Consider the following 215450-nt stretch of genomic DNA (forward strand, 5'->3'; position numbering starts at 1 on the left):
TATACCCAAAGGATTATAAATCATTCTACTATAAAGACACATACACATGTATGTTTATTGTGGCACTATTTACCATAGCAAAGACTCGGAACCAACCCAAATGCCCATCAATGATAGACTGGATAAAGAAAATGTGACAAATATACAACATGGAATACTATGCAGCCATAAAAAAGAAAGAGTCCATGTCCTTTGCAGGGATATGGATGAAGCTGGAAACCATCATTCTCAGTAAACTAACACAGGAACAGAAAACCAAACACCACATGTTCTCACTCATAAGAGGGAATTGAACAATGAGAACATATGGGCACAGGGAGGGGAACATCACACACTGGGGCCTGTTGGGGGGTGGTGGGAAAGTGGGGGGATAGCATTAGGAGAAATATCTAATGCATGTGGGGCTTCAAAACCTAGATAACGAGTTGATGGGTGCAGCAAACCACCGTGGCACATGTATACCTAAGTAACAAACCTGCACATTCTGCACATGTATCCCAGAACTTAAAGTATATATACATAAGACAAAACAACAATTATTTATTCAGTTTTTTTGAGACAGGGTCTTGCTCTGTCCCCCAGGCTGGAGCACAGTGGCACAATCATGGCTCACTGCAGCCTCCACTCCTAGGCTCAAGCCATCCTCCCTCCTCAGCCTCCCTAGTGTCTGGGACCACAGGTGTGCCCCACCATGCCTGGCTAAGGCTTTTTTTTATGTTTAATAGAGACTAAGTCTCACTATGTTGCCCAGGCTGGTCTCAAACTCCTAGGCTCAAGTGATCCTCCCACCTTGGCCTCCCAAAGGGTTGGGATTATAGGTGTGAGCCACCGCACCTGTCTGCCTACTTTTTCCATTGTAATGTTTGTCTTTCTTCTCTTCCCCAACCAACCCCATTTCAAGGAATTTTTGTGGGTTTTTTTTTGAGACAGGGTCTTGCTCTGTTGCCCAAGCTGGAATGCAGTGGCATGATCATAACTCACTGTAGCCGCCTTGACCTCCTGGGTTCAAGCGATCCTCCTGCCTCAGCCTCCCTGGTAGCTAGGACTATAGCTGTATGTCATCATGCTCAGCTAAATTTTTTCATTTTCGTTTTTTGTTTTTTTTTTTTTTTTTTTTTTTTTTGTAGAGATGGAGTCTCCTTATGTTGCCTAGGCTGGTCTCGAACTCCTGGCCTCAAGCAATTCTCTCATCCTGTCCTCTCAAAGTGCCGGCGTTACAGGCATCAGCCACCATGCACAGCCTAGACGTTTTAATATATTAGGGAGATGTAAACCTTTGGCCTCTGGCATGAATTGCATACATTTGTCATTGACTTTGTTTATGCAATTTGCTTGTTTGTTTTGCTATGCAGAGGTTTGTCTTTTTTCAATGTGGTCAAATTTGTCAATCTTTTATTTTATGGCTTCTGGATTTGAAATCTAGGCCCATCCCAGCAAGTGTCAGCAGCGAGGCCTTATGATGAGCTGGGATGACCAGGGAAGGGTGGAACCTGAGCCATTCCTTTCAAAAAGACAAGATTTGGGGAGAGGGTTGTATTAGGCTTCTCCCAGTTGTAACAAAATCTAACTCAAACCAGCCTAAGCAGCACTGGGAATGTATTGACTCAGGTAGCTTAGAGTTCAGTTGTAGTAGGAGTTCAGGTCAGGCTGGATCCAGGGGCTTAGACAATGACATCAGACTCAGACTCCCAACTCTGCTTGCTTCTGCAAGAGTGTCACTGGCAGGTAGCATCCTCTCATGGAAGCAGTAGGGATGCCCTGAGCTCCAGGTTCAGCAAGGCCAGCCAACACAGAACCGTTCTCAGAATTGATGTCATTATGTTGAATGAAGTCACACGCCCCTCTCTAAACCAGTCCCTGTGACCAAGAGTAAGGAGGCTGCTGATTGGCCAGGGCTAAGTCAGGTGCCGGTACCTGGTTCTGAGGGGCAGGGGGCGGGGTCAATCCTAACCCAGCCACAGGAGGATGCTCTTTCTAGAAGAAGGTGTGGAAATGCCAGATGTCCCCTGGGAGGAGCTCCAGGTGATCACTGCAGCCTGAAGGTGATCGTGAAGGGAAGTGGAGTTGTGCAGAGAGGCCAAAGGGACTGCAGAGCCTCCCATAGCGGCACCTAGTTGCCTGTTGTCCTTTTCTCCACCCGTCCATCCCCAAAAGCAGTGCTGGAGAAGAGGCTTGAGAAGGCTCTGCAGCGTCACAGGAGGCAGGTTCTAAACAAGTTCCCAGAGGCTGCATCTCCCGTGGCCCTCGGAGTGGGATCTGACTCTTGCCTCAAGGGCCGCCGTGGCAACGCCAGCTCCCGCAGTGACACAGGTGCCGAACGCCCTGCCTGGCTCAGAGGCCTCAGGCTCAAAGGCAAATCTCCCGGGGCCTGCCCAGCAAGAGGCAAGGTGGGGTGGCCAGCATGCCCAGGGCCCCTCGAGAGCTGATTCTGTGGAGATGAAAGGAAACCGAAGGCCCGTGGCCCAGCCCCTGGGCACTGGAAGGCATGCAGCCCTAAAGTGCCGCAGAGCTGTGAAATGCCTGGGGACTCCTGGAGAAAGGCCTCCCGCCAGCCGCCTCTTCTCCATTTGGTGTGGAGCATCTGCGGCCTGGCCTCAGTTCATAGAGACTGGGGAGGGTCTGGCTGTGCTGTCCCCTGCTGAACCCTTTCCCGGGAGGGGCCTCGGGGTTCTTGCTCATTCCCAGGGCCTGTTCACACGTCTCCACACTTTGGTTCCCCTCGTGCCTGAAAACCTTCCAGGAGGACACTCGCCCTCCACTGTCCACAGCCCCCAGGTGGGAAGGCCCTTTGGGGGCTGTGGGCAGTCAGGCCACCCTCTAGGCCTGAGCACCCCCAGCAGGAAGAGAGCTCGAACCTCGTTCTAGAACGCGTCATGGAAGTCACCCATCAGCCTCCCTCCCCACCCTCGTTTCAGATGTAGAAACTGAAACCCAGCTTGGGACCGCCTTCCTGAGGACACAACGCTGGGTAGGGCTGGGCTCAGCCCTGCTGGGAAAAAGAGGGTCCGAGTGGCATCTGGAGGGCAGGAAGCTGTCCACTGTCAGAAGAGGGGAGGGGAGACCCAGAGAAAGCCCCGGCTCCTGGCTGCTCCCCAGCCTGGCCCAGCCTCAGCCCCAGGGGGTCCAAGGTAAGTCAAGGGCTCCCAAGTAAGCTTCTAACGGGAAGGGATGAGAGCCGAGGGCTGTCTTCACAGCTGGAGGGGTCTGAGTCCCAAGCCAGGGAATGCACTCTGGGCCAGCTGACCCTGGTGGGTATGGAGCAGGCCACGGCGGACACTACCAGCAGGCCCCCGGGCAGCCGGGAATGTTCTAGGCAGCATCCAAGGACCCGTGACTGTCCCCAAGTTCACCCACTGCCCCATGTGGGAGCGCACTGGGGGCAGGAGTCCTCAGCACAAGCAGAACGGCCACCGTCCTGCAGGGAAGCATCCCCCTCTCTGCTCCAGAAGTGTGTGTAATGTCACGCCAGCCTCGGGGGAGGGTGCCGGCAGCCTTGCCCGGGCCATCAGCAACAGTGGCTCTCAAGGAAGGGCTCAGAAGTCAGCCTACAAAGCCGGCCCTAATCCACTCGGATCTGTGGTCCCCTCCATGGCTGCGGGAAGAGTGGTCTCTTTTGTGTCTTGGCTTACGATCCTCCAGTCGGGGTGAGACACGTGTAATTGGCGATATTGATGCTCATTTTGCTATTTCAGTTTTGATCAAGGAAAGGACTTCTTTGCCTAAGAACACAGTTTTTATTACTAAGACAATCTCAGATAACCTCCAGAGACTTTAGTCTCATAACTGTGACAAGTGAGAAAAGAATATAGTATTCACTTTCTCCTTTTGAAAATAGGTCTGCTGGCCGGGCGCGGTGGCTCAAGCCTGTAATCCCAGCACTTTGGGAGGCCGAGACGGGCGGATCACGAGGTCAGGAGATCAAGACCATCCTGGCTAACATGGTGAAACCCTGTCTCTACTAAAAATACAAAAAAACTAGCCGGGCGACCTGGCGGGCGCCTGTAGTCCCAGCTACTCGGGAGGCTGAGGCAGGAGAATGGCGTGAACCCGGGAGGCGGAGCTTGCAGTGAGCTGAGATCCGGCCACTGCACTCCAGCCTGGGCGACAGAGTGAGACTCCGTCTCAAAAAAAAAAAAAAAAAAAAAGAAAATAGGTCTGCTGGTGGGCACAGTGGCTCACACCTGTAATCCCAACAGTTTGGAAGGCTGAGGTGGGTGGATCACATGAGATCAGGAGTTCAAGACCAGCCTGGCCAACATGGTGAAACCCCGTCTCTACTAAAAATACAAAAAGTATCCGGATGTGGTGCTGCCTGCCTGTAACCCCAACTACTCGGGAGGCTGAGGCAAGAGAATCGCTTGAACCCAGAGGTGGAGGTTGCAGTGAGCTAAGATCATGCTATTGTACTCAAGCCTGGGCGACAGAGCAAGACTATGAAAAGAAAGAAAAAGAAAGAAGGAAGGAAGGAAGGAAGGAAGGAAGGAAGGAAGGAAGGAAGGAAGGAAGGAAGGAAGGAAGGAAGGAAGGAAGGAAGGAGAAAGAAAGGAGAAAGAGAAAGAAAGAAAGAAAGAAAGAAAGAAAGAAAGAAAGAAAGAAAGAAAGAAAGAAAGAAAGAAAGAAAGAAAGAAAGAAAGAAAGAAAGAAAGAAAGAAAAAATAGTTCTGCTGTGGAAATGACTGCATTATAGCGTGTTAACCAAGAAGAGATTTCAAAGTTATCTTAAAAATGTTCCTGTTCCCAGGAAGCAGTGTACAGTAATAAAGACATATTTTCACCAAGAATGACATGTCCAGAAAGAAAAGTTCTTAAAAGCAGAATGAGTGACAGTGGGCACACCGTGAGACTTAGTCACCTCCAAGAAGGACCTGGGTGGGAAAGGAGGGGCTGGGAGGGAAAGTGCACCCCTTCATTCCCACCCCACACCAGCAATTCCAGGCACAAAGCGTTGAGCTCTGAGACAGATGAAAGCTTTTCAGTTCTCAGAAGTCCAAAGGACTGACCCACTTTGCCGGTTTGCATGATTTGCCCGGAGTGGCATTAAGGCCGACTTCTTTGCAATGTGTCTGAAATGAAATCATTTGGCTCCTTTGGTCGCTTTTGGGTCTGATTTTTCTTTCTGTACCTGGCCATGGGGCATGCTGGGGTCCATTACAAGACTTTCATCTGCCGTTTTCTTTCTGAATCCAAGTCCTCGGTGGCCCAGAGGCCTCAAGGGCACGGCTTGGGGTAGGGGTGCAGGGCGGGGAAGGGAGTAGCAGGTGGTGCGGTTCGGTGTGAGGCCCAGGCACGCGTGTTGCACTGGTGAGGTAGTTTGGGGATCATGCTGGGGGGGGGGGGGGACTTGCATGGGGACAGAGGGCTGCTTTCCTAGTCTCAGAGGACGTATTCAGACTCCAGATGTGGGAAATCTTTTGGCCCATAGCAAAACATATTGCCAGTGTGCAGTTTTTTCAGAGAAACTTTTCAGTTGACAAAGCGGATCCCAGTGGAGAGGGCAGGGACAGGGCCTCCGGTCTCACCCAGCCCAGCCCCACGGTGAATTGTAGGTGACCCTGGGGGTGACGGCAGGTGGGGAGCTGGATCCAAGACAGCTCTGGCCTTGGGGCTCTGGGTGGCCAATAGGGTGCTGGAGGGAGTGGAACCTCGTGGAGCCTGATGTGGAAAGTCCAGCCCAGGTGTGGGTGGACCCCAGGGTGGGGAGATGGAGGAGCACGAATACAGGCGAAGACAGGTCAGCGCTCAGGAAGAGGCTCCCCCATCTCTCCCACATTCCTCATCTCCACTGTACCCCTCATCTCCCCCTCACCCTCATCTCCCCCTCACCCTCATCTCCCCCACATCTTCATCTCCCCGTCACCCTCATCTCCCCCTCACCCTCATCTCCCCCTCACCCTCATCTCCCCCTCACCCTCATCTCCCCCTCACCCTCATCTCCCCCTCACCCTCATCTTCCCCTCACCCTCATCTCCCCCACATCTTCATCTCCCCCTCACCCTCATCTCCCTCACAGCCCACACCCCTTGTCTCCCTGCACCCCTCCTCTCCACTGTACCTCTCATCTCCGCATGCCCCTCCCCCACGCCCCTCATCTCCCCTGTACCCCTTGTCTTCCCTACACCCCACATCTCCCCTGCACTCCTCATCTCCCCCAAGCCCCCTTTTCCCCACACCCCTCATCTCCCCTGCACCCTTGGTCTCCCCCGTGTCCCTCATCTCCCCCATGTCCCTAATCTCCCCCATGCCCCTCATCTCCCCCGCACCCCTCAGCTCCCCCGTGTCCCTCGTCTCCCCCGTGTCCCTCATCTCCCCCATGCCCCTCATCTCCCCCACATCCCTCATCTCCCCCACACCCCTCATCTCCCCCATGCCCCTCATCTCCTCCGCATCCCTCGCCTCCCCTGATGATTCCTCTCATCTGTGATGGTCATTTGGAGCTAATGCCTTTTAGGCAGTTTACAGAGGGGCTCCAGTGTTCCCATGTCTGTTCTGACACGCATACACGCGTGTGCTTACAGGTGTCCTGGGGAGCACATTGGATTCACACCCCAGCTTGGGTGTGCAGAGAAAGTGTTTTTTCTTTATTTTGCCTGTTAACTAATGTTCCTAGCATCACCCACATTTGTGACAAGTGCCCTGAGCCACATCTCTGATTCCCTCTGTATAAATGCCTGACGGTGGAATTATTCGTCAGAGTATGAACACTTTGAGGACTCTTGAAATTAGTGGGGAGCTTCCTAACTCCGTTGGTTAGGACTGCAATGCACCTCCGTGTTCACAGCAGCATTGTTCACAGGACCCGGAAGGCAGAAGCACTCACATGTCCAGAATGGAAGTGGAAGCAAACGGTGGTCTGTGCGCACCGTGGAGGAGGGCTCAGACTTAAAATCTAAAAGAGACTCTGACTCTACAACGTGGAGTAAATGTGAGAACGTTCATCAAGCTCGCTGAAATAAGCCAGACACAAAACGGCAGATCTGGGCCAGGCGCGGTGGGTCATGCCTGTAATCCCAGCGCTTTGGGAGGCCAAGGCGAGCGGATCACCTGAGGTCAGGAGTTCAAGACCAGCCTGGCCAACATAGTTAAGCCCCGTCTCCACTAAAAATACAAAAAAAAAAAATAGCCGGGAGTGGTGGTGGGCGCCTGTGATCCCAGCTACTTTCGAGGCTGAGGCGGGAGGATCATTTGAACCTGGGAGGTGGAGGTTGCAGTCGGCCGAGATGGTACCACTGCACTCCAGCCCAGGCAGCAGTGCAAGACTCTGTTTCAAAAAGAAGAAGAGGAAGAAGAAGGAGGAGAAGGAGGAGGAGGAGGAGGAGGAAGAGGAGGAGGAAGAAGAAGAAGAAGAAGAAGAAGAAGAAGAAGAAGAAGAAGAAGAAGAAGAAGAAGAAGAAGAAGAAGAAGAAAAGAAATGTATAAAAAACCGTAAATATTCTATTATCTATGTTTTACCACTTTTTTATCAAGTGAATAAAATGACTGGAGGGAATAATTATCCTTGAAGTCATGTGATTCTTAACAAATTCTCCCCAAAAAGTAATACGGAAAAATGTTTTTACCATTTTGAAACCTAGCATCTCAATTCTCCGTGTTCCCAGCAGCATGGGAAGCTCGGCGATGCCCCAGCCGGTTGGGTGGCGATGTGAGTGAGTAATGCGACCGTCACCCGCGATGGCCTTGGCGGGCTGTGGAGCTGCTTAATGGAGAAAATGCGTTTTGATTATTATATAAATTCATGCCTGTCAAGAGAATCATGAGGGTGTCGTGACCCTTTTGATGGCATTATCCCAACTTCTTCATGTCTTATTTCTGGGTCATTGTGATGGAAAGGTTCATAAGTGAGTATTATTGTTTAGATTTGAAAATCCCAGCCAACACTTCTCACACTGAGCTTCGTGTTAATAGTGGATCTGAAAATGGAATTGTTCTCAGCAAATCCACAGCACGGTGTCTGGCTCTCTATTTTCTTGGGGTGGTTAGACCGTGTTTTCCCCTGCAAGGGTCCCTCTGTGGGGGGACTGTGTTGAGTTGAGGGGAACACAGGCAGACATCCACACAGGAGGGAGTGTTCCCCAAACCCATGCCAAGCCTAGGACCCCTCTTCCCTCATGTCCTCCCGCTTTGTGGTTGGGGGCGTTGCCAGCCTACGTCGCTGACCAGCACCTGGTCACTTGTCCATCACCCACCTGTTAGCTGGTCTGCAGCCCCAAGGATTTCCGTGGACGTCCACGCACCCTGCCGGGGTCCCCTTTATGGCTCTGTGCACCCAGTCCCCAGCTGTTTCTGGTGCTCACGGCTCTGCAGCACCCTTTCTGCAGAACTGCCCTCAGCCCATGGGAAGTGCCCAGCTCAGTGAGGCCTGGAGCTTCTGTCTGTGGAGCCCCTAACAATGGCTGGCTGAAAAGCTCAACTTCCTTCCTCAAAATGGGACGATCCCATGGGGCCACTCATACACCGGCGCTTCACAGGGGAGAAGGCTGAGGCTGGCCTTGCTGCTTCTATCCTGCCAGCTTCCTTCATTTCAGGGCTCTCCCTAGCGGGCACCCTCATAAACCACTTATACAAAAGCCCATGTCCAAGATGCCACTGAAGGGAACCCAGCCCAAGGCAGGAGTTCAAAAGACCTGGGCTCCAGTCCTCACTCAAATCAGCTGTGTGAACCATCCATGAGCTCACAGTCACTCCCATAGCCACCTCTCCTCACCTGCACAGGCCGGTGCCTGGCAGCCTTTCTGGACCACGAGGTCCCCCATCCCCAACCCAACCCACCATCGTAGGAGTGACCAGGCCGGGCACCTGACTCCAACTATGTCAGTCAAGAACTCCCCCTTCAGAATTCGGGACTGGAACTAAGAAAGTGTATCTTGGGGGAGCCCAGTCTGAAGAAGAGAAGTCTACTGCTAGATGTCACTTCCTGCCCTCCAGGTGGCTGGGCGGAGAGAGAAGAAATACAGCCATAGGGCAGAAAGTAGAGCCTGGGACTGAGCAGGTGCAGGCATGCTTCTTTCCAGGGTTCCGGGGCTCCCAAGGCCTGGCTGCCTTCCTGTCCTTGAGGTTCCAGAAATGCACCTGGGAGAAGTCCTCCTTTTCAAGCTTGTTACTGCAAGTCAATTTCCTTTTCTTTTCCTTTCTTTCTTTTTTTTTTTTTTTTTTTTTTTTTTGAGACAGAGTCTCCATCTGTAGCCCATGCTGGAGTGCAGTGGCACAATCTCGGCTCACTGCAACCTGCGCCCTCCCAGGTTCAAGCGAGTCTCCTGCCTCAGCTTCCCATGTAGCTGGGATTACAGTCACATGCCACCATGCCTAGCTAATTTTCATATTTTAGTAAAGACATAGAGAAGGGGTTTCACCATGTTGGCCAGGCTGGTCTTGAACTCCTGACCTCAGATGATCCGCCCACCTCAGCCTCCCAAAATGCTGGGATTACAGGCGTGAGCCACTGCTCCCACCACCTCAAGTCAATTTTTTTTTTTTTTATATCAGCCACAAATTCCTAAGTCACTCAGAGCTGAAATCATTAACCTCCTCAATAATGAAGAAACAGAGGCTCAGGGAAGTTAAATTACTTACTCAAGGTAACCCAGGAAGAAAGGGGCAGAACGAGGATTTGAACCCAGGTCAGTGGAGCTCTGGAGACATGACCTCAAGCATGGGCATCCTTGGGCTGCAGTGAACACCCCTGGGCCACCCCACTTCCCTTCCCTGCCTTCCCTCCTCAGCTCTGGATTCCATCTCCCACAGGACCAGGGTTCCTGCAAACCCTGCTTATCCACTCTGTGCCCAGGTGGACCCAGGCTCTTCACGCAACCACTGTGAGTCATTGCTGTAACTCCGGGCAGCCTGGGTTGCCAAAGAAAGTGGTGTCTCCGGAGACATCAGCTCCATCTGGGAACAGCTCTGCTCATTCAGATAAGACGTTCCAGAACCCACATCAGAGGTTTCACAGACGTGGGTGCTGCAGCTCCCTGGTGGGGGTCACATCTGCTCCAACTTCTAGCCTGGCCCAGGTTGAAGAGGCCTGGGAGGCTGCCTGTGCCCTGCATTTCAGGTGGGGAAACTGAGACCCGGCTCCAATGGCTGGCCTGGGGCAGAGTTCAAATCAGGCCTTGGATGGGGGGCATAGGACTCTGGGCCTGGCTCCTGCCCTCCCAGATCAGATCCTCCCCTGCTCTCTGTGAGGCCCCGGGATGGATCCTTCCACAGTCGAAGCTCCTGTATCCAGAGCCATCCAAGCGGATGAGAGGAACAGTGTCCACGGTTCTGAGTGAATGTGGAGAGTCTGAAGTCTCCAGAGCGTCACCACACAATTGAAAAACGAGGCAGGCACAAGACATCTGTTCAGATCACAAGTCATTTTAGACTGAGACAAGCGTTGTGAGCCTGGAGCGACAACCCCCAGCCTCCCCCCGAGGAACAGCCCACCCCTGGCTCCCTCCAAGGGGTAACTCCCAACTTTCACTCCAGGGATAACCCCCAGCCTCCCTCCCACAAGGGATAACCCCCAGCCTCTCCCCCCAGGGATAACCCCCAGCCTCCCCCCCAGGGATAACCCTCAGCCTTTCCCCCCCAGGGATAACCCCCAGCCTTTTCCCCCAGCCTCACCTCCAGGGATAACCCCCAGCCTCTGCCCCCCAGCCTCTTCCCCCTGGGATAACCCCCAGCCTCCCCCCCAGGGATAACCCTCAGCCTCTTCCCCCAGCCTCCCCCCCAGGGATAACCCCCAGCCTCTTCCCCCAGCTTCCCCCCAGGGATAACCCCCCGCCTCTGCCCCCCAAGGATAACCCCCAGCCTCCCCCCAGGGATAACCCCCAGCCTCTGCCCCCCAGCCTCTTCCCCCAGGGATAACCCCCAGCCTCCACCCCAGGGATAACCCCCGGCCTCCCCCCCAGGGATAACCCCCAGCCTCTTCCCCCAGGGATAACCCCCAGCCGTGACAGCTACCAGCTTCCCTCATTTTTGTCCCAGTTTCCACCGAGGAAGCCAAATGTGCTCTGCTGCCCAATCATGTGGGACGCCGGCCCCAGGAAGCACCCTTTAGGCCAACAGCCCCCCATGGCACACTGGGGCCTTCCTGCCTCCCTTGTAAGGCCTCCCCGTCCTCCGCCTGCCTTTGACCAAGCTCTGAATGCCACCGGCCGGCTCTCACTGGGTGGTCTTCCTTTATTTCCACAGGACATTCCAGGACCCGGGAAAGTCCAGTTTGGCCAGAGCAAGGGTTTGAGGGTTCATGCCGGACATGATGGGGGCAGGAGGCCCATCAACCAGGACTCCTCACATCCCCACTTTTACAGGAACTCGTTCTCCTGATCATGCACCAGCCCCTCCCACAGCCCCCACACACCTGGGACACCCTCACTGGAGAAGAGGCTGGCACCCCACAGCCCAGTGTCCCGTCAGGGGCCCCAGGGGTGCAGGGCTGCCCTTCCCCCATCACCCACCCGAGTCCCTCCCAGGCCCTTCCTTGGACCGGCCCAGGGTCCCGGCTGCTCAGGGCTCCCCAGGTGCTCCCACACGTCGTGCCCCCTGCCGTGGTCCTGTGGGAATGCACGTGTGAGAGCATGGAGGTGTGTGTGCACTAGTGTGTGTGGGTATGTGTGAGCATGAGTCGTGTGTTTGATGGCGTGAGTGTGCACAGACAAAATTCATGCAGGTGTCTGAGTGTGTGTGTGAGTGTGGGAGTGCAGAACCTGGTGTCACACGTGTACACAGGGTGTGCTGCAGTGCCTTCGTAGTGTGTGTGCATGCGTGTCTGCCTGGGTAGCTCTGGGTGTGACCTGACCCTTGGGTCACCAAATTCCCTCTGCTTCCAGCTGGTGCAAACAACCTTCCTATCCTTGGCTCTGCCAGCCTCATGTCAAGGAAATCAAGGCTGAGGCCCTGAGGAGGGGGTGGACTCTGGGGGGTACAGGTCAGAGGGCAACCTGTGCAGGGACTTGGGGTGGGGGCAACTCTTCTTCTCCCCAGGTGGTGGCCCTGCTGCCCATTTAAACTATATTTGCAAAAATTTTAAGTGAGAAAATCATGACAGTGAAAGAGATCTGACCTAACCAAGCCCATCCCATCTTGCCTTTAACCTCCAAACTGCCCTTGGTCCTTCAAAGTAACTCTGGGAGAAATCGAGTTTATGGTTTAAATGATAATAGTCCTTCCTGCAAATTAAACCATCTTTAATTAATAATTAATACAAGTCCACAAGGTTAGGATTGTGAGTGGGTCCTGAGTTCTGCTAAGATGTAGGCAGAGTTAAAGGATTCCCAGCCATTGTTCAGGAGGCCACAAGATTTGCAACTTCCCCGGTTACTCCTGTAAATACCCAATGTAGAATCTAAGACTGGCGTTTGGAGATGTCTTCTGAGGCTTACATTTCTGATGCCCAGATGACTTCATTGGACCAGAGACTCCTGGCTCAAACAGTCCTATGGCCCCCCACCAAGAAGCAGGCTCAGCACACAAGAACTGTTGTCCACACTCCGGTGATTGTAGTCCCAACCAATCAGCAGTACCCATTCCCTAGCCCCCTCTTTGCCAAACTATCCTTGAAAAAAACCTATCCTTTGAATTTTCAGGGAGGTCGATTTGAAGAATACTAAAACCTCAGTTTCTCATTTAGCCAGCTCTACATGTATTAAACACTTTCTCCATTGCAATTCCCCCATCTTGATCAATCGGCTTCATCTGGGTAGTGAGCAAGATAAAAAAAATCCACCGGGCAGTGACACTGTCAGGGACACTGCCTCTCCCATTCCTGCATTGGCTTGGGGACACCTGTGGGGTGTCCTGCTCCCCCACAGCCTCGCCACCTCCCTGGGCCTGGATCACAACTCACATCTCCCTCCATCCCCACCTCCCTCTGGATCTCAGCCCATGGGCAGGTCAATTACTCTGGAAAACGTACAGACTCCAGTTCCCCAAATTGAATTTGACTTATTAGGTTATCTCTGCCCTTTTAAAAAAGCATCACCATGCCTGGCGCGTTTCCTAATTGAATAATAGATCACAAATGAACTTTTCATAAACCAAAACCAAAAAGTCAATCCCCAGAAGAGAGGATAAAGTGAGGACAGACTTCCCTCTGCCTTCTGTTTCTTATGGGTTTCTTATGGGTAAGTTCCTTCCTTTACAGAGAAAATCGCCTCCCACACATCAGAAGCAAAGCCCAGGGGACCATGGGGCTGCTTCCCTTGTTACAGACTCGGATGATTTACAGACAGCAAGCCCTGAGCACTCCGGCCCAGGACACGAGGTGTGGGAAGAACTGAGGCTTCCGGGAGCTGGAACAGCCCCCATGGTCCCAGCTCACTGCTGAGCGTCTCTGGGCAACTCTTGGTCCTTGTGCAAGCTGAGGCACTGGGCTGCTGGAAAATTCCCCTAGCAGCCCAGACTCCCAGCTCCCCTCCCAGCCAATAGACTCAAGGGGGGCCGCTCACACACGAACCCCAGATTTTCCCAGGTGGGTCCGTGGTGGGGTGGGGGTAAACATTAGAATCAGGACCAGAAGGCAGTCACCGTGTTGCCCACCCCCCAGGGCTTGTGATTGGTCTCCACAGCTGGGACGGGGCTGCCACTGTACCACCTGGGGGCACGGATGACCCAAGTGGGGTCTCAGGGTGTCCCTCGGATGACAGTGGCCCCGGTCACTCAGATGCTTCGTGTGCCGTAGGCTCTGCGATGGCCACGGATCCCTCTCACGCGTCCACCCAGCGAAAGCTGCAGCCACTACTCTTGTCAAACAGACACCCACAGCCTCCCCACCCCGGGGGTGGAAGGAGAATTCGGGCTGATTTGTGTCCAACTCTGAACAGTCAGGGACATGAAGGGCGCTCCATGGACGCCAGTCTCTGCCCCCGCCCCTTCATCTCACTCTCCCGTGGCACCTTGTCCCCATCCGGGACAGCCCAAGGCATAGTCATGACCCCGGCCCCAGTGTCAGCGATACCGTCGGTCATGCTCAGTTCAAGTGGTTCTGCTGCCCACCAAACCCCCGCCTGCCTGGAGCAAATCTGGAGCAAGAGCTTGGCCGGAGGTGTTTGACCCAGAGAGAAGCTTTGAGGACGGGCATCCCAGCACCGCCCTGGCAGGGTCTGGGCCCCCGCCCGAGTCTGTGCACCCCTTTAGGCTGGGACACTGTGCCTTTGAAAGCACATCCACTGGCCTGGCTCTCATCCTCTAACACAGGGATTCTCAGTGGCGGGGGGTGGGGGGTTCTGTCCCTGGGACATGTGGCCATGTCTACAGACATCGTTGGTGTCATCACACCTGGGGCAGGTGCTACCTGCATCGAGTGGGTGGAGACCAGGGAGGCTGCTGAACGTCCTACACTACACAGGGCAGCCCTTCCAGCCAGAAATCAGCCCCAAGTGTCAATGGTGCTGCAGTTGGGAAACTGCTCTGGAGGCCCTGAGTCCTACAGCTTATGTGGGACCCTGACTAGTAGATGGGGAAACGGCGCCCGCCAGGAGGGGCAGGTGATGAAGCAAACCACGCTGCACTGGAATCCATTCCCTAAAGCGCCGTCCACCTCCGCACTTTCCCTCTAAAAAATGACTTTCCGTGGCTTCCTACTGCCCAAAGAACAAAATAAAGTCAGAGCCTTTATCTTGGCCTTCGCAGTCTCCCAAAATCCCTCGGGGTGCTCTCTCTGGCCCTGCCTTCCTCTGCTCACCCTGCAGCTTTGCTGATGCCGTTCCCTCTCTGTGATGCCCTTCCAGGTCCTGGCCTTTGGCCTGGAGGTCCCAGGCCTCCATTTCCCCAGCGGGCGGCTGCTATCCCAAACTCCCTCAGCCAGGGGAACTTAAACCACAGACGTCTGTTTCTCACACGTCTGGAGGCTGGAAGTCAGAATCGGGGAGCGGGCTGGGTGAGGCTCATTCTGAGGTCTCTTCTCTTGGCTTGTGGGTGCCGCCATCTGGCTGGGTGCTCACGTGACCTCTGTGCGAGCTCAAGGGGTCGCAGAGGGAGGGAGAGACTACTCTCTGGAGTCTCTCCTCATAAGGACACGAGTCCCATCAGACCAGGCCCTGCCCTCCTGACCCATCTAACCCTGATCACCTCCCAAAAGGCCCCATCTCCTCATCACACTGGAGGTCGGGGCTGTGACGTGAGTTTTGGGAAGCAGGCGCGGTGACTCGCACCTGCCATCAAAGCACTTTGGGAAGCCAAGGTGGATGTGTTGTGTGAGTCTAGGAGTTCGAGATCAGTCTGGGCAACATGGCAAGACCTCATCTCTACTAAAAATAAAAATAAATTAGCCGGGCATGATGGTGCACCTGTGGCCCCAGCCACTCGGGAGGCTGAGGTGGGAGGATCACTTGAGCCTGGGAGGTCACGGCTGCAGTGAGCTGATTACACACCACTGCACTCCAACCTGGGCAACAGAGCAAGACCCTGTCTCAAAAAAAGAAAAAAAAAGAACTTGGAGGACATGCATTCAGTCTGTAACAGCCGGCTACGAGCTTCCCCGGCCCCTGTGCTGCTGCCTCCACCTCCAAGGCCCCTCCTGGGCACACAGATGCCCGGCACCGTGTGTTGGTAATCCCACCCCAGGGAACTCAACAAGGGCAGTGCCCACCTGTCAGGGCACTCAGAGCCTCTCTCCCGCTGGGCCCTGGTCCTCTGAAGTCCTCCTGGAAGCCACCACCTGGGGCCTGAGGGCCGGTGCAGGTCAGAGTTTGCTGCCCCTGCCCAAGTCACAGTGGACCGAGCACCAGCCCCTGCCCTTCAAAAAGAGAGGTGAGGGGTTCGGCCCAGGGACCCCATCCTCCCCCAGCCCCATCCCTCTGCCCGGAGAGGACGATACCGCCACTCAGTACGTTCTTTTCATCAAAGAGAAGGGACCATGGTGGCAAGCACATAATGGCCTAATTTAGGCTGAAATTATTGGTAATTTGGACCGTTTGAAACTCACGGGCTGATGACTGCTTTCCCTGAACACAGGGTAAAGAGGAACCCCTGGGAGCAGGGTTTCTGCAGTTAGATCTTGTTGTTGTTATTTGATGTGTGTGGCTGAGCTATGAGCCCCTGCCTTTGGCTATGAGCCCAGACTGTTCCGTTGTGTCCGGAACCTGGCAGGCAGTGCCGGCAAATGTGATGTCCTGTGGGCAAAGTCCCAGTCCTGGGCAAGACGCAGAGCGTGCTGAGGAGGGGCCTAGCCGCCTACTGCCTGCAGGCCATTCTCTCCCCATCTCATTTGCACTTTTATTTCTTTACTTGCCTTTCTGTGGATAACTTTAATATTTGAAAATGTTAAAGACAAATAGAGTTTTATATTTGAATTCGCTTTGGCGTCACCTAACGAGATTTGGGTCTCACTTGAAGCGATGAAAATCACATTTGGAGAATATTTGTCAGAATTCAGAACGTGAGCGGAGACCATTCCAGCGAATGACGCTTCCGTGTGTGTGGAGGCCAGCTCACAGGAGACTGCGGGAGAGCTCGCCTCGGAGCTGTGATGATGTCTTATACACAGAAGGGACCGGGTGCGAGAGGTCTCAGGGCTGCCTGGGACGAGCAGGTGTGTGATCGTCAGGCAGCCGCCTCCCCATCCCAGGCCTGGATCTAGCTAAGGGGAAAGTCTTCGATTCCCCAATGATCTCTAAAGGGTGGGCAGTCCTAGAAGCAAAGACCACGTGGGTGTAAACCAAAGGTCAGCAAACGTTTTCCAGAAAGGGTCAGGCAGTGAATTTGTTTTTTTTTTTTTTTTGGCGGAGTCTCACTCTGTTACCCAGGCTGGAGTGCAGTGGCATGATCTCGGCTCACTGCAACCTCCGCCTCCTGGGTTCAAGCGATTCTCTTGCCTCAGCCTCCTGAGTAGCTGGGACTACAGGGGAGTACCACCATGCCTGGCTGATTTTTGTATTTTTAGTAGAGACAGGGTTTCACCATATTGGCCAGGATGGTCTCGAACTCCTGACCTCAGGTGATCCACCCACCTCAGCCTTCCAAAGTGCTGGGATTATAGGCGTGAGCCACCGCGCCAGCCGGCAGTGAATATTTTACCGCGCCCGGCCGGCAGTGAATATTTTAGGCTGAGCTGGTCACATGGCCTCTGTCAAAACTACTCAACTCTACGTGAAAGTAGCCACAGACAACATGGAAATGAACAAGTGTGGCCCTGTGCCGATAAAACTTTATTTATGAAAACAAGCAGCGGGCCAGTTCAGCCCACAGGCTGTAGCTTTCTGAGCTCTGCTCTGGATCCATGCTTGGCCATGAAGGGTTCTTCCCCTCTGTCCTACATCCCTGTCTGCTCCGCCGGGCCTCTCTGTCTTCCTCTGGTTCTGCCTCAGTTTCTACTTATGCCACTTTCCTGGCAAGTCTGCTGCCTTCCCTCCCACTATGCCTCTTTCTCTCCCGTCTCTTCCTCCCACTCCTGCCTTTCCCCTGCCGCATATCCAGACCTATCACCTCCTGACGTTTCCTCTTCCGGCCTCTCTCTCCAGTTACAGAATCAAGGGTGTATCTGTAGTTATCAGAGTCACGTGCTTCTGGCCATGTTTACAGGATTTTACACGAGAACAACCTGAAAACTACCTGATCCTTCTCACCTGGCTTGATCCTGGCACATTTCTGGGTGCTTCCCGCTGAGTGGAGGTGAACCCAGAGGTCAAGGTTGGAGTAGGAAGAGCTGTGGTGTCAGCCTTTACCGGTTGAGCTGCTGGCCAATGGGAGCCACTGATGGTCTCAGAGGTGTGGCTCAGCCTGGCTGGCAGAACCCACTGGGCATCAGGGACGTGCCTGGCCTCTGCAACCCACATCCCACCATGAGGTGGCCGCTGCAGCTCAGGGCTGGCTCACCCCACAGCCGGCTCTGGGAAAGGAGGTGCTTGTGCCCTTGTCCTGAGGTCCAACTGTGTGGAGGGAGGGTCTCTGGGGCCCGTCCTAGGGAGGGTCCCAGTGGCACATTCTCCTGGGCACCTCCAGCTTCTGGCCCATCCTCCAGCAGGCAGACCACATGGAGTGGGTCCCGTCTCTGACAACCAGCTGTGAGCAGAGCCCCTGACAGCTGCCCGCAGCCTCCCACTGGGGGATTTCAGAGCCACATTCCCTGCCCCTGACTTAGCAGGATGGGGCCTGGCCCCTTGAGGATCCCCCGGGAGATTCTCGTGACGAGCTCTGCCAGGGAAGCCCTGTTCCAGGAGTCCTGGAGGAAGGGAAAGGGTTCTGTGCCTGGGACTGTGAGGGTCCCACTGCGGCCACCACTCCTGCACCCTAACCTGGTCCTGTAACACCGACCCAACCCCCTGGCCAGAGGAAGAGACAGTCCAGGCTGGGGGAGGCCAAGAGTGAATCCTACAGCCAGCTCAGGTCACAGGGCCAAGAGGCAGACCCAGAGGGCCAGAACGGAGACCCCCGGGGAAGGCTAGGGGAACTAAGCTGAGCTCTAAAGGCTGACAATTTTCCTGGAGGTTGAGAGACCTCAATTGTTAGGGCCCCTCTCTTGCACACACCCCTTCTGGGAGGGTCCCAGCAGCAACCACATGGTCATTTAAAATTCACAGAAGTTGGCTGGGCGTGGTGGCTCCCGCCTGTAATCCCAGCACTTTGAGAGGCCAAGGCGGGCAGATCACGAGGTCAGGAGATTGATACTATCCTGGCCAACATGGTGAAACCCTGTCTCTATCAAAAATACAAAACTTAGCCGGGCGTGGGGGCGCACACCTGTAGTCCCAGCTACTCGGAGGCTGAGGCAGAAGAATCACTTGAACCCGGGAGGCAGAGGTTGCAGTGAGCAGAGATCGTGCCCCTCCACTCCAGCCTGGCAACAGAGCAAGACTCCGTCTCAAAAAAAGAAAAAAAAAATTGCAGAAGTCAGACACTTTGGTCAGTTGGTGAGGACTGTAGGCTGGACGTTCAGGTCCCCTCTGCTGCAGTGGTGCTGGGGGCTGTGAACATTTGTGGGAACTGGCTGAGGGGAGGTTGAGGTGGGGACACCTTTAGTGTGGATTGGGTGGGTGTGTGAGGTTTTTCTGTGGCTGCTGTAACAAAAGACCGCAAACTGCATGGCTTAAAACAACAGACATTTATTTTCCCACAGTCTGGAGGCGAGAAGTTCATAACCAAGAGGCCAGGGGGGAGGGTGTGTCCTGCCTCTTCCACTTTCTGCTGGTAGCAGTGCCTGGCACCCCACGGTGGTGGCCGCCTCACTCCAGTCTCCGCCTCTCCCCCGGTCTTCTCCCCTCCGTGTGTGTCTGTGTATCTGTGTCTCTGTGTCTTAAATCCACGTTTCCCTCTTAGAAGGACACAAGACATGGATTTAGGACCCACTGCCCCCCTAACCCCCCACCCAGTCCAACCTCGTCTTAGCTTGATGACCTCTGCAAAGACCCCATTCCAAAGAAGGCCACATTCCCAGGAGCTGGGGTTAGGCTTTGAGAGATTTTTCCCGCCATAAAACAACGCCCATTTATGATCTCACCATTGCTGCAAGTCAGAAGCCTGGGCACAGCAGGGCTCATCAGCCCCCAGCTTATGTCTCACGTGTCTGAAACCCAGGGCCGGGCCAGGCTACGTTCCTTCCCAGAGTCCCAGTTGGTGAACCTGCTTCCGAGTTGATTCAGGTCATTGGCCAAGTTCAGTTCCATGGAGTTGCAGGACTTGACCTTGTCCTCTTAGAGAATATAATTCAACTCACCACAGTGGGCTATATCTACGTGGTTCAAGGTCACTTCTGGTGCAGTTAGTTTGCCACTAGTCCTCTCCACATGGGAATGTCCCTGTCCAGGGACAAGGTGCCGATTTGCTGGCTTGTTGCAGAAAGGTGCGGCCTGATATGGTACATGACCCATCCCACAGCACCCAGCTATGGAGGAATCTGGGTGATGGATGGAGCTGAAGCTAGCCCGTGGGAACGTCCTCCAGTCAGCAGACATGTGGATGGTCAGCAGAGGGGCAGCCCCTGCTGGAGCCCAGTCAGATGAAAGCACTTTCCTGCCAGGAATACGCTTGCTCACGCACGTCATGGCCACAAACCCACTTTTGCACGTTCTTTCCTTTTGTGACGGGAACTGAATGAAGCAAAACTCGTCACGATTCCCGTTTGCAGAACACAAGAACTGCAGCTCCCACTACAAATGAGCCCATCTGTGGACAGTCACACACAAAACAAACTCAGGAGAGGCTTTCCCGGATGATACTAATCCTAAGAATGTACATGGCATCACCAGCATTGGGTTGTGAAGCTTCAGGAACTTTCTCTACACCATCAATAACGAAAAGTAAATTCGTATCAGTCTTGGAGGAGGAAAGTCTGTATCACCTTTCTGTTCTCTCTGCAGAAAATCATAAAACAAAGTCCTTGTCCTATGAGAGATGAACAATGAGTACACACATTCGAAAATACAGGGGCACAGGTATTGTAGAGCGAGTCAGGTGACTAAGAAGAACTGTGATTTTTCCACATTTTGTAATGTTGATGACACTAATCAGCTTTTTAAAATCTGTAATTTTCTGTGGCTTCATTTCTCAGTCTAAGTGATACTCACTTCTATTCCTATGTTTGTCTTAGTTATTTTATATTCTTTTTTTTTTTTTTGGATGGAGTCTTGCTCCATAGCCCAGTCTGGAGTGCAGTGGTATGATCTCGGCTCACTGCAACCTCCACCTCCCAGGTTCAAACAATTCTCCTGCCTTGGCCTCCCAAGTAGCTGGGATTATAAGAGTGCACCACCACACCTGGCTAATTTTTGTATTTTTAGTAGAGATGGGGGTTTTACCACGTTGGTCAGGCTGGCCTTGAACCCCTGGCCTCAAGTGATCTGCCCGCCTGGGCCTCCCAAAGTGCTGGCATTACAGGTGTAAGCCACTGTGTGTGGCCTATATTCTTATTCTTAAAGAGGCCCCCCACATGGTACAAGCTCAGACCCAGCAAACCTGGGTTTGGCCTGCCTGCAAATGAGCTGGGCTTTCACAGAGGGTGCAGTGGGAAGTGGGGAGGGAAGCTTGAGGGGCTGTGGGAACTGGGGCCACTGTGTGAGGAGGCCCAATGCTTCTGTGGCACTAGGGAGCCATGAAGGGTTTCAGGGAGAGACGTGACTTCAAGGACCCATGTCTTAGCCTCTGAGGGCTGATGCGTAAAGGGAGGCACACCCCACCACCCATCCTTGGCCACCCCACCAGAGACCATGAGGCTGCGTGGCAGTGTCTGCCCAGGCTGTCCAGGTGCCACTGGGGGACCCTCTTCTCTGCCATCACTGGCACCCACAGAAGCCTGCAGTGCCATTTGAGGACCTGAGCCAGGTGGCTTTGGGCTCAGTGACTGCAAGAACCTGATGTGGTTAGAGACCTAGCCAGGGCATCTCCTGAGCTGGCCCCTGGGTGTGGGGCTGGGCGTGACCAGGAGGGATTGGAGGTCATCTTCAGTGGATGGTCCTCTGCTTTCATCCTTGCCGGGGTCCCTTGCTCACACTTCTCCACAACTGTGTCCTTGGTCCAGTGAGGGCCGTAGGGAAATGGCACTTCACGGAGGGGGTGCTGGAACAGAACCAGCATTGCTACATCTGCCGGTTTCAGGCTGCCCCAGAAAGGTGGAGACCCCTCCTCCTGGCCCCTTTCCAGGCTCGTGCATCCAGTGTGTACCAGGCCGCTTGCGTGGGCGATGTCCGCAGTTCCAGTCGCTCCCAGTCGGCCAGGGCCCTGCTCCTATCTCCAGAGGCAGGCTGCACCCTGAGGTTTGGGAGGCCGGTGGGGGGCAGCACAGGGGTGCACCCGAAGTCATCGCTCCACATGTGGCCCTACAAACTCGAGAATGTCCACGGGCTTCACTTTGCTACACTCGCTCCTCCTTTACCCCACAGACTTTCACTGGGTGCGCCCTCGGGGATAGGCCTGAGCCAAGCACCTGATGACAGAGTTCCCGGGCAAGCTCATCCTGGCCTGCAGAGCTGGGTGGGGAGAAGTTCTCTTTCCCTTTTGGGACACTGGTGTGATGGCTTTAACTGTGCAGCCGTCTTAAGACCATGAGGTCACACACATGAGGATGAGAGGCAATGTTCTGAAGATGACAGCTCCCCAGCACCGAGGGGCCCAGCCCCTGCCTGCCTCCCTGGGAAGCGGAGGGAGTCACGTCTGCTTTTGTCACTTGCAGCCAAAGCATCAGGACTGGCCCACAGGGAAGCCTCTGAGACTCTAGGCTGGGGCATTAGAATGAGCTTTGTGCACAGGAAGGATGAGTGACGTGCATGCTGGGCTGTGGGGACGGAGGAGAGGAGTCTTTGGTGTAGGGGCTCACAAGCTAGCGGGAAGCAGAGGCATTGAGTACTTGTCACAGCCAAGTGACAAGGTGACAAGTGCCTTGATGGGGTTAGGGGTCGGTGGGCTCAGCCAGCCCAGGCATTTAGCCAGGCGAGGTATAGGGAGGGCCTCGGAAGCCCTTCCCTACGTGAGGAGTTGGATGCACGGGACGCTGCCCCTGGACACGGGTGCTCAGTGGTCTGCTCTGAACCGTGAGCCACCACCCAAGGACCCTGGCAGGCCTCCACCCCATGTGCTGGCTGCAGGTCCTGCCAAGGCCCAAGGACACCCAAGTCCAGCCCTAACAGGGCCCAAAAGACCCGGCCGCAGGGCCCAGGGCTGAGGGAGGGGAGCTCTGCCTGGTGGGGCCTCCGGGGCCAGCCCACCCTCGTTCCCTTTCCAGGAGGCCTAGGATGGCAGAGGCCAGGCTGCTTTCCGCGCCTCTGATTTCATTTCCTTTTCCTTTCTCTCCACCTTTAGCCCCAGACGTAGATCCCTTAGGCCAAGGTGCCTCTGCTTCCACACCACTGACACTGGGGGCCACGTGGTTCTCTGTCGTGAGGGGCTGTCCTCTGCCTGGGAGGACATGAGCGGCCCCCAGCCTGCACACTGACGTCAGCGACAGCCTCCCTGTCCCCCACTGTGTGGCAACCAAAAGCATCTCCTAAGATCACACGTGCCCTAGCGCAGAATACTGAGCTGGACTGGCGTGAGGGGTGTCTCAGGCGCTGGGGACAACTGACATGGATCTAAGAGCAAGGCTTCATGGTCCCTCAGCCGCCAAGACCAGTATGTCCCAGGGGGCATTGGTGAGCAGGATGTCTGCGGCCCCTTGCTACCCCCTGCCTGGCGGGGCCCAACTCCTACACCCTCCCAGTGACCAACAAGCCTTGAGCCACCTCCCACCTCCTTTGGGGAGATGAGGGGGGCCTGGGGACCATCTCCCTGGAGGGGGTCAGTTTTAACCGCCCCCGCATTGTGGGAGACAACTTAGGTCAGGTCAGAGGCCCCTGCTGACCTGGGCTCCTGCCGTGTCCCGGGCTGCTCTCCCGAGGAGCCCAGCTGGCGCGGCACTGACCACGGAATTCCTGTCCGATGTGAGGGTCCTCCCGGCCCTGGCACGGCCCCCCAGGCAGCAGAGTGTCCATCTGCAGAAACACTCGACTGCCACCAGAATCCCGCCCTCGGGCACGCCGCGCAGCCCCGGTTTTCAGAGCCGACTCCCCCACAGGTTGTTTCCTGGTGCGAGGATGCGGAGAGAACACAATACGTTGTTCTGGGACTCTGTGTCCCCGAGTAGGAACAGTGGCAGGAGACTACACAACTCCTGTCTAGCATGTTGACAACTTGCTCGATAAAAACTGAATTGTGTCTGGGCCTTAAAATGTCACCTTGCAGGACAAATGCGAGGGAGGAGTGCGTCTGCCCACAGAAGTTGCTCACAGCCCTCCCCGCCTCCCTCCCTCCCTCTGCAGTCCCTGCCTGCTAAGCTAGGGACACTGGCGGCTTCGTGTCCTCCCGGCTTCCTGTCCAGCTAAACTCTAATGCGAGTCATTTTGCCTCCCAGCATAAGGCCCAGGCTTGGCTGGCCCGGTGGGAGCCCTGGTCCAGCAGAGGTGGCCGTTCAACTGGGGCCCCACCAGGACAGGCAGGTCCTACAAGAAGCCAGAGGCCCCCTTTGTGGGTCAGGAATTTACCTCTCAAAGGCCCTTCCTGTGGAGAGGCAGCTCCTACCTCTACTTCCCCCACTGACCAGGCCCCGGCAGCTGCCGGGAGCCAGAAGTCACTGCCGTCAGAACCCCTGGGGAGGATCTGGCAACCAGCCCACAGCGGACAGGCCTGGGGACCAGTGCCAGCCTGGGGACACCGTGGGAGATGGCATGGCCAGGAGCTGCTCTCAGGGGCCCGGGACAGGCCAGGGGCAGGGGCGGGAGGGAGCCGGCCGGAGACTGCACTGGGTGAGGATGGGCGCTGGCTGTGACCTGGGGTCACACCTAAAAGTACTGTTTAGATGAACATTTTTTTGTTTCTGTAACTCAGGTCACCGTTCACACCAGAATGGAAAAAACCACTGCGCTCACTTGGTGGATGGAACACTGCAGAGCAGCAAAGACAGCGGCTCCGACCACCCACCACCCATCACCCCACGCAGATTGTACCAGCTCAGAGCACGGGGAGCCCGGGAGCCACCAAGCCTTGCCCTTGGCTGGGCTGCCTTTGGGAGGGGACAGGGAAGGAGCAGAGTGGGGACTTCAGGACACTTGATGTTCTGGGAGTGGCTCTGCAGGGACGCACATGCCAAGAAATTCATCAAGTGGGTCCCTGTGAACTACAGCTCCATTGATTTGTTTTTTTAGATGGAGTCTTGCTCTGTCGCCCAGGCAGGAGTGCAGTGGCACAATCTTGGCTCACTGCAACCTCCACCTTCCAGGTTCAAGCAATTCTCCCTGCCTCAGCCTCCCCAGTAGCTGGGATTGCAGGTGTGCACCACCACATACAGCTAATTTTTTTTGTATTCTTAGTAGAGATGGTGTTTCATCATTGGCCAGGCTGGTCTCGAACTCCTGACCTCAGGTGATCCACCCGCCTCGGACTCCCAAAGTCACCACGCCCGCCGTCCATTGAATTTTAGCCGTGGCACCAACGCTCCTTTAAGCCTGTGGTCTGGCTGATGAAGCTTGCGTGCTTTCATTTTGCCTTTTGTGTCCGGCTCCTCTAGAGCGTCAGCTCCGTGGAGGCAGGGACCATGATGTCCCAGGGCCACGATGTCCCCAGGACCCGGTATGCAGTGGGAGCCAGTGGAGCGACCACCCCTGCTTCTAGGCCACTTCCAAGAAGAGAGGTTCCGGCAGGAAAGGGAGAATCCGGATGGCGGGAGCCTGCCGCGGATGGCCGATGCGGCACGAGGGAGCAGGGCTGCCAGCCAGGGCCCTAAGGAGGCCCATGACAGGCCCAGGTTGGGGAGGGGAACGGGGTCCCAGGGCGCCTGAAGGACCCGGACGGAAACCCAGCATCCAGCAGAGCAGGCGGGAAAGGGGAGCTACCGTGGGGGGTGCTGCTCCCTGCAGGCCGGGAGGACGCAGCAAGCTCAGGTCTCCATCAGAGACCCCAAGTGGATACGGCGGCGGTGGCTGGGATTTTGGGAGGGGAACTCAGAGCACTCCAGGGCCCAGGCAGGAAGCAGCGACCAGGACACAGCCGTGGACAAGAGGCTTGGAGGGTCCGGTGGGAGTGAAACTGTCCTCGCCGGGACACAGCGAGAAGCTTGAAGTGTCCGATGGGGTGGGGCTGTCCTCAATGGCCCCTCCCCGGCCCGCGGTGAGTTGAATAACAGCTCAGATTGGAAGGTTTTTCTGCATTGCCTCCCTTAATGGGCTTAATGTCTCGGCTGAACTCTAATGCCAGTCATTTTGCCTCCCACGCATAGATTTCAGAAAAGAAAGCTTACAATGGCCCTAGTCCGCTTTAGCAGAGAAAATAAAATAGTAGAAAAATAATAGTAAAAATGACTGTGTAACGTTCATCACCTTTATTTTTGTATCTGCTTATAGTTTTTTCCTCCCCTCTATGCCTGAGTTTTTAACAATGCAGGAGGTTAAGATTCATTTCCAAGTAGCACAACCTTTTTGGAAATGCAGCCTCTCCACAAATGAAAAACTGATTGTGGTAATTAAAGTAATGTCCTGTGCTCAAATTGCTTGTGCTAATGAGGCTAATTGACAGCAGCAAGCATTAACCACAATTAGTCATACACATCTAATAACATCGCTGGTGCCTATGATTTTCTACATGGAGGAGATTTTACATCTGCTTTCAGGATTTCCATCCTTGGCTATATGCATTTCTCTCAAAAGGATATGCTTTTTCCTGGCATTCAGTAGTCAGGTGCTCTTTTCAAAGGCGAGAACACAGTGCGGGTGTAGAACATTTCAGGTGGGCTGAGTTTTAAAGGATTTGGCAGTTTATCAACAGGGATAAACGCTAATGTCATGGAAGAACTGGGGTCAGAATTCAGAGGGGGGATCCACTGGAGAAATACCACGATAGAAAAAGAAAGACCCTAAAATCCAAAATACTTTTTAAAAGGAAGCAAAAGCTGAGTGCAGTGGCTCACACCTGTAATCCCAGCACTTTGGGAGGCTAAGGCGGGGGGATCACTTGAGGTCAGGAGTTCAAGACCAGCCTGGCCAACATGGCGAAATCCCATCTCTACTGAATACACAAAATTAGCCAGGCATGGTGGTACACACCTGTAATCCCGGCTACTTGGGAGGTTGAGGCATGAGAATCACTTGAACTCAGGAGGCGGGGACTGAAGTGAGCCAAGATGGGGCCACTGCACTCCAGCCTGGGTGACAGAGCAAGACGCTGTCTCTAAAAAAAAAAAAGAATATGTCAGGAGGCAAGCAGAAGGGAGGGTCACAGGGGCGGGGCACATAGCAGAGATTCTTTGGAGGAATATAGTTTCAGGGCAATTGGCTCCAACTTATCTCCAAGGCAGAATTGGAATGGCCTCTCTCACTACTGTTGGTACCTGCCCAAATCTCCTGTACCAGGTTAGTACACCCAGCCCCCAGCTGCTGTGAACATTGGCTGTTAACCTCTCACTGCTTCCCCCTCAATAGCGAAGTGCCCTCAGCTGATGGAAATCACAGCCAGTGATGGACTGATGTAGGCGATTAAAGGCCAGCCCTTTGCCTCTGCATGCTTCTAACCCCACAGCCATGGCCATGGCAAGACACAGTCTTCCAAGCTCAAGGTGGGAGAGTACACAGGACAAGGCTGGCAGAGGAGCTGGAAATGTAGGGAAGAAATCCTGACACAAGAGAGCTGTAGAAGGGATGAGACCCAAAATCTGAGTCTAAACTCTGCCCCAATCCTTGGATGACCATCAAACTACAAACATGTATCAGAGACTTGAGGAAGCTTGGTGAAAAATGAGGCAGATATGAGACAGGAGTCTACCCTGAAAGATACAAGAGGACTAGGTGATGTTCGTGAGTTTTCTGCTCCTTTGAGTACATTATTCCCCAAATCATGCACAGCATGGGTGGCAAAAAGTTGAATCCTTATTGGTTTGAGGTGTCAGAAGACAAAGTGTAGGGCTGGCTGAGCAGCTGGAAAATTAAGGGTGAACCCCCAAAGCAAGGGAATCCCAAAGCAAGGGAACTACAGAGAGGGTGAGCTGCCAAATCTGAACATGAACTCTGCTCAAATCCTTGGCTAAATGTTGAGCATACAGGTGCAAAGTTTGGCTTCAAAGACTACAGCTGGAAGTTGAAAAGCTGAGCAGAGACATCAGTCACTATACACTATGGAGGAGGCAGACTCTATAGTTTCAAATCAGCAAGTTAACTGCCTACTGGAACAAAACCCAACAATCTTCAGAAGAACATGACAGAATCCAAAGTTGCTACAAAATACTATCTACAATGTCCAGTTACCAACAAAAAATAACTAGACGTACAAAGAAACAAGAACGTATAATCCATATTTAGGAAAAAGGCAGTGAATAGAAATGGACTCTGAATGGACCCAAAGGTTAGATTTCATAGACAAAGACTTTAAAGCTGCTATTATAAATATGATCAGATAATTAAAGTAAAATATAGTCTTAATGAATAAACAGAGTGGAATCTCAACAGAGAAATGGAAGCTACAAAAAAGAATCAAATGGAAATTCTTCAAGCTGAAAATTCAAACAACATAGATGAAAATTTCACTGGATAGACTCAATAGCTTATTGGAGACAGTAGGAGAAAAAATCCACGACCTTGAAGATAGGTCAATAAAATTTGTTTAATGCAAAGAACATAGAGAAAAAAGACTTCATTTTTCACCAAGAAAAAGAAATATATCCTGAGAGACCCACAAGACTCTATCAAGCAGTCCAAAATGCATGTAACTGGAATCACAGAGGGAGAGGAGAGAAGCAAAGAGAGGAAAAATACATATATTTGAGGAAATAATGGCTGAACATTTCCCAGATTTGATTTAAAACATTAACATGAAGACTCAGGAAGCTCAATGAACCGCAAGTCAGATAAAGTAAACAGGCAAAAACCTTGACATGTCGTAGACAAGCTACTAAAACCCGACACCAAACAGAAAAGCTTGAAAACTGCAAAAGAATAAAAACAATATGTGTGTGTGTGTGTGTGTGTGTGTGTGTGTGTGTGTGTATTTTTTTTTTCTCTTGAGACTGAATCTCGCTCTGTTGCCCAGGCTGGAGTGCACTGCAAGCTTCGCCTCCCAGGTTTATGCCATTCTCCTGCCTCAGCGTCTCGAGTAGTTGCGACTACAGGCACCCGCCACCACACCCAGCCAGTTTTTTTATATTTTTAGTAGAGACGGGGTTTCACCGTGTTAGCCAGGATGGTCTCCATCTCCTGACCTTGTGATCCGCCTGTCTCGGCCTCCCAAAGTGCCGGGATTACAGGTGTGAGCCACCGCGCCCGGCCAAAAAACAATACATTATATACACAGGAACAACAATATGTGTCTGGAGGAAGATGAACAGCATGTGCAAAGTGCCGGAAGAAAATGAAAGCTGTCATCATTGATTATTTCCAGTGAAACTATTCTACAAAAATGAAAGCCAAAGAAAGACCTTTTCAGATAAGCAAAAGCTGGGAGAATTCTTTGCCAGCTGCTAAAGAAAGTATGCTGATACTTGAAGTTTCAGTAACTACACTTTTTTTTTTTTTTTTTTTTTTTTTTTTTTTTGAGACAGAGTCTTGCTCTGTGGCCCAGGCTGGAATGCAGTGGTCCAATCTCAGCTCACTGCAACCTTCACCTCCTGAGTTCAAGCGATTCTCCTGCTTCAGCCTCCTGAGTAGCTGGGACTACAGGCTAATACCACCCTGCCTGGCTAATTTTTTGTATTTTTAGTAAAGATGGGGTTTTGCCATGTTGGCCAGGCTAGTCTTGAACTCCTGACCTCAAGTGATCCACCCGCCTCGGCTTCCCAAAGTGCTGAGATTACAGGCATGAGCCACCTATGCCCAGTCATAACTATACATTTTTCTTTTTTCTTTCTTTTTTTTTTTTTTTTTTTTTTTTTTGAGACAGTCTCACTCTGTCACCCAGGCTGGAGTGCAGTGGCGCAATCTCAGCTCACTGCAACCTCTGCCTCCCGGGTTCAAGTGATTCTGCTGCCTCAGCCTCCTGAGTAGCTGGGATTACAGGCACCCGCCACCACACCTGGCTAATTTTTGTATTTTTAGTAAAGATTGTGTTTCACCATGTTGGTCAGGCTGGTCTCGAACTCCTGACCTCATGATCTGCCCGCCCTGGCCTTTCAAAGTGCTGGGATTCCAGGTATGAGCCGCCACGCCCGGCCCGCATTTCATGATTTCACGTGATTGGGCGGGTTCTGGGCTTTGTTTTGGGTCCCCTCCAGCCCCGCTGTCCTTCCCTGGGAACCCAAATGAACAACCTGTCCTGTGTTCTGTGCTCACCCCAGGCTCACACCATCATAGAATCTTCCCGGGGACGTGCCCTTTGCTCACTTGTTCTTTCTTTAATGAGACCACGTTTTACACACTTTCTGGAAAATGGCATTCTTGTCTCTGATATCCAGTGACAACTGGGCAAGGGTTAAGAGACTATCCTTTATCCTACTTTGTATTCAAACCTCAGCTTCAAGCTGAGGAGTCATGCCTTTCCCTAATTCTGCAAAATTCAGGGCTAATGTTTTCAAATATGGCTTCTCCGTGATCTTCTGGATCTCTCCTCAGACTGCATAGCAGCCCTTCCCTCCTCTCAGAACTTTTTTCTCTTTATGCAAGGTTCTGGCTGAATTTCTCAACACTGGCTTCCAATCCATCGGCTCTCTACCTATGTCTAGCCTAGAGTTTAGTCTGTCTATTGAGGCGCGTTTTTTATTTCAATGACCGTTTTTTTATTGTCAAGATTTCTAATTGGTTCTTTTTAAGCTTTTTGTTTTCCTTCTTTCCTCCCTCCCTCCCTCCCTTCCTCCCTTCCTTTCTTCCTCCCTCCTTCCTTTCTTCCTCTCTTCCTCCCTCCTGTCCTTCCCTCTCTCCCTCCTTCCTATCTTCCTTTCTGACCTCCTTCCTTCCTTCCCTTCTCCCTCCCTCCCTACCTTCCTTCCTTCCTTGCTCCTCCCTCCCTTCCTTCCTTCCTTGCTCCTCCCTCCCTTCCTTCCTTCCTTGCTCCTCCCTCCCTCCCTCCCTCCCTCCCTGCCTGCCTGCCTGCCTGCCTGCCTGCCTGCCTGCCTGCCTGCCTGCCTGCCTGCCTGCTTGGAGAACGGTATTCTCAGTTCTAGGTTTCTTCATTTCTCTCCTTGAGCCTCCCAAGCACATTTATTTTAGTGTTTATCAGACTATTCTACAAAATTAACTTCATCTGCAGTGGATTCTATATTAACTGGATAACTTTGTGAACATTAGAATTCTGGGAGTGTTTTTGAATGTCGGTTTGTAAGCTCTTCTGAGCTGGTATGACTTTTCTTTCTCTTCTCTATGCTCTTCTCATTGTTTCAGGATTGCCCGCCCCCCACCCACCGCCTCAACCCGCCAGCTCCTGGTTCTTTGTCCCGGCCATCTCCTGTGGTACTGCACTGTGTCTGCCTTGTGGAGACCCTGAGGAGGTTATGGATGGAGTTACCAAGCCCCAGCAGGCTGGTCCAGTTCCTGGCCTCCACAAAGTATGTGTCCTTTTGCCTCGGGAGACCAGCTGCTCTGTACAAGCTGCAGCCCCCAGCAGAATTTGGCCTATTTTCTGCTCCTTTCACAAGAGAGTGAGCCCCCCTGGCTCCAGCTGCCCACCTGCATGAAGTGTTCATGGCTGGGACCCCCGCAGCGCCTGGGCCCTGCGCCTGGTGCTGGGCCTAGGCTTCAGCTCCTCTCCTACTCCCGTCTACTCCACATCTGGTCCTGGGAGATGTTCTTTCCTTTTGAGCCCAGCAATGTCTTCTTAGTTTTCTCTTTGTCAAGGCCATGGATCATTCCTCTGGTCCGCGTCGAATGTGTTGAGTTTATCTTGTCTGCAGAGACGACGGGCCGAAGTGTGAATGCACAGCGCCACCTTAACCAGACATTCAAATCATTCTTTTTAAAAGCTGCATAAAACTCCATGGCATCCAGTGCCCCCCAGGCGGTGGGTGTTCTTGTTTCATGGTTTGTTGGGTTTTTTGCCCGATGAACAATGCTGCTGTGCACCGGGGCGCATATGGCCTCAAACACGGGCATGCAGCTTTTAAAGCCATTCTACAATGTCTTGCTTTATCCTTTCCGCATTTCCAGCTTTTTATCTTTGTACCTTTTATTCTTTTTTTCTGAGTTTCTTTTGGTATATTTTGTGGTTCTTTTTCCAATTTCATAAAATGAAGACCAGTTACTTTAAAAACAAACAAACAACGTTCTAGAACAAGGCAGGCACCGAGGTGAGCCACGTCCTCTGGGCCCCCCTCTGCCGTGTGCTGTATACTTTGTGAAGGAGTGTGCCTCTTCTGAATGCTCCCGAGAAACTTGGTAGCTTTCATTTCATGGCAAAGATTATCAAGGAGTGTTTTTACATTTCCAAGATGATTTCGGTCACTTTGAAACACAAAAGATCGATTTGACTGTGGGATGATTTTATTTATTTATCATTTATTTATTTTTAGGGTCAGGGTCTTGCTCTGTTGCCCAGGCTGGAGTGCAGCGGTGTGATCACGGCTCACTGCAGCCTCCGACTCCTGGGCACAAGCGATCCTCCCACCTCAGCCTCCCAAGTAGCTGGGACTACAGGCATGAGCCACCGTGCCTGGCTGTGGTATGATTTACATCCGATAAAACTAACTCAAAGGTTGTGGACAGGATAATGGCCCTCACCCAGATGTCCCACATCCTAATTTCCCACTCCTTTTACATCTGTAAGATTTTGCTTTGTGTTTTAAGAGCAGGTTTGTTGGGTGTGTACAGACTTAGAATTGTTACATGGTCCGGGTGGACTGGCCCTCTCATGGTGATGAAATGTGTATATTTTACTCCATCAGTTCTTCTTCCCTTGCAGCCGCCTTTGGTGTGAACAGCTAATAACACATCAGCTCTCCTCATTTAGCGTCGTCATGGCCTCTCATTTTAGTCCCCTTCAGCCCTTCTGTGACTTTATACGTGCATGCCTCTTATAAGTAGCATACGATCAAGTATAATATTTTAGTCAATGTTACAGTATTTGTTTTTAATTGGGGCATTTTGTCCATGTATGTATTTTGAGATGGAGTCTCACTCTGTCACCCAGGCTGGAGTGCAGTGGTGCAATATGGGCTCACTGCAACCTCTGCCTCCTGAGTTCAAGCTATTCTCCTGCCTTAGCCTCCTGAGTATCAGGGATTACAGGTGCCCCTGCCACCATGCCTGGTTAATTTTGTGTTTTTAGTAGAGACAGGGTTTTGCCACGTTGGCCAGGCTGGTCTTGAACTCCTGACCTCAGGTGATCTGCCTGCCTCAGCCTCCCAAAGTGCCGGGATGACAGGTGTGAGCCACCAAGCCCGGCCTCCATTTACATCTAATGAAGTGAATTCAGTTACACAGATGTGGATCTGGACCTGTCACCCACTGTGCCTGGGTTCTTTGTCCCCCTTCCCCTCCTTTTTTGCCCTCTTTGATGTGCCATGGAAATTCGCAGATGGTGTCAGCAGTGCAAAGCTTCACTGGGGAGAAGGGTCACGCAGGGGAGCTGCACTCCACAACTCAGATCCGAGAAAGGCTCCCCACCCAGCCAGGAGCGCAGGACAAAGGCTGGCCTGAGACAGCTGGGCTTAGCACTTGGGGGCAGCACCCCATAAGCCAGTGACCTTGGTCCTGCTGCCTTGCTCAATCCTTGGCCACGCTGAGCCGGGAAGGCAAACCCCAGGGGAGCTGGCAGCTGGACGCTGCCCCTGACCACATGCCTTGCAGCTGCTGGGCAGAGCATCCTCTCTCTAAGGAGCTCTGATTCTGCCCTGGGCCTGCCACTGTCCACCCTTGCACTGGCTGGATCCACTTTTCCACACGTGTGGGAAGCCACCCTCCAGGGCCCCTGTCTCCGTGTACTTAGAAGAGGGAAATTAATGGAAAAAATGACAGCCCCATCGCCAGCGGAGGCCATCTGGGAACACAGCGGTCCCTCTCATCCCCTCCTCCACCTTCTGTTCTACTTTGCCCTGGCGCTCAGCTGTCTCCTGTTGGCATCAGGTACATCTGGTGGCTGGACCCAAGCCTCGTTCCTGAGGGCTGTGAGCCCCTGCTAACCACGCCCTTTTGGGGTCAGAGATGCTATTCAGATCCATTTCTGGTCATAATTGGAAGAGGGGGTACCAAGAAACGCCTGCCCACGTGGGGTTCCTGAGTCCCACATGTATTCCTCTCTGCCACCTGCTCTCAGGTGACAGCAGCCCCCACGTCCCCCTGCTGCTCAGGGCCAGGCATCCCCACTAAGACAGCGGCTCCTCTTATGACTTCCTGGCTGGGCCAAAAGGAGCCCACAGTGCCCCAGTGGAAGCTACGGCTTGTAGTTCTGTCTCCTGGCCAGCAAACACTCCCTTTGGAACCAGAACCCCTAACCCTGCAGAGCCAAGAGTGTGGGGATGGAAAACACAAACAGGGGTGACCAGAAATGATGCTGAGTGGGCCACCCCTGCTCCCACCCCTCAGCTCCCAGACCCACGTGTGCTTTCTGCTGAGTACATAGTACAATATGAAGGCCTCTGATTCAGTGTGCCCCTCAGCTCCCAGACCCACGTGTGCTTTCTGCTGAGTACATAGTACAATATGAAGGCCTCTGATTCAATGTGCTCCTCAGCTCCCAGACCCACGTGTGCTTTCTGCTGAGTACATAGTACAATATGAAGGCCTCTGATTCAATGTGCCTGTGGCATCCGGGATGACGGGGCCTGTCGTTACAGCGCTTTGCTTTGTTTGTCCATGTGGGAGGCCATTCCAATGCTCAGCCAGTCCAGCAGCTTCCGAACGATGAGAGGCAACGAGTAGATCCTAGGGACACAGACCCTTTCCCACATCTCCTTCACTGCAAAGTGGCCTGCCTGATCAGAAGTGATGTTGTGAGCCCTTCTACACCAGTGAATTGGATATTCCTTAAGCGCTTGGACAGTGATGCCAACTGAGGCCTTGGAGGGAGGAAAGTCAAACTCCTACCTAGGAGAGGTGTCTATTTTTGTGCAAACCACTGACCTTTCCAGAATGAAAGAGTCCCAGTGGGTCCACTTGCTGTCAAGTGGCTGGTTTGTCTCCTGAGGACCTGGGCCACATTGGCAGTGGGATGCTGGTCTCCTATTGCTGGCAGGTTGGACATTCAGATAGAGAAGGAGCTAGATGGCTTCAGGAGGTTGCAGTCCGCTCTGTTGACCTCATGCCTGTCCTCTGGCTTGGCTGTGGCCACTCTGTCCATGTGCCTGTCTTTGTTGGGTTGGTGTGGCCACTAAGGCTGGTTCCCATCAGCGGGTTGAGTGATCTTGAGGTTCAGTGCCTCTTCCATCGAAGATGCTTGGGCAGCACTGCGTGGTCCAAAGACCTTCACATGTGTTCACTCGCACGTGCCCATTACACTCGTCCACCCCAAACATTCCTCTCCCTGATCAATTCCATCTTTCTCCCTCTAGGTCCCAGACTGGCCAGCCAGGCCACTCGGCACCTTCCATAAGTCTACCTATTCCAACCTCAGGCTGCTTCTCCTACGAAGTAAATGCCCAGGTGCACCCTGTGAGCTCCAACCATGGGAGGACTTCTCTGCCAGGACTTCCCTGCCATTGCCTTTTATTGTAAACAAAATGCTTGTTCCTTGGTACTGCAAGGAAAAATCAGCATTCAGACAAAAAGTTTTCTTGGCAAGGCAATTATACTTTCTGCAGAAAGGGTGCTGCTCATCAGCAATCTTGCCACGAGAGCACACTGAACAAAGAAAGGCAAGAATATTTATCCCTTACGCATTAGGCCCTTACTGCTGTGTCCTGTCTCCATTGGTTAGAGCTGGACCTCACAGTCTAAGCTAAACCCGATTGGCTAACAACTTAAAACTTTCCTAATAGGTAAAGGTAATGGAGATCAAAAGGAAAAGAGGAAGTTGCTTGCGAAAGAAGTTAGAAAAGTAATAACATTTCCAAATAAGGAAGGGGCATAGCCTGCAAGCTGGGACTTGCTGGAGCTTGTCTAGAACAAATATCTTGGTTAAAGTACAAGGACCTAGAATGTATCATTCCTTTGTATCTCACAGCTACATAGGATAGGGCTTAACAAAGAGTTATTAGTATAAAAGCAAGGAGGCTTGAAGGAAGTTAGTTTTTAAAAGAAACTACTATTTCTAACGCTTATGATTTATTATTTAATAAGAAGGGAAACTGGTCGGACGCAGTGGCTCACACCTGTAATCCCAGCACTTTGGGAGGCCAAGGCAGGTGGATCACGAGGTCAGGAGATCGAGACCATCCTGGCTAACATGGCAAAATCCCGTCTCTACTAAAAATACAAAAAATTAGCCGGGCCTGGTGGCAGGCGCCTATAGTCCCAGCTACTCAGGAGGCTGAGGCAGGAGAATGGTGTGAACCCAGGAGGCGGAGCTTGCAGTGAGCGGAGATCACGCCACTGCACTCCAGCCTGAGTGACAGAGCAAGACTCCGTCTCAAAATAAATAAATAAATAAATAAGAAGGGAAACTTGGAAGAGGAACTTTTTTACTTTCCACACCTTTCAAGGCCATCCTTAAGGAAGCTGTCATGCAGTTGCCAGTCATTTTGGTGGGACCCTATATACCAGCCTAACCCGTCTGTCAAAGCAAGCTTCAGCTGGTTGGTGGGACCCCCCCTTAAGGGCCTAGGTGTGAGCTGAGACAGTGGCACCTGTGTGACCATGATGGCAGATGCAGGGTCCGGGGAACCTTCCTGTGCAGCCCGTCTGGGCCTTCAGTCCTTCTTGAGCCTGGTCCTGGATGTGCCATTTCTGTGTAGCTGTGCCCACACAACTTGATGACTTGGTGGACGCAACAGAACTCAGCTCATCACAGGTTCTGGACGTGGTAGCGCTCGATGTGCCCTGGTCCAGCATTCGGTCTCCACGAGGGCCCAAGTAGCACTCCAAGAGCTGTCTGTCAAAGGCCGTGTGGTTCTCCAATACTGATGCCATGGCTTTGCTCCAGAACCTCAAGGGACTGCCTGGTGCTTCATCCACTGGGCTTGCCATAAAATTCACACGGCACCTTTTCTACCATGGACTCCTCCAACATCACGTTGTCTGTGAAATCATATGGCTCGAGCAGCAAGGCTGTCTGAGCCCCAGGCTGCAGAGCCGTTTCCTGCTCGGGGCTCCACGTAGAGCTGCCAGTCCTCCGTGTCACCCCATGTGCAGGCACAGTGTGTCTGGGCGTGGAATGCGCTGCCTCCAACACCCAGAGAGGCACACCGGGTGCTTCCTTCTTCGTGATTGTGAGGCAGGATAGGTCATCAAGGAAGTGACCGTGTTCTCGGGACACAGCCACCATGGTGACCGTATAATCAACACAACAAGCCTCAGCGATCGCCTTGTAATTGAGCTCATCCAAGCAAAGCTATCTTCAGTAGAAAATTTCCCTTGTAGAGAACATGTGCACTTTGATTTGACCTGTCCTCAAACTGACCCTTTGCTCCTTACAATAGTAAAAAACAGGCCGGGCGCAGTGGCTCACGCCTGTAATCCCAGCACTTTGGGAGGCCAAGGCGGGTGGATCACCTGAGGGCAGGAATTCATGATCAGCCTGCCCAACATGGTGAAACCCCTTCTCTACTAAACATACGAAAATTAGCCAGGTGTGGTGGCAGGTGCCTGTAATCTCAGCTACTCGGGAGGCTGAGGCAGGAGAATCACCTGAACCCAGGAGACAGAGGTTGCAGTGAGCTGAGATGGCACCACTGCACTCCAGCCTGGGCAACAGAGAAAGACTCTGTCTTAAAAAACACCCAAACAACAACAACAACAACAACAACAAACACACCCTTGGGTGGAGATTTCAGATGCGAATGAGACGTGATGTGGAACAGTTGTGTACAGCTACTGTGCATGCACGCTGGAGGACCACTCAGAACACGCTTCCTCATAACACCTCTTCTCACCCGCTTATGAATAATCACATAAAGTGGCCGTAAAGGGAGTACTCTCTAGTGAAGGCAACAATGTCTACGGTGGTCCATTTCAAAGGCAAAGCACCTTAAATTGGCTTAGATCCACAAACTACAGAAGAAACAGGACATATTAGGCCCTGCTTGGATAGCCAATGCCTGCTTGTCAGCTTCCCCCTTCCTCCCTCTACCACCCTACTCTTAGTTGCCCTCACCCAAACCGAAGAAGTTTAGTCTAAGATAAAAAGTGTACTAGCCTGCAAAATAGCTTGCTCTGTCTCATCTTATCAGCCTGCCCAGCTACTTAGGTCGTAAGTCAAATATTTGAAGAGCCCCTGAGCTAACTAGGATTGCAATGCATTGTGGGCTGCAACAAGATGCAGCAGGATAACCCCCAAAAATAAAACACCTACAACTCCAACCCAACAACTGATAGGCGGCGTCTGGGAAGACTGTGACCCCATAGTACTCAGCCTATGAGGAAACGGGGGAGAGACCTGAGCACTAGGGGACAAATGGCTTGTTGAAACTGTGCTGGGTGTGCCTGCCCATCAGACACCCGACCTTGTAAGACCATCATTAAGAGTCTCACTTTCACTGCTCTCTGGATCTCTGAGTCCGTTCTTTGGGTTTGGACAGGCACGTTTGTTTCTCACACCTAGTGCCAGTCTGTGCTGTCTCATCCTCACAAGCAGCCCACCCTGAATTCTCTCTCTCGGCGTGTACTCTCTATTCTGCATCTAGCTTTCCGAGTATTCTTTTTCTTTTGTAATAAATTATTCTATGTTACCTCTCCTCTGCTGTGTGTCTCTTGTTTAAATTATTTTAAACTAAGAAGATGAGAACCGAGGTCTCACAACAGCGTCAACAGTAGGAGACTCAAGATGCAGCAATTGAGACGGAGTCTTGCTCTGTCGCCCAGGCTGGAGTGCAATGGTGCAATGTTGGCTCACTGCAACCTCCACCTCCCAGGTTCAAGCAATTTTCCTGCCTCAGCCTCCTGAGAATCTGGGATTACAGGCACATGCCACCATGCCAACCTCCTTTTTTATTTTTTATTTTTAGTAGAGATGGGGTTTCGCCATGTTGGCCAAGCTGATCTTGAACTCCTGGCCTCGGGTGATCCATCCGCCCTGGCCTCCCAAAGTAGTGGCATTATAGGCGTGAGCCACCCCACCCGGCCTAGCAATTTGCCTTTTTATTCTTTTTCTTCTTTTTTTTTTTTTTTTTTTTTGAGACGGAGTCTCGCTCTGTTGCCCAGGCTGGAGTGCAGTGGCCGGATCTCAGCTCACTGCAAGCTCCGCATCCCAGGTTCACGCCATTCTCCTGCCTCGGCCTCACGAGTAGCTGGGACTACAAGCACCTGCCACCATGTCCAGCTAATTTTTTGTATTTTTGATAGAGATGGGGTTTCACCGTGTTAGCCAGGATAGTCTCGATCTCCTGACCTCGTGATCCACCTGTCTCAGCCTCCCAACGTGCTAGGATTATAGGCGTGAGCCACCACGCCCGGCCTTTATTCTATTTTTTTAGAGACAGGGTCTTGCTCTGTTGCCCAGGCTGGAGTGCAGTTGTGCAATCACAGCTCAGTGCAGCCTGGAACCCCTGGGCTCAAGCGATCCAGCTTCAGCCCCCCGAGTAGCTGGGATGACAGGTGTGTATCACCACACCTGGCTGATTTTTTAAATTTTTTGTAGGCATGGGGTCTCAAATTCCTGGGCTCAAGCAATCCTCCTGCCTCGGCCTCCCAAAGTGTTGGGATTACAGGTGTGAGCCCCGGTGCTCAGCCTGTCTTTTATTTTAGACGGTGTAGTAGACAGACGTTAAGGGAACCCCCTGATGCCTGCTTCCAGGTGTTCATGTCCTTGTGTAACCTCCACTCTTGGTTGTGGGTGGGATTCGTGTGCTATGGTCTAAATGTTTGGTATCCTCCAAAATTCAAATGTTGAAACTTGTGGGCCAATAGCACGAAGAGGTGGGGGACTTTGGAAGGTGTTTAGGGCATGAGGACTCCACTCTCACAAATGGAATTGGTGCCCATATAAAAGAGGTCAAAAGGCACGCCTGCCCCTTGTGCCCTGTGAGCACACAGGAACAAGGCTCCATCGTGGCAGCAGAGGGCCAGCCCTCACCAGACACCAGAGCTGCTGGCACCTTGATCTTGGACCTCACAGCCCCAGAACTGCAAGAAAGAAATTTCTATTGCTTATGAAGTACCCAGGCTAAGGTATTTCGTTAGCAGCCTGAATGGACACAATATTGCTTCTAACTAGTAGAAGACAGCAAATGTGATGAGATATCATGCTCACGATTACATTAAGATTTGGACTAGAAGAGAACTTTGCCTAATCAAAGGCTTACATACTGTGTATTTGAGGCCATATTTATCTGCTCTAGCAAAGTTACCATGTCTGGTGCAACAGCGCCACCAGGGCTATGATCTGGTTAAGTCAGTTCTAAACTCTAGTTAAATTCAGGGTCATCTGGCTTCTGCAGGGCCAGACTGGAGAATTAAATGGAACCACCTATCCTTTAGATCTTTAAGTGTGGCCATTATTTCTGCCCTCCTTTCAGCTACCCACTCACTCCTCTGTAGTGCAATATGTTTTCCAAATGTGGTAAAATACACATAACATAAAATATACCATCTTAACCATTTTTTAAAGTTACAGTTCCCTTGGGTGCTGTGGCTCACACCTGTAATCTCAACACTTTGGGAGGCCAAGGCAGGCAGATCACCTGAGGTCAGGAGTTTGAGACTAGCCTGGACAACATGGTGAAACCCTGTTTCTACTACAAATACAAAAATTAGCTGAACGTGGTGGCTTGTGCCTGTAATTTCAGCTACTCGGGAGGCTGAGGCAAGAGAATTGCTTGCACCTGGGAGGCGGAAGTTATAGTGAGCCTAGATTGCACCACTGCACTCCAGCCTGGGCAACAGAGTGATAGGCCTTAAAAAAAATCATTTGACCATGCCTGGGTTTATTTCTGGGTTTCTATTCTATTCCATTGGTTTATATGTCTCTCTTTATGCCAGTACCGTAGTGTTTTGACTACTGTAGCTTTGTAGTAAGTTTTGAAATAAGGAAGTATGCATTCTCTAGCTTTGTTCTTTTTCAAGATTGTTTGGCTGTTTACAGTCCCTTGAGATTTCCTATTAATTTTAGAATGGATTTTTCTATTTCTGCAAGAAAACATCATTGGGATTTGGATAAGGATTACGCTGGATCTGTAGACTGCTTTGGTAGTATTAACATTTTAGCAATATTATGTCTCCCAATTCCTATACATGGAATGTGTTTCCATATTTTAATATTTTCTTTCTTTCAGCAGTGTCTTGTAGTTTCTTTTGTACACACTTTTCACTTCTTTGGTTAATTCCTAAGTATTTCATCCTTTTTATGCTATTGTAAAAGGAATTATTTTTATAATTTCCTTTTTTATTTATTTATTTTTTTTGAGACGGAGTCTGGCTCTGTCGCCCAGGCTGGAGTGCAGTGGCCGGATCTCAGCTCACTGCAAGCTCCGCATCCCGGGTTTACGCCATTCTCCTGCCTCAGCCTCCCGAGTAGCTGGGACTACAGGCGCCCGCCACCTCGCCCGGCTAGTTTTTTGTATTTTTTAGTAGAGACGGGGTTTCACCATGTTAGCCAGGATGGTCTCAATCTCCTGACCTCGTGATCCGCCCGTCTCAGCCTCCCAAAGTGCTGGGATTACAGGCTTGAGCCACCGCGCCCGGCCTATAATTTCTTTTTAGATTCTTCATTGGTATCATGCAGAAACACCACTGATGTGTGTGTGTGTGTGTGTTTTGAGCAAGGTCTTGCAACATTGCCCAGGCTGCAGTGCAGTGACGTTAACCATAGCTGACTGCAGCCTCAACCTCCCAGGCTCAAGCAATCCTCCTTCCTCAGCTTCCCAAAGTGCTGGGATTAGAGGAGTGGGTCACCACACTCAGCTGACTTTTGTGTGTTGACTTTGTATCCTGCTGCTCTGCTGAATTCATATATTAGTTCTAATAGTGTGTGTGTGTGTGTGTGTGTGGACACTTTAGGGCTTTCTACATTTTCAAATCATATTATCTGCAAACAGAGATAATTTTGCTCCTTCATTTCCAAATCGAATGCCTTGTATTTCTTTTTCTTCTGAATTTCTCTGGCTAGAACTTAGCGCTTTGTTGAATAGGAGTGGTGAAGGAGGGCAGCCCTGCCTTGTTCTTGTTCTGAGAGGAAAATCTTTGTCTTTCACTAATGAGTAAAACGCTGTGGGTTTTTACGTATAGCTTTTACGTTGACGTAGTTTCCTTCTGTTTCTAGTTTGTGTTGATTTTTTGTTTGTTTTGTTTTGTGACAGGGTCTTGCTCTGTCATGCAGGCTGGAGTGCAGTGGCGTGATCACAGCTCACTGCTGCCTTGACCTTCCTGGCTCAAGCAATCCTCCCACTTCAGCCTCCCAAGTAGCTGGGACCACAGGCACGCACAACCATGCCTGACTAATTTAAAAAAACATTTTTTTTTTTGTAGAGACAGGGTCTTGCCACATTCCCCAGGCTGGTCTCGAACTCCCGGGCTCAAGTACTCTAGTTGTAAAACGCTTAAAGCCAGTTTTTAAAAAGCCCAACTTTTATCATTGTTGGCAGGATGTGCGTTCCAGTAAAATTACTCTTACAGCTAGAAACAGACGACCCTTTCCTTACATTTCTAATTGTTTTGTTCCACTACTGTATTTATAGTTTGATGAAGAGCATCTTACCCCTGCACAGTGCTTTTAAACTCTGCTTTGCCCGATATGAATACTCTTATTTTCTGCTCGTACCCTATTTTTCCATCCACTTATTTTCAGCCTGTCACTTTTATGATGATTACATCAACAGCATATTCCTGGGTTCTAGTTTCAACCCCAATCTGACCACCTGTCTTCTAAAGAGAAAAAACAGATTTAGTGTAACAACCTATTTCTTGGTTTGTTTAGGAAAGACGGGGTTTAGGGAAACTTCCTCCTACTCCTGACACCAAAGTTCAGAAATAAGTGAGAATTAGGGCTTGAAAGACAAATGGGGGAAAAAAAACTTCTTAGTTTGGCTTTTAAATTTGTATCACTTTTTTATAGAGATGAGGTCTCACTGTGTTGCCCAGCTGGTCTCGAACTCCTGGGCTCAAGCAATCCGCCGGTCTTGGCCTCCCACAGCACTGGGATTACAGGCGTGAGCCACCCTGCCCAGCCTAGAAAGCATTTTTGACTGAACCGAAAATGCAAGTCACCAAAATCTCTCAGCGACGTCACTAAGCTACCATTAGAGTGCAAGTGTGGAGAGGCCAAGGGCACTCCTCTGGTGCCAAGATCCCACAGAGAAACATGAGGCCAGGGCACAAGCACCTCCTCCCAACAGGACCCCGTGACTGGGCCTTTGAACCATTAGACGCAGCCCTGGAGCCGCAGTCAGAGCTTGGCTGTCCCCGAGAAGGGAAGCAGCAGCTGGCGTGGCCTGTTCTCCCATCTTCACACCACTCCCTTCATACAAACCACTGCTTTCTACCTCCTCCTGTGACAAGCGCCTAGCGGGAGTTTTAGTGGAGATAATCGTGCCCCCTTCAGCCCTCCTGAAGTGCCCTCTGGGAAATAAGACACGACAGACAAATGGATTCAACATCCTTTTATTTTTCTTTTTAAAACTAAACGTTGCTTGAGGGGCATGATTTGGATTAGTTCTCTGACTTCATCCCTGGATTAGAAAAATGTCCCCCTCCCTGGTCGCGGGCAGAGGCCTCCATGAGATGTGTCTAACCCAGGGATGCAGACCTCTCCCTTCAGCAGGGCAGAAAGTCTACTGTGTGGAAGAGAACAATCCGGAATGTGTCCTCTCTATGGGTGGGCAAATCCAGGCTGGAGCCCAGAGCGTGCCCTGCTCCTCAGTCCCTCCTCGGCGGGGTAGGAAAGGCAGTCCCGGGGCCACAGTGCGTGCCACGGGGGGCGTGTTCTCCCTCACAATGCTTTCTATGCTTTACTTTTATTTTCCCTTTTCCATAGGTCTTCTAAAAGATTAAGGGGCAAATCACACACAATCAAATGCATAGGTCTTAAGCGTAGGTTTCGATGAGTTTGGACACATGTATCCACTCACGTAACCACCATCACCAACAAGCTGCGGAAGATTCCCTCACCCCAGAAGGTGTCCCTGTGCTCTGTCTAGCCAATCCTTCCCTCTTCCCTACCAGGCAAAAACACTACTCAAATTTCTATCAATTAGTTTGGTCAGTTTTAGAGCTTCGTATAGACGCTTATGTATCTTACTTCTTTCGCTTAACACATTTATTTACTTACTTTACTTTTGAGACAGGCTCTCACTCTGTCACCCAGGCTGGAGCGCAGTGGCAAGATCTCAGTTCATGGTAACCTCTGCCTCCTGGGTTCAAGTGATTCTCGTGCCTCATCCTCCTGAGTAGCTGGGATTACAGGCATGCACCACCACGCTGGGCTAATTTTTGTTAAAATTTTATTAGGGACGGGTTTTCGCCATGTTGGCCAGGTTAGTCTTGAACTCCTGGCCTCAAGTGATCTGCCTGCCTTGACCTCCCAAAGTGCTGGGACTACAGACGTGAGCCACCATGCCCAGCCTTTAACATGTTTTTGAGATGTCTCTACATGGCTGCATTCATCACGGTTCACCCCCATTGGTTACTGAGTAGAAGTCCATCGTATGACTACACCAGAATCTGCGTATCCACCTTTGTTGTTAGACATATTATGAATAAAGTGACAATAAACATCCTTGTACAAATCATCTGTGGACATATATTTGCACTGAGTATCTAGGAGAAATTTATGTCTAATTTTTTAAAACCCCCAAACCAAAACATGAATTTGCCCGCTGGTTTTCTAAACTGGATGTATTATTTCAGACAGCAGTAGGTGAGTTCTAGCAGCTGCACCTTCTCATTACTATTTGGTGATGTCTTTTTCATGTGAACACTAATACATGGAAAATGGGACCTTTTTTGTGATTCTAACTTGCCCTCCCTAGGCAGATGATGTTGAACAACTTTCCATGTTCTTATTGGACACTCATGTATACACAGGTCCCTGACTTAAGATGGTTCGATTTCAGGTTTTTGGACTTTACGATGGTGTGAAAGCATTAAACACTCAGTAGAAGCCACACTCTGAATTCCGATCTTTTCCTGGGGCTGCTGATGGATGCGCAGCACGGTGCCCTCCTGCAGTACTGAGCGGTGGCAGGGAGCGGCAGTCATAGGCAGCTGTGCCATCGTGAGGGAAAGCGGCCAGCATGGATCGTAAGTCAGGGAACATCTGTGCCTTCTTCATGAATATGTGTTCAAGTCTCTTGCTCATTTGTTAAACTGGGCTTTTCATCTTAATTTTGATTTGCAGTTTTCTCCCCTATATAGATCCGAGGTCTGAGTCCTCTGTCAGGACAAGTGTGATTTCTTGCGTGGCATTCCACTGCTTGCTTGTCGATTTTCAAGAGCAGAAAATTTTCATGTTGATGGAAACCCAATTTCTTTCTTCTATGGTATGTGCTCTGCATCCGAAGCAGCCTTTGCCCATCCTACATTTTAGATAAATTTTTCTTCTAAAAACTTCATTGTCTAAGCGCTCATGTTTGAATCTGTAAATCTATTTTGGATGAATTTTTGTGTCTGGCGTGCAGTAGGAATAAAGTTTCATTTCTTTCCATACGAATAGCCAGTTTTATTCACAGACACAGGTGGTGGCCAGATTTGGCACGTGAGATGCAGCTGACCCTGGAAGCTAAAGGACGACACCCATCTGATGAAGATGCTCGGCTTTTCTGAAGGTAAAGGTTTTAAATAATAGGTGGGATTGAAGTGGAAATTTAGAAAAACTAGCAGGTGACATTATGGGGTTAAGTGAGTACAAGTTAGCTAATGTTTACTCAACATTTACCGTAAATAAAAAGCTATTCTAGTCTTTGAACTTGTTCCTATTGTTTCCCCACCTGACAGAAAAAGCTGAGACAAAGACCTGCCTAAGGTCACACCATCATGAGTGGCTGAGTTGGGCTGTGATGAGCCACCTGGCTGGAGAGCTCATGGCCTGGTTACACGATTGCCAGTGAGATGCCTATGGGCTCACGCATGTAGAGGTGTGTGCCCAGACAGCTCAGAGTGAGATGCCTGTGGGCCCACGCATGCGGAGGTGTGTACTCAGTGCCGTGTGAGATGCCTGTGGGCCCACGCATGCGGAGGTGTGTACTCAGTGCCGTGTGAGATGCCTGTGGGCCCAGGCACGCAGGGATGAGTGCGTGCCCAGAAAGCAAAAGGCTGTGCAGAGGACCTGCTAGGAGGTAATGGCTAGAGAACATGTTTTTAAGCAAATAGGTGAAGGGAAAATGCAAAATAAGGAGATATAATAAGCATCGCATCTGAAGAATCATTATGGAGCACCTGAGTGTGACTTGGGCTGGAAGCCAAACAACATAGGTGGAGCATGCTGCACATACAGTTAACCACCTGGAGGTCCAGAGGAACCCTTGGAGCCGTCCCAAGACTGAGCACCAGTGTCAGGCACTGCCTCTTCTGGGCACCTGGGCTACTGCAGTGGGGAGGATGAGCCCCTGATCCCAGAGGCCACTCTCGCACAGTGCAGTGCAGTCTTTCTCACACAGGACCTAGTGTAACACAGGACCTTATGGCAGGACACATCAACCCATTAAAAGCCCAAGCAAGGTACAAGAGATTTCTAGAAACAAAGAATCAGGCTTTATTTTTGTTATTTTGAATACAGGTATTGTATTGTAGACATCTGTTAGTCTCATAATTCATATGGCCGGCACACAGAATTAAAGTAGAAACGAAATGAGGGCACACTCGCTCCTGTCCTTGGCTTGGCCCCTCCAACCTCCAAAAGAACTGTCCTCCCCATCATCACATCCTTTCCCTGCCACGAAAGACAAAACAAAATGCTGCCCCAAAGAAAAGTCCCAGAGGCTCCCTCACTAGCAGCCAGTGGGTGAAGTGAGACACTGTTACCTTGGGTGGGATGGAGAAGCCACCTGGTCCATACCACGGAGGCCATGGTGGGATGGAGAAGCCACCTGGTCCATAACATGGAGGCCACGGTGGGATGCAGAAGCCACCATGTCCATACCACGGAGGCCACATGTGCCACCACTGGAGCCAAACCCTGGCCAGGGCTGGCAAAGCTTGCCACCAGGTGAGACCAGAGCATGTTATCTACCAGCAATTCCTGAAGTCCAACGCCATGCAAGTCAGGTAGTCCTGAGGCAAGCAGGAGGAGCCCTGTCCTCTGGCAGTGCTGATTCCAGAGGAGGCCCGAGGACAGTCTCTTCAGAGAGGAGCTCACCTGGGAAAGTGGGTTCCTCAGGAGGCGTGCAAAGGTCAAGGGAGCCACTCTTGCCACCTGTCCCAGGGCTTACTGCTGACTCCACTGTCGTGTGAGTGCTGGAGTCTCTACACCACTTCAAATGAAAAAGGAAATCAGAAATAAGGCATTAGATGTTTGATTCTTTTATTTCCATACGCAATGTAATGTCTAGGCACGCTGCTTGGGATGCTAGTTCTAAAAAAATTGTTGGCCATTTTTCAGAATATCCTTTTGGTTTTAAATACTGGTCAGGAAAAACAAATGATGTAAAAATACGTGAATAATTTTCTATTACAGAAATGAAAAACTGATTTGCATCTAAAAGTGCAAGAGGTGAAGTAATTTAACCCTTTCACCAGACAATATGGCAATATACAATATATTGCTTCAGCTGTTTGAGAAGGCTATGATGTATTTTTATATTGACATAGAAAATTATAAATTACATTGAATTAGTATCCATAATCACTATATATATACACAAACCAGTTCTAAAAAAATACACTGGTTTAAATTTATGAGTGAAAACCTCACAAGGTACAGTAAACAATTAGCATGCTTCGGTGCCAGATTTTCATTTCTACTTTTAAAATACTAGCCTGTAAAATGAATGCACTCTAATTCCATTAGCAGCACGAGCATTTCCAACTGACTTGCCTAATAGGATTTAGGTCTGTTAAATATGCAGATTGCTCTGAAATGTTCATTGGTGATGCTTGTTAACAAGGTAAATTTTGGTGAATGGGTTAAAAGGCAGATGAACTACCAAACGAAACAAAAAACAAAAACAAAAGCCAAAAAGAAAAAGAAAAAAAAAAAAAAAAAAACCCCAAACACAAGCCATATACACTCCAAATAGTCTAGTGTTTCACTTGTAGGAATAATCATTTCAAGCAAACAAGACTTGAACAGAACATATGGCTTTACAATAACATCAATTTATCAACTATGATGTAGCAATAAATACTTAATCTCTACCAATAGACTTACATTTTTGATCCATTTTAAACAATACAGAAAACAATTATCAATCGAAAACTGGTTATAAAAAGAACACCAAATATTTCTTATTCAAAATCACTTTTGTAAGTTAGAACAACCAAAATAACACTTAGAGGGCATTTTCATTCTACAACTCCTTGCCAGCCTGGAAGAAAAATGAATTCATAATTTTGTACAAGGTGAAAAATGTATGAAAACCGCCTAATACTTTGGTCACACTAATAATTGTCAAATAGTTATGTTTCAAATACAATAGATCTGTGTATTCACTTTTATAAAACTATTCTTACAGCCATTTTAACTATAGTATTACTACTATTATTACATGGGTGGCAAGATCTTATTTCACAGGCTACCCATTATTTAGAACAATACAATATAAACATACGCAAAAATTCTTGGTATTTGTCAATGTGCAATATTTTTACACTTCTGAATTTCTCTGTACAATGTCTTAGAATCTAGAATATAAAGGTTGCTGGTCCTGATCCCTTGCAGAGTGAGTGCAGCAGTGACAGCTTGGTGGGCTCCAGCTGACCCCTCCAGAGCCCCTGAGTGGTGGCGGTCTGCAGTCCTCAGTCAGCAGCAGCAGACGTCACCCGTCATACAGGGCCATTCACTGAAGTGTCACCCGGTGCGCTTAGCTGGCCAGTCCTAGGGAGCAACAGACAGGCATCAGAGGTAACAGACAGACATCAGAGGTACTTGCAGCAGAAATATGAAAAACAAAACCCGTTTCGCTGAGCTCCCCAAGGGCAGGGACCGCTTATTTTAATATTGTTTTGAACTTAATAGTTTTTAATAAAATGACATGTAAATGAATGGAGATAAAGCTCTAGAAAAATCTGAGTGGCATCTAAGCTTCATCACCAGGTGAGCAGGCATTTGGCAAGGGCTGCAGCAGAGCAAATGCTCTGGGAAAACCGCCCCACCGCGGCCTCGAGAAGAGACTAGGTCAGTGGGGTATAAACTGTGGCTTCCAGAGCCTTCAGGAGCTATGTGCTCACCCCTCCTTCAAGAACGCTTTTATGTGACCCACACACTGGAATCCACATACTATTTCACTTGGAAACAGGATTCTGCTACTAGGAAAGGTGGGCGGGGGGGGGGGGGAATGAAAGAAAAGGTTTGCAAATAAACTACCGGAAAAAAAAGGTCTCCGCTTGAAGAACATGTTCCCGCAAAGCTAATGTTAGGCTCAAAACTGGGAGGGAATAACAGGTGGGACAGTATATAACAAAGTGTCCAGGTTTTGCCTTCCTGCCAAAATTACAACTTGAATATACAACATATTCTGGAAGGCTTAACCAAAATTGTATCAAGCAGACTTGGGAAAGGGTGCTTAGGGCTGTAACTGGGATGCCCACAAGCACTTTTACATTAGCATTCACAATTTACAGCTAGAATGCTTTCCATGCCTTACACCTGCTGGTTATACAGTGAGCCAAGCAGTCAGCTCTGCACACACAATCCACTCTGCTCACTTACATCTGATGGTGGCTCCATGTATGACAGACATAGGAACCGAGACTTCTGGAACCAGACATAACCGGTATATAACCTGCCTTCACTTAACAAACTGAATGATCTTATAAGTAGATTTTTTAGCCCCTCTCAGTTCTGTTTTCTCCTCTGTAAAAAGGGAAAATAACCCTCTCATAACACCCCACAGGGCTTCACTAGTATACATATTAAGTAAGGACATAATGTGTGCAGCATGCTTAGCACACCAGAAGCACAAAGAACATGCTTGATAAAACAGTTGTGAAAAGTGAGATCATGTGGCAATGCAGATCTTTAAGTGTGACAGTAAACAGTGCGCCTGCCAATCCAAGGAACTGCAGTGCATTATCTGGCTGGGACGGGAACCACACAGGGAAGACGGGTGAGCTTCTATCTCCCATGTTGTCATACGTCGCTTTAGAACACGTGCAATCTAGGACGCACTCTAGGTCTGCCCTAATGCCTGCTCCAGTGTCACCTTCTCAGAGATCCTCTCCCCCGCACCCCAGCTTACACGGACCCCTGTCCCTTCTTCGTGGCTTCTTCATGAATGTGCCTCCAGTATGCCCCGAGATTACTGGGTGTCCGTGTGCTGCACTGGCCTAGACCAGTGGCCACCACACACAAATGTGTGTCAGATGGAAGAAGGACAGATGGACAAAGGCATGAACCCGAGTGATGCCCCTCTTCTTCCACTGGCTCACCCCACCTTTTCCTCCATCCCTTGGCCCTGCAGGTTAGGGCAGGGCTCTTCAGAGCAGGCATTCCCAGCCACAGGAGAGCAAGTGGTTTCCCCTTACGCAGACAATTCTTCTGTGCTCTGGAAAGTCACGGAAATGACTCCAGAGCTTTGTGCATCCTTATGACAGAAACACCAAGAATGTTCCCCTGAAGCAACTCCCCAAACTGGTATGGACCTGGATGATCTTGCCTCCTAGGCAGCCCTCAATATAAAGGAAATGTATAGGTAGAAATCACAGAGCTGACACAACTGATTGGGAATTAGACCTATAAAGGACCATTAGAAAAACACATTGAAAACCCCAAGAAAAAGAGTGACTTGCCCAATCCTTAGCAGCAGAGTTGAGGTGACTTCCCGGTGCTAGAGGGCCACCCCGCCTCCTCCCCCAAAAGCCTTCACTAGAGCCAACATGCTCAAACAGTTCTTAATTTGTTTTATATGCAAAAAAAATTTTTAATCACAAAAACAAATGCTTTATTTTGGCTACGATTTCCACAGGAGGAACACAAACAGCTTACTACACTGTGAACACAGGATTTTGGACCAACAAAGAGTGCTCCCTGCTGGTTCCCACTGGTTATGCTCTCACACAATGCCAGCAAGATTTTGGGGAGGATGGGGTGGGGGTGGGCGGTTAAAACTTCTCTGAAATAGCTTTAAAGGTCACTTTATTCCTTATGGAAGGAATATACCATCTGAGCTACATGTGCTCACAGAAGTTAATTGTGGGAAGTGCTGAACAAAGCTTCCTGTGGACCAGGGGCGTAGCCTCATCTTTGGGCCATGCTCAGTCTTGCTAAGGGCCTGGCATGGGCTCCAGGCGGCTGAGGCTTAGACTGGCCCATCCCTTCAGACCACTGGCTCAGGCTAAGCAAAGAGTGACTAGAAACAAAACATCACATTCCAAGTGACACAGCTCTGAGAGTGGGCATTTCATACTTAAGATTACAGGAAGTCACTTAAACACTAAGAATTATTTAGCTACATGTATGAAATGGCCTCCCGCAAGTTCTCCTTGTGTCACACAGGCAGGACTGTGGGCAAACAGGCACTACGATCTGCTTGTGCCTGGCAGCTGCATGACTTTAGTGGGGCCACTGAGAACTCAAGTCCTGAAGGGGCTCAATGCCACCCTCAGCTCATTACCTCACCAACAAGGGAGAGGAGACCCCTCTGTTCAGAGCCACTTCTAAAAGAGCAAGTGATGTTAAAGAGTCTCTAAAAACTGGTTTTCAGCTTCTGTGCTAAGGAGAGGAACTGCTGTTTCTAAGATCTCAGTTCAGTCGGAATCAGCTCAGTAAGGACTGAGAAAACCCTGTCCTGCCAGGTCAGTGGCCGAAGACTTGAGCACAGCTGTAAACAACCCCTCTAGTCCCCTTCCAACTCCCAGGAAGTAACAGGCAAGGTCGGGGCAGGGCCAGGGTGGGTTTGAGGAGGCGGGTGGTTACCTCTGCTCGGGACTACTGCTGGGAGGTCGGGGCGCGGCACACTTTGCCTCTGCAGTCTCGGGGCTCTCCTCCGCGTCTTTACAAGCAGCATCTTGAGAGGTAGACAGTTTCCCTTCCTCACTGCAGTAAAGAGGATGACAGACACATCAAACACCCTAGGCACCAGCACCTAGGCACCAGAGGATGAGGTCACATGCAGATGGCTCTGGAGTCATGACTGCCACAGAGGCAAAGCGTCCTGGGACTGAGCATGCGCAGGGTGCATGATCACAGGGACCACAGACAGTGACTGGGGAATCACAAAAGGAAAGGGTTGCACACAAGTGGGAACCAAAAGAGGGACAATGTAATGTGGCTGGCGTCTGATAAAGAATGGTCCCATAACACTGTACATACCGATAGGATTTCAACACTCTGAAGCCCAGTGTGCAAAACAGAAAAAGAAATGTACAAGAGTTTCAGAATACTCCTAGAAATGAGGAATTTGGGGGAATAATATGTCCACGACTGCACGTAAGCAAAACTGCAGACTCGGTGAAGGTGTCAAAGAACCTGTTTGAAGGAATGAGTCTTTAGTTAAAGCACTTTGCTTTTGGGGCGAAGTCCACCATTAAAGCAGCAAGACAGACCCCATCAGCTTGCCGGCTGGAAGTCTCAGTCACATGAGGAGGTCACCGTGATGACTGCACCAGATTTCACCGCTCCTCGAGCTGCCCTCGAACAACGTGTAAGAAGCACAAATGCCACGAGGGAGAAGTGGGGGCCAAGAGCTGACCCTAAGGGCACAGAGCATTTGGAGAAAACGAGACCCAGAAGGATTGTTTTTCCCCCTGAGATGGTTCTTGGTGGAGAAAGACACAAGAGACACTTTCCTCAGCTCTGTGGGCTAGAAATTTAGACTCTGCCCATTCAGTCTGCGAGTCCCCTTTTTACATCATTGAAATGGCACTAATAAGAGTGAAAGGTCAGTTAGAGGTTCCTCGTGGAAAGGTCCATCACTCAGAGCTGATTCTGTTCTGGATTTTGCTTATGAAAAACCTCACTAGGATGTTTTCTTGGGTCATTTCCAGATAGTTCCAAGTAGGAAAATGAGTGAAAATCGTATGATTTAGTGATCATCTGAATTAGCTGGTCCCTTCTTAAGTTACTCTTCTTCATCCCCACTCTCCACTCCTTTCCCTTCAAAGCAACTAATGTGTTTCTAATTCTTTAAAAAATATATAGTCATAACATATGTGTATTCTGAGTCGCTAACTGGGATGGATTCAACCCTACATCTCATTGTATTTACCTCTTAACTCAGCCAGTTGGGGAGACCCACTGTCCCTGCTGACTGTGGCACAGCACCCGTGGCATGCACCTACCACTCTGCGTGGCTTCTCCCAACCACAGCTGCCCTCCACCTCCACACTTCCATGCAGGGTGCTATGACGACCATCACTGTCCATGGCCCCGGCAGACCTGTCTGGGCATTCCTCAGTACTTGACACCCAGGAGTGGAGAGTTGTAGGCCATTTTTCAACCTACAAAAAACCCTGGGCTACTACCCAGAATGACTGCCCCAGTCTGTATTCCTCACCAGCAGGCCACCAGGGCCCCGCAGGCTGCAGCCCACCACCACTCAGCACCATCCACCTTTAATTGCTGCTCACGTAAGAAGAGTATCAAGTGCTATATTGTTATCATTTATAATTCTCTGAGTTTTGAGCATTTTTTTTTAAGCTTTTAAGATTTGTCTATAAACTGTTATCTTTTCCCAATTTTCTGATTTGGGTTTTCTTCTTCTTACTAGTTTACAGGAAGTCCTTGAATATTTAATGTCTCTTGTTGATTTAGCTACTACAGATTTTTTTTTCAGTTTGCCATCAGCCTCTTAATTTTGTCTGCAGCATTTTATCAGCCAGAAATTCTTAACTTTAATATAATCTAACTCAACTCTTTGCATTATAGTTTCTGTTTTTGAAGGCTTTGTTTTTTTTTAAAGAAGTTCTGCCAAGGAAGGAGGCTCACTTGAAGCCAGGAGTTTGAGACCAGTCTGGGCCACAAAAATAAAAAAGTAAACAAACAAAAAAATTAAGCCAGGAGTGGTGGCACACACCTGTAGTTCCAGCTACTTGGGAGGCTGAGGTGGGAGGACTGCTTGAGCTCAGGAGTTGGAGGTTACAGTGAGCTATGATTACACCACTGCATTCCAGCCTGGGCAACAGAGCGAGACCTCGTCTTCAAAAAAAAAATCTAGAATTAGATACAGACTGACAGATGATAGATTAGATAGACAGACAGACAGATAGATGACAGACAGATGAGATAGATAGATACAGAAGTCCTTTTCTGCCCCCAGGTTAAGAAGACATTCTCTATTTCTTTCATTAACCATCATGAGACTCTGGCCTCCGGCCACATCACTTAACTCTAGTGCCTCAGTTTCCTCACCTGGAAAGCAGGGATAATAATCCCAGTACCTATCTTATAGGGTTCCTAAGAATAATCCAGGAGTTACCACACATGAAGTGTGTAGAGAGCAGGGCCTGGTGCACAGAAAGCACTGCGTATGTTTTTCTTATTGTCTCTTAATCCAGCTGGAGCTGTTTTAGGATGTAGATTAGGGAGGATCTCCCCTGACTTTTCCTTTTGGTGAGCCAGCTGTTCCTCTCCCCTCCCATTATTAATCCCTCTATTTCATCACACTGACACCTGGACCCGTTTGGAAGCTAATATCAAAACTGTTCCAATCACTGTGACTTTGCAGTGTGACTGAGTATCTGGCAGGGCAAGTCTCTTTTTCAGTCTTCCCTTTTGGTTACCTCTAAGCAATTTGGGAACCTTTATTTTTCCATATAGGTTTTAGAGTATTAAGTTCCTTCTAAAAATCCAACTGAAATTTGGATTGAGACTGTGTTAAACACTAACTGCAAGATGGCAGGTGTCTTTGCAGCACTAAGCTATGCCATGGTCTCCACCTGTCCAGATTTCTTCAAGTTTTCTCTATAGAGACTTGGGTTAAGATCATTCCTGAATAATGTATATTTTGATGTGTTTTGGAATAATACCTTGCTTTTTATTATAGGTTCTGGTTGCTTACTACTGATGAAGAAAAAGACTACTAATTTTTAAAACTGATTTCTTAATAGCTTTACTGAATTCTTATTAGTTACAAGTTTGCTACTGACTTAGTTGTAGGTAATCATTACCACCTGCAAAGAACAACAGTTTTATCACTTCTTCCTGATCTTTACCTATAACTCTATTTCCTTTTCCTTCCAGGACTGCCTAACACTGGCAGTGAAAATGGACATCCTTATTTGGTCCTTGTCTTAAAGTGAATGCATCTAAAATTTCCTCATTAGGTGTAAGTTTTGCTGTAGCACTTTGATATTGGTAATTAACTTATACCAAGTTAATGAAATTCATGGCTGGGTGCGGTGAGTCACATCTGTAATCCCAGTACTTTGGGAGGTGGAGGCAGGTGGATTGCTTGAGCTCAGGAGTTTGAGACCAGCCTGGGCAACATGGTGAAACCCCGTCATTACAAAAAAAACCTACAAAAATTAGCTGGGCATGGTGGCGTGTGCCTGTAGTCCTAGTCCTAGCTACTTGGGAGGTTGAGGTGGGAGGATGGCTTGAGACCAGGAGGCAGAGAATAAATTCACTTCTGTTACTGGTTTTCTCAGAGTTTTAATCATATATAGCTATGGAACCTTATCCAAAAAAATCAAATGACTTTCTGTTTAATATCATATATGGAGATTAAACTGACAGATTTCTCTTTGAGCCATCCTTGCCTTCCAGGATAAAACCCTAACTAATCATTATAAATTATTTCTGATACACTGTTGGATCCAGTCAGCAAATACCTTACACAGGATTTTTGCATTCAGTAGCCTGTAAGTGGCATGAACTGATCGTTTTCTGTAATTATCTTTATCTGGTTTTGGAATTCAGATTTCACTGCCCTCATAAAATGAGCCAGGCAGGTTTTTGTACTTTTTCTATTTTCGCTAACAACTTAAGATAGGAATTAGCAGACTGGTGAGCATGAAACAGCATCTACTTACTACTGTAACTGACAGGTCCCATTTACTCCGGATTTGGTTTGCTCCTTGTTTTCCTCCACAGACAGCTGCTTGTTTGCATCCTTTGTTCATTTAAAAAAATTAGACTATCTCTTATTGATATTACGTTCTTTCTAATATCCTGGCTACTGGTTCTTTACTGGTTGTGGCTTGTCTTTCCATTTTATGTCTTCTGGGTTTTTAGAAATTAAAGTCAAACTTACCAATATTTTCCTTTATGGCTTGGCTTTTTACGGTTAAAAAATGCCTTACACCCAAACTGTAAAGATACTCTATTTTGTTGTCTTCTAAAAGCTGTACAGTTCATGCTTTTCATATTTATGTTGAGACAAAATATCTAATTTTATTTTTCTACTATGTGGATAATCACTATTTATTAGTCCACTCTTTCCTCACTGAATTATAATGGCATTCTAACATGTAACAAGCTAATGTAGTGAAGGGGGTCTCTTTGTAGAATTCTTTGCCAAAGCCACACTATCTCAGTAGCTTTACTAAGTTTTGTTTTTGTTTTTGTTTGAGACAGGGTCTCACTTTGTCTCCCAGGCTGGAGTGCAGCGTGGGACACGACTCACTGCAGCCTCGACCTCAGCACCCCCAAGTAGCTGGGACCACAGGCACACACCACCACACTCTGCTAATTTTTGTATTTTTTGTAGAGACAGGGTTTTGCCATGTTGCCTAGGCTGGTCTCAAACTCCTGGGCTCAAGCAATCTGCCTGCCTAACCCTCCCAAAGTGCTGGGATTATAGGTGCAAGCCACCACACTCAGCCAGCTTTACTAAGTCTTGGTATCTAATATGGTGAAGCCCCCTCACTTTTTTTCTTTAAAATGTTTTTGGCTATTCCTGGCTCTCTCTGGTCTTCTTTATGACTATTACAATCAGTTTCTCAATTTCCATGAAAGTCTCTATTGGGATTTTGATGGCAGTTTCATTAATTTCATAGACTAACTTGTTCAGAAATTCTAAAGACATCCTCACACTGATAAACATGGTAAATCTTGGTATTTATATTCAGGTCTTCAATATATTCAATGAGGTTTTAAACTGTTTTCCCACAAAGGTCACATTCCTAGTTATAGATAAGGTTTTACATTTTTATTAAAAACAAACAGGCACATATGGAATTCTCTTGTAGTGATTTGTAGGATCCAAGTGATTTTTGTATGTCTCTAGTAAACTTGCTAAACTTTTCTATTAATCTTTTTCTACAGATTCAATTGGAATTTTTATGTATAAATCACAGTCAAAAACAATGACATTTATCTATTTATTTGGAATGCTGCATTTGCTAAGGCCACCAGCACAGTGCTGAAGACAAATAGCAACTGTAGGTCCCACTTTCTGGTTCTTGTCTTTAAAGGGAATACCTCTAATGCCTCACTGTGAGAATCAAGTCTACTCTAGATTTTCTAGAGATACTTATCAGTTTCACCTGCTTGCTTTCTATTCCTAGGCTGCAAAGAAAATCATGAACAGCTTTAATTTGTAATCAAATGCTTTTCTCATTCTGTCTGTGAATCACTCTGAATAATTTTTACCATGTACACATTAGTGTTTACATTGTCACAACGGAGCACATATCCTTGGTCATGACTTTAAAATACATTGCTATATTTGGTTTGCGAGCTTTTAACTTGGAAGTTTAGAGAATCCACACTCATGTATGAAATCAGTCTCTACAATCAGTTTTCTTCTTTCGCTCCTTGTTGTGTAGTGACTTCGTAAAAAGCTGGGAGGCGTTTCTTCTTGTAATGACTGGAAGGGTCTCTAAGATGAGGACTAAAGCTCTAAGCGCAGGCTTAGCTGTAGTCCTGAAGTTTTGACAGACATTTTCCCCATTATTCTTTCAGTTTTAGGTTTTTAATTTCCATTACAATTCCTTTTTTGAGTTTAGAAGGGAGGCTAATTTCTAGGTGTCACTTTTTTTTAAAGCTATCATTTTGCTACTGGATTTTCATGACTGCATTATGTCCAGAGATAATCATCTGTATGTTACTGAAACCGGTTTTCATGGGCCATGGTCTGTAGCTGCTACACAACCCAATTTCTACTGTGATTAAAGATTTATCACTTCTCATAGTTCTATCAAACTGCCAGATGTAAAATACAGTCTTCTGAACACATTTATGGGGGGAAAGACACTTAGGGGCCTAAACTCCCCATCTTTTCATTAAGATTTCTTGTGTTTAATAGAAACAGTAGAAAGACATCAAGCTAGTATCTGAACATTCATTTGAATCAAATTAAAATTGTAATGTTTGAGGTTTCTGCCCCACCATCCTCCCAATAACCTGAAGCTGCCAGCAGGATCTCACCCCTGGTTACCTTTTGAAGACCGCAGTCTCTGTCTTGGCATCTACAGTGAGGCTGAGCGTTTCCTTCATGCCGCCATTCATCACTGTCTCAGTTACCTTGTCTGTACTTTCTGCATCCTCCTCTCCATCAGAGCTGGCTTCCATGGCCACACTGCCTGGCACTGAAAAGAACACAGCTGATGGTCACACACAGTAAGTCCGAAAAGGAACTGGCACCCCACTACTGTACAAACCCATCTACCCAACGTGACATCTACTGTTTGAAGAAAACAAGAGGGAGATGGCTTCTGCCTGCTGTGCCTGGGCCACATTCTTGATGGGCATGGATTTCTTAAAGGTGTCCACTAAAGAGGGGCTTCACGGGTTTTCTTTACTAGAGACTAGCAAGTCCCCTACATCCCTCCCAGCTCAGCGTCCACCTCCATACACAGCTTCTCCCAGCAGACATTTGTGCCCCTAACTGTTCTAGTCTGGGGCACAGCAGGCAGTTACACATTCTACCCTCTACTTGCTTGTTCTCCTCAGTTGGGCTCTATTTGCTTTTCTTTGTTTTAAAAATTACTTTCTTGTGGTGTTGCTGGTGGAGCATTTCTTTGTTCTCTAATAGGAAGCCACATAGGTGGTAAGCCTGGCCGAGGTGAGGCTTCCTGGATTCAAACATCGACATCACCACTTCCTAGCTGTAGACTACTTGGACAAGGAACCTCATCTATAACCTGAGTTTCCTTATCCAGAAAAGGGGGATCAGTGCACCCACTTACAGAACCACTGAGGAATAAAATGTGGGAATCTGTATCAAATGTTCAGGAGAATGATGAAACCAGCATTAGTTAATGGTTTTATTCCTTTCCCTGGCCCCAGGGAAGAAGGGTTCTCACACCCTCTACCTGCACCTCATTTCTTTTTCTAAGAACTCACTCCTTGCGCCCACCTCAGGATTCATGCCCTCCACATCCTTTCAGTTCCCATCACACTCCCTTTGCTAGCATCCCCCTCCTCCCAAAGCCCTGTCCATCAAGGTGAAAACAGTTCAGGGCCAGTGTAAGGAACACATGTGACTAGGCAGAGTAACAGGAAAACCCACTGTAACTTTGGAGATTCCCAGGACTATTCAATCTGCTTACAGTGGTGAAGTGAAAATAAACAGTCCCATAGCTCTAAACAAACCCAGATACACCCACGTGTTTGAGCAAAGCAAACTCCAAGGAACAACTACACACAGGCTTGGCTGCACACGTCTAATTCCAGTTTTATTCACCCTGGGTACTATGGGCTCAGCCCTGCTTTCCTCTAGACTCAGTTTCCTAATCTGCATGCTACATGCCTGGTAACTTAGAGCCCTTACTCTTTCCAGAGTCAGCATGCTGTGCGTCTAGAAGGGCAGGCACAATTTCTTTCATCAGCTGCCCTGTGGACATCAGACCTACCATCTCACTTCCTTGGCTCCACTAGCCCCTGAGCCTGAGAGTCAGGTCTGGTTTGGCAAAGCAGCCATGTGACCCTGCCGTGTGCCCAGGCCTCTCTGCACGTACCTTCTGGCTGCGCTGCCAGAGCAGCCACACTGGGAGTCAGAGGGTCCATAGGTTCAGTGCTGGTTTCCATTTCCACTGGAGAATTACTCCTTAAAGAATCTTTTGTGCTTTCAAAAAAGAGAGACAATTCAGGTATTAGCAGCAGGGAGTGATCCTCAGTTACCCCATGATTCACAATAAGCCTTTACAAATAAGTTTCTGTTAGGAGACATTAGCAACTGTGTGAGAGTCACTGGGTTACCAACTCCAACGACACATGGATCTAAGTGCCAGTAGCTGTTTGAAAGAGCAGATGGGTACGGGCAGGGAAATGTTCTGTTAGGCCAGCAGGGCAGTAAGACAGGGACTCTGTAGAGCATTCTAGATAGGCTCATCATGTCCCAACCTCTCATCCCACCATAATCACTAGGAGTCTCCCAGAGCTTGAACAGTAAAGACATACATCGTACAATGGCAACTGTATTTATTGGGTTGACCGGTTTTACAAAGACCTTTACTTATTTTGAGCCACACTGCCTGGGAGAGACTGGCCCTCTTAATGATATTTGTTGTTGGAATTGTGGAAACATAGTAAAAAACATCAAACGCCTGAGCAGTAAGGGGTGGAGGCGAGGGAGATCATTACACTTCCTCTTTTATCCCTCACTCCCACAAACTCAGAGACGTGCACACAGAGGGTAAAGAGAAGCAAGCTGGCTGCTTCAATCACACCCTCCAGTAACCAAAGGCTCTTATCCTCGGGTTATAAACAGACCAAAAAAAGGAGGAGGTGAAATGTATGTCCTGTACTGAAAAGCAGGGTAGATGAAATAACTCATTATTTTGGAGACATTTTTCACAAATCTCACTTATACCTCTGAGCAGTAACTTAACGCTATTACTACGGTTACTACAAAGCAACGTGGGTTTCAGCCTATTTTTTGCTTTGTCTAAGACAGTAATTGTCAGCCCAAAACAGTTTTTCTTCCTATCTTCTGAGTTACCAATGATTGGGAGCCCTTAATTTACAGCACTGGACTAGCTGCAAGTGAACTGTAAGTTCATATTATCTACTGAATTCAAGATCCACTTTGCATTTTCTTGCCACACCCCACACAGAAGTGCTGTGCCTGTCAGGATTTCTTGGCTTCACCGCATTCCTGTTCTCAATTCTGCCCTGACAGCTCTGTGAAGCCAGAAAAGCCCATGGAGATGCATCTTCTGCTGTATCCTGCTAACTCCCTGGGACTGCATCCTCCCAAGCTACTTTGTTCAAGAACTACTCCCATTTCCAATTAATCCAGGAGGAAAGGAAAGGAAGATGGTGATTGTTTTTCTTACAACACAGAGCTGTGTCAGTATGCTGATGTTTAATCTTTTTGAGGACAGTATATTCAACCTGGCAGTCAAGGTGAAGAACACACGTTAATAGCAAACACCTGACCATTCCCAGGTCCCCCGTGGAAGGGTGCAGAGACAGCACATGTTCACTCACCTCAGGGAAGACGTGAACTCTGAAAAAGAAGCCCAGCCTGTCTCTTTAGTTGGCATTGGCTCCTCTGTGCTCCAGACATCAGATCCCACAGAGTCCAATGGAGCACCGTGGGTAGTTTCCATTGGGACATCAAAGTTAGCTGACCAGTTGGGTGCTAAAAAGAGGGGAGAAATTTTATTTGGAAAACGCTTTAGTTGTTTCATGTACCACAAGGTATTTATCAAAAACACATTAGCAAAAGAGACTGGAGCTGTGGGAGAAAGACAGTCTCACCAATGAGGGCGGGGTGGGCGGGGCACAGCCACCTGGAGGGCACTCTAACAATGCCCCACATTCTCAAACCTCCCATTTCTTTTTTTTTTTTTGAGACCAAGTCTCTTTCTGTCGCCCAGGCTGGAGTGCAGTGGCGCAATCTCTGCTCAGTGCAAGCTCCACCTCCCAGGTTCACACCATTCTCCTGCCTCAGGCTCCTGAGTAGCTGGGACTACAAGTGCCCACTACCACCTCCGGCTAATTTTTTTGTATTTTTAGTAGAGACGGGGTTTCACTGTGTGAGCCGGGATGGTCTTGATCTCCTGACCTTGTGATCTGCCCACCTCAGCCTCCCAAAGTGCTGGGATTACAGGCGTGAGCCACCGCGCCCGGCCTCAAATCTCCCATTTCTAACAACTGTTCCAAAAGAAATACTACACAGAGATTCAAAGCTACATACACAAAGAGGGATTAATGTTAATTTCTTAGTTTTGACAAATGTACCACGGCTATATTCAAACTAGGGGAAGCTAAGTGAAGGATATATGGGGACTTACTATCTTGGCAATGTTTCTATAAATCTAAACTATTCAAAAGTAAAAAGGTTGTTTTTCTAAAAAAAGAACATGTTGGTTTATTCAACTCCAATAAGCTAGAAACAACCTTACTGCTTCCCAGTCCAGGTCTGGCCACCCTTGGCGCACTCTGCGGGCTCACTGCAGTGCGTTGCAGTTAGGCTTCCTAAGTCCTACAGAACCAGGTCTGGCCTCAGGCTGAAGCGGCAGGACTTGCTTGGGCACACCTGCAGTCTGTGAGGCTCTTCGTGTTATGCTGCCTGCTGGCCAAGTTTGGGTCTAATCTGCAGGTCTCTCTTTAAATGTCACCTCCTCAGACATGTGTCTCTTCTGATGAAGTCAGGTCTCTGTGGATCTACTCTAACTGCACACCATGCTTTTCCTTCAGAGTGCTGAATCCTCCATTCCTTGCTGGGGACAAGCCGGATGTGGGAACCACTGCATTCCATCAGGGATATTACCATAATTAGGAATCTCCAGGTTGCAAGAAGGAATGCTAGGGAACCTGGTATAAGTTATATAAGGGCTTATCCCAGACACAACTGACTAAGAAGTACCTGTGTAGAATAGAAATGTTCTGATTTTAAAGACAGGCTTGACTGTGACTTTGAGCAAGCTATTTGACTTCATCTGTTCAATTTCATAATGACTATTCACTTAGCAAAAATCAAAGGAAGGCCTGCATAGAGGAGGTATTTAATTAGGGTGCGCTCCATGCTTCTTGCCCACTTACCTGTGTGAGTGTCGTAGGGCTCCACTGACACTAAGAAGGAATAAATGCTTAAATGTTTGAAAATCTCACCTGAAACCTCCGAAAAGTCAACTTGACAGATATTTGTGCCTGCCCACTGTACGCAAGGCTCTGGAACCATTCCACCTGAGTTCCACTCTACAACTAAATTGTATTACATACAAATGACTTTTCTGTTGTTATCTCTTTGATCATCTCTTTGAGAAGATTAGCTCCTCAGAGTCCATGTTAACATTTTAAACCATTCTGAATGTCCACAAAACCTCCAAAAGAAGCCACAGAGACTGGTGAAATGGCAGAGGCTCTGGGGCAGCCCTGTAGCCCTGAGAGAGAATCTTCCCCAACCCTACCCACTTGTGCCTCCAGAGATCTGAAGATGCAAAAGCAGTCTTTCCCAAGGAGCAGAGAAGCAGGAGGCCTGGTTCCCGGCCACATTTAACCCCAGGAGGTAGGCAAACTCGAACCTCATCCAGGGTGCTCACTTCCTCCCTCCTTATTCCTACACCCCCGCCCACAATCACAGCAGCAGCAGCACACAATGCAGCCACGTGTTTATTTACCTCCCTGTCACTTAACCATACCCAGCCTGCTGAAAGAACCGAATATTCCAGAATGTCATTCAGCCTTCAAACAGAAGGAAATTCTGTATACACCACAGCAGGGATGAACTCTGAAAACATTATGCAAAATGAAACAAGCCAGTCACAAAGACAAATACTGTATGATTCCATTTATATGAGAGCCCTAGACTAGACAACCCCAGAGAAACAGAAAGTAGAATGGAGGCTGCTAGGGACTGGGGAAGTAGAAATGAGGAACTGTTTAATGGGTACAGAGTTTTAGTTCAAGACGAAAAAGTTTTAAAGATCTATTACACAATAGTGTGACTATATTACTGAACTGTACTTTTTTTTTTTTCCCTAGACAATGTCTCGCTGTCACCCAGGCTGGAGTGCACAGCACGATCTTGGCTCACTGCAACCTCCACCTCCTGAGTTCAAGCGATTCTCCTGCTTCAGCCTCCCGAGTAGCTGGGACTATGGGTGTATGCCACCATGCCCAGCTTTTTTTAAATTTTATTTTTATTTTTAGTAGAGACAGGGTTTCACCCTGTTGGCCAGGGTGGTCTCAAATTCCTGGCCTACAGTTCCTACTGTATGCCAGGCCTGAGCCACTGCACCCAGCCTTGAACTGTACATTAAAAAACAACAACAACAACAACAACAACAAAACACCCTACAGATGCCAGAGCCAACAGATCAGGGCATCTGCCCTGTCTCCTCCTCATACCTCCCTGTTGCCTGGAGCCCATCTCGCAGTTCTCATTATTTCTCATGTGTAACAACAATTCAATGTCTTCATGGTTCTCCTGTCTCTACTATGTGCTTTCTTGTCCATTTTTTTACTGTTGCCATGAGTGTCTTGAAACAGGTCCAATAATGATCTTCTTAGTCAAATCCTCAGGGGCTCCCTACAACCTTCAGAATACAACTCTTGATCTGGCCTCTGGCCTTAGCTCCTGCCACCTCATCCCCAAACCATGTGAAACAGCACGTTCTGGGCATTCCGATTAGTTGTTTTCTCTCTCGCAAGGGCAAATCCCTACTTAAAACCTCCAAGAGGAATTCACTTGACAATACGCTTCAACCCAACCACTCCTTCAGAAATCATCTCAGATGCTATGAACTGCTCTTTTGCCAATTGTTCGCAGTACCTAATTCCAAGACAGGGCAGCTGATCTGAAGAATGAAACCACTTACGTTCACTCAGATCCACCTCCATTTTATCCTCCATGTTAGCACTGCTGGATTCAAACAAGTCTTGCTTTGCTCCATCTTCTTCTTCAGAGTCTGTACTTTCCTCACTGTCCGTACTCCCCGAGCTAAGAAAAAAAAAAAAGACCAAAGTATTTAACACTGCGTATCAGCCATCAGCTAAATCCAGAAAATACTAACAGTCACCCAGCAACGAAAGATCCTGTGGTGCTTCAGCAGGATCACATCTGCCTCAGCACCACGTGGTCAGGATGCCCGGGAAGACTCAGCTGTGCGTGCGTGCTGCCCAACCTCACACTAAGCCTCCACTGCAGGAGCACGTGGGCTCTGCTTAAAGTGGAGGCCACAATCTGAGAACCACCTTCTCGCAGGGGTGGAGATGTTCATTTCACTGTGGTGTTCATTTGTACTTTCCTAATGACCAAGGAGGTTGAGCATCTTTTGAAATGCTTATTTGCCATCCTATATCTCCTTGTCTTTTCACACTTTTGTGCTTTTTAAAAACCGGATTGTCTTTTTCTTGAGTAAAGACATTTCTTAACTCTACATACCAGTCTTTTACCTAATGTGTCATTTGCAAAAGTTTTCTCCTAGTGCGTGGTTTGTCGTTTCATTCTATTAAAAGTGTCATTTGAAGAGTGAAAATGTTAAATTTTGATGACGTTCAGCTTACTAAAATTATTCTTTTACGGATGGGCGTGGTGGCTCATGCCTGTAATCTCAGCACTTTGGGAAGCTGAGGCAGGCAGATCACCTGAGGTCAGGAGTTCCAGATCAGCCTGGCCAACATGGCGAAACCCCATGTCTACTAAAAATACAAAAATTAGCCGGCTGTGGTGGCAGGTACCTGTAATCCCAGCTACTCCAGAGGCTGAGGCAAGAGAATCACTTGAACCCGGGAGGCAGAGGTTGTAGTAAGCTGAGATTACGCCACTGCACTCCAGCCTGAACAGTAAGAGCGAAACTCCGTCTCAAAAAAAAAAAAATTATTTTTATGTATTGTGCTTTTGGTGATACATCTAAGAAATCTTTGCCTAACTCAAGGTCACAATGATTTTCTAAGTTTTCTTGTAGAAGTTTTATAGTTTAATGTTTCACATTTGGGTCTAAGATCCATTTTGAGTTAATGTATTATATAGTAAGAGGTATGGATCAATTTACTTTTTTTAATATGGATGCCTGATGGTTCCACACCATTTGTTGAAAAGACTATACTTTCTCCACTGAATCGCCTTTTGCCTCTATCAACAGTCAGTTGTCCACATATGTATAAGCCTGTAGATATGGGCTCTCTATTCTGTTCCACTGATCTATGCCCTACCTTCTTGCCCATACCATACTGTTTTAACTATTGAATTTTAAAATAAGGTAGTGTTTGTCTTCCAATTTTGTTGTTCTCTATAAGAGTTTTTTTGGCTATTCTAGATCCTTTTCATTTCCATATGAATTTAAGAAGCAGCTTGTTAATAGCTACAAAAAAGGCTGGAAGGATTTTGTGTTGAATCTATAGATTCAACCTGGGGAGGGCTGGCAGCTTAGTATTACAATATTGTGTCTTCCTACTTATAAACATTTACGAGTTGTCTTTATCTCAGAGCTATGCTTTAGGCTTTGCAGCATACAAGTCTTGGACATCCTTTGTGAGATCTGTCCCTACATATTTAAATTTTTTTCCCTTTTTAAAAAAAAGAGATGGGGTCTCCCTATGTTCCTTGAGCTGGTCTCCAACTCCTGGGCTCAAGAGATCCTCCTGCCTTGGCCTCCCAAAGTGCTGGGATTGTAGGCAGGAGCCACCTGCCCAGTCATGTTTAATACAGTTAACAGTGTTGGTGCTACTATGAATAGTATTATTTAGTAGTTTCTTTCTCTCTCTCTCTCCCTTTTTTAAGAGATGGGGGTCTATATTACTCAGGCTAGAGTGCAGTGACTATTTACAGGTGTGATCATAGCGTGCTGCAGTCTTAAACTCCTGGGTTCAAGGGATCCTCCTGCCTCAGCCTCCCGAGCAGCTGGGACTACTGACATGCACCACTATGCTCGGCTTGTTTAGCAATTTCAACTGTTCGTTGCAGTATGAAGACGTAAAATTATATTGCTCTTGTATCATGCAGCTTTGCTAAAGTCATTTTAATTGTTCGAGTAGTCTTTTTGTAGATTCCAGCATCTTTTTTTTTTTTTTTCTTTCTGTCGAGACAGAGTCTTGCCCTGTCGCCCAGCCGGATCACCTGAGGTCAGGAGTTTGAGACCAGTCTGGCCAACGTGGTAAAACCCTGTCTCTACTAAAAATACAAAAATTAGCCAGGTCTGATGGTGGGCGCCTGTAATCCCAGCTACTTGGGAGGCTGAGGCAGGAGAACCACTGGAACCCGGGAGGTGGAGGTTGCAGCATGCCAAGATCACACCACTGCACTCCAGCCTGGGTGACAGAGCGAGACCCCGTCTCAAAAAAATAAAAATAAAAAAATAAATAAAAATAAAAAATGCTGGGGGATTTACCGAAAGTCTTTATGTTACTGATTACTCATTTCATTCCATTTCGGTCAGAAAATGACTTGAACCCTTTGAAATTTGAGACTTGCTTTATGGTCTATCTTGGTAAATATTTCACACACTTGAATGTAAATTCTGTGGTTGTTGGGCAGGATTCTTTATAAACGTGCAAGGAGGACAAGTTAGGTAACGGTGGTGTTCAAGCGCTCCACAGCCTTACTGATTTGTACCTACCATTTCATCAGTTACTGAGAGAGGGGCGTTAAAATATCTGGCTATCATTGTGGACTGCTCTATTTCTCTTTACAGCTCTACCAATTTTTCCTCTGTGTATCTTGAAGCTCTGTCATTAGGTTGGGTAGACATTTAAAATTGCGATGTCCTCTTAGAATGAATTGACCCCTTTATCATTATATCTATCACTTTCTTTATCCCTTCCCTTTGAAATCTATTTTGAGATTAATACAGACCTTCTGGCTTTTCTTAGTGTTGACATATCTTTTTCTTTTTTGTGTTTTTATATAGTACTCGTTTCTTTGTATTTAAATCATTTCCCATAGGCAGCATTAGTTAGGCCTCATTTTTTATCCAATCTGACCATCTTTTTTTGTTTTTTTATCTTGGCTCACTGTAGCCTCGACTTCCCAGTAATCCTCGTGCTTCACCTCACAGCAGGCACACGCCACCATGCCCAGCTAATTTTTGTATTTTTTGTAGAGACAGGGTTTTGCCATGTTGCCGAGGCTGGTCTCAAACTCCTGGGCTCAAGCAGGCCACTTGCCTCGGCCGCCCAAAGTGCTGGGATTCTAGGTGTGAGCCACTGTGCCCAGCCAATCTCTGTCTTTTAAATGAGGGTGTCTGCATCGTTTGCTTCACATGGTTATTTAGGACTAACTCTATCATCCTGCTGCTCAGTAGTTTTGTTTGTCCAGGCTCCCCTTTGTTCTTTTTCTGTTTTCTTTTGTATTTTATGATTTGATTTGATTTCCTCTGTTGGCTTATTAACAATAACTCTTTGTTATTTTAGTGACCACTTTAGGGTTTACAGTATGCACCTTTAACATCACTATCTATCTTCAAGTGACATTATACGCCTCAAACCAAAAACAACCAAAACATCCATCAATAGGAAAATGAATAAACACATTGTAGTGTATCCTCTTAATGGAATAGGACCCAGCCCCCACCCCCCAAAACAGAAATGGACTAATCCATTAGACAACACGGATAGCTCTCGTATTAATTATGGTGAGTGAAAGAAGCTAGACAAAAAAAGTATAATGTATTGATTTCATTTATATAAAACTCTAGAAAAAGCAAACTAATGGAACAAAAAACAGATGGTTGTAGGGGACAGGAAGGAGGAAGGTATACAAAAGATCATGAGAAGACTTTTTGGGGTGATGGTTAAGTTCATGATGTTGGTTTCATGGATGTATACACATGTTGAAATTTCCACATTGTACAACTTAAATAAATGCAGTTTATGTCAAGTATGCCTCAATAGAGTTGTTAAATAATAAAAGCTGCCTTCTGTCATCAGTGTTCCCTCTGGGTATCAGGTGCCATCTCCCCCAGGACACTGTCTTCCCCGACACACTAAATTCTCTGTGCCTTCCACACACAGTGATCTGTGAGGCCATACTATATTACTGTCCTCACACATATTAGTCATGCTGTGGGCAAGGAATCCATTGGTGAATCCACTGAACCTAAGAACCAAAATCTCAGTAAATGATGGCAAACAAGTCTGAGTGGGACTTTATCCAAATGAACAAACAAAAATGCCATGAAGGTATTTTTCTTTTGCTGTCTGGCTCTGGAGCTACAGCAGCTATCTTGTGATCATAGGAGATAAATCAACAAGACGAGAGCAGGAATAAATAAAAGACGCCTGGTCTAACAGCCTTATTCAACTCCCTTATCAAGTCTGGACTGCTGAGACAAACACAGCTTCACTTGCTCAAGCCACCGCTGAGTCTGCTATAACCTGTGGCAACAAGCATTCCCCCAAGAGGCAACGTAACTGGCAGCGAGAGGTGATGCTGAAGGACTCCCCGGCAAGAGGACTGGATGGCTGGGAGAAGGGATGAGACAGTTTTACTTTTCAATGCATACTCTTTGATTCCCTTTGAATTCCAGGCCATGTGAAAACATTACTTATTATAAGTAAATGAATAAAATGAGTAACAATAAATGAAATAAAAATGAAAGTTCAGCTGCTGATCAAATACTCCTCTCTCTTAAATATGAAGATTCTGATCATGGATACTCATATAACAAGATCTGTCTGTGTACAGAAGCAACATTTATTTAGGTTCCTGTGGTAGGGGTGATTAAAAAAGGGACTGGATTGACCCAGATGTATCAATTGACATGACACTATCTTCCCCAAATAGATTAACTTTTAAAAACAATTTCCCCTTCCTTTGGGAAGTTTTCCATCTTTTACAAGAAACAACACATAACTGGTGTTGTAATTACTGGTGAGGGAACATTTATTTAGTCAAAGGCACTATGTGACCATGCTTGTCTGCCACATTTCCCCTTCAGAAGACGCTGGGTCACAGCATCTCATGAACTGTGTCTAAACACCTGCAGTATTTTCAAGCGGATCACTGTCACACTGCAAGCACCAACTCCCACCAAGGGCATTTCTGGCCATGACAAAAAAACACTGGTTTCTGGGGTAAACGTGTACGTTTAGTGATTACACAATGTATGTCTCATGATAATCATTTTCTTTATAGGTTGGCTATAATTACAACTATAACCAACTATCTTTCACCTGGATCGTCTTTGGGATTCTGGTGTGAATGCAATGTGCTTTTCCTCCCATATATCTTCCTCATCAGAGCCACCATCATCAAACTGTTGTATTCTTTCCTTACAACATGCTTCAAACAAGGCAATATTTCCCTAAATAAAAATGAGAGAAAAAAAACCAACAAAACAAATTTAAAATCAAGTTATCTTCTCTTAAGCATTACCAATGTAAACTGCATTTTTTCACTGCTTTACAAAATGGTGCCTGTCACATATACCAAAATAAAATATAAACACCTAACATTAGTTTCTGTGTCCACAGCAAGAATTCCCCTAAAAAAGACTGGGTTTCCCTAAAAAGACTAGCAAAAAGAAGCATAAACCATATCCTCTTTCACCTCATCAAAGCATCATTTTAATCCCAGGAGCCTCCTCGGTCCTGGAAATGCGGTCCCAGGTCTGTCCTAGCAAGGAAAAGCAATCATACTTGTTTGCTTTTACTAGTCCAGCTGAGCAGTGATGACCTTCAACGGCTCAAATCAGCAGTTCCTACCTTACTCCATCAGCAAATAAGCCAGTGGTCTCTCATGCTAGTCAACATAAAATCAATAAACTGTCGCCATTCAGATGACATGACTGTCTCGGTGCTTCCACAGAAATGCCTAGTAATGAGGGGCTTGCCCTGACCCAGTCCACATTTCTCTCCTGGCAATACAAAGGAGTCAAAGGCAGTGAGTTGGTGTCAAACTGCAGCCTTCTCTTTGAAGTCAACTGTCTACGCTGCAATCACAAGTGACCCTGATTTTATTAGCTCCATCAAGTCATAAACTAGGGCTGCAAAAATCACACACCCACAAGTGCCAGGTAGGTCGTGGGACAGAGTGAAGTATGTAACACCAATTTAGGATTAGGGCTCTAGAGCACAGGGGTCCCAGCATGTGGCATCCACACACGGACTAACCCAATTTTTAACCTCTCATGCACCACACCACTCACAAGAGAGCGTTTATACTTACACTTTCATTTGTATTGAGAGTAAAGTTGATGTCTGATACTCGATCAAAAGAAACACTGTAAAAAAAAAAATAGAAGTGTAGGAAGCATTAATTACTATCGGCTCACAGAAACCGTATTTATGAAAGTTTCCAAATTTAAAATATTTACACTATTATCAAAATCTCTATAAATAAAAAACAAACAGAAACAGCCTTCTTATATTAAATGATGCCAGCTCCCTTGGTATTAATGAATTTATGTAGGACAGGAGGACTGCAATGGAAGCCATCTAAGACATAAAGCCTTTGGGACACCCTCGAATCCTTCCTGTAAAAGATTTTTAACATCTCTGGTAACAACCATAGTTCCATGGGCCATACTCATATAACCAAGAAAAAGGTTATTTGCAAAGAACCAAGTCAAAACACAAGTATACAAAAGCTGTCAGACACTAAGTTTTCTCCAGGGATAGTCAAACTCATACACAAAATACAGACACCCACGAAATCTTATGCTATATAACAAGGTATCATCTAGAAAAGCAAGGGGGGAGTAAAAGAATTCATTGCTTATTAAACGTTAAGTTTGAGGAGGAGGGGCTATCTTATGATTCTTAAAAGATCTGTTCTACTCAATCATTAGTCCAAGCATGCAATACAGACTGTAAAGAGATTATAGATCCTAACTAGGAAGACGAAGCAAGAGTCCAGGCACATGAACATCAAGACACCAAACAGGGACCTGCAGCGTGTGGTGTGAGGCCATGGATCCTGGCCTCAGTAGAATGCTCCTGGGGTATGGACAGAACATCTTGTGTTCTTGCTCTTTTTGGGTTAAAAGGAACCAATTCTCAAGGCAGGTAATAGCCTTCAACTGCTGCTATTTACAGGGGCACCTCCATTCCACTGTGCCCATACGGCATGTTTATAGCACAATTAAGAGTGTGCTGTAAAAATATTTTGGCTTCTCACTACTGCAAACTGCAATTTGTGACAAACAACAGCCTCCACTGGCTGTGGTTCAACAAATTATTGAGGATTTACTGCTTCCAAAGACCATAGCAGATACTGGGTATCTATGGCATAATCGTGTCTCCTGTGACAGTCGTCATCCAATATTCAAATACCAGCTGCCTTCCTATTTTTTCTTAAACTGTGTCAATAAGCTATAATATCTATCTCAAAATATTTTGTTTATAAATCTTCTATCCCAATGTCAGATGCTAGACCACCTGTTTTCATTTCTGTTAACCACCTACACATTTTCTACTTGTTAATTCTGTACAGTATCAATAATTCTCATTTCTCTGCTTCTTACCCTGACTGCAGAATGAGTGGTTAGAGTGTCTGGCTCTTGCAAAAAACCCAAATCTACCTTATGATGAGTCACCTAGAGAAGAGAATACACATAGGGCAGAGCTGTTCCTGCCAACCTGGTCATCTACTGGAACGTGATGCCCCAGTTAACAACACAGGGATTAATAACTTTATTATTACGGTTATTGTTATTGAGACAGGGTCTTCCTGTGTTGCCCAGAGCGGAGTGCAGTGGTGCAATCCTGGCTCAGTGCAACCTCTGCCTCCCAAGTTCAAGTGATTCTCCCACCTCAGCCTCCTCAGAAGCTTGGACTACAGGCACACACACCCAGTCTGGCTATTTTTTTTGCATTTTTAGTAGAGACGGGGTTTGCCACATTGGCCGGGCTGGTCTCGAACTCCTGACCTCAAGTGATCTGCCTGCCTCGGCCTCCCAAAGTGCTGGGATTACAGGTGTAAGCCACTGCGCCTGGTCAGGATTAAGGACTTTAGATAATACTATTTAACATTAAAAGCTAAAATTAAGAATGGTGACTTGAATTCCTAAAAGTGCAATCTAATAAAAACAGGCTTCTGAGAAAGAGGAGAAACCCTACAGGTGAATTGCTTCTTTCCTTGCAGGGATGTTTTTTTTTTTGCTCTGTCGCCCAGGCTGGAACGCAATGGCACAACATCTCAGCTTACTACAACCTCTGCCTCCCGTGTTCAAGTGATTCTCCTGCCTCAGCCTCCCAAGTAGCTGGGATTACAGGTGCCCGCCACCACAACTGGCTAATTTTTTATATTTTTGGTAGAGATGGGGTTTCGCCATATTGGCCAGGCTGGTCTTGAACTCCTGACCTCAAGTGATCTGCCTGCATCAGCCTCCCAAAGTGCTGGGATTACAGGTGTGAGCCACCGCACAAGGCCACTGGAGTGTTATTTCAAGTCCTAATTATCCAGTCTCAGGGTCAATCTGCTAGAACTAGAGGAACACCGTGGAGACAGCAGGTTCCTCCCACTCACAAATGCTCAAGACTAAGCATCCCGCAGAATCACATATACATCTACCAAGATCAAGGGCGTGCAAGAGCAAGAGTGAAAACAGAAAAATATACTCACTTGCCAATGTCATCTTGATCTGCAAACTTCTCATCGTTGAAGCCGAACTGGTCAATAAAATTGGACGTCATTTGTTGCATCTGATAATCAGAAAAGGCCTGGCAACCCCAGGACCAGTGACAGTGATATAATGATTCTAATGATATTCTACATACTATTTGCCCATTTGTGTTCCAGAAATCATCTTATTTACATAGCCATAGGGCTTTAAAAGTTGGTGTGTTTTTCTAAAAGAAAAATCAAATAATTTCAGACACAATTTGCCAAAAAAGGAACCGTTTGAAATTTGGTCTACAAATCATTCTAATGCACATGTCACTGTAAGAAACATTATGTGACCACTCTCGTCCTCTACTGTGAATTATCTTTAGAGAGAGGTTTGGATTAAGCCTAGCTTGAAGTGATCACATCACACGGAACAGTCTGAAATTATAAGGTGTATCAGTCACCTCTGGACACAACCAACTTTATCCTAAGATCCAACAAGTGGTGACCACCCCCTCCCTCCTTGCCACCTCCTCCACCCCAGTCTACTACAGCAAACCAGAGGAAAACTGACTAATGAACACAAGCATAATCCTAAGAACAAAGTGTTCAGGGACATTTCATTTCTTTTAAAAAAAAATTAAGTCTTAGAGGCTGGGAAGAATATAAAACGAAAATAATTTCTATCCTACCTACCTTAAGAAGAGGGTAAATGTTTGACTACTTATCCAAAATCACTCTGAAAAGTCTCTAACACTAGAAGACCCACAGAGGAGCCAGTTCTGTTTCCTTACGCCAAATCTAGAGAGTACCAGACCTGCTTGGGTTTTCAGTTGAAAAATGGAGGGGGGGCGGTGTTATAATGGACCCCAGGAAAATGTTGATATTCTAATTTAAAACAAGCAGGCCCAAAGAAGCAAGTGAAATCAGCAAGTATGTTCTTACGCATTAATCAGAAGGAGTAAAGAACATATGAAGACGAATTAGTGCCACCTCCTCATTCTAACCCAAACAATAAATACGGTGACCAGAGCTACATACAGATGAGACTGCCGTTTTCTAAGGGTGAGCCCATGGGGGGCAGAGAGGCGGCTGTTGGCTCAACTGAAGGCATCACTCCCACTGGCACTTGCTGGGAAGGAGGCAGCTGTGACTGAATTAAACCACCTTCTCCTTGGTTCCACAAATGGGCAGAGCCTACAGATTCCACTTTGCAGATGTACACTGCAGAAATGCCTCTACCATTAATTCCTGACTACTTATTCTGGTGACAGGGAATTATGGCATGGATAACTATTGCAGATACTTTAAAAATAAACCTTATATTAGGCTTTGGAAGGTAGCTATACTGCTTAGGTCTGAAAAAAAGCTCTGTATGTCTAGTTTGACTAGACAGAGAGAACCCAAAACCTCCCTTGTCGCTCATGCAAGACAATGGCATACCCACTGCCCCTCTGCTCACTCCCACTTCCATGCTGTCCCCTTTCCTGCCCCCAGAGGTGATATTAGATGAGCACATGGGGGTAGGGAGCAGGGAGCAGCAAGCGACTGGCTGTGGAATGGCCACTTGGTAGGGCATGGAGTGCAAACCAAGGCTGAGCATGGGGGTCTGGCTGAAAGCAGAAGGGTAGGGACAAGTCCTGGGCTGCTGGGCTGAGTTCTGGGCCTATGAATGGACAGTATGACAGCCAGCATTAATATTAATTACATCAAAAAGAAATCAGTTCCTCTGAATTGCAGCTTTATCTTTTATGAGGCCAAACAGATGCTCAGTACTTCAAAGATCTGGTAAAGAACCATGAAGTGATTCTGTTGAGTAAGCAGCATGAACCATGCTCTGAGTTTATCTACAGATCAGAAATTTGGTCATGCAAGGGAAAAGGTCCCTCCCAATTGTTTTATTTTTCCCCTCAAAAAAAAAAAAAAATTTTTTTTTTTTTAAGAGACAGGGTCTTGCTACGTTGCCCAGGCTGGACTCAAACTCCTAGACTCCTACCACCTAGCAATCCTCCTACCTCAGCCTCCAGAGTAGCCAGACTACAGGTGCAAGCCATCGCAGCTAGCTCTCTCAAAATTTTTATACCTCCAGTGATCCTAATGTGAGTCTCCTGGGTGTAAAGGGGAAGCAATACTCCCCAAAATGTTGTTATATTTTAAATGCTTCAAAAATAGAAAACAAATACTAAATACAAATGTATACATACATACGTGTACATACAGAATACATATACAAATATGTATTTATCTATTAATCCATCTGGAGAGATACATAGCAACTGACACAGACACTAGTAACTTCCATGCAATAATGCACAGAAAAAAGAAAAATGATCAAATGTAATCCTTATTAGTTCTAAGTCTATTACAGCTTCTAGCAAAGAACTTCACATTTCAAATCTCATTTTTACTAATAAAGCTACCACCACTTACAAATATATGTAAGTGAAGACTGTTATTGTATTATATTTAAAGGTATGTAAAAAGTGCTTTGAACTCTGAGAAACCTATATCTGGAAAGCACAACATGGCTGTATAATTACTTTTACAAAGCACACTTTCCTAGTACTGTCATCCTGGCCAAAGTCAGAAACTGTTCAAGTCACTGAGAAGTGAGCCAACCACTTTATTAAGCAAATCTCTTAACAGTAATGTCACCCAGGCAACAGAAACTACTGGTCAACTAAATGAGGCCTGATTGTCGACCAGCACGCCCGTATGTGATGTGAGGTAGTGGGAAATGATGAGATCAGTGCTTCAGAGCCCATATGTGGCAGTCAGTCTGAATTCTCCAGATATTCCATGGGGGCCTCACCCTCCAAACCTCTATAAGGCAGAATCAGGGAGGTGGGGAGTCAAACACTAGACTTTAGGAGACCAGACGAGGCTAAAGGGAGAAACAAATGGGCAAGGCACAAATGCCTGGAGGCACTCCCCACCGGTGACATGGCTGGGTTACCTGGTTAAATGATCTGCCCTGAGCTCTCTACATTCGGGGACTTTATCAACACGATGCCCAACCTCAAACGTGAATAAGAACTTGAAGTTCAAGTCTACAAACTAATATTCTGATCTTAATGGAGACTATGATGAAACTCACTAACCAAGACTTTTTTGCATTCTCAAAATTTTAAGAAGTGCTTTGGAGTGCATTTATTTTCAAAATGATCCATGATTGGTTTAAACATGCAAAGAAAAATGTACTGGAAGCTTGTCAATCAGAGAAGAGTAATTATTCTTCCACTCTGAAAGGTTCATATGAAGTGGGTAAATTTCGCAAGACTAAGAGCTTGGCAAGGGCTGTTGTAAGTTAGTTTTGTGAATGAAATTGCTTCGTATGCACATGAGCTGTCGGTCAAACAAAATAATGTAAGGAAACTCTCCCCAGAACAGGTATGACCCTGGTACCAGACATCGTGAGAAACAAAGGAATCCACTTTCCAAATGCCTAAATTTAACCAAATCTAGACTAAATTGACAGCCTGAAGTTCCAAGTTTATTATTATTACTAGTAAGGTGTTCTTTTTCTTAAAGCTGTATTTCAACAGGTACAAAATTACCTTGATAATACACATTTGATATCATCAAGCTTCATTCTAGGGGTGGACCAACGTATAGCACTCAGGTTACGGCCAACTGGGTGGACTATTTCAGTACTCTACAGGTGCTTCAGTGTAGGGAGAGCCCATTGTCAAGGTGCTTCCTGGGACAATCCCAGAGTGCTCTGGGAAAAGGGATGCTTGTAGGCACGAGGGCTCACAATGAGCCATGGTGGGCCACCGCCATGGCCAGTGCAGCCTAATAGCAAGCCAAGGCAGGAAGCAGTGAGAGCTCCACTCTTTGAGAAGGTACTGTTGCTCAACAGTGCCCCCTATGGACTGGCTACTTCCTGACCCTAACCTCTGGAAATCCGCTGTCAAAGGGCAGGAAGTGTCAAGAATCAACAGAGAAGCCAGCCAAATGCTGAAATGCTCCACTTCAGACCTATCCGGGAAAGATGAATGCCAAACTGCCTTAGTACTAAAATCAAACAATTGCTTTAGCTCAACCAATACTGGAGTATGACAGGTGTAAGACTTGGAAGCCAAAAGATAGGGCCAGCATAAGCATGTGAAGCTTCATCTAAGTCGAAGCTTAGAGACTACAAAAAAGAAGCCAAGCAACAACATTCCATGCTGGGTGGGAAGGTATCCCCGTCAATTCTATCGCTGCACCAAAGCAACATGTAAGCCAAGGCATTCTGGTCCTGGCTAAGGACAACTTCTCCATATGAAAAGCTGAGAGCCTGCAAAAGGGCTTCTGTTTTTAACTCCCATACCTAGTAGAGAAGTAAAATCATTTGTCACTTCTCCAAGAACTAACAATGGATGATAAATGAGTACATTTATTATTCATATCGAGGCTTTACCCCACGAAGATTATAAGCAGGTGATAGAGGGAGATGATAAATTCAGGGGCAGGCAGAGAGGGGTTGCAATGAATTACTTCAACTAAAAATTTACTTTAGATGTAACTATAATAGAACTTACATCAGGGGTAATGGTGAGAGTTTACTTTTACTTACATTTTAAACGTCTTATTTCTATTATTTTTACCAGCAGATCTCTACTACACAAATCTTTAAGCAACAACTCAACTACTGTAAAGGTCTGCGTAACAAGCATGTGTGAGATGCCTTAACTATTCAGTTCATTCAAATTTTCTGAAAATGTACTTGACTCATCACTGTTATCAGGTATGGAACAATCCCTTGAAACATAATCAATATAAATCTATCTTTCATGTACCCAGCACTTCCTATTTTAAATGCTTTGGCCTAACTAATAAGTAACCCCAAATCACATTCTAATACATAATCTGACTCTGAAGCTGATTCATAAAAGGCAACTAAACTAAGCATTTAAAATAAAAACAAAAAGCAAAGCTTTAGGCGTGACTCACTTGCTGCAAAGAAGAATCCTGTGAGAAACCCGTTTCTTTAAAGTCAATTTCATCATCACTGGATGAATGAATATGGCAGGTTGTAACCTATATGCATAAAAATGTAAAAGACTATTTAACATAGAAACGTTTTGGACATTCGTATCAGCATTTTTATGGAAAAATCACATTTAGTTTTCCTCTCAATGTGTAACAGAAAAAACAAAGTCAGTCACAGTTAAACTGCCAAACCCGCCCAATGTGTCAAGGGCACCCTTCCTTCCCTCGGGCCAGGCTGCTGCCCTGCCGCTCCCTTCTAGTTATTCCACTCCTCACTACCGACATCGCCAGAAAACAGACAAGAAGAGAGGTGAGTTACTCCATTTTAGTGATTTTGATAATCACCTCCAATTAAATGTTTACAAAAGACAAGACAGAAGTAATGGCACAGATGAAACACAGAAACCCTTTCTGTGTACAGGGCCTGCAGGGTCAAACTGCAATCCCCAGGGATTACCAGTGCACCATTCAAAAGGTCAGGTTTAAATATAACCATTTCAAATTCTTGGACTTCCTGCCCACATTAAGAAAACCACTGTCCAATAGTACTAAATGTGACTTGAGCCGATAGCGTCCCACTCACAAAAGACCCCAAATCATCCACCCCTAAAAATGTGCCCCCTTTTAAGTATTAAGTAAAAACACAAACATGAACTGCTCACCAATTCATCGTTAAGTGATTTTTATTAATTACAAATGTCACACAATATGGGGGGGAAGCATTAACAATTAGAAATCAAGATAAATAATTAAGTACAGCACTAATAATAGTGATTGCTATATGGCAAGGGACAAACATGGACAGTCTGTAAAATTCTAGAAAGAAGTACTATATTTCTGCGGGTATCTTACACTGTATTCTCTGAGTTGTTTATCCTGTACTTTTCACAGAAGTGTTTTGGGCAGGGAATGTCAGCTTAGGGAAGACACGGGCTGCTGCTACCTGCCAACTCATGAAGCTGTACCTAACTGGCCTGGTCTGTTTTGCAAAGTTGTTCCAACATTGGTTCAATAAACCCACAGTAGAATTCAAATAGGTCTGTACAGGGTATGGCTTGTAAAATTCTGAGCAAATCACTGCCTGAATAAGATGAATCTCCCTTCTCTTTCCCCAACCATCTTTGGTAAAGACACCAAGCTTGGATGAAATTAAGCTGTAATAACCCAGTGTTTCCAGTTATTTCACTCTCCATTCTCTCGAAGGTATAGATAAAGCACTCCCATTCTGTTTGTGAATCTGGCCTGATGAAATCAAAGGTAGATTCTGTGATCAATGAAGGGCACCTGCTTGAGTCAAGAATGGCTTTAGTGAGTTACCAGGTAAAGATGTGGGCATGGGGATGTTCCAGGAAAGCCTTGCCAGAGTGCAGAAGAGTGGGAATACTGCTTGGTCATGGCAGCTGGCATCTCACAGGACTATGTTCAAGTGCAGGTCAAGTGGCTGTACTGCAGTGCACTCAAGAGGAGCTTTGGGCCACTTGGCTGGCAAGCCAGCACACACATCATGCTAGGCCAGTGTGTTTTAGGGGTGCAACCCCATGGTAGAGCACAGAAATAGCCATGCAAAGAACTGAACAAAATAGGACAAAACAGTTGGTGGCTCTTAGCCAGGTCTTGCTGTCTAAGTTAAAATAGAATTCAATGTATCCTCATTCATACTTTTGCTTTTTCCTACAAAATAAGATTTTAACACTCTTTAATTAAAGATGAGAAAGAAACTAACTTTTATTGAACTATGTGCCAGACATTGTGACCTCCCCTTCACATGTTCTACTTAAACTGGATCCTCAAAGCAATACTAGAAGATATTTAAAAATGCTCTTTCTCCAAAATGAAACTAGTTTTAGCAACTTACTAATAATAACACAATGCACACACGTCTTCGCAATTGCATTAATGGAAGATGTGAGCCTGATTCTACCTATACCATCTGTGTCTGAAAAATCATTATTAACAAAATGAGCTAAAAAGATGATTTACCCATGGGGGAAACTTGCTAATCAGAATCCCATCAGTTCATTACTCAGACGTACACAAAACTGAGTTCCTGATCTACACTTCCAAACACGCTCCTTTTGAGGAATCTCCAGCTCAGTAATTGCCACCTTCACTCTTCTTCAGCTAAAAACTTTGGTCATCTTGTTTCCTCCAGCCCACCCACCACGTCCCCTCTAGCTTCAAAATGGAGGCTAAAATCCCTCTCCAGACCCATCGCCCCTCATCAAGTCTGTTATCAGCTCCCCAGTGCAAGTCAGCACTCTCCTCGCCTACACTAATGTCACAGCTGGCAGTTCCTTCTAGCTCTTGCCCCACTGAGCAGTCTGTTCTCAACCCAACAGCCATAGCCATCTTTTAAAAATATACATCAAGGTATGGTACTTTTTAGTTCAAAACCTAACAAATTCTCATTAGATCAAAAAATAAGCTGCTCACCATGGACTAAAAAGCTGTAGAAAATCTGGCTGTTCAGTGCCTCTGGCCTCCAGTCTTTCTGTTCTCTCCTTTGCTTACTGCTACATCCACACGGGACAACATGCCAGTCCCTACACACACTGGGAACAACCCAAATTCGGGTCCTCTGCATTTCGTCCTTCCCTCCCCACTCCACAAATACACCTTCCCAGTGAGATTTTCCTTGACACCAGATTTTAAATTGTACACCTGCCCCAAAGACTCCCTAACTCCCACCCATGTGTTGGCTCCTTAGCACTTATCATCTGAAACATGCAGAGTCATGCATTGTTTCACGACAAGGACACATTCTGACAAAGGCACTTCTGTCATCATGCAAACATCATAGAGTTCACGTGGTGAGCCTACTGCAGACCTAGGCTGTCCAGCAGAGCCAACTGCTCCTAGGCTACACACCTGCACAGCACAGTACTGCACTGAATACTGAGGCAACGGGAGCACGGTGGTATGTGTGTGCTATCTACACCACAAAAAATGTGCAGTAAAATCGAGTACTCTCATCTTATGAGACCACTGTCATATATGTGGTCTACTGCTGACCGAAACATTATGCAGTCCATGACTGTGTATGACACATATTGTGTGTGCACACGTGTCTCTTACTCATTTGTTTATCCATCTCCATTGAAGCAGAAATTTTTGCCAATCTTGTCTCGTACTGTATCTTCAGTGTCTGGCACATTGTAGGTACTCAAATATTTACTGAATTAATGAATACTAATAATCACTGAATATAAACAAATACAGCAAAAAGCAACAAGTAAATAACACTCTTGCCAAGCTAGATATACTGTAAGTAAAGTACACTCTTGTTTTGGTGCAAACAGTTTCTGAGATATTATCTTCTTTCATAATAAAATTTTTGTTTTGTTAACTGTTGTTACAGGAAAAAGCAAATTGGTGTTTTCTTTACTTTGGCTGATTAGGTTACCAAGGGAAATCAGAAGTGTGAAATGACTGTTAAACTCTGAGGTCCATATTAGTGACGAGTGAAAGTAGAGACTTACTCCTTGATCCTCAAAGTATGGTCCCACTGAGGACCCCCAGCATCAACATAACCTAGGGTTAGTTAAAAACACCCACTCTCAGCTTTCACCCCGACCTGCAGAAACTCCTGGTGATTAATACAGGCACACATTCAGATCATTCTACATCTCTTCCTCTATAAACTATCTTATCAATGATAGGAAAGAAGCATCAATACTTTTAAATACATTCTCCCCCTTGGAGAAGTGGGCAAAAAATGAAACAAAGTCAAATTTTTCAAAGTCAGTACAAAAACATGTCCTATGTTCTCTAAATTCACTCTACCTAAATCCTTGCCAATTTTTAGTTTGGGGACTTGGTCAAAACACAGAGGTCTTTGGATATAATTAAAACACCAACTTTTGCTCATCATGAACTCCAAACATAAAAACATAGGGAGTATATGAATCTGCTGTGCACATATTTGGGTATGATGGAGCCAAATGATTAAAGCACTTCAAATATCTCAGAGAGAATTTAACTAAAATGTTACAGAAATGAAAGGAGCCTGGAGCTGGGCACAGCTTATCCAAAAGAAGTGAGCAAGTCCTCAGGCACACAGCCCACAGGACAGGTGTTTGGTGTATAAACGAATGTATCCTTGCTGTAAACAGAAAAATAACAGGTCAGGTTAACAATGTACTAACTTAAGCATGTGGTGCTGAACTGTGCTGATTCCACTTCTATGAATATACCTGAAGTGACTTCCAGAGAGGTAGCCAAGCTATTCCAAAATCAACTAAATCAAGGCAGTGTATCTAATCTTATCTATTTGGGAAAGGGAGCAGGGAATAAGTAAGCTATTACTTAACTACCAATTCCAGTGATGAGTGTGTTAAGAAGGCAAGTGTAACTACCACATTTCAAACATGGGCACTCTTTTTCTATGTCACTTTTGCAAGGGTAAGGCCCACTGTATTTACCAAGTTGTGTTCATAATAATATTTATAATTGCGTATTTTTCCTGAAACATGGTACCCAACCCCACTGAGATACAGCTCGAAAACATTCTGGACAGGAAAATGAACAGCCTGGAGGATATGGTTAAAATCTCCTTGGTGCCTAGACCTACTCTATAAGCATATTAAACACTTGGAATCGCTGCAGCCCTCACAATACTACAAAGCAAAACTCCCTATTAGAAGGACTTCAGACTAAATGCAACTGGTATCTAAGAAAGGGCTCGGGAACAAAGAATTGAAGAAGTCTTGAGATTCACCTGAAAGTCTCAACAGACAGCAAAATTACAGAGTGGGGCTAACTCATCAGGGGATATAGGCAATGTTAAAGGGCTCTATAAATCTAACCACTTTTGCTATATAAGCCAACTTATCATTCTGTTTGACTTTAGATTATGTAGTCCGAGTATGATGGTAGAGAAGTAGAGCAAGCAAAGAAGAACTGAGACACAATCTGAGTGACAGATGGATGGAACCCAAAATAATTTTTTCCAACACAGTCTACCAGGGGCTGAACGTTTTGCTTGTTGCTGGATGACCACACCCTCCATGGGGATATATGTAATAACATTCACACACAATCCCAGAGCAGACTGCTGACAGCATACTGTACAGTAAGTGAGCATTATCTGAATTGTAATGAAGTCCTTCTTTATTACAGAACTGCTCACAAGAGAAATACGCTTGAGCTACCTAAGATAAAAATGATTGTTTAAAAGTCTGGTAACAAGCTTAGTTGGACATTTTTGACTTCTACCTTTTAAGCCAATCAAAGGATAATTTTTTTAAAAGTTTCCCAAACAAAATCAGAATATTACTAAATATTCCTTTATAAGTAAGAAACAAGACAAAAATCCCCTTAAAAAAGACTATATTGGCCGGGCGCGGTGGCTCAAGCCTGTAATCCCAGCACTTTGGGAGGCCGAGGCGGGCGAATCACGAGGTCAAGAAATCTAGACCATCCTGGCTAACACGGTGAAACCCCGTCTCTACTAAAAAATACAAAAAACTAGCCGGGTGATGAGGCGGGCGCCTGTAGTCCCAGCTACTCGGGAGGCTGAGGCAGGAGAATGGCGTGAACCCGGGAGGTGGAGCTTGCAGTGAGCTGAGATCCGGCCACTGCACTCCAGCCCGGGCGACAGAGCGAGACTCCGTCTCAAAAAAAAAAAAAGAAGAAAAAAAAAGACTATATTGACTGCAAAGGAATCAACATGGGAACCTCTAAAATTAAGCAGTTTAACAGCATGGGAAAGGACAATTTCACTCTACAAACCCTGATTATCCAGAACACTCACGTTAAGCGAATCTTCCAAGTATCTACAATGGGTAAAGCATTCATTAAAAATGACTTACCCTTCCTTGATGACCCAGGGCTGTCAATACTAATGTCATTTTCTCTGCTGGGCTGTACTACACAGAGACACTCAGGCTATTAGGCCTTACGTCTATTTTAATTAAATGGCCTTTTAACAGTTATCTCAACTTCATAATTCTTCCAACTCTTAATACTTCCTAATTCTATCATTATGCCCAGCTTAAAAAGTGTGGCTCTGTCGAGAGTCTGGAAAAAGATGGCCATACTTTTAGGTCATCCACAAAGTAGGAGGCACAGCCCTCCAGGGAGTGAGTGACACGCGAGGACCAAGTGGCTGCTCTCTGGCTTTCAGAGCCTGGCCTGCTTCCCTCTTGCTTCAGCTGCCAGACCACTGAATTCCTAACAGTCAAGGTGTAGCTGCGCACTAGAAATTCAAGACTGCCACTGCTGAATTTGAAATATAGAATTAAACGCCAAGCACAAACACTGCAATGTAGAGTCACGTGCTGCTTCTAAGCCAAGGCCAGCCCTCCTCGACTATCAGCTGGCATGTACTTGTAAAAGGAAATGCTTTCCCCATCTTTAAAAGCAGAAACAAAGCAATACTTACCTTAAAACTTAATCTGTTAAAAAACCAAAAAATACATTCCAAAGTCCAATATAATTTTTTAAAAAATTATCAATGCCATTATTCCCTGGCTCAAAGTACCAATTCTGGTAAAAAATTTTAAAGCTGGGGTTTCAAAGTCATCTACAAAATATTCCCCCATTGGGAATGATCTAAAACGAGGGTAGACTCAACTCAATAATATCAGAAAAATATCCAAATGAAATCTTTCGGTTCCTAGGCACCTAGGGTTATCAGCGGCATACAGCCACAAACCCAGCAGAATGAAAGGAAGGCAAGACGGTTGTTCTGCTGAGGTGCTTAGGCAGCAGGGCATGGAGGGAAATGGACACTAAGTAGGATGTGGAGCAGAAATCAGTGGCTTCTCAATATCCTTCTGTCATCCCAGGCAGGTAATTAGGAGTGGACTAGACAAATGGGCAAGAATATTGTGAATACTGACCTCTCTTTCTGGTAAAAAGATTAAGAACTTATCTTTGGCTCACAGTTACTAAGGCAAATGGAAGATCTTTTACATCTTTCTGAATAAATGGGCAAAGGCTAAGAGTACTGAAAAAATAAAAATGTAACCTCGTAAAACCTACTAGATCTACCGTGTTCCTCTTGTTAGTTTCTCCTAAGGAGCTTGTGCAGAATGTCTCCCATCGTTCCCTGACTTCATCGGGAAGATCTTCAGAGAGAGAAAACCAAAACAGTATTAGCACCACAATGACCTCCACACAGACAAATAAAGTAAACAGGTAATATAAAAGTAGGCCTACTCACCTGGTTCATCAATGGTGAGCAGGCCCTATCAGCTGAGAAACTGGGTGACACCCAGCCCAGTGCTCTTAGAGAAATGGAATTATTACACCTTCCATAGGCCCAAATCCCACAGACTTTCAGGAACCAGAATCCCCGTACCCAATCGTATAGGCTTGATTAGGCCAAGAGCCCTAAGGTAGCTCTGTGAACTTAACAAGTTTCTAACAATGTTCTGGTAGAAGCTTTACCTGGAAAGTGTGTTTCTAACAAGCTTTTCTGAGAAAGGTGGTAGGTGTTTGAGAAGGTGTAGGGGTGAGGGGATCTTTTTCCATGTTGAAGTTTAGAAAATGCTGCAAATGACAGCTCCGGTACACTTTATTGAAATGCTCTCATTGGCACCTGGCCAATGAATGTTCCACAGAACCTAGTATGGCTTCTCAAATTGCTCTAAGATCATGTTTCCTAAATATTTTGTGTCATGGGCCAACATGGATACACATGTAAATAGTGAAATTCTACCTTCTAGAGAAATGTTAAAGAAAAGGATAAACAACTGCTTTCCTGAGAAAGTCAAACCCTGATGTAATTTTAGACGTCTAACTAAAGTTGTCATCTGATAATTCTGATTTAAAACAGCCATGTGTATGTGAACACTCACACAAGTGTACACATGTACCACCTGGCAAGCAGCTTCCATAAAGGAAAGACTGATCTAAAACCTTAATGATATCACATGGCCATTTCTTCTTAGTTAGGACATAAAGATAAACTGTGTGGTGAAATGGCCCAAGGAAGAGTTTTATACCTCTTATACCTCTCTCAAGAAGTAAAATTACAAGTGGGCACACAGCACTTTTTCCATCCCTGGGTGACAACTGTGCTTTTAGTGCACATTCAATAGGGAATAGCCTCTTGAACAAACAAACATTCTTAAGAAAAAACGGAAGGACTGGGAAATGATTTTAACTCTTCTGTACCACGGATGTTAAAGACTGTTCACATTCAGAATAGGTCTCAGGATTAGTAATCCTGTTGGGTACAAAAACCCAGAGTACACAGAGCTCCTCATGCTCTCATTTTAGAAGAAGACTCATGGCTTGGGGCCAGTGTAAAAAGCATCCATTCAGTTTCTTCCAAATAAGCTGGGGCTGATTAAACTGAAATGCTATACAGAAAGCGTCCTTTAGAAGTCAATACCGCTCATTTCAGTGATAGCAAGAAATGCTGATAAATGCCTAATATTCCAGTTAAAGAAACTTAATTCAGAGGCTATATAGAGGCCTTCAGAAAACAAAAGGCAAAATTACAGCTGAAGTGGCTCAACTGCTAGCATATGAGTACTTCACAATACTCAAAAGAACGATTCATCGAGCAACGCTCTTAAGAATGACAATAGGTGACTCTTGTATGCTGAATCCAGCCAAGCCTGCGAATGCTTCAGGAATGGTCTGTAACTACGTGAACAGCAATAGAGCCAAAAACTGACACTGTTCAAATACATTCTCAAGAACCTCATTCAAATAGATAATTTGTCAAATATAAAGAAGTTCCACAAATCACTATCAAAAACGCTACATGCATTTCTACTTGACCCTTAAATCCTTTCTGCAACCCAACAAAAACATAATTCAAATTTCACCAATAACTTACCTTTGATAAGCTGCTGCACTAATGCACTGTTGGGGCCCTTATCAGTGCTATGCACGATACAGTTAGCTATCCTCGTCAGGTGTCCCATGTAACCATGCCGTCTTCCTCCCTCAGCCCTGATAAGAGGTAAAGGATAAATACTCAGATTCCTGATAGGATGAAGAGATGAAACACTCAGTAAGTGCGGCGGACTTTTAAGCAATCATTTTAAACACTGAAGGCACTGAAGAAGATGACAATGGACAGAAAAGAAAAGAAAAAGGAATGGAAGGTGCCAGAATATGACCATGCAGTATGGTCGGGGAGGGGTCTGAAATTGTCAAAGATTATATGGCAGCCTCAGTCAACAGGCCACAATTTATTCAAATCTCAAAAATCATCACTCACTGTCAATAACACATTATCTTTTAAAAGATCAAATAAACATTCACTGATGCCTCATTTTACTGTTATTTTATATCTTTTTTATGAAACGTTTTCAAACCTTAATCAGATTATAAGGAACTGAAGTGAGAATTCTGCTAGTTCATTTTCTTAAAAGACAGCAAATTTTTATTATATCAATGAACAGAAATAATTATCTACCAATGACATATCTCAAGTTAAGATATCAGCTGATTTGAGGACTTAGCCAAGATAGGAGACAGTCAACTGGTACTTGACCATACACCATTTTGAACATATGCAAATAAACTTAGTCCTTGTCCTTTTCCAATTTAGGGTCTCATCTTCCCAATCACGATCAATCTTTACATTTAAATAAATTCATATCAGGCCAGGCACAGTGGTTCACGCCTGTAATCCCAACACTTTGGGAGGCCGAGGTGGGTGGATCACTTGAGGTCAGGAGTTCAAGACCATCCTGGGCAACACGGCGAAATCCCATCTCTGCTAAAAATACAAAAATTAGCCAGGCATGGTGGTGCACACCTGGTATCCCAGCTACTCAGGAGGCTGAGGCAGGAGAATTGCAAGAACCCAGGAGGCAGAGGTTGCAGTGAGCCAGGATTGTGCTACTGCACTCCAGCCTAGGTGACAAAGTGAGACTCCGTCTCTCTCCCTCTCTCTCTCTCTCTCTATATATATACACACACACATATATATATAAAATAAATTCATATCAATCTGAGTTATCTGCATATTTACAAAGTGCCAGGACTTTATAAGCTCTATGAAACAAAAGATTTTTGACTGCAGAGAGCAGGGAACAAACACTGCAGAGATTTTTGCTTAGAGAGAGAAAAGCCTTTCAGGAGCAATAAGAAAAAAAAAAAAATCATCCTATGCTTGAAGGCTTGCTTGGAAAATAAGGTATCTGCCAGAGAATCTTAGAGGGCTTGGGGGTGCCTAAGGGTAAGAAAGTACAAGGTTGATTATTTATTTAGAGACAAGATCTTGTTTGTCATCCAGGTTGCAGTGCAGTGGTGCAATCACAGCTCACTGTAGCTTCAAACTCCCGGGCTCAAGCAATTCTCTCACTTCAGCCTCTTGTGTAGCTGGGACTACAGGCAAGTACCACTACACCCGGCTAATTTTTTGTAGAGCCAGCATCTCCCTATGTTGTCCAGACTGGTCTCTAACTCCTGGCTTCAACCAATCCTCCCATCTTAGCCTCCCAAAGCAGTGGGATTATAGGTGTCTACCACCATGCCTGGCCAGGGTCAATCTGCACTGAGTTGCTCAGAGTCTCTTTTAGTTCTTCAGTAAGATCCAGAGAGCCAGGTGTTACCTAGAGGCAACTTAGTCACTCCCCTGCACTCCCTCAAGTACACAAGTGGAAAAAAAACAAAGGCCCACCTCCAAGGTGGTCCACGGCTTCAAATTGCTTCAGGCTGCTGTGCAAGGAGACAAGGAAAGTTCTTTCAGGATCCCTCCAGATGGAGGGAATGGTATTCACCAGGCCTCCAGAAAACAGGGCTCACCAGGAGAGCAGGGTATAAACGATATCTCAGCCCTGGCCAGATGAGGAGCCAGCAAGAAAACTGGAGGTTGGGAAAGGCACACGGAAGCCAAGACGGAGTCAGACATATAACCAGAGATATCAACTAGGCCACAAACAGCACCTTCAAAGAGCTCCATTTGGAAGAATGTATCTAAGGTCTACCAATACTAGCCCCTTGCCACAAACAAACAAAATGCCAATTTCCCACACGAAGCCAAATCAAAACCCCAGCAGTGCTTATTAAACAATTAAAAAAAAAATCACACCTCACAAAGTAAGACTGACTTCCAAGAATCATCTAGCTTTCCTGGAGACACAGAGACACATAACAAGAATGCTAGGAAATGATCAACTACAAAGGACCGTGAGAGAAAATTTGAGAGACAGAAATGTCTTGACTGGGGTGGTGGTGGTGGTGGTGGTGACTTCGGGCATCAGTCAGAATTCCTAGGAATGTACACCCACAATGAGCTTTTACCATGTAAGAATTATATCTCAATAAACCTGTCTTAAAAACAAACACAGAAGCATGCCTTGAGAGTGTTTCCCAAACAGGCCCTTACGCCGCCATGCTTCAGAATCTACGGGAGGACACACAGGCTCCCAGAGCACTAAAAATGAATGCTGTTACAGACAACACCTGTAAGAAAAAGTTTTGTGTAACAAAGCTACTTACATGTATCAACTAATACTTCATATAACCTTGCCAATCAGCTAACAAACATTTTCTAAAAAGAAAATACTGAGCAATTTTTTCCTCTAGGTCCCTGTACTAAGCAACTCTTCTCTACAATGAAAATACGTATGTAGTACCTTCTGTTCTGAGTATAAGGTGACCAGGACAAATATACTAAGTTGAATCATCAAGGACTTCACTTAAACCTTCTAACTCTTAGAACAATAGCCATTCAAAAAGGACCAGGAGGTTTCAAAGGCAGCACAGAGGTGGGGAACACTCCAAACTCACCGGTTTTGCTCCCAAAACGAGAGGACCTAACAAGAAATTATAAATGTTATAAAATAACTGTTACAATGAAATAAGCTGGGGAAAAGTTTAAATTGTAAAATGGCCAGTATCATGTAATTATTTCCATTTTTTTTCTGACTAGGGCAAGGAGGTATTATTTTCTTCATACTACCACCCTGAATTCCTTTCAAAAGACAATTTACTTACTGTTTCTTCTCATTCATTTCCCAGGCTTCAAGTATTCGTTCTATTAATTGACATTTTTGGAAAAGCTGAATAAAAAAGAATATTCCAGTTAACACTTCAAAGCATCGAAACTTTTTTTTTTTTAATTATACTTTAAGTTCTAGGGTACAAGTGCACAACGTGCAGGTTTGTTACATATGTATACATGTGCCATGTCGGTGTGCTGCACCCATTAACTCATCATTTACATTAGGTAGATCTCCTCCTAATGCTATCCTTCCCCCCTCCCCCCTCCCCACAATAGGACCAGGTGTGTGATGTTCCCCTTCCTGTGTCCAAGTGATCTCATTGTTCAATTCCCACCTATGAGTGAGAACATGCGGTATTTGATTTTCTGTTCTTGCGATAGTTTGCTGAGAATGATGGTTTCCAGCTGCACCCATGTTCCTACAAAGGACACGAACTCATCCTTTTTTAAGGCTGCATAGTATTCCATGGTGTATATGAGCCACATTTTCTTAATCCAGTCTGTCACTGATGGACATTTGGGTTGATTCCAAGTCTTTGCTATTGTGAATAGTGCCGCAATAAACATACGTGTGCATGTGTCTTTATAGCAGCATGACTTATAATCCTTTGGGTATATCCCCAGTAACGGAATGGCTGGGTCAAATGGTATTTCTAGTTTTAGATCCTTGAGGAATCACCACACTGTTTTCCACAATGGTTGAACTAATTTACAGTCCCACCAACAGTGTAGAAGTGTTTCTCCACATCCTCTATTTCTCCACATCCTCTCCAGCACCTGTTGTTTCCTGATTTTTTAATGATTGCCATTCTAACTGGTGTGAGATGGTATCTCATTGTGGTTTTGATTTGCATTTCTCTGATGGCGAGTGATGATGAGCATTTTTTCATGTGTCAGTTGGCTGTATGAATGTCTTCTTTTGAGAAGTGTCTGTTCATATCCTTTGCCCACTTTTGGATGGGGTTGTTTGTTTTTTATCTTGTAAATTTGATTGAGTTCTTTATAGGTTCTGGATATTAGCCCTCAGAACTCTAGGTTAAAGAGAATAGTAGTATGCATAATCTAGCAAGCTAAATGTTGCTAAACCAAATGCAATGTGATAATCTACTGCAGACCCTCAGACCACCACAGGGATTCAAATCAGGATCCACACCCTCCACAGAACATCTACGGGAAACTCAGTATTACAGGTAGTGCAGTTAACCTAAAGCAAAGCCAGGTTTTATTAGCTGTGAAAATTCAGACCAGAAATATAAAACCTGAACTAAATTAAAACGGAATAAAGAAAACTATGCCTTGGCAAAAATTTAACTTAGAATCCAAAGTAATACTAGTACTTTTAAAATGTGAGCAAGTCTTACTTCCGATGAACTAACATGACTGCATTAATATTAAACACAGGTAGATTTTGCCCAAATTCTGCAAGTCAGAGACAACTGCTGCGGGCTGCAATAATGGAATGTGCAGTGCTAGTTCTTCTCAGGTGTCATTTGTCTTTCCCGTCAACTTCACTGTTCCAAGCTAGCCTTTTCTACATTTCAGGTTTGCGAGTAAACCAAGTGTGGGCTAGAAATTTTTAAAGTACCATAGAACTACCAAGCAAGAAAAAATCTGAAGACTGACTTATCTTTATCTCAGTCTCAGTCAATAAAATTATCTCATATTTGACAGAAGAGAAAAAGAGACCCCAGGAAGAGACTCTCAACATCACAAAGAACTCAATTCTCCCGACTTTCAGTCACGTCTTCAGCAAAGAAACTATACTCTGGTCTGCCAAATAATAGTGCGAATGTTTTCTATAGTATTTAAATATCTATGATTCTTCAAATCATCAAAATATTTATATATCTTCAAACCTATTAATTTTACCAAATAAGGAGGCCACTTAGCTTTTTTCTCACAAGACAGTTCATTTAACAGTTATTTGTCCAGTACTTGATTTATATAACGATTGGTTAAACGTGAAACAAACATGATAGTTAAATATTTAGACTCTGAAATCTAACCTCAAGCCCTTAAACCTCAATTCATACCACAGTCAAGTGGAAAACTGCTCTAACCAGGAGAGAGTGGGAGAAAAATGAGACCAAATAAGCTTACATGTTTTAATAACAAATTATCACCAGTGGAGTCTTGATCAGTAATTGTGGCATTTTCTGTGTTTTCAAATGGACTTGCAAGAATCAGTGCAATACAAATTTCCACTTGTGTATGCAAAAAGTTATTCCATGTATACTTGAAGAACATGTTCTACAAAAAAGAAAAACCATGTTTTATTTGGTTACCTCAATGTTTAAGCCAATACTTTAATACATTTATACAAGTGATTTAATAAAGTAAAAATGATGTGCTCTCAGTCCAAAAGGACCAATTAAAAGGAACACGAGTTCACATCATTAGTACTTGCATAACCACAGTTTCATTTTCTGTGGCTTCAGTTACCCATAGTCAACCATGATCTGAAAATAGGTGAGTATGATACAGTAAGGCTAATGCAAGAGATGACACTCACATAACATTCATTACAGTATAGTATTATAATTGCTCTACTTTATTATTAGTTATTATTAATCTCTTCCTGTGCTTAATTTATAAATTAAACTCTGTCACAGGTATGTATAGGAAAAACACATAGTGTATATATATAGGGTTCAATATCTGTGGTTTCGGGCATCCAAACGGGGTCTTGGAAGGTACCCCTCATAAATAACGGGGACTACATGGGGATGTGAAATACTGCTTTAGAGCCTAAATGACATGCTATCTGCTTATGTGACATGCCAAAACTGGCATGGAATGTAGTAAAAAACCAACAACAAACATACAAAGACAAGAGAACGTTTCTCCAAAGGAAAGGGGGTATCATTTTTGTTTTCAAAGCAACACAAATACTAAGTGTGGTAAATTTTCTGTAATTTTCAAGAAATTTTATAAGAATTTCATTTTGATGCAACAAATATGTACTGATGGCTTTTGTGCAGGGTATTGTACGAGATGCAATATGGTAGACTGAGGTACACAAAAATATGGTCCACAATCTTGAGGTGCTCATGACTCAACTCTGGCATACAAAAACTAGAACTATCAGCAAAAACAAATGGTACGAGAGGCAGTAACGTGAATCTCCTGGAAGTACAAGGGTTTTCAAATTACTTGAAAAGGTAATAGCAATTCAAAAGGTAAAGAATTTCTAAAAGCACAAAATGCATCAAGTATGTATTTAGGAAATGGCTGGATCTGGTAATCTAATCTCAGAATGAAAAAGTAATGAATGACTCCTCCAGTAGTCTCATCAAATTTAGTCTCATCAAAAGTAGTCCTTAAGATTAACAGAATAAATTAACAATAACTGTACACTTTTACTAGTAAAATTAAAGACCAGTGATTAATGACTTCGCAAAGTTATATTCCCAGAGTTTTATACACTAGAAGGTAAGACAAAAACTACGTCCCCAGAGGGCAATGACCATGCTATCAAAAAAAATGGTAATTCTTTAAATCTTCATCTCTTTTTCCAAATTGCTCCTGTTTTCTATGCTCTATACTGATTCAACCCAAAGCTGAAATCTAACAAAAAGAACTCAGTGGTGCCAGGAATCATAATGATGTGGCTGATAAAGCACATATAGGTTTGAAATTGGGTGAATTCGCATCTTGGCTTCACCACTCACTAGCCATGGAATGTATCCTCTCTCTGGGCATGATCTGAAAAACATATCCTCTCTCTCACTGTCATGTTCACCTGGGTGTCCTGGAGATCACCCAGGATCACATGAATAGTGTACAGAAGATGAACATTACAATGCCCGTCATAAAGTGCACAAACATCTCCTTTGAAACACCCCCAAATCTCCCCCAAATATATGATGTGACCAGATGTCTCGTGAAACCTGCTAAAGGGTTAACCCTCATGCTTTCTGTGCTGTGAGTGGCAGCACAGAGAGAAGCAGCATGGGCTCCAGAGCTGGGCCTGTGGATTCTAAGCACAAACTCTGAAACTGGGGAATTCAGGGGTCAGGGAGACCTAAATCACCCCTGGGCTCTTCCTTCTCCTTCCATCAATAAGCACGCTAATAAGACCAATTGTCTCAAGGAAGAGTCAATCCAGACTCAAATCAATTAAGACCATATGGTATCAGGTACATTATACAGATACCTCCCAGTGGCAAGAAGATAAAGGTTTGTCCCCTCACTAAATACGAACAGAAAACAATGCTGCACCCAGCAGTCGTCGTCCACGAGACGGAGCACAAGGGAAAGGCCGAAGTTGCTTAATCATCTTCAAAATCCTGTGTTACAATTCTTTATACAAAGCAACAGTAGATGCCTAGTGAATAATTACAAGCATTCAAAATTTATGATAAACTCAAGGCAAAAACTACCTAAAACACCATTTATGCTCAGACCAAGAAAAGTCACTGACATATTGTAAATCTGTAAGGTTGTAACTTGGTTAAATATCCATGAAATATCAATGGCAAATTAAAATGTCTGTGAGCAGGGAAAATCTCACCAATATGACTCCAATGCTATTCAGCTCCATAAGGTCCCCATTTATACTGCTGGTATTGGTTTGAAGCAGGCTGGATATCAATCTAATGACATTCAACCGGGTATTCCCCACAGGAGGATCCAGCACACCCCATGTGGTCTTCATCACACTTTTCTGAAGAAGAAAAAGCTTTCCAATTAAATTCAGTTAAATGAACAAAGCAAATGGTGTATTTGCTAAGACATGACACTAGTTTAAATCCGGCAAACAACATGGCCTTAATTTTACACCTGAAACAAAATCTAAAGCCGCTCTTGATATCTTTCAGATACAATGAAATAACCAAGCAAGAAAAAGGAAAAAAAGGCAAGTAATTTCCCTGGACCATAAATTTTATAAGAAATCAAGTATCTCCCTGCCTCAACATTCCAAGCTGTCATGAGAAGAAAGCAGAAGGCTACAGGAATACCCTAGGAAAAAGCACAATATTTCAAAATTTGACCAGAAATCTAAACTAAAAGAAGCTATGGCAGGGCACAGTAGCTCATTCCTATAATCCCAGCACTTTGGGAGGCCGAAGCAGGTGGATCACTTGAACCCAGGAGTTTGAGACCAGCCTAAGCAACACAGTGAGACCCTGTCTCTACAAAAAATACAAAAATTAGCCAGGCATGGTGATGCACACCTGTAGTAGTTACTCAGTAAGATGAGGTAGGAGAATCACCTGGGCCTGGGGAAGTTGAGGCTGCAGTGAGCTGTGACTGTGCCATTGCACTCCAACCTGAGCAACAGAGTGAGACACTGTCTCAAAAAAAAAAAAAGGAAGACGGAAGAAAGAATGAGGAGGAGGAAGAGAAGGAAGAAAGAGAAGGAGGAAGGAGGAAGAGGAGGAGGAAGAAAGGAAGAAGAAAAAAGAGGAAGAAGAAAAAACTAGTGGTGGTGGTGGTGATGGTAGTTGCTACAAGTGGTTTTGGAATACAATCCTCAGTCTGAGCCAAATCTGTGATAAAAATGCAAATTCGGACATTGCCTCTGGATCACTAACCTGAAATGTGATCATTCTAAACCTGTTCTTGTCCATCAACAGGAGTTTCTATAGTCCGAAATCACAAAAGACAGAAGCAGAACACTTCCTAACTTTAGAAGTCTGAGAGGCAAGGGCGGCATGTCACACCCTAGGTCAGGCTGACCTTTCTGCCCTTCCCCATCCACATCAACAGCCTTGCTCCCTCTGGCTCCCACCCTCCTGAGGACTGGCAGAGCTGTAAGACTCACGGTTCTGCTCTCTATGGAAAACAGCTCTAATTGGCAGGCTTTGTAAAAAACTTCATGGATCTACTTACAGACACATCATATAGTAAAACCATGTGCAAACAGAACTCACTCAGTCCTCGGAGTAACAGAGAAGTCCAAACAAGACCCTGCCTGATACTTTTGAATCAGGGCCAAGAACCAGATGCCACCTGTTTGTCCACCCAGAAAGAAGATGGGTAGGCCACCTAAGACACAGGTTGGGCCCTTTCTCACACACCTTCTTCCCTGTCAGATCCTTCTCCCACCTCTGTCTTCCATTTGTGATGTTCTATCCTCTTCTAAAGCTTTTCTTTTTCTTTCCTTACTGTTTTTCTTCCCAGGACTGGCATGAAGGATGCCACTAACCATCACTGTCAAACACCAACAGAGGCACTTTTCCTAAGGAGGAGCACCAACACTATGGTCCACATCCAACACAGGCTGAATGCAGTTAAGAAGATGTGGCTGGAATGGAACCAGCAGAATAACGCAAACTCTGAGCGCAGCGGTGGAACCACAACCTGCTAACCGATGGCATCAGGTATCTGAAAAGATGATCTGGAGCTGAACTAGACTCCCTTGGTTATGTAAGTTATCCTGTACTCCCCCAACTCCAAATAGTTAAATAAACAGAAAACATCTAATTTAGAAGTGAGAAACTAGTATTCTAAATTCCCAATAACTCACACAGGAGATAACCACAGAGATACACACTATATGGGACACCAGATTCAATGACATAGGGCAGAAAAAAAAGGAAACTTAAGAACTGTTGCTGGGAACAGAACTCGCACGGAACTGAATCTTCCACCCTAGACTCCAAAAGCAAGTGATTCTTACCCTTATCTAAATCTGTACCAATCCAAGGGGCGAAAGAACACCGTTTATAGACTGCTGACAAAACTCTTGCGGGTCTTCACGGAGGAAACAGTCATTTTAAAATTAGCACATGGGAGGCTCTGTACTGAAAAACCTCCAGGTCATATTCTCTCCAAATTGTATACTAACTTCAACCTACTCTTACTTAAATAAGGTCGACTGTACATCAGACATATACTGCTCCAACTCTGAATAAGAAAACACAATTTCAAAGATCAGTTTCTGAAAGATTAGCTTTTCCTGAAACATTCAAAAATAACATGTTATGCTACAAGAAGAAAATTCTTTTTTCTTTATTGGCATGTAAGTACCCAAGAATTCACAGAAGAATGAAAAGGTAAACTTCCTAAGCAGATGAATATTTTGTTTAATTCTCCATTCTCCACTCAAAAACAGTAAAAATGACTGACGGTATTATCTTTTCACATACTTGGTACATGCAGACCACAGCCAGTTCTGCCACTCCTAAGGCCTGTATACATTCGAATGACTGTTTCAACCAAATTACTGGCTGGGCAGCCATGCTCAAGATAGCTCCCCTACCTTGGGTGGCTCCAGCAGGAGTTCATGAAAAGATCCAAGTCTTCCTCTGATGGCTTCTAGAACACTCTTGTTTACTGAACAAGCTGAATGGCTCATGCCTGGTGGGCAGATTTCGATATGGCCTTCGAATCTTGAAACAAAGCAAATTATAATATAATTTTAGTTATTATAATTTCAGAACAAATCATTCAAGGTTATCAATCACGTATGTCTTTACTTAGTGATTATATAATAATGGTTATATCAACATTTCTGGCTGTGGGAAGAAAGGCTAGGAAGAAAGGATAATGAGGCAGAAGAGATCATAAAACCTCAGCCTCTATAACCTGCAACCCAAACAGCTACAGTATCAGATAAGAAATTACATGTGATTTCTTCCCATTCTAAACTGTTGTAAGTCCTCATAACTATTATACAATAACAAGTCTCTACCTGACCAGGAAATTTAGAGCAAAAGGAATCCAACCTCTGGATTATAGGGCACCCCACACTGCCTGCCAGTTTGGTTTGTTATTAATGAACAGGCCTATACTTGTTCCATACAGTTTTTCTTAGATAATCAACATTATTTCCTATTTAAAAGGTTTAAATTATTCTACACAAAGCTCATCTATGCTCACTATAACCTACTTCTTACAGGAAAACAATTACAGGTGGAATGAGAGTTGGGTAAATACTCAAGGATAAGAATGCTGGGTGACATTAAAAATGTTTAACTTTCTAAGAACTGACAAATATTTCTACGAAGTGGCTGTATTCCCACTTTGCATTCCCAGCAGTAATGTGTGTGACTTCCAGCTGCCCTGCATACTGCACTGAGTACTGTCTATTCCGTTTGTCTGCTTTAGCTAAGTAGTGGGCTGAATGATGCTCTCCTACCCAAAACATACGTTCACATCCTAATACGCACGGCCTGCAAATGTCACCTCGTTTGGAGAAAAGATCTTTGAAGATGAAATTAATTAAAGATCCTGAGATGAAAGAATATCCTAGATTATCCAGGTGGGCCTTAAATGCCATCATAACTACCTTGGAAGAGAGAAGAGGCAAGACAGACACAGAGGGGAAAGCAATGTAAAGAGGATGCAGAGAGATCACAAGCCATGGAACGCCAAGAACTACCAGAAGCTAGAAGAGGAACGCCTTAGCACCTCTGAAAGGAATTCAGCACCATCAACACCTTGATCTTAGACTTCTAGGACTCAGAACTGTGAGAGGATAGATTTCTGTTTTGTTGTTGTTTCCTGGGCTCAAGTGATCCTCCTTCCTCAGCCTCCTAAGTAGGTGTACAGGCACATGCCACCACGCCTGGATTTTTGTTTTGTTTTGGTAGAGATGGGGCCTTCTCAAGTGATCCTCCCGCCTCAGCCTCCCAAAGTGCTTGGCATGAGCCAACACATCCAGCCTAGGTATTCTTCATATACCTGGATATAAGTCTCTTCTCACACATTATCAATATTTTCGGGCAGTCTGTGACCTGTCTTTTAATTTTCTTAACAGAGTCTCAGATTTACAATTTTAAAATTTTACTGTAGTCTGAATTGTCAACTTCTGTTTTATGAATTGGGTTTTGGCAATGTATCTAAACAATCTCTATATAACTCTGAGACAAAGATTTTCTTCTGTTTTCTTCTACAACTATGAGTTTTATGTCTAGTTCTATCATCCATTTTGAGTTAATTTTTGCATAATCTGCAAAATATATATCAAAGTCCAACTTTTTGCATAGAATACCTAACCGTTCAGGACCATTTATTGAAAACACTGTCCTTTCTCCACTAAAACGCCCCCATGCCTCTGTCCAAAACCTCCTGATCACAGGGGTGGGTCTACCTCTGGACTCTGCTCTGTCCCAGTGATCTGTACATCTATTTCTTCACTACACCGTCCTGATTGCTGTCACTTTGTATTCAGTCTTAAAATCAGAGTGTGAGTCCTCTAATTTTGTTTTCTCTTGCAAAATCGTTTTGGCTACTGTACTTACTTTGATTCTTGTGCAAGTTTTAGAATTCACTTGTTGATTTCTAATCAGGTCCATTTGGGGAGAAGTGACATCTTAACAATACTGAGTGTTCTAATCCATGGACGGAGTATTTCTCTCCATTTACGTAGGTCATCTTTGATTTCATCAATATTCTATAGTTTTGGGGCATTCAACCTTGCACACATTTTGTTAGGTTTGTATCTTAGTATTTCCTTTTCTCTATGTTATAAAAAATAATACTTTGAAAAAATTTCAAATTCCAATTGTTCATTCTTAGTACATAGGAATGCAATTAATTTTTGAGTGTTTGACTTCATACTTGCAATCTTGCTAAATGTATTTGTTAGTTCTAGGAGTACGGTTTTTTTTTCTTTAATGTCCTTTAGGATATTCTACAAAGACAACCTTGACATCTATGAAGAGAAGCAGTCTGACACCGCCCCTTCCACTCTGAATGTCCTTTCTTTCTTTCCTGCCTTACTATTCTTGCCTGGACCACCAGCATGGCTTGAATAAGAGTGGTGATGGTGAATATGCTTGTTATGTTCCCCAGGTTTCAGAGAAAATCACTTCAGTCTTTAACTATTATAACTATGTTAGTTATGGGATTTTTAAAAGAGGGCTTGGCCAGGCACTGACTCAAGGCTGTAACTCTAACATTTTAGGAGGCTAAGATGGGAGAACCACCTAGGGCCAGGAGTTCAACACTAGCCTGGGCAATATAGACTCCATCGCCACAAAACATTAAAAAAATTTGGCTGGACATGATGGCTGGTGCCTCTAGTCCTAGCTACTTCAGGAGGCTAAAGTGGGAGGATTACTTAGGCCCAGGAGATCAAGTCAACAGTAAGCTATGATTGTGCCACTGCACTCCAGTCTGAATGGCAGACCTTATCTCAAAAAATATAATTAAAATGAAAGAGGGCTTTATCAGTTTTCATCCAAGTTCCCTTCTATTACTAATTTGCTGAGACATTTTATCACAAAGGAATTTAACAGAATGACAGGTTTTCTTCATTGATCTGATGTGATCAGATCTGTTGTCTGTTGATGTGAAGATTTTTGAAGGATGAATGAGCCTTGCATTCCCAAGAAAAACCACACTTTGTCATGATATATATTATCCTTACAATATACTGTTAGACTTGATTCACTCATATTTTCTTGAGGAATTTTACATTTCAGCTCTTGTGGCATCTTGCTACTTGCAGTCGGCCCTCTGTATTCACAGGTACTACATCCATTGACTCAATCAACTGTAAATGAAAAATATTCAAAGAAAGCTGGGCGAGGTGGTTCACCTAGTCCCAGTGACTTAAGAGGCTGAGGCAGGAGGATCACTAGAGGCCAGAAGTTCAAGGCCAGTCTGGGCAACATAGTGAGACTGCATCTCCAAAAAAAGGTGAAAAAAAAAAATGCCAAACAAAAAAATAATACTATTTAAAATAATGAAAGAGCATAACATATATCATTTACATTGTATTACGCATAAGTAATCCAGAGATGATTTAAAGTACACGGGAGGATATGTGTAGGTTACATGCAAATAATATGCCATTAATATGAGACTTGAGCAACCGCAGATTTTGGTATGCATGGGAGTACTAGAACCAATCCTTAGCAGATACAGAGGAACAAATCTAGTTTTTGTTCCCATGATTTTGTGTAGTTTAGTCTAGTTTCAAAGTGATGCTGGCTACATAAAATGAGTTGGAAAGAGTTCCCTCTTCAATATTCTGACAGAGTTCTTCCATCTTTGGTAGACTTCACCAATGGAGCCCATCTAGGCCAGGAGTTTTCTTCGTTGAAGGTTTTAAATGTAAGTTCAATTTCTTCAACTTATATGGGGCTGCTCAGGCTACCTGCTTCTTCTTCAGTGATCTTTGGCAATTATTTCCATCACATATAAACTGCTGAATCTGTTTAATGCATTGTTTGTAGTATTCTCTTATTATTCATCTAAAGTCCACAGAAAACAGTGTTAAAGTTCATAGGGCACAGTCATTCCTATTATTTTTAATTTGTCTCTTTTCTACTCTTTTCCTAATCTGGATGGAAGTTTATCAATTTTATTGATCTTTTCAAAGAACCGGCTTTCGGTTTCACTGATTTTCTGTATTATTTTTCTCATCTCAAGTCCACTGACTTCTGCTCTGAATTTTATTATTTCTTTCCTTCTGCTTGCCTTGGGTTTGCCCTGCCTTTACCTTTAATTTGTAAGGCAGGAGCTTAGATCATTGACACACATTCTTTCTTCTTTTCTAACATAACCACTTAATGTTATCAATTTCCTTCTACTGCTTTAACTGCATTCCACAAATTCTGACAAGTCCTATTTCCATTATCAATTAGCTCAAAATACTTTCCCTCATTTTCCTTGTCATTTCCTCTGTGACACTTGGATTATTTAGTGTGTTAATTTTCAAGTATTTGAGGCTATTTCAGAAATCTTTTTTATTGATTTCTACTTTAAACAAAGTATAGTCTAAATACAAATGTTACGTGATTCTTATTATTTTAAATTTATTAAATTCGTTTTATGATGAAAAACTGGTCTCATTATCAGCAAATTGTCTCCTCAAATTCCTATGTTGAAATTCTAACTCCCAATAAGATGATATTCGGAAATGGGGCCCTCAGGAGGTAATTAGGTCATGAGGGTAGAGCCCTCTAAATGGAGTAAATATCCTTATCAGAAGAAACAGAGTTTGCTTCCTATCTCTCTGCCACGTGAAGACGTATTAAGGTAGTAGCTGTCTGAAAACCAGGAGGGAAGCCTTCACCAGACTTCACTGGATCTGCCAGTGCCTTGATGCTGGACTTCTCAGTCTCCAGAACTGTAAGAAATAAATGATGTTTAAAGCCACCTAGTCTATGGCAGTTTTTTATAGCAGCCTGAGCTAAGACACTTGGTAAGCTTCATGTACACCTGAAAAGAATGTGCATTCTGCTGCTGCTAGGGGAGTCTTCTACAAGTCTCAATTAGGTCAAGCTGATTGCCAGCGTTAAGTCTTCTGCATTCTTAATGACCTTCTGTCTAAATGTTCTGTCGACTTCTACAGAATAATTTTATAAATACACAAAAAACGATGGTACAGAGTTCCCATAGAAGCCACACAGTTTCTTTCCCCTATTAACACATTAGTATTGTACATGTCACAATTAATGAACCAGTATCAATACATGAAATACATACTTTATGTAGCTATCCTTAGTTTTTTTTTTTTTGAGACGGAGTCTCGCTCTGTCGCCCAGGCTGGAGTGCGGTGGTGCGATCTCAGATCACAGCAAGCTCCGCCTTCTGGGTTTACGCCATTCTCCTGCCTCAGCCTCCCGAGTAGCTGGGACTACAGGCGCCCACCACCTCACCCAGCTAGTTTTTTGTATTTTTTAGTAGAGACGGGGTTTCACCGTGTTAGCCAGGATGGTCTCGATTATCTGACCTCGTGATCCACCCGTCTCGGCCTCCCAAAGTGCTGGGATTACAGGCTTGAGCCACTGCATCCGGCCTGCTATCCTTAGTTTTTAATCTAATGTCTTTTCTCTGTTCCAGATTCCCATCCACGATACCCATTATATTTAGTTTATATTTAGTTTTCAAGTCTCCTAAGCCTCTTATTGGCTGTAACAGACTTTGTTTTTACCTACCTTCACAGTTTTGAGTAATGGTCAGGTATTTTGCAGAATGTCCCTTGACTGGAACATTCTGGAGTTTTTCTTATGGTTACGGTTTTCTGAGAGAAAGATTACATGGGTAAAGTGTGATCTTTAATACATCATATCAAGAGTATATGCTGTCAACAAAACATTGGCTATTGGCTTTTCTTCTGGGACAGTGTTTCCCTCTGTCATCCAGGCTGGGTGAAGTGTAGCAACCACAGCTCACTGCAGCTTTTCCTGGCTTAAGTGATTCTCTCACCTCAGTAACCTAAACTGCTAGAGTTTCAGGCGTGAACCAATGAGCTTGGCTCTAGCAATTAACTGAATATCTGGCTGAGGTAGTGTTTGCCAGGTTTTTCCACTGTGAAGTTACATTTTTAATTCTCTTTTTTCCATACTGTACTCTTTAGAAGGAATTATGCACAGTCCACACTTAAGGAGTAGAGAGTGCTATTCTATATTCTACCTCCTTGAAGATGAAGTACCTACGTAATCTATTTGGAATTCTTCTACATGGGAGATCTGTCTCCTTTTACCCATTTATATATGTATTTTATAATTTGGGCTTTAACACAAAATGAGTTTATTACACAACTTATTCTGGCTTTGACCATTGGGAACTCTATGTAGTTGGCTCCAATGTCCCAATGACAGCTGCCATCATTTGGGGGTTTTCTTTTTTTTTTAATTTTGAGGATTTTCTTATTTTCTGGTACTGTAAGTTGTTTCAGACTTATATGTTTCTCGCCCTGGTCACAGAACCAGCCAACTCTCTGAGGAGCTCTGGTTTCTTTTATTGGAGAACAGTAATAGAAACCAAGATTCTGGGCACTTGCATTTGTTCCTGGAGGCACGTCATCATTGCTGGGACTTCTCGGCTCACAAGTATCTTTTTTGTTTAACTTTTCATACTTCAGTATGGATACTTTCTAAGGTCCTATGATGATTCTCTCCTCAACTATGTCAACTAAGCCCAAAGGCATTCTTCATTTCTGCTGTTTTTCACTTCTAGCATTTCCATAGGCTCTTACATCTCTCTGCTAATATTCTTCACCTATTCATATGTTTTCCACTTTTCCCAAAAGTCTTTAACAATCATATTTACATTTAAATTATCTGACAGTTCCAACATTTTTGAATCTAGTGCTATTGATTGCTTTTTCCCTTGACAGTTTGTTGGCATTTTTATCTTGTTTCTTCTAATTTTGGTTGATAGATGGACAGCTTACATAAAATCTGATGTAAATAGCATTTATATAAGAATGAACATGTCTCTTTTCTAGGTCTTAAGTGTGGGGATTTGAATCAGTCTAGTCATCTGCAGAGCTAGGTTTGGGCTTTGTCATTACTATGATTTCTCAAGGTGCACTAAGGACTTCAAGTCCATCTCAAGTTACTTGGTGTTTACGGCTAAGGCCAGTTTGCCAGGTGTCTCTCACTGTCTGCTCTGCCCATCAGCTGAGGTCCTCTCTTTAAACTTGCTCCTGTGACTCACAAGAGGCTCCTCCCCGACGCCAGCCTTTCCTCCACAGCAGTGTTGTTACTGGATCACGAGAGGCCTGGTGGAGAAGGAAAGGATGCAGGAATGCTCTGCTTTGTTCAACTTCAGTCTTAGGCAGTTGAAGTGTCCCTGGGTCTAGGGTTGGGGCCTTCTCAGTGATCCTGCCCTTACCCTCGTGGTAGGGGATTCTCTAATGGTCTGGATCCAGAACGTATTCCCACTTCTACCAGGGGACAGAGGGCTTTTATTGTTAACCTGTTCTCAGTGGCTTAAGAGTTTCGTTCAGTAGGGGCAAGAACAGAGAAGGATCCTGGAGGCGTAGTGTGTATTTCTCCCAAGGGCTGCTCCTCCATTCCTCAGGCCTAAACTACAATGAAAGCTTTCTCTGGTCTCTGCCCTGCCGTTAGTATTTCTTGTCCAGAAGGGCTTGCAACTGTGTGTCTTGGACTGTCAGGGTCCCTTGTGTCTGGGACTGTCAGAGTTTCCTTACTCTTTGACCTTTAAGATGTTTTGGAAGTTACATGACTTATTGTTATTCTACTACATTTATTTAAAACCATACCTGAACTATAATTTTACTGAGATGGAGATACCATGTATGAGAATGTACCTCAACTGCCCCAGTATAAGAACTGCAATATGTACTAACTGACACTCTTCTCCTTATTTCTTGAGTTTTGTTAAAATAATCTGGAACTCCTTCCATTTTTCAATATTTGACTTATTTCAATTATTTATTCTTAACATTTAAACTTCATAATAATATTGTCACATCCCTACCCATTTCTTGATCATAATTTACCAATATGTTCCCTTAGTTCTTCATTCTTATTTTTCTGGTTGGCTTTAACAAAGTCTATCTTCAAGTAATTTCATCTCATCAACAGTACAGAGATGAAACACTGAGTGTTTGCCCTCACATATCAGCAGAAATGTTTCAGTCTCAGAATCCTGCACTCTGTTGTTCAGTATTTATTTAGCTTCATAAAGGAGACATCTGGCAGTCTGACTGGCTTCACAAGTAGCCCATTTTTTCTTATACAGATACTTCTAAGATTTATTCTTTATCCTCAGAATTCAGAAATCTTATCAGTATAGAGCTAAGATCTGAGTCCTATTTTATTTCTTTTATATGTGACAGAGTCTCACTCTGTTGCCCAGGCTGGAATGCAATAGCATGATCTCAGCTCACTGCAACCTCCGCTTTCCAGGTTCAAGCGATTCTCCTGCCTCAGCCTCCCGAGTAGCTGGGATTACAGGCACACGCCACCACGCCCGGGTAATTTTTGTATTTTTAATAGAGACAGGGTTTCACCATATTGGCCAGGCTGGTCTCAAACTCCTGGCCTTAAGTGATCTGCCCGCCTCAGCCTCCCAAAATGCCCGGATTACAGGTGTGAGCCACCACGCCTGGCCCTGAGTCCTATTTTAAAACTTCAATCTTGCATGGTATTTGGTAAACCTTTTCTGGTTTTAGGACAAGTTCCTTCTGGTCAGAAATTTCCCTTTATTGTTTCTTATATTACTGTTAACTTTGTTTGCTCTTTAAGTTGTACATTTATGTGTTTTTCACTTCCACATTCAAAACTTTATGCTGTTTTTCCCTCATTTATTTCTCAAGTAGTATGAACCTCACAGCACCACCAAATGTGTTTTTAAACCACTTTTAACAGATGATGTGATGGCCCTGTAGCCTGAGTAGCAAGAGAGTACTGTACCCCTGGGGTAGGAAGAGGGTACTATACCCCTGGGGTAGTAAGAGGGTACTGTACCCCTGGGGTAGGAAGAGGGTACTGTACCGCTGGGGTAGGAAGAGAGTACTGTACTCCTGGGGTAGGAAGAGAGTACTGCACCCCTGGGGTAGGAAGAGGGTACTGTACCGCTGGGGTAGGAAGAGGGTACTGTACCGCTGGGGTAGGAAGAGGGTACTGTACCGCTGGGGTAGGAAGAGAGTACTGTACCCCTGGGGTAGGAAGAGGGTACTGTACCGCTGGGGTAGGAAGAGGGTACTGTACCCCTGGGGTAGGAAGAGGGTACTGTACCCCTGGGGTAGGAAGAGGGTACTGTACCGCTGGGGTAGGAAGAGGGTACTGTACCACTGGGGTAGGAAGAGGGTACTGTACCCCTGGGGCAGGAAGAGGGTACTGTACCACTGGGGTAGGAAGAAGGCTACTGTACCCCTGGGGTAGGAAGAAGGTACTATACCGCTGGGGTAGGAAGAGGGTACTGTACCGCTGGGGCAGGAAGAGGGTACTATACCCCTGGGGCAGGAAGAGGGTACTGTACCCCTGGGGTAGGAAGAGGGTACTGTACCGCTGGGGTAGGAAGAGGGTACTGTACCCCTGGGGTAGGAAGAGGGTACTGTACCCCGGGGCAGGAAGAGGGTACTGTACCCCTGGGGTAGGAAGAGGGTACTGTACCCCTGGGGTAGGAAGAGGACACTGTACCACTGGGGTAGGAAGAGGGCACTGATTTTCCTAGAAAGACACAGGTAGGCAAACAACCCCCAAACTACAACATACTTGAAGCAGTACCACCACACTGCCCTTCCATTAGTATTGACCAAAGATTAGGCAAAGCAGCAACAGAGATCAGGAATTGGGGAAGCAGGGGTTGGTTGGTAAGGTTGTCTTCACTATTTTGCTAGAAACCTAAATTACACCATCAAAAGTAAATACAGAAACCTTGAATGGCTGAAGTTTCATATGCTAAGGATGGACTCTGTCCCTTGTTTAATGAATGAATACTGGGGTAAAAAATACAAATTCCAATCTCTGTATCACACAATCCTGGAAAACTTATGATTCTCATGCTCTAAGAGCAGTTAGAAAACTCTGATAATAAGTAAATCTGCACTGGACATAAACTATAAAGAATAACACGACACACATTAAACAGCTGGTCCAGGGGCGGAAGGCCACACATGGGAAAAGCAGGCCTTATTTCTGATTATAAAACACGTAGCAGAAATTCATCCTTAAAGGCTCAAGCCACCTGCCCATGCATTTTAAGACAGCCTCAACTGCAGTGCCCTCAAATATGAAACCCAAGAAACCACCACCTGAAGGCCTACGTATCTGTAAAAAGGAATGAAAGGAATCACAAGATAGAAAGACTTTCTCAATGACCAGGAGAGCTACCCACTGACCAGGAACACCTATTTTCAATTATCATGCGCAAGAAATAAGCTTCTCTGTTTCTGAGCCATTATACATGTTTTTGATTATAACATTTATTATAGTAGCATTTTCCTAACTACTACTACAAAAAAAAAAAAAAAAAAAGACTAGTCTAAATACTGCCAATAAACAGTGTCACCAAACCACAGTTTTCAACTGCATCCCTATATGTGGTATTCATATAAAGCTTGGCTAAGGTTCATATAGTAGAAGGAGAATCAGCAACTGCAATTCAAAGGTACTCTATTACAGCTTATCCACCAAGAATTTAACTCTTAACTTTAAAAAAAATCTGAAAGCAAAACAATATGGTTCATTTTGTAAGACATAAGAAAAGCTTACGTTGGTCGTCGTGTCTCAAGTAAAGTCAGCAATATCTGGATTGCACTGACTATGGCTGATTCATTTTTCTCCTTGTGGAAAATATTTGATAGAAGCTGCTCTATAATTTCTTGCCTAGGGAAACAAATCAATAATCACTAACTGCAGTATCACTTATCACCAACAACTTCAGAAAAAAAGACGACGGCACAAGTGTCACTGAAGAGTTCAATCACACTTGGGTATATTTACTATTTTATTTCTATATACTTATTAAAGTAGGCAATTGATCCTATTTATAATTTACACACATGCACACGCACACAAACACACTCACTCACCCTCCTATCTCTTTCCCTCAGCAAAATAACCTGGGCCATGCTTGTCTTTGCCAATTTTGTTGAGAGCCAACAGAATCTCAAGACAAAGTCACCTCCTACTCAAACCAAGACTCGTGATGATGATGATGATGATGATGATGATGATGATGACTGGGGCTGGGGGTGGCAAGAAGACACAGAAACTTTCACCCTCACTAAAGAAGGGAAAACATTCAGAAAGGCTATTAAAACCCATGAATGTTCATGAACGTTTTCCCAAAAAGGCATAAATGTGTAATTAGCAAAGATCTGAAACAGAAAAAAGAAAACATCAGTTGCTGCATTTTACTCTACAAATAAAATTTGAAAAAGCAAAATAAAATTGCAGCAACGAAATAAATGTGACTAAATTAAATGTCCAAAAAGCATTATCTGCAGGCTCTTTCCATTACACTTTTCTCATATATATAAGATCACAATTAACATAAACCAGTTCACTGAATTTATATTCTCAAGGAAAACCTTAGGTTTCTTAGCCTTTCAGTAATTTTCAAAATTCACATGAATTAAGAAATGGAGGCCAGGTGCAGTGGCTCACGCCTGTAATCCCAGCACTTTGGGAGGCCGAGGCGGGTGGATCACAAGGTCAGGAGTTCAAGACCAGCCTGACCAACATAGTGAAACTCTTTTTCTACTAAAAATACAAAAATCAGCCAGGCGTGGTGGTGCACACCTGTCACGAGGTTGAGGCAGGAGAATCGCTTGAACCCAGGAGGCAGAGTTTGCGGTGAGCCAAGATCACACCACTGCACTCTAGCCTGGGTGACAGAGCAAGACTCCATTAAAAAAAAAGAAAAAGAAATGGAGTCTCGAATCTCCCTTAAAGTATGACAGGCAGCTGGACTGTCCTTGGTTGCTCACCTGACACCTCATCCCAAGGTAGAGTTGTGTTCAGTGTACTATACACCAGTTCCTTGACCGCCTCTTGCCAACATAGCAAGTAGGAGAGAATCTCTTTCTATTTCTATTTTGGGGAAACAAAACTAGTATCTAACCTAACTTGAGAGGGTCCCCCTGCAGGAGGAGGTTTTTCAAGTACTCCCAGACCAGCATTAAATTGCTTGTGAGACCTCTCACCAAAACAGTACTATAAAAGTCACGTCACACACAGCAGCCTATACACTAACTGTTCGGTATGGAACCAAGCTCTGGAAAACAAACTTTAACAATAAATATGTTTTCCTGGCCGGGCGTGGTGGCTCAAGCCTGTAATTCCAACACTTTGGGAGGCCGAGAAGGGCAGATCACGAGGTCAGGAGATCGAGACCATCCTGGCTAACATGGTGAAACCCCGTCTCTACTAAAAAAAAATACAAAAAACTAGCCAAGCGAGGTGGCGGGCGCTTGTAGTCCCAGCCACTTGGGAGGCTGAGGCAGAATGGTGTGAACCCGGGAGGTGGAGCTTGCAGTGAGCTGAGATCCGGCCATTGCACTCCAGCCTGGGCAACAGAGCGAGACTCCGTCTCAAAAAAAATAAATAAATAAAAATAAATATGTTTTTCTTCAACAGCAGCCTCACCCCAGGTGGAGGGGTACTGACAGCACGCGATTGTGGAGGTCCACACTCTCTTCATTCAGTCATAGCACTCTTACTCATCAGAGGGCACTGTCACTTTCGTCAATACAGATGCCTGAAGGGAATGGCTGACAGAGGCCCTAGCCATTTCACTGTTGTATCAAATTGGAAGTCTACTGTATCCATGAAAGAATTCTACTAATGGACAAGAAAAACATAATAACCAGCGAAAACTTGACAGTCAAAATACAAGACCACAATAGCTGCGCCACATTCTGAGTTTTACCCGAACACACAAATATCACCAAACCCAGAAGAAATAGTAAACCGAAGGACTGAAGCTTATCAAACAAAAGGAACGCATCACATTCTTTCAATAAAAAGGTATTTAATTACATGCGAGAAAATATATTCACTTTCATGTTTTAAAAAACAGCAGTTTCTGGATAGACATCACTAAAACTTATGATATGAGCTGTTTCCTGCATGAAGCCACCCAGGTTCTTTATCCATGCCTTTGGGACAATGGCTCATTTTTTTTTTAAATGTGAATGGCCACAGGAAAAATTCACTTATAAAAAACCAATTGGCTCAAATGAATGGGATCAAACCCAACTTGTTCTAAGGTCATTAGTATCAAGAATTCAGAGTCTATTCTAACAAAACTGTTTGTTAAAAATTTTTGGGCCGGGCACGGTGGCTCAAGCCTGTAATCCCAGCACTTTGGGAGGCCAAGACAGGTGGATCACGAGGTCAGGAGATCGAGACCATCCTAGCTAACATGGTGAAACCCCGTCTCTACTAAAAAAGTACAAAAAAACTAGCCGGGCGATGCGCCTGTAGTCCCAGTTACTCGGGAGGCTGAGGCAGGAGAATGGCATAAACCCGGGAGGCGGAGCTTGCAGTGAGCTGAGATCCCGCCACTGCACTCCAGCCTGGGCGACAGAGCAAGACTCCGTCTTACAAAAAAAAAAAAAAAAAAAAAGAAAAAAAATTTGAACTTCAAAAATTTCCAGAGTCACTAAATAAAATGCATTCAATTTAGGCCCAGATTGCTTCCCAAGCCAAACACTGTTTATTTAACACTTCAGTCCGCTTTCTGAGATTTCTTGGTACCACTACCACTCTTTAGCATCTTCTTTAATCTTACCTCATTTCAAATTTTTCCAGATGTGCTAATCTGTGCTTAACATTTACACATGTGACATTCCTATATACAGTGGAGTCCACACTGTGGGTTACTTGGCATCATAATACAGAGCTCAGCAAGCTATGTGTACATTATGTATTGCCAGTACAGTGATTTAATAATGTAATATCATTATTAAATAATTATAATTTATCAAATAGATATTACATATTATCATATAATAGATTAAATATACCCAGATGTTATTATGATTAATAAGTTTACTAAAATAGAAATCTTTTCTCAGTGTGTATTGTCTGAATCAACAGATACTAAAAGATGTGCAGTGTGTCAAATATTACAAGTGGTTGGTTCTCATTCTCAAACAGACTGTGGGAAGCACTATGACAGATTTTCTTTCCACCGTTAAATGCAATGGAGGTTTTACTTGGCAACAGGGCCACTGATTCATCAGGTCCATGTATTTGAATACAGTTACTCCAACTAATTTAATGATGTAAACTCTAGGTATTTACCTATCTTCATCCCAGAAATTAGTTACCTGATCTAGGACTAAAATACAGCTTGAAATATAAAAGCTAGTGTGCACATGGGCTCTGGTGGCTAGGTTACATATTGGGTCCAAATAAAGTTGTGTGGACGGAGGGCTTGGAGTGGCACTGAAGAACTTAGCAATCACTACTAAGCAGTCTGATACTCGGGTAGAACCTGCACTGTCTACTATGGGAGTCATTCACTACATGTGGCTATCAAGCACCCAAAATTTAACTCGTCTGACCAGCATGTTCTAAGTGTAAAATACACACTGGATTTCCAAGACTTTGGACAAAAACATTTTAAATTACATGTAGCTTTGATTCTATTTCTACTGGGCAGCACTGCAGTGAGCCATATGAAACTGCTGATATTCAACATTTCTAACCTACTGAAATGGCAATTTTACAAGGTTCGACCTAATTAATAACACAATTAGTAGTTGAATGTGGGATGTCTTAAAGGTTTTAAAGAACTATATATGCCACAGCGCAAGAATCACTACAACAGGACAAGTAAGATGCCATTTTACTCGGAAGGCGGCAATCTTTCGTAGTTTTGCTGCTTCAGAGAACTCAGCTCCTTCATATTCTACATGCTAGGAAAACACAACCCCACTTCGCAAGGGTAGAGTTGAAGACACGTTAACTTGTCTGTAATGTATTCCTTGCCTGTCTTACATGTGTCAAGGAAATAATACAACATTTTATTTTAATAAAAGGGCATTATAGGTAGTTAAGCCAAAGATGCAAAAGTCTCAATATATAGCAGGAATAAAAAGGACTGACAAAAGCATTAAAAACAATAATAGAAGTAAACCAAAGCAAGATTGCCATTAGTACTTAACAATGCTAGCTGTATGCATATTTTCCAATTATTCTTCCATAGTGAAGAATGGCCTGATTATTAAAATAACTTTCAGCTGTTTGAATGCAGGTCAAATACATGCCCATGTTGACAGTAAACATTCTTTCTGAAAACATGTGAATCTAGAAAAAATAGCATCCCATCCCCAAGCTGTCTTCTACCTAAACATGAAATAACTGTCCCTAATCAGCTGCAAAGATGCAATAAAGCCTTAAAGATCATCTGATAAAAGCCGCTGACTAAAACATGCAACATTCGTACTTACACAAGACTATTCTTCATCAAAAGACCCTTGGAAGTTGTGATGACAGTTATTTCTAAATGACTACCACATCTTAGGATGGCGCTACAGAATTCCATTTTACAAATAATTGGAAAACTCTCACGAGGTCAGGAGATCGAGACCATCCTGGCTAACACGGTGAAACTCCGTCTCTACTAAAAAATACAAAAAACTAGCCGGGCGAGGTGGCGGGCGCCTGTAGTCCCAGCTACTCGGGAGGCTGAGGCAGGAGAATGGCGTAAACCCGGGAGGTGGAGCTTGCAGTGAGCTGAGATCCGGCCACTGCACTCCAGCCTGGGCGACAGAGCGAGACTCCGTCTCAAAAAAAAAAAAAAAAAAAAAAAAAAAAAAAAAAAACAAACAAACAAACAAAAAACAAAAAACAAATAATTGGAAAACTCAGTCTAGATATAAATGTCATTTATCTTCTTATCCTGCCAAACCTCTACTGAGATAAAAGAAGCAGAATTCTCTACCTTCTCACCCACCCAGGGTTATTTTCAAGAGACATGATTCCCACATAAGGAACACTTACCAATCACTCACAATGGTAACACATGGAACAGCATCATTATGAAAGAAGAACAAGAAAAGAGTTTTACACATACTTTTCTAGAGTGGCAAGCAGGGGGTCGGGCTCTGTACTGTTCTGAATTTGTAACATCTGGTCTCTGCTCAGGCGAACAATTTCACAAAGTGATTGTGATGCATTTGAATGTCGCTAAAGGAAAAAAGTACAATTTTAACCATAAAACATGTTAGAAGTTAAATTTATCATTTAAAAATGAAAGGGAAAGTTATTTAAGAAATAACACAAATTAACACTGGCCATAAGCTTCAGTGAACAAAAGGTCAAGGCCAAGAGAGATCACATCATGAGTAATGTATTTTGTCACGCATTCAAATGAGCTTTACAATAGTGCACAGTACATTATTACTATGTGCAGGGAGATGTCATTAAGGTTCTGATGAGCAAAAATTTCTCAAATAGTTGGCAAAAAATACACAGATTGAGCATCCCAAATCCAAAATGCTCCAAAATTTGAAAAATGACAAAGGAAACACTCATTGGAACATTTCAGATTTCTAGGTCCAGGATGTGCAACCAGTATAATGCAAATACAGATATTCCAAAATCTGAAAAAAAAAACTGAAATCCAAAATACCTCCGGTTCCAAGCATTTCAGATAAGGGATACTCAACGTGTATCCCCAAAATACACTCTTATCAGCATAGAAGGATGCACATACTTTTTTTGGATTAAAAAAAAAAGTAAAAGTACGTCTGGGCACGATGGCTCACGCCTGTAATCCCAGCAATTTGGGAGGCTGAGGTAGGCGGATCACCTGAGGTCAGGAGTTCAAGACCAGCCTGACCAACATGGAGAAAGCCCATCTCTACTAAAAATACAAAATTAGCTGGGTGTGGTGGCGCATACCTGTAATCCCAGCTACTCGGGAGGTTGAGGCAGGAGATTGAATCGCTTGAACCCAGGAGGCAGAGATGGCAGTGAGCCGAGATGCCGCCACTGTACTCCAGCCTGGGCAACAAGAGCGAAACTCCGTCTCAAAAAAAAAAAAGTAAAAGCAAATACAGCTTTCTGGAGAATACCAATGGGTAAGAAATATTAAGCCTTCTCTCAGTGTATTGACCTTACAGAAAAAGCTCTAAAATCTCAGCACCCAAACACATTTTATTCTCTGGAATAAGAAACTCAGCATAACTCAAAGACTGAGCAATGTGCTCCCAATACAGGCAGAACACTCATATTCTAGAAGAGAGGAGAGCATAGATTAGGATATCCAAACCCACTGACTGGAATCAGGAGCCTAGCATTTCCTTGGTAAGTATCAACTGGCCAGTATAATTTTAACATGGAATTCATCACTTAATACAAAACAGAAGTATTAACAGGACTGTCCAAAAGCCAAAATTAACTTTCTTATAAGTCATGCAGAGAAGGTGCTGATGTCCACAATGCGGTGTCCTTCTCAAGAAATTTGCTGCAGAATTGGACTTCTCCATTATCTATTTCTCCTGGGCCCTTCCGACAGGCCCTACTGAGCAATCTTCTTCTTAGCCCATTGAGCAATCAAGTTCCTCTGCTCAAGAACACGAACCCAGTAAGGAGTAAGAAACTCCTCCCTGCCAGCGGGGCAGGCCACACTCCTGTCATGGCTCTCCACGGCCTGCACAGGCCACATGTCACCACAGGGAAACCTGCTCCTAGAACCACACTCCCCTGCCCACAGGAGGAGGGCTTATCACCCCAGCTAGGTTGAGAGCACCTTCTAAGCAGGGGCTCCCACATTTCCAATCCATGTCTACACTGGACGTGTCCACAAATGTCAACTCTGCTGACAGTAACAACTACTGCAAGGGAGCATACCTTGCATTCTCCCAAAGAGGGACAATGGGGAAGTGACAGCCCCTTTAATAAAGTCCAGGTATCAAAAGTTTCTGAATGGATCAGAGTGAAAGGGTTTCGATCTACTATCACAGAAAATGTATCTTTGTGAGAGAGGAGCCTCCACTGCATGCCTCTTCCTGCAATGCTCCTCTGCAGTACTCCCTCCCCCATCTAACCTGCAACCTAGAGGCACACAAGGAGATTCCCCCAGCTTCAGGACAAACCTTGAATTGCCCTTAAACCAACTCCTTTGTAGATATTAGGTTGAATCATAGAGAACTGTCATGTCTGTAGGTAAAAATGGATGATTACTGCCAATTTTATACGGCTTGGCCTGATACTTCAGGTGGTAACTTTACAGATCTCTTCTAGAGACACACGCACCCACTGGTCCCAACAGGTATTCCCTCAGCACAGAGTTCAATCTGCAAACTCCAAATCTAGCTTCAATCCTATAGCCAAGTCAACCTTCAGCACCTAGGACAAAAGCCAAACCTGTCAGAACTTAACAGCCAGGGCCAGGACGTATAACAACAAAGTTACTGTAGGGGTTCAAAGGTGACCAACATGCCACTTCACTGCCTGCAAAGCTGTAACCAGACTGGATAAAACAAATGCAAATATGGTCACATCAACTGCTACAGATGGGTATAAAAATAAAAAGGAGGCCAGGCGCGGTGGCTCATGGCTGTAATCCCAGCACTTTGGGAGGGTGAGGCTGGTGGATCACAAGGTCAGGAGTTCAAGACCGGCCTGGCCAAGACGATGAAACCCTGGTCTCTACTAAAAATACAAAAATTAGCCGGGCGTGGTGGCGGGCACCTGTAATCCCAGCTACTCGGGAAGCTGAGGCAGAGAACTGCTTGAACCTGGGAGGTGGAGGTTGCAGTGAGCCGAGATCGCGCCACTGCATTCCAGCCTGGGTGACAGAGTGAGACTCCATCTCAAAGGGGAAAAAAAAAAAAAAGTAAAAAGGAGCATGAACAAAGGAGGTTTGTAACAAAAGCCAGCTAGTTCGGCATGAAATCCCGGCTCTAGAAAGGAGATGGTGCTATAACAAGGGCCTGCTGTTGTACATTTCTGGAAATTTTCTAGGTACTGGCAAAATGTAATATAGTTTAGAAAAGTATCAACTTTAAGAACAATAGATTGCTATTTTCCCTCTACGCTCTGATCATGTTCACATTTAATGTAAGTATGCTCTGTGCTCAATAAACAGTTCTTTTTTTTCTAATCAAGTTTACAGTCACACAAGTGAACTTACATCTTCTTCTTGCGATGGATGAACTATTTCCACAAGCCTCTGGATAATTTTCTCCTCATTTAACCACTGTAAAACACATTGTAGAAGTAATCATAGCAATGAGTGGCTCTTGTTCAAGCCCCAATGTAGATTAACATACTTGGAAATATCCATCACATTTTAAGTAGAATGTTACAGGTTTCTCTGGACTTTGAACACTACAGAAAATTAAAAGTCCCCCAAGGAAAATGCCAGTGAATATATTGTTTTAACAATGGCCAACAGTACCAACAACTCCCCAAATTACAATACCCCACACTAAAATTCTATACATCAGCTTCTTAGCCATAAGGTCACTCCAAGACATTTAGGACTAAAAGGGTTTGCAGGCTGGTTCTTAAGAGAGGACTGGGAGACTAAGAAGGATGGAATTTATACATTTTCTTTAAGAGCATGTTCACTCCAAGCTTCAGAAAGATTGAGAAGAGCAATATTTAGCACCAAGTCTCTGGGTTAAGAAAAACACAGGATGAACAAAAGGGACTTTCAGATTACAAAACCAAACCCACTGCAGGAAACGTGGGGGCCTGAGGAAGCACTAGAGGCAGAGTTTATCCGCTTTGTCATGTGCTGGCAAAGAGCTATGGCCATCTCCTTTTAATCCATGTATGAAATGCTACAGTGAATGAAAACATGAAAGGGATCCAAATTCAGAAAAAATAAAGGAAAAATCATCTGGCTTAACATTAATGCCATAAGAAGCCGAAACACCATCATCAACAAGGCAGCTCACTATCTAGAAAATAGGGCTAAGGGAGACTAGGGTGGGCAGCAGGGGCAGAAATAAAACACAATTTGCTTAAGGAACAGAGAAGAAACCCTGACACTGTCTCTGGCTGCTCAATGAAAACACCAATTAATGGAAAATGTGAAGCTATTAGGTAGGCACCACAGAGGTAGAGGCCCAACTTTATATTTTAAGATCTGTTTTAAAATGTGCACACAAATTCTCCAAGAATCTTGTTAAAATGCATATTCTGATTCAGTAGGCCAAGGAAGAGACCTGAGATTACAGATTTCTAACAAGCTCACAAATGATGTCTGGGACCACTCTTTGAGCAATAATGTCCTGAAACAGAGGAGAGTAAACATCTGTGTGAGGGGCGGGGCATTCCTGACCACTACAGGAGAAACCAGGAAACTTTTCAGGCAGTGAACTCATCCGTCCCAGACCCCTACTGTTTCCACAGCTATTCATAGGAACCTACATTCCAAGCCCACTTCTGTAGTCATCCTCAACCATGGATGCACAAAATCAAAATAAGACATTTAGGGGTTTCTAACTAACCTTTCCCCGACCTACACCTTTATCAACCTCCTATCGCTCGCTCTCTCCACAAACACACTGATTCCTTTGGAAACCAGACAGGTCCTAAACTTCAACCCAGAAGCAACCAAAGGAATAAACTGGGTCCTGCAAACCATCCTGAATAAATCTCTCCCTATGATAATCCCAATATAAAGGTGACACCCTCCTCCCTATCCTTAACAGTCTTTCCCAGAATCCTCAACCTCTTCTGAGAAAAGATACATCTACAAAGACACACCCAAAAGGACAGGTGTCCCAATTTAAGGTCCCTGCCAACAGACAAGTCCCAGGACATCCACTAGATACACCCAGCTGTTTACTCACAGTGATCACACTGCCTGGGTCACCAACAAACCCAGCCCTGACCCCATCACATAAATGCACACCTGGCACACCTCCCTACCTCAGTGGAACATGCCCTGCCCTGGGCACCACCTGAAAGACCTTCCTCCTCGTAGGCCCTCCTTTTAGTCCTTGAGTTCTTAAATAATAACTAGCATTTTCAACAAAACTCATTTCCAAAGAAATGAGTAAGTTCTAAGGTTGCAGGTTAGTATTAAAGACAGATAGACTGAAGCATGGTTCGCAAAGCTTCCGAGAAAGGAAAGAAAGGGAGAGGGACCAGGCGCAGTGGCTCACGCCTGTAATTCCAGCACTTTGGGAGGCCGAGGAGGGCAGATCACCTGAGATCAGGAGTTGGAGACCAGCCTGGCCTACATGGTGAAACCCTGTCTCTACTAAAAATACAAAAATTAGCCAGGTGTGGTGGCAGACACCTGTAATCCCAGCTACTCAGGAGACTGAAACAGGAGAACTGCTTGAACCTGGGAGGCGGAGGTTGCAGTGAGCTGAGATCATGCCACTGCACTCCAGCCTGGGTGACAGAGTGAGACTCCAACTCAAAAGAGAAAGGAAGAGGAGAAGACACAAAAGACAAGAAGAGAAGGCAGAGATGGGAGCCTGGGAGAAACCTTATTTTCAAGTTACTCATACCCTCCCCTCCTTCCCACCCAAATTCCACCTAAGACATCTATTCAGGAGGCATACATCCTAAAAATCACCATTTGTCTACATTTTAAAATATGTCCTTCTCAAAGTAAACTCTGTTCTCCTTATCCTTTGTTCCTAGGTACCCATGAGAAGAGAATTACTTCTGAAGCCTGAATCCCCGGATATATCTACACCTCTCCGTTTTGACCTTCAGAGGTCGCCCTGAAGAGTGTGGCCTCACAACATACTCATATGGGACTTAGAGCTCCCAACCCTCTCATTTCTGCTTTTACCATCAGGACCAGATTTAAGACAAATGCTCAACCCATAATGTCTCGCCACCCCCATAAAAAGCAAACCAGCAAAAAAGAAAAAACACAACAAAACATTCCACACACCTACGGATATGCTCATCTGAAATTCTAGCTCTGCAAAATCTGGATCTCTTCCTATCTTGGAACAACCTTTCTCCCCCACCCTGTTACCTGCTCCCCAGACAACTCTCTGCTACCAAGTACCCTAATCCCACGAAATCCCTCCCAGCACACAGCAGCCTGGTGGGCTCACATGCCAGCACCCTAACCCCAGTCAACAGCAGGTCAGAATTCTACTCACATTCAGTACATCTTGCCTGGGCTGTGGAGGTTCAATACATGTCAGGAGCCTGAGCAACAAATCCATGATAGCAGAAGTTCCTATGTGCTTTATAATAAGGTCTACAAAATCATGCTTCTTCTTTAAGAAATCCACAATCTAGAGAAGAACAGATCAGAAACTGAAAGACATGTAACTTGGAAACTATAAACTTTATCTTTTAAGTCCCAACCCCCACTCCTCCCAATTTTACCACTACTTTAGGTTGAGAAATGGCAAATTCTGAATTACCAACAAGATATCAAATTGGAAAGCCTGGCTGATAGTTACAATACTCAAAAACCCCTTGGAAAAAAATCCCCTAAATTAGCACATGTCCATTAATACAAATACAACTTAACAAAATCTTTTATTTCTATTCACTTTCATTATTCATTCTCAAAAGAATGGGGATCAAAAATTTAATATGCCTATAAAGAGCAAGAGAATATACCATTTTACAGTTTATGAACATAAAGGAAGTCTGTTAAGATTCCGCACCAAAATGAATAATATTCAAAATCCTAATTGGACCCTAACAAGTATGAGAAAAAAATTTCAAAACACATATTTCTACTCCAGTCAAAGTAACTAACTCACCTGGCTACACAAACATTGCCTTGGATTTTGACTTCACCAATTCACTCCAATAGCTTAGCACAAGAAGGGCAGCTGGTGGAGAGGCAGAGAGCTACCCTGAATGAATGTGAGAATAGCCACGGAAATCAGGCCCCTGTTGCTGGCCTCTTCTGCACTGGGAGACCAGGGAGATGACTCTGTCCCACGCATCCCCGTGTCCCATGCAGCCTCGTTGCCTCTGCCTCTGTCCATGTGCACGTGTCATCTATTCCCAAACCCTCTGCGAGTCCCAGGGGGAGTGTGGCAGCTGCTATAACAGGATCTCACTGAAATTGCTCAAAAGCCCTGGGACGTGGGGGGGGGGGGGGGGGGGGTTGAATAACTCACTCCCACCCCCACACCCCATTAGAGATAAGGAAACCAAGGCTCAGAAGGTATCTTCCAGAGCTAAAAGGTGGCTGCCTGGGATTTAAACTTGGATTTGTATGCCACAAAAGCCACAATCTTTCCATTAGGCCACATGAAGTCTAATAGCCAGAGATGACAACTAAAACTGTTTCATACGATTAGGTATAAATACAGGATTAACCAACACACGCTGCTTCTCTAGACAATGAGGTCAAGCATTATGATATAAAACTTCAAGAAATGACATGACACATAAATAAGTCACTCACAATTGGGTCCCACAATAGTTTTTAAAAGGACAGTAGAGGAGAAAGGATGAAAAAAGTCACATGTGACCAAGTATTCCATAATTCAGTGCCAGAAACACCAGACCTGAAGCCCAAAGGAATAAACCCCAGCTAGTGTGGTGGACAGTACAGCACTGACAACAGGGACCTGTGGCCCAGATGACCCCACTGGGGTGCTGACTCATGCAGCACTGAAGATGCCCCACTACCTGACTTTCTGTTCCATGAGCTAACAAATGCCTTTACTGGTTAAGCCAGTTTAGTCTCAATTTTTGTCCTTACTTACAGTTGCAGAGATCCCTACTAATACTATCACATAACAGAAAACCTTTATTTACACTCCTAATTTGCAAAGGATAGAGAAATGCCAGGTTTAATCTTAACCCACAGCCACTGCATCCTCTTGCTATCATTCATACAGTCGTGACAGGGAAATGAAACAAGCAAAAGGCCGAGGGGCTCTTGTCTCAGAATGTAACTGGCAAGTACCATCATCTCTACACAAATAGAATGTCGGGTCGGACTCTGACGTCTAATACAAAATACTCAAGGCCCCATAAAGTTTTAAGTGTATTCTCTCTCTTTATGTGTACGCTGAAAATCGGGGCTTGCAAACTTGGGTCCCAACAGCACAGAAGGGAGGAGAAAAAGCACAATGAAGCATAACGTCTGGATAATGGCTGTAACATCCAGCCCTGAGAACTGCCTGGTAATATGAGGGTGATAGGTTGGCTTCCACTCTCCTAAAACAGCCAGCAGTTCTTGTATTTCTAACTAGAAGGCAGAAAAAAAGAGACAAATCTACATTAGAGTAATCATGATTTGGGGATTATTACCAAAGTGAAAAGAATCTTATTTCCAATCAACTTAGGAATTTTATCCTAGTCCATTAAGTGAAAGAAAGAATGGTATCTCTTTCTAAAATAAAACATGTATCCACTTTACCTTGGCATAGGAGAGGACACACTGGGCCCAAAATAGCTCCAGTCCTTCCACAAGTGCTGATAGCAAGAATAGGTCACCCAGAGCCATTTTCTATCATGAAGGATGGCAGGACCAACTGGTTTGACCACTTTTACCCCGTATCATCACACCCATACTTGTTGCAATTCTGGCAAATCTGCTATAGTTTATACTTGAATATCTGAGGCTCTAGTTGTTCCCTGGGTGCCTATTTCCATAAAATGACTAAAATCTCCAGATAAGCAGATCCTTTTTCACAACAATATCCACTAAAGCAGAGGTTCTCAAATGTTAGCATGCATCAGAGTTAGCTGAAGGCTTGCTAAAACCCAGATTGCAGGGCCCACCCCTCAGAGTTTCTGATTCAGCAGGTGTGGAATAGGGCTCAAGAACTTACATTTCAGACAAAATTCTCTACTGAGGTGCTGCTGCTTCAGGGACCACACTTAAAGAACCAAGTGAAGTTTTTGTCAAACCACACTGGATATGAACAGCAGAGCTACAAATGTATACAGCAGTCTATACACTCAGATATCTCAAGCCTGACACTGGAGCAGTTTTGAGTAGAATCAAAACAGAATCACCATTAGTACAAACCAATCACCAATGAGATTTGTGGGAAAGGTTTTTGGTTTAAGCTTCATCTGTGATCATCAATGGGGGAAAAACAAAACAAAACAAAGCGATTGTTTGCTGACATATTCAACGGCTTAGTTATTACACTTGCCATCCTAGTTAAGCCCTGTCTTCACAAATGGGTACCCAATATTCTCATCTTCTACCCACCTGTCAAAAGAGGAAACCAAAGTATGCTAACAAATTACATGAAATTTGAGATTATACCATATTAGAAATATTCATCAATGTATAAATAGTATGTGAGTGCTTAGAATGTTTAAGGTTTAAAATACGTTCTCTTAGAACTCTAAAGCAACAGTGACTGGGGGATCCCCTCAAGGGGATGATCAGCCTAATACTTACCTTTTGGAAAATCATATTTACCTGTTCTGGTTTTCTGCTGATAAGAATACTTAGCACCTTGCTGAAGAAACTGGCAAGTAGTGGGTTCAAAGGGGAATCGTTTAGGAGGAAGCTATATAATTTCATTAGCAAGGATTCATCTTCTCCCAGTCTATCATTCATCTGGGAGACATCAGAAGTGAGCAACTCACAAGATATATTTGGATACCTAGAAGAACAGGATACTTACATCATCATCTTTATTAACAGTTTAATTATATAAAGATAAACACAAATCAGAAAGGCTTCCCAAGATCTTGTGAGAACAGTAAAATCATTTACTGGGAATCAGGAAATCATTTCAATTCATTCTGTTCAACCAACCTCCAGACTAAAATAAATTTTCTACTATCTAAAAAATTGTTTTTAAACCAAGCTTTAATAAGAATACATTTTCCCTGAAGAAACTAGAGCACACCTAGTACTCTGGAGCCCAGGGAGGTCACGCTGAAGGGCCCGGGCCTTCTCCACAAGCAGCGAGAAAAGCGGCTGGAGGTGCGAGCCGTCGGGCTACAGCCTCCCTCTGGCACGGCAAGCAGCATAGCTTGAGGACAACTGTGGAGGACACTGGTTTCCAGGAAATTGCACTGCACACAGCACCTTGTAATGACTTAAGACACTCTGTAGGGACCTGGACCAGCCTTTATCTTTAGATGGGTTGCAAATGGTACTACGAAGTTGTTTTCAGTCTATATTACATCTTAAGAGAGTAAGCATCCTACTATAATGAAGCAGGGAAAAGGACATCAGCCTAGGCTACCAAGGCAGGAAACAGTATACCAAAATAATGTAGTCCTAGCTATTCAGGAGGCTGAGATTAGAGGATCACTTGAGCCCACAAGTTCGAGGCTACAGTGAGCTGTTAACTGTTGCACTCCAGCCTGGACAAGAGTGAGACCTTGTGTCAAAACCAAAACAAAACAAAACTAGTGCTCTCCACATCAGCATTCCAGTATCTGGAGATTAGCACAGACACAAAGTCAGTCCACTGTCAGTCTTCACCATGTTCTCTCTCCTGTAGGATACAGGCCCACAGCTAAGAACATGACACCTGCTCTGGATAGACCCACACAGGCTCTTCTACAGATCCCATGGCTTTAGAAATGCCTGCACCCCCTAAAGCATGCTTGCCTCTGACAACCAGACCACTGACCCTCCGCAAACAGGCAGCAGGTCCATTTTCTCCTCTTACTCCTTCTACCACAATCTCGTGTCTGTTTTCACTAGTAACAACAGAGATGTTGAGCCTATCCAGACGATACTCTAGCTGACCCACGATTACTCTGCTCTTACACTCCTCCCTGCTAGACAGCCAGGACCCAGTGCCCCAACCAGTCATCAGGAGTGGCAAGTTCAGAGGCTGAGCAAGACAGGGAGATGGCAAAATAGCCAAACGTGGCTGCATGACAAAAGAAACCAGGGAAGACTGGGGTGGGAGGGACACATATAGGACACACCTGGGGCATCCAAGGCAAGCAAGTGCTGCCTGCAGCAAGACCCTGGCACAAAAAGACCACTGGTGATGAACCAGAAAGCCACAGCACTTGACAGGCTCTGATGTGAGGCCTAAAGATAGAAGGGTATGAGAAGGTCCTGAAATGAGCCTTTGTATAAAGAAAACAGAAAAGGAAAAAAAAAACAGACCTGGCAGATGTATGGGTCTTGGGGAAGTAAAGTCTCTCTCAATTTACATAGCATGGGCTTCAAGATGCCAGAATATAAACCCCTGTAAAGTACCCATTATCCCAGGAGTGGGCTGATACAGTGGTTACAGGTGCAGCAACTAGAGTCACACTAGCTAAGTTCAACACCAGCCTCTGCCACTTACATGCTGTATAACCTTGGGCAAGTTACTTAACCTCTCTGGGCCTCAGTTTCCAAGTTAGTAAGATTAAGGACTATTGTCCTTATCTTATGGAGGAGAGGAGTAAAAAAGGCTGGGAAGAGGCCCTGGCATAAAGTAAAAAAGTGTTTAAAAAATGACAGCTGTTTTCATTCCTCTTTATTTTCACTATAAAATGGCAGAATGCTGCTAGGGTGGGTTGGGGAGATGCACTCACTCAACTGTCTTAATGTGGAAACTGCTGACAAATAAGAGGATCAGTGAAAGGCAGTGGACTCCTGGCTGTGAATCAAATGCATGAGTGTTTTCTCCAAACTCTGACAGAGAAAGTCCAGATGAGCAACTTTAAAATTTGTTCACTTTTTCTAGGTGACTGGGTGGTATGACCTAACTCAAGAAGCATGCATAATGTTAGACACAAATGCATTACACAAAAAGCTCAGAGTTCTGGCTCCACACAGGCTGGGGCTATTCTCCTTCTCTCCCTCCTTAACATTCAAGAAGCTTCTCAAGGCCGAGCGCAGTGGCTCACACCAACAGTCCCAGTACTTTGGGAGGCCAAGACAGGTGGATCACCTGAGGTCAGGAGTTCAAGACCAGCCTGGCCAATATGGCAAAACCCCATCTCTACTAAAAACACAAACATTTACCAGGTATGGTGGTACATGCCTGTAGTCTCAGCTATTCAGGAGGCTGAGGCACAGGAAACACTTGAACCCGAGAGGCGGAGGTTGTAGCCAGCTGTGACTGTGCCACTGCACTCCAGCCTGGGCGACAGAGCAAGACTCTGCCTTTTTAAAAAAAAAAAAAAAAAAGGGCAGCAGCTTCCCAAGCACCCGAAGATGCCTCCACTCCACCCTCTGCAAGGCCCCTCTTCCTCCATAGGCTCTGTCTGACCTCACTTCCTTTGCCTGAGAACACAGAGGAGGCAATCAGAAGGGATCCCAGCCCTACCACATCCCGACCTACACCTGGGTGCTTCCTCCCTGCTCCAGGGGAGCAGCCTGTGCTCCTGAGGTCATCCTGCATGTGTGCTCTGGACCACATTCCCCCACCCCCGCCCACCCAGCACAACGCATCACTCAGTGGCCTGCTCCCTCACACTGGCTGTGTTTCCTCTGTGCTGCAACATTCTCACAGGCCATCACTTCCATTTAGGAAAAAACAAAACCACACACCGCCCCTGACTCCACATCTGCCTCGACCTACCGCTTCCTTTCTGCTCCTGTTACAGGAAATCACTTGAAAGAATTGTCTCTGCTTGTCTCCAGGCTTTCACCCGGGCCCCTCTAAAGAACCTGCACTGATGGGGCCCATGATCTCCACGTTATAAACTGAGTGGTTTCTTATGAGCAGTACCCCTAACCCACTGTCCCCCTCTCCTTCCTGAAGCCAGACTTTCCCCTGGTTTCCAGGGTAGCAGCCCCCAGGTTCTCCTCTTGCATCCAGTCACTCATCCATCCCTCAGTGGAACCCTGGCCAGCCCACACTACCCATCTCCAGTTTCGGAAGCTTTCTTCTAGCTCCATCAGCTCCGCCGGCAATCTCATTCAGCCTCATGGCTTTACATGTCCTCCGTCCACCTGCTGCTAGGCCTCATCTCTGCCTCATATCTAACACGCATTTCAAATGTGACAGGGCCAGACCCAAACTCCTGCCCTTTCCCTCTGCAATCTTTCTTCACTGCCATAAAGCCACTCCATCCTCTCAACTGCCCAGGCCAAAATCCTCATAGTCACTCTTGACACTTTATCTCCCATTCCATACCTAAAAGAAACCCCTTGAGTTCTAACTTCATCTAGTGCCTCCGGGAATCTGACTGCTTCTCACCAATCAGGTCCACTAAGATCTTATTATTCTCTGCTGATCACTGCAGTCAACTGTACTTCCACTTCTGTCCTCCTACAGTCCCTAACCACAGAGCAGGCACAGCACTCCTGGGAACAAAGTCAGACTATGGCACATACTTGCTCAAAACCCTCTGGTGGCTTCCCATCTTGTCCCAAGTATAGCAAGCATCCTAGCTGAGCCTACCAGGCCCTGTATGGCCTGTCTCTAGAGGTGCTCCAACTTCACCCCAACTCTCCCACCTTCCATTTTCCCTCATTCACAATGCTGCCCCTTCTATGGTTGCCCACGTGTTCTTGGGGTACACCACACACACGAGCACATTAGGGCTTCCATACTTGCTGTTCCCTCTGCCTGCATGTTCCTTAAGTACCCACTTGGCAACCCCCTTAATTCCTGCATGGATCTGACGAGATGGCACCATCTTAATTAGGCCTTCCCTAAGCTCCTCTGCCCACTCCACCACCTTCAGCATTCCCTGTCTCGTCATGCTCCATTTTTCTCCAAAGGTCTTACCTGACAAACTATTGGTGGGCTTTTCAGTCTGGTTTACCCCAATACAGCAATTACTCTATCATCCCAAAACTACACAATCCCAGTCTAAACTTCCTTAAATGACTGTAGTCAACCATAACCCTAAAACACTTTCAGATCCCAGCTGAAAAACTCCTCTATGCTCATCTAGCTGTGGCATCATCCAAGGTACATTACACACAGGCCAGAAGCATGGCAGAGTACTGCCCTATCCAACTCAAGTGGTGCTCCTTCAAAATGGTACCACGCAGAAGGCTGTGTTCAGAGGAGGCGCATTTGCTCTTGCAACCTCAAAGGCAAAAACACTGGCAAAGCAACACAACACAAGTGCCACACAGTTATAATGGGTGGGAGGGGCCACTACTTCTTTTGGAGAAAGTAAGCCCTTCATAGAAGGCATGCCTACTCTTCAGTGATTAAAACATTTCTAGCCTCACTCAGCATGTGAGGAAACAGACCCAAGAAGGATAAGCTCCCTGCCCAAGCTCTCAGAGATTGGAAGAGAAGAGGGTCATACTCCTCTGAAGGGGCTGATCCAAAACCTGTGCTCTCTGATGCCTATCACACCCCTCCTACAGGGATGAGCCCCAATTCAAGTAGCACCACCCATACGCTAGTTCACTGTGAAGGAAATTCCAAGTAGCAAAGTGTCTACCGTTTGGGGGATGAGAGCACACTAGCATGTCTGCCACGGCCTCCCGAGTTCAAGTGATTCTCCTGCCTCAGTCTCCTGAGTAGCTGGGATTACAGGCACCTGCCAACAGGCCCAGCTAATTTTTGTAGTTTTAGTAGACTCAGGGTTTCACCATGTTGGCCAGGTTGGTCTCCAACTACTGACCTCACGTGATCTACCCGCCTCAGCCTCCCACAGTGCTGGGATTACAGGCATGAGCCACCGCGTCCGGCCTTTCCTCCTCTTTTTTAAGACACTAATCTCTGAGTGAAGGCTTTCACTAAATGCTAGGTGTCAATGTTAATGGTTGGCAGAGAACATGGCATCTTTGAAGACCTAAGCCAGCAACTTGAAAGCGTTAACAAGTATTATTTCCCCAACAACACATTTCTCCCCAAGAAGGAAAAGATGTCTGAAAAGAAAGGGAAACTGAGGGAGAAATGGCAATAGAGACACTACTAAAAGCCTAATTCTTCCTATTCCATTAAGTTTATGTAATGCATCAATTTTTGTTTCTGAAGTTGCTCTATTTTCTGGGGGGAAAAGAGCCAAATATTTCAATAGGGTTGGATATGGAGAAATAATTAACTGTAACCACAATACTTTACATCCCTATGGAGAGTTTCCAGGGATTTGTATAAAAAGTGGTAATAATGGATTCTCACTGTACTATCGTTCTCTTTGCAAGCAGATTAAACTAGCAGACAAAATCCACTGTAGTTACCCATGGTGTGACCAGCTACACTGATGTTCACTAATACCCATTCCTTTATTTTCAGCTGATAAACGGTCAGAATTTATTGTACAAGCAATGCCCTTTGTAACCCCAAGCTGTGACTTAGATTTGCTGTGGGATTTTGTGTAGTCACATAATGTCCATCTTCCTATTTGTAAGTAAATATGTTAATCATCTTGCTATTTTTGAGACATTTGTCATCATTGTTTACAAAGCATGCTGCCTTTCCAGAAAACCTCTGAATGAAATTCAGAACACTCATTTTAAACTCTTGTGATTCCCTAGACTTACTGCTAGAATGGATTTTGTGCTCCACTGAGCCTGTCATTCTTGACTATCTTATCCTTCTGTAAATGGCGACAGTCACACTGGAGAATCCTTGAACAAGAGCTGTATATTCTACCCCCAATTCACTTTAGTCCCACTCTAGAGAGAAGATTGAATTGTCTTACTTGTATCTGATCTTTTCATCCATGTCTTGAGGTGGTTCTTCTATAATGAATGAGACTAAATCTTCGAGACATTCTGCTTTTAACAGAAACTCTATAAGTTTGCGGTTCTGAGCTTTACATTCCTGTAAAACATCTTCCTCATCCATTAACTCCTTCAGTGTTACATCTTCTCTTTCTAGAAGTGTGTCTATGTGGGATGATGAGTGAAGATCAAATTTCCAAAACATGCTGGTCTAAACAAAATGCAGAAAGTATTTCATAAAATTTCAACTTCACAAATTAATTTTCCATAATTCATATTTCAGTTCAGTTTTACAGTCTAAAATGCCAACTTGGCTCATATAAGTTAAATAAGCTTCACACTGAACCTATAAAATACTTTTTAATGCATAACTGGCAGAATTTTTTCCTTCTCAGAAAAGAAAATATTTTAATTGATAAAAAATTTTGACTTGAAAATGCTCAAAGCTAATACTTGGGATGATTTTAACCTGCAAAAGTAATTCATCCATACTTTGTTAAGAAGTGATGCTGGGAAAAGAGAAAAGTCACTCTTTTCTTAAGGGTGAAGGACAGAATATCTTCAGCAACAAGTGATAAGCAGTGAGGCCTAAATATCTAGAAGGCTTCAGAAGACTAAAGAACTAAATAATCACTGCAAATTAGTACTTTCATAGTCAAAAGCCTGAAGAAATAAACTGGTAAAATCCGTGCCATTTTTAATATACTACTAAAAACTGAAAACTAATTATCAAGGAGTTAGAGAAACTGCTTCTCCTCTGTTTACTAGCAAAACACGACAATGAAACCCAATCACTACGTCACATACATATTCGTTCCTCAGCTTCATGCCTATCCTTCCTCAACAAGGAAAACAGAGTTTGTTACTTCAAATTATAGAGCTAAAAAAGGTACTTATTTGTTACAAACGGAAACATAAAACAGAGGGCTCACTACATGATCTAAAGGCTGCCATTCATGATGGGATGATCTCAAAAGCCGCTTTTGAGATACATGTCGGGATGATCTCAAAAGCCGCTTTTGAGATACATGTCGGGATGATGGCATCACAGTAAAGACCTTAGTAGAAGACCATTCAAAGGCCTTTCCTGTCTGTCTAGATGCTCACTGCAGAATTCCTAAACCGGAGTTTGGTAATACATACTGACTCTCTGTAACCCCCCAACGAAACCTATGTATAAGCTGGAGCTTCACTACCCACTTAGTGAGGTGTCCCATTATCATTATCTCCAAAAAAGCATGACTATCCACATGCTATTTACAAGAGTCTAGGTAAAAGGAAGGAGGCCGCAAAGGATGGTAATCCATGCATAGCACATATACATGCATCTATGTATTTGGGCCGGGCACAGTGGCTCACACCTGTAATCCCGGCACTTTGGCAGGCACCAAGACGGGAGGATCACTTGAGGTTAGGAGTTCAAGATCGGCCTATGCAACATAGTGAGACTTCATGTCTGTAAGAAGAAAAAAAATTCAAAAAATTAGCCAGGCATTGTGGCACACTCCTATAGTACCAGCTACTAAGGAGGCTGAGGCTGTAGTAAACCATGATTGTGCCACTATACTCCAGCAGGGCAACAGGGTGAGGACCCTGTCTCCATAAAAAAACAAAAAACAAAAAAACCCAACAAAAAAACCCACCCACATTAGATCAGGCAGGAATATATCCTGATTTTATGCTTTTATGAACATCTGCCTCAAAAAAAAATTTTTTTTTTAAATAGAGATCATAGAGGGCAAAATCACTGACACTGCTAGTATAAACACTGACCAATCCAGGAATAAAAGAAGGAAAACAAACTTTGTACCACGGCAGGTTACTCAAGGCTCTGTAAAAAGTAGATGCACTTCACAGGATAGGCAGTGAGATCAGTGAACATTTTACTCTTAAGTATATGAGCATATTATTTAAAATATAGGCAGAGTTTTTGTGTGAGACAGAGTCTTGTTCTGTCACCCAGGGTGGAGTGCAGTGGCATGATCTCAGCTCACTGCAACCTCTGCCTCCCCGGTTCAAGTAATCCCTACCTCAGCCTCCCAAGTAGCTAGGATTACAGCATGCCATCACACCCGGCTGATTTTTTTTTTTTTTTTTTTTTTTTTGTATCTTTAGTAGAGACAGGGTTTCATAACGTTGGCCAAGCTGGTCTCAAACTCCTAACCTCAAGTGATCTACCTGCCTCAGCCTCCCCAAGTGCTGGGATTACAGGCATGAGTTACTGTGTCCAGCCAAGCAGAGTTTTAATGAAGCTTTCAAAAGCTCCTTAAAAGAACAAGTTTTAAATAGGAATATTATAAAAAGTGAAGGGTGTTATAAAAGTCTTCCTTGTTTTTTAAAAAAAAACCTTTAAATGCTTTAAAGGACACATGGCGACAAGCTCACATCAATTAGCAGCAACAGGACCAAGACATATTTAAGGATGGTAGCCATTGTGATGGCTGGACACAGCATCTTACAAGAGGAGTCGATGTGGAGGACTGACGTTCAGCACAAAGCTCTGTGGGATGACACAAAGCAGTGGCCCACAGTCAGCAGCAGGGCTGTCTTGCTCCTCTATTGGACTAGTCTAATAATTATGTCCAAATGACATCACAGACCATGCTAGAGAAGCACAACTCCTCGCACTGACAGCAGCCACTATGCTCCTAAGCTAACAGGACTTCTCTGCTCAAGACGAGGGGTGGGTAGGGGCATCCACAGAAGCCACCCAGTGGGCAATGTAACACATCTGCCAGTGAAGGAAATAAGAGCAAGCTACTTCTAACACAAATATTAAAGAAATAAGGGCAAAGATGACATACAAGTAACAGGAAAAGAACTTTGGGGAAAAGGTCAGTGGATATAAACCTTAGCAATAAATGCTTTTTGCTATTTTCAGACGAGTGGGAAATGGTAAACAAAATAACTTTATTATGCCGTTTTATACTAATACAACTAACAAGTAGAAAAAAAGACAAAAGTATAACAAAAGATAACTTCAATGGAAGAGGGGAAAAGTTGGGTTTCCATTCCCACAGAGGAAGAGAAGTGGTTCGCTGTCTGAGGGCATAGAATAACAACGCCAGCGCCACCCACCAATGCTTCCGGTGGAGTAATACAGCTCATGCACCTCTGTGTTCTTAAAAATCACAAAACCTTTTTTTAAAATATATTTTTACTACTATTCCCCATACTTAGTATTAAAGGCAAAGTATGAAAAATACTAAGAAATAAATCAGAAAAAAAGTGAATCTGGTATCAAGCACTTATTTTTAGCTAATAATAAACAGGGTATACATTCACCAATCAGGCGACAATCTATGTCTAAAAACTAGATAAAATGACACTTCTGAATTATGAATCAAGATACAACTTCTTTGCCTCAAGTAAAAACTGGCTTCCAAAATCTCAACCTTACTATAAAGGAAACTCATTAAATACTGGGTTTATAAAGAAGAGAGATAATTAGTTGTGATAAGTAAGAAGAGGTGTTGGCAAACCAAATCCAGCTCACAGCCTGCCAGCTATGAATGATTTTGACATTTTTTAAGGGTTGTTTTAAGAAAAAAAAAAAGAATATATGACAGAGGCCATCTGCAGCCCACAAAGTCTAAAATATTTACTACCTAGTCTTTCACAGAAAAGTGTAGTGTTCTTTGTTCCAGAGGAAATAAAAGTCCCACCAACACCCACTTTACTTTCTGCAGTCTCCTGAATCCACCCAACATCTACCCCACAGCCCTTGCACCCTGCCCAGTGAGGTGCTGACAGTCGCCCATCCCCATTCTCCCCTTCCTGGGGCACTCACCATGTAGGTGTGGCCACATGACAGAGTTTCCTCCATTGTGCCAGGAGCCATCAAACCTCCCATGGTCCTTCACCTGTATCTGGCTGAATGCTGAAGACCAAAAGACCCTGAGGGATTGTAGAACCAAAACATGGAACATGCCTTGGTCCCCAAATCACCACATGGAAGAAAGTCACCTACTGCTCTAAGTTCCTGCCAATGCTGTTCCAGTGAGCCAGAAGCAACCTTCCTGCAGCAGAGCCTGTGTGCTTGTGCAGCGTGGCCTAACTCATGAATCAGGTCCTCCAATTCCCCAGCCATGACTTTGTGGGTTTAGTACACTGATTTTAAACTTGAGATTTAAACACAAGAAAAGGAGTTATTTAGCAACTATCCTGGCTCACTACAACCTCTGCCTCCCGGACTCAGGTGATCCTCCCACCTCAGCCTCCAGAGTAGCTGAGCCTACAGCCCCGTGCCACCATACCTGGCTAATTTTTTTTGTAATTCTGTAGAGACACGGTCTCACTATGTTACTCATGCTGGTCTCAAGCAATCTCCTGGCCTTAAGCAATCGACCACCTCGGCCTCCCAAAGTGCTGGGACTACAGGTGTGAGCCACCACACTCAGCCAACTAATTCCTTTTGCTCCCCACTATTCGGAGTTAGAATAGCATTTTTCAGATAAGAACACTTTGAAATATACATCTTTGTACCGGACATACTACAAACTCAAAACCAAGATATATCCACAGCTAATTCCTTATGCAAAAATTATGTATTTTACCTTTTAGCCAAACAGCAAGCTGACTGGGAACAAATGGCACTGGTAAGTGAGTCGCCCCTGCTCGGCCTTCGCTCCTATTTGTACTCTTTCAAGCAGAAAGAAGCCACTCTGCTCAGCCTTCGCTTCTATTTGTACTCTTTCAAGTAGAAAGAGGCCAGGTATGAAATAACAGTTACAAAGTTCAACTGGCCAGAGCCCTGGGGTAAAATGGAGTCCTTTTAAAAATATAACTACTCTAAAATACGCAGAAAAACCAAAAAGTCAGAACTTCAACAACTTCTTTTTAGTAAACATAAATATCCTTTAAAATTCACAACCTAAACTACACAGCCATGCAATGAATAATGACGGGGATACAGATTGAGAAATCCTTCATCAGGTGACTTGGTCGCTGTGTGAACATCACAGAGTGACTTACACAAACCTACACAGTCTAGCCTACTACACACCTGGGCTATCTGGTATAGCCTATTGCTGCTAGGTTATAAACCTGCACAGCATGTTACTGTGTACTGAAACACAGAGGCAGTTGTGCCAATGATAAGTATTTGTGTATCTGAACAGACACTACCATGTTAAGATGTTGTTTAGCTGAAGTAGCAAAATCACCTTAAAGAATCCCCCCAAACTAATCATTCATATCAGTCATTAATTAGGTGACAGGAATTTTTCAGCCCCATTATAACCTTATGGGAGCACCGTCATATCTGCAGCACATGACTGTGCTTAAATAGGATTTAGGGATAATTTCTTCCACCAAAGTCAGTGGGGCAAAGAGTTTAGTAAAGCCAAACTACCCTCTTTCTTCAAAATCCTACAGTTTTTTTTGTAAGCTGGATTAAGTAGTTTGAAAATGGAGTTTTCTCCAGAAGGGCTAAGATTAAGAAAGCAGATCACTGGGGAGTCATCTGTTACTTGATGCCACAGAGGACAATGTCTGCTGTTCCCCACCTTCCTGTTACGTAAGACAAGTGAAAACTGCCACCTTATATACACAAAATAGGATCAAAGGATCCAATTGTTGAGTAAATCTATTCATCGCAGATCAACTACTTTACTTAATGACCCTCTAAAATTATTAAAATACCTTCATGATATCAAAGCCTTTCAAAATCTGAGGCCAAGTACCTTGAATTCAAAGTATTCAAGCAGTGGCATTCTCTGGAAAAAGGTGCCACCCTTTCTCTGACACAGGAACTAGGAACTGGTACAGTGGCTGAATTATTTACAAGAGGTAGAACAAGAACATCAGTCTATCTGTCAACTTTGCCAAGGCACTGCTAGTAGAATGCTAGTATATTCAATAAGGGTCCAATTATAATTTATGTGAACCACCTACAACCCTTTGTTTTCATCAAATATACAAATCCCCTCAACCTCTTTTAGGACTATTAAGAATCTTAACAGACCTGGATTCTAACACCAGCTCCACTATTGGCTAGCCCTGAGGCCTCAGGAAAGCTACTTCATCTCTAAGCCTCAGGATCCTTAGCAAATAAACAGGTTGTAGAGAGTCAATAAGAAAGACCCACAATAGCAGCTAGAACATACAGGCACCAACATACGCACACTCAGGCAAACAGAAGCTACTAGGGCAATGAATATACCCAACAATGAAATCAGTGAGCTTCAAAGTTTCCCAAACTTTCACAGGCACAGCAATGAATAGCCTAGTGCCTTGTCAAAATGCAGTCTTGGCTGGGCACGGTGGCTCACGTCTCTAATCTCAGCATTTTGGAAAGCCAAAATGGGCAGATCGCTTGGGCCCAGGAGTTTGAGACCAGCCTGGGAAACAGGTGGCATACACCTGTGGTCCCAGCTACTCGGGAGGCTGAGGTGGGAGAATCACCTGAGACTGGGAGGTTGAGGCTGTAGTGAGCCATGATCATACCACTGCATACCGCCCTGAAGAAGAATGAATAAAATTTGAAAAAATAAACAAACAAATAAATAAACAAATAAAACACAGTCTCAGATTCTGACTCAATAAAACAGGGCTCAGGCCTGAGATTCTGCATCTCTAGTCCTCAGCTGCTGCTGATGCCTGATTTTAAACCACTGTTGACAGCTGATAATTCATAAATGGAGGACTGTTTTAATCTACATCTTCACAAATTTAAATACATATATTCAAAATAACTATAAAGTCATGAAAAACACAGGAAAGCATACTAGTGCAAACGGTACTGTGTTATTTATCTCAGAAACTCCCTCTGAAAAAGCTGGTATTAATGGGTTTTCATTCAACAAGACAGAGGCAGAACATAACATACCATAAAAACGACAAAAGATAAACTATTAGAACTCTGAAGAGAGGAACTACTGGTGATCCTACCCACAAATGAGCAGTCAGCTGTGGGGATGACAAGATCTTCAATGAATTTCAAACTCAAAATCTCCTACTAAAATGAACTTACTCTGCTTAAATTTGGCAACTTTGTATCCAAGAACAATAAACTGTACACTATCAACTGTGAAATAACTGTACCCAGGACTAGCTGGGCCCAGAGCAAAATGTTCAGAGATTCCGAAAAAGATTCAAAGATTATGATGCATTTCAAGACAGAATCCAAACAGCAGAGCATTAATCCAAGTGTTTCTGAGCCCTGTGAGACTGCACAGGTCCCACACCCATGAAACCAGCTCTGTCTATACCTTTTAATAACTGGTCCCACTGGAATCTTCAAGACTAGCAACACCGAAGTGAATATCTGACATCATATGCCAGACTGGCAATAAACACGCAGAAGATATTTCTAGTAGAAGCTGCCGCTACCTAAACATATGGAGCACAAACAGAACAAAAATAGAAGCAGCTGCTTCCGCCCAACAAAACACACGGGAAAGACTTAAGACAACAAAATGTGTTATGACTTTTAATACTATATATTTAACACAACACTACGAAGAAAATATCTGACACACAAATTTCACACGATCTTATGCAAAGACATGCAAACACACATTGCCCAAGTTCTAATTCCTATACACCCCAAGTCTCCCTTCAGCACTCCCCTCTCCCACCACTATTAAAACTACTAGAACTACACAAGTTCTACCTGTCATCCAAGTCAGACCCATCTAACAGAAATAATAAACTTATGAGCCACACATTAAATGTTCTAGTAGTCACATCAAAAAGTAAAAGAGAAAAACAAATGATGATATTAAATTTAAAAGTATCTTTAACAGAATATATCCGGGCCAGGCGCGGTGGCTCAAGCCTGTAATCCCAGCACTTTGGGAGGCCGAGACAGGCGGATCACGAGGTCAGGAGATCGAGACCATCCTGGCTAACACAGTGAAACCCCGTCTCTACTAAAAAATACAAAAAGCTAGCCGGGCGAGGTGGCGGGCGCCTGTAGTCCCAGCTACTCGGGAGGCTGAGGCAGGAGAATGGCGTGAACCCGGGAGGCGGAGCTTGCAGTGAGCTGAGATCCGGCCACTGCACTCCAGCCGGGGGGACAGAGCGAGACTCCGTCTCAAAAAAAAAAAAAAAAAAAAAAAAAAAAAACAGAATATATCCAACAGGGTTATATTATTTCTTTCGGTACTAAGTCTTCCAAATCCAATGTGTATTTTATGCTCACAGTACCTCTCAATTTGAACCAGCCACATTTCAGATGCTCAAGAGTCACACATGGCCAATGGCTGCTGTACTAGACAGCCCCGCTCTAATGACATTATGATTCAAAGTCTCTCTCAGCGCTGAAACAGCCCCCCATCTCCTTCCACAGCTACAATCACTAACGATGTTTTCCACGTAAGGGCCAAAGTGGGGTAGGTAAGAAGAGGTGATAGGCCATGTTTTTCCTCTCTTTTTTTTTTTTTTTTTTTTTTGAGACGGAGTCTCGCTCTGTCGCCCAGGCTGGAGTGCAGTGGACAGATCTCAGCTCACTGCAAGCTCCACCTTCCGGGTTTACGCCATTCTCCTGCCTCAGCCTCCCGAGTAGCTGGGACTACAGGCGCCCACCACCTCGCCCGGCTAGTTTTTTGTATTTTTTTAGTAGAGACGGGGTTTCACCGTGTTAGCCAGGATGGTCTCAATCTCCTGACCTCATGATCCGCCCGTCTCGGCCTCCCAAAGTGCTGGGATTTACAGGCTTGAGCCACCACGCCCGGCCCCTCTTTTCCTCTCTTTTAAAACAGAAATATACAAGTGAAATCATGTATATTCTTGAAATGAAGGCAGACATTCTTCAACTCAAAAAAAGCAGATCACAAGAAAACGAGAACTGTTTTGTAGCCTCTAATATCTAGAAACATTTATACCAATAACAAGAAAGTTTTCAAATCCTTCATCTTGAAATAATGCAAAGAGCTAGATCTTTCATCGAGAGGCACAGGTGGGTCATCGCTGGTTTAGACTTAAGGAGCCAAATTTAAAAACAGATGCACACCAGCTGGGCACGGTGGCTCACACCTGTAATCCCAGCACTCTGGGCAGCTGAAGTGGGTGGATCATAAGGTCAGGAGTTCAAGACCAGGCTGGCCAAGATGGTGAAACTCCATCTCTACTAAAAATACAAAAGTTAGCCGGGCGCAGTGGCAGGCATTTGTAATCCCAGCTACTCAGGAGGCTGAGGCAGGAGAATCGCTTGAACCCGGTCGGCAGAGGCTGCAGTGGGCCGAGATCGTGCCATTGTACTCCAGCCTGGGTGACAGAGTGAGACTCCATCTGAAAAACACACACACATACACACACACACACACACACACACACACAAACAAGTATATATCTCTGAGAATTGATTTCATTTTATAAGCTAGTTCAAAATATATTTTCAGAAGAAGGAGCAATGTCCAGGCCATTCAAAAATGTTGGGAAACAAAGATATTTGATTAGTGTGTACAAGAAACTAGAATTCTCACTCAACCTCAAGAAAACAGACCTCACGGCATCCCTTGATTATTCCATAAGCAGCAGACGCGTTTACACCGAACCTCTGGCCAAGTTTATAAGCAGGCTGGGGAACTGGATGTACTGAACAACCAAGCTGAGGCAAGGCTGTTCGTACTGGCTCATCTACTGATGCAGTGTCCAGACACCTGGAGGCTGAGGACTTCCTTCTAGGCTTGGATTCACATATGCAGGAAGCTTAGTTGAACAGTGCCTGACAAGATCCAAATGTAAAACTGCTGGGCTCCAGGAGGGTTTGGTGATTGCTTCCAGGCATGCTAAAAGCTGCATGCCACTAAGAAAGGGCCAGGGAGGAAAGTGTCTATTAACAGGAAAAAGTAGAGTCACTCCGACTGAGGTTATCTCCTAGTGTTGCAAGTTAATGAGAAACTCTTCCCCCTGACAGCAAAGCTCAATGCCCAGGGAAATTTTCACAAGAAGGGGCAGAAACATGGAACACAAAGGAGTAAAAGCTGCTGGTCTTTAAAAGCAGCTCTCACTAACTTCTAAGAAAAAAGACCACAAAACACAGAAAGTTCACGCAGTAGCTGTTTCTCCATTCTTAGTAAAGGTGTCAATTTCATAAAGGTGCAGCCCCCTAGACACACAAATTAAATCAAATATCAGGTGCAGACTAGAGTCAATATATTTCTTTAGAGAAGAGGGCAATACAAACTCAAACCCAGTTTTATTGTATCTCTGCAACTGCTTCTTCCAAAGAAGGTGTCAAAAGCAATCAGCTTCCTACCATCCAGGTATTCCAGAATCTTTTCCAGTTCTAACTTGAAACTGCTTTGATATTTCAAGCTTTTCTTTGAGAATAAATAAAGGAATCAAATCCATTTAATATGCTATAGTAATCAACAGGTATTAAAGTATTAATATGAATTACGCTAAGGAATATAGGAGTAGTATGACAGATGGTCCCTAAAGCCTTGAAAAATACAATAAAATTGAGAACAGAGAAAACAGAGAAAGGAAGGCGTACATTTCAACCTTCTTCCACAGAAAGGTAGCTCGAGGGAGGACAGCCTGGCCAAAAAAGAGCTCATTATATGTCAAGCCTAAGTTGAGCCTCAAAATACTGTATGGAGCATTTAGCAGGTGATGAATGGAGCTGCATAACATATTCCAGGCCAGGCAACACCTCCCTGAAAGCAGTGAACAGGAAGACCCAGTAGCTTCAAGAGTCACAGCAGGGAGAAGACCCTAAGGACAACAAGAAGGAGCCTTTGGGTAGGTGGTAGGATTAGGTTGGCAACACAAGGCCAGATCACAAAGGGCTGTGTGTGAACGCACTGTGCAGACTTGCTGCAGAAGCAGACAGACCAATGAGTTTTAACTGAGGGAAGTGTGCATTAAAATATCTACAGCAGAAATTAAACAAAGTATTTTAATAACATACAAAAACAATTCTGAACAGAAGCAGACATTGGAAGTGATGTGGAGATGACAATGATGCTGTGGTTAGTACACTCTCAACAGAGTTCATATCTCCTACAAAGGTGAAGAGAGAGGGAAGAGGACAAACCTCTTTTGAATATGGCTTAAATGTGGGACAAGAAAGGAAGGGGATTAAGACGCATGAGGTGGGGCACTGGAAAGATTGCCCACCGTGCTAAGACAGACACTGGAGTCTGCAAGAGCAGATCTAGAGTGTGAATGCGTAACTGTCAACAGCGTGAAAGACAGATTGGAGGGGTGGGCCTAATGAAGAGGGCCCACCAGGGCAGAAGATGGTGCCTTGCAATGGCTTCTATGCTCAAAGCCAAGGCACCCGCTATGAGATTTCACACGAAATGACCATTATTCCTCTAACGCCACCAGCATTCTGCCTCCTCCAAGTCTAATTTCCACTTTTTCTTCATTCTGGAGCTGTACTTTGGTATCAAATGATACAAATTTATACTTGCCTTTAGAATTCTAAGCTGTCTGGGAAATACACAACCCTCAGAAGGCAAATGCCTATATATAACCTGTACTAACTCCAAATACACTGCTAGGATGCTAACAGCAAGACAAGATGTACAACCTTATCACTCACTTCGCTTTTATATTTAAAAAGTCAACCACCAACCAAAAAATCCAGTCTTACTTTTGTCAACTAGTTCAAATTAAAGTAACTACAGTAACATGTTCCTCTACAAATTCTCATTATGAAAGTTTGAATGTACAGGAATTTCTGTGCCTATTTTCCACAATTTCAAAAACTTCAGTCCAAGTATATGCAAAGCACGGGTTATTTATACTAAGAACAAGTTCTGCTGAAGTGAGACTGAGGGGTTGTGTGGGGAAAGGCAAGTAAAGAGGATGGCACAAGGGTAGTCGAGTTTTTGCCAGGAGTCTTCTTAAGAGACCAAGGAAACCGAGGAGAGGTAAGGAATACCCAGCTGGATCCAGATGCACGTGTGCATGCTGGAGGTGAGGATGTGTGAATACAGGTAAGACGGTATGATAAAAGTCAACGTTAGCCAGGCCCAGTGGCTCACATCTGTAATCTCAGCACTTTGTGGCGTATGGTGGTAGGTGGATCACTTCAGTCCACGAGTTCAAGACAAGCCCAGGCAACAAAGGGAGATCTTGTCTCCACCATAGAAAGTACAAAAAATTAGTCGGGCATGGTGGTGCACACCTGTAGTCCTAGTTACTCAGGAGGCTGAGGTGGAAGGATAACTTGAGCCTGGGAAGCAGAGATCACGCCACTGCACTCCAGCCTGGCTGATAGAGTAAGACCCCGTCTCAAAATTTTTTTAAAAATTTTAAGTCAAAGGCAAATCAGTAAATTCTCATGGGCCCTAGAAAGGTTTCCCATCTGAAGCATCCAAGATTCTTGGAATCTCTGAAACTGGGTAGGATTCCAAGAGCAAACAAATGAGTCAAACATCAGAAAGGAAGCAACAGGTTACTGGAGGAGAGCAGGAAACATGGCTATGATTGGCATGGCTATTTGCAACAACACAAAAAGTTTTTAAGTCTCCAAAACTGAAAAGATACGAGGTGGCCCTCAGCAAATGAAAAATGGTGAACTGCTTGGCTAGAAAGGGAATTCCATACTAATGTGGTGAAGGGAAAACTTGGAAAATTCAAGTCAGTGAAGTTTAATTAAGTGAAATCCAGTTATGTGCCATTTATGACTCACCCAACCTGAGGTAAGTGACAATGGTCATTTATTATTTAAATATCTTACAGACAATGTACCCAAAGAAAATGGCCTTTCCTAATCCAGTAGAAATTCAGGAGCACACTGAGATGCTTTTGGCAAATGGTCAAAAGGAAGCAGTCTTCAGATTAAGAAAAGAGCTATCAAATTTATTTTGTGGTTATAACCAATTCCACAATGAAAGACAGAATTGGCAACTTGGTCACAAAAAAATCTTTTAAAAACCAGTTTCTTAAAATTTTAGCTATTATCGTCAATCTTCCTTCCCTAGCAAACTTTGATCAGACTGTATATAATCCTTAAGTATTCAGGGCTATCTCAACAGCCTCAGAAAAGCAGCAATAAACTGTTAACATTCAGGAAGTTATTTCTTTTGTAAATGTTTTACAGTATGCAACTTAATGTGCAAGAAAAGTTAAAGTAGATTCGTAGACTACTGAGACTGCTCAGGAATAAAAGCTCAACAGGGAATGGTCTTTATAGCTCCTTATGAAAAACAATCTTCAGGCCGGGCGCGGTGGCTCAAGCCTGTAATCCCAGCACTTTGGGAGGCCGAGACAGGCGGATCATGAGGTCAGGAATTCGAGACCATCCTGGCTACGGTGAAACCCCATCTCTACTAAAAAATACAAAAAGCTAGCCGGGTGAGGTGGCGGGCGCCTGTAGTCCCAGCTACTCGGGAGGCTGAGGCAGGAGAATGGCGTAAACCCGGGATGCGGAGCTTGCAGTGAGCTGAGATCCGGCCACTGCACTCCAGCCCGGGCGACAGCGAGACTCGGTCTCAAAAAAAAAAAGAAAAACAATCTTCAGTCTTCAATCTCTCCTAGCTATTCCACAATTACATTAACTGTCTGGACACTGCAACTTTATATAAAGGTGGAAACATAATTATTAACAGCAGCTACCAATTATTAGGTGCCTACCACACTGCCAGACTCTGGGCTTCATGCTTTTAGATACAAGATACTCTATACCTTCATGGTTTTGTTCTCATTTTGCAGATGGAAAAACTAAAATTTTGAGAGGTCAAATGACTTACTACTAAAGACCAGAGCTAGTAAACATGCTAGCAGAATACAAACCCAGGTATGCCTAGCTCCAAAGTGTGCACTCTTCCTAGCCAAAGCAGCAGTCATCAAGAGCATGACCCCAGCCCAGCTCAGCTGTGTGTGACGTCAGCTTGTAGAAGGCAGCAACAGCAGGTCATTCTTGCAATCCAATGGCTCTCTGGACAAATTCATGAAGAGGAACCATGTGTCTCTGTGCACAGGGTGGAGAATCACCTCCCAGACAAGATAGTTGGGCATTCAGCCTAAAGAGTGCTAGTGGTGGCTCTGGACAAGCTCAGCTCTTGTGGCCAGAGGCTCTGATGACATGGATTCGCAGGATGCCACAGGCTTGCCAAAATGCACAGAAAACACAAAGCTAAGAGGAAGAGCTAACGCTGGGCAAGTCAGCAGTCACACTGTTTGACACAACGAATCAAGAAAAATTTATTTAACATGAATGAATATAAAGTCCTTTTCAGACAAAAACTGAAAAACAAGATGGGAAGGCGGCCAGGGAGAAGAAAACTGCTGAAGTGAAGAAAAGAAACAAAAAAGTCCAAAGATTTCAGCTGATTATAAGTCCAATAGAAAGTTCTAATATTATGATGTAACTAATAAGCAAAGAAATCTCAGAATATAGTAATAGATAAACAATGTCTGGGACCAGAGGAGAAACTAATTCCACTGTGGCCTGCCCTGAGCATATCACGTCACACCAGGAAATAGCAGATCCTGTTCTGAAGGAAAACGAAGAGTCTGGCAACCACAAGGCCTCCAAAGAGATGGTCAGGGCAGCAGAAAGGCTCACTACTTGGAGGGATAAAGTAACTACCTCTGAATATATTTAAAAGCTTAGAAGAAAAGACCTGCCTTGTATTGTACCCAAGGATGAAATAAGAACCAGTAAGTAAAAAGTGCAAATTATCTGCAAGCAGTAGAAGCAAAACTTGCTAAAGATGAGGGCTGTGCCTGCATGCGAGGCCCGTCAAATGGAGGTGCCCTGGCAAAGCCTGGATGATTTTCCATAAGAACAAAAGGAGTTTCTGCTCTGGACAGGAAAGTTGTACTAAATGATTAACATGCTGTTTTATAAATCTCTTCCCAAAATCTATTGGATATAAAAGGTACAATACATGGCTACATTTGGGCTGACATGGAGCTCCAGTAAGAAAATAGAAAAGATTATGCAACCTTCCAGATGCTTAGTGGGTTGAACCCCACGCATTCTTCACTGCTCTGGAAACTCTAGTAACACAACAAAATAAAGGACAAAGGAGAAAAAAGGAAATGACAGCCAAGAACGCCAACAAATTCATGAAAAGACAAAAAAGTTAAACAATTTAGGAAGTCCAATATTCAAATAAAAGAAGTTTTAGAATAACAATTATAATATATCACCCACCTCTTGGCCAAGGAAAAAAAAAGGTCGGGGGTGGTGGGGGTAGGGGCACGGGTAGGAAACAGAAGAAAGCAATTTTCCCGGAGCTTAACAAATGTGGCTCTCCTTAGGGCCTGCACAGGCCAACAAAATGAGTGGTGCGACAGATCCTCCCAATGTACTGAGTGTAGTTCCATGGTAGCAGAAATGAAGAATCTAAACCTTCTAGTGATGGGTGCGGAGGAGGGGGACTCACAAAAACAACACAAAAAAAGGACCATAACTTAGTATCAATTATTGAAACCAACATTTTCAGACATGGAAGGTCTGACGGATCTATTCACACTTTCTCAGGTAGCTACTGGAGAATGTTCTTCACCAAAACATGACAACAAATGAAACAGAAATAGGAGACATCAAGAGACAGACAACTCCCAGAAGACAGGTGAGGAGAAACATCAGCAACTACGGAGAAGGTCAAGTGCAACCAGTACAGAGGAAGGCATGAGGCAGAGGGTTTGGAAAAAGTGAGTCCAAGAAAGAGACACAGCTGACTGCCAGATGTATCTGACCACACTGAAGAGAATTTTGCAAATTTTGTTAGGGATTTCGGGAATAATTAACCAAAATACACATACCTTTAATACTGACTTTATCCAAAAGGTGAAGGAGGGAAGGAGCTATCCATGTAAGAACTAAAACCTCCTCTTCATAATTAGAAGACAAGTAGATTAGAAACAGCTACATACAGGCAAATTATTTAGAAATGTGGAAATAAGAGAAAACAGCTAAGAGATGAAGGTGGCAGTCCCAAATGAGTAATTCAAAGATGAGAAAGATGGAACAATTGCTATCTTTTGCTATAAACCTTGCAATATACCTCTGACTTTTTAGCCTCCGTGAAGTCTTCATGAAAGAACTACAGGCAGAATATTTCCAAAGAAGTTGAGAAAAGACAACCTACAGTAGAATCTGATAGGACATGCTACAACTGATTATGGTTGTGTATAGAACAATAAAGGGCGTAGTTCAACAAACTTAGAAAACTTGTAAAAATTTAAGGTGTTTAAAGCTTAGTTATTCTTTGATTATTCGCCAGCAGGCATTTGGAGACTTTTGAAATCCATCACCTGTTACTGAACCAGTAGCACCAACAGTAAACTTCATTCACTCATGGACTTAACCATCCTGGCTTGCCCTCTGACACAGCAGCTTGATGTGGTAAAGTTTTATTGTGATTTTTTGAGCACAGGGCAAAGAATGAAATTTTTCTGAACAAGAAGAACAGCTGTGAATGACAATTACTGAACACTAGACAGCTGTAGAAATCTGCCTTTGCTGAAGTCTCAATGGCTGACATGTGAATCATCTACTACATTAATGTCATTTAAACAACTTTCTCTGGTTGATAAGGAAGGTCAAGCTGCTTCATACACTTCCTGTAGGGGATGAGCTCTCCATTCCCATAAAAAATTGGCAGTGGACATGTTTTCTGAGCTGAAACTACAGTTACATAGCATTTTGCAGACCTTGATGCAAAGGCAAAGGAAATATCCATATTTCAAAATCCATTTAGGTGTGCAATTAAGGAGCTTTCACCTAAACTATAATTAGAAATGATTAATTTACTACGTAATGACATGCTAAAAAGTAAGTATCAAGAGAAGAATCCAAGAGAATTCTACATATGCCTTCCAAATAACGAATATACTCAACTGAAGTAATATGCTTGGGGACTGATAGAGAATGTGGGAGTACCTACCTGTGTAAAAAGACATTTCCAAAGATGAAAAATGTTAAAACCTTGCTGCAGATCAATATTAATAGATTAGATGTACCTTTGCAATAAATTTTGATGAGAACAACTCTAACTTTAAAGACCAATTAGGTGAAATATTATCCCCCTAGAAAAAAGAATTCCAGTCTTCTCACTAGTAAGAGAGCTGTATTACAGAAAACTGAATTCAATTATTACATTTTGAATCTCATCAATAACAAAGCCTGTGAAAATTTGTTGTGTCTCTTGGTATATAAATACCTTCATAAAATCCTCTTTTTTGCCTCTTCACCCACAAAACCTAAAATATTTATTATCTGGCGTTTGCAATAAATGCTTTGTTTGCCAGTCCCTGGTCTAAAATGCCCTATACCCACAGTGCTGTTCCTCTCCAGGAACCCTCGTAACCACCTGGTATTGATTCTAGGACTCCTGCAGACTGTGAAGGGTTCACTCTAGTGTGGGGACAGCATGCTGACGAGCAGAGATGTGTAAAAGAAGGAGGAGGAGGAATAACTAAAGGTAAGAAATTGTTCCACAAGCTGCCAAAGCGAAGAATCTCTATCAGCAAAGGAAAACAAAATAAACAACAAGGAGGGAGAAAGGGAAAGTCCCAAAAATATTATCCTGAGAAATGCCTCTGACATTTTAGCTCCTACCACCAAACAATTAATGATACCTATATTTTGTGAAAAGTACTAAAGACACAAAGAAGTTAAAGCTGCTCACTCACAAAATACTTAAAACGTAGTTAAAGAGAAAAAAATAATTCTAAAATAACTTCATTGAGATGCTCTGAGAGTTCACAAAGGAGTGACCACAAGGGAACTGGAATAATCCAAGGTGGTTTGACAGAAAAGGCAGGAAGAAAGCTGAGCCCCAGAAGACGTGAATTCAAATACAAAGAACAACAATAAAACTCTATGAGGCCAGGTGCGGTGGCTCAGGCCTGAAATACCAGCACTGTGGGAGGCCTAGACAGGTGGATCACTTGAGGCCAGGAGTTCCAGACCAGCCTGGCCAACATAGTGAGACTCTGTCTCTACTAAAAATACAAAAATTAGCCAGGCATGGTGGTGTGCGCCTGTAATCCCAGCTACCCAGGAGGCCAAGACAGGAGAATTGCTTGAACCCAGGAGGTGGAGGTTGCAGTGAGTCGAGATCGCACCACTGCACTCTGGCCTGGGCGATGGAGCAAGACCCTATCTCAAAAAACAAACAAAAAAAAACTCTATAAGACAAGGAGCCACAAGGTGAATGAATACTTGCAGAGAATTCTCCACATGGGATTCAGGCAGAAGAATATGGAGGTGAAGTTGAGGAAATCCTAAGTTGTGTACAAGAATCTGAATATCGGGGGCAAGAATAGGACGTCACTGTTTAAGTGCAAGGGGAACTGCAAGGGTTGAGTAGGACTGTTCTTCAGGGGCTAGGGCTGAGGAGACATCATATGCAAAGTAGTATTTTAGATGCCTATGAAACATCCACCTGGCAGTTAGAAGCACAGATCCCTCACAGCAAAACCACCATAGGATCTCCCCAGGCAACAAAGTCTGACCTAGCTTTGCAGCCGTGGAAACAAAAAGAAAAAGACAGTTGCAAGAGTCAAGAGTAGAATCAACAGGCCCTGGTAAATCACTGCTCATCAGGATGAAAACAAAGCCAAGTAAAAAGTGACTAAAATTGGCCGGGCGCGGTGGCTCAAGCCTGTAATCCCAGCACTTTGGGAGGCCGAGACGGGCGGATCACGAGGTCAGGAGATCGAGACCATCCTGGCTAACATGGTGAAACCCCGTCTCTACTAAAAATACAAAAAACTAGCCGGGCGAGGTGGCGGGCGCCTGTAGTCCCAGCTACTCGGGAGGCTGAGGCAGGAGAATGGCGTGAACCCGGGAGGCGGAGCTTGCAGTGAGCTGAGATCCGGCCACTGCACTCCAGCCTGGGCGACAGAGCGAGACTCCGTCTCAAAAAAAAAAAAAAAAAAAAAAGTGACTAAAATTTCAAGTCTTAGAGCTAGCACCAGTTCAGGAAGGTAGATGATTAAATGATTTTTGTCTACCTTCTAGAGATACAATGGGGACAAATGAAATTTGATGAACTATGCTTGCATGTCCCCCAAAAGGAACTACTGTGCCACTTCTGCCACGTCCTAGTAAGTGTCAACTGGGCCAGAAGTCTAATATGCAAATTCAATCTCTAATCTTTATAAAAAGTTCTAAAGTGATAGAGATTAGGACTCTGAAAGACACAAGTGACTGACCAGAAGTCAAATGTCCTCTCGCTGGTATAAAACAAAAACAAACACAAAGAGAGCGCCCCAGTGCCCTGGAAGTAGTGGCCTGGGTGGCGACTCTTTCTCTGCATGCTGCTACTTCAGCTTACTAGGCCTGGCTGGTCTTTGGCGCCCCTCTCAATAACCCCCTGTAAACTTAGAATCCCTTGAGTTCTGCAGATTTAAGATATACCAAAGCAGACTAAAGAGGGTGTCATTTAACTTCCTAAAAATACCACAGTACCACAGAACCATACTGCACCTAGCTCAGAGAGACTGGTCTCCACCTGGTTTGCTACGACTCCAGGGTCTCACAACAGAACCATAGCTTTCCTTGATGTCATTAATGGAAGGAAACTCCTGCTAATCGTAATGTTCTTACCTTTCAAAACAAGTTTAAAAATTAAAAGAAATGTTTTCTTCTTGGTGGCTCCTTGCCCATTACAGGTTATCCTGGTAACAGTTTTCCTCCAATTTACCGCATTAGCAGTTTAGCAGGAATAAAGTGGGATATGGATATGAAACAAGCTCTCCTGTAAAAGAAAAGAAAAAAAGCAGATAATCACATTTAGTGATAGCTGCCATTAAAGCATACTGGGTCAGGGTCTTGGGTCACACAGAACTATACCACAGGGAATTGAAAAGTTCTAGTTAATCATTAAAATTTTTCTCTACGAACATAAGAAAAAAGGCACTGTCAGCTCTCTACCTTAGCTTTTATCCTACATTACAGTTTCCTACATTAGAGCTTTTATCCTACTTTACAGTAGTTCAGAAGTAAATATAGATGTCATAATAGCACTATCAATGAGTGAAGAAGAAAAATACATATTCTCACCTTTGTCTTCTGAAAACATCAATTCTATTCTTATCCAACATAGGGTCCACTATAAAGGCACCACACTTTAAAACACTAAAATTTTACAATTTCCTTCCTTTAAATGTCCTCTAGCAGTCCACTTAATACGTTTAATAATAATGTCAGGAAGCATGACATTAAGATCACTGAAGTTCTAGCTATACTCAAATCTCTAATGTCAATTAACCAAACACCGCACATGAAAAGGATAGAAATGATCTTCCAAGGCACGCACTTCATATATAGCTTAATATTGCGGAAAAAGACTTAAACTGTGGACATTGAATTAATTAGAATTCTTCTAAGTAGTGAAGCCTGACAGAGCCAAAAAGAAAAAAAAAACAGAAATCTTCTAAGAATGCAATCTACAAGGCATCTCCAAAACAATGCTGTTCATCTAACGTCTTTCCCCCATAAAACTCATACTACATTGTGATATCAACATTTTTCCTCAAGTAAGATAAGAAATAATGTTAAACATTTGTTAAAACAAAATCAATCAAAAAATAACAGTAACAAGCCTAGGTGCAAATTAAAATGAGCATATTTAATTTTAAAAATAAAATATTTTACCAGTTAGGTGGTTTTTGAATATACACTGCAAAAAGTATAATCATCCAAATTTTTGCTTAAAATGAGAACAGACCATGTGGCTGTGCTGCTGGAGTCCTTAGACAAAACAGAAAGGTCCTCTATGGCAAATCCCTCTTCCCTCCAATTTAGGATGTGTATCACATCTAAAGTCCTATTTCCTTAATTTCCTCTCATCTGAAACAGTTCAACGTTTTTTTCCATTCATTTCACTGACATCTTTGAAGAATATGGGTTATGTGTTTCTGGCAGTAGTACTACAAAAATGAAGCTTTGTTTCTCCCGGAGCATCACAGAAAGAGACACGATGATGTCAATTTGCCCCATTATTGGTGATAATTTCAATCACTTGGTTAAAATTATATTTGCCAGATTTCTTCACTGTAAAGTGAGTGTTTTCCTTAGTAATTAATTCACAATCTACAGAACAATACTTAGAGACTATGTTTTTAGAACGTTCATCCAGTAATTTTAGTGCCAACTGGCAACTCTTGTCTGAATCAACTGATACTCAGTTATGAAAATGATGAGGTTTTTGAGGCAGTCTGTCGTTCCTCCTGGCATTCAAACTTCAGTGAGGGATGCTCGCTCCCTTCTTCCCACTTACTTTTTTTTTTTTTTTTTTTTGGAGACAGAGTCTCGCTCTGTCGCCCAGGCTACAGTGCAGTGGCGTGATCTCGACTCACTGCAAGCTCCGCCTTCTGGGTTCACACCATTCTCCTGCCTCAGCCTCCCCAGTAGCTGAACTACAGGCGCCTCACTGCAAGCTCCGCCTCCCAGGTTCACGCCATTCTCCCGCCTCAGCTTCCCAAGTAGCTGGGACTACAGGCGCCCGCCACCATGCCCGGCTAAGTTTTTGTATTTTTAGTAGAGATGGGGTTTCACCGTGGTCTGGATCTCCTGACCTCATGATCCGCCTGCCTAGGCCTCCCAAAGTGCTGGGATTATAGGCGTGAGCCAACGCGCCCGGCCCTTTCCCACTTATTTTTTCCTTATGTCATCAGTATGGACTCACAGATTCGTATTTTACTAACTTTTATTGTTTTTTTGAAGACAGGGTCTTACTCTCTCACCCAGGCTGGAGTGCAGTGGTGCGATCTCAGCTCACTGCAACCTCCACCTCCTGGGCTCAAGTGATCCTCCCGCCTCAGCCTCCTGAATAGCTGCGATTACAAGCATCACCATCATGCCTGCTTAATTTTTATATTCTTTGTAGAGACGGGATTTCACCATGTTGGCCAGGCTGGTCTCAAAACTCCTGACCTCAAGTGATCCGTCTGCCTTGGCCTCCCAAAGTTCCAGGATTACAGGTGTGAGCCACTGTGCCTGGCCAATTAACATCATTATTCACTCTGATGTTCAAATTGTTCCACATTTGGCCAGTGGGATGCTCTTGTGTGCTTTTCATAGTTCTCAAGCACTTCCTCATTTCCTCATGTAACATGTTCTGGATTTGTCTTATGCATTCTCTGTTAGACTATGAAATCTGCCACTTCTCCAAAGAGTCTTGGTTCCTTTTAGTGGGGGATGTAATTTAGAAATGAAGGTCTGAGAGCAAAGTACGTTCAATGATACTGGGGCTGGCACTTCCTCTGTCCTTTTATAGTGAACAAAGCTGGGAAGGAATGTCAATTTCATATGTTCCAACTCTGTTGTGTATCCCTGACTTTTAAATATGAATAAAAATCAAGGATTACCAGACACCTCCAGAAAGCCTCTACCATAAAAAGTAGCAAAACAAACAGAAAAATGCAAGTTAAGAAGAAAAGACAATCAGAAAACAGGAAAGAAAATTGAAAGCCTAAAATGGAACATTTTAGCAACATTTTCCAACATCCAACCCACAGGGTAGGTTCTTAAAAAAAAAAAAAGAAAGAGAGAGAACAAAAAACAGAAGGGAGGAAATCAGATAAATAATTCCCAAAAATGTTCCTGAAAACAGACCCACACCAAGGAATATTACTATTAAACTGCATGACCCTGGCACAAAGAAGAGCCTGGGTCTTCTACAACCAAAAATATGAATCGTTTCAGATTTCTCAAGAACAGAAAACAAAAAAGTAAAGTAACACAACACACCCATTAGGATGGCTACTATAGGGAAAGAAGAAAAAAAAAAAAAAAAAAAAAACAGGAAATAAGTGTCCATAAAGACGTGGAGAAACTGGAACTCTTGCGCACCACTGGTGGGAATGTAAAATGGTACAAGCAGCTATGGAAAAACCGTATGTTCATTCCTCAAAAAATTAAAAATAGAATTACTATATGACCCAGCACGTCCACTTCTGGTTCTACACTCAAAAGAACTGAAGGCAGGGTCTTGAAAAGACACTTGTGTACCATGTTCACGGCAGCATTCCTCGCAACAGCTAAAACATGGAAGTAACCCAAGTGTCCATCAACAGACGAATGGGCAGGTGAAGTATGGCAGAGATGGAGCATCCCTGTCCAAAATGCTTGAGACCAGAAGTATTTCAGATTTCCATTTTTTTGCATTTTTAAATATTTGCATATACATAACGAGATATCTTGGGATAGGGCCCAAATCTAAACATATAATTAAGTTGTGTTTAAAGTATACTTTATACATATATCCTAAAGGTAATTTTACACAATATTTTAAATAAACTGTGTATTGTGTGTCTATATTTTAACTGCAGCCAGTCACATGAGGTCACGTGTTGTACGAGGTCAGGTGTGGAATCTTCTACTTGTGGCATTGTGTCGGCACTCAAAAAGTTTCAGACTTTGAAGCATTTCGAATTTTCCAATTAGAGATGCTTAACCTGTACATACATGCAAAGGAATATTACTCAGTCTTAAAAAGGAAATTTTGATATATGCTACGATGTGGATGAACCATAAAAACGTGCCGAGTAAAATAAACCAGTCACAAAAATGACAAAAATGTCTTTTGATAAAGGAACAAGACTATGTAATTCCAACTTATTGGAGGTACTCAGAATAGTCAAAATCAGAGCCAGAAAGCAGAATAGGAGATGGAGGATGGTGATGACTGTACAATGTTATGAAGGTATACTATTAAACCATACACTTAAAATGGCTAAGATGGTAAATTTTGTTAGATGTATTTTATTACAATAAAAAAATGATGAGGCAATGTCTAAAGAATTCTGAAGAGATGCGTTCTGGCTGAATGTCTGTTCCCCCTCTCTTCCATTCATATGTTAAAGTCCTAACTCCCAGCATTGTTATATTTGGAGAAAGAAAGTAATTACAGTTAAATGGGGTCATAAGGGTGGGGCCCTGATTCCACAGGATTAGCGTCCTTATGAGGCACCACATGCACATGAACCCAAGGAAAGGCCATGTTGAGACAGTCTGGGCCATAATCTCGAAAGACACAATCTTGAATGCCACAATCCCGAATGCTGAATGCTCATCTGCAGTGGATTCCAATTATTGACTGGATAACTTTGTGAACATTAGAATTCTGGGCATGTTGGCCGGGCGTGGGGGCTCACATCTGTAATCCCAGCACTTTGAGAGGCCGAGACGGGCGGATCATGAGGTCAGGAGATCGAGACCATCCTGGTGAACACGGTGAAACCTCGTCTCTACTGAAATACAAAAAAATTAGCTGGGCGTGGTGGCGGGTGCCTGTAGTCCCAGCTACTCGGGGGGGACTGAGGCAGGAGAATGGCATGAACCCGGGAGGCGGAGCTTGCATTGAGCCGAGATCGCACCACTGCACTCCAGCCTGGGCGACAGCGACAGAGCGAGACTCTGTCTCAAAAAAAAAAAAAAAGAATTCTGGGAGTGTTTTTGAATGTCGGTTTGTAAGCTCTTCTGAGCTGGTATGACTTTTCTTTCTCTTCTCTATGCTCTTCTCATTGTTTCAGGATTGCCCGCCCCCACCCACCGCCTCAACCCGCCAGCTCCTGGTTCTTTGTCCCAGCCATCTCCTGTGGTACTGCGCTGTGTCTGCCTTGTGGAGACCCTGAGGAGGTTATGGATGGAGTTACCAAGCCCCAGCAGGCTGGTCCAGTTCCTGGCCTCCACAAAGTATGTGTCCTTTTCCCTCGGGAGACCAGCTGCTCTGTACAAGCTGCAGCCCCCAGCAGAATTTGGCCTGTTTTCTGCTCGTTTCACAAGAGAGTGAGCCCCCCTGGCTCCAGCTGCCCACCTGCATGAAGTGTTCATGGCTGGGACCCCCGCAGCGCCTGGGCCCTGCGCCTGGTGCTGGGCCTGGGCTTCAGCTTCTCTCCAATTCCCACCTACTCCACATCTGGTCCTGGGAGATGTTCTTTCCTTTTGAGCCTGAAAGATCAAAAGCTCTAAAGTCTAAAATCCTGAAAATTACAATTCCAAAAGATCAAAATCCAAAAACTATAATTCTGGAAAAAATAATTTAAAAAGACTTTTCAAAGACATGTATTTACGTTTTTAAAGAGGGATTTCAGGCCAGGCATGGTGGCTCACTCCTATAATCCCAGCACTTTGGGAGGCTGAGGCAGGTGGATGGCCTGAGGTCAGGAGTTCAATACCAGCCTGGCCAACACGGTGAAACCCCATCTCTACTACAAATACAAAAATTAGCCGGGCGTGGTGGCAGGCGCCTGTAATCCCAGCTACTCGGGAGCCTGGGGCAGGAGAATCACTTGAACCTGGTAGGCAGAAGTTGCAGTGAGCTGAGCTCACGCCACTGTACTCCAGTCTGGGCAACAGAGTGAGACTCCATCTCAAGAAATAAAAATTAAAGGGGATTTGAGAAACATAAAAAAATAAGAGAACACGTCATAGGTCACTTTACACAATAAAATAGACAATAATCAGGCCGGGCGTGGTGGCTCAAGCCTGTAATCCCAGCACTTTGGGAGGCCGAGACGGGCGGATCACGAGGTCAGGAGATCGAGACCATCCTGGCTAACACAATGAAACCCCATCTCTACTAAAAAAATACAAAAAACTAGCCGGGCATGGTGGCGGGCGCCTGTAGTCCCAGCTACTCGGGAGGCTGAGGCAGGAGAATGGCGTAAACCCGGGAGGCGGAGCTTGCAGTGAGCTGAGATCACACTACTGTACTCTAGCCTGGGCGAAAGAAGGAGACTCCGTCTCAAAAAAAAAAAAGGCAATAATCACATGCATATTTTTGCAAGGATACAAGGTATAATTCAGGTCTAATAATGACAGTCACATGGGTAGACTAACAGTTATGAGCAGACAAACCACATTCATAAAGAAATAGGTAAAAAAAAAAACAAAAACGAAATGCATAAATGCATATAACAGCCAGCATGGTGGCTCAGGCTTGAAATCCCAGAGCTTTGGGAGGTTCTGACAGGTGGAATGCTTAACGCCAGTTCAAGACCAGCCTGGGCAACATAGTGAGATCCCACTCCTACAAAAAAATTTTTTTTTAATTAGCTGGACTTTGGAGTACGCATCTGTAGTCCTAGCCACTCAGGAGGCTAAGGCAGGAGAGTCGCTTAAAGCCCAGGAATTTGAAGTTACAGAGAGCTATGATCATGCCACTGCACTCCAGCCTGGGTGACAAAGCAAGACCTTGTCTCACTCATTCATTCGTACATACATTAAAATGCATATAACTACGGTTGGTAATTGTATGCACTGAGCTTTATAACTGCAGTCATCTAAAATACCGTGATGGACAACCTATGTCTTTTGATGAGATCTACCAAAAACCACGATGGATCAACATCACATATGCGGTTGCTCAGAGAGCCGAGATCTTGAATTTTGTCTTTCACAAATGCAGATACACAAAAAGGACATCTCTTCATTTACTGAGGAAGTTTCAACAGTTTTACACATATGTACAATGCTTACACACAGAGTCAACACGGAGTCAAATGTGCAAAAAATGCATAAAACCAAAAGAATATATACCACTTACACCCCTAGTATTGAATATGATGTGAAGACTAAAAACATAGCATAGCAAACTGGCGCTATGTGTGAATGGGCAGAAGTCTTATAGGACTGAATAATTTGGCAGAAGAGATTTCTTGTAGTTTGTCTGTTTTCAGATCTACGTCTATGATCTTCAAAACACTCCTTACACTTGTATTTGAAGAGTGGTTGTGGTCTTCAAACTCTGTAAGTACATGTTGTCTGTTTCAAAGTCTGTTGTGTCCAGCTGTTGCAATTAAGCAACTTTCTGCTTTCATAGCCCCAGTAATAATTAACTTCAACATTTTCATCTTTCACCATTAAGTAGCCTCATACACTTCTCACAGCCTTTTTGTAAGGGAACAATTTCACAGATCTGTTCCACTGTGTTTTAAGAAACACAGTAAGAAGGAATATTTGACTTCCCCAGTACCAGATTTGTATTAAGCTTCTTCAGCAAGACAGAACGGATAAGATATGTATACAGATATATGAGAGGGGATTTATGTGGGGAATGGGCTCACGTGATTATGGTGCTGTGAAGTCCCATGACAGGCAAGCTGAAGACCCCGGGATGCCGGTGACAAGGCTCAATCCAAATAGCCTGAGAACCAGGGACGCCAGTGATCTCTAGCTCTGAGTCCACAAAAGCCTCAGGACCCAAAGTGACTGCTGGTGTACATCCTGGAGTCCAAAGGCTGGCAACCCTGGATTTCTCAGGTCCAAGGCAGCAGAAGAGTCTGTCTGCGCCCTGGTTGATTGGATGGTGCCCGCCAACACTGAGGGCAGATCTTCCCCACAGCCCACTCAGACTCATGCATTAGTGAGTGAGGTATTATCAATTATAAAATAGGGATAATGACTAATAAAAGGAATGGAAAAGCACTTGTACGATGCCAGCACAAAAGGTTTGTAAGGGCAGACATTCATACCTGACGTTTTGTGATTGAGCAAGTGTATTTAGATGCTGTTTTGAGAATCTTTCCATCTCCTCTGGAAATACTCTCACAGACACATCCAAAACCTAATGTTTCACCAGGCTTCTAGGTATTCCTTAGTTAAGGTGTCATCTAAAACTGAGTCCACAAGTCCACCTATTGTCAACCTGGCACCACACTCATCTCCTTAAACCATACTTAATTTACAAATAAAGACAATAACGAGGTAATAGTTCCGTCTAACGTGATGCAACTATCCTATGCACAACAAAAAACATACTAATCCCTTCCCCAGTAATTGGCTTTCAGGGTTGCAACACTCATGATTTTAATCTTTTGTGATTTTCAGAATTTTAGAGATTATGATCTTTAAGGATTTTGATCTTCAGGGATTCTGATCTTCAGGTATTCCAACATTTGGGATTATGGTGCTCCAGATTGTGTCATCTGGTATGATGACTGGCACCACATGTGAGAAGAGATGGTGTCTATAAACCAGAAAGAGGCCACTCACTAGAAACCAAATTAGCAAGAAGTTTGATTTTGAACTTCTAGCTTACAGAACGTGAGAAAATAAATTTCTGTTGTTTAAGCCACCCAGCCTATGATATTTTGTTATGGCAATCCTGAGCAGACTAAAATAGAAGGAAAAATTTTCCCAACCCAAAAGCATATACCCAGTTAAACTATATCAATCACGAGTACACACACAGAAAGACACACAGTCTCAAAAGATCTACCTCCTATACACCTTTCTCACTGAAAACTACCGGCAACTGTGCTCCACTAAACCAGTGAGAGCAACAAGGTAACACAGAACACAGGAACAGGAGACCCAGTGGGGAGGAAAGAGTCAAAAAGAACCCCAAAGGTCGCAGAATGGGAGGGCCAGCAGTCCAAACTAGAAAGATTCCTTCAAAAGGATAAAGCTGAGGGAAGATCTGAACATGTAACTGGCTAAAAGTCTGAGGCTAAATTAGTGATAAGTACACTTAAACACACACACACACGCGTGCACACACACACACATGGCTGGGCACAGTGGCTCATGCCTGTAATCCCAGCACTTTAGGAGGCCGAGGCAGGTGGATCACCTGAAGTCAAGAGTTCAAGACCAGCCTGGCAAACACGGCAAAACCCCATCTCTACTAAAAATACAAAAAGTAGCCAGGTATGGTGGCACACACCTATAATCCCAGCTACTCAGGAAGCTGAGGCAGGGGAACCACTTGAACCCGGGAAGCAGAGGTTGCCAGGAGCTAAGACTGCCGACACTGCACTCCAGCCTGGGCATCAGAGTGAGACTCCAACTCAAAACACACACACACACACACACACACACACACACACACACACACACACACACACAGTAACACAGTAACACATTTCCAGAGGAAACCAAAAGTTGTTTAGGAAAGGAAAGTATTTGTAATTTACCACTTAACAGCTATAAATAGTATACATGGGCCAGGTGCGGTGGCTCATACCTGTAATCCCAGCCCTTTGGGAGGCCAAGGCAGGCAGATCACAAAGTCAGGAATTTGAGACCAGACTGCCCAACATGGTGAAACCCCATCTCTACTAAAAACACAAAAATTAGCCAGACGTGGTGGCGCACACCTTAATCCCAGCTACTCAGGAGGCTGAGGCAGGAGAATTGCTTGAACCCGGGAGGCAGAGGTTGCTGTGAGCTGAGATCGCACCATGATACTTCAGCCTGGGCGACAGAGCGAGGCTCCGCCTCAAAAAAAAAAAAAAAAGTATACATGGTCGTAATGTAGTACACATGGTTGTAATGAAAAAACTAAATAGTGATTTAACCAAAATGTTAACAAACCTCTACTGGGTGGATAGGGAAGACAGAAAATGGGGATGAAGGTGCAGTAAAGGAAAGAAGAGAGAGCCAATTCTTATCTTCTATGTCAGAAAATTAATAGATACTGCTTAGAACTAAAAAAATCATCAAGTATACACACAAGTATGAAGTCTTCAAATATAATCTTCAGACATATGGAAGTAAATATGTATTTTTAACTGGTTAAAACAGCCCAAAGTATTACACTATCTTCAGGAAAGGGAAAAAAAGAGAGTGGGATACTTAAGGACTCCTGTTTGTCTTACCCAATCTCCTAGAATAGTTGACTCCAAAATATGGACATATAAAACTTTAGCTTAAAGAAAACTTAGAAGTTTTTAAGAAAAAATGCTGGGGCTCATGCCTATAATCACAACACTTTGAGAGACCAAGGCAGGAGGATCACCTGAGCCCAGGAGTTCGAGACCAGCCTGGGTAACACTGCAAACCCCATTCTCTACAAAACTTTTAAAAATCAGCCAAGCATGGTAGCGCACGCCTGTGGTCCAAGCTACTCTAGAGGCTGAGGCAGAAAGATCATTTGAGCCCAGGAGGTCGAGGCTACAGTGAACTGTGTCGCGCCACAGCACTCCAGCCTGGGCTACCTAACAAAATCCTGTCTCAAAAAAAAAAACAAAAACAAAAAAAAAAAGAAAGAAGAATGTTGGACTGGGAAGAAGTATTAAATGTTGAGAGGCCACAGAGCTGTAATATCAGGTCACACAGGTAATGAGAAGCTAAGACAAATCACTTAACCTGAGTATCCATTTCTTCATCTATAAAATAAAATAGGCCAGGTGTAGTAGTGGCTCATGCCTGTAATCCCAGCACTTTGGGAGGCCAAGGTGGGTCAATCACTTGAGCTCAGGAGTTAGAGGACACCCTGAGCAACATGGTGAGACCCCACCTCTACAAAACTTACCGGAAAAAAAAAAATGGCCGGGCACAGTGGCTCACTTAAGGTCAATAGTTTGAGACCAGCCTGGCCAAGAAGGTGAAACCCCGTCTCTACTTTAAAAAAAAAAAAAAAAAATTAGCCGGGTGTGGTGGCGGGTGCCTGTAGTCCCAGCTACTCGGGAGGCAGAGGCAGGAGAATGGCTTGAACCCAGGCGGCAGGGGTTGCAGTGGGCTGAGATTGTGCCATTACACTCCAAACTGGGCACTGGGCAACAAGAGCAAAACTCCATCTCAAAAAAAAAAAAAAAAAAAAAAAAATTAGCCAGATGCAGTGGCTTATGTCTAGTCCCAGCTACTCAGGGAGCAGAGGTTTCAATGAGCCAAGATTGCCCCATAGCACTCCAGTCTGGGTGACGGGAGTGAAGCCCTGTCTCAAAAATAAAATAAGAGAGTTGGAATAAATTAACTCTTAAATTTTCTTGTTGCTTCAACAATATATGACTCTAATATAAAAATAAAGCTTTAAACATGGTACCAGTGGCTACAGAAAAAATTAAGCAGGACTTGGTTAAAAAAAAAAAAAAAAAAAAAAAAACAGAGAAGTAAAATAAAAAACTAAAATCTGCTTTAAGCCCTGTGGGACTGAGAAGGTATTGATGGTGAAGGAGAAGTCAGACAAGCACGGTTGAAAAAAATCAAGATCCAAGGTTTCCTATCCTCACAGGGAAAGAATTTAACTGACAGTATCCAGACATACTATGGCACAAGACCACTAAAAAAAGCTAAGCCACAAAGAGATGCTTTGAAAGTTAAACATAAACAGATGAGGGTGGAATCCATGAGGATGATGAAAGGTTCTCCCTAAAGAACACTAAAGCTGAAAAGGGGGGAATTATCCAAGTATTTAATTTCTATTTACATCATAATTAAAGGACGGAGTGAGAAAGGGACATGTTTAGAGTAAGGCTATTCCGAAACACTGGGCTCTGCTGCACAGCATCATGGAAGCTCACGAGGAAGACTATGGTTTTAATCATCAATAATATCAGATGTGGTTCAGCAGTTGATAGCATTAGACTATTCTCTTAGAGGAATGAATCCAAAGCCCCTTCTCTCCAAAAAAGAAATCAAGACAGGAAAAGAAAATAGTATACTTTTATTTTTAGCCAATCATTCCTTCAACAGACTGCATTTTTCTCAACAGTCCCACAACCTAACCCTGTCACACAACCTAACCCTGTCACAAGATTTCTCTTCTTTTCAGTACTGCTGACTCTGACGAACACCAATAAAGAGAACGCAAGTGCAACATAATGATAAAAATAACGTTTTAGAATGAGGACTGCTTTGGACTAAAACACCAAAACCACAAATTCTCAACTAAACAGCATCTAAGTGAACTTCCTTAATTAATCACAAAATTTGAGAACAGCAGGAATGAAAACCATCCTTACAAACCTTTTGTGTTGGCATTGTACAAGTGCTTTTCCATCCTATTATTATCATCCTCCCTGTTTTACAGTCGAGGAAAATAAAGGAATTATTATCATCCTCCCTGTTTTACAGTTGAGGAAAATAAAGGATTTACCCCAAATCACTCTTATATGGACACTAAATTTATTTAAAAACAAAAAGCCGGCCAGACACGGTGGCTCACGTCTGTAATCCCAGCACTGTGGGAGGCTGAGGTGGGGGGATCACGAGGTCAGGAGTTCGAGACCAGCCTGGCCAACGTGGTGAAACCCCATCTCTACTGAAAATACAAAAATTAGCTGGGCGTGGTGGCAGGCGCCTATAATCCCAACTACTTGGGAGGCTGAGACAAGAGAACTCCTTGAACCTGGGAGGCGGAGGTTGCAGTAAGCCAAGATAGCGCCATTGCACTCCAGCCTGGACAACAAGAGCAAGACTCCATCTCAAAAAAACAAACAAAAAAAAGTCAAAAAAACTCACTTTGGGTGGGCCGGAGGGGAGAGCAGCAGTAATCTGCTCCCTATCCTCTCATATAAATTCTTTTTTTTTTTTTTTTTTTTACACATGAGGTCTTGCTATGTTGCCCAGGCTGGTCTCAAACACTTAGGCTCAAGCAATCCTCCCACCTCAGCCTCCCAAAGTGATAGGATTACAGGTGTGAGCCACCTCACTCAGCCTCATATAAATTTCTAATATAAATACCATGATATTCCTGATGTAAATTCACAAGAGGAAACAATAGCTATTGCATAACATGCAAGAAAGCATTTCCTCCTGAGAGCATGTATCATACACAACTAAAGATGCACTCTCCATTAGACACACAGGTGGTATCACAAAGCTTGGACACACAAAAGCAAAGAACTCTACTTTTTAACCGGCATCAGGAAGTCCCAGGACAGGCCACCTCAGAATGCCCTCCTAATGCAGATCTCAACAATCCCATTGCTGCAAGTACTCTCACACATTTTCTAAAACACCCAAGTTTGAAGAGATGGAAGGTAATGAGATGGGAAGATAATTCATCTCTATGAGGATTTGTTCACCATTTTTACCTTCAATGCATAGCATACTGTAAATTTAAAAATCATCCACAAAATTTTGAATACAAAAACCATCAAAAATAACTGCACAAATGCCCATAATCAGGAAACAACCAACTTACGTGCCTATTGATAAATAACCTAATTCCTACGTCTTCAGAGGCATCTTCCAACAAAAATCTATATATAGGCAACTCGATCAGTCAATTTCAGAAAGACCAACCATTTTAATGCAGGCCGAGGTAGGAGTACCAAGGCTTCTAAGCCAATAATCAATAATCACCATACCAAAAAAAGAAGAAAAAATGCAAAAAGACTACAGTGTAAAGTACAAAACACCCAACGTAAATCCATACTATCACCTTCTAAAAGCAAAATCATGTATGTAAAGTACTTGAAGTAAACACCTTGGCACCTAATTGGATTACATTATTGTCTGGCTATGCACCCTAATGGACACTCAAATCACTGCAGGTATACATGAAGCCAACACAATCTAAGCTGCTATTAAAATAGAACCAAGTCATAAATTAGTACATCGACATCTGAAGTAAGGCCCAAAGAACTCTCTCTGCCTATTGTAACAACTGTGGGCAAGGACGCACAGCAAAGGTACAAATGACTACATGATCCCAATCACCAAGCTATATTTAGTGGACTCAGCCAAGGTACACAATCAACCTTAATTTGATGTAAAAGCTGAAACTTCCATAATCCATAGTACAAAGGTAAAAAAGACTAAAACTTCTTATATGGAATCTTGGCAATCAAGTGGTTACTACCTGAGATAAGTGTATAAAGATTGCTGGAAGGTGAGAGGAATGGAGAAGATGATGGTCAGGGGAGACAAAGCCTTAATTAGGAGGAAAAAGGGGTTTTTTCTTTGAGATATAGTGCATAGCATGGTGAATGTAGTAAATACTCATCCCACTGCGCATTTCAAAATCACAAAGAGAATTTCCAATTTTCTCCCCACAAAAAAGTATTTGTGGTGATGAATATTAATTAACTTGATTTAATTATTCTACATTGTATACAAGAATCATGACATCACTTTGTACCCTATAAATAATAGCTATTATTTATCGATTTACAGTTAGGAAATTTTTTTTTTTTTTTTTTTTTTTTTAAGTATAAAGGGCTGGGAGTAGTGGTTCATGCCCACAATCCCAACACCTTACCTTGGGGGCTGAAGCAGGAGGATCACTTGAGGCCAGGAGTTAGAGACCAGCCTGTGCAAAAGAGCAAGACCCCATCTCTATCAAAAATATAAAAATTAGCCAGGTGTGGTGGTGCACACCTACAGTCCCAGCTATTCAGGAGGCAGAGGTAAGAAAATTGCTTGAGCCCAGGAGAACTCAAGCCTAAGGTTGGGATTTTTATTAGGTTGGTGCAAAAGTAACTGTGGTTTTTGCAATTAAAATTAATGGCAAAGTCCACAATTACTTTTGCACCAATCTAATAAACTGGTAAAACAAGACACCTGCAACACCGGGGGAAAAAAAAGAATCTCATACAGGTTCTTATCAGTGTCCAAAAATAAAGAAAAAAAAGGATAAAACATGAATGAAGAAAAGGCTCAGGCCAGGACTAGTTGTAGCACTATCCCAAGCTCCAAGAGTTAAGTCTTTACTCCCAGTTTTAAATCTAAACCTTCTAATGTGTAGCTGGCAATTCTAGTCATATTCATATGCCTTGGTCTCCACCACTAACATTTCTAAAACAAGATTAACAAGAAAGGGAAACACTCTACAGCTGAGCAGTCCAATTCCACAGCCACACACAGTTACTAAGCACCTGAAACATGGCTAGTAAAGGCAAAGGAGCTGGTTTTCTGTTGTTGTTCCACCCCACTCCCCCGGGAGTTGAATTTTAAATTAATTTTAACTACTTATATTAGGTTGGTGAAAAGTAATCATGGTTTTTACCATTACTTTTTAATTGCAAAAACTGCAATTACTTTTGCACCAACCTAATACAACGTTCTACTAGATAGCACTGCTCTGACTCACGTTAAAACTAAGCACACACATACCAAGATCCTCTCTCTAAATAAATAAATAAAAATAATTCAATTTAAAAAAATCTAAACACAGAATAAATGTTTATGGTCTGTAATCTTGGATGAATAAATTTCCATCTTCTAGGTCTTAACCTTCTCAACCAAAAAGTGTAGAAGAGTTCAACTCGATTGTGTCCATGATTCTAAATGAACTAGTGCAGCATATAAATTAATATTCTCCATTCAAATAGTAATGTAATTAAAGCCACATACCCCTTAAAATTATGGGAGGTACCTCAAACTGATGACACAAGGGTATTATATGACCCCTCCATATGGCCGAGGAAGTTCTGTCACTATTTGAGCAAGTCACCACATCTCTCTGAGTTTGTTTTCTTATCTGCAAATGAGAGGTTTAGACTAAATGATTACTTAAGACACTTCAAATCCTAAAATTCTTCATTCCTTTAGATCTAAGAAGACATAGAAAAGAAGAAATAAAATAAGTGAAACCAAGATACTCAAAGAAATAAAGAAAAAAATATATAAATACCAGTGTAAACTCTTAAGAAATTAAGTAAATGGAAGCCAGACCCCAGGGACAGAGGATATAAACTGTACAATGCCAGTGTGCTCTGCTAGGACGCTGATTTGGTCTACTGGCATGTGCCTAGTTTTTCATTTTTGCTTTAGTCCACATGTAAAAACACGTTGCTATCTCCAAAGAAGGCCAAACTGCAAAAAGTTCTATATAGCCACGTGCATGTAGCTGGGATGAGAACATACAGCTCACAAAGGTTTGGACTGTTCTTTCCCCCAACAAAAACTTGACCAAGAAAATCTTCCCACACTAGACAGCTGAAGTAGAATCCCCATTTGCTGCTTTCAGGGCTCTCAAATTGCATCAGGAGCTTGCTTACTTTGTCAGTGAGCCAAACCAAGTAAAACGGGATGCTCTCTTGACAAGAGGTACAATTACTTTTAGCTGCAATAAGGTAAACTGAAGTGTGCATTCATCCATAAAGATATTTAAGATACCCTTTCCTGTGGTGTATAGCTTATTACATATATGAAATAGGAAAGAATCCACTCAAAAGAATCCTAACAGGTATCTGGAGAAGGGAATATAGCCTACTGACTTAAGTGAAATGCAAAAAAGTAGAGGGTCAGGGCAGAAGGACAAGCTCTACACAGCTCTTTTCAAAGGCACCTTTCGGCCGGGCAGGATGGCTCAAGCCTGTAATCCCAGCACTTTGGGAGGCCAAGACGGGTGGATCATGAGGTCAGGAGATCGAGACCATCCTGGCTAACACGGTGAAACCCCGTCTCTACTAAAAAAATACAAAAACATAGCCGGGCATCGTGGCAGGCGCCTGTAGTCCCAGCTACTCGGGAGGCTGAGGCAGGAGAATGGCGTGAGCCCGGGAGGCGGAGCTTGCAGTGAGCCGAGATCTGGCCACTGCACTACAGCCCGGGCGACAGAGTGAGGCTCTGTCTCAAAAAAAAAAAAGGCACCTTTCTATATACGTTGTGTGGCCTATACCAGACCCACTTGTATGTTTCTCAATCTTGACAAATTTTAATGAAAAAAAAAGTAACTCTCAAAGAACCTGACTTATAGCATAGTAAAAAAAAAAAAAAAAAAAATTTATACTTTCTTCAGGAATATAATGCTTTACCTGGTATAGATGTTCCTTTGTTTTACTGCTGATTTAACCAGGCCACCACTGATAACCATTTAGTTTTCACTTTCTGCTATTACAAAAACATGCCAGCATTTCCAGAAGTGGATCTGCTGGATGAAAGAATGTGCGCTTCTAATTAGTACATGGCCAAGCGGCTCTCCACGGAAGTCAGGTATATCCATATTCCCCCAGTGATGTGTGAAAGCCTGTTTCCACACACCTGGTCAACAAAGCATTTGCTTTCCTCTTGAGTGAGGTTGAGCACTGTTCATATATTTAAGAACCATTTATACTTTACTTTTCTGCCAACTGTCTGTTTATATACTTTGTCTACTTTTCTACTGGGTTGGTCTTCTCAATGATTTGTAGGGGTTATTTAAAAGAAAAAGAGTCCTTTGTCTGATACCATTCCCTCTTCACCTCATTCCAATCTGCAATCTCTCTACCACTCAGTTCAAACTGCTCTTTCAAGTCACTGACAACCTCCAGATGGGGCTAAATCCAAATGAAACTCTTCTGTTCTCACTTACACCTCACTCTCAGCAGCATGCAAGGCAGTCCCCCAGAAGACTCTCCTCATTAGAACATTCTCCTCACGTGGCTTCTCTGATGTCACACACTCGTTTTCTCACTGGCCATTTCTCAGTCTCCCTAGTTGGAGGGGGGCTCCTCTCCTTCCTTCCTTCCTTCCTTCCTTCTGTCCCACTGATAACACAGAGGCTCCCACAGAGGTCAGGCTGCGGACCTAGCACACTTTCCTGAATGCACCACATTGCTCAAAGTAAATTCACATTTGTTTTATTTGTGCTGTTTCCCCAGCAACTAAAACAAAGCGCTGAGAGATTCAAGACAAGTTCTGTTGAATAAACGAAGCCATTTCCGTGGGTTTTTAAAATATTCCTCTCCAGGCCAGGCACGGTGGCTCACACCTATAATCCCAGCACTTTGGGAGGCTGAAGCAGGCGGATCACAAGGTTATGAGTTTGAGACCAGCCTGTCCAATATGGTGAAACTTGTCTCTACTAAAAAATACAAAAATTAGCTAGGCGTGGGGGCGTGTGCCTGTAGTCCCAGGTAGTCGGGAGGCTGAGGCAGGAGAATCATTTGAACCTGGGAGGCGGAGGTTGCAGTGAGCCAAGACCACATCACTGCACTCCAGCCTGGGCGACAGAGTGAGACTCCGTCTCAAAAAAAAAAAAAAAAATTTCCTCCCCATAAACACAACTAAGGTCCAAATTTATAAAACCAAAACCATCACGGCATTTCAAACACAGGTAACCCGATGACTAGCAGACATTTCCCTTCGGATATCTCACAAGCACATGGTATTTAATCTCCAAAATGGAGCTTTTGCTCTCCATCACGCACTGCCCACCCAACCCAACCTCCTCTTCACCATGCTCTCCCCATCTCAGTAAAAGGCACACCCCAGTTGTGAAAGGCAGCCTGGAAAATAGCCTCTTTTCCCTTTCAATCCAATTCACCAAAACATTGTCAGTTCCGCCTTACACTTTCCCTTCTCTGCATTTTTTGCCATGGCCTGGAATAAGGTAAACTGGAGTGTGCATTCATCCATAAAGATACCCTTTGGACACAGCTTCCTAATTCATCTCCCAGTCTCCTCTGGCCACTCCAACCCATTGTTTACTTGGGTTCTTGGTCAGCGCCTCCTGCAACTCCCATGTGAGCATGAACAATAATAGTAATTCTGATATATAATGTCTACTATGGTAGCCATATAAGGCTTCTGAGCACTTGAAATGTGACTAGTTTCATCTACGAGGTACTAAGAGTATAAAATATGCAATGGAATCAAAGATTCAGTACAAAAAAAAGTGAAAATATCTCATTTTCCTACTGATCATATGTTGAAATAATATTTTGGATATATTGGGTTGTATAAAACATTAAAATTAGTTTTACGTGTTTTTTACTTTCTTCATGTGGCTACTAGAAAATGTAAGATTACATACATAGCCTGTATTGTCTTTCGTAGAAACACTGTCCTGAGCATTTCATGAGGGTACCAGCCCCATGTCCACCATCTTTAACCATGTACACAGTAAGTACTCACTTAATAGTGTCAACAGGTTTTTTCAAACTGTGACTTTAAGCAAAACGACATATGGCAGGTTCTTGGATAATGCCATCCCATTATAACACTGATGAGGTAGATAAAACTGTTTTAGTTCTATGTCATTTTGCTTAAGTTTGCAGTTTTCAAGAACCCGTTAATGGTGTTAAGTGAGGACTTACTGTATGACCAAAGCACAAAAAGCGCTAGGATTGGCCCAGGGCAGGAACCCAAGGTATCTGCTGAATTAATTAGTGGCCAAAAAATTGGTATTATTTACATACATTCACTTATAAACAAAACATGAAAAATTTAATTATTACTTGAAGTTGAATGATACTTTAAAAATACAGTTGGAATTAAGAAAACAACTCTTTCAGTTTAAACTTTGGACACACATGCATTTTAAGAAATAATTTGAAGGCCGGGCACAGTGGCTCACGCCTGTAATCCCAGCACTTTGGTAGGCCAAGGCGAGCAGATCACTTGAGGCCCGGAGTTTGAGACCAGCCTGGCCAAGATGGTGAAACCCCATCTCTACTAAAAATACAAAAATTAGCCTGGCGTGGTGGCACGTGCCTGTAGTCCCAGCTACTTGGGAGGGTGAGGCAGGAGAATCGCTTGAACCCAGGTGGTGGAGGTTGCAGTGAGCTGAGATGCTGCCACTGCACTCCAGCTTGGGCAACAGAGTGAGACTTTGTCTCAAAAAAAAAAAAAAAAAAGGTTTAAAGTGAGAGTCCAACAAAGTTTATTCTCCAAGAGAAACTTCCTAAAGATCCAACTACCAGTGCACAGAAAACAGAGGCTACACAACACTGTGGGGAATACCACAAAACAAGGAGCCCAGTCCTCCCACAAATGGATAGCATGGTGGGAGAAGAGCAAAAAATGAGGAACCCATAGACTGAAAAAAAAAAAAAAAACAGTGGCTCTTATTTAGATCCTGATTTGCCACTGCCAAAATTAGAAAACCACACAAAAAAGTTATATGAAACAACTGGAACTTTCAAGTCTAAGTACTGAATGATGTCAAGCAATTGTGTGTTCATTTTATTTTTAAGATGTGAGGCTTTGTGGTTGTTACGGTTAAGAGTCCTTATTCTCTGAGGACATATACAGACATATTTATAGAAGAAGCAATAATTATTTGAATATCTTCAAAACATAATGGACTATAAAGGAAAAAAAAATTTAATAGAACTTCTTCACCTCAAAAGACATGATGAGGACCCACAGAATAGATAAAGATATTCACAATACATACATCTGACAAGAGATGCCTGCCCAAAATACAAAAATCCTACCAAGTGATGTTTTAAAATACATCTCAGCTGGGCACAGTGGCTCTTGCCTATAATCCCCAGCACTTTCGAGGGCCAACGTGGGAGGAATGCCCAAACCCAGGAGTTTGAGACCAGCCTGGGAAACATGGCAAAACCCCAACTACAAAAAATACGAAACTTAGCTAGATGTGGTGGTGACGCACCTGTGGGCCCAGCGACTCAGGAGGCTGAGGTGGAAGGATCCCTTGAGCCAGGAAGGTCAAGGCTGCAGTGAGCTGTGATCGCGCCACTGCACTCCAGCCTAGGTGACCGAGTGAGACTCTGTCACTTTTTAAAAAGTGCACAATGTGCCTCTCTTCTAACAAACAGAACATGGGAAAGCTAGACGCTACGTGACTTCCAAGACTAGGTCACAAAAATGACAGCTTCCACACTTGGGGCCCTTTCTCTCGAATCACTCTCTCAGTGAGAAGTTATCACCATGTCCTGAGAACAGGACACTCAGACATCCCTGGCAAAAGCTGATGTGAAAAAGACCTGAGGTCTCCCACCAACAGCCAGAACCAGAACCTACTTGCCAGGCACGTGAATGAGGCACCTTAGAACAGATCCTCCAGCGGATCTGTGAAAGCTTCAGAGAGCTAATCACACCCAAGCCAGAAGCAGACAACCATGCCCCTCCCAAGTTTCTGACTCCCAGAAACTGCAAGATAATGTTGATTGCTGTTTTAATCCACTATGCTTGGGGATAATTTATTATGCAGCAAAAAAACAGAAAGGTAATACAAACAGAAAAAAGATAATATTTTAAGAAAGGCTTAAACACGTTTCATAAAAAAGGATATCCAAATGACCAATAAACGTATGAAAAGGCAGTTGACCTCACTATTGTAAATTAAAATTACCATAAGACATCACTACACAGCTACCAGCATGGCTAAAATGAAAAGGATGAAAAATATGAAACACTGGAGAGGATCCAGAGTAAGTGGAACTTTCACACATTGCTGATGGAAGCCTAATTTGGTACAACAGCTTTAGCAGATGCCACCACTATACATACACCTCTATGTCCTAACAGTTTCACCCTTAGGTATACTGAACAACAGATATGCATACGTATGTTGTTGACCAAAAGACAAAAACTGAATGTTCAGAGCAGCACTATTTGTAACAGCCCAAAGCTACCATCTATCCAATGTCCATCAACAACAGAACAATTTCCTATGACAAAATTTTGTGAAGCAACAGTAACAAATAATCAGCAGTATGCAATGACTTCAGTAATCTTACAAACAACATCAAGAGAAAGATATAAGAGTACCTACTGTAAGACTCTATTTAATAGAAATAAAACTGGGCAAAGCTAATCAGTGCTATTAGCTGTTAGAACACCGGCTGCCCCTAGAGAGGGCGTAACTGGAAGTGGACATTGCCCAGGTGGATTTCAGCTTGTGAAAATCTGCTTATTATATGTACTTTTCTATATTTCTATTGTAATTCAATAGAGTTTTTAAGTAGTAACAATATAGAAGAGAAGTGGGAAATGGGGAAGTTAAGTGGGACAAGACTGGCTGTAAGTGTATGGCTGCTGGAGCTGGGTTAATTGATAGTTTCATTATACTGTTCAATTTCTGCATGTTCAAATTTACCCCTAATAAAACAAATTTTTAAATGTATTAACATAAAACTGACTGGAACTGTTGGTAAAATGGTAACTGGGGTAATTTTTCTGGCCACAGATAATAAAAAGGTGTTAAAATCTACACACCCCTTGGTTCAATTATTCTACTTCTATGAGTTTATGCTAAGGTGTTTATAACTGAACACAAAGTCATATATAATAATGTCCAAAGGGCTTATAATAGAAAGAAATGTCTAAATATAGAGGAAGATGACACTGTGGGGAAAACCACAGAACAAACAATCCAGGTCATCCACAAATACATGGTTCCTAAATATCCAACAATAAACAACAATGATCTCATCTGAACCAAGGTTCTTTTACCTATCCAATAAAGTATGGTCATTAAAAAACGAGACAATCAAAACTCAGAAAAAAACACAGGAGTTAATTTTTGTGGCCATGGATTAAGCAAAACTTTCTCAGATATGACACCAAAAACATACGACAAAAGAAAAATAAGATAATTGCACTTCAAATTAAAAGTTTTCATCCTTCAGTAATAACACCATCAAGAGGTGAAAAGAAAACCCAAAGAATGGAATACTGACAAATCATATACCTGATAAAGATTTATATACAAATACAAGGTTGGGCGCAGTGGCTCATGCCTGTAGTCCCAGCATTTTGGGAGGCCGAGGAAGGCACACCATTTGAGCCCAGGAGTTTGAGACCGGCATGGGCAACATGGTAAAACCCCGTTTCTATAAAAAGCACAAAAAAATCAGTCAGGCATGGTAGTATACACTTGTAGTCCCTCCTACAGTATACACTCAGGAGGCTGAGGTGGGAAGATCACCTGAACCCAGGAAGTGGAGGCTGCAGTGAGCAGTGATCACACCATTGCACTCCAGCCAGGTGACAGAGTGAAACCCTGTCTCAAAAGACAGGAATACAGAGGCCAGGTGCCGTGGCTCACGCCTGTAATCCCAGCACTTTGGGAGGCCAAGGCAGGTGGATCATGAGGTCAGGAGATCAAGACCATCCTGATTAACACAGTGAAACCCCGTCTCTACTAAAAATACAAAAAATTAGCTGGGCATGGAGGCAGGCACCGGTAATCCCAGCTACTTGGGAGGCTGAGGCAGGAAAACGGCGTGAATCTGGGAAGCGGAGTTTGCAGTGAGCCAAGACTGCATCACTGCACTCCAGCCTGGGCGACAGAGCAAGACTCTGTCTCAAAAGAAAAATAAAAAAAAGACAGGAATACAGAACAGATAAGAAACTCCTACAACTCAGTAATAAAGACAAACAACTCAATTTTAAAAAGGGCAAGTGAGGCCAGGCACAGTAGACTGCTGTAATTCCAACACTTTAGGAAGCCGAGGTGGGTGAACTGCTTGAGGCCAGGAGTTTGAGACCAGCCTGGCCAACATGGCAAAACCCAGACTCTACTAAAAATACAAAATTTAGCCAGATGCGGTGGCACACACCTGTAATCTCAGCTACGCAGGAGGCTGAGGCACAAGAATTGCTTGAACCCAGGTGGCGGAGGTTGCACTACTGCACTCCAGTCTGGGTGACAGAGTAAGAATGTCTCAAAAAAAAAAAAAAAAAAGCAAATGAGGCAAGTGCAATGTCACATGTCTACATTCCCAGCCACTACAGAGGCTAAGGCAGGAGGATTGCCTGAATCCAGGAGTCCCTGTCCAGCCTGGACAATACAGAGAGACCTAATCTCAAAAAGGAAGGGGAAATGGGAAGGGATGGGAAAGGCTGGACACAGTGGCTCACACCTGTAATCCCAGCACTTTGGGAAGCCAAGGTGAGAGGAGAGGATCGCTTGAGCCCAGGAGCTCAAGACCAGCCTGGACAACGTAGTGAAACCTTGTCTTAACAACAAGAACAAAAAAACAAAAAACAAAAAAAGAAAAAAGAAAAACTCAAAAAAATTAGCCAGATGTGGTGACATATGCCTGTGGTCCCAGCTACTTGGGAGGCTGAGGTGGGAGGATCACTTCAGCCCAGGAGGTCAAGGCTATCATGCACTGAGCTGTGACTGCACCACTACACTTCAGCCTGGGCAACAGAGTGAGACTCTGTCTCAAAAAACGAAAGTGTTGGCATGGATGTAACAAAATCAGAATCCTTACACTCTGCTGGTGGGAATGTAAAATGGTGTAGAAACTTTGGAGAATAGTCTCGCAGTTTTTCAAAAGAATAAACACAGAGCTCCATAATGACCCAACAGTTCCACTCCTAGGTATGTATCCTAGAGAATTAAAACATACTTTCACAGAAAAATTTGTACATAAATGTCCACAGTACTGTTATTCATAAAAGCCAAAACTCAGAAACATCCAAGTATCTATCAACTGATGAATGAATAAATAAAAGGTAACATTCCCCACATAATGAGTATCATTTGGCAAAAGAAAGAAATGAAGTACTGATATATGTTACACAGATAAATATTGAAAAGATGGCTAAGGGGGAAAAAGCTAGTCCCAAAAAAAGACCACGTTTGTATGATTCCATTTACATAAAATGCACAGAATAGGCACATCTATAGGAACAGAAAGTACAGTAGTGGTTGTCTAGGTATAGTGAGATTAGAGAAAAATGAAAAGTGATTACTAATTACTAACAGGTATAGGGTTTCTTGTGGAATAATGAAAATATTCTAAGTGATTGTGATGACAGTTGTATAACTACATGAATATACTAAAAAGCATTAAATTGTATGCATTAAGTGGGTGAGTTATGTCTTAATAAAGCTGTTATAAAAGAATAATGCAATCTATATTTGCAAAGGAAGGTGCAAAGAAAAGATTTTTTTAAGGGTTTTAGCATCTGTACTTTGCTTTACCAAATGTATTCACATATTTACATTTGACCCTCACAATCTTATATAGTAAGTTGTATCATGTTTTACAAATAATCTGAGTTGGAAAGATAGTAACTGACCCAGGTAACACAGTAGGGAAGTGCCTAAGGAAGGACACAAAAATGCCACCCTATTTCCATCATGCTATTGCCTCCCAAATCATGAAAAGAAACGTTTATGGCACATGTGGAAGTGTCATAACGGCTACTGCTTCTGCAGAGGATCTCATGCGTGCCAGGCAGTTCTTAAACATTTTTCAGTGTGGCACTTCACAGGCACTGAAATGTTTATTCAATCATTTTCATTTATTTCTCATAACTCCATTTATAGCTGATGACACTAAGAAATTAACTGTATATTGTAAAAACAAATATAAAATTTGTTTTGAAGGGGCTTGCTGTAAATACAGTTCTCAATAATGGGGCTGGGTGACGCGTAAGATCCAGACAATAGAGGAGCAATGATATAAAGTACAGAGATGAAAACAAAACAGAGAGTCCTTTCAAAAAGGGGAGTAAACTCAAAACACCAGAGGATAATTTTTAAGCTTATACAATACCTACTGGGAGCCAAAGAAATAGAAACCCAGTGATCAAGAAATCAGCCAAGAAGAAACCAAAATGCAAGTCAACATTTCATTAATATTTAACTTTTTATTAGTTTTTCATTAATTTTCTTAATGAAAATCCATAAGGTATTCCTTTATATCCAGTGAACCTGCAAACAAATCGTAAATAATTAGAACTAATTAATATTGGGAGGGGAATATAGGAAAACAGGTCCATCCACCTATTGCTGATACACTTGCATACAGGTACCAGCTTTTTTTATTTATTTTTTTTTGAGACGGAGTCTCGCTCTGTCACCCAGGCTGGAGTGCAGTGGCGTGATCTCGGCTCACTGCAAGCTCTGCCTCCCGGGTTCACGCCATGCTCCTGCCTCAGCCTCCCGAGTAGCTGGGACTACAGGCGCCTGCCACCGCGCCCCGCTAATTTTTTTGTATTTTTAGTAAAGATGGGGTTTCACCGTGTTAGCCAAGTTGGTCTCATTTCCTGACCTCATGATCCGCCCACCTCGGCCTCCCAAAGTGCTAGGATTACAGGCGTGAGCCACCACACCTGGCCAGGTACCAGCTTTTTTTAAAGAAGAGTACTATAATGACATACGAGATTAATAAAAATAACAGTACCTTGACCAGGTGCAGTGGCTCATGCCTCTAATCCAGTACTGCGGGAGGTCTGGAGTTTGAGATCACCCTGGGCAACACAGTAAGACCTTATCTCTACTATATATATAATATATATATTATAACATATACTATAATTATATAATAATATAAATATATAATTATATAACATATTATATATTAATAATTATATAATATATAACATATAATGTATATAATATAATATATATTAATAATATGTTATATGTTATATGTTATATATTTTTATATATATTATATAATTTTTTTTAACCCAGGCATGATGGCTCACACCTGTTGTCCTAGCTACTGGGAGGTTGTAGCAGGAGGATCACTTTGAACCCAGGACTGAAAGTTGCAGCAAGCTATGTTCATACCATTGCACACCAGCCTGGGTGACAAAGCAAGACTCTGTCTCTAAAAAATTAAAAATTAAAAATTAAAAATGGTAGGCCGGGCGCGGTGACTCAAGCCTGTAATCCCAGCACTTTGGGAGGCCGAGACGGGCAGATCACGAGGTCAGGAGATCAAGACCATCCTGGCTAACATGGTGAAACCCCGTCTCTACTAAAAAATACAAAAAACTAGCTGGGCGAGGTGGTGGGCGCCTGTAGTCCCAGCTACTCGGGAGGCTGAGGCAGGAGAATGGCGTAAACCCGGGATGCGGAGCTTGCAGTGAGCTGAGATCCGGCCACTGCACTCCAGCCTGGGTGACAGAGCGAGACTCTGTCCTCAAAAAAATAAATAAATAAATAAAAATAAAAATAAAAAAGGCCGGGCGCGGTGGCTCAAGCCTGTAATCCCAGCACTTTGGGAGGCCGAGACGGGCGGATCACGAGGTCAGGAGATCGAGACCATCCTGGCTAACACAGTGAAACCCCGTCTCTACTAAAAATACAAAAAAAACTAGCCGGGCGAGGTGGCGGGCGCCTGTAGTCCCAGCTACTCGGGAGGCTGAGGCAGGAGAATGGCGTAAACCTGGGAGGCGGAGCTTGCAGTGAGCTGAGATCCGGTCACTGCACTCCAGTCCGGGCGAGAGAGCGAGACTCCGCCTCAAAAAAAAAAAAATAAAAATAAATAAAAAAAAAAATAAAAAATAAATAAAAAAATAAAAAAATAAAAATGGCAACACCTTTTGATTACATAATCTCATGACAATATTTAAAAATTTATGAAATAGAGGAAGAAATTATACAAAGAATAATAGTGATAATGGCTAGACATGCTAACTACCACCAAGGCATACTATAATATAAACATATGAACTAGCATTTAATCCTTAAAATAACGGTTATCGGCCAGGCGCGGTGGCTCAAGCCTGTAATCCCAGCACTTTGGGAGGCCGAGACGGGCGGATCACGAGGTCAGGAGATCGAGACCATCCTGGCTAACACAGTGAAACCCCGTCTCTACTAAAAATACAAAAACTAGCCGGGCGAGGTGGCGGGCGCCTGTAGTCCCAGCTACTCGGGAGGCTGAGGCGGGAGAATGGCGCAAACCCGGGAGGCGGAGCTTGCAGTGAGCTGAGATCAGGCCACTGCACTCCATTCCGGGCGACAGAGCCAGACTCCGCCTAAAAAAAAAAAAAAAAAAAAAAATTACGGTTATCCTTCCCATATGTAAGCAAGGAAACTGAAGCTAAGAGAGCAAATAACCAGGCTTTGGAAGTATCAGGACTCAGGCTCACTAGCACTTAGACCCTACATTACCAGGGTCATAACTGCTTTGAGGGCAGAATGAGCACAAGTGGAAATGCCCGTTAAGCACCGGAACTCAACAGAAAATCAGGGTTAGAAGTAGGTATGAGCATCATTGGCACATACCTGGTAAGTTCAGCCATGAAAGTGGAGACCACCCAAGGGACAGTGTGGAAAATAATAAAGGCTGGAGAACAAAATGTGAAAGTGGCCCAGAAGAAAATTAAGAGAGGCCAAGAATGGTAGGAAGAAAAGGAAAATATAGTACCACAGACCTTGTAAATTCTACAAAGAAAACTTCCCTGGATTTTGCTGCCAGAAGGATTTAAGCAACCAACAATGCTTTGAAAACCACCGTACAGCTCATGTCTAAGCACTCAAAAAAAGGTGCTAGCTAATGTGGGCAAAGTGAAACCCTCATGCGCCACTGGGGCAATGTAAAACAGTGCAGTCATGGAAAACAGTATGGCAGCTCCTCAAAAAAGTAGAATGAGAACTGCCATATGATCTAGCTATTCCACTTCTGGGTATATACCCTAAGAACTGAAAGCAGAGCCTTGAACAGATATTTATACACCCATGTTCATGGCAGCATCACTCTTACTGGCCAAAAGCCAGAGGCAATGTAGTGTCCATTGATGGATAAATGGATAACCAATGTTGTATATACATATAATGAAATATAACTCAGCCTTAAAGGAAAGTTTGTCAGGCGCAGTGGCTTAGGCCTGAAATCTCAGCACTTTGGGAGGCCAAGGTGGGAGGATCACTTGAAGCCAGGCAAGACTAGCCTGGGCAACATAGCAAGACCTCAAAAAATAAAAATAAAACTTAGCCAGGCATGGTGGTGCACACCCACAGTTCCAGCTACTAGGGAGGCTAAGGTGGGAAGATCCCTTGAGCCCAGGAGTATGACATTGCAGTGAGCTATGATCATGCCACTGTATTCAGCAAAAGAGCAAGATCCTGTCTCTAAAAACATTTAAAAATAAAAAAAAGAAAGGAAATTCGGACACATGCTACAACATGGGTAAACCTTGAAGACACTGTGCTTGAAGCCAGTGATAAAAGGACAAATACTGTATGATGCAATTTACACGAGGTACTTAAGAGTAGTCAAATTCGGCCGGGCGCAGTGGCTCAAGCCTGTAATCCCAGCACTTTGGGAGGCCGAGGCGGGCGGATCACGAGGTCAGGAGATCGAGACCATCCTGGCTAACACGGTGAAACCCCGTCTCTACTAAAAATACAAAAAATTAGCCAGGCGAGGTGGCGGCGCCTGTAGTCCCAGCTACTCTGGAGGCTGAGGCAGGAGAATGGCATGAACCCGGGAGGCGGAGCTTGCAGTGAGCCGAGATCCAGCCACTGCACTCCAGCCTGGGCGACAGAGCAAGACTCCATCTCAAAAAAAAAAAAAAAAAAAAAAAGAGTAGTCAAATTCATGGAGACAGTAGAATGGCAGTTGTCAGGGTCTGGGCGGGAGTGGCTAATGGGAAGTCAGTGTTTAATGCAAGCTTGTCCAACCTGTGGCACAGGACAGCTTTGAATGAGGCCTAACACAAATTCATAAACTTTCTTAAAACGTGGAGTTTTTTTGTGATTTTTTTAAAGCTCATCAGCTATCATTAGTGTTAACTGTAATTTATGTTTAGCCCAAGGCAACTCTTCTTTCAATGTAGCCCAAGGAAGCCAAAAGATGATTTAATGGGTTCTGTGTTTCAGTATGGAAAGATGAAATCCATTCTGGAGATGGATGGTGGTGATGGTTGATCAACAGTGTGGATGTACTTAATGCCACTGAACTGTACACTCCAAAACAGTTAAAATGGGCTGCGGGCAGTGGCTCACAGCTGTAAACCCAACACTTTAGGAGGGTGAGGTAGGAGGACTGCTTGAGCCCAGGAGTTCAGGATAAGCCTGGGCAACACAGCAACACCCATCTCTATAAAAAATAAATTTTTAAAAACATAGCTGGGCACAGTGGTGTCTGACTGCAGTCCTAGCTACTCAGGAGACTGAGGTGGGAGGATCCTTGCACCTAGAAGATGACTGCACCACTGCACTCCAGCCTGGGCAACAGAGCAAGACTCTGTCTCAAACACACAGACACACAGACACACATACACATACAGCTGAAGACACTTAACAACCTTCTGGTTGAAACACTGAGACTTCGGGTAAAAAAAAGTTTAACAATGACACTGAACAAGCATCACTACCAGAGTCAGAGATGGCTGGAATGGCAGAATTACCAAACCAGCAATTTTTTTTTTTGGAGACAAGATCTCCCTTTGTCACCCAGGCTGGAGTGCAGTGACACAAACAAGGCTCACCGCAGCCTTGACTTCCTAGGCTCAGGTGATCCTCCTGCCTCAGCCCCAAAAGTAGCTGGGACTACAGGTGTGCGCCATCATGCCCAGCTAATTTTTGTACTTTTTGTAGAGATGGGGTTTCATCATGTTGGCCAGGTTGGTCTCAAACTCCTGAGTCAAGCAACCTGCCTGCCTCAGCCTCCCAAAGTGCTGAGATTACAGGCCATGCCCAGCTACGAGCAATTTTTTAAAATACACGATTAATACGCTAAAGCCTTTAGTGAAAAAGGCAGACAACAAGCAAGAACAGAAAGATAACTAAGGAGACAGATGGAAATTCTAAGAAATAATCAATTAGAAATGCTAGAGAAAAAGACACTGTAACAGAAATGAAGAATCCCTCTGTGGATCTATTAGTAGACTAAACACGGTTGAAGAAAGAATCTGAGTATTAGGATATGACAATAGAAACTTCTGTAACTGAAAAGGAAAGAGAAAAAATACAAAAAAAAAAAAAAAAAAAAAAAAAAAAAACAGAAAATATCCAAGAACTATGGGACAACTACCAAAGGTGTAACACATGTGATGGGAATATCTGGAAAAAGGGGGAAAGAAGCAATATTTGAAGTAATAATGACTGAGATTTTCCCAGATTGTTGTCAGGCACCAAACCATAGATCCAGAAGCTCTGGAAACAATGCCAATAAAAAGCCAAGCAATGACCTCCCCACTTATCCCCACCAAAAAAAACAACACCGAGGAATATCATAGTCAAATTTCAGAAAATCCAAAAAAATCTTAAAAGAAATCGGAGTTGGGGGGGACCTTACCTACAGGGTAGCAAAGGCAAGAATTACATCTAACTTCTCCTTAGAAACCATGCAAGCAGGAAAGAGTAGAATAAAACATTTACAATACTGAGAAGGGGAAAAATAACATCAACCTAGAATTCTGCACCCTGCAAAAGTATCCTTCAAAGTAAAAGAGACAAACGAAATTGAGGGGCTTTGTTTCCAGTAAACCTACGATGACAAAATTACTTCAGAGAGAAGGAAAATGATCCAGGCAGGAAACACAGATCAGAGTATTGGAGAGGGAATAAGTGAAGGTTCAAAAAAAAGTTGATTTTTCTTATTCTTTTTTTTTTTTTTTTTGAGACGGAGTCTCGCTCTGTCGCCCGGGCTGGAGTGCAGTGGCCGGATCTCAGCTCACTGCAAGCTCCGCCTCCCGGGTTCCCGCCATTCTCCTGCCTCAGCCTCCCGAGTAGCTGGGACTACAGGCGCCGCCACCTCGCCCGGCTAGTTTTTTGTATTTTTAGTAGAGACAGGGTTTCACCATGTTAGCCAGGATGGTCTCGATCTCCTGACCTCGTGATCCGCCCGTCTCGGCCTCCCAAAGTGCTGGGATTACAGGCTTGAGCCACCGCGCCCGGCCTGATTTTTCTTATTCTTAATTAACAGTAGTTTGTTCAAAATAATAACAATGTACTCAATTAAGTATGCTTCCTTATGTATTTATACATGCTTATGAATAAGTAAAAATGACAACGAGGCAGGAATGAGGAATCAGAAATATTTGTTATTACTGGTAAAGGCATACCTCAGAGATATTACAGGATCAGTTCCAGACTACCACAATAAAGCAAATGTCACAATAAAGTGAGTCACACAAATATATTGGTTTCCCATATGCAAACATTATGTTTACACTATTGAGAGCAATACCGTTAAGTCTTCAAAAAAAAAAAAAAAAAAGCACAGACTTTAATTATAAGTATTTTACCAATAAAAAATGCTAAAGAAATGAGCACATGCAACTGGAAAAATGGCACTGATAGCCCTGCAAATACAAGGTTCCATAAACCTTCAATTTGTTCCTTAAAACACATGCAGAGAGTATCCGCAAAGTGTAACAAAGTGAGCCAATATAAAATGAGGTATGCCTGTACGTGCATTACCTGTGTAGTGTTATTTGAAAGTGGACATAAATTAACCGCAAATAAATGTTGCAAACTCCAGTGTAACCCTTTAAAAGTCAAAAACAGTAGTTTAATAAATATGCTAAGAAAGAAGATAAAAATGGAAATCATATAAAATGATCAATTAAAACCAAAAAAAAAGGCAGAAAAAGTGTATGTGACAAAAGTGGGAACAAAAAAATAAGGGCAAAACCTGGAAAACAGCAATAAGTATCACAGATATTAATCCAACTATATCAATAATCACATTAGAGGTCAATGGTCTAAGTACACCAATTAAAAGAGCAATTTTCAGAGTGTATCAAAAAGTAAGACGCAACTACATGTCGTCTACAAGGAACCTAGCTGTTGCCAGATTCAAGACCAAGATGGCAGCGAGACTTGTTGCCTTCCTCAAGAATGCCTGAGCCAATGTGTCCTTAACCATCACCAGCTTCTGTGATTCTACCCCTACTCAGCCCCTACACTACAAGGAGGCCATCATGATCAATCAGGACACACCCTACAACTAGCCAGTGCCCCTTCTACATGATGAGAACATGCCTGATGTGTCCAGCCACCACCAGGACCCCCCAGGTGTTCTATCTAGGGCCCAAACTTGGAGTGGCTGAGAAAATTGTGAGCACCTCTAATGACAGGGAAGAAGCCGTTCCCCCGTGGCTCCCAACAAAAACATAGAAACCAAAAATAAGAAAACAAAGCCACTTTAAATATAAAGACACATGTAGATCAAAAGTAAAGGAATGGGGGGCTGGGCTCACACCTATAATCCCACCTCTTTGGGAGGCCAAGATAGGAGGACTGCTTGAGCCCAGGAGCTCAAGACCAGCCTGGGCAACACAGCGAGACACCATCTCTACAAAAAAAAATGTTTTTTTTAATTAGCTGGGTATGGTGGCACACACTTGGGAGGTTACACTGAGCTATGACTGTGCCACTGCACTGCAGCCTGGGCTATACAGCGAGTCCCTGTTTAAAAAAAAAAAAAAAAAAAAAAAGGAAAGGGATGGAAAAAGATATATCATGCTAACTCTAATCAAAAGCTAACAGGAGTAGCTGTATTAACTGCAGACACAGCAGACCTCATAATAAGTTACCAAGGCTAAAGAGAGGTATTATATAATGATAGAGGAGGAAATATTTCAAGAAGACATAACAATCCTTAATGTGTATTTGCCTAATAACACTGTCAAAATACACGAGACAAAAACTGATAGAACTGCAAGGGGGAACAGAAGAATCTACTATCATAGTTGGAAACTTCAACACCCCTCCATCAGAAATGGGCAAATCCAACAGGTAGGAAATCATTAAGGACATGATGAACTCAATAGCACCATCAATCTACTGGATATAATTGACATCTATACATTATTTCAACAACAGCAGATTACAGATTCTCCTGAAGTTCATACAGAATATTCACCAAGACAGCCCACACTCTGGGCCTTAAAACATATAACAGAAATCTTATAATGTACTCTCAGACCACAATGAAATCAAACTAGAAATCAGTAACATAAAGACAACTGAAAAATCCCCAAATACCTGAAGATTAAATAACATACTTCTAAATAACATGGGGGTCAAAAAGAAATCTCAAGAGAAAGTTAAAAGTATTTTTAAGAAATCTCAAGAAAGTTAGAAGTATTTTTAAGTAAATAAAAAAATGCAATTTTTTTTTTTTTTTTTTTTGAGACAGTCTTGGTCTGTCACCCAGGCTGGAGTGCAGTGGTGCAATCTACATTCACTGCAACCTCTGCCTCCCAGGTTCAGGCAATTCTCCTGCCTCAGCCTCCTGAGTAGCTGGGACTACAGGCGTGTGGCACCATGCCCGGCTAATTTTTGTATTTTTAGTGGAGACGGGGTTTTGCCATGTTGGCCACCAGGCTGATCTAACTCCTGGCCTTAAGTGATCCGCCTGCCTCGGCCTCCCAAAGTGCTGGGATTACAGGCATGAGCCATTGCACCTGGCCTTGAAAAATACAATTTATCAAAACTTGTGGGATACAGCAAAAACAGTGTCTAGAAGGAAATTTATAGCATTGAGTAATACACTAAAAAAGAAGATCCAGAACCAATAATCTAATCTTCTATCTTACGAAACCAGGCCGGGCACGGTGGCTCAAGCCTGTAATCCCAGCACTTTGGGAGGCCGAGACGGGCGGATCACGAGGTCAGGAGATCGAGACCATCCTGGCTAACACGGTGAAACCCCGTCTCTACTAAAAATACAAAAAACTAGCCGGGCGAGGTGGCGGGCGCCTGTAGTCCCAGCTACTCGGGAGGCTGAGGCAGGAGAATGGCGGGAACCCGGGAGGTGGAGCTTGCAGTCAGCTGAGATCCGGCCACTGCACTCCAGCCTGGGTGACAGAGAGAGACTCTGTCTCAAAAAAAACAAAAAACAAAACACACAAAAAAACGAAACCACAAAAAGTAGAGCAAATTAATTCCAAAGTAAGCACAAAAAAAGAAGTAAGAATTAGAGCAGAAATCAATGAAACTGAAAACAGGACATCAAGAGAGAAAAAGACAAAAGGTGGTTTTCGGAAAAGAACAATAAAATCAACGCAACTCTAGCCAGGCTGAGGAGAAAGAGAAATGAGAGAAGACATAAATTTCCAATACTAAAAATGAAAAATGACATTACTACAGATACCATGGTCATTAAAGGAATAAGGAAATATCATCAACTATTCTATGCTCAAAACTTTAATAACCTAAACGAAATGGAACAATTCCTTGAAAGAAACAATCTGCCAAAATGTACACAAACAGAGATCATCTTAAGGGGCTATAAATTTAAAATTTGAATAACCTTCTAAAACAGAAAGCACTAAGGCCCACATGGGTTCACTGGTGAATTCTACTGAATATTTAAGGAAAAAATTTTACCAATTCTCTAAAATCGCTTCCAGAAAAGAGAATACTTTTTTTTTAGACGGAATCTTGCTCTGTCGCCCAGGCTGGAGTGCAGGGCGTGATCTCAGCTCACTGCAAGCTCCACCTCCCAGGTTCACGCCATTCTCCTGCCTCAGCCTCCTGAGGAGTTGAGACTACAGGTGCCCACCACCACACCCAGCTACATTTCTGTATTTTTAGTAGAGATGGGGTTTCACCATGTTGGCCAGGATGGTCTTGATCTCCTGACCCTGTGATCCACCCGCCTCGGCCTCCCAAAGTGTTGGGATTACAGGCTTGAGCCATGGCGCCCAGCCGTCACAGATGGAATACTTTCTAATTCTATTCTATGAGGTCAGCATAACCATAATACCAAAACCAGACAATACACTACAAGGCAAGTACAGACCAATATCTCCCATGAACACAGATGTAAAAATCCTCAAGAAAATATGAGAAAACTGAATCAACATATAAAAAACTATATACCACAACCAAGTGTTTATCCCGTATTTAAGGCTGCTTTAATTTGTTTCTTTTTGAGACTCATTTTGAGTCTCAAAAAATTAGGCATAGCCTTTTTTTTTTTTTTTTTTTTTTGTATTTTTAGTTAAGACGGGGTTTCACTGTGTTACCCAGGCTGGTCTCAAACTCCTGGCCTCAAGTGATCCATCTGCCTCGGCCTCCCAAAGTGTTGAGATTATAGGTGTGAGCCACTGTGCCCAGCCAAGGCTGCTTTAATATTCAAGTCTTTGCCGGGCATGATGGCACATACCTATAGTCCCTGCTACTTGGGAGGCGGAGACAGGAGGATTGCTTAAGCCCAGAAGGCCAAGGCTGCAGTGAGCCAAGATCATCCCACTGCACTCCAGCCTAGGTGACAAAGTGAGACTCTTGTCTCAAAATAAATAATTTTTTAAATCAATTAATATGATCCACCAAATCAACAGATTCAAGAAGACTCACATGATCACATCAACAGATGCAGAAAAGGCATTTAACAAAATCCAACACCTGTTCATGATTTCAAAAAACACTCAGAAAACTAGGAATAGTAAGAAGCTTCCTCAACTTGATAAACAACATCTATCAAAAACCTACAACTGGCCGGGCGCGGTGGCTCAAGCCTGTAATCCCAGCACTTTGGGAGGCCGAGACGGGTGGATCACGAGGTCAGGAGATCGAGACCATCCTGGCTAACACAGTGAAACCCCGTCTCTACTAAAGAATACAAAAAACTAGCCGGGCGAGGTGGCGGGCGCCTGTAGTCCCAGCTACTCGGGAGGCTGAGGCAGGAGAATGGCGTGAACCCGGGAGGCGGAGCTTGCAGTGAGCTGAGATCTGGCCACTGCACTCCCGCCTGGGTGACAGAGCGAGACTCCGTCTCAAAAAAATAAAAATAAAAATAAAATGGATGAAAGACCTGAGCAAACATTACAGAGAGCAAGTAAGCATTTGAAAACATGTTTAACATCATACATCATTAGGGAACTGCAAATTAAAGCAACAATGAGATAGCCCTTATCTATCAAAATGGCCAAACCCAAGACACATCACGAAACACTGACAAGAATGTGGGGGAAGAGGAACTCTCATTCATTGCTGGTGGAAATATAAAATGGCACAGCCACTGTGGAATACGATTCGGCAGTTTCTTCCAAAACTAAACATACTCTTTCTGCACAACACAGCAGTCATACTCCTTGGTATTTGCCCAAGTATACTGAAAAACTTATGTCTACACAAAAACCTGCACACGGATATTTACAGCATCTTTACCCATAATTGCCAAAATTTGGAAGCAACCAGGATGTCTTTCAGTAGGTGAATGAATAAATTTTGGTACATCCAGACAATGGAATATTATTCAGCACAAATGAGCTATCAAGCCATGAAAAGACATGAAGAAAACTTAATGCATATTATTATGTGAAAGAAGCCGATATGAAAAGGCTACATAAACAATGTACGACACTCTGCAAAGGACAAAGCTATGCAGACAGTAAAAGGATCAAAAAAAGCCAGAGGTTGCAGCGAGGTGGGGATGAATAGACGAGGCACAGAGGATTTCTAGGGCAGTGAAACTATTCTGTATGATACAATGGTGTCTACATATCCTTAGACATTTTTCAAAACTTACAGAATATGACTGGGCACAGTAGCTCACACCTGTAATCCCAGCACTTTGGGAGACGAAGGAGGGCGGACCACCTGAAGTCAGGAATTTGAGACCAGGCTGGCCAACAAGGTGAAACCCCGTCTCTACTAAAAATACAAAAGTTAGCCAGGCTGGTGGCAAGTGCCTGTAATCCCAGCTACTCAGGAGGCTGAGGCAGGGGAATCACTGGAACCCGAGAGGCAGAGGTTACGGTGAACCAAGATCACACCACTACACTCCAGCCTAAAAAACTTATAGAGTGTGTAATACCAAGAGTAAACCCTAATGTAAAGTATGGACTTTGGACGATAATGTGTTGCTGTAGGTTCATCAACTCTAACAAATGCACCATTTTCCTAAGGGATGTTACTGCAAAAGTGTGGAGACAGGAGTATATGGGAACTCTCCATATTTTTTGCTCAATTTTGCTGGGAACTTTTTTAGAATTGGTGAAAATGCAAACTTTATGTTATGTATTTTCCCACAAGTTTAAAAGATTTGCTAAATAATTAGTCATTTATAGAATTTAAAAACAATGTCACATCTCATTTTGAAAGGAGATAAACAAAATACATTTCTAAGAAAAGTTTTCTTCCCTTTGCTTAAACATTTGTACTTGCAAGGACAAAAAAGCAAAAGAACTCAGCTTATAACTTAGTGTTTTATTTCTGTACTAAACAATGTAATTCTAAAGGCTTCTAAAAACAAAGAACTTTATTACATCGAACTAAAAGCCAGCTGAATTGTTTGTGATAACAACAACAAAATCTAAAGACCCCTGATATGGGAAATGGCGATAAAGTATACCCTTAGTATGCAGCTTTTTTTTTTTTTTTTTTTTTTTTGAGGCGGAGTCTCGCACTCTCGCCCGGACTGGAGTGCAGTGACCGGATCTCAGCTCACTGCAAGCTCCGCCTCCCGGGTTTACGCCATTCTCCTGCCTCAGCCTCCCGAGTAGCTGGGACTACAGGCGCCCGCCACCTCGCCCGGCTAGTTTTTTTTGTATTTTTAGTAGAGACGGGGTTTCACTGTGTTAGCCAGGATGGTCTCGATCTCCTGACCTCGTGATCCGCCCGTCTCGGCCTCCCAAAGTGCTGGGATTACAGGCTTGAGCCACCGCGCCCGGCCAATATGCAGCTATTAAAAAGAAAAAGGTAGACCTATTAGTACTACATGGGACTCAGTGAAAAGAGATGAATGAAAAAAGAACCGCACAATAGTATGATGCTATTATATTTATATAAAACACACACACCCAGCAAATATATGCAAATATCCAGAAAAAAAATCAAGAAAGGAAACAGTAACAACAGAAGATGGAAAAGGATTTGGAAAAGGTGATCAGAATGGATTTTAGCCTTCTCTATAATTTTTTTCAAAATAAATATCACATATTTTTTTTTCAAAAGCTAAGACTTTCTATCCCAAACCAAAAAAGGAAAGTCAGTTGAATAAAAAAGTTTACAATATCCTACCTCCAAAGTCAAGACTTCAAAACCAAAGCCAGAGTGCATAAAATAAGCTACTATTCATTAACATTTAACCACTTATTCTGTGTACGTTTAGGACTTCTACACTAGAAAACTTGCAAAAACAAAACACTCCACAATTTCAAATTACCCAAAGTCATTTTCTATGGGAAAGGTAGGAGTTTAGTTTTTTTTCTTCTTTTTTTTTTTTTTGGCCAGTCTCACTCTGTTGCCCAGGCTGGAATGCACTGGCATGATCTTGACTCACTGCAACCTCTGCCTCCCGGGTTCAAGCGATTTTCCTGCCTCAGCCTCCTAAGTAGTTGGGATTACAGGTGCCTGCCACCACACCTGGCTAATTTTTTTTTTTTTTTTTTTTTTTTAGTAGAGCCAGGGTTTCACCATGTTGGCCAGGCTAGTCTTGAACTCCTGACCTCAGGTGATCCGCCTGCCTCGGCCTCCCAAAGTGCTAAGTGCTGGGATTACAGGCGTGAGCCACCGCACCTGGCCAGGATAATTTTAATATGATTCTCATTTTACATGTGAAGAAACTGGAGCTTAGAAAGGTGAGACAATTTGCCCAAGGTAAGACAGCTAGTCAGTGGTCAAACCAAGGTTCTAACCCACTTCTGATCACCTTAATGACCTTCTTCCTAAACATTCTGGCCAGACTGCCTCCCTCCTTCACAGCTGCTTCATCTTAAGATGACTACCTCGCACTTCATACTCATCTAGAAGGAATAAAGAGTTACAAGTAACACATGTAAAGAATCAAACACAAGTGACAATTTAACAGCAGGCACTCAGCAAGCAAAATAAAAAGGCACACCTACCTCCTGCAAGTGGAGGTAAGTAAGCACAGCAGGCTGCTGAAGGTTTACACTAACCATGAGGCACTTTACTAGTAACTGATACCAAGAACTGAAAAATGTTAGGCCTGACAAGAGGGTAAACAGAGAGAATGGACTCTACTTTCTTCTGAAGATAGATACACACATGCCCAGTAATACTTATCTTTAATCCTCACAACAATTCTGCTAAACCAGCTCTCTCTCTCTAACCCATGTCCTCTATAATCCCTTCTCATTCTTTTCTCATAACCCTGAAAGATTATCAAGCTTGGCTCTTTGAAGTTTGATGAAGTTACATTGCCTATGCAATTCAAACTCCTTAGCTCCACTGAAAATCACTAAGATCGTATTCAAGGCAGTTAGTTCTTAACCCTGTGCTTCTGGGATCAGCAGTGTGCTCCTGCTGCCACCAAAGCCCCTAACCCTCAATGAAGACCATGGCAGAGACAGGACCAAAACTGACAGGATCTGATACCAGAGTGTCACAAAATGAACTCCAGTACTAGCCCCAGCCTATGTGTCATTATGTCCCTCCATGGCTCTTGTTTCTAATTGCCTCTTTTTAATTTATTGGTCAAAGTAAGGCTTTTAATATTTTTTCTGTATAAAAGAGTCCCTCCCCTCTCTTGGGATAGGCCATGTATTATAAATGCTGAACTCTACTCTCTTCCTCCCTCGAGACAGATTTGGCTCATAATCTATTTTGATCCATATCCCTTTTTCCAGATTGTTTCTAATGTTGTGTACTTGGCTGGAGTCAATGTTAACATTTTCTAGCAATCAAATGATCCCATTTCAAAATGGTAATTATCCTTGAAATCTTTCCCATTTCTGGATATAAAACATGAGCTAACTAATGTAAAAGAGTTGAAAATCTCTAAGAATTTCCTGAAATTGACACAATAACGCTCCATATGAAGGAGGGGAAAAGTCATCTATTTGCTAACTCTTAGCAAAATGAAAATCCCCTATTGTAATTTTTTAAATATTTTGCATACTAGCTGGCACTTACTCAAAACACATATCGGGTACTTGGTTATTTGGACATATCGAGACACCAAAAGAATAATCTAAAATAGCAGATAATACCAGCAACCTAAAAATAAAACAAAACATTTGCTGAACTGGCCAACAGGAGAAGCACTTAAGCCCAGAATATGTAAAAATCCTGGACTCTTATATTAAAGCACCTCTTTAAATGCAAAGCTAGGCTGATAAAAACAAGAAAATTCTCACAGCTACCTCCATCCCTACCCTAGAAGTTTGTTTCACTAGATGCTAAGTTCTACCAAGGTACAGAATATTATCTATTCTGTTCTTTGGTAAATACCAAGCGCTCAGACAGTGTCTGGTATAGAAGAGCTCTGGCCGGGCGCGGTGGCTCAAGCCTGTAATCCCAGCACTTTGGGAGGCCGAGACGGGCGGATCACAACGTCAGGAGATCGAGACCATCCTGGCTAACACAGTGAAACCCCGTCTCTACTAAAAAATACAAAAAACTAGCCGGGCGAGGTGGCGGGCGCCTGTAGTCCCAGCTACTCGGGAGGCTGAGGCAGGAGAATGGCGGGAACCCGGGAGGCGGAGCTTGCAGTGAGCTGAGATCCGGCCACTGCACTCCAGCCTGGGCGACAGAGCGAGACTCCGCCTCAAAAAAAAAAAAGAAAATATACTAAATATAAGATCTCAACGGAGTACTAGAAGGAGATAACTGAAAAAGCAGGTGAGAAATATCAAAGCAAAAATGGCTGAGAATTTTTTTTTAATTGAAGAAATATACCAGGCCAGGCGCGGTAACTCACACTTGTTATCCGAGCACTTTGGGAGGCCAAGGCAGGATAATCACTTGAGCCTAGGTGACCAGCCTGGTCAACATAGCAAAACCCTGTTCATTAAAAAAAAAATAAATACAAAAATTAGCCAGGGGTGGTGGCTTGCACCTGTAGTTCCAGCTACTCGGGAGGCTGAGGTGGGAGGATCACATGAGTCCAGGTGTCCAAGGCTACAGTGAGCCAGGATAGCACCACTGCACTCCAGCCTGCGTGACAGAGCAAGGACCCGTCTCAAAAAAAAAAAAAAAACCAACCCTCAGGCAGAGAAAGGATAAGAAATAAGAACTCTACAGGCCGGGCGCGGTGGCTCAAGCCTGTAATCCCAGCACTTTGGGAGGCTGAGGCGGGTGGATCAGGAAATCAAGACCATCCTGGCTAACATGGTGAAACCCCGTCTCTACTGAAGGCACAAAAATTAGCTGGGCATGGTGGTGCACGCCTGTAGTCCCAGCTACTCAGGAGGCTGAGGCAGGAGAATCACTTGAACCCGGGAGGTGGAGGTTGCAGTAAGCTGAGCTCACACCACTGCACTCCAGCCTGGGCGACACAGTGAGACTGTCTCAAAAAAAAAAAAAAAAAAAAAAAAATTACCAAGTGCACTAACTCATCAGTTTAGAGTCAAATTATAAACTATAATTTAGCTATGTGTGGTTTTCAAAACGCACATCTAAAATATTAAGACCACAAAAGGGCTTGAAAGTAAAAGGGCAGAAAAGGATATATAAGGCAAACAGTAACCAAAAGTCACTTGTCATAGTTACATAACACCTTGACAAAAGATACTTAAGTTTTCAGCCTATATATATGCTTTAGTGGGAAAATATTCATAGAAACAAAGATTTACAGAATGACAAATTGTGCAAGTCACAGGCAAGTTTAAAATTCTTAACTTGGGTCCCACCAACTCGGGAGGCTGAGGCAGGAGAATGGCGTAAACCCGGGAGGCGGAGCTTGCAGTGAGCTGAGATCCGGCCACTGCACTCCAGTCTGAGTGACAGAGCGAGACTCCATCTCAAAAAAAAAAAAAAAAAAAAAAATTCTTAACTTGGTTGGGCATGGGGGCTCACACCTCTAAATTCCAATACTTTGGGAGGCCAAAGTGGGAGGATTGTTTGAGCCCAGGAGTTAAAAGACCACCCTGGGCCGGGCGCAGTGGCTCACGTCTGTAATCCCAGAATTTTGGAAGGCTGGGGCAGGTGTATCATGAGGTCAGGAGTTCGAGACCAGCCTGGCCAACATGGTAAAACCCCATCTCTACTAAAAGTACAAAAATTAGCCAGGCGTGGTGGCAGGTGCCTGTAATCCCAGCTACTTCGGAGGCTGAGGCAGAAGAATCGCTTGAAACCGGAAGGCAGAGGTTGCAGTGAGCCGAGATCACGCCACTGCACCCCAGCCTGGGTGAAAGAACAAAACTCCATCTCAACAAGAAAAAAACCAGCCTGGGCGACACAGTGAGCCTGTCTCTATACATACAAAGCAAAAGTGAGTGCCACAGAATCTGACAAATCCCATCATCGAAGGTACAGAACCTCCTCAACTCACCACTGGGTTGATTATGTCCCAATAAATCGACTGTAAGTTGGAAATTTTATATATTTTTCTCTCTCTTTTTTTTTTAAGAGACAATGTCTCCCTCTGTCTCTCAGGCTGGAGTGCAGTGGCGCAATCATGGCTTACTGCAGCCTCCACCTCTTAGGCTCAAGCAGATCTTCCCACCTCAGTCTCCTGAGTAGCTGGGACTCCAGACACATGCTGCCAATACCCATCTAATTTTTTAAATTTTTTGTAGAGATGTTGCACAGGCTGGTCTCAAACTCCTGGACTCAAGCAATCGATCCTCCCACCTCAGACGCCAAAAGTGTTGGGATAACAGGCATAAGCTACCGCACCTGGATGAAAATGAATTTAATACCCTAATAAACTCATTACAGAGCTGAAAAAGCATAAATTGAGCCATCATGAAGTCCAGATGTTCCTCAACTTACAATGGGGTTATGTCCCAATAAGTCTATCATAAAGTGCAAAAATCCTAAGTTAAACTATCACAAGTCAGGGACATCCAGTGTTGTATTCTAACACCCACCCCAACCCCCCACCAATGAACAAAACAAGCAGAAAAAAATTAAGGATACTAGTTTGAACAGATATGGAAAAGCCTCACCTTATAATTTGGAAATACACATTCTTTTTAAACACACATGGAATAGTGATGAAAATGTACACAGACTAAAACTAGCCTCAACAAATTTCAAAGAATCAAAATCATATCAGACCACATTTTATTAATCCTTTTTTTTTTTTTTTTGAGACGGAGTCTTGCTCTGCCACCCAGGCTGGAGTGCAGTGGCTGGATCTCAGCTCACTGCAAGCTCCGCCTCCCGGGTTTACACCATTCTCCTGTCTCAGCCTCCCGAGTAGCTGGAACTACAGGCGCCCGCCTCATCGCCCGGCTAGTTTTTTGTATTTTTAAGTAGAGACAGGGTTTCACCGTATTAGCCAGGATGGTCTCGATCTCCTGACCTCGTGATCCGCCCGTCTCGGCCTCCCAAAGTGCTGGGATTACAGGCTTGAGCCACCGCGCCCGGCCCTTTTTTTTTTTTTTTTTTTAAAGAAACAGGGTCTCACTCTGTCACCCAGGCTGGAGTACAGTGGTGCAATCATAGCTCACTACTGCAGCCTCGAACTCCTGGGCTCAAGCGATCCTCCCACCTCAGCCTCCTGAGTAGCTGCGACTATAGGCACGAACCACTACGCCCAGCTAATTTAAAAAAAAAAAAAAAAATGTGTAGAGCTGGGGTCTCACTATGTAGTCCAGGCTGCTCCCAAACTCCTGGGTTCAAGCAATCCTCCTGCCTAGGCTTTCCAAAGTGCTGGGAATATAGGTGTGAGCCATCATACCAGCCCTATTAACACAATTTAAGTTTGTCATCAATAACAAAGATTTTAAAAAGATATATATGCCAAGATTTGAAATCATAATGAAAATCTGAATATATTTAGAATTAAAGATAAAAATTATACATAGCAAAATGTACAGCATATAGCTAAAGTGGTACTTAAATGGAAATTACTACTTTATTTAGATATGTATGTACATATAAATATATTAAAAGGTTGAAAATTAATGACCTAAACATACTGTTTAAGTTAAATATTAGTGATTAATTACAAATATGATAGAGATGCAAAAGATAGTAAGTCAGAATTTTATGCCGATATATGTGAAAATACAGACAAGAATAAGCAAATTTTTTAACATAAACTATCAAATGTGACTCAGGAAAAAACAAATATTTTAATAATCCTATAAATATTAAAACATCCAAATAAGTAATTTAAAAATCTGAGACAGAAAACACCAGGCCCCAGTGGTCTTACCAGCAAGCTTACCAAACCTTCAAGGAACAGATAATTCCATTTTATATAAACTCTCCAGAGAACAAAAATGAGGAAATACTACAGTTTGTTTTATTAGACTAGAATAATCTTGATAATAAAACTCATCAAAGTTGATACAAAAAAGGAAAATTACAGGCCAATCTCACCATGAACATGGACACATAAATCATAAGGCATTAGGTAAGTTAAAAATGGGAAAAATACAGCATTTCTTTTTTGAAAAAGGAGCAAGGACAAAAGATTTAAGTGATCTTTCCTCTAAAAAAGATACACAAATAGCCAATGAGATATTAAAAAGATAATCAGGCCAGGCGCAGTGGCACATGCCTGTAATCTCAACACTTTGACAGGCCAAGGTGGGTGGACTGCTTGAAGCCAGAAGTTCAAGACCAGCCTAGGCAACAAAGCAAAACCCTTGTCTCTGCAAAAATTGTAAAAATTAGCCAGGCATGGTGGTGAGTGTTTGTAGTCCCAGTTACTTGGGAGGCTGAGGCGAGAGGATTCCTTGAGTCCAGGAGTTCCAAGATGCAGTAAGCTATGATCACGCCACAGTGCACTTCAGCCTAGGTGACAAAGCAAGACCTTGTCTCAGAAAAAAAAAAAAAAAAAAGGACAATTGCTTTTTAACATGCAAAATAGCCAATAAGCTATATAAAAAGACACTCAGCAGCATTAACCATAAGGAAATGGCAAATCTTCAAAATGTTAAAGTTATCACATTATCCAACAATTCCCCTCCTACATATACACCAAGAGAAATAAAAACATGTCTACCCAAAGACTTGCATGCAAATATTCACAGGAGTATTATTCACAATAGCCAAAAAGTAGAAATCCAGTAACAGACAAAAATAAACAAGCCAGAGTGTTTTTCCTATTATTTCACTTAACAATCAACACAGGATACTTATGTGACCACACATCAAGCAATCAGTTCTGCAGCAGACACCAGGTAGTCCTCCAATTCAATTCCAACACCATCGACCTGGAGATACAGTCAGATCGCACAAGGTGAGGGCTCAGTCCCACAAGACTGTCCTTGACTTCTGATGCCAATCACAAGCTCCAGGTTGTTTTACCTGTGCTTCCCCCCGACCAGCTATCAACTGGGGTTCCCATAACCTACTCCTTGGGTTTGATTAATTTGCTAGAGTAGCTTACAGAACTTAGGGAAACAAGTTTACCAGTTTATTATAAATGATATTACAAAGGATACAGATGGAGAGATGCACGTGGCAAGGTAAGAGGGGAGGGGCTCAGAGCTTCCATGCCCTCTACGGGCACACCACCCTCCAGGAACCTCCATGTGTTCTAGAAGTTTCTAGAACCCAGTCCTTCTAGGTTTTTATGGCAGTGACATTACTTGGGCACAACTGACTATATCATTGGCAGTTGATCAATTCAACGTTCAGCAAATCTCCTCTCACTGAAGGCTGGGGGTGGAGCTGAAAGTCCCAACCCTCTAAACATGGCTAGGTCTTTCCAGTGACCAGCCCCCAGCCTGAAGCTGCCTAGGTCTGCTAGCTATCAGTCAACTCACGAGCATACATAAAGACACTTACCATTTTGGAAAGTCCAAAGATTTTAGGAGCTGTATGTCCGGAAACCATGCCAAGGATGAAAATCAAATATATATTTCACGGGAAACAAATGTCCATCAACTGATGAATGGACAAATAAAATGTGGTATATCCATACAATTGAACACTATTCAGCAACTAAAAACAATGAAAGACTGATATGGATACATGCTAAAACATGGATGACACTTGAAAACATGCTAAGTTGAAAGAAGCTGGTCACAAAACACCACATATTTTATGATTCTATTAATATGAAATGTCCAGAATAGTCCAATGGGTACAAGGTGGGTTTTTTGTTGTTGTTGAGGGGGTGATAAAAATGTTACAAAGTTAGATTGTGGTGATGATTGCACAGTTCTGTGAATATATTAAAATCCACTCAGTTGTACACTTTAAATTGATCAATTGAATAGTATGTAAATTATCTCTCAATAACGTCATTAAAACAAACAAAAAAAAACCCTGAGATATAAGTTTACATCCACCAAACCTGCAAATATTAAAGTCTGACAATACCAAGGGCTGGCAAGGATGTAGGACGGTGCTGGTAGTGAGGTAAAGAGGCACAAATCATTTCGGAAAACAATTTGCACCATCTAGTAAAGTTGAAGATGTACATGTCCCACTACCCTGCAGTTCTACATGGCTGATACCTCGGAGAAATGCATCTGCACTTGTTTAAGGCAGCATTCCTTCATACTAGTAACAATTCTACTCCCCAATGGCAGAACAAAGAAGAAAATGAGACATATTCAGTCTGCAATATAACAGAGAAGTGAAGACGGATAAAGCAAAACCACACACACCAATGCGGGCAAACCTACCCGTCTCACGCCTTCCCTTCCCAGCTGTACCACCATGACCCACCAACAGAATCACTCCCCCGCCCCTCTCTTGCTTTGCTATTTCTGAATGGGAAAAGCACAACCCCAGTTAAATGAAGCAATGCCTACTCTTCTTCCAGGAAAAATAACAAATCCTGCTGTCTTCACTGGAACTCAGGACTGCTACCCTCAGGTAGGCCATTCCATTCACACACATTCTTACTTTCCCACAGAATATGTCATACTTCCTCCTTTCTCCTCACACCCCGCCAGCCCTGACTCCCCCTCATTCTCACTGACTGCTGAGAACTTCCATTTCACCAAGAAAAAAAAAAAAAAAAAAAAAAAGCAGCAGCAGCCAACGTCCACATGCATCCACTATCTCATCTCCCCTAGTCTGCTCTCCCTCCTCCCACCAGGGTGGAGCCCATGGATGCCAACTCTCCACATGGTCACCCACGCATTTCCTGCTGCCTTCCCAAGAATGTGGCTCCAGCAAGGGTCACCTCTCCTAATTCATCACATCATTCATCCTCTAGAGAATTACTTCACTAACACTGCAAAAACGCTGTGGTTTCTCCCATCTCATCACCTCAGGATCCCAAATCTCCCTTCATCACTGTGGCAAATCCCATGATGGAGCTCTCTCTACTTGCCTTTCTCTTCTCTCAATCCTTGTGAATGCTCCCTTCCAGGCTTTTCCCGCACCACCATGTGGGAACAGCTCTCATCAAGATCATCGATTAATTCCACGCTGCCAGAGCCACAAGACGAGTCTTGGCCCTCATCTCAGGTGACCTCACAGCAGCAGCACTGGTCAAGGTCCCCACTCTATCCTCCGTGACAGCACTTTCCCAAGGCCTCAAAGCTGCTCCTTCCACCCTCCAGGCTGCCACAGAGCCTCATTCCTTCAGTGCTCTCACTCAACCTCGGGACTGTTAAGTGCCACCTAAACACTGAAGACTCCTATTTCTATCTGAAGCCTAAATCTCTCCCTTGAGCACCAAACACCCCAATCCAACATATCTCCAATCTGCTCTCCAAAAGCTTCAGAAACTGAACATGCACAAAACCCAACTCCTCATCTTATTTCCACAGCCTGTTCTTCCCATAGTCTTCCCTTTCCTTATACATGGCAACGCCCACCAGCTGCAAAAATCCCTGGTATCATCCTTTACTCCTCTCTCACACCCACTCCAATCTGCCAGCAAATCCTGTCTGCTCTTCCTTTTCAAGAAGGATCCAGCAGCCAACCTCTTCTCACTGCCACCCCTGCTCCCGTTCAGTCCCAGCTGCCATTACTGCTCTCCTGGATCACTGCCAGAGCCTCCAGCCTCCCTCCAGCAGCACAGGACAGTTATTCTTAACACAGCTTCAGGGGACCTTTAGAAACCACATCATGTGACACCCTCTGCTCAAAACACCAAGTGAATTACCCATCTCACTCAGAGAAAAAGACAAAATCTTCACAATGGCCAGTGTGACCTACCCCCCTCCCCCATCTCCCATCTCCCCCATCCATCTGGCCTACTCTCCTCCCCCTCTCCCTCAGGCTCCTCACTCCAGCCTCCGCTGCTCCTTCAGCACAGCAGACACGCCTCCTTCTTAGCACCCTGTCCTGCTGACTGTCCGTCTATAATGCTGCCCCTACCCCACTCCCACCCACAGCCTTGTGGCTGGGTCCCTGCATTCCTTCTGTTGACTGCTGTATTTCAATCTGCAGATAACAAGCACTCTGCACACCCCACCCCTCCTGGTTTACTTTTCTCCCTGTTTGTGTTACCATATGGCTACTGTATCTTTCATTTATCTGTTGTCTTTCCCCTACCAAAATGTAAGCTCCATGAAAACAGGGACTCTTCATCTGCTTTGCTTAATGTTAACATGCCCAGCAGTAGAACAGTGTTCAAGACATGGTAAGTACTCAAACATATGAATAAAGGGATCACAAAAACAATGTTGAGTGGGGGCAAAAAAAGAACAAAGTGACTCCATTTACATCATCTAAAGGAATGCAAAAATGAAGTTACATTATATAAGGATACATTCATAGCTTGCAACACCATAAAGTAAAGCAGAAAAATGATACATGCAAGGTATTTGCCTTGGGGAGGTCAGAAAGAGGGAAGTGGTGAGCCAAGGACACAGGGACCCAAAGGTATGGCAACATTCTATTTCCTAAGCTGGTTACTGTGTACACAAGTGTCAGTTCTAATGTTTAATAATATCTGGACACATGGGCTGATATATACTCTTTGAATTCATAGTCCAATTACAAGTTAAAATAAAAAGATTAGAGGCCAGGTGTGGTAGTTCACACCTGTAATCTCACACTTTGGGAAAACAAGGTGGGAGGACTGCTTGAGTCCAGGAGTTCAAGACCAGCCTGGGCAACATAGGATGATCTTGTCTCTACAAGTAAAAAAAAAAAAAAAAAATTACCTGGGTGTGGTAGCATGTGCCTATAGTTTCAGCTACTCGGGAGGCTGAGGTGAGAGAATCGCTTCAGCCAGGGAGGTCAGTCAAGGCTGCAGTGAGCTACACTGCACTCCAGCCTGGGACTCTACCTCAAAAAAATAAACAAAAACCACTGCACTCTAGCCTGGGATTACAACCACTGCATGCACTCCAGATTACACCACTGCACTCCAGCCTGGGACTCTATCTCAAAAAGATAAACAAAAACAAACCAGATTAGAGCAGGCATTGACAAACTACAACCCACAGGCCAAATCCAGCCCTCTGTCTGCTTTTTTAAGTGAAGTTCTATTGGAAGACAGCCACCTTCATTTGTTTACAGATTGGCTACGGCTGCTTTCACACTACAAAAGCAGAGCTGAGTCCCCGCAGAGACCATTTAGCCTCCAATGCCTAAAATATTTACTAACTGGCCCTTTACAGAAAAAATCTGCAAACCCTCAATAGAGCTGTCTGGTTATAATGTAGGATTTGTAAAGAAATTAAGTGCAAAAATCAAAAAGATCCAATCATCTATTAACATATATTGATCCTTCAAGGCATATGTGATTATCCACACTATGTTGAAAAAATGATTCTATATAAAATGTGAGACTCCATAGCAAATAAAGTTACCCTACAATGTCCTGAGTGCCAGGAAAGAATAAACTTTAAAGATGTTTCAGGGCCGGGCGCGGTGGCTCAAGCCTGTAATCCCAGCACTTTGGGAGGCCGAGACGGGCGGATCACGAGGTCAGGAGATCGAGACCATCCTGGCTAATATGGTGAAACCCCGTCTCTACTAAAAAATACAAAAAACTAGCCGGGCGAGGTGGCGGGCGCCTGTAGTCCCAGCTACTCGGGAGGCTGAGGCAGGAGAATGGCGTGAACCCGGGAGGCGGAGCTTGCAGTGAGCTGAGATCCGGCCACTGCACTCCAGCCTGGGTGACAGAGCGAGACTCCGTCTCAATTAAAAAAAAAAAAAAAAAAAGATGTTTCAGAAAGCAAACTGCAAACCTGAAATTCATTATCTCTACTCCACCTGCAGAAATTACGCTACACATGTTCTAAAGTAATATTCATATTCACAGTTATGTACATTAAAACATATATAGCATACTCCAAATTTAATTTGGAGGAAGAAAATTTGCATATCAATACTAACTCTGTAACCTCCCCGCCACTGAAACCACCATCACCACCCTGTACTTCCCCAGAGCAGCCGGTTAGGCCTCCAGGCCGCTCTACGATCCCACAGTACTCCACTTCTCTCCTTGAGATCATTCACTGCACCTTGGAGTTGTTTCTGTACTTTTGTTAGAAAAGACTATACCTATGATGGGAGGATCGTATAGCTGCTGAGTCCATCTTAGGGTGTAACAACAAGAAGTCCAGGGTGGAAAGGGGCAGTCATTCAGAGTGTTGTTTATTCAGAAGGGGCAGGGTCTCACTTGCAGACAACAGACAGATGAGACCTGTCCACTGTCCAAAGGCAATAGAAACCCTGTGTATCTCTATATCAACAAAAGAGAACCCCTCAAATACTATATACAGTGACAAAAAACTGACACATACTACCGCCAAAAATAAAATTCCAGATGTTAACCATCTATTCTGAATTCTAAGTAAAATCCAGCTGCGAAGTCACTCTTGAAACAAACAGCAATTAAAACTGTGGTTTGGTGGGACCACCACAACCCTAAGGAATCACCGGGGCTGAGATTTCTCCACTCTTTCTGGGTCCATTCTTCTGCATGGCCTCCATTTTTCTGTAAGAATCAATGGGCTGGACATGGTGGCTCACGCCTGTAATCTCAACGCTTTGGGAGGCCAAGGTGGGTGGATCACTTGAGGTCAGGAGTTCGAGATCAGCCCGGCCAACATGGTGAAACCCCATCTCTACTAAAAATAAAAAATCAGCCAGGTGTGATGGCACGCGCCTGTAGTCCCAGCTACTTGGGAGGTTGAGGCAGGAGAATTGCTTGAAACTGTACGACGGAGGCTGCAGTGAGCTGAGATCGCGCCACTACACTCTAGCCTGGGCAACAGAGTGAGACTCTGTCTCAAAAAAAAAAAAAAAAAAAACAATGACCTCTAAGTTCTGTTCCAGTCCAAAACCATGATTCTCACGAATGGAAGCCCCAGTTAATTGTCAAGACTAGTCAATATTCCTCCCGCTACGCCCGTCTGAGGACCAAAGTCCAACCAATCTGACCAGCCAACCATGGAGAATGCCTTAGTAGACAGTGTGAACTGCCCTGATTAGGGTCTCAGTGTGACATGTGTTCTCAGGCAAGTTCTTTTTTCTCAAAGTGTGTCTCTGCCACCAAAATATCTGTTCAGATTTACATAGAGGTATAGGAAACCCAAGGCTCCAACTAACAGTCCCACACAACTTTCTCCAAGTCTGTCTGACTCAACATCAGTCTGCAGCCGTGTCAGTCCTGCTCTCTCATGGTCCTAAAAACAATCTTTCATTCATCTTTTCTTGGACCATCAGATTTCATGGTAGTCAAATCTCTGGGGAATTCAAACCACTTCAAGTCACTATATATTTCCACTGTAAGAAGTTCTGGAACTAATAATCCCCTGGTTTTCCCCAGAGTTGCTGTGAAGTACAAAATCAGAGCCTCCTTATATCTGTAAAAAGATGTTCGGAACCTATCGAACTTTAATGGTATAAGTTCAGTCAACTGTATAGTCTTCACTAATGCATCTAAAACAGGTCAACATTAGCCAGCTGTGACACACAGTAAATGGCCTCTACTCAGGGTAAAGCAGCTCTTTGTCCAGTCTGTGACACGAGAATGTCCTGGCTAGGCATAGAGATAAGAAACCTTTTCACATACCGTCAGATGCCCTTTTACTTGCTTCTTGGCCATGTAGCCAGTCTACTTGGTATCCAAATGTCAGTCTGTAATCTTTCAAAACCTGAAATAAACTGAGTATTGATCTGACTAGCAACTTTCTCCCTCCTCATAAAACTAAAGGCGGTGGGAAGGAAGAAGGAGGCTTCCATGACAAACAAACCTAAGCCAAAGTCAAAAGGCCAAAACAAAATCTCCAGTCAACCTAGATCCATAGTGCAGCAGGAAAAACACCCACTCCCACTTGAAGCATCATTCATTTCAGGAATGCCGAAAATGTTGTGCAAAAACCTACGGCAAGCTTCAAATGGGTCTGGAACCAGAGAGTCAGTGTTTGAAGTTTGGTCAACGGATAACTGTTGTGTATGGAGCTATAAACACCTATTTGTCATTACAAAACATCTTCAGCATGGGAAGAATGGCACTGCTTTTTAAGACTCCCCAAACTAAGGAGGCAAGTCGAAGTAACTACTTCTTATAAACGAGTAACAAACTGTAACTATTTTATTCTTTTGCAAAACTTCTGGAAATCTCAACCACCCAAAGTTTAAGCAAATCAACTAACCAGCAAACAGAGGCTCTTTCCTCCCAGGCCCCACTGACACCATGTACAATTCTTAACAGCTTTGCTGTCTCTTGTAATTGTTTGCCTCTTCCTCTAAACTGCAGGTACTTACGGGCCTGTTCATCAGTGAATCCCTAATACAGTTCCTAGCAGAGAAAGGACTCAATTAATGTATTTGTTGATCAAATAAATGGATATTAGAAGTAGATGGGGGTCACTGGTAGTTCTCAACATAGCCACAGGCCAAATTTCAGGGTGAAGAATAAGAAAATGCCTCCATGACCTTTTGTAACTTCAGATACTAACATTTAGTTGCTAAAAATTTGTAGTTTTCCTAATATTCTTCCATTCAATAAACTGGATAATCTAAATTTTAATATAAGCAAAAAAGATCTACCCTTGTCTCTACTAATGCATCTCATCTCCCCAGGAGAAAAGAACACTTCTCTGTTCGGATCAGAGTCTAGGGAACAGAAGAGTCCAATTTACCAGTAGGCAGGATCACTGTGTTAAAAGGCTGAGCATACTATATGCCTGTCTGTGCCCTCAACGGGCAGAACTGGTAAAGTGATCCAGGGCTAATTCTCTGGGAATAGGTCTTTATTAAAAAAAAAAAAAAAACAAAACAAAACACAGGCATGGTGACTCACGCCTGTAATCTCAGCACAGTGGGAGGCCAAGGCAGGCAGATCACTTGAGGTCAGGAGATCGAGACCAGCCTGGCCAACATGGTGGAACCCCATCTCTACTAAAAATACAAAAATCAGCCAGGTGTGGTGGCACGCACCTGTAATCCTAGCTACTCAGGAGGCTAAGGCAGGAGAATCACCTGAACCCAGGAGGCGGAGCTTGCAGTGAGCTGAGATCGTGCCACTGCACTCCAGCCTGGGCGACAGAGCGAGACTCCGTCTCAAAAAAAAAAAAAACAAACAAAAATTAGCCAGGTGTGGTGGCATGCACCTGTAATCCTAGCTACTCAGGAGGCTAAGGCAAGAGAATCACCTGAACCCAGGAGGCGGAGGTTGCAGTGAGCCAAAATCACGCCACTGCACTCCAGCCTGCGTGACACAGTGAGACTGTCTCCAAAAAAAAAAAAAAGTTGAAGCTGGCATCTAAAAACAGACCTGACCACTGACTGACAAAAGGAGGGCAAAAGATATATAACTCAAAAATTACAGTACTATAAGATTATTCAGCACAGAAGCGAACTCTAAATATCTAAGAATTTTGCTTAGTTTCAGCATAGTATGGTAATGTATTTTCATGAGGTTAAAAAGAGTCCTAAGATATTTTACAAAATCAATTTATTTAACAAATGCTTCTCAAGTTCAGTCTTCAGGCATCTGAAAAATGGTTAAGTACACCATCTAAATAATCCCCACTACTAAATAATCTCCAAGTCAGAATCTAAGTACTGTAAAGATCAAGTTCACAGATCTCCCAAAGGAACCCTTAACTCACAAACAGTCCCTAAACCTGTGGTGTAGAACAGTGGTTCCAAAATTCAGCTGCATTTCAGTATCGTCTGGAAAGCTTTTTAAAAATAGATTCTCGTGGCCAGGCATCGTGGCTCACGCCTGTAATCTCAGAACTTTGGGAGGCCAAGGCAGGTGGATCACGAGGTCAGGAGTTCAAGACCAGCCTGGCCAAGATGTGAAACCCCGTCTCTACTAAAAATATAAAAAACTTAGCTGGGCGTGGTGGCGGCCGCCTGTAATCCAAGCCACTCAGGAGGCTGAGGCAGAGAATTGCTTGAACCCAGGAGGTGGAGGTTGCAGTGAGCCGAGATGACACCACCGCACTCCAGCCTGGGCAACAGAGCGAGACTAGTCTCAAAAAAAAAAAAAAAAAGATTCTCAATCCCACCACAAATTTCCAGTGGTGGAGTCCAACATCCATGGTCTTAAAAAATTTCTAATTATTCTAATGCAGGTCAGTCTCACATCTATCTAAGTGCAGAATTTCTCAACCTCAGCAGTGTTGCTATTTGGGACTGGATAACTTTGCAGGCCGGCAGGGTCCTGGAGGCTATGCTGGACACTGTAGGATGTTGAGCGGTATCCTTGGCCTCTACCCTCTAGAAGCACACTGCCCACTCCCAAAGCTGTAACAAGCAAAAATGTGTCCAGACACTGCCAAATGTTTCCTGGGGGTAGGGGGGAATCACCCCCAACTGAGAACTCCTGATCTAGAGTAAATCAAAAAAAAATCATTTGAAGCTAAGAAAGGAAACAAATATGAAAGTTGTTTAAAGCCAAGAAGCCAGGTATTTTTTTCAGTACAGCCTTAGAAAAAGTAGCAGCCCATACTGGGGTGCAGATCGTAACTTCTAAGGACCAAGTCAATGCTGAGTTTTAGTTGAGCAGATAGAAGAACTTTATTTTCACTATTATTTACCCTTATTTAGTAAAATACTGTAAAATTTTAGACCAAAACACACACACACACAAACACACACACAGGCTACCTCTCAAATACTGAAAATACAGAACTAGACAATAGAAGTTATCATAGAAATAAAATGCCAATCGTGACACTTGTTTTAAAGAGATGTTTATTTGTAACAAGCACATAAGCACATTATCTCTGTACTGAATAGATACAAAGTCCTATCTTTTTTTTTTTTTTTTTTTTTTTTTTGAGACTGAGTCTCGCTCAGTCTCCCAGGCGGGACTTGGCTCACTGCAACCTCCGCCTCCCAGGTTCAAGCGATTCTCCTGCCTCAGCCTCTCGAATAGCTGGGACTACAGGCACACGCCACCATGACTGGCTTACTTTTGTATTTTTAGTAGAGACAAGGTTTCACATGTTGGCTTGGTCTGGAACTCCTGACCTTAAGTGATCCGCCAGCCTCCCAAAGTGCTGCGATTATAGGTGTGTAAAAACCTAGGCAACCTCATCCTGTCAATGTTAACTTCTATTCATTTTGTGCTCAGCTATGGTCTGATTCTCAAATTCCCAATTAGTTCATTGAAACTAGCAAGTTTTTGCTTGTTTACTTTGCTTTGCTATACTTTACACAAAAGCTAGACTTCTAAACCCAAAACAATCTTCTTCCTGTCCTGAAGTTCTACCAGCAAGATACTCATCTCTACTTAAGACTGAGTCCATCAAAACACACTTAATCTCCAATACAGCAAACCAAGTCCCAAGTAAACACAGCAATACCAGGGGAAGGGCACGCAAGGTTTCGAGTACCATGGAGGAGAGCACCGGGCAAGCGGACCACGGAGGAGAGCCCCGGGCAAGAGGACCACGGAGGAGAGCCCCGGGCAAGCGGACCACGGAGGAGAGCCCCGGGCAAGCGGACCACGGAGGAGAGCACCGGGCAAGCGGACCACGGAGGAGAGCACCGGGCAAGCGGTAAAGGACTGTGAGTTTATTTCTAACTGAGTACACGGCATTTTGTTCAATGTTCTAGACTCCTTGACCAGAAATGCTGAAGTGGAGCAATACCTTCCAAAGTATCCCTCCAGGACAACAGCTATTTCCTAAACTACCTTTGCTGAAAAATACTGCAATTCACGGTACATTTACAGTCTTCAGTAACAATGAGTACACTAAGTTAATGATTTGGGGGGCAGTCACCCAGAAACTAGTATCCAAAAGCACATGAGGAATAAAGCCCGACTTAAGCTTGTGATGGGCTTTTCTGCATTTAACCACCTCTTTAAACATTCTGAGGTGCCACTACTCATCAATTACTCCGGTAAATGTACCTAACTTAAGGAACGTTCAAAACCCCTGTACTGAAAAAAGATAACTTCTAGTTTTACTTTTTCAGCCCAACTGACTCTTACACAGAGCTTTCTAAAGACAGTCACCAAGAGTCAGGGCTTAAACGCTCATCTGACTTCCCAATAGTACCTAAACATTTAAAAATCAAATTTAAATTAAATAATAACAGCCATCACGTAGCCTAATCACTAATCAGCCACTGAGGTGATTCTGTGTGCCAGGCACGGTTCTCGCTGTTTTACATGTATTAGGGCAATAGTCCTGACACACTTGTGGCTGGGACACTTATTATTACTCCCATTCTACAGAGAAAAATAAGACAGAGAGAGGCTGGGTAACTTGCCCAAGGTCACAGAGCTAAAAAGTGGTCACTGACTCCACTCCACAGTGAGGAAAACCCAACCACCACCACAACTGGGTCTCATACACTTGCTACTGGAGGCACATTTCGATGGTTGGAAACCTGGAGTCCCGTTTCCCCTTGAAACCTATCTGCAACATGCATGACCTTGAGGACAAAATCGAAGTAAACTTCCCATGAATAAAGTAAGCTACCACCCTGTCAACAAGTGCTGCAAGGATGAAAGGGAATGCCTGTCAAGACCCCATCCCATAAAAGCAAAACAGACCCAAAGCCCCACAGAAAAAACGTTAAGTACCAGGAAAATGACATTAAGTCACGCGGCTGAAACGTCAGGGCACGAAGGTACATCCAAAGACCCATCCCGTTCACCTATAATTAAGAAGTCCAAATTGTGATCACAGCCAGCAGGACCTCAACAGGAAACACCTCCAAGTTAATAGTGAATGGGCTTCTTTAAGAGGGAGGGACTTCAAGCCACAAGAAGGACCACCCCCTCCCCCCGGCTCAAATACACCAGGGAGGCATTCGAGACAGTCTACATCCGAGCCACCACTGCAGTTAAAAAGCCACCGGGAAGGGTAGTGGGAGCCTCGGAACTGGCTGGTGTGGATCCCGATGACTCTGCGGCGAATTAACAGAAACCCACAAAACTTGTTTCCCGGAGAGCAGAGTCCAACAATGGCCTTCGCGACTCTTGACGGCGAGCTGCTGCCTCAACTTGACGCGCTCCCCTAGGCCCCCGGGGGGAGTTGGCCGGGAGGCCCAGCGGGAGCGGAGACCTGGCGCGGGCCGGGCGGTGGGCGACGCTGCGGGCCGCCGCCGGCGGGCGGGAAGACTGGAGCCAGAGCCGGGTCAGGGGCGCGCCTCTCCCGCCCGCCGCGCAAGGCCGCGAACGTCAACGCGGCGCAAAGTTCGCCGCCCCGGCCGCGTCCCGCTCCCGGCGCCCGTCCCGGCGGGGCCCTCGGCTGACAGGAGCAGGCTGGGAGCGGCCGGGAAGGACTCGGCGCCGCGCCTCCCGGGCCCGCGGAGGGACGAATTCCGGGGGGGGAGGGGAGAGGGGCCGGGACGCTCCCTCCCTTAGCCGCCGGGGACCAGGTGGAGGGGCCCTGCGCCTGCCCGCGCGCCTCGCACACCCCGCGCCGCGGCCTGCTCCGGCGCCTCCCCCACCCCCATTACCTGGAGGTGCCCACGACCCGCCGCTAGTTGCGCTCAGGCGGGAAACGCGCTCACCGACACCATCAGCAAAGCGCCCAAAATGGCGGACGTATCAAGCAGGCCTTGAGTTCCCCCCGCCCTCCCTCTGGCCGCCTCTCAGCCAATCGTGGCCCTGCCCCCTCCCCCAGCTCCAGGCTCATTGGCTCCTCGCTCCCGCCCCCTACCACCTATTGGATCGCCTGGCGGCTTCCTCGACTCCATTCCGATTGGCCCGCAAGCCTCGTCAGTCAAACGCGAGGGGCGCATTCTTTTCCCATGGACTTGACGGATCCGGAACCTCTAGGACCCCGGAGCCTGAGAAACAAATCAGAAACCGGGAGAGACCTGGCTGGGTCCCCCTACGCCGTAGCAACAGCAGGGCCTCCGCTTGACGGACGTATCAGACCACCAATCCGAATGGCCAGTGCTTTTTAAAACTAAATTGAGCCAAACCAATCATGGCCGTGAAGCCGGATCCTCGAGGGAGCCAATGGGGTGGCGAGCTGGCCGGGCGGGGCGGGGCGGGGGCGGCAGGGGACACCGGTGATGACGTGAGCCATAATAGGCGCCGGCTGCAACGGTTAGCCTGAGCTAGGGATTCAGCATAAGTGGAACAGTGTTTGTTTGGCGTGGGAAAGGTGATGGGATCGATTCCTGCATTCCCCACGGTGGGATTTTATCCTATTGGCGGCTTCTTTATCCGAAAGAGGTGGCTGTCCTCGAAGCGGGGTCAAAGTGAGGGATCGCGGAATATCCCTACCTGTCACCCACCGCTAAGAGAGAAGTCCCCTCGTCCTGGAGGATGGATTTAGACGAGAAGTTTCGGGATTTGGTTTTGTTTTGAGACGGAGTTTCCCTGTTGTCGCCCAGGCTGGAGTGCAGTGGCGCGACCTCAGCTCACTGCAACCTCCGCTTCCCAGGTTCAAGCAATTCTCCTGTCTCAGCCTCCCGTGTAGCTGGGACTACAAGCGCACGCCACCATGCCCGGCTAATTTTTGTATTTTTAGTAGAGACGGGTGTTTCACCATGTTGGCCAGGCTGGTCTGGAAGTCCTGACCTCAGGTGATCCACCCACCTCAGCCTCCCAAAGTGCAGGGATTATAGGCCTGAGCCACCACACCCGGCCTGGGGTTTTTTTTTGAGACAAGGTCTTGCTCTGTTGTCCAGGCTGGAGTGCAGTGGGATGATCATGACTCGCTGCAGCCTCCACCTCCTGGGTTCAAGCAATCCTCCCACCTCAGCCTCCCGAGTAGCTGGGACCACAGGCACGCACCACTGGGCCCCGCTAATTTAATTTTTTGTAGAGACAGGGTTTTCCTGTGCACATGAGCTTCTAAATGCTCCCCCGGGCTCCCCGTTCCCCGCTGTCTCCGTGCCTCCCAGGGGCGACCGAGGTCCCAGACATCAGGACCCCGCCCCAAGAGCCAGCCCGGGACACTGAGACAGCTCACGGTTAGACCCCATGCTAATAACCTGCCTTATTCCAAAACGGATTTGAGGCGCCTCTCAGAGTCCCCTGAAAATCCACACGATGTCCAGGCGTGGTGGCTCATGCCTGTAATCCCACCACTTTGGGAGGCTGAGGCAGGCGGATCACCTAAAGTCAGGAGTTTGAGACCAGCCTGGCCAACATGGTGAAACCCTCGTGTCTACTAAAAATAAAAAAATTAGCCGGGCATGGTGGCAGGTGCCTGCAATTCCAGCTACTCAGGAGGGAGAGGCTTGCACTCCAGCCTGAGCAGCAAGAGCGAAACTCCATCTCAAAAAAACAAAAAACAAAAAAAAACAGAACAACTATTTACATGACATTTACATTGTATTAGGTGGTGTAAGTAATCCAAAATATATAGGAGTTGGTCAGGTGCGATGGCTCACGCCTATAATTCCAGCATTTTGGGAGGTCAAGGTGGGAGGATCGGTTGAGCCCAGGAGTTCAAGACCAACCTAGGCAACATGGTAAGACCACCCCCCAACTCTATGGAAAAAAAAAATTAGCTGGGCATGGTGGCATGCACCTGTGGTCCCAGCTAGTTGGGAAGCTAAGGTGGGAGGATTGCTTGAGCCCAGGAGTCTGGGCTGCAGTGAGCCATGATTACGCCACTGCACTCCAGCCTGGACAACAGAGTGAGACCCTGTCTCATTTTTAAAAAGGGGGAAAAAAAAGGCCAGGCGCAGTGGCTCACACCTGTAATCTCAGCTCTTTGGGAGGCCGAGGCGCGCAGATCACCTGATGTCAGGAGTTCAAGACCAGCCTGGCCAACAGTAGAGCCCCGTCTCTACTGAAAATACAAAATTAGCTGGGCGTGGTGGCATGCACCTGTAATCCCAGCTACTTGGGAGGCTAAGGCAGGAGAATCCCTTGAACCCAGGAGGCAGAGGTTGCAGTGAGCCGAGATCGCGAGATCACGCCACTGCACTCCAGCCTGGGCAACAAAACTGAAACTCTATCTCAAAAACAAAAAAAGTTGGAGGATGTGTTATGCAGTGGGACCACAACTTCTCTTGCTGTCCTTACCAGCCTCTCCCCCACCTCCCCTTTTCCCTAGTTTATAAAACAGGAGAAAAGGGAGAAAGCAAAAAGTTGGCGAGAAACAGAAGGGTGACCTTGGCGCCACCACCTGGCCCTGGTGGCTAAAATAATAATGTTAACCCCTGACCAAAACTACTTGTGTTATCTGTAAATTCCAGACGTTGTATGAGAAAGCACTGTAAAACTTTTTGTTCTGTTACCTGATGTATGTAACCCCCAGTCACGTTCCTCACGCTTACTTGATCTATCACGACCCTTTCACGTGGACCCCTTAGAGTTGTAAGCCCTTAAAAGGGCTAGGAATTTCTTTTTCGGAGAGCTCGGCTCTTAAGACACTACTCTGCTGACGCTCCCAGCCAAATGAAAACCTCTTCCTTCTTTAATCAGGTGTCTGAGGAGTTTTGTCTGCAGCTCATCCTGCTACAGTATCATATGCCATGTAACAATGTTTCTGTCAATGATGGACCATATGTAAGACAGTGGTCTCATAAGATTATGACACTGTATTGTACTGGACCTTTTTTCTTTTTTTTTTTGGAGACAGAGTCTTGCTCTGTCGCCCAGGCTGGAGTATAATGGGGCGATCTCGGCTCACTGCAATCTCCACCTCCTGGGTTCAAGCAATTCTCCCTGCCTCAGCCTCCCGAGTAGCTGTAACTACAGGTGTACGCCACCATGTCTCACTAATTTTTGTATTTTAGTAGAGACAGGGTTTCATCATGTTGGCCAGGATGATCTCGAACTCCTGACCTCAGGTGATCCGCCCACCTTAGCCTCCCAAAGCGCTGGGATTACAGGCGTGAGGCACTGCGTCCGGCTGTACTGGACCTTTTCTGTGTTTAGATACACAAATATTTCATTGTGTTTCAGCTGCTTCCAGCATTCAGCACAGTAACATGCTGTATGGAAGTGTAGCCTGGGAGCAACAGGCTATCCCATATAGCCCAGGTGTGTAGTGGACTGGACCATCTGGGTTTGTGCTGAGTACACCTGTGATGTTTGCGAAGGACACAATTGCCTAACGATGCATTTCTCAGAACACATCTCTGCTGTTAAGTGTACTAAGCCATTTTATATAAGGGACTTGAGAATCCTTGGGGGTCCCAGAAGCAGTCTCCCACAGATAGAGAGGGACAACTGTACCTACAGGCTGTGTCCACTCTGTGAAAGGTACTGTGCTTCTGGGGAGGCTGCAGACACAGCAGGCGTTTCTCACATTGATCTTGCTGCTCAGAGAGGCGTGGAGGAACATAGTCAAGCCGGAAGCTAGCCCGGGAGGTGTGCTCTGTGCAGGGTTAGGGAGGGGATACACAGGCTGATCACCTGGGCAGGGCAGGAGCAGGCATGCCAGTGAGAGAGGTGAGGCAGCAGGGCGGAAGGAGCACACCCTGTGGCAGGCAGGGTGGGGCTGATCTCAGGTCTGGGGCAACAGCACGGGAAGCAGGTGCAGAAGGGATCGTGGAGGCTTTGGAAGCCAGGCAGAGGAACCTGGGTTTATGCTCAGACCCTGGGAGCCAAGGAAAGCATCCGGACAGGAGAAGGGCTGGCCATACTCTAGAAAGGATGTCTGGAAGCAAGAGCGGAGAGCACCAGGGGTAGCACAGGGCCAGAGGGGCAGCTTGGAGCTGGACTAAGGAGCCCGGGAAAGGCTGCAGAGAGCCCTGGGACTGGCTGGTGCCTGAGAGGGAGGCTGGGCCATGGGCAGGAGGGGGCAGCCAGGGCTGGGCTCCCCCCTGCTGGGGAGCCCGGGGAGGACCCAGCCCCAGCACTGACCCTTGCATCCCTTTACTCATTCATCATCGAAGGATTTGCCAGTATCTGCACCAGGCTCCTCCATCCCTGACTCTGAGGTAGGTCACAGGGCCATATGCATTATCATGAAATCATACAATACCTTGCCCAAAGTAAATGGGCCCCTAAGGTCTCCAATTATGGTTTGCTTCTAACCTAACCAGGAGGCTGAAGTCAGGGAGGACTTCCTGGAGGAGGAGGTATCTGAGCTCAGCCTGTGTCCTGAGAGCCATGGGGAGCTACTGTGGAGGAATGACTTAGAAGCTTTGCATTCTACACAGATGGACCTCTCCACCCTAAAACTTCTACATTTCACAGATCACCACCTTCTATCTTTCCTCCTAATCCTTTTGTAGTTTAATGTTTCATATTAATATTTAACTTTTCAATCCATCTAGACTTTTTTTTAAAACAACCCCATAAATATATACACCTGCTGTGTACCCACAAAAATTAAAAATAAATTATTTTAAAAACACATGTAACTGAATAGTTTCAAACATATTCAAAAGCAGAGAGAAGAGCAGGCCGCATGCTCACGCACCCATCACCTGGCTAGCATGCCTTAAATTTTGGGAACAGACTCAGCTGCCAAATTTTAATTTTTTTTTTTTTTTTTTTTTTTTTTTTTTTGAGACAGAGTCTTGCTCTGTCACCCAGGCTGGAGTACATTGGCGCAATCTCGGCTCACTGCAACCTCTGCCTCCCAGGTTCCAGCGACTCTCCGTCCTCTGCCTTCTGAGTAGGTGGGATTACAGGCATATACCACCACGCCCAGCTAATTTTGTGTTTTTAGTAGAGACGGGGTTTCACCATGTTGGCCAGGCTGGTCTTGAACTCCTGACCTCCAGTGATCTGCTTGCCTCGGCCTCCCAAAGTGTTAGGATTACAGCCATGAGCCACCGCACCCAGCCCCCAATTTTAATTCTGTCAAACAATTATTTTTTTTAAAGTATTTTCTATGATCAAAATTTCATAAAGGACATGCTAACATACACATACACTAACACAGGAAAAACTAGCTCTGAATAAAGAAGACCTTAAATTGAAGAAGTTCAAGCCGGGTGCATGGCTCACACCTGTACTTCCTGCACTTCGGGAGGCCGAGGCAGGTGGCTCACCTGAGGGCAGGAGTTTGAGACCAGCCTGGCCAACACAGAGAAACCCCATCTCTACTAAAAGCACAAAAATTAGCTGGGCATGGTGGCGGGTGCCTGTAATCCCAGCTACTCGGGAGGCTGAGGCAGGAGAATCACTTGAACTCAGGGCTGGTGGTTGCAGTGAGCCAGGATTGCGCCACTGTACTGCAGCCTGGGTGGAAGAGTGGAACTCCGTCTAAAAAAAACCAAAAAACAAAGAAAAAAAAACAAGAAGTTCAACTTGAAGGGAAAATGCTGTATTGTCTTTCCCTTTGTTACGTCACCAGGGCACAGTCCATCCCAGGCTGGCGCTGATCCACAGGCTGGAGCGGGGCTGCCCCAGAAGAGGACATGCCAGGAAGAGCTTGGCTGGTGTTCAGGAGCCCGGGCCGGGTCAGGTCAAGAGGTGTTGAGGCTGGACAGGAGAGGCCGCTGGGGGCTCGTGGGATATGAGCGGTCAGCCCATTTCAATGTGGAAACTGAGCTCTGCTGCTTCTCTTCCTCTTCTTCAGTGCATTAAGATTCCATCCGGCTTGGGAAGCGGGTATTTCCCTTCCTACAAAGGATGGTTGGGAGCCTGAGTGTTGGGAGAAAGTGAAACCGCTGAGCTGCTAACAACTAGGGCTGCCGTCAAGCCTATGGGGAAAGAGAAAAGAGGACATTTGGAAGGAGGAGATCAAGGTGTGGGATGCTGGGAGAGGACCACAGGAAAGGGACCAGCGACGGGGTACCCCGGTGGCATCTGAGGTTGTGGCCCAACCAGGAGGTCCGGAGGCTGCCAGCCGAGTGGCCCAGGAGAGGGAACCTCACAGGGGCTGAGTGGGATCCAAGCCCTAGCCACCGTCCTGACCACCCACATTTCTCAGGAACAAGACCTTCCACAGTGGCCTCCCCGGCAGTGGAAAGAGCCAAACTGGCAACATGGACTTTGTTCAGCGGCACTTGGATGCCGCCTCAGTGCCCCAGGGCAGGAGGAAGCTCCCGCACCCATTCTGGAATGAGGGGTTGGAGGAGGGCTGGGCTGAGCAAACGGCCCTCTCTGCTCTGGTTGGTGGGAAGGGAGCCCATTATACAAGAGACCCCCAGGGCTCAATAAGGGGTGACAGAGACTTGGGGAGGAGTGGCTGTCACTGCAGAGGTGAGAGGGTTTGGAGAGAAGGTACGTGCCTTTTTGGCCTCATTGACTAGCACCTGGTAGCCAGTTAGTAACCCTTATTGGATAAAGAAATGATTAAACAGATGCAAAAAAAATGTTGACTTTGCTTTACTCAAACCTCAGTTCTCTCAACTACATTCTGGGGACACCACCTACCTGGCTGCACTGTTGTAAAGTTTAAATAAGGCAGGTTAACTTCACCCCTTCTTTAAGACACAGCTCAGATGCTGCCTCCTCCGAGAAGCCCCCTCTGCCTACCCCTATGGGCTCTAGGGTATCTTAGAACAATGCCTTCTTATGGTTTTGGGAACTCCCCTGGCCCTGGATTTGGAGCAAACGCAGGGGAGGAGCCACACCTGACTAATCTCTGCGTCTCCCAGCATGTAAGTGGCATAAGGGTAGGGCTGTGCCGGCTCCAGGCGCTCACTGAAGGATGTACTTGGCAGGGAGTACGCAGCCAGCGAGTGAGCTCCTCACTCTCCCCAGCTGACTGCTGGGCAGGAAAGGCGGGTTCAGGAGACCCAGCCTCCCTGCGCTGTAACCACCTCTGTCTGCACATCCAGCCTGCATTGATCAAGGGTTCAATTTGGGGGGTCCTTTTGGGAGGCCAGGAGACTCACTCCAAGCACTTCTTTCAGGGGGGTGTGTATGTGTGTGTGTGTGGTTTTATTTTTATTTATTTTGAGACGGAGTCTCGCTCTGTCGCTCAGGCTAGAGTGTGCTGATGCGATCTGGGCTCCCTGCAAGCTCCGCCTCCCGGGTTCACGCCATTCTCCTGCCTCAGCCTTACTGAGTAGCTGGATTATAGGTGCCTGCCACCACGCCTGGCTAATTTTGTTTTTTTTCAGTAGAGACAGGGTTTTGCCACGTTGCCCAGGCTAGTCTTGAATTCCTGGCCTCAGGCGATCCACCCGCCTCAGCCTCCCAAAGTGCTGGGATTACAGGTGTGAGCCACCGCGCCTGGCCTAGGGGTACATGAAACTTTTTTTTTTTGAGACAGAGTATCACTCTGCCACCAGGCTGGAGTGCAGTGGTGTGATCTCGGCTCACTGCAATCTCCACCTCCTGGGTTGAAGCTATTCTCCTGCCTCAGCCTCCTGAGTAGCTGGGATTACAAGTGTACACCACCACACCCAGCTAATTTTTGTATTTTTAGTAGAGACAGGCTTTCACCACTTCGGACAGGATGGTCTCGATCTCCTGACCTCATGATCCACCTGCCTCGGCCTCCTGAAGTGCTGGGATTACAGACGTGAGCCACCGCGCCTGGCCGAGATGTTCTGATACAGGAATATAATGTATAATAATCACATCAGGGTAAATGATGTAACCATCACATCAAGCATTTATCCTTTCTTTGTGTTACAAAAAAATCTAATTATACTTTTTTATTTATTTATTAAATGTACAATAAATTATTGTTGACTCCAGTTACCCTGCTGTGCCACCAAATACGGATCTTCTTCATTCTATCTATATTTCTGCACCCATTAACCATCCCCACCCCACCTCACCCCCCACCCACTGCCCTTCTCAGCATCTAGTAACCATCCTTCTACTTTCTATCTCCACGAGTTCATTCGGTTTAATTTTTAGCTCCCCAGCCAGGTGCGGTGGCTCACACCTGTAATCCCAGCACTTCGGGAGGCCGAGGCGGGTGGATCAAAAGGTCAGGAGTTCAAGACCAGCCTGGCCAACATGGTGAAACCCCATCTTTACTAAAAATACAAAAATTAGCTAGGTGTGGTGGTGCGTACCTGTAGTCCCAGCTACTCGGGAGGTTGAGGCAGGAGAATTGCTTAAAACTGGGAGGAAGAGGTTGCAGTGAGCCAAGATCACGTCACTGCACTTGAGTCTGGGCAACAGAGTAACAGTCCATCTCAAAAAAAAAAAAGTTTAAATCCCACAAATAAGTGAGAACATGTGAAGTTTATCTTTCTGTGCCTGGCTTGTTTCACTTCACATAATGACCTCCAGTTCCACCTATGTTGTTGCTTTGTTATAAATGACAGGATCTTGGTCGGGTGCAGTGGCTCATGCCTGTAATCCCAGCATTTTGAGGGGCTGAGGTGGACTGATCATGAGGTCAAGAGATCAAGACCATCGTGGCCAACATGGTGAAACCCTGGCTCTACCAAAAATACAAAAATTAGCTGGGTGTGGTGGCGGGCGCCTGTTGTCCCAGCTACTCGGGAGGCTGAGGCAGGAGAATCACTGGAACCCAGGAGGTGGAGCCTGCAGTGAGCTGAGATTGTGCCGCTGCACTCCAGCCTGGCGACAGAGCGAGACTCCGTCTCAAAAACAAGCAAACAAAAAAACAAAACAAATGACAGGATCTCATTCTTTTTTTTTTCTTTCTTTCTTTTTTTTTTCTTTGAGATGGAGTCTCGCTCTGTGGCCCAGGCTAGAGTGCAATACACCGTCTCGGCTCACTGTAATTCCACCTCCCAGGTTCAAGCGATTCTTCTGTCTCAGCCTCCTGAGTAACTGGGATTACAGGTGTGTGTCACCACGCCCAGTTAATTTTTGTATATTAGTAGCGACAGAGTTTCACCATGTTGGCCAAGCTGGTCTCGAACTCCTGACCTCAGGTGATCCGCCTGCCTCAGCCTCCCAAAGTGCTGGGATTGCAGGCGTGAGCCACCGTGCCCGGCCCTTCCTTTACAATTTGGATGCCCTCTAATTCTTTCTCTTGTCTGATTGCTCTAGCTAGGACTTCCAGTACTATGTTGAACAGCAGTGGTGAAAGTGAGCATCCTTGCCGTGTTCCAGATCTCAGAGGAAAGGATTTTGGTTTTTCCCCATTTGGTATCACATTAGCTGTAGGTCTGCCATATATGGCTTTTACTGTGTTGAGGTATGTTCCTTCTATACCCAGATTTGGAGGGCTTTTATCATGAGGGGATGCTGAATTTTATCAAATGCTTTTTCAGCATCAGTTGAAGTTATTCTACGGTTTTGTCCTTCATTCTGTTGATATGATGGGTCATATTGACTGATTCA

At 44.5% G+C, this 215450-nt stretch overlaps 1 protein-coding gene across 15 annotated transcripts; it reads right to left on the reverse strand.

Moving 5' to 3' along the window:
- Positions 1–46029: 46029 nt before the first annotated feature.
- Positions 46030–205923, reverse strand: PPP6R3 (protein phosphatase 6 regulatory subunit 3). 15 transcript variants are annotated; one of them, XM_030918775.1, is made up of 25 exons: positions 205814–205917; positions 163184–163288; positions 147739–147889; positions 128243–128475; positions 122139–122325; positions 118882–119019; positions 115929–115994; positions 112863–112975; positions 107546–107659; positions 96880–97009; positions 94186–94338; positions 91773–91922; positions 89666–89730; positions 86550–86665; positions 84740–84825; positions 77717–77803; positions 72794–72891; positions 70397–70451; positions 69403–69533; positions 64110–64231; positions 60772–60925; positions 59298–59404; positions 57776–57926; positions 51373–51492; positions 46798–48333 (listed from the first exon to the last, which is right to left on the reverse strand). In XM_030918775.1, exons 4-25 carry the CDS (start codon positions 128467–128469, stop codon positions 48282–48284), a joined length of 2622 nt encoding a protein of 873 aa, XP_030774635.1. In that variant the 5' UTR covers positions 128470–128475; positions 147739–147889; positions 163184–163288; positions 205814–205917; the 3' UTR covers positions 46798–48281. The 15 variants fall into 15 exon arrangements, with proteins under 15 accessions (XP_030774632.1, XP_030774635.1, XP_030774633.1 ...); XM_030918773.1 differs by having other exon boundaries at positions 163162–163288; positions 205814–205912; XM_030918774.1 differs by lacking the exon at positions 163184–163288 and adding an exon at positions 152954–153087 and having other exon boundaries at positions 205814–205902.
- Positions 205924–215450: the final 9527 nt, after the last annotated feature.

The sequence above is a fragment of the Rhinopithecus roxellana genome, chromosome 15 (genome assembly GCF_007565055.1).
Source record: "Rhinopithecus roxellana isolate Shanxi Qingling chromosome 15, ASM756505v1, whole genome shotgun sequence".
Taxonomy (NCBI): domain Eukaryota; kingdom Metazoa; phylum Chordata; class Mammalia; order Primates; family Cercopithecidae; genus Rhinopithecus; species Rhinopithecus roxellana.

Bases quoted from the DNA above. Each gene is read 5' to 3' on its own strand.
- PPP6R3 (XM_030918772.1), bottom strand. From the start codon at position 128,469: ATGTTTTGGAAATTTGATCTTCACTCATCATCCCACATAGACACACTT. The intron at 122,326-128,242 runs GTAAGACAATTC...CTGTTCTTCTAG, and splicing joins GATGAAAAGATCAGATACAA to GTATCCAAATATATCTTGTG. The intron at 70,452-72,793 runs GTGAGTATATTT...TTTTTTTTACAG, and splicing joins GATCAAGATGACATTGGCAA to TGTTTCTTTTGATCGAGTAT.